At 47.6% G+C, this 244,535-nt stretch overlaps 6 protein-coding genes and 1 non-coding gene across 13 annotated transcripts; 4 read left to right on the top strand and 3 right to left on the bottom strand.

Moving 5' to 3' along the window:
• Positions 1 to 1,080: 1,080 nt before the first annotated feature.
• Positions 1,081 to 112,960, top strand: USP49 (ubiquitin specific peptidase 49). The gene is made up of 9 exons (XM_030928524.1): positions 1,081 to 1,110; positions 4,371 to 4,452; positions 26,608 to 26,681; positions 49,049 to 49,077; positions 95,671 to 97,054; positions 98,681 to 98,885; positions 102,982 to 103,090; positions 103,987 to 104,192; positions 106,167 to 112,960. Exons 5-9 carry the CDS (start codon positions 95,699 to 95,701, stop codon positions 106,355 to 106,357), a joined length of 2,067 nt encoding a protein of 688 aa, XP_030784384.1. The 5' UTR covers positions 1,081 to 1,110; positions 4,371 to 4,452; positions 26,608 to 26,681; positions 49,049 to 49,077; positions 95,671 to 95,698; the 3' UTR covers positions 106,358 to 112,960.
• LOC115897176 lies at positions 67,309 to 67,447 on the bottom strand. The gene has a single exon (XR_004057105.1). It is a non-coding gene; the product is annotated as a small nucleolar RNA SNORA8 (small nucleolar RNA).
• On the bottom strand, positions 112,961 to 115,221 carry TOMM6 (translocase of outer mitochondrial membrane 6). The gene is made up of 3 exons (XM_030928525.1): positions 115,033 to 115,221; positions 113,517 to 113,621; positions 112,961 to 113,288 (listed from the first exon to the last, which is right to left on the bottom strand). Exons 1-2 carry the CDS (start codon positions 115,158 to 115,160, stop codon positions 113,525 to 113,527), a joined length of 225 nt encoding a protein of 74 aa, XP_030784385.1. The 5' UTR covers positions 115,161 to 115,221; the 3' UTR covers positions 112,961 to 113,288; positions 113,517 to 113,524.
• Positions 112,964 to 119,419, bottom strand: PRICKLE4 (prickle planar cell polarity protein 4). The gene is made up of 8 exons (XM_010369643.2): positions 119,276 to 119,419; positions 118,649 to 118,756; positions 117,771 to 117,908; positions 117,309 to 117,512; positions 116,526 to 116,730; positions 115,033 to 116,092; positions 113,517 to 113,621; positions 112,964 to 113,288 (listed from the first exon to the last, which is right to left on the bottom strand). The coding sequence occupies exons 1-6, from the start codon at positions 119,405 to 119,407 to the stop codon at positions 115,722 to 115,724; spliced, it is 1,158 nt and encodes a 385-aa protein (XP_010367945.1). The 5' UTR covers positions 119,408 to 119,419; the 3' UTR covers positions 112,964 to 113,288; positions 113,517 to 113,621; positions 115,033 to 115,721.
• Positions 119,420 to 122,655: 3,236 nt separating this feature from the next.
• FRS3 (fibroblast growth factor receptor substrate 3) lies at positions 122,656 to 132,220 on the top strand. 2 transcript variants are annotated; one of them, XM_030928522.1, is made up of 7 exons: positions 122,656 to 122,740; positions 124,662 to 124,792; positions 125,817 to 125,905; positions 127,233 to 127,419; positions 129,447 to 129,608; positions 130,433 to 130,581; positions 130,866 to 132,220. In XM_030928522.1, the coding sequence occupies exons 3-7, from the start codon at positions 125,840 to 125,842 to the stop codon at positions 131,775 to 131,777; spliced, it is 1,476 nt and encodes a 491-aa protein (XP_030784382.1). In that variant the 5' UTR covers positions 122,656 to 122,740; positions 124,662 to 124,792; positions 125,817 to 125,839; the 3' UTR covers positions 131,778 to 132,220. The 2 variants fall into 2 exon arrangements, with proteins under 2 accessions (XP_030784382.1, XP_030784383.1); XM_030928523.1 differs by having other exon boundaries at positions 122,673 to 122,740; positions 127,233 to 127,413.
• A 23,288-nt stretch (positions 132,221 to 155,508) lies between these two features.
• Positions 155,509 to 166,406, top strand: PGC (progastricsin). The gene is made up of 9 exons (XM_010369638.2): positions 155,509 to 155,628; positions 158,119 to 158,269; positions 158,413 to 158,530; positions 159,517 to 159,635; positions 160,423 to 160,622; positions 162,692 to 162,811; positions 163,354 to 163,501; positions 165,296 to 165,394; positions 166,113 to 166,406. The coding sequence occupies exons 1-9, from the start codon at positions 155,570 to 155,572 to the stop codon at positions 166,263 to 166,265; spliced, it is 1,167 nt and encodes a 388-aa protein (XP_010367940.2). The 5' UTR covers positions 155,509 to 155,569; the 3' UTR covers positions 166,266 to 166,406.
• Positions 166,407 to 168,248: 1,842 nt separating this feature from the next.
• TFEB (transcription factor EB) lies at positions 168,249 to 220,827 on the top strand. Of its 6 annotated transcripts, none has more exons than XM_030928853.1 (10): positions 180,701 to 180,814; positions 205,880 to 206,476; positions 213,516 to 213,750; positions 213,834 to 214,088; positions 214,939 to 215,019; positions 216,728 to 216,848; positions 216,946 to 217,002; positions 217,582 to 217,657; positions 218,563 to 218,710; positions 219,729 to 220,827. In XM_030928853.1, exons 3-10 carry the CDS (start codon positions 213,538 to 213,540, stop codon positions 220,206 to 220,208), a joined length of 1,431 nt encoding a protein of 476 aa, XP_030784713.1. In that variant the 5' UTR covers positions 180,701 to 180,814; positions 205,880 to 206,476; positions 213,516 to 213,537; the 3' UTR covers positions 220,209 to 220,827. The 6 variants fall into 6 exon arrangements, with proteins under 6 accessions (XP_030784717.1, XP_030784716.1, XP_030784713.1 ...); XM_010369637.2 differs by lacking the exons at positions 180,701 to 180,814; positions 205,880 to 206,476 and adding exons at positions 198,931 to 198,949; positions 199,114 to 199,219; XM_030928857.1 differs by lacking the exons at positions 180,701 to 180,814; positions 205,880 to 206,476 and adding an exon at positions 168,249 to 168,500.
• The last annotated feature ends 23,708 nt before the right edge of the window (positions 220,828 to 244,535 follow it).

Raw genomic sequence — 244,535 nt, 5'->3', positions numbered from 1 at the left:
CCTCAACCCCGCAAGTAGTTTCAAGGCAGTGCACCTAGGAGACTGCTTAGGAACCAAGCCTTTTGTAGCTTAGGTGCTGTTCTGTTTCCCAACGGTGTCCATCCCCATCCCTCCAGAAAGAAGTCCTTAGGACCAGTACCAACTCAGTCTGGTTTACTTCCCAAGCTCTACAATTTGCTGAACTTCATCAGTTCCGGCAGCGATCCTCTAACTTGGGAATTTCCATAAAACGGCTGAATCTCTCTTGGGTCATCAGTGGCAAAAGCCAGACACGTGCTCGCCCGCCTGGGAGCCAATAGTAACTTTTGCTGCTGCCTCCGGAAACCCCACGGTTTGCGGGCTGCTGCTTTAGGAACAACACAGAAATAACGTCTTTTAACAGAACAAAACAAAACATATGGACGGGATAGTGAGAAAGCCTTTTTCCTTCGCAGTGGGGAGAGGTGTTAAAGGTGAACCCAAAAAAGTATGGGAAACTCATGTAAAATACCTTTACAGTTCCCCGGGAAGAAGGGGGCGGAGATGGGCTCGGGAGCGTCTCTGGCCCTTTAAGAAGGAGGGACAGACATAACAGTCTGTACCTTTAAGAGTCTCTTTGTCTGGAAACCTTCTTATTTACCCTCCTGTGCTTCAACCAAACTTCGACCAGTCATTCACAACGCCCCCCTACGCCGCCGCTCCTTACGCCAGGCTCAAAGCGGCCGCGCGTTTGTGGCTGACCCTAAACTTTGCGCCTACGGCGCGAACCCTCGGAAAGGGTGCCGGTGCCGGGGTCGCGGCCCAGCGCTGCGCCGTTGGCGCAATGCAGGGCCCCAGGGGCGGGGCTCCAGCGGGCGGGCCAATAGGCGGGTAGGGGGCGGGGCCGCGTTCGGTTGTCTCGCGCCCTGGTGACAGCTCGCGCGTGCTGATGATGGCGGTAAATAGAGGGGGCCGGGGGAGGGGACGGAGGCGGTGGGGAGGCGGCAAAGTGGGTAGCTCCAGGGGGTAGGGGGGACGGGGGCCGGGGAGGCCGCGACGGCCAGGGAGCCCATTCTAAGACTCGGAGGCGGGGATAGGAGTCTCCGGCTCACTAGCCCTCCCCTTTAAAGAAGCAAAATCCTCACACACCGGGTGAGGGGCGACAAAGGCAGCGCGCGCCTTGCGGGCGGGAGGAGCTGCGGTAGGGGGCGGGACCGCGGCGCCGGCGGGCTGGGGGCGCCCAGGGCGGGGGCGGCGGGAAACGAGAGCCGGGAGTCGGGGCGCGCCGGCGTCTTATTTTGGCGGGGTGGGCGACGGCTGGGTTGGGGCAAAAGCCTTGAAGGGAGAGGGAAAGGAAGGCTTGGGGGCGATGGGGGGAACCGGGTTGAGAATGAGATGAGGAGGATTAAGGGGAGAAAGGGTTAGAAGCCAGGGAGAGGAGGAGTGAGAAAAAGCCAGCCAAGGAGGTAGGAAGGAGGCAAAAGTCAGGGTGGTGGACGTTAAGGAAGCCGGGCAGGGAATGAGGTTAGGGCTGGGAAAAGGGATCGTGGGGTTAGGTGTAAGAGCAGGGGTTTGAAGGGGAAAGCTTCGTAGGGGGTGGTGGTGGGGTGAGGGGTACCGGGATAAGTGTTGGAAGTGGAAGACAGGGAGGGGCAGAGCTGGGGTAGTAGTTGGGAGTAGGAAAGAGAGAGTGATTAAGAGCCAGACGTGACAAGGGTGTGAACTAGTGCGGAGCGAGATGAGCTGAAGGACTAGGACCAGCGGTGTGGTGGGAACTGCTGGCGAGGTTCTGAGAAAGGAATGGGTTAGTGGGTGGGCGATGGATGTAAATTCTGTAAAGTGAGGGGGGGCAAATGAGACCTGGATTGGAACCAGGTGGAGTCCGGAATAAGAGTGTGGTGGAAGGGCGAAAGGAAACAGATAAGAGATGGGTGTCTGTAGGACAATTCTGGGAGCAGAAAAGCTGAAAGGAGACTAGAGTTAGGGTGTAAGAAGTGATGGCCATCTGGGACCAGGATAACTGGGGAATTACGTTAATGGAAGAGGTTCAGCAAGATCCAAGGTGAAAACAGTGAGGTGAAGAGACAAGGCTAAAAGCAAATGGTGAGAGGAGCAGGAAGAGATGGGCCCCAGGATTTAAAGGATGAGATGGGGAGTAAGGGAAGAGAAGGGGGCTAAGGGAAGCTCGGGGAGTCCTGATGGATGTAGAACTGCGGTAGACTGCACGGGGGTGGGAATCGAATGTGCGTGTTGTGGGGAGTTGCTCCAGAAGGTCTGCAAGGGTCAGGGCAGAAATGCTGTAGTGAAAGATCAAGTGTAAGAGAGCCTTTGGTGCAGAAGAGAAGGAACCATGGTGAGTGAAAGGGGACCTAGAGACAGGGTTAAAGACTAAAAAGTAAGGGCAGAGATGGGGGGTGCAGGAAAGGAATTCTTTGTTGAGGAGAGAACTGTGTGTTGAAACTGTGAATCCTTTTGTCCCTAAAAGTAGGAAATTCCAGAAACCTCTTTCTCTCTTCAAGGAATCTTGAATCCACTGCCACCCTTCATTGCTTTTGATTTGACTTTCCTGTCCACTTTGAAGAAATGAGACTCATTTTGATTTGATTTTTTTCTTGTATGGATGATAAAGCGTCAACTCTGGGTGTTGAAAACCTCTGCGTTTCACTAGTGTTGTGATATTGCGGGGAAAGGGTGTGCTTATTTAGAGTGTACTCGAGTGATGTGATAGTTCTGGTGTTGTAGGAGTGCTGTACCTGACAAGTGCTGGGCTGTGTTTTATGGACAGCATTTTCATTTTCCATGGAGAACACACTGTTGTTGGGATAGAGAAAGATAATCTGTTTGTTTTGATTAATCAACCAGGTTTCTGCTTATCGTTTTCAGTGGCTGGAGAATGTTAAGAAGTCATTTCATAGAAAGGCAAATAACCAACCAAGGAAGTTTACTGGAGGAGAGATTTAAATCAGAGCTGAGGGCTTTGAGTTCCTGAGCTGCCTTTAGCTTTGTGTGGGACGTTTCATGCTGTAGTTGGTAACCCACCCATTTAACAAAATGGAATAAAGAAAGGGAGAATTGTAGAGTAGTGGAGGATTTTAGAGTGGCAGACTTACTTTTTAGGATAAATAAATTTATGAGTAATTTTGATGGAAAAACGTCTCTACAAGATAATATTGCACGCTGGGTCTTTGGACAGCTCCACTGCCTTTCGTGTTTTATGGTTGTGAATAAAGAAGGCCAGATTAATACTAATTTTCTAGAAGCTTTTGATTTTTAAGACACCTTTAGAAATGAAAAGGAAGATAAGAAATTTGGGGCAAAACTTGAATTATTCTTACTTAGAATTTTGTTTTAATGATTTTAGTTCAGAAGCTTTTACATTTAGCTAAGAATATGAATGAATATTTGTTTTGCATTTGATGGTGCCAAAGGATAGCATATAATTTACTTAGGGAAAAATGCAAACAGTTGTTGAGAATCTTGTTTGGGGTTATTTCATTATGTACACTCAGATGCACAAAGAGACTTTTTTATTTTCAAAGTTGTATAAATTTTGGATTGACACTCTTTTGCTGTTGTTTGTATAAATAGCAAAGATTAGGTTTATGACATTCATAATAGTTAACAAAGATTATATTTTGATTTGTGGATTTGAGTAACAATGGTTATTAATGTATATGAATAATTTAGAAAACTTTCTGCATTCAGCTACTGTGTTAGTGGCATAGTATTTAGTTTATGGTTTGTTTCCTGGGTTGTATTAAGCAAGTGTTCAAGGTGACTAGATGTATTTAGCAATTTAACAGAGGATTTTGGTAAAAATTACTATTTTTGCCACTGCATTTTAAAAGGATTAGTTTGATACGTTGACTTTCAAGATTAAGAGTAACTTTGATATGAGGCACTTGTTTCAGTGAGATGTGTGTGCATATTCTCTTTATAGATGTGTTTGGGCTGGCATTAGTAGTAGGATGTACTCTATATGGTATTGCCATGTTTATAATGTAATTGTTTTATGCTCAATATCTTTATATAATTGATTATAAACTTATTTGATATTGGTAAAGAAGAAAATATAAACTGTAAGATCAGCCAAGGGAAAGAGTGAGTCCTGTCTTTTGTTTCTGTATGCAGCGGCCTTAGTGTGCTAAACCAGAGCCTCATTGTCAATGGATATTTCTCAGTCGCTATTTCTAAAACTGAAAATGGATTTTTAAAAATTGAGATAATGCTGTTTATCAATAAGGACTCCAGTGATAAATTTAAGCTTTATTTTCATTTGTTCGTCAAGTACAGTTCTACCCAATTTAACTTTATTTTGGTTATAATCTTATTTGCTAAGCAAAAGCTTTTAAATTTTTATTTTTAGATTTATTAGGTTGTACATAATTAAATGTTTTCCTGGTTAATTGTAGATTCTTTGGATGGGAAGAGACCTTGAAAGGACCTCTAGTTTATGCAGCAACTCCAGTCAATATCCCACTTAAATAATTCCAGGTAGATAAAAATTTATCCTATTTTTTAAAACAAATCTTCAGCAGTAATGTGGTAACCTCTAGATAATCTTTGCAAGCATTTAATAATTTATCTATCAGGAGAGTCTGCCTTCTCTCTAACCAGCACATGTTTAATGCTATATATTTGTTTGTTTCCTCTTGCCCCATTCTCAATTTTTGAGTAAAAAAATCTGTGTACTTTTGTATTTATAAGACCTTAGTTCTTCATAAACTTAATAGTAGCCAGCACACATATAATGCTTTTGTGCCAGATTCTTCTGTAAGCACTGCAAATTGTAACTTGTATACTCCTCAATAGCAATCCTATGAGGTAGGTACTATTACTATTCTCATTTTACAGGTGATGAAATAGAGTGTCCTTGAGATTAAATGATTTGTCCAAGATTATACTCAGACATTCCTGCAAGTATTTATTTGGTAGTTAATTATCTTATATTACAAATAATACTATGTTTTGTTAAATAGTAACCCAGTGATACATTTAATCTTTATTTTAGTTCAAAAGTTAGAGTTCTAAGTGGTGGGATGGGATTCCAACCGTTGCATTTTGCCAGCAGAGTCTGTGCTTTGGTTTTACCTCTGGTTTGCCTGTTGTGAAGTTCTCCCTCACCATGCTCTTCTTCAGATTCAATGCTTAACAAGTCTTGTTTGCCAATCTTTAAAAATTATCCCTGTAGTCCTGTTACTAACCTTTTATCCGTTCCTTTCTAGATGGGGAACCTGGGGTAAACACTATAACGATTATGTATAATGTAAAGATTACATCCAGGTTCTTGCATGCTTCTATTTTTTCATTCCAAAACTGTATTTACAAAACAACCCCACACCAATAAAAAAATGCCTTATTGCATTGCAGATTACGCATCCAGAAAACTGCCCTGGACTTGTTATATACTATGACATGTTTACAGTTGAAAGATTATTGTTGTTTGAAGAAAAATGAATTTTTTTCTGACTTCAGATTTCAGTGCAAATATCCATAAACAAAACCTGGTTATACCCTCACTAATTTTTTACTATTTTCTCTTTATGTGTGCCTAAGTGATATACCAATTCCCCCATACATTATTATTGTTATTATTATTTTTGAGACAGAATTTCGCTCTTTCGCCCAGGCGAATGCAGTGGCGCCATGTCAGCTCACTGCAGCCTGTACCTCTCTGGGACTACAGATGTGCGCCATCACACCTGGCTAGTTTTTGTATTTTTTGTAGAGACAAGGTTTTACCATGTTGCCCAGGCTTGTCTCGAACTCCTGGGGTCAAGCGATCCGCCCACCTTAACCTCCCTAAGTGCTGGTATTACAGGTGTGAGCCACTGTGCCTGGCTCCCCTATACTTTAACTGGTTAAGCAAATTGATCCAGTCTTTTTTTTTTTTTGAGATGGAGTACTGCTCTGTAGCTTAGGCTGGAGTGCAGTGGCGCCATCTTGGCTCACTACAACTTCCGCCTCCCAGGTTCAAGTGATTCTTCTGCCACAGCCTCCCTAGTAGCTGGGATTACAGGTACCCACCACCACACCCAGACAAGTTTTTATATTTTTAGTAGAGACAGGATCTCACCTTGTTGGCCAGGCTGCTCTCAAACTTCTGACCTCGAACTCCTGACCTCAAGTGATCTCCCAAAGAGTTAGGATTACAGGCGTGAGCCACCGTGCCCAGCTGATCCACCCATTTAAAAAAAAATAATTAACAATTACTGAGTGTTTACTAGGTGTCCAGCATTAACTGAGTATGTGAACTGTTTGAAACTTGAAACAGCCCTATGAGAGAACTTCTGTTGTTAATACTCTATTTTTTGGTGACTGTTGATTTTATTACAATTTTTTAAATGTATGGAAAAGTTGCAAAAATGATATAAGAAATTCTGTATACCCTTACTCAGTTTTACCAATTTTTTTCATTTTGCCCCATTTGCTTTATCATTTTCTCTCACTTGAGTATTTTTAAATAAGTCAGATTGAAGAAGATGCATATGAATACCTTAATTTTAAAGAAGAAAAAGGGAGAATGTTTTGAGTATTTCAGAAAGTTTAGTTTGTATTTGATTTCAGTCAAATACTTGAAGCAAAGGAATCTCAAGATTGGGTTTAGAATGGACTTTGTGTTTTTATGGTCTTGTCTCCAGTACATTCTGAGATTCTTTTACTTGTGAATGATGGGTTTTCAGGTCTCTTCCATTAGAAAAAACTCTATCATAGTGTACCCGTCTGTTGGGAACCTCTTTAGCATGTGGCGTGGTGTGCTTATGCATGAATGTGTCCTCAGGACATGCTAGCTATGGAGGTATGGATGATTATTGTGTGAGAAACAGGAGCCATGGGGCCTTTCAACACCACAACCAAGAAATACGTAGGTGAAATACATATTTTAAAGACTCTTATGTAGCTTCAAGGAGCTGGAAAAGATCAAAGTGCAAAACGTGTTGCTTTAAGACTATTGGTTGGCTGGGTGTGGTGGCTCACACCTGTAATCCTAGCACTTTGGGAGGCTGAGGCAGGTGGATCCCTTGGGGCCAGGAGTTTGAGAACAGCCTGGCCAACATGGTAAAACCGCACCTCTACTAAAAATACAAAAATTAGCCAGACATGGTGGCACGTGCCTGTAATCCAGGCTGGAATCCGGGAGACTGAGGCAGGAGAATCGCTTGAACCTGGGAGACAGAGGTTGCAGTGAGCTGAGATCAAGCCACTGCACTCCAGCCTGGTCAACAGAGTGAGACTCTGTCTCAAAGAAAAAAAAAAGAACATTGCTTGGGATTAATACAAATAGGTTTGCCATATGATGAGGGGATGAATGGAAGTATCTTAATATTTTATTACCTTCCCCCCAAATAAACTTAAATTTTGAGAGTCTTTTCTGTTGTTGTCACATAAGGAAATTTAACTGACTCCCTTCCCATCATTTAATCTTCATTAAAATGATGGCCTTATTCGATAAACTTGTGACCTGAAGGAGGTCCTCTCAGAAGTGGAAGGAATATTAACTATATTCTGACAAATGTAAAATACGGCACTTGTGGCTGGGTGCGGTGGCTCACACCTGTAATCCCAGCACTTTGGGAGGCTGAGGCAGGCAGGCGGATCACCTGAGGTTGCAAGTTCAAGACCAGCCTGACCAGCATGGAGAAACCCCGTCTCTACTAAAAATACAAAATTAGACGGGCGTGGTGGCGCTTGCCTGTAATCCCAGCTACTCGGGAGGCTGAGGCCAGAGAATTGCTTGAACCAGGCAGGCGGAGGTTGCGGTGAGCCGAGATTGTGCCATTGTACTCCAGCCTGGGCAACAAGAGTGAAACTCTGTCTCAAAACAAAACAAAACAAACAAAAAAAGGCACTTGTGGGCTTCTTTTCCTTTTTCCGCCCTCTTTAAGCAGTTATCAAAGCTATGAAATATAGCTCTTTGTTAAAGCTGATGGTAGGCCAGGCACGGTGGCTCACACCTGTTATCCTAGCACTTTGGGAGGCTGAGGCAGTTGGATCACTTGAGGCCAGAAGTTCAAGACCAGGCTGGCCAACATGGTGAAATCCTGTCTCTACTAAAAATACAAAAATTAGCTGGGCATGGTGGTGCATGCCTGTAATCCCAGCTACTTGGGTGGTTGAGGAACACGATTTGCTTGAACCTGGGAGGCGGAGGTTGCAGTGAGCTAAGATTGTGCCACTTCATTCCAGCCTGGATGACAGAGTGACACTCCGTCTCAAAAAAAAAAAAAAAAAAGCTAATTGTAATAATTAAAAACACTCCCCTTTCATAAGGATGAAAAAATTACAGATTGTTTGGAAAGCATTCTTTCTAGTCATGTGTTATTGTTTTGGAGACATGGGCTATTTTTAAAGACTATAATACTATCCCTTTTCCATTCACATGTTAATAGAAGTCTGGAAAGTAAGGCATTCTCCTGAAATTTTCAGGGTTTTTTATTATATGTCAAGTTGTAAACAGCATTCTGTGACAGGTATTTTCTCTCTTTGTCTTTTATTGAGCTAATTAGTGATTTACACTCTAGTAGCATCTCTTCCAGCTTTACTGTGTGAAAATGTCTGCTACTCTGTGCCTTCTATGCAGCCAGGGCTGGCAAATGGTTGAGGGCAGATGTTGGTTAGCACATCAGAAGGATCAGGGATAAAATTCATTTTTCTTTTGTATTTTTAAAGATATGTTTTAAAGGCTTTTGTCTATGTCCTTGCCCCACTCCATTATCCCCTACCCTCATTCAAATAGGAATGTTATGACCTCCGTAACCCAGAGCTACTGTTCTTGATTCAGTTTTGGATTGTTTTCTATCCTGTTCCCCACCCCCACCGAAACGTTATGTCGTGGGATTTAGGGAGGATTAGCACGGCAGTCTGGCATAGTTTAGAGCCCAGGAAGCTGGTCTTCACTGCTCCCTCCCATCATCAGAATACAGAGCTTTCAGTCATTGTCTTTAGAACCCAGCAGTGCTTCTCTTGCTGGGTAAGTTGCGTGAAAGATGGGAGGGCAGCACTGTTGCTAGTGAGTTAGAAGGATACTTTTGTATGATGCTCGTATCTTTCCAAAGGAAGGATAGGCTCTGCTGTTGTGTTAGCTTTTTCAAAATGCAGCAGAGAATGGCAAAAAGATAATTTATAGCTTGGCTTTAGCATTTTGTCGCATTGGTGTCCTGCTCTTTCCTGCCTCCTGCTCTGTCTTTCAGTCTCTAACATGGGAAAGATGTGTAGGATATGTCATGTGCTCACTTGGATGGACCATGTGGGTGCATTAAAATAGCAAGAGCTTTGACTTTGAAATAAAGTCTTTAAGGATCAATTTGTTTCGCAGATATAAATTGTAGTTGAAAATGAAGAGTAGATAGGGGTTTGCTGATTTATCAGCTTTTTTTGAGACGAGTCTCTGTGGCCCAGGCTGGAGTGCAGTGGTGCGATCTCGGCTCACTGCAACCTCCATCTCCCGGGTTCAAGTGATTCTCCTGTCTCAGCCCCCAGGGTAACCAAAACTACAGGCAGGCACCACCATGCCCGGCTAATTTTTTGTATTTTTAGTAGAGATGGAGTTTTGCCATGTTGGCCAGGTTGGTCTCAAACTACTGACCTCAGGTGATCTGCCCGCCTCAGCCTCCCAAAGTGCTGGGATTACAGGCGTGAGCCACCATGGCCGGCCTTGATTTATCAGTTTTGAGCCCAGACCTTTCTAGAATGCCAGGTAATTTATGGTACTTATTTTTGCAGTTATGGATACTAACTTATCAGGACAATAAGGTCAAAGTCCTTGTTAAAGCTAATTAGATTCTACTTGGCAAAAATTGGAGGTAGCCACAAAGAAAATCAGGTAAGAAAATGTATGAATTGCTCAATTCAGCCATCATTACTAATAGCTTTATGATCATAGACATCTAGCCCTTGACAGCGAATCAGCATTTATGAACAGAGGTCATCTCATTTATGTAGGCATTCATAGAGTATGTAGGACTGTATTAATGTTATGTTTTTATAAATCAGAATGCCAAGAATATCCCTATAGATGGTCATTGCTAACATTTACATCTTTCACTCTCCTTTTTTTATGTTCTGATATAATCACCTGTATCAATTGTATGCATGGCTATACACTGATTGCATGCTTGTATCTAAAAGAGGTCAAAGGTCAGGTTAAAAACATTGCATATAAAAAAGTAAAATATGGTCAACTGATTAGAGGAGGAGTCTTATAAGTAAAGATGAGAAAGCAAACATATCACTGTGGAATTGAATATACTCTTAAAAGAAATACTTTAGAGCCGGGCGCGGTGGCTCAAGCCTGTAATCCCAGCACTTTGGGAGGCCGAGACGGGCGGATCACAAGGTCAGGAGATCAAGACCATCCTGGCTAACCCGGTGAAACCCCGTCTCTACTAAAAATACAAAAAACTAGCCGGGCGAAGTGGCGGGCGCCTGTAGTCCCAGCTACTCTGGAGGCTGAGGCAGGAGAATGGCGTGAACCCGGGAGGCGGAGCTTGCAGTGAGCTGAGATCTGGCCACTGCACTCCAGCCCGGGTGACAGAGCAAGACTCCGTCTCAAAAAAAAAAAAAAAGGAATGTGTGACGTAACTTGAAGAGCTTATAACAATGCATTTCAAGTGAAAGGTAAGTGTGCTTTAATGAAGACATCAGTCTCATCTGTGAGTGGCCTCATTGTCTACTCCATACTGAAAATCCCGAATTGGGCCCAGTGTGTAGTTGACCTTGTTATCCCAGCACATTGGGAGGCCCGTGGGAGAATCTCTTTTTTTTTTTTTTCCTGAGGCGGAGTCTCACTCTGTCCCCCAGGCTGGAGTGCAGTAGTGTGATCTTGGCTCACTGCAGCTTCCACCTCCTGGCTTCAAGCCATTCTGCCTCAGCCTCCTCAGTAGCTGGGACTACAGGTGCATGCCACCACGCCTGGCTAATTTTTGTATTTTTAGTAGAGACAGGATTTCGCCTTGTTGGTCAGGTTGGTCTCGAACTCCTGACCTCAAGTGATCCACCTGAGTGGGAGTGATTGCTTGAGCCCAGGAGTTCAAGGTTACAGTGAGATATGATTGTGTGCTGACACTCAGTAATCTAAATCTGATTGCAATTTTAGAGCCTTATAGGCAGATATTGTCCTACTACTGGTTGCTATTATTTTCCTTTACCAGTATTATCATGTATACTAGCTAACATTTGGAACTTGTGGCCTTTCATTAGGAGACATCTAAAAAGGGGTGAACAAGTAATTTTTTTTTTTTTGAAAATGTTATTCTCAGTGCCCAGGGAATATGGAATAGACATGTCACTCTACACTGAATGCGTTAATCAGTTTTTGTTAGCAGCATGGCATAATGAGCATATTAACTACAGCACCTACTTGGCAGCCAGCAATCTGCTTGTGAAATCTTTTAGAAAACAGAAGTCTGGTGAGAAGTGTTCCTGAGCAGTTGAAATATTGTCGGGTGCAGAGGGAGGGCATTACATAGGACAAATAAAGTAGAAAAAAATTTATCCTCCAAAAAGTAGTTGTTTCACCGCTGAAAGCTATGAGGAAAGGCATTTTATCTGTGGATTGAGATGTGGCTGTCTAATTTACGTTGGACTTATAGAGTTCTTTTTATATTTTGATTTTTCATTTAACTTTGTCATTTAAACTTCAAGGTACATTTCTATTTGATGAAAAAAGTTTTGTAAAACATTTTGAGGATGGTGAGTTTCTCATTTTTTAGTATATATTATATACTACTGTAAATTGTTTTTCCCTTCCACTTCCAATTAAAACATACCTGATGTAAAAAAATACCTTCAGAAATAAGAAGTTTCTATTTAAGCAGAGTTCTTGGCACTTAAGAGGTGTTCAATAAGTTTTTATGGAATAAATTAATGTATGCATGAATGAAAAATGTTATTCTGAATTTGGACTTCATACTCCTATAATTTGGGTACAGTATAGCATTGGTGTTCAAAGGCTTTCTGTTCAACCCTCATTCCCATGTCTATTTTCCTCCCCACCTCACAGTCACACTCTCTAATGTGTTTGGTATGTCCTTGATTCTGTATGCATCTTTGTAAAATACTTACTGATTCTTTTGGTATATGTATTTTTAATTACAAAATTGCTCATTACACTACACTGTTGTAGAATTTGGCTGTAGAATTCTCCTTGTAGAAATGCTGTAGATCTTACTCTGGTTTTTACTTTTTTCAGTGAGCACTATGTTTTAAGATCTATGTATGAGCCGGGCATGGTGGCTCATGCCTGTAATCCCAGCACTTTGGGAGGCCGAGGCGGGCAGATCACGAGGTCAGGAGTTCGAAACCATCCTGGCCAGCATGGTGGAAACCACGTCTCTACTAAAAATACAAAAAATTAGCTGGGTGTGGTGGTACGCGCCTGTGGTCCCAGCTACTCGGGAGGCTGAGGCAGGAGAATTGCCTGAACCCAGCAGGTGGAGGTTGCAATGAACCAAGATTGCACCACAGCACTACAGCCTGAGTGACAGGGTGAGACTCTGTCTCAAACAAAACAAAACAAAACAAAAAAAACTGTTAATGTGGATGTAGATTTAGCTAATTGCTTCTAGCTGCAGCATAGTATTCCGTGGTGTGCATCTGTTCCCATAGTGATGGGCACCTAGGCTACTGTAAACAATGCTACCAGTAACAGTCTTGCACATGTCCATTATGGACATGTTTGAGAATTCTCAGGGACACAGACCCAGGAGTAGCATTGCGGCATAAGTACTATGAGGCTGTTGAATGGTTATATAAGCTAATAACAACAAGCATTGTGTTCCTATAACCGCCCCCCTCAACACTTGGTATTGTCCACATTTCTAATTGTGACCTTTTAGTAATGTCTCATTTTAATTTTTATTTTGTTTATTTATTTATTTATTTTGAGATGGAGTCTCACTCTGTCACCCAGGCTGGAGTGCAGTGGCACGATCTCGGCTCACTGCAACCTCTGCCTCCTGGGTTAAAGCTATTCTCCTGCCTCAGTCTCCTGTGTAGCTGGGATTACAGGCGTGTGCCACCATACCTGGTTAATTTTAGTAGAGATGGGGTTTCACCATGATGGCCAGGCTGGTTTCGAACTCCTGCCTGACCTCAGGTGATCCACCTGCCTTGGTCTCCCAAAGTGCTGGGATTACAAGCGTGAGCCACTGTGCCTGGCCTTTTTTTTTTTTTTTTTTTTTTTTTTTGAGACAGAGTCTCACTCTCCCAGGCTGGAGTGCAGTGGTGCAATCTCAGCTCACTGCAACCTCCATCTCCTGGGTTCAAGCAGTTCTCCTGCCTCAGCCTCCCGAGTAGCTGGGATTACAGGCGTGTGCCACCACACCCAGCTAATTTTTTTGTAGTTTTAGTAGAGACAGGGTTTTGCCATGTTGGCTAGGCTGTTTAATTTTTATTTCTAGTTACCAGCGAGTTTAATAATTTCTTCAATTCTAGTTAGCCATTTTCCTTTGCCTCTTCATATCCTTTGTTTCCTGTATTTTTCTTGTTGATTTATAGAACTCCTTAATATATATAATATTTTTTAAATCCCTGGTTGGTTTTGGACCATATAAATATCATCTTCTGGGGTGTCATCTATTAACTCTGCCTAGGTGTTTTTTGTTTTTTGGTTTTTTTGAGATGGAGTCTTGCTTATTGCCCAGGTTGGAGTACAGTGGTGTGATCTTGGCTCACTGCAACCTCTGCTTCCCGGGTTCAAGCAATTCTCCTGCCTCAGCCTCCTGAGTAGCTGGGACTACAGGCGTGTGCCACCACACCCAGCTAATTTTTTGTATTTTTAGTAGAGACGGGGTTTCACCGTGTTAGCCAGGATGGCCTTGATCTCCTGACCTTGTGATCTGCCCGCCTCGGACTCCCAAAGTGCTGGGATTACAGGCGTGAGCCACCACGCCTGGCTGCCTTGGTGTTCTTCATTGAATGGAAAGTCTTGATTTTGATATAGACACATCCATCATTTTTTAGCGTACTGTATTTGCCTTATTACTGCTTCTTGGACTTAGATCATCCAGATTGTCTCCCTAAATTTCTTTTAGCTTTATGGCTTTACATTTCCCCTTAAGTTTTTAAAGTATATGGAGCAATCTTTAGATGTGGTATAAGTTGGATCCAGCCTTATTTTTTTTTATTTCCCAATACCATCTACTAAACTAGCTGAACTTTCTAGTTGATTTGTAGTAACACCCTTATTGTAAATCAAGTTGCTCACCTTTCTGTTCTATCTCATTGGTGTATTTATCTCGAAGTTTCTTAAAGGGGGCACAGTTAGTAGAGTAGGTATGTTTAGCACTGCAGGGCCTGTCCACTCAATGTCAGTAGTGTTGCCCTGTCATTGTGACATCCATGATGGCCCATGCATTTCCAGACACACCCTAGATGAGATCCTGTACCATATCATGTTTATTACTGTGCCTTTCTAGTATTTCTTAAGACATGGCAGGATGGATTCCCTCTCTTTGCTTTTTTGTAAAAAATTGATATAACTATCTGTGGATCTTTTTTTTTCATAAATAGTTTAGATTTAGTTTTTCTAGTTTCCTCCCTCCCCAAAATGTCCTGTTATAATTTTGATTATTGAGATTATAATTTGATTTAGATTAATTTACCAAGATTTGGCATCTTTTTACAAAGTTAAGTCAGTACATCCATGAGCTTGAAAGAGTGAACATACTATTTATTATTATTTAACTGGAGGAACTATTGGGTATGTATTATGTTTTGTAAGAGAATGGTGTATTTTCTCAAAGTTTAAAAAGGAAAGAAAACCATACTTTATGCAGAAGCGTAAAGTATAATTTTCTTCCTGATTCCAGACTATGAAACAAAAAAAAATTTTTTTAACATTCAACTTGAAAGCTATGGAATATGCTACAGTTAAACCACCTTGCTAATCTATTCTCATTGTCTTCCTTTATGGTAAAAAGTGAGAGCAAATGTTTTTGCCAGAATGTGTTTTAGTTTAATTTTTAAAAATCCCTGGTCAAAATTAATCACTTATCAAAAAATATCAGGTCCAGCTATTTCCTCACTTACAGATTCCCTAGATGCCTTTTCTACCTGCCTGTCCATGCAGAGCCCAACATGTGATCAATAAGTGTGTTTTTGTTCCTTGATGCCGTCAAGCAAAACAAGAAGTATGGTTTTAACACTCATTGATTAGTAGTAGGTGATATTACGTATGTTTAAAAATACCATATGATACCCCTCATTTTGCTATAAAAGGTCAATAGAAAATATAGGTGTTTTACTTTTTTAAGTATTTGGAGATAGAGAAAAGCATATATCCTAATTGAGAAGTCATTTTTTAGGTTTTAGAGACAGTGGGGCAGCAGATGTTTCAGATTTGAGTGTCATCATTATTCCGTAGTTTAAGTCTTTGGGAAAGAACAAGTGACTGATTCCACATGGTCCTTGCCTTGTTCTAACAGACTTGCAGTATTTGTGCTTTCCTTTCCTGAGGAAGCATTACAACTTTTTAAGTGTTTTCATTCTGCACTGAAATGTGATTCAGTCAAGTTGTTCTTTTGACTTTGGTTTAGCATCTGTTTGAATGAAAAAGGAATTTTAATTCATTAAGTGATTGACGTAGGTATAAACCATGAACCTTCTCCAGTGACATCATAATATATTAAATATTCTTTTTCTCTTTGCTGGTTTTATGACTGATTTTTGAATATCTATCAGCAAAAACATTATTTCCTGCCCTTAATTTTTTTCAAAGAAAGCCACACATACCATTTGAGTTTTCCAAATACTTTTTGTTTTGCCTTGAAACTCAAACTTTTTTTTTTTTTTTTTGGTATTTAATGCCATATTTCTAAACAGTAGGCTTATGCTTACAAAAATCTGTGTAGGGGCTGCGCAGGGTGGCTCACGCCTGTAATATTAGCACTTTCTGAGGCCGAGGTGGGTGGATCACGAGGTCAGGAGTTTCAGATCAGCCTGGCTAACATGGTGAAATCCCATCTCCACTAAAAATACGGCGTGGTGGCAGGCGCCTGTAATCCCAGCTACTTGGGAGGCTGAGGCAGGAGAACTGCTGGAACCTGGAAGACAGGTTGCAGTGAGCTGAGACCATACCACTGCACTCCAGCCTGGGCAACAGAATGAGACTACATCTCAAAATAAAATAATAAATAAATAAAATAAATAAAAATCTGTGTGGGTTCTTTTCTAGACCTGCCCAGCTTTTATCCTGGAATCTACTTCTCTCATATCCTGGGTATTTCTTTGGCTTCTTATGGAGAACCCCCTGTTTTCCTGGACTTGATATCTTTCTCCTTTGTTGTTTATATTTTAATTTGTGTGGAGCATGTCCCCCAGAAGTTCCTGAGAAAAAGGTACATGAGATGTAAATTTGTTTGGGATTCTGCATATATGAAAATGTCTTTATTTTCTTTTATACTTGATTTATAGTTTACCTGGGTATAGAATTCTAGATAAGAGAATATTTTCTATTTTCTCTGAGTTTATCAGGCATCACTCTATTGGCTTCTAGCTTCTGTTGTTGCTGATGAGAAGTCTGATGATGTTCTGATTCTTGACTATTTTTTTCCTCCCTGGAAATGTTCTGAAATTTTAATACAATTAACCTCATTCTAGGCCTTGTTGTGTCTGTTATGCTGGACACTTGGAGGACCTTTTCAATTTGGTAACAGACTTTTCAGTTCTGGGAAATTTTATTGAATTCTTTTTTTTTTTTTTTTTGAGACGGAGTCTTGCTCTGTCTCCCAGGCTGGAGTGCAGTGGCGCAATCTCGGCTCACTGCAAGCTCTGCCTCCCGGGGTCACGCCATTCTTCTGCCTCAGCCTCCCGAGTAGCTGGGACTACAGGCGCCTGCCACCACACCACCAGGCTAATTTTTGTATTTTTTTAGTAGAGACAGGGTTTCACCTTGTTAACCAGAATGGTCTCCATCTCCAGACCTCGTGATCCGCCCGCCTCAGCCTCCCAAAGTGCTGGGATTACAGGCATGAGCCACTGCGCCCATCCTGAATTCTTAAATTCTAACCAATCCCTTCCTTTTCCTCCTTGCACCCCGTTTTCTCTGTTCTTCCTCTCGAACTCTTAATACTTGTGTTTGGAATTTCTAGACTGATGAGTCCTTTAATTTTCTTTTCCTATTTACCGTGTTTTTGTCTCTTTATTCTACTTTCTGGGGGGTGTCTTGAACTTCATCTTAAGACCTTTCTAATTCGTTTTATATTTATGCTGTCATATTTTTAATATTCACGAGTTTTTTTTTCTGTGAATGTTGCTTTTTAGTAGCTTTTTCTTAGTAGCATTATTTTTGTTTCATAGATGGGCTAGCTGTTCTGTGACCATGTTCTTTCCTTAGCTTTCTGTAAAATATCTGTTTCCTTAAAATACCTTACTTGTTCATTTCATTTATTTTGATCTTTCATTTAGGGAATTTCGTTAAAAGTATAGCTTTGGCTGTTTTACTTATATTCAGGAGTGAGCCACGAAAAACCTGAAAGCTGGATTTGCCCGAGTGGCAGCTTCTAAAAGTTAACTGGTGGTTTTCATTGTAAGCTGATTAGTCAAGGACCCATATTCTTTGAGAGAACAGCTCTGACAGTCAGTATTTGTGCTTTTCTCTTGACCAGGTTCATCCCCAGAAAGAATGTTCCTATTACCTGCTTAGGGCTTACAAACCTGGCTGCAACATTTGGGAAGCTGAGTGGGGAAAATGGCTAGGGATGTCCACCTTTCTCTTAATCACCATCTTTTTTAGACTGGTGGGCCTGCCCCTAGTTGTGCCTAGTCCAGAGTCTCTCTAGTAATCTTTCCAGAGAACAAACCTCCCATCCTCTGCCCAGCAGCTGCTTGGAGACAGGGTGGCAATCTAGGGGTAGAACTTTTACCCCATTCTCCTTTTTTTAGCCTTGTCTGCTATCCCCGCTTTCAGAGGCATTTTGAGTTTTTCTGGTTTGTCTTAGCACAATTCAGTTTGCTTTGGGCTTCTCCTTAACATAGGGAGACCCTCCGTCTCTACATAAAACTAAAATAAAAAATTAGCCAGGTGTGGTTGCATGTGCCTGTGGTCCCAGCTACTTGGGAGGCTGAGGTGAAAGGATAGCTTGCACCCTGGAGTTTGAGGCTGCAGTGAGCCATGATTGCGCTACTGCACTCCAACCTGGGCGACAGAGAAAGACCCTGTTTCGAAAACAAAACATAGAGGCAGGGTCTCACTCTGTTGGGCAGGCTGGTCTCAAACTGCTGGCCTCAAGCAGTCCTCCCACCCTTGCCTCTGAAAGTGCTGGGATTATAGGCATGAGCCACCATACCTGTCTGACCTATGTTTAAAGTTAGAAACCATTTTTGTAGGATGAGTGCAGATTCAGTTGAGTAACTTCTCAAACAAGGCTAACTTCCAACTAAGTTTTACCACAGGCAAAAAACCTACTTAAATAAATTGTATGTTCCTTGCCACTGATGTAGGGATACTAGAATTGCAGCAATTCAAAGCAATTATCTTGGGCCTACGTGTTGCTGCTTCCTTGCTGTGTGATCCTGGGTCATTTCCTAACGAAATTGGGCCCTCTGTGCTTCATGCTGTAAAATTCTGCTGATACCCACCTCATTGTGAGAATTAACTGAGCAAGTGTACATGAAAACATCTCACACAATATGGTATCTAGGAGGAAGTATAATATTCATAAATCTCTTATTAAAATTGTTGCTTTGCTAACAAAATTACTGTATGGTATTTATAAGAAGTGCTTGATAATGACAGAATTAATGATTTTAATGTATGCTGGCAGACTGAACTCTACCAATTAATATTTATTATATGTGGGACATATAAGAAGCAGGATTAGCTTTAAGCAGAGTGATAAAGTAGAAACTATATAAAAGGTGATCTTTGTAGCTGATGCTGCTGCTCTACAAACTAAATGGGAATTGGTATTGTTTTTATTTGCATTTATCTTGGATGACTGAGGAGAATGCAAGCACATTCCTTTGCTCTCAGGTCATGTTATTTTTTGGTGAGAAGGAACTCCCAGTCTGGCTAAGATCGTATGTCTTTTAGTTCTTATTAAGCTGTCAGTTAAAATTATAAAGACCCAGATACCCAACACATTTTAGGATTCTTGAATTCTACCTGAATGATGAAGCTCTTTTATCGCAGCCTGCCTCAGAACATCTGGGATGTTTGAATGTCAGTGTTTCTTTTTGCTAGAATAATGACCTAAAGTGTTTGCTTTCTTTGGTAGCGAAGAAAGAATACCTAACATATGTACAACTCTTGCCAGTTTATAATGCACTTACACACATTTTCTTATTTGATCTTTGCAACTCTTTTGGAAGAAAGTAGAGCTGATGTTATGTACTTTACAAATGAGAAAGTAGGGATTCTCAAGACGTTAGTGAATTGCCCAAGGCCACACTGGTAATAAGTAGATAACCTGGACCTTAAACTGAAGCCATCTCATTCTAAATCTAAAGCTTTTTCAGTCTTTCGTGCTCGTATGTCCCTTATACATTAACAGATCCATCTAGTATCTTATTACATATGGAAGACAATCAACAGGGCAAGTGGATTCCTAAAGCCATTTTGATCCTAATCATCATACAGCCATTTAGAGAAGGAAATTTATGATATGGGGCCTGGCCATCTTTCAGTCAGACTCTGGATCTTTTATGCATCATTGTAATGATCCCAAATTGTTTTTATTTAAGACAGCTAAAACGGCCGGGCGCGATGGCTCACGCCTGTAATCCCAGCACTTTGGTAGGCCGAGGCGGGTGGATCACGAGGTCAGGAGTTTGAGACCAGCCTGGCCAACGTGGCGAAACTCTGTCTCTACTAAAAATAAAAAAATAGCCGGGTGTGGTGGCAGGTGCCTGTAATCCAGCTACTTGGGAGGCTAAGGCAGGAGAATCGCTTAAACCCAGGAGGCAGAGGTTCCAGTGAGCCGAGATCATGCCATTGCATTCCAGCTTGGGCAACAAGAGCAAGACTCCGTCTCAAAAAAAAAAAAAAAAAAAAAAAAAGAAAGAAAGAAAGCTAAAACAATATGATAATTTTTTTTTCTAATACAAAAATATATGTGTGGAGAGATGATAAAATTACCATTTGCAGTGGTAAATACCACATGAAGTTTTTAATGAAAATAGGTACTTAAGAGCTGGGCGGGGTGGCACATGCCTGTAGTCCCAGCTACTTGGGAGGCTGAGGTGGTAGGGTCGCTTGAGCCCTGGAGTCTGGAGTTCAAGACTAGCCTGGGCAACGTAGTGAGACCCTGTCTGTAAAAAAAAGTATTTTATAAATGTTAGGCAGCATATTGCCTAGGAAGTAAAATTTAAGATAAATGTAAAAAATGGGGTCCTCAGCCCAGCACGGTGGTGGCCCACACCTATAATCCCAGCACTTTTGTAGGCCTGGGCAGATCACTTGAGGCCAGGAGTTCAAGACCAACCTGGACAACATGGTGAAACCCTGTCTCTACTAAAAATACAAAAATTACCTGGATGTGGTGGTGTGAACCTGTAATCCCAGCTACTTGGGAGGCTGAAGCATGCAAATTGCTTACCTGGGAGGCAGAGGTTGCAGTGAGCTAAGATCATGCCACTACCCTCCAGCCTGGGCAACAGAGTGAGATTGTCTCAAAAAAAAAAAAAAACCCGGATCCCCTATCAGTGATTCATTTGACCAGCAGTATATATTAACATGTCCTTTGTACTATGTACTATGCTATGTCAACAAGACACAATAATGGATGATAAATAACCCTTTCTCCCAGGAAGCTCATAGTCTAGGTTGCCATTCCATGTATACTGTAAATACAGTTTTGTGGACTGCATTTCTGTTTAATGGTGAGGAAGCATTTTAATAAATAACTTCTAAGAAGTCAATTCATGTGGCAAATGAACAGCACTATTACCACCTAGATTATTCTGAATCATAGTCAAAATGTGTAAATGCAATCCTTCTACCCTTTGTATTTCACAATAATTCAAAAATCTCTGTTTTGCAGTTTCTGTGCAGAGGCCTTGAGTTTGAACTTAAACCATTATTGAGAGCCTTAAATGGACAAAACCCATGGCAAACGAATACTTTTGAATCTTAGTAAAGTCAACAAATCTTGAACCTTTTTTTCATGCTTTCTGTGTGGTGCACTGAAATGTAAAATGTTATATGTTTCTTATTTACTCTGGGCGATATGTACAAAATTTTAGAATTTTAAATTTGAGTGGGACTGGAGATAACATAATTAATCAGTGGCAGAGTGTGGACTGAAACCCAGGCTTCCTGATACCTAGTTTAGTTCTCTTCCTGCTATCCTGTACTGGGCTTTCTAATTTAGCAGCCAAGAGAGATTTAATTGTAATTGCTGATTGTGGTCTCCTTAAAATTTTAAAGTTTTCTTTATTTAGCTGTAAATGCATGTAAATTTTTTCTTTATTTAGTTGTGTGAATTTCCTCTGCCTTGTGTCTTCCAAGGCGTTTGGGCTGTTTTAACTTCGATTACGGCTGGTTGCAGTGGCTCACGCTTGTAATCTCGAAACTTTCGGAGGCCGAGGCTGGCGGATCACGAGGTCAGGAGTTCGAGACCATCCTGGCCAACATGGTGAACCCCCTCTTTACTAAAAATACAAAAATTAATCAGGTGTGGTGGCATGCACTTATAGTCCCAGCTACTTGGGAGGCTGAGCAGAAGAGTCACTTGAACCCTGGAGGCGGAGGCTGCAGTGAGCCGAGATCGTGCCGCTGCACTCCAGCCTGGGCGACAGAGCAAACCTCTGTCTTAATTAAAAAAAAGTTAAATTAGATGGCTGATCATTTATGATTTAAAAAGTCATTTATTACACTGACTTAAAAATATGTCATTCTTATAGACTTTGTATCACAATGCAGAAAAAGTATCTAATTCAGGTTTTGAGCCATTGATTCATTAGCAGTGACAATGAGGATATGTTTCCACTCCAAAACAGGATTAGATGCAACTTCCTAGATTATTATAGACTGCCTTGCCTACTCTCACGGCTGTCTTGAGGCACCAAGGGGATATGCGTGGAAGCACTCTGAAAAACATAAAGTGACATAACAGTATGTTTTGCTTTCATTCATGAATCTTCTAATTGTATATTAGAGACTTTTTGTTGTAAGACATTTTGCTATGTGAGCTTATAGATTGAAATAGATTTGGGGCTGAGTGTGGTGGCTCACACCTGTAATCCCAGCACTTTGGGAGGCTGAGGGGGGGTAGATCACGAGGTCAGAAGTTTGAGACCAGCTGACCAATATGGTGAAACCCCATCTGTACTAAAAATACAAAAATTAGCCGGGTGTGGTGGTGCGTGCCTGTAGTCCCAGCTACTCAGGAGGCTGAGGCAGGAGAATCACTTGAACCTGGGAGGCGGAGGTTGCAGTGAGCCAAGATGGTGCTACTGCACTCCAGCCTGGGCGAAAGAGTGAGACTCCGTCTCAAAAAAAAAAAAAAAAGAAAGAAAGAAATGGATTTGGATAGGCCAAAAATGTGACTGGGTCAAGGAAAACACTTAAATCCATCAAGGCCTTGCTATTAGTAAAATATGGAGTGTGTGGATAGTGGAAAATAAGTATAGTGTGCTAGTGCCTTAGAATGTAAAGGGAAATAATAGGCAGACTAGAAAATTTTGTCTGTGTTTCATATCCAGCCTATCCATTCTTTTGTCAGTTGTACTGAAGCACCTACTAAGGACAAGGTACTTTGTCAGACATCAAAGATATTACTATCACAATAAGTAAGACAAGATGCTATTTCTGTCCTCCAGGAACTTACAGGGCAAGGCACTTACAGATGAGATACAGCATAGGTTAATAAATGTTTGTAGTTTGGAATGTGCCACGTTATTGAGCTTGCTGAAAAAGGTGTAATCTTGGTTAAGTTTATTTACTGACTTAAATGTATTAATATTATCTTGGTCCACTTTTTAAACTTTAAAACATATAAAATATACATTAAAATATTTTGAGATAAATATATTTTAAAATATATAACTAAATCTTAAAATATATATAGATAGTATATTTATGTTTATTTTTAAGATAACAGGTCTATTCTACTTGGTAAGTCATCTGAACATTCCGTACCTTACTACATTAATATTAGAGAGCTATCAAAGAAAGGGCATTGCTGCTGTGATGTCACCCAGAAGTTAGTTTTTGGTGCCTGCCTCCCGCCTGCCTGCCTGCCTGCCTGCCTGCCTGCCTGCCTGCCTGCCTGCCTGCCTGCCTGCCTTCCTTCCTTCCTTCCTTCCTTCCTTCCTTCCTTCCTTCCTTCCTTCCTTCCTCCCTCCCTCCCTCCCTCCCTCCCTCCCTCCCTCCCTCCCTCCCTCCCTCCCTCCCTCCCTCTCTCTCTCTTTCTTTCTTTCTTTCGACAAGGTGTCACTCTGTCACTCAGGCTGGAGTGCAGTGGTACAATCACACACAGCTCACTGCAGCCTTGACCTCCTGGCCTCAAGTGATCTTCCTGTCTTAGCCTCCCAAGTAGCTGGGACTACAGACTTGTGCCAAAACACACAGCAAATTATTTTTTGTAGAGGTAGGGTCTCCCTGTGTTGCCTAGGCTGGTCTCAAGCTCCTGGGCTCAAGTAATCCTCCTGTCTTAGCCTTCCAAAGTGCTGGGATTGCAGACGTAAGCCACTGCTCCCAGCCTGGTATATTTCTGAAGAGCAGAAACCTGGGTTTGAATCCTTGCCTCGCCACTTACTAGCTGTGGAACTTATGTATGCCACAGTTTCCTCATCTGTAAAATTGGAATAAAAATATCTACCTCACAGTTGTTATGAGGATTGAATTTGTTAATATATGTAACAGCACTTAACTCTGTTTCTGGCACACATTAAACACTGTTATCAGTGTTGCAGGCTATAGTAATAATCATCACCATCATCATCATTGTTATTATTTGGCAGAATAAGAGTAAATTGGGTAAGGTTTCAAGAATGGATTTTCTCCTTTTCAAGCCCTGAAAATTGCTCTAAACTAAAGGTAGACAAAGGAAGGAAATTAAACCTTTGTTGATCATCAGCTATGTGCCAGGCAGTGCACTGGTATTTTACTTGCGTTCTCATTTATTCCTTACACCAGTGCTGTGAAGTAGATTAGAAAACAGGCTCGGAGAAGTTAAGGAAGGTCTTGTAATAAATGGACACCATGATGATGACTGGTCTCTGTTACTCCACATCATGTGCTCTTTTCTTGCATGAGCCAGACAGCCCCTGAGAGTTCAGCATGTTTCAGTAACAGGTAAGCTTGGAATATGGCCTCCTGACTTTGGGAACTTCCTTTCTAATGACCGTTTAAAGGGATGTCATCCACATTTTTAGTCAGTTCCTACTGTAGTGATTTGTTTTATATATCTGTAATTTCACTTCCAACCCATTTAAAAGTATATTGCAGTAGTGTAAATGATATAAGTGGGACCTGGATAGAAAATATTTGAATGTGTGGAATCTTATTAATAGTTTTCAGCGTTGAGCTGATTTATTATAATTTCCCAGTGTTCAGGATCACCATCGTAATTATTGAAGTTGCTAATCTTCACATTTATTAATATAACTTTCCTAGGGCTTTAAGCCTAAACTCCATATGGTTACGTACATGTCCTAGGTGCTACTTGGTATGGAACTGATTATTATAGTCAGCTTTGGGGGAGCATCCCAAATTAATTGGAATAACTTGGATTTAAATGTAATAAAGTTAACTTTAAATTTTTTGGTGTTCTTATATTGAAAGTAGGGTCATTTGAGGGACATTTTATGGATGTGAAACCCCTATCCATAAAGTGTCAGCTTAGCTTTTCATGGATATAGTTGCCTCAGAACCCCCGACCTAGAACTAGAAGTTGTAAGCTTTCCCTAAAAATATTTATTTGCTGGGTTTCATGATCTTGTAACCTCTTATGCTTCCTGGGACCTACTTTCTGGCCTCATGCCACTGATTTGCACCATAGTGCACCCACATGTGAAACTTGGCTCCCTCTTTGATTTTCAGAAAGGCACTATTCACACAGGGCATTTGCAGATTTTGTGTACCTACCTGAAGAAAGGGGCAAAATAGAGGTGGAGTGAGCCTGCCTTTGCATTAATGCAAACAACTTCCCTAGTAAAACATTCCTGTTCTTAAAATGTTTTCAGACCTCCCTTGACCCAAGAGCTTCACCCCCACCTAATCCCAGCTCTGCTCCATTATACTAACTCTTTTCTTCTTTATTCTTTCCCTCTCCTCCTCATTCTTCTCCCCATTCCTTTCAGCGATATAAAACCGAATTCTGCCTTGTCTAATGCAGAGCAATTTCCCTTTCTTGACAACCATTCTAGGGTCTTGACAGCCAGCCACTCTGCAGTGAACCACCTACTCCAAGGGAACTGTACATGAGTGATGGGAGCCCATATTATGGGAACATATTTTCTTTTCTTTTTTTTTATTTTGAGATGGACCTCGCTCTGTCGCCCAGGCTGGAGTGCAGTGGCGCGATCTCGGCTCACTGCAAGCTCCACCTCCTGGATTCACACCATTCTCTTGCCTCAGCCTCCCGAGTAGCTGGGACCACAGGTGCCTGCCGCCACGCCCTGCTATTTTTTTTTTTTTTTTGTATTTTTAGTAGAGACGGGGTTTCAAGATGTTAGCCTGGATTGGATTGTCTTGATCTCCTGACCTCATGATCCGCCCGTCTTGGCCTCCCAAAGTTCTGGGATTACAGACATGAGCCACTGCACCCAGCCGGGAACATATTTTCTTTTTTCTTAAAAAAATATATATATTCTCCAATTATAAAACTTTTAATTAAAAAGTAAATTTTAATGTTGATAATGCAAACTTGTTAAGGGCAGAAAGATAACACATAAGGCTGTTACTTCACACTTGGAGGGTTGCACAGCAGGCTCACAGAGGCGCTCCTCACTTCCCAGACGGGGCGGCGGGCGCCTGGCCGGGAACATATTTTCTTAAAGTTTCTTCCAAGAGGAAATCTGTGTTAGCTGTTCGGGTGACACAATAGAGAATCTTCTTTCCTCTTACAGTGGTGGCCCAGCTTGCCGATCTCAAGCTTAATACTGAGTCCTGCTTCCTGATAAGGTGTCAGAAACCTTAAACATGCTTATGCATGTAATTTGTCCAAATCATAAACTCTAGATGTCTTTGGCTAATATATTGTCCTTGTATACAGAATATATACCGCTTTTAAAGAAGCATGGCACTTACATATAGGTCATAAACCCACTTAGCACAAAAGAATCACCTCATGCCATCTTGTTATTTTATATTTCACTTATGCTAAAATAATTTTAGCTTTTGATATTCAAGTATTTTTGTTACCATGAATTTGTGTGTTTTTTTCTGAGTTTCAGATTGTATGCAAATATAATGTGTAATTTTTAAGACCTAAAACAAATGCAGAAGTGCATTTTTCAGGAAGTAAACCTTTAATACTTCCATTGATAGATCAGTCTACCCATAAGTGACTGACTCTTTGGTTACTCTTAGCTAAAAAGAAAGATCACAGTTTTTTTCACTGTTACATCAGTTTTAAGGACTTGTCGGGAGTTTAATGCATTGTAATATACTGGTCCTTTTTTGAATTTGTAATTACAATTCATGAAATTGCTTTTTTCTTGCCCTGTATTAGCCCAGCCTTACAGATGGTTTCCCACTTATAGGTAATAGAGAAGAGGAAACCTAACCAATGACTGTGGAATAATATGGAAGAAGATGGAAAAACCTTGTTTAATGGGTAAGAAATAAAAACTGTAATAAAATGTTATTATGAAAGCTATTTGTAATAATAGTATTATGTGTGGCTGAGGTTGGCATACTATGAGGGTAACTGATCATTTACTGTTTGTCTTACTCCATTCTGAACTTTCACCGCTTACTTTCATCTTAACCTTGTGAATTTTTTAGTACCACGAATTAACTTAAGCTATGAGGGGACACAGCCATATTTGAAGTTAAAATGGGACCTAAAGACCAGCAACCATACTAAAACAAGTCTAGGATAGGTCTTAAAACTTACTGGTGGCAAGATAGAGCTCATATCTGTCATGACCTGTCAAGAATAATTATCTACCCCTTCTTTTTCTCCAAATGCTATCATTTGCTATGATGTTTGTCCCACCACGGGGATCCCGTTCATTTGAGCAAGTGCAGATGTGTGTCTGGTGGTAATCAGATATAATTCTGCTTTGGGAGGTTGAGGTGGGAGGATGACTTGAGGCCAGGAATTCTTTTATTTATTTATTTAGTTTTGAGATGGAGTCTTGCTCTGTCACCCAGGCTGGAGTGCAGTGGTGTGATCTCAGCTCACTGCAACCTCTGCCTCGCGGGTGCAAGCAATTAATTCTCTTGCCTCAGCCTCCTAACTAGTTGGGACTACAGGCATCCACCACGACCCCTGGCTCATTTTTGTATTTTTGTAGAAATGGGGTTTCATGGTGTTGGCCAGGCTGGTCTTAAATTCCTGACCTCAAGTGATGTGCCCACCTTGTGCTGGGATGTGCCTCCCAAAGTGCTGGGATTACAGGCGTGAGCCACTGCGCCTGGCTGAGACCAGGAATTCTAGACAAGCCTGGGCAATATAGTAAGACCTCATCTGTACCAAAAAAAAAAAAAAAGCCAGGTGTGATGGCTAGCTACTTGGGAGGCTAAGGTGAGAGTACTGCTTGAGCCCAGGGAACTGAGGCTGCAGCGAAGTATAATCATTCCACTGCCCTCCAGCCTGGGCAACAGAGTAAGACCTTCTTGAAGAAATAGGATTCTACAGAAAGCCCAGTAAAAGGTTTGACTAAATTTATGAGATATAAAATTTTTTGTTTTGTTTTGTTTTGTTTTGTTGAGGCGGAGTCTTGCTCTGTCACCCAGGCTGGAGTGCAGTGGCCGGAACTCAGCTCACTGCAAGCTCTGCCTCCCAGGTTCCCGCCATTCTCCTGCCTCAGCCTCCGGAGTAGCTGAGACTACAGGCGTCTGCCACCTCGCCCGGCTAGTTTTTTGTATTTTTTAGTAGAGACGAGGTTTCACCGTGTTAGCCAGGATGGTCTCGATCTCCTGACCTCGTGATCCGCCCGTCTCGGCCTCCCAAAGTGCTGGGATTACAGGCTTGAGCCACTGCGCCCGGCCTAAAATTTTTTAAAATTATGCAAGTTAATACATTCATGTCAATAATTTAAAACTACCAGATAACTACAATCCTCTACCTGAATCTTACCCTTCTCCCAGAATCTATAAGTATATGGCATGTATTTGTGCAACCTTCTTTGCCTAGTGGTTAAAAACATGGATTTGGAGCCAGACCGTTTTTAACCAGTCACTATTAACTTGACATTTCGGCATGTTATCTCTGTGCCTCAATTCCTTGGATATAAGGTGAGGACAATAAAATGCTATCTCATAGCAATTGATTTGTTAATCCATATAAAAAACTTGAAATAATGTCTGGAACGAAGTAAGTGTTTAGTAAATGTTAACTATAATTCTCATATGTATCTCAATTAGCATTTTTATGTAGCAGCCATCCACACATAAATTTTTCTCTGATACATTCTAAGAGTTAAACCATCTCAGATAAGGTTAAACATGGTGGCAAAAGCTTTTTAGTTTTTTTCATGAAAAATTTTCTTTTTGACTTCATCTCTAAGTATGCTGCTAGACTATGTGTGAGAATAAAGTTCTATACCTTTACCTTTTACTGTATATCTTATAGTGTATATGATATTTATATATAAATGAACAACTATCTTCAGCCTAACATAGGTTCATCTTGCCTGTAAAAGTATCTTATAAAGCAGGATACACAATTCTCTTGTTTCTAGATAGCTATGTCAAATGCTGTGCTGTGTTTCTGTCAATCTATTTTGAAGGACGTGCCTTCTTGAGTTTTTTTTCTTTTCTATTTTTTTTTTTTTTTTTTTTTTGAGATGGAGTCTTGCTCTGTAGCCCAGGCTGGAGTGCAGTGGCGTGATCTCAGCTCACTGCAACCTCCACCTCCTGGGTTCACGACATTCTCCTGCCTCAGCCTCCCGAGTAGCTGGGACTACAGGCACCCGCCACCACACCAGGCTAATTTTGTTTCTGTATTTTTAGTAGAGACGAGGTTTCACTGTGTTAGCCAGGATGGTCTCGATCTCCTGACGTCGTGATCCGCCTGCCTTGGCCTCCCGAAGTGCTGGGATTACAGGCGTGAGCCACCACACCCGGCCTCTATTTTTTTTTTTAGATAATCTTCTTCTCTTTCCCAGACTGGTATGCAGTGGTACAGACTTGGTTCACTGCAACTTCCACCTCCCAGGTTTAAGCAATTCTTGTGCCTCAGCCTCCTGACTAGCTGGGATTACAGGTGTGTGCCACCATGCCCAGCTAATTTTTGTATTTTTAGTAGAGATGGAATCTCGCTGTGTTGGCCAGGCTGGTCTTGAACTCCTGGCCTCAAGTGATCCCACCTCGGCCTCCCAAAGTGCTGGGATTACAGGCATGAGCTACTGCATCCAGCCTGAAGGTTTTTTTTTTTTTTTCCTTTTTACACACAGGATCATAGTAGTTATTTTATTTTTTATTTAATTTAAAGAGACAAGTCTTGCTGTACTACCCAGCTGGCCTTTAACTCCTAGACTCAAGTGATCCACCTCTCTGAACCTCCTGAGTAGCTGGGACTATAGGTGCTCACCTGTACCTGGGCTAGAATCATAGTAGTTTTGAACATATTTCTGATACTGTTGTATGGTTTGTCAGCACTTTCTTAGGTGGTATAGACAATTAACTATTTTAAGAAGGAAGAACACTTACAAACAGTAATCTATTTTTATTGTTTCCTGTTATCTCAGTGTTAAAATTAAAAAACAAAAAAAAAGACTAGGAATAGAAACAGGCCAGGCGTGGTGGCTCACGCCTGTAATCCCAGCACTTTGGGAGGCCGAGGCAGGTGGATCACCTGAGGTGAGGAGTTCAAGACCAGCGTGACCAATATGATGAAACCCCATCTCTACTAAAAATACAAAAATTAGCCAGACGTGGTGGCGCATGCCTGTAATCCCAGCTACTTGGGAGGCTGAAACAGGAGAATTGCTTGAACCTGGGAGGCAGAGGTTGCAGTGAGCTGAGATTGCGCCACTGCACTCCAGCCTGGGGGACAGAGCAAGACTGTCTCAAAACAACAACAACAAAACAGAAACAGTAATCTCTTTTTAGTATTTCCCTCTTGAATTGCTCTGGATTAGATTAGATTATTATGGACTATTCTATCTGCTGTGACTATAGATAGTGAGGCTATTTTAGAAGGCTAAAATATACAAACAAGTTGGCTGGGCACGGTGGCTCATGCCTGTAATCCCAGCACTTTGGGAGGCCAAGGCGGGCGGATCACAAGGTCAGGAGTTCGAGATCAGCCTGACCAACATGGTGAAACCCCATCTCTACTAAAAATACAAAAATTAGATGGATGTGGTGGCACATGCCTGTAATCCCAGCTACTCAGGAGGCTGAAGCAGGAGACTCTCTTCAGCCCGGGAGGTGGAGGTTGCAGTGAGCCAAGATCGCGCTATTGCACTCTAGCCTGGCAACAGAGAGAGACTCCATCTCCAAATAAAATAAAATAAATAAAATAAAATAAAATAAAATAAATGTGTCAGACAATGTTTTAAGTGCCTTACTCATTTATTTATTATCTCATTTAATCCTGTCACTTATAAGGTAGATACTGTTATTGTCTTCATCTTAAAGCTGAGAAAAGTGAGGTGCAGATTGAGTAATTTGCTCAAAGTCACATTGCAAGTGACAGCTTCAGGATTTAAACCTAGGCCTATGCTATTGACCAGAGAGTGCTGGCCTAGTTAATAACTCTTATAAGGTTTACTATGGTTGTGAGAATTTAAATAAGACATAAAAACCAAATATCTCCTGAAAAAGTCACCATAACTATTGGGTTTTGTTTGCCTGTGTGAAGGAAAATTTGAAATCATGTATTTTAAGTATGGGAAAAATGATATGAGATGATTATTCATAAATAATTATTTTTCTTGACCATGCTTAAATGAATATTGCTGTTTTGCTTCATTATGAATCATTTATAGTAGATAGAAATCACCTAACTAAAGAACAACATATGTTTAGAAGGGATTAGAGTTGATTTGTAGATTGCCATTTAGCTGCTATTCATAGAAACATGCAGACAGAAAGATTGAACTGCGCAGCAGTTTGGAACTGATTGATAATTGGAAATTGCTCTTTCATCCTGTTAAATAATATTTGAGTGACAGTCAGCAGAAAGTTGTACAGGAGAAGAAAAGCCAGGAGAAAGGTGACTTACAGGTCATATAATTAGAATGTGATGGCCTAAAGAGTAAATGTGCATTAGAAATTGACATTTATATAGGAACTAGGAGGAAGTGTTGTATGTGGTTTTGTTCTGGGGTCTGACTTTTCTTCAAATAGCAATTCATTTCTTGTTAAAATATGGTGAAGTACAGAGTAAGCGACAGTTAAAGTAACAACAAGTACGCTAATAAAATGTCTTGGCCCTCCTGTGAGTATGGTTGCAGGTAGTCAGTGATGTTTTCCTCTTTTTCTCTCCATCTTTTTTTACCCCTTTCCTTTGTTTGAGAATCTCTTCTGAATATTGATGAAAGTTATGGCTCTTATTGTACGTATCTTTTAAAACAATGTCTTAAAGGGTGGTCTAGGGGCCCCTCGAGAACCTTTCAAGGGCTGATGAAGTTAAAACAATTTTCCTAACAATTCTAGAATTTCTACCCTCATTCTCTTACAAGTGTGCAATGAAGTTTTCCAGAGGCTACATAATGTACAATTGACTGAACGCAGAAGCAGATAGGAGAATATAGCTGTTTTCCTTAACCTAGACTTTAAAAGATTAACAAAAATGTAAAATAAGGCCACTCTTCTCATTAGATTTGCTGTGATAAGCTCTGTGGTTTCTTTCTATCTCAGAACATTGTAATGATCCCAGTGTGGGCTGAAAGTCATGATGTCTCTCCCGCTGATATGTACCAGACTCAGAATGTTGTTTGTATGAGTTGCTCCCAACTTTGGACAGGCCCTTTCATGTTCTTTGAACCTTTTGTTTTACAGTATTAACTGAACACCTACTGTGTTCTAGCCCTGTTCTATTAAAGCAGAAAAATCTCTACCATCATGGAGCTTATGTGCTATTAACAGCTTCCATTTTAGCCTTTGAGTTCTTTGCCTAGACACAGCTGCCTCTTTAGGGGAATCTCAGAGTTGATAGCACTAGTGTGTCTCAGTGGCTGAGTGCTGAGGATAGAGTGGCTTGACATTTTGCGAATTTTGATTATTAAAAAAGGCACCATACAGGGCCGGGTGCAGTGGCTCACGCCTGTAATCCCAGCACTTTGGGAGGCCGAGGTGGGCGAATCACGGAGTCAGGAGATCGAGACCATCCTCACTAACACTGTGAAACCCCATCTCTACTAAAAATACAAAAATTAGCTGGGCGTGGTGGTGAGCACCTGTAGTCCCAGCTACTTGGGAGGCTGAGGCAGGAGAACTGCTTGAACCTGGGAGGCGGAGGTTTTTCTGTGAGCCGAGATCGCGCCATTGCACTCCAGCCTGGCGACAGAGGGAGACTCTGTCTCAAAAAAAAATAAAGGCATGCTTTGGAAGGCTGAGGTGGGAGGATTGTGTTCTTTTTTTTTTTTTTTTTTGAGACGGAGTTTCGCTCTGTCACCCAGGCTGGAGTGCTATGGCGCAATCTTGGCTCACTGCAAGCTCTGGTTCCCGGGTTCACACCATTCTCCTGCCTCAACTTCCCAAGAAGCTGGGACTACAGGCGCCCACCACCACGCCTGGCTAATTTTTTGTATTTTTTAGTAGATACGGGATTTCATCATGTTAGCCAGGATGGTCTCGATCTCCTGACCTCGTGATCCACCCACCTTGGCCTCCCAAAGTGCTGGGATTACAGGCAGAAGCCACCATGCCCGGCGAGGTCAGGAGTTCTACACCATCCAGGGGCAACATAGTTAGACCCTGACTCAGGGCGAAAAAAAAGGCCAGGCATGGTGGCATGCATCTGTAGTCCTAGCTACTCAGGAAGTTGAGGCAGGAGGATAGCTTGAGCTCAGGAGTTCAAGGTTACAGTGTGCTGTAATCACATCACTGCACTTAAGCCTGGGCAATAGAGCAAGACCCCGTCTCTTAAAAAAAAAAAACAAAAAACAAACAACAGCAACAACAAAAAACAAGCCAAGCATGGTGGCCTCATACCTATACTCTCAGTATTTAGGGAGGCAGAAGCCAGAGGATTGCTTGAACCCAGGAGTTTGTTTGAGACCAGCCTGGGCAATATAGTGTGACCCACTCTCCAAAAATAAAAATAAATAAAAACATAACAAAGGCACAACATGGTTTAGGATTTTTCAAATTTTACGTGGAACCCCAGTGTAACAATAAAGATGGGCCTATCCTCTTATTCTTGTGGTTGATTTTACCTTGTTTTGCTTTCAGAGTTAGTGCTAGTTTTGTCAAGAAATAAAGAAAATGAGGGCTGGGCGCGGTGGCTTATGCCTGTAATCCCTACACTTTGGGATGCTGAGGCGGGTGGAACACCTGAGGTCAGGAATTCAAGACCAGCCTGGCCAACATGGTGAAACCCCATCTCTACAAAAAATACAAAAATTAGCCAGGCATGATGGCGGGTGCCTGTAATCCCAGCTACTCGGGAGGCTGAGGCAGGAGAATTGCTTGAACCCAGGAGGCAAAGGCTGCAACAAGCCGAGATTGCGCCACTGCACTCCCACCTGGGCGACAGAGCAAGACTCCGTCTCAAAAAATAAAGAAAGAAAAAAAGAAAATGAGATACCAATGGATGTTAAATTTATTCTTTTTTTTTTTTTAAGAAAAATATTCTTAAATGCATGAGATTTTCTTTTCCTGGTAAGTTGCTCCCCAAACCCTGTAATTTATTTAATAGATTTTTATACAAAAAGATACGACTTGGCTCATTAGATTGAGTCACTTAATACTGACTTGAAGGTTAACTAATATGGCTGTCAGACTCTTTGCTCACTGGCTAGATGTCTGTCTTATCACTCACTAACTTCAGCCATTTCTAAGTACTGACAACTGGAATGCCATTAGAATATTAATGGAGCCGGGCGCGGTGGCTCAAGCCTGTAATTCCAGCACTTTGGGAGGCCGAGGCGGGCGGATCACGAGGTCAGAAGATCGAGACCATCCTGGCTAACCCGGTGAAACCCCGTCTCTACTAAAAAATACAAAAAACTAGCCGGGCGAGGTGGCGGGCGCCTGTAGTCCCAGCTACTCGGGAGGCTGAGGCAGGAGAATGGCGTAAACCCGGGAGGCGGAGCTTGCAGTGAGCTGAGTTCCGGCCACTGCACTCCAGCCTGGGCGACAAAGCGAGACTCCCTCTCAAAAAAAAAAAAAAAAAGAATATTAATGGAAAAAGAAACTGACATTTAAAACGTGAATGACTCAAATTTTTTTCCAAAGATTATTTTAATTTTAAAATACACTTTAATAGAAACTTTTTTTTTTAATTGAGTGGCATTTTGTCCTTCCCTTCATTGAAGGTATGAAAGGAGATTTTTTGTTTTGTTTTGTTTTGTTTTGAGACGGAGTCTCACTCTGTCACCTAGGACTGGAGTGTAGTGGCGCGATCTCTGCTCACTTCAATCTCCGCCTCCTGAGTTCAAGTGATTCTTGTGCCTCAGCCTCCTGAGTAGCTGCAATTACAGGTGTGTGCCACCATGCCTGGCTAATTTTTGTATTTTTAGTAGAGACAGGGTTTCACCATGTTGGCCAGGCTGGTCTTGAACTCCTTACCTCAGGTGATCTGCCTGCCTCGGCCTCCCAAAGTGCTGGGATTACAGGCGTGAGCCACTGCGCCGAGCCCTATTTTTTCTGTCCTTATGAATTTATGCCCTTTTAAAAACCCCTTTGTTGTGATTTTAAGAGGGAAAAGAGGTGAATATATTCATTCTGCTTTGTTTTACTGGAAGCCCAGGGTTTAACACATATTATCAAGTGCATGCAAAAATACTAAGAATTGTGTTAGACATTTGGTCTTTTCTCTAATTTAAAAATCCCATCAAATTATGTTGAGGTTTATGGCCAGGTGTGGTGGCTTAGGAAATCCTAGCACTTTGAGAGGCTGAGGTGGTAGGATTGGTTGAACCCAGGAATTTGAAACCAGCCTGGGAGACACAGCAAAACTGTGTCTCTACCAAAAAACAAAACAAAACAAAACAAACAAAAAAATTACAAAAATTAGCCAGGTGTGGTGGCACATGCCTGTAATCCCAGCTGCTCAAAGGGCTGAGGTGGGATGGTCACCTGAGCCTGAGGAGGTCAAGGCTGCAGTGAGCTGTGATCATGCCACTGCACTTCAACGTGGATGAGGGTGAATGAAAAACAAACAAATAAATAAATAAATATTGAGGTTTAGAAAATTCATTTACATTAATGTTCATCTAAATTTTTGAGCACCTTTTATATGCTAGGTACTATCACATACATTATTTTATATAATCACATCAACTGTGAGAACATTAAGACAAATTCAGGAAAGTTAAATAATAAATTTAAGTTATACTGTGCCTAGCTATTGGATATCAGATAGCTGATGTGGTTTTTAAGCAGGGGAATCAGTATAGAATGAAAATGCTGTTTTTGTTTAATACCCATGATAATACTTAAGATTTACTGTAGCAGATCCAGAAAGATTGGAGGCATCAAGATCCACTAGCAGTTAAAACAGTAATAATGCAGGCATGCAGTGTAAGGACATATTTGGGGCAAGGGGAAATGGGGAGGGTGACTAGGTTCAAGAAGTCAAGAAGCAAGGGGGGCATTTGAATTCATACTCTTAAATGAGCTATCATAACAGAGAGCCTAGACTAGGATCTAATACTCTCCTTTCTGAATACAAATTAGTAGGCTTTGTAACTGACTTGATTGTGACATGAATAAGGAGTTAAAGAGAAAGTCAGGTTTTCACGTCAGGTAAATAGGAGTGCCATATCAAGAACTGGAGGAAGGTGGGAAGAAGTGCTGAATTGAGGAGCAGTTAGTACATTTAAATATTAAGCGTGAGAGGCCGGCTGCTGTGGCTCATGCCTGTAATCCCAAAAGTTTGGGAGGCTGAGATGGGCAGATTGCTTGAGGCTAAGAGTTCGAGACCAGCCTGGCCAACCTGGTGAAACCCCATCTCTAATAAAAAACAAAAAAAATTAGCCAGGTGTGGTAGCGCATGCCCATAATCCCAGGTACTCTGGAGGCTGAGGCATGAGAATTGCTGGAACCTGGGAGGTGGAGGTTGCAGTGAGCCAAGATCACATCGTTGCGCTCCAGTCTGGGTAACAGAGTGAGACTCTGTCTCAAAATAAAATAAAATAAATAAGTGTGAATTTCATGGTTGGTTAAATATATGATCATCTAACATGTCTTCTGTATTCCTGTTTTTTGATTTTTGTCTGAATGTGCTGTAAACATATCATACACGATTTAAAAAATTGAGTTCATTAAATCACATTGTTTCCTTAATGTGCTCTTATTTTTAAGCCCTTCTTTTAGTATTTTTAAACCTGTAGTTTGAGGACCATCTTTTCCTTTTGAATCCATGTACTCTGATTTCATTAGAACACAAAATATTTTTACAAATCAATTTTACAAGGTTGAGAGCTCAATAGAAAAGACACGAATTGACTGGGCACAGTGGCTCTCGCCTGTAATCTCAGCACTTGGGAGGTTGAGGCGGGCGAATCACGAGGTCAGGAGATTAAGATCATCCTGGCTAACATGGTGAAACCCTGTCTCTACTAAAAAATACAAAAAAAAAAAAGAAAAAAATTAGACGGACGTGGTGGCGGGTGCGTAATCCCAGCTACTCAGGAGGCTTAGGCAGGAGAACGGCGTGAACCCAGGAGGCGAAGATCGTGTGACTGCACTCCAGCCTGGGCAACAGAGCGAGACTCAGTCTAAAAAAAAAAGGAAAGAAAAGACATTAATTGACAGTTCGCATAAAAAGAAAAAAGATAGGCCAGGCGCGGTGGCTCAAGCCTGTAATCCCAGCACTTTGGGAGGCCGAGATGGGCGGATCACGAGATCAGGAGATAAAGACCATCCTGGCTAACACGGTGAAACCCCATCTCTACTAAAAAAAAATACAATACAAAACACTAGCTGGGCGTGGTGGCGGGCACCTGTAGTCCCAGCTACTCGGGAGGCCGGGGCAGGGAGAATGGCGTAAACCTGAGAGGCGGAGCTTGCAGTGAGCCAAGATCACGCCACTGCACTCCAGACTGGACAACAGAGTGAGACTCCGTCTCAAAGAAAAAAAAAAAAAAGATAGATCAATATTCACTATAAAGATGTACAAACAAAATATATGTATATATTATTTTTCAAATGTCCTATTGAAACATATTTAAAGTTGTATCAGTCTCCAGTATTAGGGAAATGCATTCTCAAATACTGCTGGTGGGTAATTAGGGGGTAGTGTATAAAGTAGCATAATGTTTTGGAAGCCAGTTTGATGATCTCTATCCAAAATTTAAATGCGTATATCCCTTGACACAGCAATTCATTTTCTGTAAATTATGTCATAGATGCACTTGTGTAAGTGTCCCATGATATATACCCAACCATATCTATGGTGTATTGTTTATAATAATGAAACACCAAAATGGCATAATTCTCTTCTCGTGGGGGCTAGTTAAATGCATTATGCACTTCACATCATAGGATATGCTACAGTCTTTAAAAAGAGTGATGTGGCCGGGTGCAGTGGCTCATGCCTGTAATCCCAGCACTTTGGGAGGCTGAGGTGGGCGGATTGCCTGAGGACAGGAGTTTGAGACCAGTCTGGCCAATATGGTGAAACCCCGTCTCTACTAAAAATACAAAAAAATTAGCCAGGCATGGTGGTGTGCACCCGTAATCCCAGCTACCTGGGAGGCTGAGGTAGGGGAATTGCTTGAACCAGGGAGGTGGAGGTTGCAGTGAGCCGAGATGGTGCCATTGCACTCCAGCCTGGGCGACAGAGTGAGACTCTGTCTCAAAAAAAAAAAAAAAAAAAAAAAAGCAATGTAAAGCCAGATATATGGGAAGCCAGATATATGGGAAAATGTCTAAGATATATTAAGTTAAAAAAGGCAAAATTTAGAATAACATATAGGATACAACTTACATTAAGCATCATATTTCTAAATGCATAAAATATTCCTGGAAATGTGCCCAGAAGGATGTTCAGTTAACAGTAGTTACCTCTAGAGAGGCTACTGGAGACAGAAAGCAGCGGGAGAATACTCATAGAATTTTAATGTTCTATACTTATATTGGTTTTATTTATTTATTTATTTATTTAGAGAATGAGTCTCGCTCTGTCGCCCAGGCTGGAGTGCAGTGGCGTGATCTCGGCTCACTGCAAGCTCCGCCTCCTGGGTTCACGCCATTCTCTTGCCTCAGCCTCCTGAGTAGCTGGGACTACAGACACCCGCCACCATGCCCGGCTAATTTTTTGTAGTTTTGGTAGAGATGGGGTTTCACCATGTTAACCAGGATGGTCTCGATCTCCTGACCTTGTGATCTGCCCTCCTTGGCCTCCCAAAGTGCTGGGATTACAGGTGTGAGTCACCGCACCCGGCCCTGGTTTTGTTTTATTTTATTTTATTTTATTTTATTTTATTATTATTTTTTGAGACAGAGTATCACTCTGTTGCCTAGGCTAGAGTGCAGTGGTGGGATCTCAGCTCACTGCAACCTCTGCCTCCTGGTTCAAGTGATTCTCCTGTCTCAGCCTCCCAGGTAGCTGGGATTACAGGTGTGTGCCACCACGCCCAGCTAATTTTTATATTTTAGTAGAGATGGGGTTTCACAGTCTTGCCCAGGCTGGTCTTTGACTCCTGAGCTCAGGCAATCTGCCTGTCTCAGCCTCCCAAAATGCTAGGATTACAGGCATGAGCCACTGTGCCCGGCTGATGAGTTCTTTAAAAATAATAATAATTATCGGCCGGGCGCAGTGGCTCATGCCTGTAATCCTAGCACTTTGGGAGGCTGAGGCAGGTGGATCACGAGGGAGATCATCCTGGCCAACAGGGTGAAATCACTTCTCTACTAAAATATAAAAAAAAATTAAGCGGGCGTGGTGGTGCATGCCTGTTGCCCCAGCTACTCAGGAGGCTGAGGCAGGGGAATCACTTGAACTCGGGAAGTGGAGTTTGCAGTGAGCTGAGATCGCACCACTGCACTCCAGCCTGGTAACAGAGCAAGACTTCATCTCAAAAAACAAACAAACAAAAAACTACAATAATTTTCAAGCATATAAAAATTGATAGTAATTTCTTAATAGCGTCGAATATCTAGTAGTCAGTGTTCAAATTTCCTCATGTATCTCATTTTAAAAATCGTTTGGTGATTTGAATTAGGATCCCAGTAAAGTTCAAATGTTGCAATTAGTTGATTGTTTTCCTCTCTCTCAACTGCCTCACCTCCTCCCTCCTCTCTCTCTCTCTCTCTCTCTCTCTCTCTCTCTCTCTCTCTCTCTCTCGTCTCCCTATCCCCCACCTTCCTCCCTCCCTCCTTGCAAGCTATATGTTAAAGAAACTAAGTCATTGGTCTTGTAGAGTTCCCTTCAGTCTGAATATTGGTGACTGTATCCCAGTGGTATCAGATACACTGGTGGAAGAAATACTTGATAAGTGTGTATATTTCCATCAGGAGATACCTAATATCTGGATGTCTCTCTTTTTTCTTTTTGCTGAGTAGCCATTGATGGTCATTGCCTAGTCCACTAATTCATAACAGTCTTCTGTAAATGGGACCATTAGCTAGTGGCTCTTGCCAATATATTAAGTATTCTAGGATATACAACATTTAGACACAGGTTACACACTTTCTTTTTATATTGTCTGCAACTATTTCCATTGGTATTCTAGTTTATTTTAGGACCCTTTCATCATGGTTTAAAGTATTCTTTTTGATCAGAAAGGTTGTCTTATTTTTTGAACTCTAATTTAAAAATTACTTTAAGCTTTCTCAGTTTTTATCAGAATATTTTTTCAGCTCTGTGTGTAAAAAAATCTTAGACATAGCAATTAATAATTTGCCAAAGAGGACACTGAAGTAGAACGTTATTTGTTTATTCATTCGGTCTTTAATTCAACAAAATTTATTAGGTACCTGCTCTGTTCTTGGCATCATGTCTTCCTCAGGTTTGTTATAGTTGGGACACAGTCAAGCGGATAGAAAATTACAGTGCAGCATGGTAGATGCTGAATAAGGGAAAGTAGACACATGTGCTCGGAGAGCACATAGAGGATACGCTTAACCCAGCCTTGGAGGATAGTGGAAGGTTTCTTGGAGGAAGGAGTGACTATACTAAGATGTGATGGATAAGTAAGAGTCAGGCTAAGAAAGGAATAGATAGCCAGGGGAATGATGAAAATGTTCTAGGGGAGGGAGCAGCTTATGGGAAGACCCAGAAGTAAGAGAGAATAGTGACTTTGGGGAACTTAAAATGCTTTAGAACAACTGGAGCATAGTCATGGGGTAGAGGAAGAGGGATGAGCTAGAGAGGTATGCAGGATCAGACTATGAAAGACAAGCCATGTTGAGGAGTTTGGACTTTCTCCCCAAGGTAGTGAGAATGACATATTTGAGTTTTAGGCTGAATGCAGGAAGACCCATTAAAAGGCAGTTACACTAATGTGGGCTAGAACTGATGATAGTTTAAATTAGAATAGAGGTAATGGATGTGGAGGTAGTTTTATTCATTCCTTCAGAAAATAAGTACTAAGCATCTTTTTTCTGCTAGGTGCTGTTCCAAGTGCTTGAGATATAGCTGTGACCCAGATAGAACTCTCTGCCCTCATGGAGCTTATAGTCTAGTGGGGGAGAAAGACTATACATAAGTAAATACATACTATGCTTAGATAGCGATAATTGCTAGGTTGGAAAGCAAATTGGGAAAAGGAATGAGAGTGTTAAGTGGGGAATTTTATAACAGAGTGACCAAGGAAGGTGTTACTGAGAAGGAAACATCTCAGCACACATCTGAATGAAGTGAGGATGCAAGCCATGTAGATATCTGAGGAAAGAGCATTCTAGGCAGAAAAAAACCAGAATTGCACAGGTCTGAGATGAGAGATTGCCTGGTGTGTTGGAAGAACAGTGAGGAGGCCAGTGTGGCTCGTGGGGAATAAGTGAGAGGAAAAATAATGAGATCAGAGAGAAAAAGGGATCTGAGCATGTAGGGTCTGATTGGTCATTATAAAGATATGATGGAGAGAAATAGTCAAAGCTCGTAAGGAAGAATCAATAGGATTTGGGAATTGATGGGATATGGGAAGCGGTGAAGGAGGAAGGAATCTTGAGATAGGGAACTATCACTAAGATAAGGAACACAGTGCTCTCATAATATGAATGCTGTGACTTAATTTAAAAGAATAAAGCAGCTGGAGCAGGCAAGCATAGATACCTATTATTGTGTAAATCTCTCTTTTATGACAACCTTGGGGAAAAGATAATATTTATTATACCCATTATGATGAGGGGGAAGTCTCTTATCTTAGAATGGGTTTTCCTTTGGTTTTGGTAGATCGCTAGTTAGGGACCGACTTTGTTCAGCAGCCAGGAAGATGCCTGAATGATGCAGCAGCAATGCTAAGCTAAATATGGATGGAGCCCTTAGGATACTGAAAAGTGCTCCCTGATACACAGCGCCACATGCTACACACACACACACACACACCCCATTTGCATTTTGTCTGTATCCTCAGTCTTTAAGATATCTGCTAAATCCCTGGTTGATATTATCATAGTTGAATAGTATAGCAGCTGCTCTACTGAGAGAGAAGTCACTTTGACTGTGTCTGTACTAAATGTGGCTTCAGGAGATTCATCCATCCATTGAATCCTCACTTACTGATGAACTTTTTAAGTATGCATGTAATGCCTGTGTTACAGAGATAACAATAACAGGCTCATTATCCCAGGTCTTAAGGACTTCAGAGTCTAATCAGGTAGATAAAGGAAAACAGGAATTATAGTTAGACATGCCATAATCTTGGGTGTGAAGAAGGTATTAGAATACCAAGGAAGAGTTCCTCATATTCTGGATGAGGTTAGGCAAACTATTTTTTTGAGACTGGGTCTCACTCTATTGCCCAGGCTAAAGTGCAGTGGCTGCAACCTCTGCCACCCGGGCTCAAGTGATCCTCCTGCCTCAGCCTCCCGAGGAGCTGGGACTACGAGCATGAACCACTATGCCCGGCTAATTTTTGTATCTTTTTTGTAGAGATAGGGTTTTGCCATGTTGCCCAGGCTGGTCTTGAACTCCTGAGCGTAAGCGATGCACCTGCCTCGGCCTCCCAAAGTGCTGGGATTATAGGCTTGAGCCACCGCGCCCAGATGAGATCTTTCTATAGTAAGATACAAAGAGGGTTAAAAGGAGATAACGTGCTGAAAGGAGATAACATGCTCAATACAAATTTTATTAAGCTTTTTGTGTGTTTTCCCTTTACTTCCAGTTTTATTTTTAGGTAGATGAGTAAATATGCCTCAAGGCCAACTGTCACTTTAGCACTAAGATAAATAACTGGTTGAAGAATGCAGATGTTGATAGCCACACTTTATCCTTTGTAGTTGAAGATGACAGCCACTGACCAGCAGTTGCCGTCTAGCCAGCAGATCCCTACCAGTTGCACACACTGGTCCTTGGTTTGTAGCTGGAAACTCCATGAACAATAGTCTTCCCTTATCCTCAGGGGAAACATTTCCAAAACTTCCAGTGGATGCCTGTTTCAGTACCATGGATCCAGCACCACGGACAGTACCGAACCCTATATATACCATGGTTTTCCTATATATACATACCTATAAAGCTTAATTTATAAATTAAGCACAGTAAGAGATTAACAACAACAATAATAGAACAACTATAACAATATGCTGTGACAAAAGTTTTGTGAATGTGGTTTCTTTCTCTCAAAATATCTTACTGTACTTGTACTCATGTATTTTCGGACCACAGGTAACTGAAACCTTAGAAAGCAAAACTGTGGATAAGGGAGGAGTCTGCATTGAGTTTGGCACAGTTTGTACTTGGCATCCTGTCTTCAGAAATAAATATATCAAGTGCTTGTCAATGCCTCCTAGGCTTATCTGCCTCTGTGATTTCTCTGAGTCCCCAGTGGTGCTGTGTCATTTGAAGTTGCATGTTAGCATGTCTTTAGAGTGTTTCTTTTGCAAATTCTGCATATCTTTGTTCAACTTATCACACAGCAGCTATTTGGGAATGCAAAGCAAAGGGAAAAATATGTTTGAGAGAGCGCTGATTAATATTACAAGAGCTTATTAATATTACAAGTTTTTATTTATTTATTTACTTTTTTTTTTTTTTTTGAGATGGAGTCTCACTCTGTCGCCCAGGCTGGAGTGCAGTGGCACGATCTCGGCTCACTGCAACCTCCGCCTCCCGGGTTTAAGTGATCCTCCTGCGTCAGTCCCCCGAGTAGCTGGGATTACAGGTATGCACCACCACGCTTGGCTAATTTTTGTATTTTTAGTAGAGACAGGGTTTCACCATGTTGGCCAGGCTGGTCTCAAACTCCTGACCTCATGTGATCCACCTGCCTTGGCCTCCCAAAGTGCTGGGATTACAGGCACGAGTCACGGTGCCTGGCCTAATATTACAAGTTTTTAAAGCCTTAAGTGTGTCAAGTTTCCAGTGGTGTGAGTGAAAAAAGGGTCTGAAAAAAGGTAGTTTTAAATAATAAACCTATAGCATTAAAATGACGGGATCCGATTGTGTGGCAGTAAACAGGTTTTATAAGTGACAGCTTAGAATTTTATTCCTTAACCATTTTGCAGAGTGCTAAGGGTCAAAAATAATAAAAATACTTGTCTTTTGTCTGTTTGGTTTTTTTGAGAGGCTCACTCTGTTGCCCAGGCTGGAGTGCAGTGGCGTGATCATGGCTCATTGCAACCTCCGCCTCCCGGGTTCAAGTGATTCTTGTGCCTCAACCTCCCAGGTAGCTGGGATTACAGGTATGTACCACCACTCCTGGCTAATTTTTGTGTTTTTAGTTAGACAGGATGTCACCATGTTGGTCAGGCAGGTCTCGAACTCCTGACCTCAGTTGAACTGCCTGCCTTGGCCTCCCAAAGTGCTGGGATTACAGGCATGAGCCACCATGCCTGGCCAATAAAAGTACTTTTAATGAAGAAACAGTACTATGCCCCTCCCCCCCCACCGCAAAAAAAAAGTCTCTGTAGCAGAAGAGCTCAACATCAGTGCAGTTATTACCTTGAGAAGCTCTTCCCTAGAAAATTATGCCATTTACAATCATAGAATTATAAGATTAAAAGGCTCTCCTGCCAGGCACAATGGCTCACACCTGTAATCCCAGCACTTTGGGAGGCCGAGGTGGGCGGATCACTTGAGGTCAGAAGTTTGAGACCAGCCTGACCAACATGGCGAAACCCCATCTCTACCAAAAAATACAAAAATTGGCCGGGCGTGTTGGTACGCATCTGTAATCCCAGCTACTCAGGAGGCTGAGGCAGGAGAATCACTTGAACCTGGTAGGCGGAGGTGCCAGTGAGCTAAGATCACACCACTGCTTTCCAGCTTGGGCAAAAAAGTGAGACACTGTCTCAAAATATAAATAAATAAAAGGCTCTCCAAGGCTTTGTTCTAAGGATTTGATTTAAAACATTGTTTCTCAGACTTTTTGCTTTAATGGATCTTTAAAATACACACGTGTGTGTACACAAACACACACACACATATACACCAACCTAAACTAACATCTGCTATCATCAACATACAAGAAGGAATATTTTAACACCAAGAACATTGGAGACATATAATCTCTTTATAAAGAAACCAGTGTTTTGGCCGGGCGCGGTGGCTCAAGCCTGTAATCCCAGCACTTTGGGAGGCCGAGACAGGTGGATCACGAGGTCAGGAGATCGAGACCATCCTGGCTAACATGGTGAAACCCCGTCTCTACTAAAAAATACAAAAAACCAGCCGGACGAGGTGGCGGGCGCCTGTAGTCCCAGCTACGTGGGAGGCTGAGGCAGGAGAATGACGTAAACACGGGAGGCGGAGCTTGCCGTGAGCTGAGATCCGGCCACTGCACTCCAGCCCGGGCGACAGAGCGAGACTCCGTCTCAAAAAAAAAAAAAGAAAAGAAAAAAAGAAACCAGTGTTTCCCAAGAACAAAATAGATAGGAATCTTACCCTGGTGAGTGAAATTATTAGTCTGAAGATTAGTGGTTGGGGAACTCATTCATCTCAACTGGTATGTTTAGATCCTATTTTGAGTTAGGATCAATTACCTTGGGATAGAATGAACTCGCAAGTGATATTATCATATTAGTTGGAAGTATATTCAGGGGAATCTTAGTTGAATTGTAGTTTATGCTGCTGCTGCTGCTTTGTTTTATTTTTGAGACAGAGTCTCGCTCTGTCGCCCAGGCTGGAGTGCAGTGGCAGGAACTTGACTCACTGCAACCTCCACCTCCTGGGTTCAAGCAATTCTCCTGCCTCAGCCTCCTGGGTAGCTGGGACTACAGGTGTGCACCACCACAGCGAGCTAGTTTTTGTATTTTTAGTAGAGGTGGGATTTTACCATCTTGGCTAGGCTGGTCTTGAACTCCTGACCTCAGGTGATCCACCTGCCTCGGCCTCCCGAAGTGCTGGGATTACAGGCATGAGTCACTCTGCCTGACCCACCCTGCTTCTTTTTTTTTTTTTTTTTTTTTTTGAGATGAAGTCTCACTCTTCTTGCCTAGGCTGGAGTGCAATGGCGCGATCTTGGCTTACGGCAACCTCCGCCTCCCGGGTTCAAGCAATTCTCCTGCCCCAGCCTCCCAAGTAGCTGAGAATACAGGCATGCACCACCTTGCCTGGCTAATTTTGTATTTTTTTTTTTTTTAGTAGAAATGGGGTTTCTCCATGTTGGTCAGGCTGGTCTTGAATTCCCAACCTCAGGTGATCTGCTCTCTTTGGCCTCCCAGAGTGCCGGGATTACAGGCGTGAGCCCACCGTGCCTGGTCTACCCTGCTTCTTAGTAAGACTTTTAGTGTTTGCCTTGGCACCTTGAGATGGCCTTACCTATCCAGGTTCTTTGTACTTACTTCTCATCTTCTATATGAGATTGTAAACTCTGAGGTCAGAGATCTTATATTGGACAAATGTTTTAGTGCTTATATTTTTGTATGTGTGGTAAAAAAAACATAAAATTTACCATCTTAAACCCTTCATTTTCAAGAGTAGAGTTCACTAGTATTTAGTATATTTGCATTGTTGTGAAACACTTCTAAAGTTTTTCATTTTGCAACAGTTTTTCATTTTGCAAATCTGAAACTCTATACTCATTAAAAAAACTCTCCATCCTCTTCCCCAGTCCCTGGCAACCACCATTCTACTTTGTCTCTATGAATTTGACTTCTTTAGATACCTCATATAAATGGAATCATACAGTATTTGTCTTTTTCTGATGGACATATTTCATTTTGCCTGAAGTCCACAAGGCTCATTTATGTTGTAGCTTGTGTCAAAATTCTTTCCCCCCTGTTTTTTTTTGAGACGGAGTTTCGCTCTTATTGCCCAGGCTGGAGTGCAATGGCGCCATCTCGGCTCACTGCAACTTCCACTTTTCTGGGTTCAAGCAATTCTCCTGCCTCAGCCTCCTGAGTAACTGGGATTACAGGCGTATGCCACCACCCCCAGCTAATTTTTGTGTTTTTAGTAGAGATGGGGTTTCTCCATGTTAGGCTGGTCTTGAACTCCTGACCTCAGATGATCCATCTGCCTCGGCCTCCCAAAGTGCTAGGATTACAGGTGTGAGCCACCGTGCCTGGCCAGAATTCTTTCATTTTTAAGGCTGAATAATATTCCATCTCACGTGTATACCACATTTTGCTTATCCGTTCATCCATTGATGGACATTTTGGTTGCCTCCACTTATTGGCTATTTTATGAATAGTGCTGCTATGAACATTGGTGTGCAAATACCAATACCTCAGGGTCTCTTGAAATTTCATATGAGTTTTAGAATTAATTTTTCTATTTCTGAAAAATGCTGCTGGGATTTTGATAGGACTTGCATCGAATCTGTAGATTGCTTTTGGTGGGATTAACATTTTAACAATACCAAGTCTTCCAATCCAGGAACATGGATGTCTTTCCATTTATTTGTGTCTTTAATTTCTTTCCACAATGTTTTATAGTCTTCAGCATCCAAGTCTTTCACTTGCTCAGTTAGTTTTATTCCTAAGTGTATTTTATACTGTTATTAATGAGATTTTTAAATTTTTCCTTTTGAATTGTTCATTGTTAGTGTATATAAATGCAACAGATTTTTGCATATTGATTTTGAATCCTGCAACTTTGCTGACTTTGTCTATTTTAACAATTTTTTTGCAAACTCTTTAGGATTTTCTTTTTGTTTCCTTTTTTTTTTTTTTTTTTGAGACAATGTTTCACTCTCGTTGCCCAAGCTGGAGTGCAGGGGCACGATCTCATCTCACTGTAACCTCTGCCTCCCAGGTTCAAGTGATTCTCCTGCCTCAGCCTCCCAAGTAGCTTGGATTACAGGCGTGCACCACCACACCCAGCTAATTTTGTATTTTTAGTAGAGATGGGGTTTTACCATGTTGGTCAGGCTGGTCTTGAACTCCTGACCTCAGGTGATCTGCCCTCCTTGTCCACCCAAAGTGCTCGGATTACAGGTGTGAGCCACCGCACCCAGCCCAGGATTTTCTTTTCTTTTTTTTTTGAGACGGAGTCTCGCTCTGTCACCCAGGCTGGAGTGCAGTGGCGTGATCTCGGCTCACTGCAAGCTCTGCCTCCCGGGTTCATGCCATTCTCCTGCCTCAGCCTCCCAAGTAGCTGGGACTACAGATGCCCGCCACCACGCCCGGATGATTTTTTGTATTTTTAGTAGAGACGGGGTTTCACCGTGGTAGCCAGGATGGTCTCAATCTCCTGACCTCATGATCCGCCCGCCTCGGCCTCCCAAAGTGCTGGGATTACAGGCATGAGCCACCGCGCCCAGCCTAGGATTTTCTATATATTAGATCATGTTATCTGAAAACAGATAAATTTACTTCTTTTTTTTTTTTTTGAGACGAATCTCTGTCGCCCAGGCTGGAGTGCAGTGGCGCGATCTTGGCTCACTGCAACCTCCACTTCCTGGGTTCGAGCAATTCTCTGCCTCAGCCTCCCGAGTGGCTGGGATTATAGGTGCCCGCCACCACGCCCAGCTAATTTTTTTGTATTTTTAGTAGTGACGGGGTTTCACCATCTTGGCCAGGCTGGTCTTGAACTCCTGACCTCGTGATCCACCTGCCTTGGCCTCCCAAAGTGCTGGCATTACAGGCATGAGCCACTGTGCCTAGCCCAGATAAATTTTCTTCTTTTCCAATTTGCCTAATTGCACTAACTAGAACTTTTAACATTATGTTGAATAGAAGAAGTGAGGGTGTGCATGCTTGGCTTGTTCCTGATCTTAGAGAAAAGGCTTTTAGTCTTTCACCACTGAGTATGATATTATCGGTGAGGGTTTCATACATGGTCTTTATGATTTTAAGGCAGTTTCCTTCTATTGATAATTTGTTTGATGTTTTATCATAAAAGGGTGTTGTGTTGAATCTTGTCCAATGCCTTTTTTGCATCGAGATGGTCATCTTTTTGTCCTTATTCTGTTAAAGTGATGTGTTACATTGATTGATATTCGTATGTTGAATCATACTTGCATTCCAGAAATGAGTCCTACTTATTGATGTTATGTAATTCTTTTAACATGCTACTGAATTTTCCAGTATTTTGTTGAGGGTTTTTGCCTCAATACTCACAAAGAATATTCATCTGTAGTTATCTTTTCTTGTAATGTCTGTGTCTGGTTTAGTGTCAGGGTAATGCTGGCATCATAGAATGAGCTTGGAAGTGTTCCCTCCTCCTCAGTTTTTGAGAAAATTTGGCATTCATTATTTTTTAATGTTTGGTAGAATTCTCCAGTGAAGCCATCTGGTCCTGGGCTTTTCTTTGTTGGAAGGTTTTTGGTTACTGATTTAATCTCCTTACTTATTGTTTTTTTTTTTCAGCTTTTCTATTTCTACATGATACAGTCTTGGTAAGTTGTGTGTTTCTAAGAATTTATCCATGGCCGGGCGTGCTGGCTCACACCTGTAATCCCAGCACTTTGGGAGGTCGAGGTGGGCGGATCAGGAGGTCAAGAGATCGATACCAGCCTGGCCAACATGGTGAAACCCCATTTCTATTAAAAATACAAAAATTCGCTGGGCATGGTGGCGCATCTGTAGTCTCAGCTACTTGGGAGGCTGAGACATGAGAATTGCTGAAACCCAGGAGGCGGAGATGGCAGTGAACTGAGATGGCACTACTGCACTCCAACCTGGCAACTAAGCGAGACTCTGTCTCAAAAAAAAAAAAAAAAAAAAAAGAAAGAAAGAAAGAATTTATCCATTTCTTCTAGGTTATCCAGTTTGTTGGTGTGCATTTGTTTATAGTAGTCTCTTATAATCCTTTTTATTTCTGTGACATCAGTTGTAATTTCCCCTTTCATTTCTGATTTTATTTTATATTATTTACTTATGTAATTTTTTTCTTTAAGGTTGAGTCTCACTCTGTTGCCCAGGCTGGAATGTAGTGGCATGATCTCAGCTCACTGCAACCTCCGCCTCCTAGCTTCAAGCGATTCTTCCTGCGTCAGCCTCCTGAGTAGCTGGGACTACAGGCGTGTGCCACCTTGTCTGGCTAAGTTCTCTATTTTTAGTAGAGATGGGGTTTCACCATGTTGGCCAGGCTGGTCTTGAACTCCTGACCTCAGGTCATCTGCCCACCTCAGCCTCCCAAAGTGCTGAGATTACAGGCATGAGCCACCATGCCTGGACCTTTCTTCTTTTTTAATGTATGTTTTTACAACTATAAATTGACCTCTTAACACTGCTTTTCCTGTATTCCATAAGTTTTGATATGTTTTCCTTTTTATTTGTCTCAAGGTATTTTCTAACTTCTCTTGTGACTTGTTTGATCCTGTGGCTGTTTAAGAGTGGATTGTTTAATTTTCACATATTTGTGGATTTTCCAGTTTTCCTTGTGCCATTGATTTCTAGTTTCATTTCATTGTCATTAGAAAAAATACTTTGTGGCTGGGCACAGTGGCTCATGCCTGTAATCCCAGCACTTTGGGAGGTCGAGGCAGGCGGATCATGAGGTCGGGAGATCGACACCATCTTGGCCCTGGGAGGCAGAGGTTGCAATGAGCTGAGATCACGCTACTGCACTCCAGCCTGGCAACAGAGCAAGACTCAGTCTTTAAAAAAAAAAAAAAAAAGAAAGAAAGAAAAAGAAAAGATCCTTTGTGTGATTTTAGTCTTCTTGAATTTGTTAGGATTTGTTTTGTGGCCTAACATTGGTCTGTCATAGAGAATGTTCCATGTGCACTTGAGAAGAATGTATATTCTACTGTTGTTGGGTAGAGTTCTCTATATATGTCTATTAGGTCCAGTTGGTGTATAATGTTGTTCAGGTCCTCTCTTTCCATGTTGACCTTCTGTCTGGTTGTTCTGTCCATTATTTAAAGTGGAGTTTTGAAATTCTCTAGTATAACCGTGTTGCTCTTTTACCTTTCAATTCTGTCTAAGTTTTTATTTCATATATTTAGGAGCTCTGGTGTTTGGTGCATAAATATTTATTATTGTTATATCTTCCTAGTTTACCCTTTTATCATTATATAATGTCGCTTTTTATCTTTTGTGAGAGTTTTTTATTTAAAATCGGTTTTGTCTGACATTAATATAGCCACTTCTGCTCTCTTCTGGTTACCATTTGCATGGAATATCTTTTTCCAAACTTTTCCTTTCAATCTATGTGTCCTTAGATCTAAAGTGAGTCTCTTGTAGACAGCATATAGTTGGATCCTTTTTAAACTCCAGTCAATATATGACTTTACATTTAAAGTTAATTACTGGCCCAGCATGGTGGCTCATGCCTGTAATTCCAACACTTTGGGAGGCCAAAACAAGATCACTTGAGGCCAGGAGTTAGAGACCAGCCTTGGCAACATAGAGAAGACCCCATTTCTACAGAAAAAATGTAGTTTTTTAATTAGCCAGATGTTGTGGCATGCACCTGTAGTCCCAGCTACCCAGGAGGCTGAGGCGTGATTGCTTGAGCCCAGGAGGTCAAGGCTGCACTGAACCACGATAGTGCCACTGCTCTGTAACCTGGGCAACAGCATGCTGAGCCTATCTTAAACAAAACATAAACTACCAATAGGGAGGGAAGGACTTACTATTGCCATTTTGTTAAATGTTTTTGGTATTTTTTTTTTTGGAGACAGAGTCTCGCTCTGTCGCCCAGGCTGGAGTGCAGTGGCCGGATCTCAGCTCACTGCAAGCTCCGCCTCCCAGGTTCATGCCATTCTCCTGCCTTAGCCTCCTGAGTAGCTGGGACTACAGGTGCCCGCCACCGCGCCCGGCTAATTTTTTGTATTTTTAATAGAGACGGAGTTTCACTGTGGTCTCGATCTCCTGACCTTGTGATCCGCCCGCCTCGGCCTCCCAAAGTGCTGGGATTACAGGCGTGAGCCACCGCGCCCGGCGTTTTTGGTATATTTTGTAGCTTTTTTGTCCTTTTCTTTTTTACTGCCTTTTTTGTGTTTTGTTGATATTTTTGTAGCAATATATGTTGATTTTCTTCTCATTTCCTATTATATATATTCTATAGATACTTTGTGTTTACTGTTGTAATTACATAAACCATCTTTAAAGTTACAGCATTCTGTTTTAAATTGTTAAAAACTTCATTCACATACAGAAAACTACTTCCAAGTTTCTGCTGAGAAATCTGGTGATTATCTATGGAAACTCCCTTGTATGTGATGAATCGCTTTTCTTTTGCTGCTTTGAATATGTTCTCTGCCTTTGACTTTAAATAATTTAATTATAATGTGTCTTTGTGATCCTCTCTAGATTTATCCTTGTTGAAGTCCTTTGAGGTTCTTAAATGTGCATATCCATTTATCTTCTTAGATTTGGGAAGCTTGCAGCTGTTATTTCTTCAAATAAGCTCTCTGCCACTTTGTCTCTCCCTCTTCTCCTTCTGAGTTTTCATAATGTGCATTTCAGAATGTGTTGTCCTGATAGTGCCCTATAAGTTCTTTATGTGCTCTTTGCCAATCTGTTTCCTTTTTGCTCCTGTGACTCTACCTTTTTCTTTTTTTTTTTTTTTTTTTTGACAGAGTCTTGCTCTGTCACCAGGCTGGAGTGCATGGAGTGTAGTAGCGCGATCTTGGCTCACTGCAACCTCCGCCTCCTGGGTTCAAGTGATCCTCCTGCCTCAGCCTCCAGAGTAGCTGGGACTACAGGTGCTCACCACCACACCCAGCTAACTTTTTTTTTTTTTTTTTTTTTTTTTTTTTTTTTTTTTTTTTTTTTTTTTTGAGACGGAGTCTCGCTCTGTCGCCCAGGCTGGAGTGCAGTGGCCGGATCTCAGCTCACTGCAAGCTCCGCCTCCCGGGTTTATGCCATTCTCCTGCCTCAGCCTCCGGAGTAGCTGGGACTACAGGCGCCCGCCACCTCGCCCGGCTAGATTTTTGTATTTTTTTAGTAGAGACGGGGTTTCACCGTGTTCGCCAGGATGGTCTTGATCTCCTGACCTCGTGATCCGCCCGTCTCGGCCTCCCAAAGTGCTGGGATTACAGGCTTGAGCCACCGCGCCCGGCCTAACTTTTGTATTTTTAGTAGAAACGGGGTTTCACCATGTTGGCCAGGATGGTCTCAATCTCTTGACCTTGTGATCCACCTGCCTCGGCCTCCTAAAGTGCTGGATTACAGATGTGAGCCACCGCACCTGGCTGACTCTACTTTCTTTTGCCTGATTAAACCTGCTGTTGAACCTCTCTAATGAATTTTTCCGTTCAGTTATTGAATTTTTTAAGGTCCCAAATTTCTGTTTGGATCTTTTTCATTGTTTCTCTTTTTATTCATGCATTGTTTCCTTCATTTCATTTAGTTTTGTATCTGTGTTCTAGCTCATTGAACATCTATAACAGTTATTTTAAATTCTTTGTCATGCAGCTCACAGATCTGCATTTCTTTAGGGCCTGTTTCTGGAGTTATATTTTATTCCTTTAATTTAGCCATATTGCCCTGTTTATTTGTATGCCTTATAATCTCTTGCTGGGCTTTAAGAACCTAAAACAACCATCTCTCCGAGTCTTTGTATAGTGACTTTGCAGAGAAAGACCTTTACCAATTATCCTGGCTGTTGGTTCTAGGATCGCTCAACCTTTTTCTGACCTCTTGCTCCCCCTGATGTCTGCCTATGGAACTTCAGTACTAACATCCTGCTCTCCTCTGTTTTCAGTGTCTTCTGTACTCCGGAACCTGTCCATGAGTGCTCACCACTCATATCTCACATGACATGATTCTGAATCATGTGAGATAGAAACCAGTCTCTCAGGGATCCCCAGACAAGCCAGAATGTTGGACACACAGTCAACTCTTTTGTTTCCAGAAGGAGTAGACCCAGTATAGGGGGATTTCCTCCAACTTTCTCTGTACTATGCCATATAAGAAAAAGGACATGAAAGGACATGCCAAACACCGTGAAATTTCCTATCCCTTTTGCTATAATCTTTTGGTTTTACAGTGGCCTGGTGCTGTAGCTTCTCAGCTCTTCTTCAGAGCTCTCACACAAAGGTATTCTGGTCCATATATTGTTGTTAACACACTAAACACATTCTTGCTCTCTTGACTTTGCTCATATTGTTCCTATCTAGGAAGAGTCTCCACACTGCCTCTCACTCATTCATTTGTTCAGTAAATAATTTGAATATCTATTTGGCATACTGTTGGCTCTGGAAATATAGTGAAAAATTCACAGTACCTGACTTCTCTTTGTCTTTGTTGGGGAAGGATCTGTTGCTTCCTAATCTACCATCTTGTTGATATTACTCCTCTAATGATTTTTATTTTATTTTTATTTTTATGATTTTTTCAGATAGAGTCTCACTCTGTCACCTAGGCTGGAGTGCAGTGGCATGATCTTGGCTCACTGTAACTTCCACCTCCCAGGTTCAAGTGCTTCTCCTGCCTCAGCCTCCCAAGTAGCTGGGATTACAGGTGCGCACCACCATGCCTGGCTACTTTTTATATTTTTAGTAAAGATGGGGTTTCACCATGTTGGCCAGGCTGCTCTCGAACTCCTGACCTCAAGCGATACACCTGCCTTGGCCTCCCAAAGTGCTGAGATGACAGGTGTGAGCCACCATGCCTGGCCATGATTTTTATTTTTAAAGCATTTTATTTAGCATTGGAGATATGAGGAAATGGTAGCTGCCCTGAAATAACTTCCTTTTTGGCTGGGAAGACAAGATTTATAAATTAAAACTATCAATATTTGGTAGACTGTAGTAAGTGAGAGGTTTGTGCCATAATCCCAAAAGAAACAATCCTGCATGTTAAAATCTCAAAAGATTAAAATCCCCTAAAGTGTAAAATCCCCAAAATTGTAATCTTGAAAGATGAAAATCCTGAAAATGTAGTTCTGGAAAAAAAAATTATTTTAAATTATTTAAAATACATTTACTTACTTTTTGTTTATTTTTAGAGACAGGGTCTCACTATGTTGCCAAGGCTGGAATGCAGTGGCTATTCACAGGTGTGATCATAATGCACTACAGCCTCGAACTCCTGGGCTCAAATGAGCCTCCTGATTCTGCCTCCCAAGTAGCTGGGACTACAGGCACACACCACCATGCCCAGCTTATGTACCTTTTTTTTTTTTTTGAGATGGAGTTTTGTTCTTGTTGCCCAGGCTGGAGTTCAATGGCGCGATCTCGGCTCACTACAACCTCTGCCTCCTGGGTTCAAGCGATTCTTCTGCCTCAGCCTCCCGAGTAGCTGGGATTACAGGCATGCGCCACCACCCCTGGCTAAGTACATATTTTTAGTAGAGACAGTGTTTCTCCATGTTGGTCAGGCTGATCTCGAACTGCAACCTTAGGTGATCGGCCCGCCTTGGCCTCCCAGAGTCCTGGGAGTACATGCGTGAGCCACTGCGCCTGGCCTATTTACATTTTTAAAGGGAATTTATTTGAGAAACATATAAAAACATAACAGAAAGGCTGAGCGCAGTGGCTCACACCTCTAATCCCAGCACTTTGGGAGGCCGAGGCAGGTGGATCACTTGAGGTCAGGAGTTCAAGACCAGTCTGACCAACATGGTGAAACCCCATCTCTACTAAAAAAATACAAAAATTAGCTGGGCTTGGTGGCATGTGCCTGTAATCCCAGCTACTCAGAAGGCTGAGGCAGGAGAATCGCTTGAAACTGGGAGGCGGAGGTTGCGGTGAGCCAAGATTGTGCCATTGCACTCCAGCTTGGGTGACAGAGCAAGACTCCATCTCAAAAAACAAAACAAAACAAAAAACAAAAAAAACCCAGAAATCTTCATAAGTTACTTTATACAATAAAATAGGTAATAATATATTTTTACAAGCATAAACTCACTCAAGTATATTAACAGTAGTTATACGGATATAGCAGTTATGAGCAGATGAACCATATTCGTAAAGAAACAGGTCAAAAAATGAAATGTATAAATACATATCACTGTAGTTGGTAATTATGTGTACCCAGCTTTATAACTGTGGTCTTCTGGAATACCATGATGGATAACGCAAGTCTTTTGATGAAATTGATCAAAACCATCATTGGCCGGGCACAGTGGCTCATGCCTGTAATCCCAGCATTTTGGGAGGCCAAGACAGGTGGATCATGAGGTTAGAAGTTTGAGACCAGCCTGGCCAACAGAATGAAACCCCATCTCTACTAAAAATACAAAAAATTAGCTGAGCATGGTGGTGGGTGCCTGTAATCCCAGCTACTTGGGAGACTGAAGAGAATCGCTTGAACCTGGGAGGTGGAGGTTGCGGTGAGCAGAGATGGTGCCCCTCACTCCAGCCTGGGCAACAGTGTGAGACTCTGTCTCAAGAAAAAAAATAAATAAATAAAAAACCCTGCAACATATGCAGTTGCCTAAAGAGAAAAACAAATTTTTAAACAATCATTTAGAAAATTGTTTGTTTATTTATTTATTTATTTTGAGACAGAGTCTCACTCTGTTGCCCAGGCTGGAGTGCAGTGGCACAATCTCGGCTCACCGCAACCTCCGCCTCCCGAGTTCAAGCGATTCTTATGCTTCAACCTCCTAAGAAGCTGGGACTACAGGCGCACACCACCATGCCTGGCTGATTGTATTTGTTTATTTATTTTTTGAGATGGATTTTCGCTCTTGTTGCCCAGGCTGGAGGGCAATGGTGCAACTTTGGCTCACTGCCACCATCGCCTCCCAGGTTCAAGCGATTCTCCTGCCTCAGCCTCCCGAATAGCTGGGATTACAGGCACCCGTCACCAGGCATGGCTAATTTTTGTGTTTTTAGTAGAGACCGGGTTTCACTATGTTTGTCAGGCTGGTCTTGAACTCCTGATCTCAGGTGATCCGCCTGCCTCGGCTTCCCAAAGTGCTGGGATTACAGGCATAAGCTACCACACCCGGCCAATTTTTTGTATTTTTATTAGAGACAGGGTTTTGTCATGTTGCCCAGGCTTGTCTTGAACTCCTGAGCTCAGGCACTCCACCTGCCTTGGCCTCCCAGACTGCTAGAATTGCAGGTATGAGCCACAGCACTCAGCCTATTTCTTTTAAAGATATTGTTTTGCTCTGTTACCCAGGTTGGACCTGAACTCCTGGGCTCAAACGAACCTCCCAGCTCAGCATCCCAAGCGGCTGAGAGTACAGGCACATGCCATCACACCCAGCTGAAAAATTCTGTGTTCCACAAATGCGGATATACAGAAAAGACATCTATTTATTGAGGAAGTTTCGACCTTTTTTTCTGACATGCACAATGCTTATACAGAAAGCCAACATGATAATGCACTTTTTTGGAGTCGTATTTACAAAATACATAAAACAAATTGTAACTCTGTAAAAGTATATAATTTATACTTTTAGTACTGGAAATGATGCAAAGCTGAAATATATAGCACAGTGAATTGTAAAAAATAGTGCTAGCAAAGTTACTGACTGGTTCGAAAGTAATTATGTGCATGGTAGGATAAGAAGACATATACTTAGCCAGGTGTGGTGGCCCACACCTGTAGTCCCAGCTACTCGGGAGGCTGAGGCAGGAGAATCACTTGAACCCAGGAGGTGGAGGTTGCTGTGAGCCAAGATGGCTGGGTGCAGTGGCACATACCTGTAGTTCTAGCTGGTTGAGACAGAGGCAGAAGGATCAGTTGAACCCAGGAGTTTGAGGCTGTAATACACTATGCTTATGTCTGTGAATAGCCACTGCACTGTGGCCTGGGCAACACAGCGAGATTCCATCATATGTATATAACATATTCATATATATAGTATTTATATATAATATATAGTATTCATACATATAGTATTTATGTGAATAAATAAGCTGACTAAATAGTGGAATAAAAAACTTGAGGAAAAACCCAAAAACTAGAAATAAAATTTAACTTCTGAAAAATGTATTACAGGAATAAATTCTGGGCAGTTAGTTGCACAGAGGTTGTCCATTAGACCTGGCTGACTTTCGCAGTAATTTAACTATATTTTGAAGTCTTACGTCACAATGAATAGCTGTGAATGAAATGAAAAATAGGTTTTTTTTCTTTTAGGGCATGGCTCTCCTTATAGAATACATTCACATTTGACATACACCTGACATGATATACACAGACATGAGCATTTCCTATTAAATTTGCCCATCTTCTGTGCCATACTTCTGTGTTGTTTTAGGTACACAGAAATCCATTCCATGTGAAATCATATACAGACCACAGATTTCGCACAAATAATACTGGTGATTGAACAGCAACACCATTGTGTATGTGTTTTGTTTTATTTTGTTTTTTGAGACAGAGTCTCACTCTGTCACCCAGGCTGGAGTGCAGTGGCCTGATCTCAGCTCACTGCAACCTCCACCTCCTGGGTTCAAGTGATTCTCCTGCCTCAGCCTCCCAAGTAGCTGGGACTACAGGTGTGAGCCACCACACCCAGCTAAGTATGTGTCTTCTTATCCTACCATGCACATAATTATTTTTGAACCAGTCAGTAATTTTGCTAGTTCTTTTAGGCAAATGTGGCTTTAATTCATTAAAAGCTCCTGGAATTTCATCAGCTGGAAGGAATGCCAGTGCAGACAAGTGATGCATTTTTATTTTTATTTTCTTATTAGAGACATGGTCTTGCTCTGTCACCCAGGCTGGAGTGCAGTGGCACGATCTCAGCTCACTACAACCTCTGCCTCCCAGGTTCAAGTGGTTTTCCTGCCTCAGCCTCCTGAGTAGCTGGGATTACAGGCGGGCACCACCACATGTGGCTAATTTTTGTATTTTTGGTAGAGGCAGGGTTCTGCCATGTTGGCCAGGCTGGTCTTGAACTCCTGACCTCAGGTAATCCACCCTCCTTGACCGCCTGAAGTGCTGGAATTTCAAGCATAAGCCACTGCACCCAGCCAAATGATGCATTTTTAAACGGAAGTGTTCATTGTTGTTGTATTATGTGACTAATCTACTCATCTGAATTTTCTGCCAAATGCAAGTAAAAACAGGATGGGAATAGTTCCATTTAATATGATACAAGTAACATGCTGCAGCTACCCTGCTTACAATAAAAAATGAACTTCCCCAGAATTCAGCTTTCAGGATTTCAATGTGCTGAATTTTAATCTTCCAGGATTGTGATTTTCAGGATTTTAGATGTTAGGGATTTTTAGATGTTAGAGATTTTGATCTTTCAGGATTATGGCATTTGAGATTGTGTTTTTAGGGATTATGATTAGCACTGGTATGTGAGCAACCTATAAATGCAATAAGAGCTCAGAGTAGGACTTCATAAGTAGATGGGCCTTCAACCTAGAATCAAAGAAAGAATAAGCTTCTCTGAATGGTAAGCTTCTTGAAGGCAGGAACTTTGTCTTTTTTTTTTTTAACTATAATATTTCTAGGGCCCACAGAATGCCCAAGAGATATCCAAATTATTTACTGAACAAATGGATGAGCAGAAGGGAAGTACAAGAGACCCTTCTGGGTTGGGGGGATAGTATGAACAAAGGTGAGAAGGCAAGAGTGTGGTTAGTTTGGAAAGACAGACAATGAGTAATTTAGTTTGTCTACATTGCAAGGAGCCTATGGAGCCTATGGGGCCTATGGGAAATACTCAGAAATAGTTGGAGAAGATGACAGGGGCCAGATAGTGAAAGGCTTTTGGTTTTTTTTTTTTGAAACAAGGTCTACAAGGTCTTGCTCTGTCACCCAGGCTGAAGCGCAGTGGCAAAATCATAGCTCACTCCAACCTCGACCTCCTTGGCTCAAACAGTCGTCCTGCATAGCTAGGACTACAGGTATACACCACTCTGCCAAGCCAATATTTAATTTTTTTCCAGACTTCATAGTAGCAGAATTTTATTTAATTAAAAATGTTTTTTAAAAATTAGACATTACAAATTCAGAACCCACTATTTCAATTAACTGAAGAAAAATAGGAGGTTGGGCTAAGACTTTGACAAATTATATTGTAAATCCATCCACAGTGTTATAAAATGAAAAGAACAAAAATAACAATAGTTTACACATGTCTTTAAAAAAGCAAGTGTAGAAAAAGACCAGATTAAATCAAGCCTAACCTTGTAAATTATAAAAGAAAGAACCTTGAGATTCATCCAGCTGCTCACTTCCTCCTCTCTTTCCCGTTTCCGTGGAGTCAGCCACTACTGTTGGTTCTTCAAAACTCCTTTTATGTGCCTACTTCTCTAAGAAAACTTTACTGACCCAAGGTCTCATAAGATGCCATTACTGTGTTCTTCCAAAATCTCTATTATAGCACTTCTTATTTTTTTAATGTTAATAATTCATTATACTGATATTTACATTGTGGTATTTGCTGAGACAAAGTGCAGAAGGTATTGCAGAGTTCTTTTTTATTTTATTTTATTTCAATAGTTTTTGGGGAACAGATGATTTTTGGTTACATGGATAAGTTCTTTAGTGGCAATTTCTGAGATTTTGGTGCACCCATCACCTGAGCAGTGTACACTGTACCTACTGTGTATTCGTTTATCCCTTACCCCCTCCCACCCTACCCTCCAAGTCCCCTAAATCCATTATATCATTCCTATGCCTTTGCATCCTCATAGCTGAGCTCCCACTTATGAGAACATACAATATTTGATTTTCCATTCCTGAGTTACTTCACTTAGAGTAATGGTCTCCACCTCCATCCAGGTTGCTGTAAATGCCATTATTTCATTCCTTTTTATGACTAAGTAGTATTCCATGATATATATATTCCACATTTTCTTTATCCACTCGTTGTTTGATAGGCATTTTTGTTTCATTTATCTTTTGTATTTTTTTTTGTTTCAATTTATTTTAGGTCTGTTCTGATCTTTGTTACTCTTTTCTTCTGCTGTGTTTGGGTTTGGTTTGTTATTTCTCTGGTTCCTTGAGGTGTGACCTTAGATTGTCTGTTTATGCTCTTTCAGACTTTTTGAGACAAGGCCTGGCCCTATTGCCTAGACTGGAGTGCAGTGTCACAATCTTGGTTCATTGCAACCTCTGCCTCCTGGGCTCAAGCTGTCTTCCCACCTCAGCCTCCAAAGTAGCTGGGACTATAGGCATATCCCACCACACCGAACTAATTTTTGTATTTTTTGTAGAGACAAGGTTCTCCATGTTGCCCAGGCTGGTCTCAAACTCCTTAGCTCAAGTAATCCACCGGTCTCAGCCTTCCAAAGTGCTAGGAGTATAGGCATGAACCACTGCACCAGGCCTCTTTCGGACTTTTTGATGTAGACATTAAATGCTATGAACTTTTCTCTTAGCACCGCTTTTGCTGTGTCCCAGGGGTTTAATCATTTGTGTCACTATTATCATTTAGTTCTAAGAATTTTTTAAATTTCCATCTTGATTTCATTGTTGACCCAAAGATTATTCAAGACCAGATTATTTAATGTCCGTGGTTTTGAGGGTTCCTTTTGGAGTTAATTTCCAGTTTTATTCCACTATGGTCTGAGAGGATACATGACATAATTTTGATTTTCCTAAATTTATTTAGACTTGCTTTGTGACCTATCATATGGTCTATCTTGGAGAATGTTCCATGTGCTGATAAAAGAATATATATTCTGCAGTGGTTTAGATCCATTGTTGGGGAGCTAGTGTGGTCTTTTAAGGGTGTTATAGAACCTTGTTTTGTTTTATTAGCAGAATTACTTTTCTGATTCCTTCTCATCTGGGTAGACTATTTTAGTGGAAAAATCTGGAACTCAAAGCCTGCTATTCAGATTTATTTATACCACAGAGTGATCCCTTGATGCAGTGTTCTGCCCCGTTACCCTGGGGATAGGGCTTCCTGAGAGCTGGACTGCAGTGATTATTATTGCTCTTTTGGGTCTAGCTACCCAGTGGAGCTACCAGGCCCTGGGCTGGTGCTGGGGAATATCTGCAAAGAGTCCTGTGATATGATTCATCTTCAGGTCTCCTAGCCATGGATAACAGCACCTGCTCTGGTGGAGGTAACAAGGGAGTGAAGTACACTCTGTGAGAGTCCTTGGTTGCAGATATGTTTAGCGGGCTGGCTCTCTCAAATGCTGGTTATGCTAGCAGCAAAACTGTCATGTGGATAGACGTAGGACTTCTGGTTAGCCAAGATGTTGCAGGCAGTGGAATTATCCAGTTTGCCATTGACGGGCATTTAGGTTGGTTCTGTCTTTGCTATTGTGATTACTGCTGCAATGAACATATGCATGCATGTGTCTTTATGGTAGAGTGATTTATATTCCTTTGGGTACATACTCAGTAATGGGATTGCTGGGTTAAATAGTAGTTCTGTTTTAAGTTCTTTGAGAAATCACCAAAGTGCTTTCCACAGTGGCTGAACTAATTTACATTCCCACCAGTATTGTATAAGTGGTCCCTTTTCTCCACATCTTTGCCATCATCTGTGATGTTTTTGACTTTTAAATAATAGCTTTCTGATTGCTGTGAGATAGTATCTCATTGTGGTTATTTGCATTGCTCTAATGATTAGTGATGCTGAGCATTTTTTTCATATGCTTCTTAGCCGCAATATGTCTTCTTTTGAAAAATGTATGTTCGTGTCCTTTGCCTACTTTCTGATAGAGCTGTTTGTTTTTTTCCTTGTTAATTTAAGTTCCTTATAGCTTCTGGATATTAGACCTTTGTCAGATGCATAGCTTGCAAATATTTTCTCCCATTCTGTGGGTTGTCTATTTACTCTGCTGATAGGTTTTGTCATTGTTGTTGTTCTTTGCTATGCTCTTTAATTAGGTGCCATTTGTCAATTTTTGCTTTTGTTGCAATTGCTTTTGGTGTCTTTGCCATGAAATCTTTGCCGGGGCCTGTGTCCAGAATGGCATTTCCTAGGTTTTCTAGAGCTTTTATAGTTTCAGGTTTTACTTTTAAGTCTTTAACCCATGTTGAGTTGATTTTTGTAGATGGTGTAAGGAAGGAGTCCAGCTTCAATCTTCTGCATATGGCTAGCCAGTTATCCCAGCACCATTTATTGAATAAGGAGTCCTTTCCCCATTGCTTTTGTCAACTTTGTTGAGTATTGGATGGTTGTAGGTGTACAGTTTTATTTCTGGGCTCTTTATTCTGTTCCATTGTGCTGTGTGTCTATTTTTATATCAGCACCATGCTTTTTTGGTGACTGTGGCCTTAAAGTATAGTTTGAAGTTGGGTAAAATTGATGCCTCCAGCTTTGTTCTTTTGCTTATGATTGCCTTGGCTATTCAGGCTCTTTTTTGGTTCCATATGAATTTTAGAATAGTTTTTTTCTAATTAGAAGAATGCCATTGGTAGTTTGATAGGGATAGCACTGAATCTGTAGATTGCTTTGGGCAGTATGGCCATTTTAACAGTATTGATTCTTCTTATCCATGAGCATAAAATATTTTTCCATTTGTGTCATCTCTGATTTCTTCGAGCAGTGTTATAATTCTTGCTGTAGAGATCTTTCACCTCCCTGATTAGCTGTATTCCTAGGTATTTTGTTTTTGTGTGTGTGTGCGTGTGTGTGTGTACGTGTGTGTGTCTGTTGTGAATGAGATTATGCTCTTCATTTGGCACTCAGTTTGATACTCAGTATAGACATGCTGCTGATTTTTGTACATTGATTTTGCACCCCGAAACTTTGCTGAAGTTGTTTATAAGATCTAGGAACTTTTGGCCAGATATGATGGGGTTTTCTAGGTATAAAATTATTTTGTATTTTGTATTTTTATTTATCGATATATTTTTTCTTATGCTACCTTGTCCAAGATCTAGTTATAACGTTATATCATCTGCAAATATAGTTTGACTTCTTCTCTTCTTATTTGGATGCTTTTATTTCTTTTTCTTGCCTGATTGCTCTGGTTAGGAATTCCAGTACTATGCGGAGTAAGAGTCGTGAGAGTGAGCATTCTTGTCTTGTTCCAGTTCTCAGGCAGAATGCTTCTAACTTTTACCCATACCGTATGATGCTGGCTGTGGGTTTGTCATAGGTGGCTGTTAATTATTTTGAGATATGTTCTTTCAATGCCTAGTTTGTTGAGGATTTTCAACATGTAGTGATATTGAATTTTATCAAAAGTCTTTTCTGCATCTATTGAGATGATCATGTTTTTTTTTTTTTTTTTTTTTTTTTTTTGAGACGGATTCTCTCTCTGTGCCCCAGGCTGGAGTGCAGTGGCACAATCTCGGCTCACTGCAAGCTCCGCCTCCCAGGTTCACGCCGTTCTCCTGCCTCAGCCTCCTGAGTAGCTGGACTACAGGCGCCCGCCACCACGCCCGGCTAATTTTTTGTATTTTAAATAGAGATGGGGTTTCACCATGTTAGCCAGGATGGTCTCGATCTCCTGACCTCGTGATCCGCCCGTCTCGACCTCCCAAAGTGCTGGATTACAGGCGTGAGCCACCGCGCCCGGCCGATCATGTGTTTTTTATTTTTAGTTTTGTTTATGTAGTCAGGGTGTCCTATTTCAGAGCCTTTGGGTACTGCTTTGTGAAGAAAGACCTGGTGTTTCTATGAGCCAAAAAAAACCCTTCTTTTTCAGCTCCCTTACAGCTCCCTTTTTCAGCTTACTCTACCTATGTCTGTTAACTGTTTTCTTACTCAATTTGTATTGTATTGTATTTATTTATTTGTTTTAGATACAGAGTGTCACTCTGTCACCCAGGCTGGAGTGCAGTTGTGTAATCATAACTCACAACAGCCTGGAACTCCTGGGCTCAAGTGCTCCTCTCACCTCAGCCTCCTGAGTAGCTAGGACTACAGGTACACATTACCATGCCCAGCTAATTTTTTTATTTTTTATTTTTGTAAAGATGGTCTCACCATCTTCCTCAGACTGATCTTGAACTTCCGGACTCAAGCAGTCCTCTCACCTTGACCTCCCAAAGTGCTAGGATTACAGGCATGAGCTACTGTGCCCAGCCAATTTATATCGTTTCATAAACTTTTACTTTACCTACCTTTTGTTAGCTTGGATTTTCCAGTTTTTTTTTTTTTTTTTGGTTTTTTTTTTAAGTCTCGCTCTGTCGCCCAGGCTGAAGTGCAGTGACGCGATCTCGGCTCACTGCAAGCTCCGCCTCCCGGGTTGACGCCATTCTCCTGCCTCAGCCTCCCCAGTAGCTGGGACTACAGGCGCCCACCACCACGCCCGGCTAGTTTTTTGTTTTTTTTTTTAGTAGAGACGGGGTTTCGCCGTGTTAGCCAGGATGGTCTCGATTTCCTGATCTCGTGATCCGCCCGCCTCGGTCTCCCAAAGTGCTGGGATTACAGGCGTGAGCCACCGTGCCCCGCCAGATTTTCCAGTTCTTAAAATAACAGTTGTGTTTACTTCCCAGTTCCTTCCATTTTCCATACTTGACTAACCTAGCAAATCTAAATTACAATTAAATCGGCTTTCATGACTGCATTTCGGAATCTTGTAATGGAAATGTTAATGCCATCAGCATTCGTTTAAGTTGGCTAAAGCCTCCTTTGCATGCTAAATGTGTGTTTGTCATCCTTCCATCTCATCCACCCATCCAAAAGTCATTATTAAATCTTTCCCCCTCTGGGATATACCAGGCAAATGTAAGACACAGCACTCCGTGGTAAGGAAACTGTGTTCTCTAACCTAATGATTGCCCCTTTGATGGTGGGTAGAGACCCAGATTGAAGACTAGTGGTGGTTTGGGCTTGGAATGATTCATCTCCTTAAGAATCATCAGCCTTTCTTCTTTCCTTATTACCATCTCTCCATTTCTACTCTTACATTATTTTTTTCTTTCCTATTTATTGAATACAATGATATATTGTAAAAGCTGAAGAGAGGCAGTATTGAGCTGGAACCTTGACCCAGCTATTTTCTATGTGAGTGTTCTTGAGAATACTTACTATTAGTCCATTCTCACATTGCTATAAAGAAATACCTGAGACTGGGTAATTTACAAAGAAAAGAGGTTTAATCACCTCATGATTCTGTAGGCTGCATAGGAAGCATAGTGGCATCTGCTTCTGGGGAGGCCTAAGGAAACTTAAAATCATGGTGGAAGATGAAGGGGAAGCAGGCACATCTTACATGGCTGGAGCAGGAGCAAGGTAGAGAGTGTTGAGGTGCTACACACTTTTAAACAACCCGATCTCGTGAGAACACACTATCACAAGAACAGCATCAAGAGGATGATGCTAAATCATTCATGAGAACTGCCCCCATGATCGAATCACCTCCCACCAGGCCCCACCTCCAATACTGGGGATTAAAATTCAACATGAGACTTGGTGGGGACACAGATCCAAACCATATCATTTATCCTCTCTCATATTCAAGATCCTCATATATAAAATTGGGATAATAGTATCTGGGCATTTTAGGACTAGAGAAGATGTGAAAAATACCTGATACTTGATGTTCTTTACTAACTGTTATTGCTGTTATTATTGTATAATCATTGTTTCCATTTTCTCAACAGCATGGGAGACTTTTTAGATAGTGCTCAGTGCTCGATGTTATGATAGAGTGAGGTAAAGTATGGGTATCATAGGAATGGAATCGGTAGTTATTAACTAGAGAATCATAGGTCAGACATCTCAAGGACCTCAGAGACCCAAGAATGCCCCATGCTACAGAGGAACTCATGAGAACTTTAAATAGGACAAATTTCCTTTAGTTGCCTACTTCGATTTCTTCCTAGTGATGGGCGTGCATGTTTCAATGCTCTTAGCTATTCAAATATGTGTACACTTTAAAGCTTTGTTTAAAGTTTTAAACAAAATGGACCCACTTAATATACTTAACATGTTTTCTAGTTTTGTGCTCACTTTACCAACATTGGCAGTGTTTTCCCAAAAGGGCAGAATTCAATAACAGCTTTGTAGGTAACACTGCCAAGACAGATTTGAACTCACATGCTGAATAGCGTGGACTAGGTTAACAACCAAGGTTTTCCAAATGCACTATCACCCCAAACCTCATCATTTGGCTCTTTCTAGGGTACAGAAATCTTGCTACTATTTCTTACATTTCAGAAATCTTACACACATGCTGTGATAATCTTGTCCATCTCTGCCTTATTTTACCCTAAAAATTTTACCCATACCAATAAGAACTACTGAGAGGTAGGTATAGGTATAGGTATTTTACATGGATTTACTTGCACTATTTGAATTTCAAATTAGAATCACTTTTTAAAAATCTTTCAAAAATTGTCGGAGTATGGAAGAAGTTATTGGAGTAGTGTTTCTTGTCAGTGCTTACTTTATTATAATTCTGAAATTATTTCTACTACAAGAATTAATGAGAAAACATTTAATGAGCAGCAAAAGAATAAAAGAAATATTTGATTATATTTATTCTAGTGGGTTTTTTCTAGCTTCTATTGAAGACTATATAAATCTGAACAGTATGAGAAAACTATAGAACTACAGAAATACTATGTCAAGGCCGGGCGTGGTGGCTCACACCTGTAATCCCAGCACTTTGGAAGGCCGAGACGAGCGGATCATGCGGTCAGGAGATCGAGACCATTCTGGCTAACACGGTGAAACCCCGTTTCTACTAAAAATACAAAAAACTCACCGGGCGTAGTGGCAGGCACCTGTAGTCCCAGCTACTCGGGAGGCTGAGGCAGGAGAATGGCGTGAACCTGCAAGGTGGAGGTTACAGTGAGCCGAGATTGCACCACTGCACTCCAGCCTGGGCGACAAGGCGAGACTCCGTCTCAAAATAAATAAATAAATAAATAAATAAATAATAAATAAATACTGTGTCAATAGAAATACCAAGTTTAACAAGCACAAAGCCAAGAAAACCAGTGATACTAGATACTGAATTTCTGTGGCACTGATCTTTGAACACCCAGCAGGAATAAACTACTGAGTGCAGATACCATGGCAATGCAGTTGAATTATTCTAGTGTTTTAAGATTTAAGACATCCAGTTAGTCAATCATTTTAGTTAAATGAGATTTTTGTAATGTTGCCTAACGTTGTTTTGGCTGATTTCTACACCTAAAGCATAGTGTTTGGTATATCGTAGGCGAGTGCTCAGAAAATGTTTTGTTTGACTAATTTCTAGTGATAAAGTGCTTGCCAAAAATCCCCTTTCACAGAAGCTGGTATCCTTGAACAACCCATTTCCTCATAATAACACCAGGTTTCTAATTGGAAAAAAAACACATTTAAGTATGTCATATTTTTGGGAGCCATTAAAAATGGCATCCTTACCGTGCTTGTTTTTTCTCTTTGCAAGCAACATACCATGTGTGTGAGCTGTTTATTGAAAGCCAAGTCTTTTTAAACATTTGACTTTTTTTGCCTGTACATACCCAATTTTGTTTATACTAGGATCTAGGTATTTGCCAGTACATACATCTGTAGCTAGGAAAGCATGATAGTCTTACATAGTGCCCTGCAAAGGAGCTAGAACTGGAAAGAATAGGTTAAATGAGCAATCATCACAGAATTTCAGAAGATAATCATCTCTGCTCAGTTAATTTATCAAAGGGAAGCAGCTCCACCTAGAATTACAAATCAAGACTATCAGGTAACATGAGTAAAAGATGCCCAGGAAATATTTGCGGTCAAGTTCTTAGTTCTTTATATCAAGAGCCTTGTGCAGGGGGTGAGTGGTTAAAAAAAAAAAAAAAAAAAAAAAAAAAAAAACAACAGTACAGACTTTGCCTTAGGGAGTTTGGACTATGGTTAGTAAACCAGATAAAACAATTAAGGACTGTGAACAATGAGGTGTTCTTTGAGGGAGAGATTCACTGGGTAGTAGAATGGTCAGGAAAAGTCTTTAAAAAAGGACAGGACCTTAGTTGGCCTTTGAGGGTTAGTACAAAAGAGGAAGGATAGCATCTCAAGGAATTGACTGTTCTTGGGACTTCTGAGGAAATAGTGAGTAGAACAGTCCATCTGGTGGTTTGGATGCAAAGAGAGGGTGGGAAATAATATGAGAAGCTTGTTTGGGGTCAGATTGTGTGCGATACTTTTGAAGGTCTAAGGAACTTGGATTTTTTCATACAGATAGTCCATTAAAAGTGGAGGTTATGGGTTGTTGTGGTTGTTTTTAGTTTGGAGTAATGTTTAATGTGAAGTATAGATTTAGAAGCTCAGGAGAGTTAGTGGTGGAGAAAAATGATTAGTTTATTTCAAGAATGATAGCTCTACTTTTTTTTTTTTTTTTTTTTTTGAGATGCAGTTTTGCTCTTGTTGCCCAAGTTGGAGTGCAGCGGTCTCGGCTCGCTGCAACCTCTGCCTCCTGGATTCAAGCAATTCTGCTTCAGCCTCCCGAGTAGCTGGGATTACAGGTGCACACCACCACACCTGGCTAATTTTTTGTATTTTTATTTATTTTTATTTTTATTTCTGTTTTGAGACGGAGTCTCGCTCTGTTGCCCAGGCTGGAGTGCAGTGGCACAATTTCGGCTCCCTGCAACCTCCGCCTCCTGGGTTCAAGCGATTCTCCTGCCTCAGCCTTCTGAGTAGCTGGGGTTACAGATGTGTGCCACCATGCCCGGCTAATTTTTGTATTTTTAGTAGAGATGGGGTTTCACCATGTTGGTCAGGCTGGTCTTGAACTCCTGACTTCGTGATCTGCCCACCTCGGCCTCCCAAAGTACTGGGATTACAGGCGTGAGCCACGGTGCCCGGCAGTTTTTTGTATTTTTAGTAGAAATGGGGTTTCACCATGTTAGCTAGGCTGGTCTTGAACTCCTGACCTCAGGTGATCTGCCCACCTCTGTCTCCCAAAGTGCTGGGATTACAGGCGTGAGTCACCACGCCCGGTCGATAGCTCTAATTTATTATTATTATTATTTTACTTTAAGTTCCAGGGTACATGTGCACAACGTGCAGGTTTGTTACATATGTACACCTGTGCCATGTTGGTGTGCTGCACCCATCAACTCGTCAGCACCCATCAACTCGTCATTTACATCAGGTATAACTCCCAGTGCAATCCCTCCCTACTCCCCGCTCCCCATAATAGGCCCCAGTGTGTGATGTTCCCCTTCCCGAGTCCAAGTGATCTCATTGTTCAGTTCCCACCCATGAGTGAGAACATGCAGTGCTTCGTCTTCTGTTCTTGCGATAGTTTGCTGAGAATGATGGTTTCCAGCTGCATCCATGTCCCTACAAAGGACACGAACTCATCCTTTTTTATGGCTGCATAGTATTCCATGGTGTGTATGTGCCACATTTTCTTAATCCAGTTTGTCACTGATGGACATTTGGGTTGATTCCAAGTCTTTGCTATTGTGAATAGTGCCGCAGTGAACATATGTGTGCATGTGTCTTTATAGCAGCATGATTTATAATCCTTTGGGTATATACCCAGTAATGGGATGGCTGGGTCATATGGTACTTCTAGTTCTAGATCCTTGAGGAATCGCCATATTGTTTTCTATAATGGTTGAACTAGTTTACAATCCCACCAGCAGTGTAAAAGTGTTCCTATTTTTCCACATCCTCTCCAGCACCTGTTGAAATTGACAAATGGGATCTAATTAAACTAAAGAGCTTCTGCACAGCAAAAGAAACAACCATCAGAGTGAACAGGCAACCTCCAGAATGGGAGAAAATTTTTGCAATCTACTCATCTGACAAAGGGCTAATATCCAGAACCTATAAGGAACTCAAACAAATTTACAAGAAAAAAACAACCCCATCAAAAAGTGGGCAAGGGATATGAACAGACACTTCTCAAAAGAAGACATTCATACAGCCAACAGACACATGAAACAATGCTCATCATCACTGGCCATCAGAGAAATGCAAATCAAAACCACAATGAGATACCATCTCACACCAGTTAGAATGGCAATCAGCTCTACTTTTTATAGTGACAATATAGGTTATCTTGTGTGGAGGTTCCTATCAATCAGCCTGTACAGGTAGCACCAGTGTATAACAATCTCTTGGCCAGTCACCACTGGTGCTTCATGCTGCTTTCCTAAATTCTTTTTTTCTTTCTTTTTTCTTGAGACAGAGTCTTGCTCTGTTACCCAGGCTGGAGTGCAATGGTGCCATCTTGGCTCACTGCAACTGCCACCTCCCAGGTTCAAGCGATTCTCTTGCTTCAGCCTCCTGAGTAGCTGGGATTACAGATACGTACCACCACGCCTGGCTAATTTTTGTATTTTTAGTACAGATGGGGTTTCACCATGTTGGCTAGGCTGGTCTTGAACTGGTTGACCTCAGGTGATCCACCAGCTCAGCCTTCCAAAGTACTGAGATTACAGGTGTGAGCCACCATACCTGGCCTGCTTTCCTAAATTTGAATTGCTTGCAAATCTGTTTTGTTTGCTCCATCATTGTCTTTCTATCATTAACATACTACTTATTTATTTTCAAAAGTATAAACTTATATGGAATTTCTGTAGGGGTTAAAGTAGACACTAGGTTACCAAGGCATAATTTCCCAAGACTTGGAGACCTGTGATCACTGGGAGGATTTTTGGATCTTCCTCTGAACTTAGCTATATTAAACATTGAAACAATCCTGCAAAATGCCTAGATGAGACAGGTTTAGAGGTAAGTTTTATCAGACCTTTTTGGAACAGATAAACCATAGAAGAATTAAACTGTTTCAGAGAAGAGATAAAGTGGGAAAGCTGTCCATCTCAGGTTTTGAGGTTAGTGTAATCTTGATACAAAACAGGGAAGGTCAGTATATATAAGAAAATGAACTAGCCGGGCAAGGTGGCGGGCGCCTGTAGTCCCAGCTACTCGGGAGGCTGAGGCAGGAGAATGGCGTAAACCCGGGAGGCAGAGCTTGCAGTGAGCTGAGATCCGGCCACTGTACTCCAGCCTGGGCGACAGAGCGAGACTCCGTCTCAAAAAAAAAGAAAGAAAATGAAAGGCTAATCTTCTGAAAATGGATTTGAAACATCTAAATACAGTACTAGCAAATTGAATGTATCATTGTATTAAAAAACACATCAGGACCAAATAGTTTGTTTAAATTATTATATTGCAAGGATGATTTCATATCAGAAAATACATCACTGATATCATCCAACATATGAATTTTTAAAATGGGAAGATCTTTTTATTTTCTTAATAGGTTCAGAAGAAAACATTAGATAAACTTTAATATTTAGTCTGATTAAATTTTTTTCACAAAGCTAGAAATAAAAAACTTTCTTAACCTAAAGTTAACCAAAACTTCCTTTAGTAGACATCACACTTAACAGTAAAACTATAGACCTGTTCCCTCTCAAATTAACAACAGTACATGGTGCCCACTATCAGCCTTAATATTTGCTAATCAACTGAACTTCCTGGTTAATTCCAGAAGATAAGAAAAAGAAAAGAGAGGACCAAGCTGTCTATATTTGAAGACTATGTAGATATCCATAGAAAATTCAAGAGAATCGCTGGGCGTGGTGGCTCACGCCTGTAATCTCAGCACTTTGGAAGGCTGAGGTGGGCAGATCACCTGAGGTCAGGAGTTCAAGACCAGCCTGACCAACATGGAGAAATCCCGTCTCTACTAAAAATACAAAATTAGGCGGGCATTGTGTTGCATGCCTTTAATCCCAGCTACTCAGGAGGCTGAGGCAGGAGAATCGCTTAAACCCGGGAGGCGAGGTTGCAGTGAGCCAAGACCACACCATTGCACTCCAGCCTCGGCAACAAGAGCGAAACACCATCTAAAAAAAAAAAAGAAAATTCAAGAGAATCCACAAATTATTAGAGCTAATAATAACAGTTCTGCAAGGTTTCTGAGTTTCAGATCAACAACCTTTTGATTCAACCATATGAAATTATAATTTATGTAGGTCAAAATGGTCAAGTAAATATTTATTTGCAGTTTCATATGATTAAACCTAATACAAAAATCAATCACTTTCCTTTCTACCAGCAATAATCATTTAGTAAATGTATACTTTTTTAAAGATTCTTTTCACAGTAGCCACAAAAAACCATAAAGTATCCAGGAAATATCTAAACAAGAAATACATATCTTGGGGAGAAAACAAAATCAAAAGACCTGAATAAACAGAGAGATACCATGTTCATGGATGGGAAGACTTCGTATAATAAAGAGGTAATTTTCCCTAAAAAAGTTTATAAATTCAATAAATGCCAATCAAAATTTCGAATGATTAAGAGTGAGGCTAGGGGGAAAAAATCCAGATGTATTGACAAGCTAAGTGTAAACTTCAAAACTTTTAGAAGAAACTGTTGGCAAGTACCTTCATTACCTTGGCATAAGAAAGGATTTCATAAACGAAAGATGAAATTGTAAGATGCATCATATGATTGTATTAACTTTAAATCTTGGCCGGGCGCGGTGGCTCAAGCCTGTAATCCCAGCACTTTGGGAGGCTGAGGCGGGCGGATCACAAGGTCAGGAGATTGAGACCATCCTGGCTAACACGGTGAAACCCCGTCTCTACTAAAAAGTACAAAAAACTAGCCAGGCAAGGTGGCGGGCGCCTGTAGTCCCAGCTACTCGGGAGGCTGAGGCAGGAGAATGGCGTGAACCCGGGAGGCGGAGCTTGCAGTGAGCTGAGATCCGGCCACTGCACTCCAGCTTGGGTGACAGAGCGAGACTCCTTCTCAAAAAAAAAAAATCTTACGTATGACAAAAGATGCCTTAAACAAAAGACAAACTGCAGACAGAGGATATTTACAACACATCTGACGGCCGGAGGCCTTGTATTCAGAATATATAAAGAACTCTAATCATTTAATATAAAAAATACAAACAACCTAATCAAAAAATAGGCAAAGGTTAATCTCTTGGAATATGTAATGCCTATTATTTTGTTTCTGCCAGTATTAAATATGATGTTTCTATTGATAGCACCTTCAAAGCAGCTTAGTTCTTTTTTTTTTTTGAGACAGAGTCTTACTCTGTCTCCCAGGCTGGAGTGCAGTGGTGCAATCTTGGCTCACTGCAACCTCTGCCTGAGGTTGAGGCAGGAGAATTGGGTTCAAGCAATTCTCCTGCCTCAGCCTCCCAAGTAGCTGGGACTACAGGCACGTGCCACCATGCCCGAGTAATTTTTTTTTGTATTTTTAGTAGAGATGGGGTTTCACCATGTTGGCCAGGCTGGTCTCGATCTCCTGACCTCGTGATCTACCCGCTTTGGCCTCCCAAAGTGCTGGGATTACAGGCGTGAGCCACCGCGCCCAGCCGCAGCTTAGTTCTTATTAGTTTTGGCAAGTTCTTATGTGAGTGGTAGCTTTAGTGGTGATTATATGTTTTGTCAGCTCACAGTAGAGAAAAAATAGCCAATAGATATATGAAAAAATGTTCAATTTTACTTTAGTAATTTAGAAAAGGTAAATTTAAAAAATTTTAAATTCTGAGAGTGGTCAATCAAATTTGACTAAGAGCCAGCTTTGTAATTCATCTCACAGCTCAGCCATGTAGCAGCAGTGCAACCTTGCAGAAGTTTCTTTACTTCTCTGAGCCTGTTTGTTTTGTTTAAAATGGGGTTAAAATTACTGCCTCATTAGATTGTTGAGAAAAATAAATGACATATATTAAGTTTTAGAACAGTGCTTGGATGTAGTAAGTGTTCAATAAATGATAGCTGATTTAATTATTTGTAATGCAACTTAATTATCAAAGTACCAAAAAGTATCCAGACCCAGGCAAATTTTGTCTGACTGTATTTTTTTTTTTTCTTGAGACAGAGTCTTGCCCTACTGCCCCTTGCTCTATTGCCCAAGCTGGAGGGCAGTGGTGCGATCTTGGCTCATTGCAACTTCTGCCTCCTGGGTTCAAGCAATTCTCCTATGTCAGCCTCCCAGGTAGCTGGACTACAGGCGCCCACCACCACTCCTGGCTAATTTTTGTATTTTTAGTAGAGACGGGGTTTCACCATGTTGTCCAGGCTGGTCTCAAACTCCTGACCTCAAGGGATCCATCCGCCTCGGCCTCCCAAAGTGCTGGGATTACAGGCATGAGCCACCATGCCCGGCCTGACTATATTCTACTTGGAGAAATCTGAAATAAATGGGGAGTAACTTACCTCTGAAAATGCCAGCTAGCTAGCTTCTTACTCAGAGCCCTCCCAGATGGCATTACCTTGGTGAAGTCATAACTAGGGTCTAGACCTTATCTCTAAAGGCTCACAGCCTCAATTTTGTGAGAATAACATATTATGCCTAGTTTCTTGGGAACTGACTTATATGATCAACGTCATTGGAGTGAAGATTCATTTTCAGTGAGAAACAGAACTGTTAAGCCAACTAGTACTTGAGTTTGGTTGTTATTACATTCTCTCCCTGTAGCCGAGGTATGTGGAAAATCAATTTTGGTTTTCTGTGCAAGGAATCCGTGCGGAGGGAGTCTGCTGGATGGTTTTAGCGACTGTTGGTATCAGGCCCTTATATGGTATCAACAGGCTTGAGTAGTTGTATTTTTTAGTTGGGTGACTTGCTGTCTTTAGCTGAAGGAAGAACACTGCCTAACCATTGGTCAAAAGATGCTCCCCTCTTAACTGCTGACTTTCAATTTGTGGTCAGGCATAGGCTGGCAGTCCTCCACCGTCATGTTCTCTTTGGTTCTGTGAGGTTATATCTCAGTCACTTTGATTGGGTTTGGGGGGGCCCCAGAACTCTGCTGTCATTCACACCTCAGGGTTTTAGTATTTTTAGCAGATGGATTATTGTGTCCACTGTATTTTTTTTTTTTTTTCTAATTTCAACTTCAGAAGATAAAACCTTAATTGTTGTTTTGGAGACATTTTATATCATTGTCATGTGACAATTCCTTATTTCTTGAACCTGCTCAATGACATCATCACCTTAACAGTCCTGCTCCCACCTTCCCATTAAGGTGCAAATCATGTCTGGAACAATTCTATGGCATATTTTCTTTCTTTTTTTTTTTTTTTTTTGAGACGGAGTCTCGCTCTGTCCCCCGGGCTGGAGTGCAGTGGCCGGATCTCAGCTCACTGCAAGCTCCGCCTCCCGGGTTTACCGCCATTCTCCTGCCTCAGCCTCCGAGTAGCTGGGACTACAGGCGCCCGCCACCTCGCCTGGCTAGTTTTTTGTATTTTTTTAGTAGAGACGGGGTTTCACAGTGTTAGCCAGGATGGTCTCGATCTCCTGACCTCGTGATCCGCCCGTCTCGGCCTCCCAAAGTGCTGGGATTACAGGCTTGAGCCATCGCGCCTGGCCGGCATATTTTCTTTGTTGGCAGACTCATGTATGTTGGCTTCTTAGAATTAGTAATGCATTAAATGGTCCCATAGAGATCTATTGTTTGGTCTCTTGGAATGCGTAATATGTATTATTTTGCTTCTGCCAATATTAGATAGGATGTTTCTTATTCATAGTTCCTTCAAAGCAATTTAGTTTTTTTTTTTTTTTTTCTTTTGAGATGGGGTCTCACTTGCTCTGTCACCCAGGCTGCAGTGCAGTTGTGCGATCTCAGCTCACTGCAGCCTCTGCCTCCTGGGCTCAATTGATCTTCCCACTTCAGCCTCCTGAGTAGCTGGGACTACAGGGTGCATGCCACCATGCCCAGATAACTTTTTGTAGTTTTTATAGAGACAGGATTTCCCCATTTTACTCATGCTGGTCTCGAACTCCTGGACTCAAGCGATCCACCTGCCTCCATCTCCCAAAATGCTGGGATTATAGGCATGAGCCAATGCACCTGCCCCAGTTTAGTTCTTACTAGTTCTGTTAAGTTTCTGTGTAAATGGTAGGTATAGTGATGATACATATTTTGATAAGTTGATTGTAGCTAAATTAGGTGGTTTGATGAGACTGTTGTCCTGTCTTCAAACAAGCTATTCTTCATTTACCCTTGGCTATAGGCTGTTTGTGATCACTAACTTGAAAATAATAAACATTCAATGGTAGGCTGGTCTTGAGGAAAAAAAGACAAAAACAATTTTAAAATTTACTGAGAAATCAGGCTCACACAACACCTTGTTCATAAACTAAAGGTTATTATTCTAAAGGTTAGTTTAGAATAATTACTTTTCTTGTTATTCACATTTCTTAAAAACTTAATAAATTACATATATACATTGTTTTAGTATTGAATATTTGCTAAGGGTATACTTCACTGATATAATAATTTCATGGGTATGTACAGTGTTCAGCACATTTACCACGGGCAATGTAGGAGAGATGCTGGAAAAAATTATGAAGTCAGGCCGGGCGCGGTGGCTCAAGCCTGTAATCCCAGCACTTTGGGAGGCCGAGACGGGCGGATCACGAGGTCAGGAGATCCAGACCATCCTGGCTAACACGGTGAAACCCCGTCTCTACTAAAAATACAAAAACTAGCCGGGCGAGGTGGCGGGCGCCTGTAGTCCCAGCTACTCGGGAGGCGGAGGCAGGAGAATGGCGTAAACCCGGGAGGCGGAGCTTGCAGTGAGCTGAAATCTGGCCACTGCACTCCAGACCGGGCGACAGAGCGAGACTCCGCCTCAAAAAAAAAAAAAAATTATGAAGTCAGTGAGACTTATTTTTCGTGTTCTCATATCTTTTTTTTTTTTCTTTTAAGTGACCTCTCTTGTTGGTGTCCATTACAACCTTGAGGCTCAGAACTCCCTTCTGTGGGATCTCAGGCAATGATTCATGCTTTTCCCTTCCTCTTTAGTTTCTTTCTGTCAGCATTTACTTAGGCAGTATTATATGCCTGAACTCCGCTTTCCATCTCCTGCTACAGTAAATTAACCTGCACTTAGTTATTGGTAGTTGATTGGCTTAGGGTGTTTCCCTTAAAATATTTGCCTTTAATAGGGACTTCGATGTCTTAATTCAAATGGTGAGACTTTACTGGCACACCAGGAGGTTGATACTTTAAAATAGGGCAGAGGTAGCTAAGATCTGTGGGACTTAAACTGTAGTAAGTTCATTGCCTGGGTATGCACTGACCCTCTTTTTGTGGTCAGCCTGTTTGATTCTTGTACAAGTTAGGGCCCAGTCCTCTCACCTCTTGTGCCTGCTCACTATAATTGAGTTCCCAGAAGTACATCTGCTTTATTCTTGTACAAGAGATGAGGGTTCATGCACAGTTCACGTCTTTGAAATGCCTTCTATGCCTTATTTGAAAGAGGGCCCCCTTTATATATTTGCCATGCAGCGCGTTCTCTTGGACCTGTAAGTATTCAACGGGCATACCCCTGTTGGAGAGTGAGCTAAGGCTGATTCTGCTTTCTTTAATTTGACTGCATTTTGTGATGCTGTGGGTTTTTTGTTTTTTGTTTTTTGTTTTGGAGACAGAGTTTCGCTCTTGTTGCCCAGGCTGGAGTGCAATGGCGCGATCTCAGCTCACCACAACCATTGCCTCCCGGGTTCAAGCGATTCTCCTGCCTCAGCCTCCTGAGTAGCTGGGATTACAGGCACCACCACGGCTGGCTAATTTTGTATTTTTAGTAGAGACAGGGTTTCTACATGTTGGTCAGGCTGGTCTCGAACTCGCGACCTCAGGTGATCTGCCCACCTCGGCCTCCCAAAGTGCTGAGATTACGGGCATGAGCCACTGTGCCCAACGATGCTATGTTTTTTGTTTGTTTGTTTTTTAAAAAACATCTAAATTGGACTTTTACTATCCTTGCACTGTGTTGCTATTAAACAATTTTTAAAGATTTAATAGATAATATTAGAAAAACCCTCAAATTTGCTCTCAAAAGATAGTGGTTATTTTGTTTTTAATATAAAAGTATCCTCTATTTTCTTGTTTAAGAATAGCTTATTATGAACACCTTATTAGATGAAATTTTCTGGATAAAATCAAAACTAGAGACTCAGTTACTGTAAGATGCTGAAAACCAGCCTGACTTTGGGCCCTATGGAGGCAAAAATAACTGGCCTGGGGATGGGTAACAGGGCTGGCCAAGTCAGCCAGTATTTTGATCAGGTTTAACTACTTTCACAATACGTGGCTATCTCATTTGAGCCTCCCTCAGAACAGCTCTCTGCAGTGTAGGTATTAGTGCTCTCCAACTTTAGGCACTAAGAAACTGAGGCTTATAGTGCACCTTGTGAATTTAGAATGGTATGGAGGAGGAGTGCTTCACCATTCAGCTGATTCCCTTAACTGTTCTCTCTCTCTCTCACACACACACACACACACACATACTCACACACACACACTCTCTCTCTCTCTGTCTGTCTCTCTCTTCCTCCCCACCTTCCTCCCTCCCTCTCTTCTGACTCCCCCACCACCTCCACTGCCCATTTCAGAGAGGTTCGTTGGATATTGAGAGAGATTACCATTACACTGCAATAATGTTAGGAGCTGTTCCATGAGGGGAAGATCTCTTGAGAGTTGGCGAAAAGAGAGTCTGTCCACAAATTCACTTCTATGGACAGTTTTTGGTAGTGGCCCCTGGGGAATAAGACTAGAAATTACCTTGGTACCTTGGTTGATAAGAAATGTCCAAGCCGGGCGCGGTGGCTCAAGCCTGTAATCCCAGCACTTTGGGAGGCCGAGACGGGCGGATCACGAGGTCAGGAGATCCAGACCATCCTGACGAACATGGTGAAACCTCGTCTCTACTAAAAAATACAAAAACCTAGCCGGGCGAGGTGGCGGGCGCCTGTAGTCCCAGCTACTCGGGAGGCTGAGGCAGGAGAATGGCGTAAACCCGGGAGGCGGAGCCTGCAGTGAGCTGAGATCCGGCCACTGCACTCCAGCCTGGGCGACAGAGCGAGACTCCGTCTCATTAAAAAAAAAAAAAAAAAGAAATGTCAAATGATTGACACTTGACTGACTGAGGCTCTGCTGTATTGCCACTCTGCAGAGTACAGACTCTTCAGAGCCTGCATTTTGCAGTCATCGGCTTATGGAAAAGATGTGGGGAGGGGACTCTTTTTGTAATGGCTAGTGCTACTAGCTAGAATTCCTTAGGTACTCTATATGCCATAAATTCCAGATTGCCTATCTCTAAACCTTATTTCCTAGGGAAAACATAGTAAACCATTTTAGCTCTGTGCTTATCTTCAGTCATCTTGCTGATGCCTCAATTTTTAAGATTACTGAAACACTGAATCTTCTCAGTGCCATGTCCTTTTTTTAAAATAGGTAATGTGACTTTTTTCCCCAAAAGGTACAAAGGTTGACCACTGAGTCTCCTTTCCATCTCCATCCCACAAAGCATGTGCTGTTACCAGTTTCTTGTTATCCTCTTATTTGCATGTGTGTATATGTATGCTTGCATGTATATTCATGATATATTATACACATTGTTCTGCCCCTTTGCTTTTTTCACATACTGTATTTTGAGTTGTTGTACATATAGCCCTGCCTCTTTTTTCCTTTTTTAAAAATAACTGGTGGTTTCTACTTATGGCTGATTTACAATTCATTTAACTTATTCGCTATTAAAGTGCATGAATGATGAATGATCTCTTTGTTGCTTCCAGTGTTCTCCTTCTGTATATATTTAACAAATACTCCTGTGTATTTGGCTCCTTTTCTTTGGATATTTATCATCTTTTCTCTTGAAAGCAAGTACTTAAAAGTGGTTTTTTTTTTTTTTTTTTTTTTTTTTTGAGATGGAGTCTCACTCTGTTGCCAGGCTCGAGTACAGTGGTGTGATCTTGGCTCAAGTGATTCTTCTGCCTCAGCCTCCTGAGTAGCTGGGATGACAGGCGCGCGCCACTACACCCAGCTAATTTTTGTATTTTTAGTAGAGATGGAGTTTCACCATGTTGGCCAGGATGGTCTCGATTTCTTGAACTCATGATCTGCCCACATCAGCCTCCCAAAGTACTGGGATTACAGGCGTGAGCCACCGCGCCTAGCCTAAAAGTTGTCTTCATGCAAAATATGATGGGCCTCCTTCCTGACAGACATGCTTTGGTATGTTGCTGGAGAGGCACAGAGCTAAATGGACTGCTGTCGTTTAAGCAGCAGGACATCAGGAAGACGGGTTCCCATTTCTTAGAACGACCACCGAAATAACCGACACCAGCATCTAATCTTGAGGATCCATTTGTATATTCCAGTCAGATTTATTTTCTATTCACAGAAATTGTTCCTTTTCTTCTCTGCAGGCAGTTCCTAATGTATATGTGTCTTCCATACAAATGACCATGTGTGGAAAGCCCTCTTCAGCCATGTGGAGAAAGTGGGAGGAGGGAGATTCCCAATTTCACTGCTTGAGCTGCAGCTGGGAAAGCAATTCTTGGCGTCTCAAGTTGCAAGTTTGAAATAATTTTCTCAGAGAAAATACATTCGGTAGTTAACTGTTATAGTGGTAGCACTAGTATTCTATTACTCTACTATACATACATGATGGATTCAATAGGCTTTTAAAACTAGACCTAGTGCTATTTTTCACATTGTTTCTATGATTGAAAACCAACCTGTTAGTTGGTGTTTGTGAATACTGTGCTGGATCTGTGTGGCCAGATTTTGCTTCGTAAAACCAATGTCATGTAGACTGGGGGTAACCTTTATGTGACTGGGGTCAGAAAAACAAAAATACTGTATTTTTAAAAACATAATTTTTGTTCTGTTGTTTGCTGGGACTACAGTGAGACTTATAAATGTATAGGATGAGCTTCTTTCCACCTGGATAATTGGAGTCCATGAGAAAGGAGCAGAATTGCTTAAAAATCAGGAGTGCAGTGGTGCCATCTCAGCTCATTGCAACCTCTGCCTCCCAGGCTCAAGCAATTGTCCTGCCTCAGCCTCCAGAGTAGCTGGGATTACAGGAGCACACCACCACACCCGGCTGATTTTTGTATTTTTTAGTAGAGACAGGGTTTCACCATGTTAGCCAGGCTGATGCTGAACTCCTGACCTCAAATGATCTACCCACCTTGGCCTCCCAAAGTACTGGGATTACAGGCCTGAGCTACCATGCCAGGCCTCGGACTTTTCTTTCCCAGTAAAGTGGAAGTTTCAGAAAGAGAGAACAACATTTGGCTAAGCAAGGGCATTTCAACAGACTGACTAAAGTGGCTTCATGCCCCCCAAAGACAGAGCTAATCAGGAAATTTTGTAGACAAATTGTGGATAAAAATCTGGTGAGGTTACTGAAAGAAATTTGGTAGGGTGGTGGGGTTGGGGGTGGTGGCTGGGGGTTGCCTCCTGAGTCTAAAAGGCAGACTTGAGGCCCAGACAGAAAGGCTCACGCAGGCAATCTCTGTGACTAACGCTACTGAGAAAAACTGCACCACTTTGATTTGGTGTGGGGGATCAGGTGGGAGGTGTTTTTCAAAGGGTACATTTCAAAGTAAAACTAGAAATGATGGTAAAAATGAAGAGTATTTCATAACCTATCTAATTTGTGAACAGCTTGTATCCCAAGGTTTTCTCTCACTACTGATATATTGTTTGCTTTTTTTGTCTTTAAAGGTGTTTTATTTATTTATTTACTTATTTATTTGTTTTGAGACAGAGTCTTGCTCTCTTGCCCAGACTGGAGTGCAGTGGCACAATCATGGCTCACTGCAGCCTCAACCTCCTGGGCTCAATCAATCCTCCCACGTCAGTCTCCCAAGTAGCTGGGGACTACAGGCACATGCCACTACGCCCAGATAATTTTTTTGTAGTTTTTGTAGAGATGGGGTCTCACCACATCGTCCAGGCTGGTCTTGAACTCCTGGGCTCAAGCAATCTGCCCACCTCAGCTTCCCAAAGTGCTGTGATTACAGGTGTAAGCTACCATGCTGGCCTAAAAATATTTTTATGTTATATTTCAAGCATACCCCAAAATAAAGAGAGTAGTATAATGAATTCCATGTACCTATCTCATAACCTATCTAATTTGTGAATAGCTTGTATCCCAAGGTTTTCTCTCACTACTGATATATTGTTTGCTTCAACCATTACAGACATTTTGACAATCTTGTTTTTTCTGTCCTACTATTTTTTTTTCCTGGAGTACTTCAAAGCAAATTCCATATGTCAATCATAATATTAATATTTCACCTATAAATATTTCAGAGGTATTTCTACCATACAAAGATTAAAAATGGAACCACAGCACCATTATCACATTAAACTAATAATTACTTGGTGTCACTTAATACTTAGTCCATGTTCAGTTTCTCTAGTTGTGGACTAAGGGCAGTGGTAGGGAGGGAAGCTGGAAGAAGGGGTTACAAAGGGGCACAAAGTAACTTTTAAGGGTGACTGATGTGTTTATTGTTTTAATTGCAGTGGTTTCACAAGTATATCATATGTTAAAACTTACCAGATTATAAACTTTAAATATGTGCAGCTCATTGTATGTCAATTATACCGCAATAAAACTTAAAAAAAGAAAAAAACTAATGGTGTAGCTAGATACAGACAGTATTTTAAAACATTTTTCCCCAGTTATCTCAAAAATATCTTTTTATGGTTGGTTGGTTCAAATCTGTACTTAAATAAGAAGCACAGATTGCATTTGATTGCTGTGTCTATAGGTTTCTAATAATCTAGAGCAAATCCACTCCCACTTGCCTTTTTTTCATGCCATTTATTTGTTAAAGAAACCAGATGACTGACGAATCCTGTAGCGTTTGCCACATTTCAATTTGGTGATTTGGCTAACTGCAGCCTATGACAGAATGTTCTTGGCTCCTAGGTTTCCTATAACCTGGTAGTTAGATCCAAAGGCTTCCTTGGACTCAGGCTCAGTTCTTTTAGCAAGAGTTTTTATAATAGGTGATGCTGCTATGAACCTTTCATGGCATTGTATCAGGGAGGTCTAGTTGCCCTAGTTTCAAGCAAAATTGATCAGTAGAGTTAGGTATTGTCAGCCGTATCCATCTATTATAACATTTCCTGTCAGTTTTCACCTAATACTTTAAGAAGCCACTGCCTACATCCTCTATTTTATTAGGAGTAAATTACTCATATCTGTGTATGTCTGAATAATGCTGGACAACTATACTGAGGCATAATTTTCATAGAATAAACCACACATATTTCAAGGGTACAATTCAAGAAAGTCTGACATATATACTTATGTACACTTTGATATGTGCGTGTGTGTGTGTGTGTATATATATATATTTTTATGATTGCCTGTCTAGCTGCTGTAGAGAACATGGTGTTAGAGAGGCATACTACAGGGACAAACCATGATTCCTTTGGTCAGCTTTTAGAAGGGTAAATCCTGATTCTGTCAGTGGTAGGGATAAAATTTTTCCATGTGGCAGTAGAGAACTCCGGGAGCCTTTAGTTCAGACCTTGTTTTATCACTAGCTTGTCAGGGAGATCATGCTAAAACAAAAGACTTTGAGTGGCTTTTGGGTTTCCTCTTACAGGTTTTATTATGTAGATATCCTAAATACCTGCTTGCAGATATCCACATGCTGTTTGGGGGTTTATTATCCAAACCCAACCTTGTTTCTGGCTCTTCTCCCCACTTGATTTCCTGTTCCATTTCAAAAGCACAAAATCTCAACAAGTATTTTAAAAAAGAGAAATCTTTTCATGCCTGTATAGACTTTTATCCCACTTTCCTTTAGGGAGACCTTAATACCAATCTGGTAATCCCAAGCAGAATGACACAGGAAGTAGTTTGCATTGTGCAAGTCTCATTGCACATGTGCTGCACTTAATGGAGCTGATCTGTGTGCCATTGGGTCACATACACAGTATGGCTAAAGACAGAGTATAATGCTTATCTTCAGTAAAAGGAAGAGTTAGCAAATGAGATCAGGGGTTCTGTTGCACAGGATAATCCTTTCTTGGCTTAAGAAAAATTCTGGCCTGTGAGTGACATCTTTCTTCCATTGGTTGGAACATTCATGTGTTGGGATTCATAGGGAAGTTGGGTTAGCTGACCGAGGTGTGGACAGAGCTGATTCCCCAGGTTATTAAGGGAACTGTTATTGAGCAGGGCCTGAGCAGTGGGACAAATTGGGGACAGGATACTTGGTGGCTCAAAATGCATGCCATGCTTTTTTAACATCAGCTCTATGAATGGCCTCACCAGGTTGTAGCAAGTGGGCCCCTTTGATCTGGAGGCAGCACAAACTACTAAGCTCCGAAGCTTAATCCTTACCCAGCCAATCTGGTTCTCATCCACTTTTGGCTGCTACTTCTCCTCTGCAGGGAGTCAACATTTCTAAGAGTGTGTGCATGTGTGTGCGTGTGTGTGTGTATACATGTGTTCTCCCAGTGTATTCAGAATCCTTGAATTTAATATGATCAGTCTTCTTTTGCCATCTTGCCTCCAGTCAGCCATCCTCCTGGAAAAGGGGTTAGGTTTTAGGTACAGAACTCTTTAGCAAGAATATTAAGTTAATTAATCAAAAAGTCTGATCCCTTGAGGGCCAACTAGCTTAGCTTTGTACCACAAGTGGCATCTCCTAAACACCCATCAGTCATCTTACAGATCTTGATCACCAGGAGAGCTGGATGAAACTGTATATATAGCTCAGTACAGGATCATCACTGCTACCAAACAAAAAAGTACAAAATGTTCAGCAGCTTCATCCTGAAAATATCATTAATAGTAGTACACCATAAAGCAGATATTATTACGTGAAAATTCAACCTGAGATTCAAATGTATGTGTAGGAGTGGCCCTGTGCAGTGGCTCATGCCTGTAATCCCAGTACTTTGGGAGGCCTACGCGGGTGGATCACTTGAGGTCAGGAGTTTGAGACCAGTCTGGCTAACACAGTGAAACTCTGTCTTTACAAAAAATACAAAACTTAGCTGGGCATTGTGGTGCACGCCTGTAGTCCCAGCTACCTGGGGGCTGAGGCAGGAGAATTGCTTGAACCCGGGAGGCAGAGGTTGCAGTGAGCTGAGATAGCGCCACTGCACTCCAGCCTGGACGACACAGCGAGACTCCATCTCAAAAAAAAAAAAGAGAGAGAAATGGTGGCAGGCACCTGTAATCCCAGCTACTCCGGAGGCTGAGGCAGGAGAATCACTTGAACCCAGTGGGCCAAGGTTGCAGTTAGCCAAGATTGCGCCACTTCATTGCAGCCTGGGTGACAGAGCAAGACTCCATTTCAAAAAATGATTTAAAAAAAAAGGGCCGAGCGTGGTGGCTCACGCCTGTAATCCCAGCACTTTGGGAGGCCACGTCGGGCAGATCACAAGGTCAAGAGATTGAGACCATTCTGGCCAACATGGTGAATCCCCGTCACTGCTCAAAATATAAAAATTAGCTGGGCATGGTGGTGCGTGCCTGTAGTCCCAGCTACTCGGGAGGCAGAGGCAGGAGAATCGTTGAAACCTGGGAGGCGAAGGTTGCAGTAAGCGAGATTGCGCCACTGTACTCCCGCCTGGTGACAGAGCGAGACTCCGTCTCAAAAAAAAAAAAAAAAAAGCATGTGTGGGAGCCAGGCATGATGGCATGTGCCTATAATCCCAGCTACTCGGGGAGCTAAGGCAGGAGGATCACTTGAGCCCAGGAGTTTGAGTCCAGCCTAGGCAGTATAACAAGATTCTGTCTCTAAAATAATAATAATAGCCAGCTGCAGTGGCTAATGCCTGTAATCGAAACACTTTGGGAGGCCAAGGTGGGCAGATCACTTCAGCTCAGGAATTTGAGATAAGCCTGGGCAACATGGCAAAACCCCATCTCCACCAAAAATACAAAAAATTAGCTAGGCACAGTGATGCGCGCCTGTGTTTCCAGCTACTTGGGAGGATCACTTAAGCCCAGGAGGCAAAGGTTATGGTGAGCTGAGATCATGCCATCGCACTCCAGCCTGAGTGACTAAGACCCTGTCTCAATTTAAAAAATAATAATAATAAAGTGTGGAACTCTGTGTGAGTACACTAAAAATTATCAGGTTTTTACTTTACGTGAGTGAATTTTATGGCATGTAAACTACCAATAATTTTTTTAGTTTTTAAAAAGTATCAAAATATATAATCCTATATTGAAATGATGCTTGAAGTTTTAGGAAGTAGATAAAATTGAGAAGAGAGCTGAGGACAGAGCCTTAAGGAAACCCTAAACTTCAAGGAAGGGAGACATGAAAACAGAGATGTAATTACAGACACAGGAAGCAAGCCTGACAAGAACAGTTGTCTAAAACTCAAGAGATAATGTTTGTGCAGTGTTAAGTGTAGAAAAAATGTGGATGGGGACTGAGAAAAGGCTAATGCATTTAGCTATGAGGAAACTGCTAGTGACCTTTGAGAAAACAGTTTCTACAAAAAGGAGGTGTTAAGGAGTGAATTGTGAGGAGGATGAACCTGCACATTACTCTTGCCAGAAGGAGAAAGAATATAGTGTCAAGGATGGTCTAGAGGCAGGACAAACTTTTGTCTGTCTGTGTATCTCCCTCTCTTTTTAGACAGAAGACACTTGAGAATATTTGTAGCAAGAGGAAGGAAGCAAACAAAAGAGAGCAGAGGATGAAGGTACGGAGGGTATGGAACAAAGCATTTGTGCCATGTCAGGTGTTCTGCCTTTGTCATTTCCCTGCATGGCAGCAGGGATAGCCCCTTTCCATGGGCAAACCAGTATTGTATGCCAAACCCTATTCCCTAGATGAACTCTACTCCTTTTTCATTGAAGAAAGCAGATCCTAATGCAAGTGAGCTATTATCATGCTGGCATAGGTTACATCTGCTGTAACCTATGATTAGACACTCATTCTAGAACATCATCACTTGATTACTGATGACAAATGAGTGATAGCACACCTCACAAGGGCTCTGGCACACCTAGCATGTCAGGTCTCGTTGACTGTGGCCAAGAGCTGCTGCGTAAGTGGACATTTCAGCTCTTGGGTCAGAAAGCTAAGAACACATTTTGTCAGAGCTTCCGAACCCTTCTTAGAGAATTCAGCCTTTCCAGGGGGTCTCTGAGCTGCACTATGACTTACAGTTTACCCCTCATCCACCCCCTATTCAGAGACAATGGCACTGATGGGGAAAATGCAGCAGCCTGTGAGGACACTCTACCCATTCAGCAATCTCTTCCCCCACCCACTGTCCCTTAGCAAAGGACTTCTGAACAGTTTCTCTAACCCTACCCTTCTCAGTCTCTGCCCCCCTTTTTTGTTTTGATTTCTATCTTGATTTTTAAATCTTTTTCTTAACTATATTGATATTAGATTATGTTTTCCATACTTCTTGGAAATGTTAGCAGAAAATGAAATTCATTTTTAACATTTATTATTTGCAAATGTGTATTCGCTGTGTTTCTTTAAGCAGTCTATGCAGGTTTTGTGGTAGAGGTAATTCTAGGTACACTTAGTGAGTTAAAGGGTTAAAATACCCAGTGCTGTCGCATATGGCAGTGAGCAGAATCACAGATGTTGATGATACCACGTAATTAGTATTCTTTTATGTAAATGAAGGCTGTCAGCATGTTACCATAGTGTCTACTCTCTCTGAAGCTGGAATTTATGCCACTTGGTCTTACCAAGACCAAGCAGGATTATTCGGCGGTCCTTAGTTAACAACTGAGGAGAAATCAATATGATGAGAGAGAGAGAAGAAATGGAATTTTCTCTAAAGTAGATTTACCCTCTTTTTTCCCCCCTATTTTGTTTTTGTTGATTCCCCTTCAACCCCCAGAAAATTTTATTTCTGGTGATGTAGTTACACAGTTAAGACCTGCTGAGAAATTTGCTATTTGAGAATAATTGAAATACTCCAATTAAAAGGCATCATATTTTCAAGCTATAGATTTTTTTGAAAGATTTAGAATCCTAATGTTGTCATCTCTCATATGGAGAATTTTTAAAAACATGATATAAATCTAGAATTTTTTCATCAGAACAAAAGGTAAATGTTGAAAAGATGTAATTATCTTTTCATTTAATACTTAGTGATATTTATCTATAGAATGCTTTTAAATACTATGGTTCTTAGCTCCAGTTGATTCAGATTTTTAAAATAAAACTATGGTAATTAAAAAGGCAAAAGCTGATATTTTATCAGGTTTACTTTCCTCATATGCAGATCGACCAAGGGTGTGCAGGACATTTATTTAAAGCTGCTGATCTATTTAAAACTTGCTGATGTAGAAGTATCAGACACATCATGTTCTTTCCCAATTACACTGTAAGTTTATCAGTTTGGGGTACTAGGTGCCTGTCACACTGGATGATGTACATTTTAAGTGGAAATGTTAGAAGGATGGCCTTTGAGAATATGAAGAGAAACCTGTACACATCAGAAAAATATGAAATAGAATTCCTCTTTTTGCCAATGAGTGTTAGGCCCTATTCTGAAATAAAGCAGTCAGAGTATGTGTGAGAGGTGAGTTAAACACATTTTCTTTCTTGACCTGAGTATACCTGAGGTGGTATTCTCTTTATTCTCTATTTTGTTTATTGGTTAAGGTGGCTTTTATCTTTTGTGTCACTCTTGGGAGATTTCCATTTCATGATCATACATGTTTTTCCTCTAGAGAAGCTGGTCTGCCTAGCTTAAATCAGTATGGTGAGGTGCAAAGTAGCCCTCTGTTTTCCTGAATGGATTTACTCTGCCCATATGGCAGGTTAGTGAGTCGCCACGACAGATATGTAATGGGAAAAGGGCTGTGCAGGAAAGGATGTGCGTGATCAGCAGATTTATAGATCAGAAAATGAAATCAGAAGAAAGAATTTCCAGAGTGCCCTTTTCATTTGACAGCTCTCCATGGAGAGGATGTGAAATGGTTTTTTAGTGTTCTTCTCTTTTGGCTTTTGGTTGTTCCAGCATATTTTTTTTAGCAGAGGAGTTGATTTTGCAAGGCGTTAGTGTTCTGGGTGTGGTTTTGCTATATTCCCATTTACAGAAATAATTCTCTCCTTGTAGGATTTGAAGCTCTGCTGTATTTCATATGATAAGATCTTGGTAGTAATTAAATTCCTGAAGACACATCAAGGCTAAAATGGGGATTTGCCAGGCATCAGGTTTTGAGTTATAAGAAGAGGCTATTCAGATGTGATTTAGCTAGTACCGAATCTTTCAATGGAAAGGAAACAAAAAGAAAAGCAGAGCAAGCTAAAGATAGTGTCCTGGTGTATTTAAGTCTGTGCTGTCTTAATATAATACTGTAATCACTAGCTACATGTGACTTTAAATTAAAATTAATTAAAAGTGCAGTCCCTCAGTCTCACTAGCACATTTCAAGTGCTCAGTAGTCACATGTGACTAGTTACTACAGTACTGGACAGCACTGTAATATATTCAGATAGAGAATATTATCAATAATAATTTGTAATAATGAATTCTCTATATTCTCTATATTCTCAATATATCAATGATATATATTGATTGATAGAGAATATATACAGATAGAAAATATTGATATCCCTCTCATTGATATATAGAGAATATATCATTGCAGAAAGTTCTGTTGGACAGTATTAGTCTAAGTGGAAGAATTTGAGAAATAAAATTATTTCTTTGATTTTTATGAAGAGTCTTTCATCCCTATACAATTTCCTGGATTAATGTACTAAGGTTTTAATGTGCAAAAAAATTATCTGGCTGGGTGCAGTGGCTCATGCCTGTCATCCCAGCACTTTGGGAGGCCGAGGTGGGTGGATGATCTGAGGCTGGGAGTACAAGACCAGCCTGACCAACATGGAGAAACCCCGTCTCTACTAAAAATACAAAATTAGCCGGGTGTGGTATAATCCCAGCTACTTGTGAGGCTGAGGCAGGAGAATCGCTTGAACTCGGGAGGCGGAGGTTGTGGTGAGCCTAGATTGCACCACCATTGAACTCCAGCCTGGGCAACAAGAGCGAAACTCCGTCTGGAAAAAAAAAGAAAAAAAAGAAAGAATCATTGAGATTTTAGAAGCCTCTCCAGATTCAGATTCACGAGGACTGGAGTAGTAGCCAGGAAATCTGTATATATAACAAGTAGCCTGGGGAATTCGGATGTTGGTAGGTAGTTCAGGGACTACATTTTGAAAGAATATTGAATTAGTGAGAAACTTGGGAATTGCCTACATCTTGATATTTTTCCCTCCCCTTTATTCCTTCATTACTTTCTTTTGTGTCCCAGGAATTAGTTGTAAGCATCAATGTGTGCCCAATTTGCACCCTCAGTTGGTATTAAGTAGCAAAAAGAAAATTCATTTATTTACTATTCCATCTTTTAATGTATGTGTGTTCTGATTTGGCTGTGCACTAAGAAAAGTCAACAAAAATGGTTATTTCAATACTATTCCAGACGGTGTGAGAGGGTAATTCTGACAGAATACTTTTGACCACTAACAGTGGAGCACCCACAAGTCTTGGCATTATAAGGGGGTAAAAACAGAAATATACATAATCTCCTCTCTCAAGATTACAGTATTCCCCCCTTATCCTTAGGGGATATGTTTCAAGACCCCCCACTGGATGCTTGAAACCACAGATAGTACTGAACACTATATATACTGTGTTTTTTTCCTATACATACATACCTATGATAAAGTTTAGTTTATAAATAAGGCACAGGAGTAGATTAACAATAACATAATACAGTAGAACAATTACAATAATATGCTATAATAAAAATTATGTGAATGTGGTCTCTCAGAGTATCTTAGTGTACTGTACCACAGGTGACCAAAACCTCAGTAAGTGAAACCATGTACAAGGGGAGACTAATGTATATCTTGTTAGAAAGTGGGTAAACATCCAGAAAAATGACTTAAAGGGTGCTTAGCAGTAAGAAAATCATGATCTGGCTTGATTGAGGGTAGTCCAGGTCGCTTCCCTTTGTATGATTTGAGGGTTTCTTATATAAAGACATGCCTCTGCCATCTGGAACAGGCAATAAAAATGGTTAGAATCTCTAATTTGGTCCTGCGGTATATTTATTTATTGGTGGATTTCGGCACACATAAATAGGACTAGGCCAAAAACGGAATCTGGAAAATTAAAGGGGCTACTCACAGTACATTGGATCTAGAACTTCTCTGGGTTGACCTCATAATCATGAAACTGCATTTGCTCACAGAAATGAAAAGTAGAGAATAAATGGAGGTGAAAGAAATTCACCTTGAGAGAGGAATTACCGGCCGGGCACGGTCGCTCACGCCTGTAATCCCAGCACTTTGGGAGGCCAAGGCAGGTGGATCACCTGAGGTCAGGAGTTCAAGACCAGCCTGACCAACATGGTGAAACCCTGTCTCTACTAAAAATACAAAAATTAGCTGGGCATGGTGGCACTTGCTTGTAATCCCAGCTACTACGGAGGCTGAGGCAGGAAGATTGCTTGAACCTGGGAGGTGGAGGTTGCAGTGAGCCGAGATTGTGCCACTGCACTCCAGCCTGGGTAACAGAGCAAGACTCTGTCTCAAAAAAAAAAAAAAAAAAAAAAGAGAGGAACTCCTTTTAGGGAATTGAATTATTTCTTTTTTTTTTTTTTTTTATATATTTTGGAGACAAAGTCTCACTCTTGTCCCCCAGGCTGGAGTGCAGTGGCGCAATCTTGGCTCACTGCAACTTCCACCTCCGGGTTCAAGGAATTCTGCTGCTGCAGCCTCCCCAGTAGCTGAGATTATAGGCACCTGCCACCACACCCAGCTAATTTTTTGTGTTTTTTTTAGTAGCGATGGGGTTTCACCATGTTGGCTATGCTGGTCTCGAACTCCCGACCTCAGGTGATCTGCCCGCTTTGGTCTCCCAAAGTGTTGGGATTACAGGCGTGAGCCACTGCACCCGGCCTATTTTATTATTTTCTTTATGTTTTTATTTTTATTTATTTATTTATTTTTTGAGACGGAGTCTTGCTCTGTCACCAGGCTGGAGTGCAGTGGCCCAATCTCGGCTCACTGCAAGTTCCACCCTCCGGGTTCACGCCATCCTCCTGTCTCAGCCTCCCGAGTAGGTGGGACTACAGGCGCCTGCCACCACCCCCGGCTAATTTTTTGTATTTTTAGTAGAGTTGGGATTTCACCACGTTAGCCAGGATTGTCTGGATCTCCTGACCTTGTGATTCGCCCGCCTCGGCCTCCCAAAGTGCTGGGATTACAGGTGTGCGCCCCCGCACCCGGCCTATTTTATTATTTTCTTTTTGAGACAGATTCTCGCTCTGTCCCTCAGGCTGGAATGCAATGGCGTGATCTTGGCTCACTGCAACCTCCACCTCCCAGGTTCTATCGATTCTCCTGCCTCAGCCTCCTGAGTAGCTGGGATTACAGGTGCCTGCCACCATGTCTGGCTAATTTTTGTATTTTTTAAGTAGCGATGGGGTTTCACCACGTTGGTCAGGCTGGTCTCAAGCTCTTGACCTCAGGTGACCCACCCGCCTCGGCCTCCCAAAGTGTTGGGATTACAGATGTGAGCCACCACGCCTGGCCTTTTTTTTATTTTGAGACGGAGTCTCGCTCTGTCGCCCAGGCTGGAGTGCAGTGGCGCGATCTCGGCTCACTGCAAGCTCCGCCTCCCGGGTTCCCGCCATTCTCCTGCCTCAGCCTCCGAGTAGCTGGGACTACAGGCGCCCGCCACCGCGCCCGGCTAGTTTTTTGTATTTTTAGTAGAGACGGGGTTTCACCGTGTTAGCCAGGGGGGTCTCGATCTCCTGACCTCGTGATCCACCCGCCTCGGCCTCCCAAAGTGCTGGGATTACAGGCTTGAGCCACCGCGCCCGACTTTTTTTTTTTTTTTTTTTTTTTTAAGAGACTAGGCCAGGTGTGGTGGCTCACACCTATAATCCCAACACTTTGGGAGGCCAAGGCAGGAGGATCACTGTGCCCAGAAGTTTAAGACCAGTCTGGGCAACACAGTGAGACCCCCATCTCTACAAAAAATAAACAAAATTAGCTGGGCTTAGTGGCATGCACCTATGATCTCATCTACTCTAGAGGCTGAGGTGGGAGGATCAGTTGAGCCCAGGAGGTGGAGGCTGCAGTTAGCCAAGATCACACCACTGCACTCCAGGCTGGGTGACAGAGTTGAGACCCTGTCTCAAAATATATAAATATACAAGTAGATAGATAGATAGAGACAGGTCTATGTTGGCCAGGCTGGTCTTGAACTCCTGACCTCAAGCAATCCTTCCACCTCGGCCTCCCAAAGTGTGCAAGCCACGGTGCCCAGCCTAGGGAATTTTAAGTTCTGGTATTGAGGGGAAAACGCCTTTCAAAGTTCCAAAGATATAAAAAATTTTCTTTTAAAATAGTTGTATAGCAGCCTGGCACAGTGGCTCACGCCTGTAATCTCAGCACTTTGGGAGGCTGAGGTGGGCAGATCACGAGGTCCAGAGATCGAGACCATCCTGGCCAACATGGTGAAAACCCATCTCTACTAAAAATACAAAAAAATTAGCTGGGCATGGTGGCGCGCACCTGTAGTCCCAGCTACTCGGGAAGCTGAGGCAGGAGAATCGCTTGAACCCGGCAGGTGGAGGTTGCAGTGAGCTGAGATCACGCCACTGCATTCCAGCCTGGTGACAGAGCAAGACTCCATCTCAAAATAAATAAATTAAATAAATAAATAAATAAATAGTTGTTTAGCTTCTTTCCCTTGGAGAAATTGCCCATAAGACTTCTCTGATGAACAATATTGAAGAAGTATTATGGGGAGGGAAATAAAAGAAAACATGCTTAGGATGTTACTACTATTTTAAAAAGCATTTTCATATATATCAGCTGGAAGATTTGTTGCTTTTTTTTCTTTTGTTTCGGTAGTTTGGTTAAACATTATAATACCAGTAGCCACTTCGCCTCTTGTCCTAAGTCATATTTGTCCAGTTCTTTTTTTTTTTTTTTTTTAATTGAGACAGAGTCTCGCTCTGTCGCCCAGGCTGGAGTGCAGTGGCCGGATCTCAGCTCACTGCAAGCTCCGCCTCCCGGGTTTACGCCATTCTCCTGCCTCAGCCTCCGGGTAGCTGGGACTACAGGCGCCCGCCACCGCGCCTGGCTAGTTTTTTGTATTTTTTTTAGTAGAGAAGGGGTTTCACCGTGTTAGCCAGGATGGTCTCGATCTCCTGACCTCGTGATCCGCCCGTCTCAGCCTCCCAAAGTGCTGGGTTACAGGCTTGAGCCACCTCACCCGGCCTCTGTCCAATTCTTTACTTACCTATCCTTTCAGTAAAGAAGGTAAAAGTTTTCCCACCCTTACTGCAAGATGCAGATGTTCTTTTCAAAAAGACAGATGTTGGCTGGGTGCAGTGGCTCACACCTGTAATCCCAGCACTTTTGGAGGCTGAGATGGGAGGACCACTTGAGGTTAGCTCAAGACCAGCTTGTGCAACATAGTGAGATGTGTCTCTAAAAAAACAGGCCGGGTGCAGTGGCTCATGCCTGTATTCCCAGCACTTTGGGAGGCCAAGGCAGGCAGATCACTTGAAGTCAGTAGTTCGTTCAAGACCAGCCTGGCCAACATGGTTAAACCTTGTCTCTACTAAAAATACAAAAAGATTGGCCGGGTGTGGTGGCATGCACCTGTAACCCCAGCTTCCTGGGAGGCTGAGGCAGAAGAATCGCTTGAACCAGGGAGACGGAAGTTGCAGTGAGCTAAGATTGCGCCACTGCACTCCAACCTGGGCAACAGAACGAGGTTCTACCTCAAAAAAAAAAAAAAAAAAGCATAAAAAATAAAAAACATTAAAAAACACATATACGGCCGTACAGGCTTATGCCTGTACTCCCAGCACTTTGGAAGGCCGAGGTGGGTGGATCACCTGAGGTCAGGAGTTCAAGACCAACCTGGCCAACATCTTGAAACCCCATCTCTACTAAAAATACAAAAATTAGCCAGGTGTGGTGGCGCAGCATCAGTAATCCCAGATACTCGGGAGGCTGAGGCGAGAGAATCGCTTGAGCCCGGGAGGCAGAGGTTGCAGTGAGCTGAGATCCAGCCACTGCACTCCAGCCTGGGCAACAGAGTGACTCCGTCTCAAAACAAAAAAACCACATATACAATGTTCCTTAGTCATGTCTCATAAAAATGATACTTTGTACTGGTGAGGACTTTATTTTTTCTCATTTTTATCTTATATCCTGTTATCTCTGCTTTGAAAAACATTGCAATCAACCTAAAATTGACATTTTTATTTGAGGCTCTTCATCTCTCCCACTGGTATGTGAAACACCAGTAAAGTTTCAAATTTGTGCTAACCCTTCCGTAAGATTCTTCCTTTTTAAGTAATTTAACTGTCCTGTAGTTCTCTGCTTTTATACCAAATGTGCCTTTTTTTAACTTTCAAAGGAACCAATTTGGAATTGAAAATGAATGAATCTAGAGTTGAAATACCAATTGCAAGTCTTTTTTTCTTTTTAAGGAAAATATTTTTCTAAGAGTTTTCTTTTTCTTTTGGGGGGACTGTCGTGACAGGCTGAGAGAGTGGCGACTTCTATAAGACATGGATAGATGCAAACATGTAGGGCGGTTACGGCTCGCCCAGGACCACTCCATCCTGAACCCTCAGAAGTGGTGCTGCTTAGGGTGCGCCACCACCGAGTCGGTGTGGGCCTGCCTCAAGTGCTCCCACGTGGCCTGCGGCCGCTACATTGAGGACCACGCCCTGAAACACTTTGAAGAGACTGGACACCCGCTAGCCATGGAAGTCCGGGATCTCTACGTGTTTTGTTACCTGTGCAAGGACTACGTGCTCAATGATAACCCAGAGGGCGATCTGAAGCTGCTAAGAAGCTCCCTCCTGGCGGTCCGGGGCCAGAAGCAGGACACGCTGGTGAGACGCGGGCGGACGCTGCGGTCCACGGCTTCGGGTGAGGACGTGGTCCCGCCGCAGCGCGCTCCTCAGGGACAGCCGCAGATGCTCACCGCTCTGTGGTACCGGCGCCAGCGCCTGCTGGCCAGGACGCTGCGGCTGTGGTTCGAGAAGAGCTCCCGGGGCCAGGCGAAGCTGGAGCAGCAGCGGCAGGAGGAGGCGCTGGAGCGCAAGAAGGAGGAAGCACGGAGGCGGCGGCGCGAGGTGAAACGGCGGCTGCTGGAGGAGCTGGCCAGCGCCCCTCCGCGTAAGAGTGCACGGCTGCTCCTGCACACGCCTAGCGACACGGGCCCGGCCGCCTCGCGCCCCACCACCCTCCCTACCTCACGCAGAGCGCCCGCCGCCACGCTCAAGCTGCGTCGCCAGCCTGCCGTGGCCCCGGGCGTCACGGGCCTGCGCAACCTGGGCAACACCTGCTACATGAACTCCATCCTCCAGGTGCTCAGCCACCTCCAGAAGTTCCGAGAATGTTTCCTCAACCTTGACCCTTCCAAAACGGAACATCTGTTTCCCAAAGCCACCAACGGGAAGACTCAGCTTTCTGGTAAGCCAACCAACAGCTCAGCCACAGAGCTGTCTTTGAGGAGTGACAGGGCCGAGGCATGCGAGCGGGAGGGCTTCTGCTGGAACAGCGGGGCCTCCATTAGTCGGAGCCTGGAGCTCATCCAGAACAAGGAGCCAAGCTCGAAGCACATTTCCCTCTGCCGTGAACTGCACACCCTCTTCCGAGTCATGTGGTCCGGGAAGTGGGCCCTAGTGTCGCCCTTCGCCATGCTCCACTCAGTGTGGAGCCTAATCCCTGCCTTCCGCGGCTACGACCAACAGGACGCGCAGGAATTTCTCTGTGAGCTGCTGCACAAGGTGCAGCAGGAACTCGAGTCTGAGGGCACCACACGCCGGATCCTCATCCCCTTCTCCCAGAGGAAGCTCACCAAACAGGTCTTAAAGGTGGTGAATACCATATTCCATGGGCAGCTGCTCAGTCAGGTATGTGTGTGCCTACCATGACAATGAGAGGCTTGTGTGTTAGCTTGGGCTTCCTGTGAGTGTTTTCCCCTGGTTATTGGGCTAGTAAGAGTAGCCAACATTTGCTGTGATTATGCATTTTTGAGGGTGGCCGTTGTACCTTTTATTCTACTGTACATTATGATGGCCTTTTGGGGAAACTTACCTAGTGTCTTTCCGGCCAGATTTTTAGTTTAACTTGCCACATTGCTTAATTTTCAGTGAATATCTTTAACTGTTATTGAAGATATGGGTAATATAATATTCTCATTGTTATAATTAAGTACTTTGTTGGTGTGCCATCCTTTGATCAATTTTAGGGAACAGAGTTTGCCTGTAACTCTGGTTCCATAATAGTTTGAAAGAGCTGTCTCCCTTCTTTACATACAAGGAAGGAAGGTAGCTAGGAGCATGCTAAAGACCAATGCAAGCCTCCTTCCTGTTCCCCATTACCTTTTATTTCCTGAATCTTTAGCCATGTAACCTAAGTAAAGATTCTGAGATAAGGCCTTGTGAGAATATGCAGAAAGAGTATTTTTATAGTTAAAAAAAAAAAAAAAAAAAAGACGGGCGCGGTGGCTCACGCCTGTAATCCCAGCACTTCAGGAGGCCAAGGGGGGTGGATCACCTGAGGTCAGGAGTTAGAGACCAGCCTGGCCAACATGGTGAAACCCGGTCTCTACTGAAAATACAAAATTAGCCCGGTGTGGTGGTGCATGCCTGTAATCCCGGCCACTTGGGAGGCTGAGGCAGGAGAATTGCTTGAACCCAGGAGGCAGAGGTTGCAGTGAGCCGAGATCGCGCCATTGCACTACAGCCTGGGTGACAGATGGAGACTCTGTCTAAAAAAAAAAAAACCAAAAAACAAAAAACGTGTTGGGGGGGGCAGATTGGTGGGCAACTTAAGAGATTCAGGTAAAATCTCTACACTATGCTTGTGTCCTGGTTTTTAGGGTTTTGAAAGAATGATGGATGGTATGGAAAGGGAAAATTTAATTAGGTTTTTGTTTTTGAGCATGTAAAAGGGGAGTATTTATTAGCACTTCTTCTGTCTCCCCTCCCCTTAGGAAGAAAGGTGCACCTGGGAAGGTTATAGTGGGAATGGAAGTCTAATCACAGCATTTTGAGGCTGTGCAGACAGAGGAGTTCAGTGTAGGGCTTCTGCAAGTAACAAAGGCAAAAAGAGAGGCATGCTGGGCTCTATGGAAGGTCTAAAGTCAAGAGGAGGAATTACAGGGTGAGGGAAGTAGGCAAGGACCTGCAAATTCTCTATATCAGACTGATCCCTTGAGAGACTGCATAATAACTTGCAGTCTGTGCTACTGTACTGTTGAATGGTAGAGCATATTTTGGGAGAGGAGAAAGGCGGGTTGGTATAGTCTCTATGCAGTATGGTTTTTAAATTCCAGCTAGCATCCCATAGTTAGAAATGTACATCAGAAGTAATATACTCTAATTCTTTTAAAGTTATGTTTATTATTTTAATATTACTATTTTTTGAAAATTATACACTTAGTTTTGATAAAGTATGTCTTTTATGAAGCAAGTAAAACTGTACGCAGGAAGCGTGGAAGTTACATAATCTGTAAATTAATCTTTTCATTCTAGGTCACATGTATATCATGCAATTACAAATCTAATACCATTGAGCCCTTTTGGGACCTATCCCTGGAATTCCCTGAACGCTATCATTGCATAGAAAAGGGGTTTGTCCCTTTGAATCAGACAGAGTGCTTGCTCACTGAGATGCTGGCCAAGTTCACAGAGACAGAGGCCCTGGAAGGGAGAATCTACGCTTGTGACCAGTGTAACAGTGAGTGCTGTGTGGAGGAGGGGGTGTAGTGGGGAAGTATAACTGGAATATCAGTTTAACGTGCTGCTTTGTCCTCTTTAGTCAAAAGTAACCCTAATGATATTGAATGGTTCTAAAGCATCTTTTAAAGATCTCTTCCTCCCATTTTTCTAAAAATCAAAAAACATGGACTTGTTTTAATTATGTATTAAAAAACAAAACAAGGCTGGGCGTGGTGGCTCATGTCTGTAATCCCAGAACTTTGGGAGGCTGAGGCGAGCGGATCACTTGAGGTCAGGAGTTTGAGACCAGCCTGACCAACATGGTGAAACCCCGTCTCTACTAAAAATACAAAAATTAGCTGGGCGTGGTGGCAGGTGCCTGTAATCCCAGCTACTCGGGAAGCTGAGGCAGGAGAATCGGTTGAACCCGGGAAGTGGAGGCTGCAGTGAGCCAAGATCACGCCATTGCACTCCAGCCTGGGCAACAGAGTGAGACTCTGTTTCAAAAAACAACAACAATAACAGAAATGAAACAAAGACCTAGGAGTTGATTGACCGCCTGATTGACATTAATTGTCATCTTGGAAGGGATTTTAAAGTGTGGCTTCTGAAATGGGGACTCTGACAATGTTAGTACTTAGCTTCTTAGTGCTATGGGGCTGCTGCGTAAATTAATGAATGTAGAGTCCAGCAGTTCTTACTTAATCTAAACTCAGATGGAATAGCCTTTCTGAGGGATGCGATATCAGAAAAGCATGCTTTTGTACTGAACTGGTAGACTTAATGTCTGTCAAAAGTGATGCTAAAGATTGGTACAGTGGAACCAAGAAAGTAAGTCTTAAGGTACATTGCTCAGTGGCAGCTTCATGAAATATTTTCTGCATTTTTTTTTATTCTTCACATGCCTGAAAATTTCACATTTCAGAGAAGGTCATAAGGAAGTATTTCTGGGCCGGGCGCGGTGGCTCACGCCTGTAATCCCAGCACTTTGGGAGGCCGAGGCGGGCGGATCACGAGGTCAGGAGATTGAGACCATCCTGGCTAACACGGTGAAACCCTGTCTCTACTAAAAATACAAAAAAAAAAAAAAATTAGCCGGGCGTAGTGGCAGGCGCCTGTAGTCCTAGCTACTCGGAAGGCTGAGGCAGGAGAATGGCGTGAACCTGGGAGGCGGAGCTTGCAGTGAGCCGAGATCGTTCCACTGCACTCCAGCCTGGGCGGCAGAGCGAGACTCCGTCTCAAAAAAAAAAAAAAAAGGAAGTATTTCTGTGTTGTCTGTAATTTTAAAATGGAACTCTTTACATATGGTTACAGAGGCATGTTATACAGGGCCCTTCCATCTTGCCACACTAACACTTAATGCTTCTGCTAACCCAGTATGGACAGAGGAAATGCAGAGCAAATATGTGGATGCTTATGTTTGGGGGTTGTGGCATATATAGATTTGGAAACTAAAAGTATAAAGTTAATGGATTGTACAGAGACCTAGAAATCCATTTTCAGTCACATAATAGTTTAGATTACCAGTTTTGAAGAAAATAAAAATGTTAGGCCAGGCGCAGTGGCTCATGCCTGTAATCCCAGCACTTTGGGAGGCCCTAAGGTGGGCGCCACTGCACTCCAGCCTGGGTGACAGAGCCAGATGCTGTCTCAAAAAAAAAAAAAGGCTAAATTGTGGGAAACCTGTTCCGCTCTTTGAAGAATCAGAACAAAAATCAAAAGTCAGGCTTGAGGCCAGGTGCAGTGACTCATACCTGTAATCCCAACACTTTGGGAGGCCAAGGCAGGAGGATTGCCTGAAGCCAGGAGTTTGAGACCAGCCTGGGTAGCACAGCAAGACCTCTTTTAGGAAAAAAAGAAAAAAAAAAAAAACCCCACAAAGTTATGCTCGGTATCATTTTGCCATTTCAAAACAAAATTTGAAATTTTATACCCGGCTAACTGTAGACTCACCTATCCTGTTCCATTTTGAGATACAGAGTCAGGTGAATCAAATTGTTCATTAGAATAATATTTAAAAAACAAAAACAAAACAACAACAACAAAAAAGAGTGATTCCTGAAGCCTTTTACTTGTAATGAACAAAAGAATATTAACAGCTTTAACTCCATCATTTTTGGATATGATAGATTAGGCAAGAAATAACTTTGGTTTATCTTTACAAGAAAGGATTGTTCTTTGGTTGTCAGATGTGCCAATTTATCAGGATTTCTCTAGGCAAGTGCAAATAATGCCAGAGAAGGAAACCAACCTATGGTGAGGAAATGAGATGCATTGATCTGCTAACTGTCAGTCTTCTACCTGTCTTCCTGGACAGCTTAATGAAATGGAGACAGAACTGATCAATCTCAATTGAATCAGTAATTTATTTTTCTTTGTGAATTTCATTTTAGGGAAACAAAGCCTGACTCTATATTGTCTTCATCTTAGCTCACATACTCCCTCTGCTGAGGGTGGCAGTCACTGCCAGGGTTCCTAGCCAGAGCTGCAGTAATTTTCAAAAAAATGGTGAATAGGAATATAAAATAAGGCCAAGCCCCTCTTTGAATTCCATTTCTGTTCATGCCAGCACATACTGTGACTACACACCCTGGTAAAAGCTTCTCCAATGGCACAACTCATTCTGATGCAATCTATTATGAGAAGCTGCACCTCCACATCCTATTGTCACAGAAAGCTTTGTGATACATCATCTGGCTGTGATTTGCTACCTTTCATGAGTAGTACAGACAGGACTGGGAATCAGATGCCCAGCTCTTCAAACACTGAGCCCATGATGTCAACAGCTCAAGACAATTAGCAGGGACTGCCGTAGAACACTAATTTTCTACTCTCATCCATTTACCAATTTAATATAACAAAACAGTCATCAGTAAATGGTTACAGGAAAGGCTTCTGATAGAAACTAAGATAACTCTATTTCCATTGTTTATTTGCTGAAATTTAGAAATGCATTTCCTCAAGGCTGGGCACAGTGGGCTCACACCCACAATCCCAACACTTTGGGAGGCCAAGGTGGGAGGACTGCTTGAGGCCAGGAGTTCAAGAAATGCATTTCCCCCACATTTAGAAACAAAATTAGAGACTGATCACTGGTTCTGCTTTGGAGTAGATGAATTTAGCCACCTGTCAGCTTTGTCCTTGCATGTCCAGCAGTGTGCTTTTATCTAGGAAATATGTTTCAAAAACTTTTAGGCACAGCATAAAAATATAGAACCAACAGTTTATTTTCTAAATGTTTGAATATGCCATAAGCAAATCATGCTAAAGAAAAATGTGTTTAAACACTCTATCATTTAGTGATCTTATCCTTTTTTTCCTAAGCCTGAAATATATGCATTATTCCCTATTTTACTGGTTAGGAAACGGAGGTTCAGAGTTTTGAGTAACTTATCCATTAGCACACAACTAGTTGTGAGCAGGTAGTAGAATTAGGCTTACCTAGTGCAAACAAAAGGCTTCTTAAAATCATATTGTGGGGTATCATAATTGAAGTTATAAGCCATTGTGAAGACATGGAGCCTTAAAATATGCTTCTACTCTATGTGCTTGCTGTTGCATGTTCCATTATATTCCATTATACGCAAAGTTCCTGATGGCAAAAATTGGAAAGATTTGAGTTGCTTGTAACAGTCGACCCAAATAACAATGACTTAAAATGAGAGATATTATTATAAAAAAAGTCTGAAGGACATTCAGGGCCAGCATGGTGGCTGCATGGTCATCAGTGACCCAAGCTATTTCTGTCTTTCTGTTTTACTATCCTGTTGCAAGACTTCTGTCTTCAAAGTTACCTTTTGGTCCAGGAGGAATTCCAGTAGTTTCAGATAGTGGGAAGGCCAAAGGGATGCACCTTACAAGTGAGTCAGCCTTGTATAAGCAGAGTCCCACACAGTCATTCCTTTCATCTTAGCCAGAACTTCCATGGCCACACCATGCAGGCTTGTGAAGCCGGGAAATGCAGTCATAAAGAGGGTCACATTGCACCCCCAAAAAATTGAGGTTCAGATACTGAGAAATATGGAGAATGCATATTGAATGGCAAGTCACTGTCTCTGCCATAGCTAGAAAAAACTCCTCACAACCTATGTCTTATACCTTCCCAAACCACATAGGCAAACGACGAAAATCCAATCCCAAACCCCTTGTTCTGAGTGAAGCTAGAAAGCAGTTAATGATCTACAGACTACCTCAGGTTCTCCGGCTGCACCTTAAAAGATTCAGGTGAGCTTGCTGTGGGAGTCCTAGCTGGGTGAGAGCTGTGGGAATAGCTGCTCCAAAGGCTTTGGTGAGGGCAAATGTCTTCTGTGGTGTTGGGAGGGGAAGCCTGTTCACTTGAGACCTTGTGTTTCCCATGGAGATTAAATCATTCACATCCACTAAGGCAAATTAATGTGGGAGCCCAGCAGGACTGGGCTTTTGCTCTCATGCTCCTGTGTAATTAATTATCCAGCCTGCTTAAATCTGTGCTTAAAGATTTTCTAGCCTGGCTTGGACTTATGTAGATTCATCTTCAGGATGAAATATAAAATAATCTGGAAAAGAAGGGCAGGCAGGAAACTACAAAAAGACTGTTGCTTGAATTGCTTGTTTAGGGATCTCTAGGTTTAGAGTACTTCATGGAACATTCACAGCAAATAAATGGGCCAGGCGCAGTGGCTCATGACTGTAACCCTAGCACTTTGGGACGCCAAGGTAGGCAGACTGCTTGAGCTCAGGAGTTCGAGACCAGCCTGGGCAACATGGTAAAACCCTGTCTCTACAAAAAATACAAAAATAAGCCAGGCGTGGTGGTGTGCACCTATAGTCCCACCTACTCGGGAGGCTGAGGTGGGAGGATCACCTGAGCCTGGGAAGGTTGAGGCTGCAGTGAGCCTTTATTGATCGCACCACTGCACTGCAGCCTGGGCAACAGAGAGACACCCTGTCTGAAAATAAATAAATAAATAAATAAATAAATAAATAAATAAATATGAACATTGATTACCACCATTTTATTGATGGGAAGACCAAAACCAGAAGGTTTAATTTTCTCAGTTCCTGGTTTTATTAATACCTACCTCTACCTACAATTGTATATGCCGGTTTTTACTAGTAACAAGCTTATATCCATGTTCTAGGTGGTCTGGCCGTAACCATCGAGAGAAGATTGGGGTCCATGTCGTCTTTGACCAGGTATTAACCATGGAACCTTACTGCTGCAGGGACATGCTCTCCTCTCTTGACAAAGAGACCTTTGCCTATGATCTCTCCGCAGTGGTCATGCATCACGGGAAAGGGTTTGGCTCAGGACACTACACAGCCTATTGCTACAACACAGAGGGAGGTGCGTGCGCTTTACTCTGTGGGGTGGGGGACACGGAAAGGGGTTATTTGTCCACATTTTATTGTTTTCCTTTTATTTCCATCCCATGGATTACCTAGAGGGAAATTACATACATGAAAATCCAGTGGCAAGAATTGTGAAAGTTGGGTCAGGCGCCGTGGCTCACACATGTAATCCCAGCACTTTGGGAGGCTGAGGTGGGTGGATCACCTGGGGTCAGGAGTTTGAGACCAGCCTGGCCAACATGGTTAAACCCTGTCTCTATTAAAACAGTACAAAAATTAGCCGGGAGTGGTGGCGGGCACTGGTAATCCCAGGTACTCAGGAGGCTGAGGCAGGAGAATCGCTTGAACCTGGAAGGCAGAGGTTGCAGTGAGCCAAGATTATGCCACTGCGCTTCAGCCTGGGTGACAGAGCAAGACTCTTATCTCAAAAAAAAAAAAAAGAATCAGGAAAGTTGGATTCAAATTTTGGGTATATCACTAAGTGACAACATATGGTTGTTCTAAGAATTAAAAGGAACTGACATGTAAAAGTGCTTAGAACAGGACCTAGGCCCTGTGCAATGGCTCACGCCTGTAATTCCAACACTTTGGGAGGCAGAGGCAGGAGGATTGCTTGAGGCCAAGGGTTCAAGACTAGCCTGGGCAACATAGTAAAAACTTACCCAGGCGTAATGGTGTGCACCTGTGGTCCTAGCTGCTTGGGAGGCTGAGGTGGGAGAATTGCTCGAGCCCAGGAGTTTGAAGTTGCAATGAGCTGTGATTTCACCACTGCATTCTAGCCTGGGCAAGAGAGTGAGATCCTGACTCAAATAAATAAATAAAAAGAGCAGTTGCCTAGCACATAGTGCTTATTCAGTCAGTGTTTGAGGATATTGTAGTATTATCAAAAATATTGGTTATTGATAATATTACTATTGTTGTGGTAATGCTACTTCTGCACACCCGTTTCCTTCTTGGTTATGCAGAAAGAGTAGAACCTGTGTAACCTCAAGATGCTGTATGAATCTCACTAGCTGCAGCTTATAAAGCTGAGAACATTTACTGAGCACTTACTATGTTCTTACTACTTCCCCTGCCATGGGAAGTGTGGGGATGCAAGGGCCCCTCCAAAGGAGCTTTAGGTCCTCATCCTCCAGAGTGGAGTCTTCCAGCTACTGCACTGAGTGATAGGCTGCAGATGTGTTTTCAGCTGTTCACTGTTCTTGAACTGCACAGCCCTTGGGGCAGCCAGAGCCTGTGAATAAATACTTTTTTGTTCCTTCTAAATTTTCCTTTATCACTCCCCTCTATTTCCATTTCTCGTCTCCTCCTCCCCTTCCTCCTCATCTTCCTCCTCATCTCCCCATTGCTTAGCCTGCAGTATTGCAGCTATCTTTCTAGAAGGCTCTAGTGGACAATGAAAAAGCCTGAAGAAAACAAAGATAAAAATTGCAGTCAGTCGGCCAGGCGTGGTGACTCACACCTGTACTCCCAGCACTTTGGGAGGCCAAGGTGGGCGGATCATGAGGTCAGGAGATCGAGACCATCTTGACTAACATGGTGAAACCCCGTCTCTACTAAAAACACAAAAAATTAGCCAGGTGTGGTGGCGGGCGCCTGTAGTCCCAGCTACTCAGGAGGCTGAGGCAGGAGAATGGCATGAACCCGGGAGGTGGAGCTTGCAGTGAGCCAAGATCCCGCCACTGCGCTCCAGCCTGGGCGACAGAGCAAGACTCCGTCTCAAAAAAAAAAAAAAAAAAAAATTGCAGTCAGTCGATAAGCAGTACTGTGGGGTTTGGTGGGGTTAAAGGCAGTGGATACACCAAAGTCTGTCGGTTTCATTTACCTGTCCCTTCCCCCACCAATAATCGAGGGTTGGCTCTATTCAGAACTTCTCTGTCCCTTTCTTCATCTCCTGATTTTGCCTGCTAACTAGAAATATGAATTGGGTAGTCATTTTCTCTCTTTTTTTTCTCCTTTGGTTTCCTAGGTTTTTGGGTCCACTGCAATGACTCAAAGCTGAATGTATGCAGTGTCGAGGAAGTGTGCAAAACCCAGGCCTACATCCTTTTTTACACTCAAAGAACAGTGCAGGGCAATGCAAGAATCTCAGAAACCCATCTCCAAGCTCAGGTGCAGTCCAGCAACAATGATGAAGGCAGACCACAGACATTTTCCTGAATGGGAGGCATGTATCAAAGACTGGCTTTTGTGTATTGGTGTCCATACATCTTTCCTCTTATAGGAAATAAGGCTACTGCAGGAACAGATTACTAGGTTTGCCTCACTGGGTCTAGAGTAGAAGGTGCCAGGTGATTCGTGTCCTGTCATAAATTTTGTAGTCTCTTTCTTTTGAATGAGTTTGGGAGTTCCCTCCTTTCCTAAAAACAAAAGAAGTAACTTCTATGAAGATCCTTTCATCAGTTGCTTCTGAATATGGAGGGATCTAGGTGGAAGAAAGGGGGAGTAAATTAATCATATCCACACAGGAGAGCAGCCATGTTTTCTCTCCATTACGTGATTCCCCTGCTAAGCAGGACCTCCTTGCAGCACCAAAAGAACCCTCCAGATGTGAGCAGCCCTGGACAGAGCATGTGAGGAGGGGGCCCTGGGCTAGCAGTTTGCTGGATGGGATTGGCTTCAAGATGGGAGATGAAGTCTAAAGGGTTTATTCCCACAAAGGAAGTAACCTTCAAGGGTTCAAAACAAACTTCCTTTTTTGGGGATAGCTGCTGAAGAGTGGAGTGAGATGCATGGAACAAATTTCCCCATGCGAAATGGGATGGTTTTCATATGTCATACCCTCCCTACCTGCTGCTGTCATTTAATCATTCCATACTTCTGAGACTGGCATGAATACCCCTTCATTCTAAAGAAGAGGCAGGTCATATAAAGAAGCAATAGACCAGCACATGTTGCATGCTGAGCCAAAGGACACTCCTGGCTATCCCAGTTCTGTAGCAGATCCCTGGTTCAGGTCTAGGGCAAGCACATGGTTTGGTTTAAATTGATTCTTAGGTTTTCTTAGAACTCAATTGAGGGTGGGCAGAGATAGCTGGTGCTCCAGGGCTTATTGAATGCCTATCACCCGTTCTCACTTCAGTGCAGCATGCAGCTTCTTAGCCTGCAGCTTCTTTCTTGCTCCTGGAGAAGTAGAATATTCATGGTCACAGGGTTTGGGAGCTTTTGGTTTTCTGGGGTATGTTAATTGCTTAGGAATCCACCTCGTACATATCTGGAGAGTTGATTACCGATGGCCTTGACCTGTTTCCTCCCAAATCTGATAATCCCTACTGTTGCTTTACCCCCCATACTCAGTCCATCAGAGAAAAAAACAAGAGTGCCCGTCCTTTCCCCCAGTGCTAGTAAAATACATCGTCCTTTTTAAATTGGGTCAGTTTCTAAACAGAATGAAATTGCCCAGATAAAAACCCTTGTCCCCATCAGGTGCCACTTCATTCTTAGTTCTTCACTTAGATTTGCTGGTGAAAGTGAATGCAAATCCTAACTTTTGTTGCTGTGGTTGCTGCAGTGAGCCTCACTCAACCTGTCACTATGAATGCTCATCTTTTGACTGAGTATATCGTATTAATGTTTGAATTCAGGTAGAAGTACAGTTGTCACTTGAAGGGAGTAGATGTGGAAGGGAGTTCGGGGAGGGGGGGGAAGTGGGGAAAGCGAGGCTAAAGAATGAGGATTATAGCTTTAGCATTGTTGATGAGCCACATTTCCCGCACAGATCTGTAGCATTTGCTGTTGACTTGTTGAAATGAACTCTCCCATAGGCCCTGCCAGGCAGCACTGAGACATGGAGGAAATTCAGACAAAAAATGGCTCACCCTGATAGGGAAGGAATGACTATATTTTAAATTAAACTTGCTTTTTCCAACACTGTGAGATTTCTGTAATATTTAGCTTTTATTTGGAAGCGACAGCGTATGGCATTTTTTATGCTGTTTGGTTTATATTGTCTACTGCAGGCTTCTTTGTATAAGCTTTGCCTGGGCTCACCCTCTCTTGGACACTGTTTTAAAGTGTCACCGCTGTCCATGCTGCCAGAGGCTCTGATGTGAAGCTATACTCTCAAGATTCAAGTTTTTAAGTCGGCATGATTAGTAATGACTTTTTGTGGCAACAGAAAAGCCCATTAACTTAAAAAAACCAAGGAGAGTAAAAAGGAAAGGAAACTATGAATCGTGCCTCATCTTTCATTGAATCCTATGTTTATTATTCTAGAAAAAGAGAACTTACAAGATAGAGAAGAACTAATAGAGCATCTACTTTACCCCTCAGGCTGTCCAGTGGGGATAATTACTAATAAACATTTAATGGAAAATTCAAAGATCTTCCAATTTAATTTTTAAAAATAGTTTTATACCAAATATTATAAGGATTTATTAAGCAGATTAAGGACTTCATGAAATAAGTGCTTAGCTGAGCACGCATATATCAAAGTAAGTAAAAGAAACTAACATCAGAGTCTCTACTGAGCTACACATTTGTGAAAGGTGCCCACTGCAGTTACAGACACCTCAGGTACCCAGAGGCAGCAGCACTAGACACTTAAGTTGGTATTTAAGGAGATTTTTTATTAAAGAGTTCCCTGCTGCATAAGCCAATGGCTATTGTGAGGGAATTGTCCCTTTGCCTTTAATTTATTTACATATTGGGTATAGATAAATGTCTCAGTTGCATCTTAAATTGAATCATTCTAAAGAGAAGAAAATAAGAACCAGGTAAAAGCTGACTAGATGCTGCCAAATCAAACCCAAGGTCTCCTAACTGAACCTTAATGGGCCTGCTTCTCTCCCAGGGCAAGTAGTTAAGAGTCTGAGACGTTCCAGGAACCCTTTGTAGTTAGTTGGCTGGTATGTTTACTTGCTGCTGTACCCAGCCAAGATGAGTGCACCTAGGCCCTCAAAAAGGATTTTTTTTTTTACCTCAATCTAGCCTGACCCTCATATCTGTGGTTGCCTCTGAGGTGAACATCCATGCTAGTATAAAAATAGTTAGGAATGCCCTTGGCAGCCAGGAACTGAAGCTGTTATTAAATGGTAGTCAGAGCTCTTGCCAGCTTTGATCCAGCCCCTCAGTCTTGGAGTTATGGGGCAGGGTTGGAGGGCAGTGCTACACTGTAAAGAATTTCCAGGCTGGGCGCGGTGGCTCACGCCTGTAATCCCAGCACTTTGGGAGGCCGAGGCGGGCGGATCACAAGGTCAGGAGATTGAGATTGAGATCATCCTGGCCAACATGGTGAAACTCCCATCTCTACTAAAAATACAAAAATTAGCTGGGCGTGGCGGCTTGTGCCTGTAGTCCCAGCTACTCGGGAGGCTGAGGCAGGAGAATCGCTTGAACCCAGAAGGCAGAGGTTGCAGTGAGCCGAGATCGCGCCACTGCACTCCAGCCTGGTGACAGAGCGAGACTCCGTCTCAAAAAAAAAATAAAAAAAATTTCAGACGTCTCTTAAAGTGTCATGAATAAAATTGGAAACTGTAGAAATGTTAATGTGTCCTATGGACTCAATAGCAGAGTTTATTTTTGTCTTAAATGGCAAGGCTTCTAGAGTCAATGATTGTATGAGTTTGCTACTCTGGCTGTGCTTACAGCTCCATCCAAGTACAAGGGAAGAACCAATGAGGTGGATTGGCTGGCAGTGGGGCATGCCCCAGCATAAGCCCTAGAGAGGTTGACAGTAGTGCAGAATGAAAACTTGGTTGGGGATGGCGGGTGGTGGGAGGAGGGTGGGCAGGCCGGGAGGGAGAAATGGAGTTTGTTTTACTTACTGACAAAGCTTTGTGAACTAATTTTATACAATTCATAAAATTTGGTGCCTTGTACTCAATTATGGTTTGCATGGAATTGAAAAGATTAAGGGAAAGGATTTCTTGTCATTTCGAGTGGCAAATGGGTCTGTGTAGTGTTTAAAGGACATTTGGTATCACAAGACTTTTAAAAAGCATTTCATGTCTCTTGTGTGTGAATGCAAATTCTTACCAGCAAGTTCTAAAATTATGTTACAATGTCCAAATTCTTTGTATTTGTGACTATTCATCAAATGGCTGTTTTTCAAGCAGACTATGTACTCCATTTGTTTTTCACTTCCCTTGTCACGTTCCATACATTAACTTGGGCCTTTTAAAATCAGGCTGGGGGGCTACCCCTTTTTAAATGTATACTATATCCCTATCTGAGGTTACATCTTGTGAGTGGAAGGGATGCTTTCCCAGGTAGTTGAGAGAGCACAGATGTTCAGAAAAGGCCTTTTAGTCTTCATCAAAACAATGACTAATGCTGGGCAACATACAGCAGAAGTCAAACAAAAATGATTCCTCCTGAAGTGGTACCTTCATTGGTTCTGATGTTCTTTTGCAAAAAATGTCCGGAAGCAGTATAGAAAACCTCTGTATGTGAACCACAGATTGTAAGGCAAGCCAGTGCACTGTGTAATATGCAAAGGGAGTGGTGCAAAAGAGAAGGCACCCGTCCTAGCTCTCCATGCCCTTCCCCCCTCTGGCAAGCACTGACTGAGATGTTGCTGAGTGGCTGTGGAAGGCGCTAAGACCCAGTCTCTTCACTGCAGGGCTGTTTACAGCCAGTTTCTTTTACTCCGACCTTAAGGTTTCCACTGAGCTCCTGAAACTTCACCAAATGGTGTTTAAAAGTTTACCACTCAAATGCACACTTGAAAATTGGGTCCCTCAGCCTCATTACTGAACTAAATAAGTGAAGAGGTTGTATCTTTGGGGTAAAACTTTCCATGGCCATTTAATTTTTTAACTAGTTAAGTACACATCTTCCTGGTGGTTCAGACTTTTTAAGTCAGCACTAAAGTTGAAAAGCGCCTTCTAAATATGACTGTGACTTTAGTTTGTATCTTACGTTTAATAACTGTTCTGTTGGGCCAAGACTATGACTTTAATTACTGTGTACTTATTCAACCCACACTCTGGACTAAATACACCATAGCTACTATAGCATTGTGACACTCATTTTTGTGGACTCATTCCATACTTCTGCTGGCATATTTCGTTTAAAATCTAGGTAGAGATTTTCATAGTACTGTGTTAACTAGCCAGGGCTGAAAAGTGTGACAGGATATAAAATTGACTTTCCTTGGGGAAAATGTTGTTTTGGCAGTAATGAAGCCCAATTCCTTCATTTACAGAATTAATGATTACTTATCAATTTTTGAAAGTTGTAGATTAAGTAGTTTTATTTACTAAATTCTTAACCACTTTGAAGAATTAAGCCAGTTTAAGTGAAACATTGGCTGGACACGGTGGCTAGCACCTGTAATCCCAACACTTTGGGAGGCCAAGGTGGGAGGATTGCTTGAGGCCAGGAGCTCAAGACCAGCCTGGGAAACACAGACTTGAAATCTTTTCAAAAATGTATAAAAATTTAAAAATAAATAAATAAATGAATCCTTACTCAACCATCATTATGGCTTTAAAACCCAACCAACAGTAAACACTTGAAGCCAAAACAGTAAATTTTGAATAAAATTTGAATTATGCTTTTGGAAGCTGCCATGTCTTAATTCTTGCTGGATTTTGATTTTCAATTTTGGAAGTTTTTATCAAATAAAACTGTTCAGTCATGAGTACGTCAGGTAGCAGACTTTAAGGATCTAAGTTTCATTCCTATGAAGAACAGGAGGTGCTGGTATTTCTTGTCTTAGCAAGTGGTCTGATGCGGGTCTTAAATGGGGGTTAGCATCTATACTATGGCTTAAAAGTTTCCTCCTTGGTCACCATTTGGGAGGTGATGGCTTCGAAGCTAAGCTTTGCTCTCATGTGATCCTTCTTCATCTTAATACCCAGAAAGATATAAACCTCTCAGTCTACCCACTGTAGACTCAAGGGTCTTGGCTTCATCTATCAGATAAGATCTATATGATTTATACAAAGAATGGTGCTGTTTTTATATACATACTAAAAAAATCTAATTCTCAAGCAATTTTCTTAATATTTACGCCAGCAAGGTCAGGAAAGACTATTTTGTCCTGTTTAGTAGTGAACAAACTGCTAGAGACATCTATCATTCTTAGCAGGCCACTGTGGTCCATATATACTGACCCTCCTTTCCAATTAATGTCCTTTAATCCCACACTAGTTTCATAGGAGACTTGGCACATAAAAGCAGTATTTTTTTTAATGTCTAGTAAACTGACCATAAAAAAATAATTGCCATGGTGGACCCGTTTCTATCCACCCCTTTCTATGGCTATACAAGTTTATACATGCCAGTTCCATACGTACTCCATTTCCAAAGAGCCCCCAAACCCTGGACAGTAGCACTACCATCAATTTTAGGGTCATAAGACATCTCCTTCTGAAGGAAGCAGCTTCCTCAGCAGTGTCACTTTAGTGCCCACTGCCCAGGCTTACTTCACTTTGCCTCCCCCTACACATCACTGCCCTCTTTGTGCCACCAAACCTCACTATTCCAGCAACAATGCCTCCCTGGTGCCTGGAAAACCCATCTGGTGCACTAAAATGCTATGCAACACCAAATGGCTTCTTCCCCTTATATTGCTCAACAATGTAAATTCTTCAAGAATAAACTTCATGCTATGTTGACATCAATGTATGGTTACAGCTGCTTTTTTTTTTTTTCCTTCCTTTTAAAATGAAGCAAACCACCTCCATTAAAATCCATGTTTGGGGCTTGTTTTTGTCTCTCAAGTGTGAAATATAAATCATGTTTTTATGATTTTTGTAAATTTTTTTACACCTTGTTTTTGTAAGCAAAAGTTTCTTATTAAAAGAATAAAATGACTGCTTTTGTGTGCGGTATTTATTTCAAATGTTTGTTAAAACAGCACTGTTATTTCTCAGGACAAGAGCAAAGATCACCCCCTGCAGAAGCTTGGGAACTATGTACAGAACTTTATAGAACAGAGGCCATACTTTAGTTTAAGCCTGTCGGCTGACCAGAGAATGGAATTCTGCGTGGATTCAAGGAACAAAAGGAAACTAGGCAGGGAGAGGGAAGAAAAGTGCCCATCTGAATCAAACTTCAGCTGCCATCAGGGCACATCTTGTGGTGGTCACAGATTGTAGGCTGTTTTTTGGAAGATTCGGGTTCAGCACAGGATTCCATTTGTCTGCAATCGGATAAGACAACAGATGGCATTAGAACTGGAAAAGTATGGGAGGGAAACTGGTAAGAGATACTGAAATCCCTTACAACATCTGAAAACACATTTAACTAGGAATAGTTAAGGGTTTTACATCACATTCTTTTGTACATGACGTGAATAGCTGACAGAAAACATTGCTTCTCCCAGTCTCTAGGTCTCCTAAGACACGTAGGGGGGTGGTTCAGTGCTTACCTACTTGGCTACACCCCTGGCTGAGGTGCCATGAGGTCAATGTCACTCAAGTTCCTGGCCAGCCAAACTCCCGCAGCAAAGAGTCCCAAATTTAGTATCAAGTTCCTGGAAAAAAATGTGTTTTACTAACCCTGTGGTCACTGAATCTGTTGTACAGTTAACGAAATGTACTGGGGGAAAAGCTTCCATCACCACCACCTTCCCGGAGGCATTAATACATGGTTGTGACATGGCAGGTTGCTCAAAACCCACGTGGGAATTTGGAGTTCATTTTTGTGCCTAATAAATGTAAGATAAAGCTGGGTAAGGTGGCTCACGCTTGTAATCCCAGCACTTTGGGAGGCCGAGGCAGGCTAATCGCGAGGTCAGGAGTTCAAGACCAGCCTGGCCAACATGATGAAACCCCATCTCTACTAAAAATACAAAAATTAGCTGGGTGTGGTGGCGCGCGCCTGTAATCCCAGCTACTGGGGAGGCTGAGGCAGGAGAATCGCTGGAATCCGGGAGGCGGAGATTGCAGTGAGCTGAGGTCGTGCCACTACACTCCAGCCTGGGCGACAGAGCGAGACTGTCTCAAAAAGAAATAAATGTGGCCAGACGGGGTGGCTCACGCCTGTAATCCTAGCACTTCGGGAGGCCGAGGCGGGTGGATCAAGAAGTCAGGAGTTTGAGACCAGCCTGCCCAAGATGGTGAAACCCCGTCTCTACTAAAAACACAAAAATTAGCTGGGCGTGGTGGCGCGCGCCTGTAATTCCAGCTACTGGGGAGGCTGAGGCAGGAGAATCACTTGAACCCGGGAGGCGGAAGGGACAGTGAGCCGAGATTGCGCCTCTGCACTCCAGCCTGGGTGCCAGAGCGAGACTCCGTCTCAAAAAAAAAAAAAAAAAAAAAAAAAAATGTAAGATCCGCAAAGCCCAGCGACAGCACTAGTCCAGGGCCAAAAAAGCCTGTTTACGTGCTGGCACCTCTTCCGTTGATCAGGGTGACATACAGATACAGCCACATGAACGAAAGATCGCTTTTGCCACACGGGAACTCTCCCTCCTGGCCAAGGACCTCAGTAACGCACAGCCAGAGTTACGAAGACGCCACAATGCTGGCAATGTTAAAAAACAAAAACAAGGCCGGGCGCGGTGACTCACGCCTGTAATCCCAGCACTTTGGGAGGCCGAGGCGGGCGGATCACGAGGTCAGGAGATCGAGACCATCCTGGCGAAAACGGTGAAACCCCGTCTCTACTAAAAATACAAAAAAATTAGCCGGGCGTGGCAGCGGGCGCCTGTAGTCCCAGCTTCTAGGAAGGCTGAGGCAGGAGAATGGCGTTAACCTAGGAGGCGGCGGAACTTGCAGTGAGCGGAGATCGCGCCACTGCACTCCAGCCTGGGCGACAGAGCGAGACTCCGTCTCAAAAAAAACAAAAAACAAAAACAAAAAACCCTGAGGCGCCAGCCTCGCGAGAAAGGGGAAATACCGACGCAAGGGCCAGAGAAGGACCAAGTTCCCGGGCTCGGTTACCTCCGGAAGTCATTCCTATCTGTGGCAAAGCGGTAGACGCCCCGAAGCCAATCTCCCACGTTGTCTGGTATTTCGGGAGTTTCATTAGCCGAGCCAGCAGCGCTCACCGGGACCCCGCTGGAAGCCATAGTAGGCACCTTCGCATGCGCCTCGGTGGAGGAACCGTATCGGCGTCGCGGGTGAATGACGCACCTCCGGTTTGGCACTTCCGGCTACTAGCAGCCGGCAGTGGAGCTCTGTTCGCTTGGTCAGACATCCGGAAGCGGGAAGGCCCCCTGCTGCGCGTCCACGAACTCTAGGAGGGGAGGAGCGCGGCCCAGCTCTACGGTCCCCTGCTCCCGGTCCCACCTCCGGCTGTCCAGCCGGTAACCGTCACGCGTGCTGTGACCTAATTGGCTCGGGAGGAGGATGGTGGGGACGGGGCTCTCCCAGCCTGTGGAGGTGGGGGTAGGGGCTATCTCAACAGGGGAAGCATAGCTTTGGGGAGTGGGTTTTGCCAAGAAAGTCTCCACTAAAAGTCCTAACGCGATGTGCTGAAGGGGGTGCACTCCAAACTTGTCACCTCGCCGCCTCTCGCGGGCGTGCGCCTGACTGCGTCTCAGTCTAGGATTGCTAGGGGAGGCTAGCTTTGTTCTCCCGCTTTACAGACCCCTTTCCTCCCACTCACACCCCCTCTCTGAGCTGCGCCACTAGCACATGGTGCAGTGCTTCTTAGAGGCGTTGCTGTCCTCTGCTTGGAGGCTTCCGGGGATTTTCCAGGACAGGGGAAGGCGCTCGCCTAAGAAAAAGCCTTCAGGTTCCGAGTCAGAGGAGGAGGAGCAGGTGGAGAAAGGGGTGTCCTTGGGATCACTAAGAGTCTCCAAGCGGCACTGCTCCTGCCCTTTGGGTGCCTCCGCTTTGTTCCCAGGTCGGTTCTCCTGCTGGGGACTGGATCCAGGCAGCCACGTCTGAGTTTGCAGGCTGGAACCGCCGGCAGCAGCGAGAAGGAGTGTTCGGGAGAGGGTCGCAGAGTTCACCGAGGTTTGGTCCCTTCCTCTAGTTCGGTCGGGTCCGGTCTCCCCTGTTCGGGCCGGGTCGGAAACGCTGGTCTCAGAGATGCGGAGCTGGACCTCCACCGCAGCTAGCGGGGTTGAGGCCCAGCCTCTCGCCCCGCCCAGCCCCTGGGCCGTGCGCGCCGCCGCCCCCGCCGCCGCCGAGAGTCCTCGCCAGGGTCCCCCGCCTCCACCAGAGGGCGGCCGCGTCCCGCGCCTGGGAGGGAGTCCGGCGCCGCAACCCCGACCGCGGCGCGGGGTGGGTTCGGGAGGCCCTTGGAACGCTCCGGCCAGGGACGCGCGGTGAGAGCTGCGGGCCCCGAGGCTCGGATCTGGGGTTGCGGTGGGGGTGCTCCTGGAGGGACGGGACGGCGTGGGACCGGGGCGAGGGTCCCAGCCCGGGAGAACCCCCACAGCCCAGCCCAAGCCCTCTCCCTCTTTGCTCTGCATCCTCTCCCTTACCAAGGAATGCATGCCCTTCCAGTGCCCCGGCCCAGCTCGAGCCTGCATCCGAGTAGCGGTTCTCGAAGCAGCTGGGGCAGCAGGGGCTTCCCCCAGGCAGGGCATAACGTCCCCCGCCCAGAGGCCCGGCGCAGTCCTGGCAACAGAAGTGGTTCTCATGCCAGCGCTGTCCCTCCGCCTCGGTGCAGCGCTGGGAGAAGATCAGCTGGGAGAGGGAGAGGGGAACGTTTCATTCATTCATTCACTCATTCATTCATCCAGTAACCACGCCTTTTACCCAGTTAACGCTAAAGCACGTCTGCATACATTCCCATTTGATTCACTCAGTCACTCTTGGACGCAGGGAGGACTGATTGGCTTAGCCAGGATCTCAGCTAGCAAGTGGCACAATCCGAAGTGCGACCTGGGGGTCTGGACTCCCAAACCAGGGCTCCAGGCTTCCTTTTATGCTGACATCAAGGGAATTTCTAGCATGATGAGGCACAGTACTGGGCACTTGGCATCTACTGAGATGAGCATGTGTCCAAGAGTCCCTGCTCTAGAGAAATTCTGTCAGTCCAAGAACATTTGAGGGCCTCTGCAGTGGGGGAGGCCAGAGGTAGAAGGGCACCGGGTCCCACATGCCCAGAGCTCAAGTCAGAACACAGTGAACTTGCCCAGGCTGGTTCCTACTTCTCCCCACTCCCTGATACTGTGAGAAACTGTGGCCCAGGAGAGTGTTCCTTTGTATCCTGCCACTCTGGACCCTGGGTAGACCCCCAGTTCCTCCCCTCCAGGCTGTACCTGGTCACAAGCCGGGCAGCGCGGGCGCAGCAACTCTGCATGATGGCGGCCGCAGTAAAGTTGTCCATCATGGTAGAAGTAGATGAGGTTTATCAGGGCCTGGCCACAGGCCTGGCAGGCAAAGCAAGACTGGTGCCAGCAACGCTGTTCCCCTGCCCGGGCTGCAAACACTCCGTACTCTCCTGGCTTCAGCAGCTCCCTACACTGTCAGAGGGGAGGTGCTGAGGTGGTCCGAGTAGGCACTACCGTCCTAACTTCCCTCCTTGCTCTTGCAATCTGATCCCAACCTGTTCTCACCATACCCTAGCAAGCCCACATCCACTGCAACCTATACCAAGAGCTCCCAAACTTGGTTTCTGTTTTTCCTGTTTCCCAACCAGAGTTCCAGAAGCTAGCCCCTTTGCAGAAATGAGAGGGCAAAGAATAGAGGAAGGGGAACTTGAGGGGAGGGGTGCTACAGACCTTCTCACAGGTGTGTCCTTCAAGCTTGGGAAGTACCAGGCGGGCTACCCCCTGTCCCAGGGCCTCCTGCTTCCGCCTGGCACAGAAGAGCCGCAGCTCGGCCCGCTCCTCCTCCCCAAGGGCCAGGCAGTAGTGCTCCTGCAGAAACAGTCCTCTACAGTTACTGGGAGAGCTCCAGCAGGAAAGACTGAGCATTGCTTGGAGGAAGGCTTGGCTGCTGGGTCAGAGAAAGGTTGTAGAACCTCAGGGAGATGCCAGAGATAATGGCATAGAAGGGGAAATCGAAGAAGGAAAGGAGCTCAGGAAAGGCCACCTGAGTCTCCCCCTGCCCCCCAGGCCACCTGAGTCTCCCCTTGCCCCCCAAGTCTCCCCTTGCTCCCCTAGGAATGGTCATCAATCAGGTCTGACAGGCCCACAGCACTTAGCCCTGTCACCATTAGGTCCTTGCTCCCAATGAGCTAAGAGCTCAGTATCACTTCCCATTCTTGCATTTCCTCAAATTATTTCATACACTCCTGTCTTGCCTCCCCAATTGAATTGTAAGCCTTTAGGCTGGGCACATGTAGACCCTCAATAAATATGTAACAACCATACTCTCTACATTTGTACATTCCATTATCCGTTTCAAAAGTCGTTCATGTCCATTTTCTCATTTGCTCTTGAACTAAGCGTTGTGGTGGGCAGAGCAGATGTTATTGCACCTGCTATTGTTACTGCCAACGTGAAAACTCAGGCAGGGGGAGAATGACATCCCAACCAGTGGCATAGCTGGGCCTTAAATCCACATCTCCCAACTTCTGGACTGAGGTTCTTCCCACAGTAAGAAAAGAGAGGGGCAGGGAGAGGCAAGAGAGGGAAGATAGGGAGAGGAGACCCACATCAGTGTCCTGCGGAGGGAGTTGCTGCAGGAGGGTCCGAAGCCCAGTCCAGTCGGGGGCTTGGTTGGTGTCCAGGCAAAGGGAACCCAAGCTCAGAACTGAAGGACCCTGGGGACACATGGAAGAAGGGGAGAGGTGAAACTAGGTTTTTCTTTCTCCTTTCCCCCTAGTCATTGCCACCTCTTCTCCCATCTAGAGCAGCTTCTAAGCATGCCCTCCATTTGGGAGGGTCCTCTTTCCAGATCTTCAGCTGAGTGCAAGGATAGCTGACTGATGCCTGTATCTGTGGTCTTCCTTGAGGGAGGCTGGGGAGGCCCCACACCCCAAAACAGCTTCCCTTCTTATGCTTTCCCTTCTTAACCCCCTTCACGCCTTGGGGCCAAAGCCCCTAGAGTCTGCTTTGACAACACAGATTCCCTAGGAGAGGTAATGGATATTCATGTGAATGAGTTTAAAGTCAAAACCCCACGTTCTAAGCAGCTGCAGAGACAGGAATTCCTGAAAAGAGAGAAAGGCAATAAGAGATTAGGCACGAAAGTCAAACTACCTCCGGGTTACTGGAAAAAGGTGGCCACCCCACAGGATAGAGGATATGTTGGTCTCAGAGGAAGGGCACAACTCTACTACCTGAGCAGAGGTGTCCTCAGGGTCCTTCCCTGGCAGGTGGCCTGAGTCACTGTCTGAGTTGGCTGGCAGACCTGGATCCTGGGGCTTGGGGCTGTCCTCTTGGTGGGGCCAGCCAGAGTTTTGCACTGACATTAGTGGCAAAGGCTACCCCAAAACAATAAGAACACCTCCATGTATTAGGCCGTTACAATGTGCTAGGAAGTGTTAAGTGCTTTATAGGTATTATTTCCCTCAGTCCTCCCAACACCCAAATGACTTAGGTAGTATTATCCCCATCTTACAGATGGCCCAACTGAGGATCAGACCATGAGTAACATGCCTAAAGTCAAACAGCCAGTAAGTGGCAGAACCAGGTCTTGAGGTCATGTCTTTTGGTCCAGAATTTCTGAAGTTCAAAATTCTGGGGTCTCCCAAGATTGGGATGGAGGTAAGCGGAGGCCCATGGTAGAAGGAGAGGGCACTTTGCCTTTCTGGTGGGCCTTTGGGCAGGCTGGCCCCTCTCTCCTTACCTCATCAGCCTTAACTTCCACCATTTCTCACCATGCACCCACAGCCCCAGTGAGCATGCTTCTTTACAACTTCCTACATGGGTCCAGTTTTTCCAGCTACATAGGCTTGGGCCTCTGGTTAAAGGATCTCCTTACCAGGAAACCCTTCTCAGCCTCTGTGACCATACCAGCTCTCCCTTCCCTGAGCAACTGAAGCAAGCAGTGCCCAAGATTCAGTGCCCCAAGATTTAGCACCTAATGTTTTTCTCTTTGCTCCCTGCATCTCTCTCGGCTCCTCATCTATAACTTCCTCGAGGACAGGAACACCTTGCACTTTTATATATAGCAGCAATTGCATTGGATAATCTAAGTTCATCTCTTCAGTTTTCCTCTCGGCAACTCCTGATATCGCCACAATATCTTGGGGGTAAGAAGTGACTATTGGCTGGGCACAGTGGTTCAGGCCAGTAATCCCAGCACTTTGGGAGGCTGAGGTGGGCGGATCACCTGAAATCAGGAGATCGAGACCATCCTGGCCAACATGGGGAAACCCCGTCTCTACTAAAAATACAAAAATAAGTGAGGCATGGTGATGTGTGCCGGTAATCCCAGTTACTAGAGAGGCTGAGGCAGGGGAATCGCTCCAACCTACCTGGGAGGCAGAGGTTGCAGTGCAGTGCACTCCAGCCTGGGTGGCAGAGTGAGACTCCATCTCAAAAAAAAAAAAAAAAAAAAAAAAGTGACTATTAATGTAGAGAAGAGATGAGCCCTGCCCTCAAGGAGCTCATAGTGGATAAGACAAAGATGAAACCAGGTAGAATGGGATCAGAGCTCTGGGCAGATACAAACCCTGGAGAAAAAAATAACCAGAGCAAACTTTTTAATAATATTTACTCTGTGCCAGGACTCTTCTAGAATATTATATAATATAGTCTATCCTCACAATAATCTTATGAGGTAATTTCTTTTATTCCACTTGACAGTTGAAACAAGTTAATTAACTTGCCCAAGATCATACCAGAGGCTAAGGGAAGCCTTAGGGGGACCTGGCTTCTGAGAGCTGGGATAGATTCTCAAAGTAGCTGGGCACAGGAGGGTCATCATCAAATCTCTGGCCTCTGTAAGGCTGGGCCAGGGATTTGTATTGGGGTTGAGGTGAGGGTTTGGACCGTAACAGTTAATATTGCTTTCCAGCACTGAACCCTCCTCAGCACTGCCCCTCCACTCCCACTTCAAATGTCCTGTGCCACCCTTCCCTCCTTCCTGGCTTCACACCCACCTGCTTCCTTCCTCTTCTGTCCCTCAGGTCAGGTTTCCTGTGGAAGGTGGCCAGGATGGGCTGTTCACACCAGGAGTAGCCACTAACAGCATTGCCCCTGCTCCAGGCAGCAAGAAAGGAGGAAGCATCTGGGGCCCCAGGAGGGGACTTGCACCCTCTTCCATTTTAGCTCTAGTTTGCAGTTTGCGTGGAATTGTCCAACACAGAAACAACGCTCAGAAATCAGGCCTCTACTACTCACCCTTCCATCTCCCCAAAGGCAGCCAAACTCCACCTCCACCTAGCACTGGGACACCCTTACTAACAGGCCAGCTGGATTCCCTCCATAATTCCCTTCCCCCTCCTACCTCAGATAAGGGACAGAGCTGAATCCCTTGTCTTGCCTCCGTCAAGGTGCAAGAGGGCTCAGGAGCTGGACATCCCCAACCCCCGCTGCCCTGAAGGGCAGAGCCTGAGAAGACGTAGGGCTTGGGGAGGTGGAGGGATGGGAAGATTTCTGGGGACAGTGGGAGGGAGAAGGAAGAGGAGTGCCCGGTCCCGCCGAGTGCCCTCTCGGTAGATCCCCAAAGGTTTTCTAGAACTTGGCGGGCCCGCCTCCGGGGCTGGGACGCGGTGTTTCCCGAGTCCGCTGGGCTTCCGAGTCTGGCTGCTGGGATTTTAGGGGAGTGGACCAGGACTTGGCTGGGGTCTTACCATCGCTGTGCGTCGCTGTCCGGGCAGTTCTGGACCGACTCTGCCGTCAGGCCCCTCACCCAGACCCCACCCCAAGGCGTCAGCGCCCGCCCCCGTCCGCCCCCGCCCTCACTAATAGCGTGGCCCTTCCTCTCCCACGCCCCAGGGGTCCCCGTCCGCCCCTCCCCTGCTGGTGGAGAGGGGCGGCTCAGGGAGGGGCCTAGAGCTGCAGATTGGGGGCGGGGGGGGGAAGCAAAACAAAACCACATTTGTGGGATCTCAGGGTGGAAATGTGCGGGCTCCACGGCCTCTGCCATGCAGGTGCAGGGGCTCAGACTGGGACTGCGCCCGGCAGGCATCCAGTAGACGCCGGGAGCCGCGTTTACGCTGGGTTCTCAACCACTCGCTGAATGGAAACGCCTCGCCGGGCCCGCAGCCCTGTCCCTCCGCAGTTCCCAGGTCTCGCCAAACTCTCCCTCTGGTCTCCCAGCCCCGCCCCTCCGCGTGTTTCCCTTCAGTTCTCTCCCCCTTGTCTCCAGTGGTTCCCCCTGGCCCCTTCCCCTCCCCTCAGCCCTCTTCCAGGTTACATCGTCTTGCCCGTCTCCCTTCAGGTCCCTTCAGACCCTCTCCCCTTCCCTTCGTTTCTCGCCCAACCCTCCGTCCCCTTTTCGCTCGCTGCAGCACCCCCAACTTTGGTGTCCTCAGCCCCGCCTCTGCGCCCCGCCTCCGCCGCAGGCTCCGCCCTTCCCCCCCTCCGGGCTTTCTCAGCCCCTGGCCAGGAGCGCCCTCTGGCGTCTGCGCATGCTCACTGCTCCCGACTGCAAAGTCCTCCAAAGGGACCTTCTAGGCTGCGTGCCGGTCGCCCCCGCTCGGGTCCGCCCGCCCGCAGCGTCTCGTTGGTGCTGCCGGTGACCTCCGACCCCGCGGCCGCGGGGCGGGGCGGGGAGGCCTTAGCTCTGGGCGGGCGGCGGCTGCTGCAGCGGGACCCGGGAGCGGGGCCCGGCGCCGCCCGGGCCGCGGGGCGATGTGAGTCGGGGCGCGGCGGGGCGGGGACGAGGCGGCTTCACCGAGGCCGCGTCGCGCCGCGCCGCAGTCTCCACTCCCTCCCTAGGAAGCCCCGGGCGGGCGGGCGGGCGGCGGAGCACCGGGGCTGGGGGCGGGGATCCGGGCAGAGCGCGCACCCAGACCTCCTCATTCCTTATGAGCGTCTAGAAATTCCCCTTGACAGTCCTGCAGACTCTGGCTCCCCTAACCCACCTCTACCCTCGCCGCCCTGGACACAACATCGCATCTCCTGGAGCCCTCAGAACCCCCTCACTCGCTCAGCAAATCTGCTATGCGCACGGACCCAACATTTCTCTTGGATGCTCCCAAATGCTTCCGCTGCCCGGAAATTCCTAGGATCCCTCATATCCCTATTCTCCTTGCACTATCCAAAATGCCCACATCCAAAATTCTTGCTCATGTTTCCCCAAACGTCCTCATACGTTTTCAGCCCCCCACACCCCCTCTAACTCCTGCCCCTGATCCATAACTATCCGAGACCAGAGGCCTCTCCCCATCATTTCCACTCAATGCAGTCCTTCCTCAGTGAGCTATATGATACATCCTGATATCTTAAGGAGAAGAGATGGTGATAGGGAAGTGCAACCCCTCCCCCATCTTGCACCCTAGAGTTCTTGGTGCCCCCGCCCTCCCCCCACCCCGTCGGTGGCTCAAGCCCCAGTATTTTCCCAGCAACTTGTCTTTAGTCCTTGCACACCTCCCTGAGCCTGCTTCTTCCTTCCAGAAAATAAGCCAGACCAAGGGGATGGGGTCCTTTTACCTGGAAGTTGTCCAAGGTTGCAGGGTGCAAGGGGCCCTGGGAAGTATTGTTTCTCCAGAGCAGGAATGTGGAATGTCCAGGGGTCTGCAGGGTCCTGGCTTGTTGACTTGTTTACCTTGGGCTCAGATGCCCTGAAATTTTGGCTTACTGTTAACATTTATGTTGAAATTAGGCCTTTCAGAGCTTGGGGTGCAGAAAATCTATCAAGCTTCCAAATGCGAAATTGAAGCAGCCTGTCTTGGAAGAGGAACATGTCAATTTTAGTGATGTTTGTCTTACATTTTAACCTCTACAAGTTATTTAAGCTAGAAGCTCCCCAGTTTATAGATGGTTTCCCCAAAAACTAAGACCTTAGGTGGGAGTTGGGGGGTTGACTTAGGTCTCCCAGATACTTAGTAGCAACAAAACTGACTGGAATATTGGTTTCCTGAATCTTAAACCAGTGCTCTCTCTACTGTATCACTGTCCTTTTGAGAAAGCTCTTTGTAGAGTTAAAGTTCTCTGCAAAGGTAAGGTGATGGTTTTGGTGTTTGTTGTAACAGGACTCAGAGGGAGACCTAAAGTGACTTAAAAGGCCTTGGCCAGGCGTGGTGGCTCACACCTGTAATCCCAGCACTTTGGGAGGCCGAGACGGGCAGATCACAAGGTCAGGAGATCAAGACCATCCTGGCTAACATGAGGAAACCCTGTCTCTACTAAAAAAAAAAAAAAAAAAAAAAAATTAGCCGGGCGTAGTGGCGGACGCCTGTAGTCCCAGCTACTCAGGAGGCTGAGGCAGGAGAATGGCGTGAACCCAGGAGGCAGAGCTTGCAGTGAGCTGAGATCGCGTCACTGCACTCCAGCCTGGGCGACAGAGCGAGACTCCGTCTCAAAAAAAAAAAGGCCTTGGGTTGTCTTAGACTTCAAACTCATTGATGCTCCGGGAGTCTGTCCCTCTCAGGACCCATGGGGCTTGGAATTTGTGCTCCCTTTGCCCTTGATTTTTCTTTCTTCATTGGTGTTTTTGTCCCATTAGGGCTGAAACAGATATCCAGGTGGGATGGACTGCCAGGTCAGTTTCATTAACAGTTGGGGGTGAAGATAGAAGGTTTTATTAATCAGTGTCTCTGTTTCCTATGCTAGGTGAGCCCCAGGTGTATCCCAGAGGGATCCGGGTGACTTCTCTGCAGACCTGTTTGCCATGACAGCCCAGCAAGGACGGGGGGAATAAAGTGGGAACCCTTCCCCATGCCCTTCCCAATGGCCTGGGTGAGGTAAGAGCTGTGTATAGGAGTCAGTTTTATGGCGTTTCCCAAGTTGGGAGGAACAGAGGATACAGGTCACCTGGTTATTCAAAGCTTTACCATTCAGCAGGAGTTCTAGAAGAATAGCTAATCCTGCAGATTGGATTGTAGGTTGTGACAAGTTGCAACCCCTTAAAACTGCTGCTTGGTATTGGTCCATGCGTTTCTTGTTCCCTTAGGTCATTCAAGCCTGGGTGGTATCCTCTTCATTCTAGGTACAGCCCTGACTGTTGACATATAATCCAAGTACCAGAATCCTGGAGGGAAGAGCCAAATAGTAAGGCCTCTGGTCTCCCCTTCAGACAAAGGGAAGCAAACCTAGCATTTTTTTTTTTTTTTTTTGTGAAGAAATATCCAATTGAGGTTATTAAAATTGTGCACTGTTTTAAATGTTCAGTCTTCCGAATGTATCTTTTTGATCACAATGTAACAACTCATTTGAAGAGGGTATCAAAAAGATAAATTTGCGCTGGATGTTGGGATGGTAGTAAGGGAGAAGAGAGAACTTGGATGAAGTAGAATGGATGAGATAAAAAGGGAGGAAAAAAGAGACAGGTACAGGCCAAAGTATCTGAGACCCCCCAAGTGACAATTTCTTTGCTGAATCCAAATAAGGGCCTTGGGTTGGCACCCACCTCCATCTGCTGTAGATCACTTATCCTGGGCCCCTGCTTTTCTTCCTGCCTATGTCCTTCCCTTGTCATTACATGGGTCAGAATCCTACATACTTCTCAAGGTCCAGATCGAATGTTACCTCTGAGAAGCTCTCTCCCCCATCAGCATTCATCCTTAACACATTGTAACTTGAATTAAGGTTTATCAAATGTGTGTCTGACCTGGATTGAGAATGTGAAGTCTTTGAGGGAGGGTATGTATCACACAGTCTCTTGGACAGAGTAGGTGATCACAATGAGGTGCTTCTTCCTGAGTTCCCCAGAGCAGGGTTTTTTGAAGCTGAAGTTGGTGACCTGCATATCCCATATGTTTTTCCTAGGGCAGGCTGGCTGCTCTGACACCATGGGGAGCTGCTGCAGCTGCCTGAACAGAGACAGCGTTCCGGACAACCACCCCACCAAGTTCAAGGTACCCAGAGCCCTCTCCTCTCCTGCGTTCCCAACATGGCCTCCTGGGCTCAGACACAACTTAATGGAGTTGTCTCCGCTTCTCTAACAGCAAATCAAATGCCAGGCTGAGTTGTAGGCTTATGGAGACTTCTCAAGCTTACACCCTCTCAAGTAGCCTAAGGAAAAGAGGCCCAGACCACTGCTGTTTTCATGGCTCTTGATATTACCGAGAATGAAAAAATGCCATAATGATGCTTTTGGAACTGTTGTCAGTGTGTTTTTATACCTTTATATATCCCCCACTTTTTTTTTTTAGAGAAAACAAAATTCTGTATTTGTGGGTTAATATATGTAAAGTATTTAAAATAGTGCTTAGTGGCCAGGCACAGTGGCTCACGCCTGTAATCCCAGCACATTTGGAGGCCAAGGTGGGCGGATCACCTGAGGATCAGGAGTTAGAGACCAGACTGGCCAACATGACGAAACCCCATCTCTACTAAAAATACAAAAATTAGCCAGGTATGGTGGCACACGCCTGTAATCCCAGCTACTTGGGAGGCTGAGGCAGGAGAATCACTTAAACCCAGGAGTTGGAGGTTGCAGTGGGCCGAGATCACACCAGTCAGTGCACTTCAGCCTGGGCGACAGAGTGAGATGCCATCTCAAAAAATAATAATAATAAATAAATAAAATTAAATAGTGCTTAGCACACAGTAAGCACAACATTAGTGTTTGCTGTTTGCTGTGGGAAGCTGAGGGCAGACCCAAGTCCACCTGTGCGCTCCCCTGCCCCACCTCTCTGTAGAGGGAGCCTCCTTCCTCCTCATTCTGGGGCATCTTGAAGCACATGTTTCTCCAGCCCACCAGAAGAGGGAGCCCTCAGCAAGGGCATGTAGCTGGGGACAGGGTAGAGGAGATATGTATTGGTTCTGCCTTGGGCTTGACTTTTCTAGGTCAGGGTGTCCCAGTCTCAAGATTTTGAATTTGCAATTGAACTCCTTCCCCATTAACACCTGGCCCTTGGATACTAAGCCATGGGCTGTCTGGGGTCATCTAACGTTTGTTATCTAACCGACTGACCTTGGGAGGTCAACTACCTACTTCTTCCCTCACTGTCCATATGACAAAACTCAGCCCCAGAGAAGTGGGATTTGCCCAGTGAACTGCCGTGGGTCCATGAAACTGCTTCATATAGTTATGTAGCATTCAGTAGAGTCTGTGATAGTCAGATGTGACCTTTGGTTCCCCACCTCTTGTCCTGCATCAGATTGTCTCCCAGTGGCTCAGGGAGCCATGCGAACACTTGTTGGACTCTCTCATTGACCCTTCTGTCCTCTCCCCTCCAGGTGACAAATGTGGATGACGAGGGGGTGGAACTGGGCTCTGGGGTGATGGAGCTGACGCAGAGTGAGCTGGTGCTGCACCTGCATCGGCGTGAGGCCGTCCGCTGGCCCTACCTCTGCCTGCGGCGCTATGGCTATGACTCCAACCTCTTCTCCTTTGAGAGTGGCCGCCGATGTCAGACAGGTCAGGGTGAGTACCAGGCCCTGCTCCACCGTGGGATAGGGGCTTATGCAGGACTCTAGGGTTCCTAATGTACAGATTAGCCCTCAAGAGGTTAATGTTGTCCCCATCACCTGTGGGCAGTAGAGTGTGATGTATTCTCCCTGCAGTCAGAGGTCAGGGGTGGTAGGTTATTCCATGAGGTCAAGGCTAGAGCCAGCCACGGCTCTCTGAAGGAGTGGCATAGTCTGGGTTTATCTCTTAGGATTCAGACGTAAGCTGTGCAAAAGGAATACTGCATGGGATTGTGTTCAGTGCAGTTTGGGATTATGACTATGCAGAGGTGGAATGAAGAAGCTTCTCTGATGAGGCTGCCAACAAAATAGTGAGCCTCTGAGGTCATGTTTGCTGGAGGAGACATCCCTCCATACATCTTACCCTTGGAGTTCATGAGGCAGAGGCATGGGCACTGGGTGAGCAGGCAGAGTGGGCAGAGATATTCTTGCTTCTAGTGATGTTTGATCTACACTTGGGTTCCCGGGGGGCTACCCCTGGCCCCAGCACAGGGTTCTCTGCAACTCCAGGCTTTCCCAGTCTTTTGTATTTCTCGTCGTATTTTGCCAGAGTAGTTCTTTTTTTTCACTATTTCCTCCCCATCCTATTTGTGCAAACCACAGTTATCCCATTCCACAGCCTAATTGTGTCTTACTTGTGGGTATATGCACAGGCACACCCCAAGTAGACTCCCCTAGGTCCCAGGTCCCCCTGTTACAGAGGGGAGTGTAGGAGTCCAGGCTGGCCCAAGACCCCAAGGGCATCTTTGAGTCCCCTGATTCACAGACATTCAGCCCAGTCCTGCTGTTCCTGGGACCTTGAGTTGCAGCGTTGCAGTTTGAAGGGCTGTAAGGCTGGCTGCATTGAGGAGCCATGTGATTGCCTTGCCGTATTTGCCTTTAGCTAGTCTGCCCATCATTTCTTTCTTCCCACACCAGAGTTTAATGTATGAGGTCAGGGACCTGTATACAGTAGGCATTCGCTTTCTGGCCACGCACTGGGCTAATAAGTGAATAAGCAGGGAACAGAGTAGACCCTCTTGTCATCAGCGATCTGAGGGCTGGTGCTCTGGATGGAGCTTTTTTACCTAGGAAGCAGGGGGTGTTAGGCAGAGGAAGATGGGGGCAGCATGTGAGGTAGAATGTTCACTCACCTGGCCGGGCGCAGTGGCTCATGCCTGTAATCCCGGTACTTTGGGAGGCCTAGGTGGGTGGATCATGAGGTCAGGAGATTGAGACTATCCTGGCTAACATGGTGAAATCCCGTCTCTGCTAAAAATATAAAAAATTAGCTGGCTGTGTTGGCGGCCGCCTGTAGTCCCAGCTACTCGGGAGGCTGAGGCAGGAGAATGGCGTGAACCCAGAAAGCGGAGCTTGCAGTGAGCCGAGATCACGCCACTGCACTCCAGCTTGGGCGACAGGGTACCCTGGTACCCAAGGTACCCTGCCCCACCACACCCACACCACATTGAACACTCCAGCTGTATTCCTCTGAGGTGAAATCATTTTCATAAGGATGTGTGAGTTCAGGTATCACAAGAAGAGAATCAAAATCAAGGTGGAGGCCAGGCATGATGGTTCACGCCTGTAATCCCAGCACTTTGGGAGGCCGCAGCAGGTGAATTACCTGAAGTCAGGAGTTTGAGACCAGCCTGACCAACATGGTGAAACCCCATCTCAACTAAAAACACAAAAAATTAGTTGGGCATAGTGTCGGACACCTGTAATCCCAGCTACTTGGGAGGCTGAGGCAGGAGAATCTCTTGAACCTGGGAGGTGGAGGTTGCAGTGAGCTGAGATCGTACCATTGCGCTCCAGCCTGGACAACGAGTGAAACTCCGTCTCAACAAAGAAAAGAAAAAGGATGCTCGGGATGAGAAGAGGCTTTCCTGCCCCGCAGGACTGGGACTGGAGTTCAGGGACGTTTCCTGCACATTATGCATCTGTTGAGCTCCTCTGGTCCTTCCCTATTGCCCAGGGTCATTTCTTCCTCTCCTTCTCTAGGAATATTTGCATTTAAGTGTTCCCGGGCTGAGGAAATCTTCAACCTCCTTCAGGATCTGATGCAGTGCAACAGCATCAATGTGATGGAAGAACCTGTCATCATCACCCGCAGTAGCCACCCCGCTGAGCTTGACCTCCCTCGAGCCCCCCAGCCACCCAGTGGTGAGGAGACCCCAGTGTATACACACACACAGGCCCAGGAAACACAAATCTTGGAGGGATGAGTCAAGCTGGCAGGTTAGGGGAAGGCTGGGTGAGCCAGCCTTCCAGGACAGTTGTCCATGATCAGAACCGTTCTTGAGGATCGATAAATCCTGGGCTGGGCTAGGTGACTCAGGCTGAGGCTGTTGAGTCCTGGGCCTTGTATTGACCAATGGTTGGGCAGCAGACAGGAAGACTTTGGGTTTCCATAGAAACGGCAGTCTGGAGTTTTTTTGCTTTCTTCCTGTGTCTATTGGGTCATCCCCATATACTTTCCTTGCTAGTGCAGGCATCTCTGGCCATGACCGTATTCTGGAGAGGGTCCTACAATTTCTGCTTATTCAGTCATTGAATTCAGACCAGGCACCTGCTTGGTGTTCTGCTTGGTGTTCTGCGCTCCCTGGACTGGCCCATGGCGGGCAGGAGAAATAGAAGCACAGTCCCTTTTTTTTGAGGAGCTTTCCTGGACCTTACTTGCAGACCTAGAATGAAGCAAAGGGATGGTCCAGTGACAACAAGATGTGCTTCACGCATTTTGGGTGAGGCTGTAATGGAGACAGTGGTGAGGTGCTTCAAGCTGAGCTTGAGGGAAAGGGCAGGGTTTGAAGAGCAGAGGAAAGACGAAGGATAATGGGGGCTGGTGGCTCAGTGGGGTTTAACCACTGCGAGGCCCTGAGAACATCTCTCCTCCATTGGAGGAGTCCCAGAATGCCGCACACACAGCTGCAAGTGGTTGTCAGGTGGCTTAAGTTCCCCTCCCCTGGACTTGTCTCCCCTGTGTCCAGCTCTAGGCTACACTGTCTCCAGCTTTTCCAATGGCTGCCCTGGAGAGGGCCCACGATTCTCAGCTCCCCGGCGGCTCTCAACGAGCAGCCTACGGCACCCCTCGCTTGGGGAAGAGTCCACCCATGCCCTCATTGCTCCTGATGAGCAGGTGAGCAAGCAGCCGGCCAGCCCCTACCCTGTTGGTCTGGGTGGGGATGAGGGATAGGAAATAAGGCCACCTCCTCCCAGTAAGGATCACGGGAAGGGGAAGAACATTGTTAGGGTCCCTTCCTGTCCCTAAAAGGGAGTAGCTTCCTTGGAAGAGTTGGAGGACAGGGAAGAAGAAACTGCAGCTCTTTTTCTGTGTGCTTTTCTTCTCTCATCCTGTCCTTTCTGTTCTCTTTTCTCCCTGCCCTGGGACACTCCTGCCTCACTTGGACTCTCTGTCCCCAGTCCCACACCTATGTCAACACACCGGCCAGTGAAGATGACCACAGGGGCCGCCACTGCCTGCAGCCCCTGCCTGAGGGTCAGGCACCCTTCCTCTCGCAGGCCCGGGGTCCTGACCAACGGGACCCACAGGTGTTCTTGCAGCCAGGCCAGGTGAAGTTTGTGTTGGGCCCGACCCCTGCTCGGCGGCACATGGTGAAGTGCCAGGGCCTCTGTCCCAGCCTCCATGACGCCCCACACCACAATAATAACAATGAGGCCCCTTCCGAGTGCCCAGCCCAGCCCAAGTGCACCTACGAGAACGTCAGCGGGGGGTTGCGGCGAGGGGCCGGCTGGAGACTGAGCCGAGAGGAGCCGGGCTGGAATGGCCTTGCCCACCGCCGGGCCGCCCTGCTGCACTATGAGAACCTGCCCCCGCTGCCCCCTGTGTGGGAAAGCCAAGCCCAGCAGCTGGGAGGGGAGGCTGGGGATGATGGGGACTCAAGGGATGGGCTCACCCCCTCTTCCAATGGTTTCCCTGATGGTGAGGAGGATGAGACCCCACTGCAGAAGCCCACCAGCACCCGGGCCGCTATCCGCAGCCACGGCAGCTTTCCTGTGCCACTGACCCGCCGCCGCGGCTCCCCAAGGGTCTTCAACTTTGATTTCCGCCGGCCGGGGCCCGAGCCCCCAAGGCAACTTAACTACATCCAGGTGGAGCTAAAGGGCTGGGGTGGAGACCGCCCTAAGGGGCCCCAGAACCCCTCGAGCCCCCAAGCCCCCATGCCCACAACCCACCCTGCCCGAAGCTCAGACTCCTACGCCGTGATTGACCTCAAAAAGACAGTGGCCATGTCCAACCTGCAAAGAGCTCTGCCCCGAGACGATGGCACCGCCAGGAAAACCCGGCACAACAGCACCGACCTGCCTCTGTAGGGACATCCCAGTCCTCACCACCCTCTGCCCCACCGTGATCCAGCCTCTGCCTCACACTCCTGTCCTCTGAACCCACCCTCCCCAGGGTTCAGGGTTGCTTTGCAGAAGGCATGGAGGTGGGACTAGATGCTTCCCTGTGCTGGCTGGAGTCCCCAGAGATATCAGCCGCCGAGTCTCCTGGTCTGCCTCCAGGCTGGGGAGAGAAGGGTGACCAGGCGAGGAGGGAGCCGAGACATCAACTGTGAAGGGTTCCTGTGATTGCGTTTAGTGCCCTCCCGTTCTGTCCATTTGTCTTGTCTGCTGACTGTCTGTGTGTGTTTTTTTTGGTTGGAATTTTGAAACATTTTGTACCTGTTGATTTTATTTATCAGTTTATTTTTCTATTTATTGTTGTAAATGTAATTTAACATATTTATTATTAATATAATTATTTTTAAATTCTGGCCCAGTGGATATCATCTTCTTAGGGAATCTTTTCTGGTGTGGTACTGGGTTGGACACAGGGCAGGCCTAATCGAGGTAAGGGTTTCACTCTGGGGAATTTGGGGCAGTTACGGTTTTTGTGACAAGTCCATGTTTTTTTTTTTTTTTTTTGAGACAGAGTTTCGCTCTTGTGGCCCAGGCTGGAGTGCAATGGCGTGATTTCAGTTCACTGTAACCTCCGCCTCTCGGGTTCAAGCAGTTCTCCCGCCTCAGCCTCCCAAGTAGCTGGGATTACAGGTGCCTGCCACCACACCCAGCTAATTTTTGTATTTTTAGTAGAGATGGGGTTTCTCCATTGTTGGCCAGCCTGGTCTCGAACTCCTGACCTCAGGTGATCCACCCACCTCGGCCTCCTACAGTGTTGGGATTATAGGCATGAGCCACCACGCCCGGCCAGTCATTTATTGTTCTCCTCCAAGAAGCCTTGGCCGTGAACTTAAAGTTGCCAGGGATGGATGCTCTGTTGAAGGAAAGCGGTGGGATGGCTAGAGTCCTAGAAGCCAAAAGGGGGTCCTGTGAGGACTGCCCTAATGAGGAAGAGCCCCAGTCATCTGTGGCTGACAACAGGTGGGGAGTGCAGTGGAGTGGACACAGCTACAGAAGAGGTACCTTCACCTTCTCGGGGAGCCTTTACTGACGCCCTTGCAAGTAGGCAGGCCCCAAAGGGCACTGCTGTCCTTTACCACCTTAGCCCAGAGGTGGACCCTGGATCCTCCTTAGCTGCCCCCAGCATGGCTGAGTCAAGACTAGACCTTTAAACAGGACTTTACTAAAATCCTAGGATTATCGCAAAATGAAAAAACATGGTGTAATGTGTAACTAGATAATCTGGCTTGCTAAGTGTCTTTCCTAGAGAATGTCCCTTCAGGAATGGACTGTTAGGATGCCTCTACCCTGCCACAAGGCTGGGCGCTAACAGAGCCGCCACATTGAAGCACCTGCCTAGAAGCGCAGGGTCCAACGGGGATGTGCTGCACACACACCCTAGTGCTGATTCGTTCCAGGAGCTCCTTTCTCTGTCCTGAGGCTGCCTCTCTCCTCTTCCTTCTCTTGCTGGCTTCCTTTCCTCCAAAACTCCATTTCTATCTGAAACCCCAGTGGGGTTCATCTAAAGGAAATCCTGCTTTTGTGATAAGCCACTCAGGGCCCAGGTGAAGAATGAGAGCTGTGTTTGTCCAACTTGGGGAAAAGCCTTGTCACTGTTTGTGCCCCCAGCTCCTTGTCCTGTGGAGCAAGCAGACCTGTCCTCTTCCTCACCAAGGAAACAAGCCCAGGCAAGACACCCCATCCAGTTCCCTCCCCCTCCTACTGTCCAGGACACTGCTGCCTGGGCCTCATTTCCTGGAGCTCACCTCCACTGAGTGGGGGTTGGACTGGCAAGCTTCCAGACCCCCCCGACCTCAGGTGTCACTTTCTGTCAGTGAAATGGGCAGTGACAACTGACCACAACAGGATATGAAAAGGCCCTTCGAGTGGGGCCCAGCAGAGCTCAAGAGGGCAGCTGCCACAACCCCAGAGCTGGCACCAAACCCTTTTCCCCCTTATATCCTTTTGATCTCTGGACCAGAGGGGTCACCTGCTGCAGGTTGGATTCATTGCAGTTTTCCACGCTGCAGTAGGGAAATGCTGTCTTCTCTCTACAGCTTATCCAAGCAGCTCGATTCTGTTTGGATGTCCTCATACACTTGCCCCTGCTACTACTCGTGACCTCCACAGTCGGGGTGGTGGGTGTCTCCGAACAGGAGGGTGGATGTGGGGGAGCAGGTATGGCTATGCCAGGACCAGAGTTAGGGGTCCTGGCCGTGCTTGGGACTCATGGGTCAGTGCAGGTTCCGCCTTATCAATGGACAGATACTATGATGGGGTAGCCAGAGGCTGGCTTAAGAGACCCAGGGTCCTGACTTGGTCATTATCTCTGCTACCTTAAGCATTTGGTTACCCAAATGGGCTCAGTTTTTGCACCTGGAAGACATGGAGCTGGTATGAGAAGTAACCAATGAAACCATGAACATGGCACCACGTTGGAAGTAGACAAGACTCCTGCAAGCTGTGTTAACAACCCAGCTGTTCCCTTAGAAGTCACAACTCTTAAGTCCCTCAGGCTGTTTCTTTGCTGAACAAATCAAGAAGGGGCAGTTATTCTCATTCTCTGGGTCCCCAGATCCTAGCCTGACCCCTGGGGTCTCCCTAGAGCAAGTCATAATTGCTTCGATGAGCATGTTTGTGGGGCTTGGAGGAGTCGACTTGCAGCTCAGTGTGGCCCCCAAACCTTTCCTGTCCCCTCCCCTGGTCACTGCCTCTGGCCCATGGGGTCTACTACAGGAATTTTCCTCTCGGAGGGAAGGACAGGGTGTGAGTGGACAGCTTTCCTGGCGGAAGGGGTGGCTGGGAGCGATGCACAGGAGGGTAACTGCCGCCCCTGTGTTTGAGCCCGCCCTGCCGACAGGGTGTGGTGCACAGATAGAATCAGTTTCCATCACCATCATCATCCAAAGATCATCACCAACATCAGTGCGTGTTTGCCGAGTGCTGGGTTCTCTTCTTTAGAAACAGGCCCTACCCACCCCTGGGCTGCCCTCAGGAAAGGACAGGATCCAGCATCCTGTCTGGGAGTGACATTTCAGGTCAGACCAGGAGGGGCCCTCCCCAAAGTCCCCCCCCCCCCCCCCCGGGTAATAATAGCACTTTACAAGGGTATAAACACAGTCAGCTTTCCACGGGGACTTGTTATTTATCTTTATCAGGACTCACTGGCGGGATGTTATCATCACTGTACAGAGGAGGAAACAGGCCAAGAGGTGACGTAACTTGCCTCGGGCCATGAAGTTAATTGGCGGCTTGGGCTAGGGCTGGATGCTGGTCGTGTGTCTCCTCCAACCCCGCTCCCTGCCTGGCCTGAAAGAGCCTCGTTCCCTCAGGTGGGCTGTGTTGGGTGCTTCTCCCTGGGTTGAGTCCCAGCAGGGGATCACATTCCAGTGCTCCCACTTAGGAATCCTGAAATCCAAGCCAGGGCCTTTCTCAGTTAACTACAGGGTGAACCTGCTCTCCCCTGGGGCCTGCCCTACACCCACCTACCAACTCTGCCCCTCTACTCTCATTTCCTCAGAAATGGCTCCTGGTTGTATCGATGGGAGAGGCCAGGGCAGGTGTGCAAGAAGAGGCTTGACTTCACTCGCCCCTGCCTGCCTCTCCGGAGAGCAAATCAGCCTCATGGGAGGCCCTCAGAGCCTAGGCTCCCTGAGCTCTGGGGCGCTCTCTGACCAATATCTTCAAGGGGCATCCTACTCACAGGTGGGGGGCTTGTAATGAGGCACCCTTGGGCCTTCAGAAAGGTATAGGGAGGGCTGAGGCAAGGGTGGGGAGGGCTTCAGGGCTCTGTATAGTTCACAGGGTCCAATCCAAGATAGAATCTCAGAGCTTGTAGGGCAGCTATACTAGGACCCATCCAGGGATTTCTGCAACAGGATTCCTGAAGATGTTTATCTGGTGTTTGCTCACACATTTCCAGGACGGGGAGCTGACTACCTAACAAACCCTCCCTCGACTCAAGTCTTATGAAGTCCCTACAATTCTTCCCATTGGGTCCTAATTCTGCTCCTGGATCACAGCATGGCTAAGTCTAGTCTCTCTGCCAAGGGTACTGAACTTTGAAAGTTGGCGTCACTACTTACTAACAACTTGACTCATGCCCCAGTTTCCTCATCTGTCACACAGGGATAATAACAGTTGTTGTGAGGGTCAAACAAGAGAATGTCTACCCAGCATGAACCAAGGCGACTGCCCATAGTAGGTGCTCAGTAAGTGGCAGATGTTATTTTTACCTGAACATGTTCGTTCGTTCTTTCTTTCTTTCTTTCTTTCTTTCTTTCTTTCTTTCTTTCTTTCTTTCTTTCTTTCTTTCTTTCTTTCTTTCTTTCTTTCTTTCTTTCCTTCTTTCTTTCTTTTCTTTCTTTCTTTTTTCTTTCTTCCTTTCTTTTCTTTCTTTCTCTTTCTTTCTTTCTTTCTTTCTTTTTCTTTCTTTTTCTTTCTTTCTTCTTTCTTTATTTCTGTCTCTCTCTCTCCTCTCTCTCTCCCCTCTCTCTTTCTTCTTTCTTTCTCTCTCTCTCTTTTTGAGATGGAGTCTCACTCTGTAGCCCAGGCTGGAGGGCAGTGGTGTGTGATCTTGGCTCACTGCAACCTCCACCTCCCAGGTTCAAGCGATTCTCCTGCCTCAGCCTCCCGAGTAGCTGGGATTACACGTGCCTGCCACCACACCCAGCTAATTTTTGTATTTTTAGTAGAGACGAGGTTTCACCATGTTGGCCAGACTGGTCTCAAACTCCTGACCTCAAGTGATCTGCTGTCCTTGGCCTCCCAAAGTGCTGGGATTACAGGCATGAGCCACCACACCCGGCCCTGAACATGGTTCTTTCCAGCATGGCTAGTTGTCTACCGCTTTGTGTTCTAGTTTGACCCAGAACTGAGTGCCTGACTTAGCGTAAGTATAATGTCCAAGTTAGCACTTTACTGGCCCTGTTGGCTCTTGGGCCCTTAAAGCTGATCCTGACCTGAAATCACCAGGTCTCCACTTAAACAACTGCAGCATTCCTCACCCCTGACCCCTTCTGTGTTGGAGTCCTTGGCTTGTTAACTGTCCATTCATTCAGGTGACATTTCTTCTTGATGATTGGAGTCTGTTCTGGAATTTAGAGGCACTAAATTGTCGCTAAGACAAGTGAAGAGTAGAGAGGGGTGTCTGGGGGTGTCTGAGAGAAGTGTCTGGGAGGAGGGTCTCTGCTGAGGGTGCATCGTGAGGCTGGAGTACCTGGAGCTCTCAGCCAAGTGCTTCTGGGAACTTGGTTCTGTGAGCCGCCTGAAAAGAAGGTCTTCTCACCACTTATTCTTTTTCTTTGTTTGTTTGTTTGTTTGTTTGTTTGAGACAGAGTCTCACTCTGTCACCCAGGCTGGAGTGCGATGGCATGATATCGGCTCACTGCAACCTCCACCTCCCAGGTTCAAGCGATTCTCCTGCTTCAGCTGGGATTATAGGCACCCGCCACCACGCCCAGCTAATTTTTGTATTTTTAGTAGAGACTGGGTTTCACCATGTTGACCAGGCTGGTCTTGAACTGACCTCAAGTGATCCACCCAGCTTGGCTTCCCAAAGTGCTGGGATTAAAGGCGTAAGCCACCGCGCCTGGCCTCGCCACTTGTCTTGCTTCACCAGGTGAATCACTCTCTGGGTCTCTCTGGGCTCCTGTTTCTCCCAGGATGGTCATTCCTTGCAGAGTTGCCTGTGGAAAGGAGCTGGATGAGTGACGCAGGCAAGTGAGAGCATCACCTGCGTTCCAGGTGCAAGTTGTCATTAGGCTCACTTTTTTTTTTTTTTTTGAGATGAAGTCTCACTCTGTCGCCCAGGCTGGGGTGCAGTGGTATGACCTTGACTCACCGCAACCTCCGCTTCCCGGGCTCAAGCAATTCTCCTGCCTCAGCCTCCTGAGTAGCTGGGATTACAGGCTCCCACCACCATGCCTGGCTAATTTTTGTATTTTTAATAGAGACAGGGTTTCACCATATTGGCCAGGCTGGTCTCAAACTCCTGACGTTGTGATCCACCTGCCTCAGCCTCCCAAAGTGCTGGAATCACAGGCGTGAGCCACCTCTCCTAGGCCATTAGGCTCACTTTTTTTTTTTTTTTTTTTTTTGAGACGGAGTCTCGCTCTGTCGCCCGGGCTGGAGTGCAGTGGCCGGATCTCAGCTCACTGCAAGCTCCGCCTCCCGGGTTTACGCCATTCTCCTGCCTCAGCCTCCCGAAGTAGCTGGGACTACAGGCGCCCGCCACCTCGCCCGGCTAGTTTTTTGTATTTTTTAGTAGAGATGGGGTTTCACAGTGTTAGCCAGGATGGTCTCGATCTCCTGACCTCGTGATCCGCCCGTCTCGGCCTCCCAAAGTGCTGGGATTACAGGCTTGAGCCACCGCGCCCGGCCATAGGCTCACTTTTAAGGGATCATTAGTATAATGACTGAGTTAATGGGTGGGGGCAGGGAACCATTAGCCCTGCTGATGAAGGGGAGTGTCCACAGCTGTCTCCTTCTCCCTGCACTTTACCCCCTTAGCTGGAGAGGCATGGTCCCTTGGGAGTCTTTCCATGTTGCCTACCTCCACCTGTCCCCGTTCAGCCTGGCCTGGTTGCCCTCTGGGTAACAGTGTCCCAGAAAAAGTGTGTGGGGTGACAAAATGGAGAACTGGGGGCTCTGGCTGTCAGGGGGAAAATAAATGTAAATTGTAATTAAATTGTTCATTTTGACTGTGTGCTGCCTGGGCTAGAGAGAGCTGGGCAGCTGCTGGGGAGGAGGTGGGAGCAGCAATGGCAGGTGGGGTGCAGGACATCAGGCTGAGGGGTGTGTGGGGTGGGGAAGAGTTACGAGCCATCCTTTGAGACTCCTTGTCTCTCTGGTCCAATGGGCTGGTGCTGGCCACTTTCCCCAGTGAGCTCCTGTCCCTGGGATTAGCCTGAGGAACATCAATTTTTTATTCATGGGGGTGGGGGAGGGGGACACAATGTACAGTCACACAAGTATAATGGCTTTGATTTCCCACACACTGGACACAATGGGCCCAGGATACAGAATCTGGGTTGTGTGGGCTGAGTCCAGACAAAGCCCTGACTCCTCAAAGCTTGCAGTCTAGTTGGGGGAATGAGGATCACACCATGACAGGATTATGGGACACGTGCCTCTGCCATTTGGTAGCTGTGTGACCTCAGGCAGATCACTCAACCTCTCTGAATCTGTTTCCTCATCTATTAAAGGGAACGAATGACTTACCCCATAATATTGCTATGAGTTCAATAGGAAAACACACATAAATCGTTCCGTGGGTACTTGGCACAGAGCCAAAGCTTAGCTTTGTTATGGTTGTCACAGTAATAAGTGATGTGGAGAAGCTTCCTGAAGGAAGTGGACCACGAGCATGAGGAGGACTTGGGGACCAAGAGGGAAGTGTGGGCTTAGCAGTTAGCCTGGTGGGAGGGCTGGTGGGAGGGCAGTTGGGAGGGGAAGGACTGGGCTGTTGGGAGGAGAGAAGCAGATGGGGCGTGAGGTGGGAGGGCTGGGTTAGGGGTGGTCAGGGAAAGTGGAGGCGACTACAGTTTCCGGGCTGTGGAATGGCGGGCTGTGCGCCTGCATGTGGATTGCATGGGTCAGGCTGTGGATCATGAGGAAGCGTGGCTCAGACCGGGTGTGGACATTCACTCACCATTCACCCAACACATATTTTTGTTTTGTTTTAATTTTTGTTTTTTGAGACAGAGTCTCGTTCTGTCACCCAGGCTAGAGCACATGGCGTGATCTTGGCTCACTGCAGCCTCCGCCTCCCAGGTTCAAGTGAGTCTCCTGCTTCAGCTGGGATTACAGGGACCCGCCACCACGCCCAGCTAATTTTTGTATTTTTAGTAGAGACAGGGTTTCGCCATGTTGGCCAGGCTGGTCTCGAACTCCTGACCTCAGGTGATCTGCCTACCTTGGCCTCCCAAAGTGCTGGGATTCCAAGCGTGAGCCACCGCACCTGGCCTAATTTTTTCTTTTTTTTAAAATCTTAATCAGACTCTGTCTCCTATTCATAACCAACACGTATTTATGGAGAGCCTGCCAACGTGCCAGGCACTGTGCTGAGTGCTGGGGACAGAGCAGCAAGGAGGACAGATACAGCGCATGCCCACGTTACATTCTTCTGTTGGTGAGGCGATTAACTGGCAAGTATTAGTACATTAAGTTTAGGGAAGAGATAACTTTAAAGAAAATTTAAAAGGAAGCCAGATGTGGTGACTTCTGCGTATAATCCCAGCGACTTGGGAGGCCAAGGTGGGAGGATCACATGAAGCCAGCAGTTCGAGACCAGCCTGGGCAATATAGCGAGACCCCATCTCTAATATATATGAATTTTTTTTTTTTTTTGAGAAAGGGTATCACTCTGTTGCCCAGGCTAGAGAGCAGTGGCAGGATCTCAGCTCACTGCAACCTCTGCCTCCTGGGTTCAAGAGATTCTTCTGCCTCAGCCCTGGAGTAGCTGGAATTACATGTTTGCACCACCATGCCAGGCTAATTTTTGTATTTTTTGTAGAGATGGGGTTTCACCATGTTGACCAGGCTGGTCTTGAACTCCCGACCTCAAGTGATCCACCTGCCTCAGCCTCCCAAAGTGCTGGGATTACAGGTGTGAGCCACCATGCCCGACCTCTAAAAATATTTTTTAAAATAGAGGCTGGGTATGGTGGCTAATGCCTGTAATCCCAGCACTTTGGGAGGCCGAAGTGAGAGGATCACTCGAGCTCAGGAGTTCAAGATGAGGCTGGGCAACATAGCAAAACCTCATCTCTACTAAATATTTAAAAAAAGATTAGCTGGGTGTAGTGGCATGCTCCTGTGGTTCCAGCTACTCAGGAAGCTGAGGCAGGAGGATGGCTTGAGCACAGGAGATTAAGGCTGCAGTGAGCTGTGTTAACACCACTGCACTCCAGCCTGGGCACAGAGGGAAACCCTGTCTCAAAAAATTAGAAGAAAAGAAAAGAAAAATGCACAAAATGTGGTTGAGTGTCGGGAATGGGCATGTCAAGGAAGACCTCTCTGGGGAGGTGACATTGAAGCAGAGATCTGAGCGCAAGACAAAGGCTGAATGAACCGCTGAGGGAAGGAAATTCCCAGCAAAGGGACGACAAGTGCAAAGGCATGATAGGGGAAATGTGCTGGATGGGTTCAAGGAAAAGCAAAAGGGTGAAAGGAGGCCAGTGCAGCTGTCAGAGGGAAGAAATGGAGTGAGTTGGGGATGAGGACATGAGGAGGATTCATGCCCTCGTGAGGACCAGGACCTGGGGAGGCATGCAGATTTTACTTTAAGAGCAATAGGAAGCTATTGGAGGGTTCTGAGTAGATGAGATCCAGCTTAGGTGTTTGTTTGTTTGTTTGTTTTTGAGACAGAGTCTCGCTCTTGTTGCCCAGGCTGGAGTACAGTGGCACAATCTCGGCTCTCCGCAACCTCTGCCTCCTGGGTTCAAGCGATTCACCTGCCTCAGCCTCCAGAGCAGCTGGGATTACAGGCATGCGCCACCATGCCTGGCTAGTTTTGTATTTATAGTAGAGATGGGGTTTCTCCACCTTGGTCAGGCTGGTCCTGAACTCCCGACCTCAGGTGATCCACCGGCCTTGGCCTCCCAAAGTGCTGGGACTACAGGCGTGACTCACCGCGCCCAGCCAAGTGTTTATTGTATAAGCACCCCAGTACTTGGTAATTTGCTACAGCAGTCCAAACTAGGACAGGAGGCTACTGCTATAACCTACAGAGAGATGATGGTGGCTTGGAATTGGGTGGTGGCAGAGGAAAAGGGGAGAGGTGGACAGATTTGGGATGTATTCTGGAGGTGGACCCAATAGGACATTGACAATCGAAATATTGGTAGGAGGATATGGGAAAAGGAAAAAGAAGATTAAGGAGGACTCTGAGGTTTGGGGTCTGACAACTGGAAGAAGAGAGAACTTTTATTGATATGGGAAAGGAATTTGGGGGTAAGAGGAAGAGATTTGAGCTAGAGGCCTGGGGGGACAGGTCCCTTGACACTGTGACCCATCCCTGGAGCCAGAGACTGCAGAGCAGGTCCTTCAAGCACCGCCAACTCAGAGCTGACGTCTCTACCAGCCCCACACTCCTGGGGGCCAGGCCAGGCCTTGTGGAGGTCCCACCTCACTGCTCCTGTCCCTGTGATTTGTCCTCTGCTGTCTGCTGAACCTGTGACCAAGGGTGACCCAGATGCCAAGCCCCACCACACCCCCAGGGCTTTGGGACATGCAGCAGCAGTGCTGCGGGTGGAAGGGCATATTCATGTCCAGAGCAGGTCTGGGGAATCAGCAGAGAGAGTACAGCAGAAGTGAGACAGACTTCCTGGAGGACAAGCCCGTGGCGCCTCGGGCCTAGCACTAGGCAGCAGTGACACATTCTCCTACAAAGGGACAAAGTGGAGATCCTCAGAGATCCTCCTGGAACTTCAGGATCGGAGACTTAGCTCCCTGGAATCTGAGCAGGACTCGGGGAGGGTCCCCAGACTTGGCAGGAAACAGGCACAGTCAGACGGACACCTCCCAGGTAACCTCAGAATCAGCAAAAGGGGATCTTTGGCAGGAAATCAATGCACGTGGCTTTAAGGCTCATCTAAGGCCTATGGATCCTTTCTCTTCCCCATCACTGTGGGGTGCATGAAGACCCCCTGAGGCTAGGGGTCCCCCTATCTGCTCTAGTTCTCAGTTTCCCACACTGTACAATGGGCACACAGAGCCAGGCCCTCTGGATGTTGGGATGTTGGGAAGGGTTGATGTGCTATACATACCTACCATGGGGCATCCCTCTGGAGGCTGCGGCCCCAGCCCGTCGTGGGCCCCTGGTGTCCCACACTAGGAGTCCCTGAGCACAGGGAGAGCCATGGCCAGTGGCACACTGCGGCTCACAGGCACACCTCTCCAGAACCCAAATAGATTGGCCAGGATCTGAGCTGGCTCCAAGGACCTGGACTGTAACCATATCCATATGAGGCTTGACTCAGGGCCATGGGGTGGAAGACATGAGGGCCGGACCTAGAGCCTCCTGAGCCCATTATCAGTGTTTGGTTTGGGACTTTTGCATTAGGCTCAGTTCCTGCTCCTTATCCAGGCCCTGGTGATTACATTCTCTGGCCTTTGATGTGCCGGAACCTGGACACTGGGCTCTCCCCTTTCTGCCACCCAATCCTCAAACCCCAGCACTTCTCAACCCCACCTAGAGAGACCTACTCTGGGACCATGTCCAGCTCAGTCCAAACAACCCCTCCTTTATGGCCTCTCTTACCTGCACTGCCTCCTGCTGCCCCCACCAACCCCCACAGGGTATTGGGAGAACATGGCATAGGAGCGTGGGTTCCTCCTGGCGCCTCTGGAACAGGTCTGGGAGCTCCCCACCAAGAGTCCTATCCATATCCACCCCCCCGCGCCCCAGCCACCATCCCTCCCCTGCCTGGATCTTTCCCCCTGCTTCCTAAGCTCATGGCTGGGCTAGGGTGAGGTCTTTCCCTCCAGCTTTGGTGAAGAGGTGGAAGCTGCCCATGAGCAAGTGGCTGCTCCTTGCCCTCATTGGCTTCCATTTATCTGAAGGGCTGCTCTGGTACAGAGTCAGGGGGTGATCAGGGGCAGGGACAGAGGTGTCAAGTGTGACTGTACTCCAGGCCTGGTCTTTTTTTTCTGAGACAGGGTCTTGCTATGTCATCTGGGCTGCAGTGCAGTGGCTCAATCATAGCTCACTGCAGCCTCGACCTCCTGGCCTCAAGCAATCGTCCTGCTTTAGCCTCCAGAGAAGCTTGGACTATGGGTGCATGCCACCATACCTGGCTAACCTGCCCAGTCTTGAAAGACATCAAAGTTCAGGAGTTCCTTCCTTCCCTGTATCCAGGGATTAGATTAGATTTCCCTTGGAGCAGATTAGATTTCTTGCTCTCATACGTCGCGTTCAACCCTGTCTCCCCACTGAATCCACCACTGATGGCAGCAAGAGATGATTAAATAAAGCAGTGAGACTGTGGCCTATCTCAGTCCCAGGCCTCATGCTAACGTTGGCTGAAGAGCCTTAACTTGTGGTTGGCTGGACTTAAGAGAAACTGGGCTATGAGTGAAATCAGCTGAACTCCCACCTGCCAGGGTCCTGCTAAAGAAATGCAGGGGCGGCTGTCACTTACAGACTTCCTGAAGAAACACCAGCCTGACCCTGCCAGCAAACACCTCAGCTACGTCACACATCAATGACAGAGGCTTATACACTGCTGTCCCATAAGATAATAATACTGTATTGTTACTGTACCTTGTCTAAGGTTAGACACACAAATGCTTACCGTTGTGTTACAGTTGCCTAAGGTATTGAAGACCGCAACACACTGTGCTGGTCAGGGTAGGAGCAACAGGCCCTACCACACAGCCTAGGTTTCTGTAAGTGCGCTCCATGATGTTCACACAATGAAGTCTCCTAATGACCCCTCTCTCATAATACATTCCTGTCATTAAGTAACACATGACTGCCTATACACCTGAGTGGGTCAGGCTCTGCCCACCCACCTGTCACCACCCAGCTCCTCACAGGGGTGACTCATTTCTTTTCTTTTTTTTTTTTTTTGAGACGGAGTCTTGCTCTGTCGCCCGGGCTGGAGTGCAGTGGCCGGATCTCAGCTCACTGCAAGCTCCGCCTCCCGGGTTTAGGCCATTCTCCTGCCTCAGCCTCCGGAGTAGCAGGGACTACAGGTGCCCGCCACCTCGCCCGGCTAGTTTTTTGTATTTTTAGTAGAGACGGGGTTTCACCGTGTTAGCCAGGATGGTCTCGATCTCCTGACCTCGTGATCTGCCCGTCTCGGCCTCCCAAAGTGCTGGGATTACAGGCTTGAGCCACCGCGCCCGGCCTGGGGTGACTCATTTCTTACTGTGTCACCAAAGCTGAATGAAGCTGAGTCCTGAGAGGACACAGCCCTGTCCTCAGGGAGTCCCAGTCTGAGGGAGACGCAGCCCCGTCCTCAGGGAGCCCCAGTCTGAGGAAGACATACAGCCCCGTTCTCAGGGAGCCCCAGTCTGAGGGGAGAGGCAGCCCCGTCCTCAGGGAGCCCCAGTCTGAGGGGAGAGGCAGCCCCGTCCTCAGGGAGCCCCAGTCTGAGGGGAGAGGCAGCCCCGTCCTCAGGGAGCCCCAGTCTGAGGGGAGAGGCAGCCCCGTCCTCAGGGAGCCCCAGTCTGAGGGGAGAGGCAGCCCCGACCTCAGGGAGCCCCAGTCTGAGGGGAGATATCTTAAAGACTCAAGACAGTGGGGAAGTCATCTGTCAAGGTCAGAGCCATGCCCTGTGGGAGCTGCTGAAGGGTAGGACTGGGGGTCAGTGTGGGCCTGGGGCCCAACTCACCCTCAGTGCCTGAATCTCTCTCCCCAAATGTATTACTCTGGGGAGATCAAGCTGGGGACACCCTCAGAGCTTTATGATCCTCTTTGGCATGGACTCAGCCAACCTGGCGGTGCCGTCAGTCTTCTGTGAATGCCCAGCTGTCGTGGGTGCTCTTCTAGAGCCCACAGGAGGGAGGTGTCTAGAGCTTGTGGGAGAAACAGTGCCTCCCTCCTGTGAGCTGCAGCAGTAAGTCCCAGAATGGCAAAAGGCATCATTCTTGTCCTCCTGAAGCTTCCAGTCTCTTCAGAAAGGTCAGGAGCACAGGCAGGGGAGAGCAGCGCACATTATAGGCCGTATGTTTCATGATGTCCAATATAGAGTTCAAAAAGAAGCCCCTCGGCTGGGTGCAGTGGTCACGCCTGTAATCCCAGCACTTTGGGAGGCCGAAGGGGGTGGATCACTTGAGGTCAGGAGTTCGAGACCAGCCTGGCCAGCATGGTGAAACCCTGTCTCTACTAAAAATTCAAAAATTAGCTGGGCCTGATGGCGCATGCCTGTAGTCTCAGCTACTCATCAGGAGGTTGAGGCAGGAGAATCGCTTGAACACGGGAGGTGGACGTTGCAGTGAGCCAAGATCACACCACTGCACTCCAGCCTGGTGACAGAGCAAGACTCTGTCTAAAAAAAAAAAAAAAAAGAGAGAGAGAGAGGCCCTTTGGAGGGCTGGAGATTCAGCAAGGGCTACATGGAGGAGGCAAGGTGGGAAGAGCCACCAGAATTGGAAGTGGCAGAGGCAAAAGGTGAGGGCACCAGGCAGGAGAAGCCACAGGAGCCAGTGTGGCCTTCATCTCACCATTTAGGAGAGCACAGGGTCCAGAGTGGGGTGTAGGTCACCACCGGAACCAGATGGCGCTGATGTGGAGTGAGGGGAGGGGAGGCGCAGTGTGGGCCTGATGTGCATGCCTTGCTCCTAACAGCCAGGCACAGGCGCTCCTTGGAGGGCCATCTCAGCAGAGGCCTGGGCTTTGATGTTGTGACTATAGGTGGGGGCAGGCGGCCAGCCAGTGCCCGACTGAGTTGGGAGTCCAGCTTCCTTCCTGCTGAGGGAGGTTGTGACATCCTGGTTCTCCTGAGGGCCACCCCCAGTGGATTCCCCTCCTCTCAGGGGGGCAGACCCAGGGTTTGGCCATCACCAACCAGGAATGTGGCCTAAGCCAGAGGGAGCTGGACACTACCTTCTAAAGCATTCCCTTTGATGGGATAATGGGGTTGTCCTATCCATCCATCTCTGCAGCTGGGGCCACCGCAGTCATGGATGGCCTTGTTAAGTGGAACCTGATTCCAGAGCCGTGGTCAGTTTCTATCTCAGCAGGTGAGAGAACCCTTCCCAGGAGCTTCCTCCTCCACTCCTCCATGCTTGATCTATCTCTGAACAGAAGCTTCTGTTCACAGTACCACAGCCAGGGCCTGTGTGGGTACAAGAGAAGCAGGATAGTGACAAAGTGGGCCAGGGCTGCTGGGTTGATTCAGAGAATGGGCTCCTGACATTGGGGTCTGATCACCCTGCAGCTGCCTCCTCCCAAGTCTGTGTCTTTGGTTTCATAGCCAACAGGATGCAGTTACTCAGGAGAAGTCGCCTTTGGGAACATGAACAGCCAGCTGTGCACAGGCAAGGCCCACTGGAGCCCTGTGAATGCCAGAGTTATTGGAAGGTCACTTTGCTTTAACCCATTGCGTCCATAAAATCACAGGTGGAATGCACCTGTTATATATGTCTGCAAAATGTATTACGACAAAAACATGGCTATTCAAAGGAGGTCACTCATCCCTATTTCACGTGAACTCTCCTCTGCATCTTTGCCATTGTGAGCTATGTTATGATGGGTGAATATGTAGTCTCCCCAGCAGCCCAGGACTCCCTGAGAGCAAGGACTGCCTCCCCTCGTTGCCACTGGGGTTCTCTGAGGACTAGTGTTCTGTCTCCTTTCTTCTCTCCCTTCTCTTCCTCCTCCTTCTTTATCTATCTATCATCTATCTATCTATCTATCTATCTATCTATCTATCTATCTATCTATCTATCTATCTCTGTCTATCCTCAGAGACCTTTGTTTTGATCTTCTTTTTAAAATGTGATTGGCCAAGCGCGGTGGCTCATGCCTGTAATCCCAATACTTTGGGAGGCTGAGGTGGGTGGATCACAAGGTCAGGAGTTCGAGACAAGCCTGGCCAACATGGTGAAACCCCGTCTCTATTAAGAATACAAAAATTAGCAGGGCACGGTGGCAGGTACCTGTAATTCCAGCTACTTGAGAGGCTGAGGCAGGAGAATTGCTTGAAGCAGGGAGGCAGAGGTTGCAGTGAAACGAGATCATGCCACTGCACTCCAGCCTGGGTGACAGAGCAAGACTCTGTCTCAGAAAATAAATAAATTACTTAATAAATAAAATAAAATGTGTTTTTGGCCGGGCATTGTGGCTCATGCCTGTAATCCCAGCGCTTTGGGAGGCTGAGGTGGGCAGATCACTTGAGGTCAGGAGTTCAAGACCAGCCTGGCCAACATGGCGAAACCCCATCTCTATTAAAAATACAAAAATTAGCCAGGCGTGGTTGCATGTGCCTGTAGTCCCAGCTACTCGGGAGGCTGAGACACGAGAATTGTTTGAAGCTGGGAAGTGGAAGTTGCAGTGAGCCGAGATTGTACTACTGCACTCCAGCCTGGGTGAGAGAGTGAGACTCTGTCCTTAAAAAAAAAAAAAAGTGACTTTATAAAAATTTTGTATTGAAGTATAATGGATATACAGAAAGTCGCATCTATCAAGATTGCAGCTCACTGACTTCTCACAAACTGAACATACCCACAAAACCAGTACACAGATCATGAAACAGAATGTTATCAGCATTCCCCAAAGATCCTTTTTCCTTTTCATGCCCTGCCTCTAGCCCCCTGCCCAATTTAAAGAAAAAGATTAATACTCAGCTGATAGTAAGGGCCGGCTCTGTGCTGGCACATTCATAACCAGGGCCTTACTGAATCATTATGGCAAGCCTGCAGGGTAGGTATTATTCCATTCTACAGTCAAGGGAACTCAGGCTCAGAAAGGGTAAGTGAATTGTCAGGATCAAAGCATTCATAGGTGGTGGAGATTGGCCTTGTAAAGTCAACTGCATGTCACATATCACATTCCTTAATATGTGCATGGAAGAGTGAGTGAAGAATTTGAATAGAGTCCACAAGTCATCAGAAATAAATCTATGTGGATATATCTGCTATTATTTTCCCAGAAACATCCCTTATTTCTTCTGGGAACTCCTCCTGTCCACAATCTTCAAAATGCTTCCTAAGAGAGCCACCAAATTCTCATATGATCCTACCTGCTGCCCATAGTTGACTGATTCAGGAGAGGACACCTGACCTCTGATGGGCCAATCAGAGAACTTTCCTGGGAATTTTGGGTTAATTATTTCTCTGGAAATGTAAGACTCAGCTGCTGTTGGTCAGTTACATGGAAAAAGCCAACCTACCAGAGGAAAGAGAGAGAGGAGAGAGGGCAAAGCAAAGAGAAGCGGGAATGAGAAATGGAGAAAGGGTCCTAGTAGTGTTTGTATCTCAGATTCTAACTGATCCTAAGGCTCCACCCTAGCCCTCCCCTTCCTGAAGCTGGGCTGCTCTGCGAAATGCACCTTCATCCACCCAATACAACCTCCTTTCCACCAACCCAGAAAGGAAGCAGCCATCTGCAAGCAAAGGTATGTTAATCAAAGACCAGAGGAAAAAAATAGTTTATCTGTCCATTCATCCATCTAGATATACAGAGATCTATTTTCAGATGTTTGAGATAGAGACAGATAAAATGAACTCCTCTGTATTCTACCATGGTAGAATGGGAATAAGGTAACCTATGTTGTGTGATTGTTGTGAGAATTGCAAGATTAAACCCGTAGAAAGTACCCTGCCTGGCACATCCTCAGTGATGGGATATTTTGGCAGGAGAGTAAGAGCCCATTTTAAAACCCTAGGTTCAGTTCTTCCTTACAGTAGAGTCCTAATTAATAAATGTAGAAGGAATGATGGAAATAGAAAAATCACCAACACCATTGTAATGACTATTGCAAGCGTGAACCAGTAAGGGATGCTAAAATTAATGGGCAGAATGATGAGAAACAGGATACTTGCTTAGCCTCAAAGTATCTCTCCAGAAGATACTTAATCATTACCACTGGAAAAATGGTAACTTTACTGCAGAGAAATCTGGTAGACCTCACCTCACCACATGATCCAGGTTAAATTAGCAGTAATAAGACACATCAATATCATGTATGTCCTGGTACGGTGCACTGAGAAGGGCACATCTCTGTGGCATACTTCCCAAAATGCATGGCCTTAATCTCATATGAGCACACATGAGAATAACCTAAATTGAGAGGCATTCTACAAAATAACTGTAGCAAGATCAGGCCAGGCACAGTAATTCTGTAATTATGAGTTACAGGCTTGTAACTCTCACACCTCTGCAAGAGACCCCACTACCAGTATTCCTCAAAAGGTGCTCCTTTAACCTCTGCTTGAGTGACTCTAAGAATGGAGGGCTCACTATTCTACTCCTTTGGATGATTTTTAGCTTGTGAGCCCAAGTGCTATTGGTAGCAGTGAGGAATTGGAAATAACCCGAATGAATAGGGCCAGGTAATCTTAGCTACCAAGATGATAGAGCACTGTGTGGCCACCGAAAGTGATAAAAATGTGGCCTATCTTAATAAAAGAAATAAAATAAGAGAAAGAAAAGAAAGAAAGAACATGTAACTCATACCTGTAATTCCAGAACTTTGGGAGGATGAGGTGGTAGGATCACTTGAGGCCAGGAGTTTGAGACTAGCCTGGGCAACACAGTGAGACCCCGTCTCTACAAAACAATTTTAATTTAATTTAATTTAATTTTAGAGATAGAGTCTGGCTCTGTTGCCCAGGATGGTCTTAAACTCCTGGCCTCAAGTGATCCTCCCACCTCAGTCTCCCAAAGTACTGCGATTCTCCTGCCTCAGCCTCCCGAGTAGCTGGGATTACAGGTGTGCATCACCATGCCCGGCTAATTTTTTCTATTTTTAGTAGAGATGGGGTTTCACCCTGTTGGCTAGGCTGGTCTCGAGTTCCTGACCTCAGGTGATCTACCTGCCTTGGCCCCGCAAAGTGCTGGGATTACAGGTGACAGCCACCGCACCCCGCCAATTTTTCTTTTCTTTTTTTTTTTTTTAATGGGCTAGGCATGATGGTTTGCACCAACTACTTGGGAGATTAAGAGGGAGGGTCAATTGAATCCAGGATCAAGGCTGCGGTGAACCATGATGGCACCACTGTACTCCAAACTGGAATACAGAGTGAGACCCTGACTCAAAAAGCAGTAATAAATAAAAGAAAGAAAGAAAAAAGAAAACTAAATGCCATATGGAATCCTAGACCAGATCCTGGACCAGAAAGAGGGCAGGAATGGGGAAACTGGGGAAATTTAAATAAGATCTGTAGAATACTTAATAATATTTTATCAGGGTTCCTGAATGTATTTGGTTAACAGAAAAAAGAAGTATTCTATCAGGGTTAATTTCCTGGGTTTGGTAATTACACTATGGTTATTTATGTAAGATGTTGACATTGGGGATGTTGGATGGAAAGTATGTGGGAACTCTCTGTACTGTGTTTATAACTTTAAGTCCAGAATTTTGTCAAAATAAAAATTAAAAAGCATACATTTTTGAACTTGAGAAAAACAAACCTCAGGTCCAATATGTCCCCAATAGGTTCAGTTGAACTAATGGTGTAAGTATAAAAGACACATACAACATTTAAGGGAAAAAAACTATAAAATCAAGGCAATAGCTGAAATTGTACCTAAAAATGTATGCAGACAGCTACCAAAGATTTAACGTTTTTAGATCACTTGTCTCCTGAGTTAAGGCAACCAACTCAGGGGTTAGAGTATACAGGGAAAACTGAGATACCAGGCCCGATCTCACACCCTCTGCAAGAGACCCCACTACCAGTTTTCCTCAAAAGGTGCTCCTTTAACCTCTCCTTGAGTGACTCTGAGAATGGGGGGCTCACTATTCTACTCCTTTGGATGATTTTTAGCTTGTGAGCCCAAGTGCTATTGATAGCAGTGAGGAATTGGAAATAACCCGAATGAATAGGGCCAGGTAATCTTAGCTACCAAGATGATAGAGCACTGTGTGGCCACTGAAAGTGATAAAAATGTGGCCTATCTTAATGCACAGAAATGTGTATATGCAGTAATCCAAAGTGACAAGGGCAGAACAGTAGTTGCCTTTACACAATGATCATGGCTATGTTCACATCTCAGTGTGTACAATAAGAGCTGGAAGATAATTTAGAAGGCCACAAATAGTTGCAATTTTGAGTTGCCTTGATTTTTTAAAAAAGTGACCTATGTATAGAATTTTAAATACATTTAGTATGCAGAATTTTATTTCTTTATTTTATTTTATTTATAATTTTTTTTGAGACTGAGTCTCACTCTGTTGCCCAAGCTGGTGTGCAATGGCACGATCTCGACTCACTGCAACCTCTGCCTCCTGGGTTCAAGTGATTCTCATGCCTCAGTCTCCTGAGTAGCTGGGATTACAAGTGCCCACCACCACACCTGGATAATTTTTATATTTTTGTAGAGATGGGGTTTCACCATATTGGCCAGGCTGGTCTCAAACTCCTGAACTCAAATGATCTGCCTGCCTCGGCCTCCCAAAGTGCTGGGATTACAGGCGTGAGCCACCGTGCCCAGCCTAGAATGCAGAATTTTAAAAAAATCCTCCATTAAGGGACTTGGGGATTGTCATGTCATGATTGATTGAGAATGTCTGCATGGAACATTAGATAGGGAGGGATTCTAAGGCCATGTTTGAGCCCCGTGGGAGTGACATGATTGATTAGTGATGTCTGCCAATGGTGATGAATGAGCAGTGGTAGTGTGCATGCTATGTAGTTGCCACCTCTTCTAGAGACATTCCCATTCCTATTGTCATTTTGTCATTTTTGTAGACCTTCTGAAGATGAGTTTGTGATATTGAAGGGACCATGTGCAGGAAGAAACCTCTTCCAGTTAAAAGCTATAGAATTTTGAGTAAGTCACTGGGATATAAGATGGTATGAAATAAATACCTTAAGGGAACAAAAGCAAAATTTTCCACAATAACAGTCAGTTTGAGAGTAGGTGGGCTCAATAGAGAAGACTTCGTGGCATTTGTGCTGGGTCTTGAAGGATGAGGAGGTTTTACAGGTGTCTATGCTCAGGAAGCGTCATTCAGATGGAGGGCATAGTGTGGATAAAGGCATAAAGGTGAGAAAATAATAGGCCTCCTGGGGAGAAAGAAAGCAAAGTGTATATGTAGGTTAGTTGTAAAAGATGATTTTGGAAATGTAGGAAATGGAAAATGTCCTGAATGCCAAGATAACAAGTTTGAGTTTTATTTAGATAGCGGTGGGCTTCTGGTGAGTTTTGATGCAAGTGATGCTTAAAGGAAATGAGACTAGAAGGCGATAAGAAAAAGCCTGGGCACCACCACCATGAGGGGACCTAAGGACCCGGAATTTGACAAAATCCTCTGGGGGCATAGGCTAGCAATCAGAACCCTGGGATAATGGGGTATGGAAGCTATAACTAAGCCCCAGAGAGACAATCTCCTGAGCTCTATCCATTGTTCAGAGATTTCCTGAGCTCTGAGCCAGGCACAGGGATCAGAAGCTGTGGGCTCTGCTCTCTGGGAGCTTCTAGTCTATGGAGAAAAAAACAACATGGCCCTGGGAAACAACCCAGACAGTGTGAGATCCAGTACCAAGGGAAGGACACCAGCTGGGTGTGCAGCATTTAGGGGTAGAATTTGGGTGAAAGCCAGCAGGTCAGGCATCCTGGGGCTTCTGTACTCACAGGAGGTGGCCTGGAAGACTTCTAAGATATCCTTTGGCACTGCAGGCCTCTGGCTCTTGGAGGAGAGACCTTGAGGGAGAGCAGAATTTGACCATGTAGCAGAGAGAAAAGTGGGTTTTTCAGATATGGGGGGCAGCAGACAGGGCAGACCACAGGCAGGAGAGGACTTGGGATCTGACCGAGCTGTCAGAAGATCAACTGGGCAGGCAGAGGCTGTAGGCCCCATGGTCTGGCAGCCAAGCAGGGATGCCCTAGCTTGATGCAGTCGGTCAGGGACTCTCAGAGGGATTTGTTGGGACTTGGGTGTTTGGGGAAGGTTAGCCTGGCAGCAGCCAGACTCCTGGAATCCTACCAGATAAGAAAAGGGTCCCTGAAGCCTTTGTTGGGGAATCTGGAGGCTTCACATGACTTAGGGTATCCCATGAATTCTGTTATATTAAAGGATTTGGCAAGATTCTAATGACCCGGGCTGGGCACGTGGCTCTCGCCTGTAATCCCAACACTTTGGGAGGCTGAGGCAGGCGGATCATGGGGTCAAGAGATTGAGACCATCCTGGCCAATATGGTGAGACCCCGTCTCTACTAAAAATATAAGAAAATTAGCTGGGTGTGGTGGCATGCACCTGTAGTCCCAGCTACTTGGGAGGCTGAGGCAGGAGAATTGCTTGAACTCGGGAGGTGGAGGTTGCATTGAGCCAAGAGAGAGCAAGACTCCATCTCAAAAAAAAAAAAAAAAAAAAAAAAAAGATTCCAATGATCCTATAACTTTTATTTACCTGCTCTTCCAAATATGGGGACTTGCCCCAACCCAGGGAAGGCATTCCCTATCTTGTCTTTCACCTCAGAGTCCAATGTACCTCTGGGGATTGCAGGGAGGAATGGGAGCTGAGTCAGCTTGAGACACCATCAGATAGGGACCTCCCTTCTGTGCCAGGCCCAGCCGACTTCTAGTCCTCCCTCCCCTCCCGCATTATAAGGCTTGGGGAAGCTCCAGGGCTCTGGCTGGGCAGTGGGTGGCAGTGGCCACCCCCACCTGCTGGATGATATCAGTGTTTAGCAGATCTGGTCCTGGCCTTCTGCCTGGGGCCTGAGGACCTCATAAATCTGCTTGGAGCCCTGAGTATGGGGTACAAGGTGGCAGAGAGGATATTGGCATGGGGATTTTTTTCCACTCACTCCAAAATGGAGAGCTGTCCTGGGCCAGGTGGGCAGGCACTGGGCCAGCTCCAAGTCACCTCAGGCAATGGGAAGCTGGAGCTGGGAAGTGGGGTGGGGTTTGGGGGAGGTAGGAGGAGGGGTGGAGTCCGAAGATGAGGGATAGAGGAACTAATAAATCAGACTTGGGGACTGCACAAGGGCTTGGGAGTGGGTCCTGGGAGACATAGGCACTTTAGGAGAACTGGAGACAGAAGCAGGGACGGAGTGGGGCAGAAAAGAGAACGAGGAACAGCAGCAGGGTGCAGGCCTGTCCCTCCTCATATGCCCCTGCTCCAGGCCTCTGATCCAGGCTGGTATGAAAGGCACAACCAGAAGCTGGTGTGGCTTATTCTATGAGTGTGTCCTGAGCATTTGCTGAATTATGACAAGCATTTCTCCAAGTGTCCTGTTTGATCTTGAAAGCCTCTGAAGCTGCTCAAATAGCTGTGACTTCAGCCATTGTCATCCCAGCCCCACCACCAGCACCAGAACTCCCGACACTGCCATCAGCACCACCCTCACCACCACCATCATCATAACCAGCATCCTAGCTACTGACCTCCTGACCCTCTGACACCCCTATCTCCTCCCCTGAGGGTTTGAGGGTGCTAGGAGTTAGGACTTGGAGTCAAAGCTCCAAGTACACAACCTAAAGACAAACAGTTCTCAATGACTTTGCCCATCCAGAAGACACTTAGCAGTGCCTGGAGACATATTTGGTTGGCACAATGGGTGGACTGCTCCTGGCGTCCAGTGGGTAGAGGCCAGGGATACTGCTAAACATTCTACAATACACAGGATGGGGTCCACAACAAAGAACTATTTGTTCGAAAATGTCAACAGTACTGAGGTTGCGAAACCCTGGCTATAGATCCTATCTATCCCAGCACTCTGCCTCTACCTTTTTCTGGCCCTCGTCCCCAAATGCACACATTATGCCTCTGGTTTGGGGACAAGACGTAATCTTCACCACTCCATCTTACAGTAACTTTCTCTCTTATCACTTGTACCTCCTGGCCTCTGATGCTTGAACTAAAAAGTCAATAAGATGAAAGTCTGTTGCGGCCACCCTCAAGAAGGAAAAATACACAGAAATAATTGGTACACAAAGAACAGGGCACACCCTGGGTTGAGGTCATGGCTGCCCAGGGCAGGGAGGCAGCGACTAGGCTAATCCTGGGCATATAAAAGAGGAAAGAGTACCCAGGTCTTCACTCCACTGCGACTGCAGAACTCGGAGTGGCTCTTCCTCTGTGGCCAGTTGGAGACCAGCATCATGAAGTGGTTGGTGGTGGTCTTGCTCTGCCTCCAGCTCTTGGAGGCAGCAGTGCTCAAGTGAGTCTGGGACCTGGCTGCTGGTGCAGGGAGACTGGGTGGGAGCCTAAAGCCCTGCCAAGGGCAGCCGGGCCAGGGGACACCCTGCCTGTCTCTACTCTGGGACTTCTGCTAAGGGAAGGGAAGCCTCCCTTTGCTGATGTTGGACAGGACACATAGGTGGAAGGAGACACAGCCCCTGCCTTCAGGAAACTTCCCACCAAAGGGAAAAGCACAATCCCTTCCCCCATCTGATGAGGAAAAGATAGACCTGAAACAGAGATGGTAGGGGTGACTACTGCCCAAGCAGCCCCTGAATGGCAGGTGTGGATTCTTCCCACAGAAAGGAGCAATCCTTTCTGGATAAGGGATATCCTATCCAGAATCCTTTCTAAAAATTGTTTTAAGGCTGAAAATTGACTGGCAGATGCCAAAATCATCTACGCAGAAACACAGTAAATATAAATCTCTATACCCAAGGGGTCAGGAGAAAACTCTGGAGTAGATGGCATGGCTCACAGGCCATCAGGAAGGCTCCCAGCCTGCCATCTTGCCTGCTATTTCTCTATCCAAGAGTACTTCCTGAGGCCAAGAGCTGGCTCCTCTCAGAAACTTCTATCAATATGCATATTTGGTAGAGGTGGTTAATTAATTTTCATAGCTCAGGCTGAAGGGGTTTAGCAGAGAATTTCTGGGGAACGCAGAGTCCCCAGGAAATGGGGATTAAGCAGGAATTCTGGAGCCTAGAGCAAGGCCAGAGTGGACCCCTAGAGACTCCCAGGCAATGGCAGCAAGGAAGTCTGGGAAGGAGAGTGCCGAGGGGGTGACTGAGCCCAAAGGAAGGGACAGAAGCCGTGATTTCTAAGTTCCAACTCCAGAGCTGATCTGTGGTCCAGACCACCCAGACCAACTTCCCATGGTCCTGGTGTCCTGAGAAGAGCAGTGATGGGGCCTAGGACATGCAATTAGCAGCTGGGACAGAACTAGGACCCTGTGTCCTGAGTCCCAGCTAGTGCTGTTGCCCTTGCTCCATGCTCTGTCACATCCAGCTATTGCCAGGTGCCTGAGGGCCGCCATAGGAAGGAACTCTGGGGTGAACTTTGCTATCTCTGAAATCTTCTTTTTTTATTTGAAACAGAACTTTGTTCTTGTTACCCAGGCTGGAGTGCAATGGCGCGATCTTGGCTCACTGCAACCCCTGCCTCCCAGGTTCAAGCATTTCTCCCACCTCAGCCTCCGGAGTAGCTGGGATTACAGGCATGCACCACCATGCCCGGCTAATTTTGTAATTTTAGTAGAGACAGGGTTTCTCCATGTTGGCCAGTCTGGTCTCGAACTCCTCACCTCAAATGATCCAACCGCCTTGGCCTCCCAAAGTGCTGGGATTACAGGCGTGAGCTACCGTGCCTGGCCTGAAATCTTTTCTTAAAAATGTTAAAAATGTACATGTCCTGGGCCGGGCATGGTAGCTTATGCCTATAATCCCAGCTCTTTGGGAGGCCGAGGCAGGCGGATCATTTGTGATTGGGAGTTCGAGACCACCCTGACCAACATAGAGAAACCCTGTCTCTACTAAAAATACAAAATTAGCTGGGCATGGTGGCCCTTGCCTGTAATCCCAGCTACTCAGGAGGCTGAGACAGAAGAATCGCTTGAACTCGGGAGGCGGAAGTTGCGGTGAGCCGAGATCGCGCCATTGCACTCCAACCTGGGCAACAAGAGTGAAACTCTGTCTCAAAAAAAAATAAAAATAAAAAACAAAAAACCAGTACATATCCTGGGCCGGGCGCGGTGGCTCACACCTGTAATGCCAGCACTTTGGGAGGTCTAGGCAGGCGGGTCACGAGGTCAGGAGTTCGAGACCAGCCTGGGCAACATAGTGAAACCCTGTCTCTACTAAAAATACAAAAAAATGCTGGGCATGGTGACAGGTGCCTGCAATCCCAGCTACTTGGGAGGCTGAGGCAGGAGAATCTCTTGAATCCAGGAGGCGGAGGTTGCAGTGAGTGGAGATTGTGCCATTGTACTCTAGCCTGGGTGACAAAAGTGAAACTCCATCTCAAAAAAAAAAAAAAAAAAAAAAGTACATATCCTGAAAAGCGTAATGCTTAAAGTCCCTCTTCCTTTCCTGGGGAGGAATCTATGGGATATTTGACAGCAAAGGGCCAGAGAGATAGGAGGACCCTTGAGATAGAGTGAGGAGGGCATGCATGGATGGGTGAAATGAATGGTTTTCTGAATCTTAGAGTGAGTGCTGAGAAGAGCTTTGGAAGAAAGAGGGGAAGAGGCAAAGGGAGGAAGAAACACACACACACACACACACACACACACACACACAGAGACAGAGAGAAAAAGGCTGAGAGAGAGAAAGACACACACACAAATAGACAAGAGGGAACAGAGTGGCAGGGAGGTTGAAGCATGTAGTTAAGAGAAGGAGAGAGAGAAAGAGAGGACTGGGAAGAGAGGAAGGAGGGAGGGCCGAGCCTCATACACAACCCTCACCTGTAGGGTGCCCCTGAAGAAATTTAAGTCTATCCGTGAGACCATGAAGGAGAAGGGCTTGCTGGGGGAGTTCCTGAGGACACACAAGTATGATCCTGCTTGGAAGTACCGCTTTGGTGACCTCAGCGTGTCCTACGAGCCCATGGCCTACATGGATGTGAGTCCTGACCCTTCCTGGGGGTAGCCTTCTCTCTGGTGTGGGCTGGAGGGAAGGGACAGGTCCCTTCACTCCTCTGCCCATGGAGAAACCTGGGGCCCCTGCATCCCTCTGGAACTAACAGCCTGCTCCATGGCCCCCAGGCTGCCTACTTTGGTGAGATCAGCATCGGGACTCCACCCCAGAACTTCCTGGTCCTTTTTGACACCGGCTCCTCCAACTTGTGGGTGCCCTCTGTCTACTGCCAGAGCCAGGCCTGCAGTGAGTGCTGGGCTGGGCAGAGAGGGGCAGTGGGCAGGGCAAGGCACTGATACTCTCTGGGGAAGGCCAAACTTCCAGAGGGAGCTCAGGACTGAGGGGAACTCAGTCTTGGGGAGGACCAGAGACATGTGCAGGGCCACACAGCATGCCCAAGCCAGAGGAAAGATGCTGGTCCTGCAGCTGGATGGCCCCTTTGCCTTCCCTGCCAATATGTATCCCTTTGCTTATGCCAGCCCCTAACCCCCCACTCCCTTTTATTCCACTCTCCCCATTCTCTTTACTCTGGGCAGTGCCATTCCATTCTATGTGACTAATTTTCAGTCCATTCCATCCCACTCCATTCTACTCCATTCTATTCTGCTCCACCTCAGTATTTACTAAGTTCTCACTGAGTGTCTCCAAGAGACATAATAGAACAATATAGGATGTGAGCTCCATATTATAGTGGTTTTGGGAGACAGGCAATGTTTGCTCCTAAGGTTGCCTTGGTCCCTGCTGAAGCCTTGGGGTTTGGGTCCTGACACCTTTGGCCCAAAGGTTCCTTGATGGCCCCACCCTATGCTATGACTGGCTTCTTGATGAGTGAAGGTGGGGGCACTTGGGGATGCCCCAGAGGGCTGGGGGGAATGCTGGGATGTGGTGCAGGCCCATTCGCTTTTTCATCTGATGAGTAATTACTCGGCACTGCTGTGAGCCCGGTGCTCTGCTGGGGGCCAGGGACTCAGAGCTGGGTTCTCTGCAACCCTGACCACAGGGAGGCCACAGTCCTCAGGCATCCGAAGACTCTGTAAGTCAGAAGGGGCTTTGGGGCCAAGGCTGGCCAGCTCCCATGGACCTTCCAATGCCACCCCTTGACTTGGCAACCAGGGATGCTGAGGTCCCAGGATGTGAGCGCAGCCTGAGCTGAGGTGGGAACCCAGCATGCTTGAGAGCTGGGCAGCCTCGCCCCGGCCAGCCTGATTCCCCATGCCCTGACTCCCCTGCAGCCAGTCACTCTCGCTTCAACCCCAGCGAGTCCTCCACCTACTCCACCAACGGGCAGACCTTCTCCCTGCAGTATGGCAGCGGCAGCCTCACCGGTTTCTTTGGCTACGACACCCTGACTGTGAGTTGGCATGGGGAGTGGAGGCTGAGGCTGTGAGCTGTAAGCTGGAGGGGACAGTTAGATGGAGTCCCCTGAAACACAGTGGAATGCTGGTGTTCTGGTGTGCAGGACAGGAAGGCAGGACAAGACGGGTCCATTCAGTCACTCCCTCAACACTCACTGGTGGCCACCATGTGCCAGGCACTGGGGCACCATCCTGAACAAGAGGGACATGGTCCTTTTCCTGAAGAAGCATAAGGCCTGGGGAGCTCAGAGAAGAAGGAAATGGGTGAGGAGGTGAGCTGTGGCAGTCAAGGAAGGCTATGCAGGAGAGGTGGCTCCTGTAACACCTGTCAAAAAGGGGCAGAGGTGGCCAGGCACGGTGGCTCACGCCTGTAATCCCAGCACTTTGGGAAGCCGAGGCGGGCAGATCACGAGGTCAAGGGATTGAGACCATCCTGGCCAACATGGTGAAACCCTGTCTCTACTAAAAGTACAAAAAATTAGCTGGGCGTGGTGGTGTGTGCCTGTAATCCCAGCTACTTGGGAGGCTGAGGCAGGAGAATCTCTAGAACCAGGGAGGCAGGGGTTGCTATGAGCCGAGATCATGCCACTGCACTCCAGCCTAGTGACAGGGCGAGACTCTGTTTCAAAAAACAAACAAACAAACCAAAAAACCAAAACAAACAAAAAAGTAGGGGGCAGAGGTGAGGAAGGGATGAACAGAGGCTTGAGGAGTCTCTAGGGGAACCTAGGGGAGGTGAGTGGAGTCAGACTTGTCACCTCCCCTCGTTTGTGTCCCCATTAGGTCCAGAGCATCCAGGTCCCCAACCAGGAGTTCGGCTTGAGTGAGAATGAGCCTGGTACCAATTTCGTCTATGCGCAGTTTGATGGCATCATGGGCCTGGCCTACCCTGCTCTGTCCGTGGACGGGGCCACCACAGCTATGCAGGGCATGGTGCAGGAGGGCGCCCTCACCAGCCCCATCTTCAGCGTCTACCTCAGCGAGTGAGCAACCAGCTGGCCGGTCCCCACCTCCCGGGGTGCTCCCCCCAGCCGCCCTGGACAACTGAGGCTCAATACTCAATGCTTTGGGGTTTGGAGACATTCCAGCGGGCATCTGGCTCCAGTCAGTCTTGCTCCAGGGCCTTCCCTCCGGGGCTTCCTCTCAAATCCTCTCCCAGCCACCCCACCACACCCCACCCCTGCACCTGTCCCCAGTCCCCTCCGACTTGTCTTTGCATTCCATAGCCAGGATGGAATCTCTTCCACAGCGGCTGAACTTTGCCCTGTGTTTTGCTGCTCTGATTCTCAGCACCCCTTGGAAAGGCCTCCTGGTGGAGAAGTGGGTGGGGCAGTTCGCTCACTTCCTTCTGACCGAATGTTTTCTACCTGTATCCCTCTTTTGCATAGTAATGTATTGCTTCATCTCCTTTTATCTATTGTTCTAGCCCGGTCCTGGAGTCTTCTGGTCTAGGTCCACCACTGACCCCTAGCAGGTTGTTATCCTTGCCAGTCAACACAAGCATGTGCAGGCATTTAGTGAGACGGTCAGTGGGTGGGGGAGAGCGGCCTGGGGCCCGCTTTTCTTTTTTCTTCTTCAAAATTAGCTGGCCACTGGCTTGTTTTTTTTTTTTTTTTTTTTTTTTTTGAGATGGGGTCTTGCTCTGTCACCCAGTCTGGAGTGCAGTGGCGCAGTCTCGGCTCACTACAACCTCTGCCTCCCGGATTCAAGCTATTCTCCAGCCTCAGCCTACCAAGTAGCTAGGATTACAGGCGTGCGCCACCGCATTCAGCTAATTGTTGTACTTTTAGTAGAGACGGGGTTTCACCACGTCGGCCAGACTGATCTCAAACCTCTGACCTCAGGTGATCCACCTGCCTCGGCCTCCCAAAGTGTTGGGATTATAGGCGTGAGCCACCGCAACCAGCCTTAGCCAGCCACTTTCTAGAGACAGTTAGCTTCATTGGGCTAATCCGGGGAATCTGAAGTTCAAGGACCTCACCCTGTTACTAATGTTGCTGACTTCCTCTCCACCTCTGTGTACGATTCCTCTGCGTGTAAACAGAGCAGCTCCACCCAGCTCCACTCTCCAGCTACCAGGGAAGCCTCTGGAACAAACATGGAATATCCTTACCCCCTTCACCAAGACCCTACCTGTCTCCAATCTCAGCAGAAAAGTAACAAGCTGGGCCCGGGTGGGGCTCTCGGGACATGTCTACCAGAGGCAGGAAGCGGAGGGGAGAGGAGAGCAGAGTGCGGGGTGGGGGTCCCAACCACTAGGGGCCCCCCCAGATGTCAGCATCATTCAGGAGCCTGAGGCTCTGGGAATTCCAAGGCCTGGCCAGAAAGCCCCAGTCTAAGGGACACATCCCCTTCCCCAGGGACCCCCAATCTAAGGGATACAACGCCATCCTCAGGGAGCCCCAGTCTGAGGGGAGATACAGCCCCATCCTCAGGGAGCCTCAGTCTGAGGGAGACACAACCCTGTCCTCAGGGAGCCCCAGTCTGAGGGGAGACGCAGCCCCAACCTCAGGGAGCCCCAGTCTGAGGGGAGACACAGCCCCAACCTCAGGGAGCCCCAGTCTGAGGGGAGACGCAGCCCCAACCTCAGGGAGCCCCAGTCTGAGGGATACACAGCCCCGTCCTCAGGGAGCTCCAGTCTGAGGAGAGACTCAGTCTTGTTCTCAGGGAGCCCCAGTCGGAGGGGAGACTCAGTCCTGTTCTCAGGGAGCCCCAGTCTGAGGGGAGACGCAGCCCCAACCTCAGGGAGCCCCAGTCTGAGGGATACACAGCCCCGTCCTCAGGGAGCTCCAGTCTGAGGAGAGACTCAGTCTTGTTCTCAGGGAGCCCCAGTCAGAGGGGAGACTCAGTCCTGTTCTCAGGAAGCCCCAGTCTGTGGGGAGATTCAGCCCCCTCCTCAGGGAGCCCCAGTCTGAGGGGAGACTCAGTCCTGTCCTCAGGGATCCGCAGTCTGGAGCAGTGAAAGAGCTGTTTCCCTGTGGAGGTGACTGCTTAGGAGGGAAGCCCTTTTCCCTGGTGCTCCCTGACTTCCCCTTCCCTTTCCCTCCTGCAGCCAGCAGGGCTCCAGTGGGGGAGCGGTTGTCTTTGGGGGTGTGGATAGCAGCCTGTACACGGGGCAGATCTACTGGGCGCCTGTCACCCGGGAGCTCTACTGGCAGATTGGCATTGAAGAGTGAGTCTGTGGTGGGCCCGGGGATGCGGCACTTCCTTGGAGTGGGCTTCCAGGCCATGTAACACACACACACAGTCTGGCACTGCTCTGGGATGGGGCAGAGGACCCCTGAGGCTTACTCCTACAAAGCTGCAACTGCCCTCTGCAGGAGTGACAAAGCCCAGCTCAGCCTGGAGAAGAGAGTGGGTGTGGACAACATAGGGAGGGGCAGGACTTGGACTCCCGAACATTAGGGACTCTGCAGTCCAACCCCATCATGGGCTCACAGATTAGAAACGAGGGTGTGTTAACGACTCATTTGCTCAAAGTCCTTACAATGAATCAGTGGCCCTAGTTTTCAGTGTTTTTAGAAACTTACTTGACACTTTTGAGGAATAGGTCCCATGGCGTGATGCAGGTGAATAGCTGGATTGATCTTTGCAGGGTCCTCACATTCCTCAAGAAAGTAGCTGCAGCTGTTTGTCCCACAGCGGTGAGGAAAGCCCGCCCCAGCTGCCCTGAACTGGGGGAGTCCTGAGGCTGCCTGTCTTCTCCCCATACAGGTTTCTCATTGGCGGCCAGGCCTCCGGCTGGTGTTCTGAGGGTTGCCAGGCCATTGTGGACACAGGCACCTCTCTGCTCACTGTGCCTCAGCAGTACATGAGCGCTCTTCTGCAGGCCACCGGGGCCCAGGAGGACGAGTATGGAGAGGTGTGACTGGTGGGGATGTCTCCCTTCCCCAGGAGGCTAGTCCAGAGGCATTCATGATTTCTCCTGAGAACACAAGAATAGCCATCTGGGCACTGGGCTCATGCCTGTAATCCCAACACTTTGGGAGGCCGAGGCAGGCAGATATTTTGAGCCCAGGAGTGCGAAACCAGCCTGGGCAACATGGTGAGACTCTATCTCTACAAGAAATACAAAAATTAGCTGGGTGCGGTGACATGCACCTGTAGTTCCAGCTACTTGGTAGGCTGAGGTAGGAGGATTGTTTGAGTCCAGGAGGTGGAGGCTGCAGTGAGCCATGATCTTACTGTTGCACTCCAGCCTGGGTGACAAAGCAAGACCCTGCTTCAAAAAAACAAAAGGCTTAACTCTTGACCTCCATGCCTCTATCTGCCCAAGGCACTGGAGGCAGGGGGACCTGGGACGACTGGGGCTGGGGGCAGGATGGGGGCCTGGAGGCTTGTTCAGGTGGGGCCAGCTGCTTGCGCCAAAGGGGAGTGGGAGGTTACTATTAGGCAGGAGTTTCTTCTGAGCTGCAGTCACTCAGCAGAAACAGAGGAAACACTTGCTGGACTTTGGGATAAGAGCAAAATGATTGGAATGTGGGGCTGAGTATGTGAGCAAGCAGGGCTGACCCTTTATCCGCACCTCCCTTACCTCCACAGGTCCACGCTCCCCTGCACCTGTCTGTCCTGAGTCCAGCCAAGGGTTTGTCTAAGTAACCCAAGCCCACTACCACTAATTGTAATTTTGGGAGACCAGTGGGGTACTCATTATGCAGATCTGTGTTTTTCCTTTTTTTTTGTTTTTTTTGAGACGGAGTCTGTCTCTGTCACCGAGGCTGGAGTGCAATGGTGTGATCTCGGCTCACTGCAACCTCTGCCTCCTAGGTTCAAGCAATTCTCCTGCTTCAGCTTCCTGAGTAGCTGGGACTACAGGCGTACATCACCACACTTGGCTAATTTTTTTTGTATTTTTAGTAGGGATGAGGTTTCACCATATTGGCCAGGCTGGTCTTGAACTCCTGACCTCAAGTGATCTGCCTGCCTCGGCCTCCCAAAGTGCTGGGATTACAAGCGTGAGCCTCCACGCCCAGCCATCTGTGTTTTTGTTGTTGTTGTTGTTTTGAGACAGTCTCACTCTGTCACCCAGGCTGGAGGGCAGTGACACAATATCGGCTCACTGCAAGCTCCGCCTCCTGGGCTCAAGCAATCCTCCCACCTCAGCCTCCTGAGTAGCTGGAACTACAGGTGTGCACCATCATGCCCAGCTAATTTTTGTATTTTTGGTGGAGGCGGGGTTTCGCCATGTCACCCAGCCTGGTCTCGAACTTCTGGACTCAAATAATCTGCCTGCCTTGGCCTCCCAAAGTATTGGGATTACAGGGATGAGCCACTGTGCCCGGCCAGATCTGCAAGTTTTAAAATGCCACTTGCAGGCTGGGCATCATGGCTTATGCCTATATATATATATATATATATATATATATAGACACTTGCAGAGAAAGAGGAGAGGTTCAATCTCTAATGTGGGAAATTGAGGCAAGAGGAGTGGGGAGGTTCTGGGATCACTCTAAATCACACCCATTCTGTGAGTCCATGGGTATAATGCCAGCATTACCTACACAGGACTTTCCCTTGGAGTTGCATTTTCTAGTCCAAAAACAGGCTTAGGGCTTGGGTCTGGGGCTCAGGCCTGGGATCCAGGGGCTGAGATGATGGGGCTGGTGGGTGCTATCAGGGGGAAGATGAGTTAACCAGGGACCGATTCCTCTTGCAGTTTCTCGTGGACTGTAACAGCATCCAGAATCTGCCCACCTTGACCTTCATCATCAATGGCGTGGAGTTCCCTCTGCCACCCTCCTCCTACATCCTCAGTGTAAGTCCTGGTCCCTGCAGGCTGAGCCACCATGATTGGGGGTGGGAGGAAGGGCTGGGGAGCCGGAAATGCTGGGTCTCCTACCTTGTGCCATTTTCTGACTCCGTGCTGCACTCATTTATCTTCCGCATTCATTGATTCTAAACCCCCGTCTCTGGAACAAGGCTATGAAATAGAAGATTGTCATCTATGATCAATTATTATTAATTAGTGGGAAGAGGCACTGGGCTCTTTGTTGAGCACTTACAGACCACTGTGCAAAGCACTTTGCTTCATGATCCCATTTAATTGTCACAGTATTTAATGAGGGAGATACTCATTTCTGTTTTACAAATGAAAACTTGGAGGTTCAGAGAGGTTGAGTAACTGATTCAAGGTGACACAGCTAAGGTTTGAATCCAAGTTGGTTTGGCTGCAAGGTTTAACCACCAGGCTAATCTGTTCCAAGTTGGGAGCAGGAGGGAGGTCTGTGGGAAGAGAAGTTTCCCATCATGGGGAGAAGAGACCCTGCTGAGGACCACCGCAGCCTGAATGTACCTGTTCCAGAAATCCTCCCACCAGCTCTGCTCTGGTGGCTCAGCTGGCCTATGAGCTCTGAAGGCAGAGATCCTGGCTCCCTCAGCTCTGTACTTGGGCTCCCAGTCCAGGGCTCAGAGCTGAGCAGGACCCAGCTCATGTGTGAACCAATGAATGAGTGCTGCCTTTCTGTGTTGAGCAGAACAACGGCTACTGCACCGTGGGAGTCGAGCCCACCTACCTGTCCTCCCAGAACGGCCAGCCCCTGTGGATCCTCGGGGATGTCTTCCTCAGGTCCTACTATTCTGTCTACGACTTGAGCAACAACAGGGTGGGCTTTGCCACTGCTGCCTAGACTTGCTGCCTCGACACGTGGGCTCCCCTCTTCCTCTTGGCCCTGCACCCTCCTGGGGCATTGTATCTGTCTTTCCACTCTGGATTCAGCCTTCTTTTTTCGGACTCTGGACTTTCTCTAATAATAAATAGTTATTCTTTATGTTGGTCATGCTGTTGTTTTTGGAAGGGAGTTTTCCCTGAGTGGCTGGGAGCTTTCCTGGTGGGTCACTGTGATTCTAAGAGAAATGGGACCTAAGGCATGGCTTGGGATGGGCTCTGTAACCCTCAGAACTTAAAGTTCACACTTTTCCCCTGGAAAGGGAAGGCAGTGGTAGCGCCATCATGGGTGAGTGGGCCGGGGGCAGGGTCGGGAGAGTGTTCCTGTGTGATAGGCAAAGAGGGCTACTCTAACAACCTAAAATGCTCTGCTGGCTGGGCATGGTGGCTCACGCCTATAATCCCAGGACTTTGAGAGACCAAGGTGGGTGGATCACTTGAGGTCAGGAGTTCGAGACCAGCCTGATCAACATGGTGAAACCTTGTCTCTACTAAAAATACAAAATTAGCCAGGCATGGTGGCACATGCCTGTAATCCTAGCTACTTGGGAGGCTGAGGCAGGAGAATCACTTGAACCCAGGAGAAGGAAGTTGCAGTGGGCCAAGATTGAACCATTGCACGCCAGCCTGGGCAACAAGAGTGAAACTCTGTCTCAAAAAATAAATAAATAAACAAATAAACAAACAAAAAATAAAATGCTCTGCTGACCCGATTTACCAAACTACCACCAGAACTACCCCAGTGACACTGGGACCCATATGTATGTCTACTAGCAGTGTGATTAGTGGTCTAACACACCCCAGGTCTAGGTGGCTGTCTCCTCATCTGCTGATCAAATTTGAATTAGAAGTTTCTGAGGAATTCTATCTAGATGCCCGTGTGCATTTGTAACAGTCATGGGGTCCTTTAGGGAGGAGGGCAATGCTGCCAGAAACTATTTCTTGGGGGGCTTCAGAAGGCCAGGGCTGTTAGGCTGATAGTATTTTTACCCAGACCCCTATGTCCCAGGATGTGTATTTGAAGAAGGGTTCCTCTCAGCTGTGGAGAAGAGGGAGAGCTACTTGAGTCACAGAGAAATGGAGCCTACTTGCTCTAACCAACTCAGCAAGGGATCTTGTCCCTTTGGACTTCATCCCTGTCCTCCTCAGGAGCCTCTTAGCAAAAGATACAGAAACCAGGAGCAAAGTGGTATGTGGGGAAGGAGAGAGAGGAGAAAAAGAGGAGGGGGAAGGAGAAGAAAAGCAGGGGAGGGGCGGGGGGAGGAGACAGGGAAAAAGGGGCAGGGAAGAGGAGAAAGTAGAGAATGATGCCTCCGCGCCCTGTGAACTTCCAACAAGGGAAGGTGACATGAAAGGAGATCAGACAATTTCTGTCCAGCAACATGACAGCAAGCTCCGGCTGGTGAGTGGGGCGTGAATGTAGAACCCATAATGGGGGCAGGCTGCCTTCTACAGTCATATTTTACCCTGTCATTCGCCAGGCTCACCCCGGCCTTACCCCTTATGATCAGGGGCAGGGATAAAAGCACAAGATCCAGATCTTGCACCCTACTCCTGAAGAGAAACTGGAATTTGCCACAGGTGGAGTTTCTATGGCAACAGCACACCATCTGGGACCCTCTATCTTAGACTGCCGAAGGACAGCCGGCTGCAGGTTCCTTCTAGGGGGTCGGACAGGCTACAGAATGTATCGTAGTAAGCCCTGGTTTGGGACATTACTGACAGGAGAAAGAAAACTTGCAAAGGAGTAGAAGTGGAACAGAGGTTCCGAGTCAGGAGCCTCTTTCCCTGCAAGCTTTGGTCCGCTGAGCGGGACTACAAATCCCGGCGTGCCTAGAGGGAATGCAGCGAGAACTACGCTTCCCAGTGGGCCCCGCGGTCGAGCGGCTGGGAGGCGGGGCGGGTGCTGCCCTCTGCCGGGAGCGGAGGGAAGTGTGCGCGGAGTGACAGCCGGAGCCCGGGCGCCGGGCGCGGGGCTCGGTGACAGCGGAGGCGGCGGCCCGCGCGGGACGCAGGGAGCGGCCGCGGCGCCGACGGCGGCGGGAAGGGCGGACAGGGCGGGCCTCCCTGGTGGCGCGGGGCCTGAGCAGCCTGGGAGCAGGTGGCGGCCACAGCTCGCGGGCCAGGCACCCGAACTTGGGACAAGTTGCCGGAGCCGCGGGGCGCGGGCGGCGGACAGATTGACCTTCATAGCGAGGTGAGCGGGACCGGGGGCGAGGGGCGCGAGGAGGGCCCGGGACCCCCGACCCAGGCTCCCTGGCCCCTATCCCGTGGGTCCCGGAGACAGGTGGGTGGGTGGGGGATGCCGGCAGGAGAGGGAAGCAGGACCGTGCGCGCCGCCACCCACCCGCAGTCCGTCCGCCCCCGGGCGCCCAGCGCGTAGCCCGAGCGGCGCTGCCCGCCAAGCCGGGAGCCCCCTCGGCCCCTCCCTTCAGGCGCGGGCCGGGGGCGGCTTCTCTGCGACCTTATGTAACCGGGCGGGAGGGGCCGGGCGGGCATGGCCTTCCCGGCCCGGAGCTGGGAGTCGAAGGGGCGGGAGGCGTGATGGTGAACTTGCAAGAAGTTTGAGGGACGCGCTGGCCCCGCGCCCACTCCCCCTCCACCGGACACGGCTGGGGCAGACGATGCCGGAGAGGGGGTCGGAGGTAGGGGAGGTTTGCGGGGGCGGAGTCTCGCCCGGCCAGCGGGGGAGTGGGAGGGCCGGAGTGGCGCCACGCCCCGGGGGCTGGGCTGCTGGGGGGGGGGTGCGAGTGGAAGTACCATCTCTCCCTCCCTTCCCGTCCCTTCCTCCAGCTCGGTCCCTTGAAGAAGCCGCCCCTGGCCTCGTCCCCTCGAGTCTCTGGGCAGTCTCTTTCTCCCCGTGGGTTATTCCATGACCCTGGGAACACCAACCCCGGAGCGCTCCCTCCATGCGCCCCGTTGTCTGCCTCCCCCGGAGTTCCCAGCCGCCTGCCCGCCCCCCGAGTTTCCCCCTCCCCCCGTCTCGATCTCCAATCCCGGAAAACACGCTCCGATCCACCGAGTCCGCGCCGCCAACCCCCGGGCTGTCCCGACCAGCTCTGGCCCAGCGCGTCCGCTCGCCTCCTGGAAGGGAGAGGGCAGATGCCAACTCGGCCCCCGCCCCTCGGCCCCCACCCCGCGCGGGGTTCCGGCTTCACGCACGGCTGCCCCGAGCTGCTCCGGGCTGCGCGAGCAGGTTCGCGCCGCAGCCGCCTGGCGCGCCACAGCCCCGCGCCCCGGGGGAGGAAGGGAGGGCGCCCGGGGCGGGGCTTGTCTGCGCGAACCCTGCTGGGCCCAGGCCCCAGCCCTCCGTTCTCCGCCAGCCCCTGGCCGCTGCGCCTTCCCCCGAAACCCCTCTTAGCTCCAGCCGTCGTTCTCTCGCCTGTCTGTTCTGGGGACGGTTCAGCGCGGAGCTTCTGCACTCAACTTGAGCGCAGTTTTTGGCTTAGCGCTCGCTGGGGAAGTGCAGGTTAATTACTGCCCAGCTCCCATCCCCTGCCCTCCCCCCATCCCGAGTGAGGGGCTGCTTCATCCCTCAGTGAAAGGATGCAGGCCCCTAGCGACACCTCTGGGGTGTGGTGGCCTCAGGCCCCTGCACCCGCCCTGGCCGAGATTCTATTGGCCCAGACATGGCACTGTTGGGCAGCTGGAGATGAGGTGGGAGGCTGGTCTCTGGTTTCCTCCTGGGTGGCCAGATGCAGACGCGCTCGGTTAGAATGCAGTTCTTGGTGCCACGACTGGGAGACAGTCCTCAGGCCCTCCCCTCAGGGAGCGCACTGTCCGGGGAGGGACAGCCAGCAGTAGTTCCTGGCCTGCCAGAAGAGGCAGAGGAAGGGGAAGGGTCAACTGCCTTGAGGTCCCTGCCTGCTAACCTGATGGTATGCTTTCACCATGCCGGTGTCCGCAGCCCCAGGACCATGGGCAACTCGCCTGGCTCCCTTCTTTCCGTCTGCCTCCTGGCCGCGAGGCCTGGAGAGCTGGGAGCCAGAGGGTGTAAATGAAGGGCAGGGCTGTTTGGGTGACGACATGCTCTGCTTCTCCCCGAGGGAAGCCAATGGTGCTTACCATTTACAAGGCCTGTTACAACTGCAGGGTTATTTTGTCCTCAACTCAGCTCTGAGAGGCGGAGCCAAATGGGGACCCAGGTGTCTTGGTCCTGGGTGCCCTGGAAGGAGTTCAGGGGCCAGGACAGGGGACACCCTAGGTGGGCACCGAATCCAGGGAGAGCCAGCTGGGCTTTTGCGGGCTAATGGCCTGGTGACTCACAGAGGTGGGCAGGGAGTGGGCCAGGGCAGGCAGGAGCCCTTCCAGGGTCCCACGTGTAACAACCTGTTTCTGGAAAGCTCAGAAGTAGGTGGAAGGGGACTCCCACCCCTCAAGCCTGGCTGCCCTTTGAGGGTCTAGCTTTTGGCCCTGAGCCCTCCTGGGGCCCTGTTTATGACTGTAATTGCATCATTAGCCAGAGTTGATGGAGTTACTTAGCACCTGCCCCCACAGGGCGTGGCCCAGCCACCCCCTGGGTTCTGTCTCTTCCTTTTCAAAGTCAGCTCGGTTTCTGCAGGCAACAGGGGTTTCCCCAACCACAGCTGTCATGAAAACCAGGTTGGGCCTTTGTCCTGGGGATGGAGGTCAGTCAGCACTTGGGGCCCGGCTTAGGGCTGCCCTGGAGATGACCATGGAAATTGGGTTGGCCTCCTCTGATCGGAGGGAGGGAGTTCATGGTTCCCAGAGCTGCCAGAAATGTCCACATCCCAGGACGCAGTGAACATATGTACATGTGCAGTGTGGATCCTCATCTGAGAGGAGGGAGATGAAAACACACCCACCTCACAGGCTGTTGTGAGGACTAAGGGTGTGGCAGTGTCTGGTACATGGTGAGGACATGATGTTGCTTTCTGGGTTGGTGTGGGGTTTGTGTACTGGTTGTGAGTTTGTGTGTGTGGTTAAAGTGCCTAGGAATGTGGGTATAGATGAATTGTGAATGTGTGCCTGTGAGAGTGTAACAATAAAACAAGATTATATTAATAGAATATTCATCTCTTCTTTTATGCTATACTAGAACAATATTATAATAAGATTTATTACACAATAGTTGCCAACATTTATTGTGTGTTTACTCTTTACAGTGAGGTGTGAATTACTGTTTGCATTATACTTACTCAGAGAAGTTAAGCAAGTCACTTAAAATCACACAGCCTGGAAGTGACAGGATTGGAATTTTAACCTAGGTCTATTTGACTCCAAAGTCTGTGTTCTCAGTCCCTAAAGAAGACCACTTCTTCAAGGGGTTTCCCAGGAGTTCTCTCTTAAAAGGTGGGGTGTGGTGGTCTAGAGACCATCTTTCCTCTATCCGGGGTTTCCTGCTCGAAGCAGATCTTTGGGAGGTCTAGGTGGGAGGATCGCTGGAGCTCAGGAGTTTGAGACCAGCCTGGGCAACACAGCGAGACCTGGACTCAATTGAAAAAAGAATATGTGTGAGGGGAAAAAAAAAAAAAAAACAGAGTAGGAACTTGCGGAGGCCCTGTCTGAGCACCATACCTGTTTCCTGGCCTTTCTTCTGAGCTGCCAGCATGGGTGACCAAAGGACCCGCGGCTGGAACCTGTCTTGACTGGCCAGGGAAGGAGACGGGTTCAGGCAAGATTTCCTAGGCTTCTTTGGAAGCCCCAGACACCCAGGAAGGGAGGAGGCATCCTTACTGATGGCCTCCTAGGTGCCCAGCTTTGTGCCATGCGTTCCATGTCCATTAACGTACAGTGCAGCCCTCAGCAGGCCCTTGTTTAATCAGATGTGCAGAAGAGGCTGTGGGGATCACTGGGTGAGAATGGGACAGCAGTGAAAGTCATAAGAGCACTGGACCAGGAATCAAGAGCCCCCACTCTGCCTCTCACCGACTGTGTGGCTGGGCAGGTCTCTGTTCTGTTCAGCCTCAGTTTCCATATCTGTGAATCTGGATCATCTGTGGGATTCCCTCCAAAGTGAACCTTCTACAAATCTTTCCCAAAGGCACTGGGGAGGAAGAGACAGGAAGAGAAAGGAAGGGGTGATGGGGGTAGGTTGTTAGGGGTGTTTGGGAGATGCTGCAGTCCTCAGAATTGAGCTTTAGCTAAAGACTGGTCCTGGGGAAGCAAACAGGAAGTTTTTCTTGGGACAGCCATAGCCACTATATATTGAGCACTGGGCCAGTGTCACCTGACCGGGGGTTGTTGAGAGCATGGGCTCTGGGGCCAGGCTATATGGCTTGCACAGCTCTGCCACTTAACACAGTGAGCCTCGGCAAGCTGCTTAACCCCACTGTGCCTCAGTTTCCACACCTAAAAAGTGAGAGTTCTTGCTGCACCCACCTACTAGTGCTGTAGTGAGGGCTGAGTATGCTGATGTTGATGCACATGTGGTACTTAGAATAGCATCTAATGAACTCTTATGACTCAGTGAGTTATTTATTTCTCATTCTTACGTGAGGAAATAGAGGCCTGGATAGCTCTAGGGAAGGAATAAAGACCTGTGGATTGCAAACAGGCCCCCTCATGTGTCTAACGTCCTCTGATGTAATGCTTTACATGAGGCTTCCCACAGCTCTCTGTCCCACCACACCAGCCTGCTCTCCTCATTGAACAAGACAGTGCAGGGGGCTTGGCAATGCCTGCAGCGTCTCTACCACCCCTGCCCTGCCTCTTGGGTTTCCCTGGGTAGTGTCTGGTCTGGCCACTGACCACGCACTCCTAGCTGTGGCTGTCCCCTGCTCTCCTACCATCTGTCCCTCCTCCATGTTGCACCAGAGATACAGATCCCCTTGGCTGTGATGTCACTGAGGGCAGAGATAAAATTGCAGTGATAGGGTAGGATCTGGGACTTTTCATGCCCACAGGAAATGCTTTGCTGTGAAGTGGGAAAGCCTTGGGTGAGAGCCAAGAGGAGCAGAGGCAACAGGCCGGGTCATCACCAGCTTTCCTTCCTGGCTCTTAAGTGTGGGCTTAAGGAGGAGAAATGAGGTCTTTTGTCCAGCTTTCTTATGGAAATAGCCACCTGGCCCCATAAGATCCAGCACCTGCTTGCTGGCCACGCAGGCCACCTGGTTGGCTCTTAGGCATACAGCGGTGGTCCTAGAGTAAGATGTGGTGCCATAGGGATTAATCCAGGAATTCCACCAGACTCTCCATCCAGAAACCCGTGGCTCATATTCCCTCCTCTTAGCCCTTCCTTGCTCCTTCCTTATAAGCAAATCTTTTCCTCCATCAGGGCACACCTTTCAAAGAGACCGGGGCACTGTTTTATCTTACTGCAGCCTGGCTGGATATTATGATCACCTGCAGAGCTCTTAGACCACACCATTGCATCTGAATCTCTTGGGGAGGGGCCTAGGCATCATTCTTTAATTTTTTTTTTTTTTCTGGGATGATTCCGACGCCCTTGCTCTAGGGGAGTGGTTCTCAAATTTGGGCATCCTGAGAACTCCCTGGAGGAATTGTTTAAACATAGATGCTGAGCCCCTCCCGGTGTTTCTGCAAATTCCATGCAGTCTAGGATTTGAATTTCTGACAAGTCCTCTGGTGATGCTAATGCTGCTGGTCCCCAGAGCATATCTGGAAAACCAGTGCTTTGGGCCCTGCCGCTTTACAGCTACCCAGGTGAGAGTCGCCCTTCTCCTGGGTTATGTGTCTCTGACTTCGGGACTGGTAGGCCTGTCCCCTTTTGAAGGCAGGTCCCCAGGGGCACGGACCACTTCTGAGACAATTTGGTGTCCCCTCTACAGTCAGTCCTTCCCCTTTCTCCACATGTCCCCACCTCCCATGAAACTGTCCACTGTTGGGCCTTGCAGCTCTTGGTCCCACTGTCTGGGACAAGCGCTTGAAACTATGCACTGGTTGATGAAGGCAGGATGAGGCAGACAAACAAGGATGGCGCTAGCTGAGGGGCCTCAGAACATGCGTCAGGGTCTGGAGCTGCTGTGAAGGTGCTTGGAGCTAAAGTAGCATTGTTGCAATAATTGGGGAGGCGTTCAGAGAGGACCCTCACTTTGTTGAAGGGAGGCTCTTAAAATACTTCCCATTGTTTCACTTTCCTACCTCATGGAGGGCAAGTATTTGATTCCAGCTTGAATCATAGTTCTTGTTGACAATAAAAATGATAAAGACACACACAGAAAGAAGCTGTTCCCTTCTCCCTTCCTCCCCCAGACCAGAGATGTAGGGAGGGTAGGGGGAAGGCCCCTGCTGGAGGTAGTAGAGTCTCTGTCATCTTCCAGGAGATCCTGGGCCATGAGAGAGCGGATGGTTGGGAGAGCCTGGGGGCTGGCCCCTGCAAGGAGGGAGGGTGGAGTTGTCTTTGGAAACTGGAGGGAGTTGGGGTGAAGCCTGGTAGGAGGTGAGGAGAGGTGGTAGGTCCTACAGCCCTGCGGCAGGGGAGGCAAGGTGGGGCCGGAAGTGGGGGTGAGATTGACGTCTGAGCCAGCCAGCCCTCTGGTGACTGGGAAGAGGGTTTGGTGTGTTTTGGTCCATGCTGTACCCCTAGCACCTAGAAGAGAGCCTCGTATATAGTGGCTGCTCAATAAATCTTTGTGGAATGGATGAGAGAATGAGATTGAGCCCCCATCGTGTGCCCAGAAACGTGGACACAAAAAAAATGCTCTGTCTACCGTCTCTACCCTGCAGGCGCTTCACCAGCTGACACCCAGGGGCCTCGCCCACAGGTCCACAAGGTGCTGAGCCCTCTGCCTCTGCCTTGTCTCCCTCCCCGCACAGTGATCCAGGCCCAGCTTCCTTCTGGTGTGGGGCTCACAGTCTGTTCCTCCCCACAGAGTCTGCCAGCACCTCCCCCAACCCCCCTCCCCGAGTTCTACCAGTGGGTCTGTGGGGTGGGGCTCCGGTTTGTTTTCTCCTGTTTGCCAAGGGAAGTCACAGCCTGTCCTTTGCCTTGTTTATAATTGCTTTGAGGACAGCACCTGCCGCGGCCCCCCACAGTCCCTGAGGGGTGCAGAGTGGCCAGGAGGTGATACACTATACTGTCCACCCCCTGCTGCCTCTTGTCCCCTCCCGGCTCTAGCCAGGTGCACTTTGTGCTGCCCTGCCAGGACGGCGCTGGCTGGCCTTGCTTTGGGGCTAATTGGAGCCGTAGAGCTGGGGGCCTTAGAGGGCAGCTGGCGCTGCCCCCATGTTGTCGAGAGGAGGGGCCCGAGGCCCAGGGATTCAGCAGCACAAGGCCTTCAGTGTCAACAGGCATGTACTGAGCACATCAGAGGTACCTGGCACTGGGCTGGCCAAGCAGGGTGGGTGGGAACAAGATCACAGCTTCTCCTGCAAAGCGCCAATGGCCTAGCCAGGGAATCTTAGTAACCAGAGGGCACAGGGGGCAGAATGCGAGAAGCTAGTGTAGACTAACGTACTGAACAACGTAAGCGTGGTGATACCTGCCCTTTGCCCTGAAGAGCGTTCTCCTTGGGCCTCTTGCTGGCACAGAGACCTTGACTCAGCGTGGTTTAGGCCCTCAGCCCTTTCTACCCTCTGGGCCCCGGGAAGGGCAACTCTACTGCTCCTGGGCCCTCTCACCTGGGGGTCACCTCTGCAGGTTCCGTTCTGGACAAGTCCCTCCTTCCAGGAGGACTAGAGGCTGCTGGAACCTTTGAAAGGATGCTCTGAGCCACCCACCTGCCACTTGGAAGCCCTGGGGCCATGGGGAGAGGCGGTGCTGGATCAGAGCCGACAACTCAGGCCTCTTTGGACCTGCCTGTGACTGAGCCTCCATGCTTGGGCCTGGAACCTAGGGGCAGTGCCTCTGTTCCCCCCGATTCCAGAACCTTCTCTTTTGTTTGTTTGGAGACAGGATCTCACTGTGTTGCCCAGGCTGGAGTGCAGTGGCACAATCATGGCTCACTATAGCCTCAACCTTCTGGGCTCAAGTGATCCTCTTACCTTAGCTTCCCAAGTAGCTGGGACCATAGGCACATGCCACCACACCTGGCTAATTTAAAAAATTTTTGTAGAGATGGGGTCTCACCATGTTGCCCAGGCTGGTCTCAAACTCCTGGGCTCAAGTGATCCACCTGGCTCAGCCTCCCAAAGTGCTAAGATTACAGGCATGAGCCACCTCACCTGACCACAAGCCTTTCCCCCCCCCGCCTCCACCCTCCGCCACCCTCTGAGCCTCCATCTAGTTCCACAGCATTTGCAGCCTTGGACTATCTCTCTCCTGCTCTTTGTCTCCCCTTCTCTCCTTCATCTTTATTTCCTTCTCTGCCACCTTCCTTCTTTTGATGTGTTCAAAGGATGACTGGGGCCCCCCCCACCAGTACCTTTCTCACAGTGAGCCTCCAAGTCCTGCTGTCAGGGGCCCAGCAGAATGGTCCATTCAGAATGGTAGGGGGAGGTGGCTGCGAAGGTACCCAGCCTGATGCAACCCCCTACCTATGGCCAGGAAGGGGTGTGTGGTGGCTGGGACATCCAGGGCGGGGTGGCAGGTGAAAGAGGCTAGGGTAGCTGGCTCCTGTGGGTTGAGGGGCAGCCAGCGGCCTGAGCCAGCTGGGGGAAGGAACCCTCCCTAGACAGCCCAAGTATTATCACTACTTCAGACCTGTGCCTAACTATAGGTTGTCATCCACTTCTTTGGATCTAATTATAGTGTTTTGCAAAACTAGGTATGGGAAGAAAATACTATATCTATTTACTTATATCTCACCCTTTTCTTTCTTTTAAAATTGTGAAATATAGCATAGTTGCTTAAAAAAGCATAAACATACACATATAATATAGTAAATAATTATAAAAGTGAACCCCTGGCCAGGCGCGGTGGCTCACACCTGTAATCCCAACACTTTGGGAGGCTGATGTGGGCCGATCACGAGGTCAGGGGTTTGAGACCAGCCTGGCCAACATGGTGAAACCCCGTCTCTACTAAAAATACAAAAATTAGCCAGGTGTGGTGGCATGAGCTTGTAATTCCAGCTACTTGGGAGGCTGAGGCAGGATAATCACTTGAACCTAGGAGGCGTAGGTTGCAGTGAGCCAAGATCGTATCACTGCACTCCAGCCTGGGCGACAGAGCAAGACTCTATCTAAAAAAAAAAAAAAAAAAAAAAAAAAAAAGTGAACCCCTAGGCAACCATCACCCAAGTGAATAAACAACAGAATGTAGCTTGTACACCAAAATCAACTCATGTGCCCTCTACCCCCAGAGGTAACCACGATCCTGACTGTATGATAATCAGCTCCTTGCTTCTTTTCTCATGTAACCACCTATGCCTGCATCCCTACGTCGAGTTTAGTTTTGCCTGACTCTAAATTTAATACAGATGGAATGGCACTAGACATCTTTTACATCATGCTTTTCCCACCCAACAGTGTATTTGTGAGAGTCACTCATGTTGTGTGTAGCCATAGTCTGTTAATTTTCTTTCTTTTCTTTTTATTAGTTATTTATTTATTATTATTATTTTTTGAGATGAAGTCTCACTGTGTTGCCCAGGCTGGAGTGCAGTGGAACGATATTGGCTCACTGCAACCTCCACCTCCCCGGCTCAAGCAATTCTCCTGCCTCAGCCTCCCAAGTAGCTGGGATTACAGGTGCCCGCCAACATGCCCAGCTAATTTTTGTATTTTTAGTAGAGTTGGGGTTCTACCATGTTGGCCAGGCTGGTCTTAAACTCCTGATCTCAGGTCATCCATCCACCTCGGCCTCCCTAAGTGCTGGGATTGCAGGCGTGAGCCACCGGGCCTAGCCTTTAATGTATATTTCAACTTTAGTAAATATTTTGTTAAGTGACTGTACTACTTTACTCCTTGCTAAGTGGCCCATAGAGTTCCTGTTGCTCCTTAGCCTTACCAACACTTGGTCTTGTTAGACAGTTTAATTTCTGCCATGATGGTGAGTGTGTAACATGTCTCATTGTGGTGTATTGCATTTTCATTCTCATTTTTTTTTTTTTTTTTTTTTTTTTTTTGAGACAGAGTCTTGCTCTGTTGCCCGGGCTGGAGTGCAGTGGTGCGATCTCAGCTCACTGCAAGCTCCGCCTCCCAAGTTCATACCATTCTCCTGCCTCAGTCTCCCGAGTAGCTGGGACTACAGGCGCCCGCCACCTCGCCCAGCTAATTTTTTTGTATTTTTAGTAGAGACGGGGTTTCACCGTGTTAGCCAGGATGGTCTCAATCTCCTGACCTAGTGATCCGCCCGCCTCAGCCTCTCAAAGTGCTGGGATTACAGGCGTGAGCCACTGCGCTCGGCCTTCATTCTCATTTTTAAAATATACAATTTTTGGGTATGTTTGCTGACATCTATAATATATTCATGCATCGGGGTATATATGAGCAATTTGTAAGGAAGAAGCATGTATTGAGAGTGCTCAAAAGTTTTTACTGATAGGAATATATGAGCAAAACAGTTGAAAGATCAGGGTAATATTGAATGCCAGGAAGGGGTTGGCGTGTAGCTTGGGACTTGGAAGGTGATACTGGTCTTGTGGGGAGACCCCCTAAGTGGCAGTGCCTGTTGGGGCTAAGAAGCCTCTTCCCAGAGGGTACTGAACCCACAGAGTACCCACCAGCCTTCAGGCCTTCTTGCCTAGCACATCTGGCAGAGGAGAGGGGGAGACTCTCAGGCTAGAGCCCTCAGCAGGTGTACCCTTCAATTTGGAATTGGCAGGTGCCCATCTTTTAAGTGCTTCTAGGGCAGTAGTTCTCTACTAGGGGTGATTTTGTCCCCCCAGGGAACATTTGCCAATGTCTGATGATATTGGCCAGGGATACCACTAAACATCTTAAAATGCACGGGACAGCCCCTATAACTAATTACTTGGCCCTGAGTATCTGGTGTTGAGGTTGAGAAACTCTGATCTAGGAAAAGAGCCAGGAAACAGATTTGCCATACACTTGCTGCATGGCCTCAAGGAAGTCACTGAAGTGATTTGAGCCTCAGCCTCCTTGGAATCTGAAAAATGGGTAGCAAGGGTTGCTGCCCCTCCCCCTCATGGGGCTCTTGTCAGGATGGGGGAGATGGTGAATGTACAGGTGTTTTGGGAGGCGTCCCTGCACAGGGGCCTTGTGGCTGTTGCGTTCCAGTAGAGCCAGGACTTTTCAGCGCTGGACCTTCTTGCTTGATTGTGTTCCCTGTCCACCAAGCTGGAGGCGTCAGGTGACAGCTGTGAGCCTCAGTCCTGGTTCATGCTGCTGCAGGGGCTGTGGGGTGCTTCCCCCACAGTCCCTGGGGGCCCCAGCCTTTTGATGAGGGCTGCAGAAATGAGGGGTTCTCTGGGAGCCTTGGGGCCCAGGACAAAAGCATTTCCAACTTTGTCCTTAGCTGGATGGGAGTCCAAGGTTGTGGGGTGATAAGAGGTATTTATCATGTTCCTTATCTGAGGACCCATTGCAGGTCTTAGGCAGCAAAGAGTGGGAGCCAGAGGTCCTCCTTGGGGGCTGTGCACACCCAGGCCTGGCTCCTACTCATCCTTTGTGTCCTTGCAGAATTTGCCAGCCCAGGGAGGCCCAGGGTTGGGCCAGAGTCTGGGTCAGTCCTCCCTGGGCCTCTCTGGCCTCCCTGTTCTGGTCTTCCCTCACATTGCTGGCATCTCCTACCTTCTCCAGGAGCCATGGCCTGCCTCATCTCCTCTCTGCTGTCCCCTTCCTTCCTGAAACCTGCACTCACGAAAGGGCCCAGTAAACTCATCCACCCTGAGATGCAGATGACCAAATAGCATAACTTTTCTTAACAAAGGGTATTCGCTTATCAAAGATGGGAATCCCTTGGCCACCAGAAAGAAGCACTAAGTGAAATCTCTGCCCAATCTCTTTGGCAGGCTGTTAGAAAAGTGCTGGGGGGCTGAGGAACCACTGAACTCGCATGTGTAGCAAGAACAGTTTCTGCACAAGTGAAAAGTGTGCGGTGGTGTGGATCCTCCCGGAGCTGCCCAGGGCTCTGCTTGGTCTCAGGCTCCGTGTCAAGATGGGCTGTAGTTTGGCCTCGACTTGGGTGTCTGGAGGCCCCGGGAAGGCCCAAAGCCAAGGCTGAAAGTGTGTGGCCAGTCAAGAAGATGGTGAGCTGTGGGACTTCTGGCTAGAAGGACACATGTCTCTAGGAGGCGGGGCTGGGGTTAGGGTTAGGCCTACCCTGGACCTGTTGGGATTGGGACTCGGGCAAAATTCTTGCTGCTCTGTGTCTCTCCATCTTGGTGCCTAGGGCCCTCTGAGGCCAGGCTGGGGTTGGGGCGGCCATGAGAGGAGCTCTGTGGGTGCGTGGAGCCGGTCGGGTGAGATTGGAGCAGTCTGTGTTGGGTAGGCTGCGGTGTGTGAGAGGCCGTCGGGGCGCAGTTCCCTCTGTGCTGTGAGTAATCCTCGGCCACATTTGCAGCTCCCAGGGGATTGTGCAACTTCCTCTGGGGTGAGGTGCAGGGGGCTGGGTGAGAAACAGCAGCGGTGGGGGAAATGAGGAAACTGGGCCCGGCCTTGGGGCTGGGGAGCGGCCCTGGGCTCCGGCCCCTGGAGGAGCTGAGCATTCCAGGGGCCTCCTTCCAGGGTGCTGCCCTCTTGAAGGTATGAAAGCACACGCCTGCATGTGTGTGAGCATGAGCATGTGTGCATGTGTGTGCATGTGTGTGAGCATGTGTGTGCGTGCATGTGTGTGCATGTGTGTGCCTGTGTACATGTGTGTGTGACAGCATATGTCTGTGTGTGTGCATGTGTGTGCTTGTGTGCATGTGTGAGAGCATGTGTGAGAGCATGTGTGAGTGTGTGCATGTGTGTGAGCCTGTATGCATGTGTGTGTGTGTGTGCATGCATGTGTGTGAGCCTTTGTGCATGTGTGTGAGTGTGTGTGCATGTGTGTGGTGTCTTTGGGGAGGTGGGTGGGTAGGGATGAGGCCCCTCAGGCTGCACTGGCATTGGGATGTCTTTGGGGAGGGGTGGGGATCTTTGAGCATGGCCAAGGCTGGAGTAGGGGAAAGAATGGGGAGGCAGGTGGCCAAGCTTGGGAGTGCGGGATGGACAGCATGGGAAATCAGGAGTCAGCCAGAGTTGTGCCTCGGTTTCCTCATCTCTCCAGGCTTGTTTCGAGGGTCTAGTGAGAAGGTCATGGGCAGGATGTGCTTAGCATGTCACCGGCCAGGCCACAGTGAATACCCATTTACATTAGGGGCTAGGAGCATATGCTCTACATCCACCTGCTTGAATCCTGGCCCTGCTGTTTTGCAGTTTCGTGATGCTGGCAAGTTACTTACCCTCCTGTGCTTCCTCATCTGTAAAAGGGAGATGACAGTTATAGTGCCCAGCTTGTGAGTTCTGAAGAGTAAAAGACTTTACTCACGTGAAGTGCTCAGAGTAGAGCCTGCCACCCACTAAGCGCCTGCACAGGTTAACATTTCACCAGGACATAGCATGTTTGTGTGCAGATGGCAAAAAGCTGCCCAGGGCTCCTGACGATCATTTTTGATGGTGGAAGTTTGAGCTGGAACTGAGAATGACAGTAAGAGCTCATGTTTACCTGGCCTTATTCCGTGTCAGGTACTGTGCCCAGTGCTTCACCTGTGCCAGACCCTTCACCCTCACAGTCACCCCATGAGGGGGATGCTGCCATCATTCCCATTTTGCAGATGGGGACATGGAGGCACAGGGGCTAGAGTGACTTGCTCCAGGGCAGTGACATCAGTGAGGGAGAATGGCAGAATGGTCCACTCAGCCCACAGGTGGGCCCCTCACCCACATCCCTGCCCCTTTTCTGGGTTCCAATAGAAGTATGGGGGAGGAGGAGGATGGAGGGTCTGCTGGGAGGGGTATGAGGGCTGGCCTTGCAGCCTGTGGGCTCTGGCCAGGGAGCCCTCTCTTTCCTCTGTGCCACCTCCAATTAGGTAATCAAAGTAACCCACAGCTATAAAGAGTTAAATTAATATAGGGAATGGAGCCAGGTGCAGTGGCTCACACCTGTAATCCCAACACTTTGGGAGGCCGAGGTGGCTGGATCCTCTGAGGTCAGGAGTTCTAGACCAGCCTGGCCAACACGGTGAAACCCCATCTCTACTAAAATACAAAAAATTAGCTGGGTGTGGTGGTGCACGCCTGTAATCCCAGCTTCTTGGGAGGCTGAGGTGGGAGAACTGCTTGAACCCAGGAGGCAGAGGTTGCAATGAGCCTAGATTACACCACTGCATTCCAGCCTGGGCGATGGAGGGAGACTCTGCCTCAAAAAAAATACAAATAAAAAATAATATAGGGAATGGCTTATTAGTAGTTGGAGTTGGAAGAGACTTCCTGGGAGAGTGAGCTTCCTGCCAGTGTGTAGTCTTGAGAGAGCGGTTGAAGCCCACTCCTTTTTGGGCATGAGGGTGTGGTGGTTCTGAATATTGCTTCAGATTCACACAGGCCTGGTTTTCAGCTCTGTCTGAGTCAGTTACTGTGTGGCCTCAGGCCTCAGTTTCGCCACATTTAAAATGGGGGTGATAGTAGTTCCTATCTCCTAGGGTGATGGTGAGGATGAAATGAGACATCATAGTAACATGCTTAGCACAGGTCTGGCCTGGAGTAAGTGTCTGATCGATGGATGCCATTATTAGGCACCTGTTGTAGAGAGGGCCACACGCCAGGCAGGGAGTTGGGCTGCACAGATATTTTTGGAGGGAGGTTTTTTGAATTGTGGATCAGGGCCACTAACTGGATCCTAATTCAGCCATGAAATCAGTATTAGTGGGTCTCCATGAATATATTTTTTTTTAATGAAAAAGAAGAGACTAGAAAATATTCACATGTATTGCTCAGTATCAGTAAGCATTGTTGTGTAGAACACGTTTCGTGTGTGTGTGTGTTTGTGTGTGTGTGTATGTGTGCCTAGTGTCAAATAAAGTATATTTTTCTGTGAGTCATGGTCCAAAACTTTGGTGCCACCGCATCAGAGATTCTGTCCCTCCTGTGCCATGTTTATGGAGTACCTACTGAGTATAAGACGCAGCAGCAATACTATGGCCAGGGTGCCTCAGCAAACCTCATGGTCTCACTGGAGAATCAGGGCCCAGTTCTTAGCAAGGTGGCTACCAAGCCTGTGGGTCAGCAGAGGAGGGAGCCGAGTGGTAAGAGAGGGATTCCTGGGTGGTGACCCTGTGTCAGGTGGGGACGATGAGAGGAGGTGGGGTGAATGGTTGGCCTGGGTCCTGGGGGCTGGGGGTTGGAGAGCTACCTGGAAAGGTGGGAGGCTGCCGTCAGTGGAAGCCTGCAGGGCCAGGCCTGGTAGAAGCTGCTCTCTGGAGCAGGGGGTTGGGTGGAGGTTGTCTGGGGGCTCAGGATTATTCAAGAGCATTACATTTATTGTGCACTTTATATCTATGATCATTACATTGTAATATATAATGGAATAATTATATATGGGTGAGGGATGTGCCAGTCTCCCTGGCTGGGGTGGGGTGGGGTAGAGAAGGACTTGGCCTTACTGATGCCCCCTTCCCCAGCTTGCAGGATCTATAGTCACTATGGATGAGACCTATGTGGGCCTGGCCTGCATCCTGGCTCTCAGCTTGAGCCCTGTCCAGAAGCCAGAAGACTTCCCACAATTTAGATCCCTCCCCTGGCAAGTGCTTGGCCTAGTCAGGGCCTCAGTTTCTCCATCTGTAAAGGAGGCACACTGTCCCCTGAGCAGCCAGCCTCCTGGGTGGTGATGCCCATCTTGTGGATGAACCAGCTGCAGGAAGTATGGAGAGCTCTCGGTGGGTTATGATTGTTGTCTTTAAGGCTAGAAGAATTGGGGAAAGTCATGAGGACATCAGCTGCCTGTCTGGAGAGCCCCTGGCCTCCCTACCCTGTGACCTAGGGCAGTGGGAGGAGAAGCCTGTGACCCATGGCAGGCTAGGGATATCCCCAGCTTTGAGTGCAGGCAGCCCAGTAGGGGCCTCAGAGGATGAGACTGAGCTCTGGCCTAATCTGGGAACCCCCAACCTCTAAAGCTCCACTCATCCTTGAGTACCCTAGGAGTCCCAGCTTGAGGGACTCTGGTGGCAGGTGGAGAGGCAGTAACCCAGGACTGACTGGCAGGGGCCAGTTTCCAGGAGGCTGTGGGTGGCTTCCAACCCACTGAGCACAGAGCCCAGAGGCTCAGGCATGAGCTCCCACAGTAGAATGTGGTGTTTAATGACAGGTCACATATATTGGCACTCCTGTGTGCCAGCGCTGTGCTAAGCACTTTTATATATTTGCAAACTTTATACAATAATCAAATGCAGGTCTTTTTATTATCCCGTTTTACAGATGAGGAAACTGAGGCCCAGAGAGGTTAAATCTCTCTCCCAAGGTTACCTAGCTAGTAAGTGAGAGAGCTGGCCTGAGGGCCTGAGTTCTGGATTCAGGATACCAGAGTTCAAATCTGGGTAGTGCCGCTTTCTAGCTGTGGGTCCTCAAACAGTGACTGAATCTCTCTGACCATTGGTTTCTTCCTCTGTGCCTTCCTCAAAGGGTTGTTGTGAGAGCTGTGTGAGGTAATGACTGAGGAGTATGTAGTACACAATAAGGGCTGAATAAATGGGACCTGCTTCATGACCTCTCCTGCATGCCAGTAACTGCCGTGTGACCCTGGGCCGGGTGTCTGGCCTTCTAGGTCTCAGTCTCCTCAGTTGTGTGACACAGGGTACTGACCCCTTCCTTGATCCTCTCAATAGCGTTGTTGAGGATGTTGGGTGGGTCCTGAAGGAGACCTTCAGTGAAATACAAGTGCTAGACCAGCGGTCCCCAACCTTTTTGGCACCAGGGACTGGTTTCATGGAAGACAGTTTTTCCATGGATGAACAACAGGGGAGGGTTTCAGGATGATTCGAGAGCATTACGTTTATTGTGCACTTTATTTCTATTATTATTACATTGTAATATATGATGAAATAATTATACAACTCACCATAATGTAGAATCAGTGGGAGCCCTGAACTTGTTTTCCTGCCACTAGATGATCCCATCTGGGGGTGACGGGAGACAGTGACAGGTCATCAGGCATTAGATTCTCCTAAGGAGCATGCAACCTAGATCCCTCATATGCACAGTGCACAACAGGGTTTGCGCTGCTATGAGAATCCAGTGCCACCGCTGATCTAACAGGAGGTGGAGCTCAAGTGGTAATGTGAGTGACAGGGAGTGGCTGCAAATACAGATGAAACTTCGCTCACCTGCCTGCCTGCCCGCCACTCACCTCCTGCTGTGTGGTCTGGTTCCTAACAGGCCGTGGATTAGTATGGGTCTGTGGCCTGGGGATTGGGGACCCCTGTGCTCCAGAGCTCTCAGGAATTCTTTAGGGTTTGCAGCTAACCGCAGGTCCCGACGGATTGTGTTTGGGCCTGCTTCAGGCTTTCATGTTTCCTGTTGGCCCCTGCAGGCATTTCAGTTGGTGGCTCCACATCTATTCCAGGGTTTCCCAAGATGTTTTCTGTGGAAAGGTTTAGAGGTCAAGCAGGCACAGGAGATTGTAAGTCAAAGGGAAAAAAAAAAGAAAAATAGGGGTTGGGGGAAGGGGGAGATGCTAGTCAATGGGTACAAAACCTCAATTAAACAGGGGGAATAAGTTGTTTTCCTTGAGATGTATTATGCGGCATGGTGAATATAGTAAGTAATAATGTATTGTGTATTTCAAAATCATTTAAGAGTTAATTTTAAATGTTCTTGGCTGGGTGTGGTGGCTCATGCTTATAATACCAACACTTTGGGAGACCGAGGCAGGAGACTTGCTTGAGCCCAGGAGTTCGAGACCAACCTGGGCAACATGATGAAACCTGTTTCTACAAACAAAAAAATACAAAAATTAGCCAGGTGTGATGATGCATGCTTGTAGTTCCAGCTATGGGAGAGGCTGAGGTGGGAGGATCAATTGAACCTGGGAGGTTGAAGCTGCAGTGAGCTGTGATCATGCCATTGCACTCTAGCCTGGGTGACATAGCGAGACCCTATCTCCAAAAAAAAAAAAAAAAAACACACACACACACAGAAAACCCAAAACAAAAATTCAAATGTTCTTACCACCCAAAATGACAAGAATTTGAGGTGATGTATATGTTAATTAACTTGATTTAATTATTCCACATGGTGCACATAAATCATAGCATCACCTTGTACTCCATAAATACATGCAACTACACAAAACCCCAAATGGGTTTCTTTGCTGTAGGACTTGTCAGAACCTTTGATATGCTAATTTTTGTTGTACATCTCCAATATGTGGTCATGGTATACTCTAGGGTATCTCAAAGGCCTGGTGTTTAAAGCCCCATTTTCCAGATAGAGAAACTAAGACCTGGAATGAAACTTAGGAAGGGATTTTCCCAGGTTATGCAGTTACCTGTAACAGAGTTAGGGCCAGACTCCTTGCTCCTGACTCCGTGGCCAGTGCTCTGCCCAGGATACCTCTTCCTCTTCCTCCTTCCTTTGTCCTCAGAGAAGTGTTGTGTGTGCTGCTGCTTCTTTCCTGAGGGCTCCTTACCTTTTTCTGGCCCCTCCCGCTGGCTTCCAGCATTAGAAGGTGTCTGTTTCCTTCTGGGCATTGCTATGAGATGGAGCTATGCCTAGTTTGTGGCTGCTGGGAGATCCTTCTCAGACTAATAGATGGCAATAAGGCTTCATCCCAGCTGCAGGGCCCCTAGCAAGTTAATTCCATTTCCTGAGCCTCATTCTCTTCAATTGTATAATGAAGCTCATTGTCTTGTCTGTCTTCTGGAGTTTTTGAGAAGTTCAGCTCTGACATGAACGTGCTCTATAATTTTCAGTTCATATGCAGATATGGGATCCATGAGTCTGACAGTTTTTATAATTTCTGGAGGCAAAGAGGACATGGGAAAAGGAGGCCCTGGCTGTGGGAGCTAAGTTCTGATCCCTTCCCCTGGCCACAGTTGGGGTCTGCCCTTCAGTGTACTGCTGCTCCTCTCTGCTCTCAGTTCCCCTGAGCATGTCTGAGGTGGGTCAGTCTAGCTGACTCGAGGGACCCACGTCCCAGGTGAGATGTGAAATGAAGCACGAATTTCAAGCTGGGGGCCTGTTTTCCTAGCTTCCTGCTGGGAGTTGGTGTTAGAGTGGGGAAACAACTCAAGTGACTTGGCGCCTCAGTACAGCTGTACCTGGAGCAGGGAGTCCCCACCAGCTTCTGCTCAGTCCTTTGATGCCCCCGCCCTTCATGGGGGATGACCGGTCACCTGGTTTGTGATGTAGGGTGCATGTGGGCATGCCAGTGCCTCCATCAACACAGCAGTCAGGGTTGAAATGCTCCAGGTCCTCTGCTGGCTGTGGGGGACTCCGAGTGACGGGCCAGGGGGTAGGCCAGGCCGGGTTGGGAGGTGGGAGGAGGTGGTGGCTCCCTGGCAGACAGTGTCCTCTCCTGAAGGGCTGTTTGCCCAAGTTATTCTTAGCACAGATTCATTATGGAGTCTATTTTTAGCCCTGTTTCTAAGTGTTGCCAACATCTGGTGCAGCCAGCACTGAAGGGGGTGGGGGTGGTAGGGGTTACTCCTTTGGACATTTCTGGGGACTGGAGCCTCTGGCAGGAGAGTAAGGACAGAGTCTTCTACTTCCTGCACCTGCCACAGCTTGAAGCTGGGCATGCAGTAGGTGTCCTATTCATGCTTGTGTGTTGATTGCTCTCCCAGCATCTCATCCTTCCAGCTCTAGCTCCTGTGAGTGGGTGGGAGAGGGGGTGGTGTTACCACACCTGGAAAGGATGAGCTGAAAGTGCTCCTCAGATAGGCTTTCCACATCCACCCCTCGGGGTCCAGTTGGCCTCTGACCCCTGCAGAGAGGCCTCACAGGAGGGAGGCAAGCCCCAAACTAGGGTGCTTGTGACAGCTACCACTGAAGGAGGAGCCAGCAGACATTATCAGGGAGGGGGTGTAGCACTGGGGTGAGACTGCCTGGGATTGAATCCTAACTTGGCTATTTCCTAGCTGTGTAAACTAGGGCAACTCATCAACCTCTGTATGCCTCAGTTTCCTCCTCTGTGAGATGGAGATGGGAGCATAGTGTTGTGGGTTTAAGTAAGATCATACTGTATGAACTGCCTAAGTGGAAAGTGCTGTATAATAGAGAGGTGGTGGTATTAGTAGCAGTGGTAGTGCTATATTACTGAGAAGCTCTGTATGTGACGTCCTGTTGGGGTGAGTTGGGTAGGAGACTTAGCGCTTTTCTTTGATGAGATGAGGCTTGCAGTGGGGCTCAGAGGAAGTGGTTATAGCCAGGCATCATGACGGTGGTGATGTCTGCAAGAGCTGTGTGTTGGGTTGGAATGTGGGCTTTGCCACTCACAGGTTGGGTGACCTTGGATGAATCACTTAATCTTTCTGAACGCCCATTTCTTTATGTACAAGAAAGAGATGATAATGCCTGGGCCATAGGCATGATGTACGTGGAGCATTTTGCCCTGTACTGGGAGCGTGGGAGGACCTGAATCCATGATTTTTTTTTTTTTGTCTTAATTGAGACAGAGTCTCACTCTGTCGCCCAGGCTGGAGTGCAGAGGCATGATCTTGGCTCACCGCAACCTCCACCTCCTGGGTTCAAGTGATTCTCCTGCCTCAGCCTCCCGAGTAGCTGGCATTACAGGCATGCGCCACCACACCCGGCTAATTTTTGTATTTTTAGTAGAGATGGGATTTCACCTTATTGGTCAAGCTGGTCTCGAACTGCTGACCTCAGGTGATCCACCCACCTCAGCCTCCCATAGTGCTGGGATGACAGGCGTGAACCACTGCGCCTGGCCCATGAGAATTTTTTGGGAGTGGGGGTGTTGCTGTGTCCCTTTCCCATGTGCAGGATGGGGTCCTGTTGTCTTGAGAGTCTTGGGGAACAGCTTGGCCTGCAAGTCGGGAGGGCCAGGGCTGTGGTCCTAGCTCTCCCTGAGCTGTGTGGTCCACACACACTCCCTGCTTCCTCCAGGCTTCTGCAATGTGGAGAGGCCAGAGAAAACTGTGGTTTTCAGATTCTTCCTCACAATCCCAGAAGGTGCCTTGTATACTGTCTGGGAGCGTGGGGGAGGCCCTGGTTGGAGGCCAGGTGGGGTGATCCTCCCCACTCCCCATGCTGCTTTCCTGCTCCTCATACTGACTCCAGGTGCTCCATGGAGCTGCTTCATCCTCATGTTTTACGTATCAAGGGTCCAGGCCGACTTTGTCTGAAAATGGGAGTTCTGCTGCTAAAATCAACCTGGGACTTTCTGGTAGGTGACTCCCAGGCTCCTTGTTGTCTGACGTTTTGTGCCCTCTGACTTGGCATGGACTCCCAACCTGTATATCAGGGTCTGGAGTGCTGTGGTCACTGGATTCCCTGAGGGCTGGAGTCCCTCAGGGTGTGGAGCACAGAGGAGGCTGCCTCCAGGGCCTCTCTGGGGCTGGGCTGCCACTCAAGGGTAGAGCTTCCAGTGCTGCCCCAGTCTCCCTGCACCCTTAGGATGGGGGTCCCCTGAAGATGATAGTCCATCTCAGAAGCAGTGTCTCACAGGAGGGAGGGGTGATATGGGCAGAAAGGCCCTGCCACAGTGCTGGCATGTAGTAAGTGCTCAAGAAATATTTGAAATGAATGAATGAAATGGTACCAGCAAGGCTGCACCTCTGATGTAGTGGTGAAACTTCCCCTGCCTCCCTTTTCTTCCTTCTCACCCCTGCTCCCTCTTCCCCATCCTCTGCTTTGTCTGACCAGCCTTAAGCTACCCCAGCCTGGGTTCCAGATTCAGCCTTATTCATAATCTAGAACAAAGACACTTCCCCAATGTAAGTTACAGTTTGTTCATCTGGAAAATAAGCACAATATGCTCAGGTTCTGAAGGCCCTTTGGTTCTCACCGTCTCTTTGCTCAGGGCATGGGGGTGATTTCTCAGGGTAGGGGTGGTAGAATCATATGCATACGCACACACACGCACACGCGTACGCACACGCACACACGCGCACACACACGCACACGCACACACACAGGACTCAGTGCAGTGGTCTTGGCTGGGAAAGGTCCTTGCCTTCTGACCAGGAAGGAGCCCTCAGAGCTGAGGTGCTCCCAGACTCAGCACTGTTCGGGGCCTACAGGGTGTGGTGTGGCCCGCTCTAGCTCAGACTGGGGGGTTCCTGTGGGTGTCAGGGGATGGGTGGCCATTCAACTGTGTCCACTGGGCTGGGCCGCCACTGTGACTTTGTGTATGACCTTCAGGGAGTGAGGGGGCGTGCATCAGGGCGCCTATCTGTGTCGTTATGACTGGTCGTGAGGGAGGGTGCCACATGTCTAGCCAGCCAGGAAGCAGGGCCAGTTAGCTCCTGTTCCTGGGTGCCTCCTGGCTCTGGGGACAATAGAAAGTGATTCATGCAAAGGGGCCCTCCCTGTTTTGGCCACAACCTGAGGAGTAAGGTGGCCTGGCTGTCTGCCTTTCCCTGCTTCCCACCAGGTGCCCGAGTTCTCCCCTCCTTCCTCGCCTCAGACCCCGTTTCTCCCTGGGGGTAGGTGGCTGCCCTTCCCTGCAGCCTGACACCCTCTCAGAGACAAACAGAGGAGTGGGCTGCCCATGCCTATAGCTATAAGAGTGAGTCAGTGTAGGGACTAGAGGGCATGAAGTCCCTCTGCTTCCTGCAGCCTAGGCGGTCCCTGCACCAGAAGAAGTGGCCCGATGAGGCCTGGGCTGGGACGCTGTGGTCAGCACTGATACCAGCTGAGTGGCTTTCCAGCTTAAGAAGACCTGCCAGAGATGGGAGCGGACAAGCTCCAGCTGCCCACCACTCGCCTTGCCATCCTGGCTGCAGCCGGCTGGTGACTCATTCCCCTGGGGAGTGAGCCAGCTCCTCTCCTGGGGTACCCCAGCACCTTGGTGCAGGCTGGGTGGCCAGGAGTCCTGGGTGCTTCAGAAAACCTGTGCTGAGCCCAGGGCCCTGGTAAGCTGGGGAAGGAGGACTGAGGCCCTCTGTATGGGGTGGGGGTCGCAGCCAGACTTCTCTTGCTCCTTTTCCTGGCCCCCGCAGACTTCACCCTCCCTCTGGCCACAGAGGAGGCTGCAACCCCAGATTACGTAATGGGTCCAAAATGCCTGGCAAGCAAGCAGCCCAGCCAGCGGGTAGACTCAGGAGTCCCCATTCCCCAGTACCTGCCACCAGGGCAAGTTCCCATTCCCTTCCTGGGCTGGGTGGGAGAGTGGGTGGTGCTCGCTCACCCCTGGAAAGAGCTGCGCTGCCTGGGAAGGGGTGGGGAGGCTTTCTCCAGAGACATGAATTCTTGGCCTGACCCCAGATGCCAGCCTCCCCAGCTCCACTCCAGAGTAACGCTGGGTGCACACACAGCCCCATTGTGTGCCTGGGCCCCGTGCCTGCCCAGGGCCTGGCACTGGCTCTATCAACAGCCGTGGCTCCGTCAGCTCCTCAGCAGCCCCTGCCAGCGCTTGAGCCCTTGGGCCCCTGGTGAGGAGGAAGAGGGAGGACTAGTGATTAAGGGTATGAGTACTGGGTGGGGTACCAGGACCTTTTTGGATGCTATCAACTATGAGAGACAAGAGCAGGGAGACTTAGCCGCATTCCCCGAGGAGGAAACTGAGGCCCTGAGAGGCTTCAGTAACTTGCCCATGGCCTCATGGCTAGTGAGAGGCAGAGCTGGGGTTGGAGCCCAGAGCTGTGGCTGAGCCCCTTACTGTGCTCATCACCCAATCCCAGACCAGGACTCAGGAGAAGGCATGGTGCCCGCTTTCCACAGCCCCACTTTGGGGAGCCTCTTTCTGGAAAATACATGTCCTCAGGGTGGAAGAGGACCCTGCGACAGTAGGATTTGGAGTCCTGTGTGCTTGTGAGAAGCATGGGGGTTCATTTTCAAGGATGGTGCTGGTGGCCACACAGGCAGAGTAGGTTTCCAGAGCTGGAGGACAGGCTCTGTGCCTCAGTTTCCCTGCTCTACCCACACTGTACATCCACTGTGCCTTCTGGGAGGGGATAGGAATATTGAGGTGAGGTATGGCCAGGGCTAGGGACTAGACCCCCACTCCTGAGCTCTACAGGCTGGTGTGAAGCCCCCTTCACCAACCCAGAACCCCACTCAATGCCTCTTGATGCTTCTGTTCTAAGTTGGGTCTGAGTCGCCCACCTCCTCAGCTTTCCCAGCCTGAAGAGGCCTCTGAGCTGGGTGAGCCTGCCAAGGGGGTAGCCCAGCTCAGTGCCATGAGGGCCCTGCCTCTGCCACAGGCCCATGTTCCACCACCCCCCTGCCAAGGTGAGGGTGCCCAGACATGACCCTTTTGGGGCCTGCCCTGTGTTTTACTTTCCAGGCTAGGCTTATTCACTCCAAGAGGCTTGATTCCCCTGGGGCTGGGGGGACCTCAAGGGCTCCTCTGTTCTCCAGTAGCCCACCCTTTTGTTCCCCTGTCTGTCCTGGGCATGAAGCCTGGCCCCCTCCTTCTACACCACCTCAGCCCCCTTAGCAAGGGATAGGGAATTCTGCAGTGACTGCAGGATTGTGAAATGCCGGGGCTGGACCTTGGGGACAGGCGGGGAAAGAGAGATGCTGGAAGGGGACACTGAGACCATGTCCCTTCATACCCCACGTGGGAGGTCTGTCTCCTCCATTCTGCTGGCGCCCATTTTCCTGCATGTATACCATTCCCACCCACCAGTCAGCATACCTTCACCCAAGGCCACAGCGGTGGGGATGTTGAGCCCAGAGGACCATGTCCGAGTGTCCTCTACCTGGGGCCTGTGTGGGAGAGGAGGAAACCAAGGGACAGCCCTCAAGGAGTTTACACTGCAGCTGAGGAAACCAGACAGGTGACTTCTTTGTACCTGTTTCTCATTTGTAAAATGAGTACAGTAGTATTTCCTACTTCCTAGTGTCATTGGGAAGGCCAAATGAGTTAATACATGATGAAGCTGAGGGCCTGGCACCGGCTCTATCATGACTTTAGAAGCCACCCTTGATAGATTGTTTTACAACTCAATACAAGTTTTAGTAGTATCCATAGTGGTAGAAGAAATACAATATATGATATCAGATAATGATGTTTTTTCCAAGCTGGATTGTAAGAATAGGGCAGGGGCTGTCTTATTCATCCTTGTATTCTTGTGTCAGACACAGAACCAGGCTTGGAACAGAGTAAGTCATTGTTCCCAAATGGTGATCAGAGGTGGGTGAAGTCAGGGTGTGCTGCCTGGAGGAGGAGGAGACCCTAGAGCAGGGCTTCCAGAGAGCAGAAGTTGGATAATCTGTGGGAGAGGAACTGGGGGAGGGTCTGGGGGCCCAGATTGGGTGGGGAGGTCCCCTTGGCTGCACCCAGTGCTTGTTTAAGGAGAGGGATCCTGCATGCTTTGGAGGCCCAACTAGAGCGGTTGGACTTTATCTGGTGGGCAGTGGAGAGCAATTGGGGGTGATGGAGCAGGAAAACAATCTTTCTATGTTGCTCAGTCAATTTAATTTTTTGTTTTGTTTTGTTTTGTTTTTGCGACGGAGTCTTGCTGTCTCCCAGGCTGGAGTGCAGTGGCGCGATTTCGGCTCACTGCAAGCTCCACCTCCCGGGTTCATGCCATTCTCCTGCCTCAGCCTCCCAAGTAGCTGGGACTACAGGCACCTGCCACCATGCCAGGCTAATTTTTTTTGTATTTTTAGTAGAGATGGGGTTTCACCATGTTAGCCAGGATGGTCTCGATCTCCTGACCTCGTGATCCGCCCACCTCAGCCTCCCAAAGTGCTGGGATTACAGGTGTGAGCCACCGCGCCCGGCCTATTTCATTTTGGTTTTGCTCCCTTGTTTTCTGAGGACTATTTTATTTCTTCATTTCTCCGAAGACAATAAATCCTCTCTGCTTTTCAGTCTCTTCTTTCTGATCTCTAGTCACCCCTGTCCCAAATCCCTGTGTTCTGTTCTTGGCTTCTTCTCCTTGGCCATCCTGGCCTGTTCTCCCTGTTGTGCTTTTGCCTGGCTTCCCCTTCCTTTACCTGATCCCTGACCCACCTTCTCTGGAATAGGAGTTGGGTGGAGTTCGACTTGCTGAGAGATGGGTACTGGCATGGTGTTACCACATGGTGGGAGCTGGCATGAAGACACCTGAGCCAGGAGGATATCTTCTATTCTGATGTAACCCTATACATCCTTCAGGGAATGACCCTGCCCCAGTTATGTGGCTAAGGCCCATTAGAAGGATCTTACTTTATATTTGTCAACCTGTTTAATGAAAATGTAGATTTCCAAAATAGATAAATTAGGAAGTGATGGGATCTTGTTTTCTTGTTTATAAATTTAGTGGAGGCCGGCACGGTGGCTCAAGCCTGTAATCCCAGCACTTTGGGAGGCCGAGACGGGCAGATCACGAGGTCAGGAGATCGAGACCATTCTGGCTAACACGGCAAAATCCCGTCTCTACTAAAAAATACAAAAAACTAGCCGGGCAAGGTGCCAGGCGCCTGTAGTACCGGCTACTCAGGAGGCTGAGGCAGGAGAATGGCGTAAACCCGGGAGGCAGAGCTTGCAGTGAGCTGAGATCCAGCCACTGCACCCCAGCCTGGGCGACAGAGCAAGACTCCGTCTCAAAAAACAAAATAAAATAAAATAAAAAATAAATTTAGTGGAAAGATCAGCACTTTGGGAGGCCGAGGCAGGAGAATCGCTTGAGGCCAGGAGTTCAAGACTAGCCTGGGCAACATAATGAGACCCCCATCTCTACAAAAAATAAAAACAATTAGTGGGGTGTATTGTCACACACCTGTGGTCTCAGCTACTTGGGAGGCTGAGGTGGGAGGATTGTTTGAGCCTGGGAAGGTGAAGCGGCAGTGAGATGTGATTGTGCCACTGCACTCCAGCCTGGATGACAGAGTGAGACCCTGTCTCAAAAATAAAAATAAAAAATAAATTTAATGGAAAGGAATATTAAACCAGATGGGAACAATGCAGACAACTAGTGCCTTTTTCATCTCCTTTTAAACATCCATCCATCCATCCATGCCTACATCTATCCATTATATCCACCTTTTCATCCATTATATCCATCCATCCATTCATCTACCCATTATTATATCCACCTTTTCATCTGTCCACCCATCCATTTATGCATGCATCCATTATATCCATCCATCCATCCATCCATCCATCCATCCACCCACCCACCATTATATCTATCTTTTCATGCGTCCACCCATCCATTTATGCATGCATCCATTATATCCATCCATCCATTATATACGTGCATCCATCAAGTATTTATTGAGCACCTATCCTGTGCCAGGTACTACATTAGATACTTTACGTTTAATCCCTACAGAAATTCTCCAGGATGGATATTGTCCTCATTTTACACATGAAGATACTGAGACCCTGGGAAATTAAGTAAGTTGATGACGGTCACACAGCTAGAAAGTGACAGATCTGGGATTCAGCTCAACTAGGTTCAAAGCACACTCTCTTAGTGTTTAATCAAATGGCCTCTCTTGGTGTCACCAGTGCCTAGTTCTAAGTGTGGAACATAACAGCTGTGTTATCGAATGAATGGGCATGCCAAGGTTCTGGAATGCTGGATCTCTATAGCTCTATCCTAGGAGCAGCCTAGGCGCAGAAGGCAATGCTGGGCTTCTAGTCCTGTTGGCATTTGCTACCAGCAACCTAATGTTGCCGTCACTACCCCCGGTATGGAGGTTTCTTCTCCACGCACCTTGCAACTCTGGCAAGTCCTGTTTTCTTCTCTCCACCTTCCCAGCTCTCCCTTTGAGGACTGAGTCTTACCTTCTGCCAAGTGGGGAAGTTCCAAGTACACATTTGATCATTGCATCCAGCTTGACCAGTCTCCCCAGTGACTGAGTCTTACACGCCTGCCTCTCTCCTTCCCTGTAGGGTGGGCCAGCTTGCATTACTCTGACCCTTTTATTGGCCCTTATTTCTAAGTTTTAGAGTTAGCTGTTCAATGTCAGGTCATAACTGCCTCCTCGGGGCCCATTGGCTGAGGCAAGGATGTGAGTGCAAACAGTTTATTTGCGAGGCTCCCCCAGGGAGCACCAGCGGTAGAGGAGGATTCGTGAGACAGGAAGGGAAGGAAGCGGATAAAATGTGTGCGAAGGAGCAAGGTGACTAGGCGCCTGAGGCTCGCTGCCATTGGAGGCCTCTGCAGAATATGCTTTAGAGTTCCCCAGTCACGTGATAGGGGTCTTTGACTAAGGGGTGCTGGGGAAGGGAGGGTGCTAACTTCATTGGCTCAGGCACCAATTCAGGTGCTGGTACCCGGAAGTCCTAAGGTGGGCACTTTTGACATCGTGAGGGCCCAGAGCATGTGACTAAGCCCTGATAGCTTTTGCCACCTCACCAAGCCCAGTCCTAGGGGTCTGCCACGCCCTCTTCCCACATCTCCCTTTCTATGTCCAAGAGGCTTCCCCAGGCATACTCTTCCCCAGTTGCCAGTTCCACGCTCACTGTGTTTCACAGATACTTAAGGAGCATCTACAAGGTGCCATGGACAAAAAAAGGAAGCTGTCAGGATGCCTCCAGGTGCTCACAGCAGAGGAAAGTGACCTGTGTGACTGAGACGCCTGCCATGTGCCAGACACTGGCTTGCCCTTCCCAGGCCTTGTGCAAGGCCAGCAACGCCCCTGTGTCATGGCATCCTCTCCTAGAGGGAGGTACAGACATGCTGGGGGCCACAGAGCCTAGAGCCATCTTCCACTTCCCTCCCAACTCTAGCATCCTGAGACTGTGATTGTAGTGGTTTTTCAGACTTCCTTTTCCTTTCTCTCACTGCCCCTGCCTCTTCCCCTAGCCCCATGGCTGCCACGTGGCTGCCTTTTAGTCAGCCGGGACCTGAGCCTCTTAGTAACCTCCCTCTGTGTCTCTGTCAAGAACAGAATGCAATTCAGGGACATTTTGGTGGGGGACTCATTTAGTGCAGTGGCATACCTGTTTGCCCTGGCACAGGCTCTGTCATGCCTACTTCCTGGAGAGGAGCCTTCTCCCCCTGGGCTCCACCTGTTCCCATCCCCAGACCTCCCAGCTTCAGGCTGCAGGTCTCATGTCCTACAGGGCTGAGGGAATAGGAAGAATTATAAGAGGGAAGTGGCGTGTAGGTAAGACCTTCTGGGGTGGGGGCTAGGGGAAGGGAAGGAGATGGGGATGGGGTAGGGGCTGCGCCTGGCAGTGTTCTCCCGCTGGAGACGTGGTCCCGGGCCACAGGCATGCGTGCCAAGTCACAGCCTCTCTGACTTCTTCCTCTAGCCGCCAGCCCCAGCCTTTCCCCTTGATGTTTCATTTCCAAACCAGGTTTGCTCTGGGTGCATGTGCTGGGGTGGCGGGGGCAGGGCTGTTTTTGCCTGTGCCATTCCCGACCCTGTGGGCAGGCCCAGCCATGGCAGCCCGAGTCTATCACCTCCCCACTCCGCCACTTGGATAGGAAGGTGGCTGCCCTTCCTCCAGGCAGGTGTGTTGTTGGGAGGAGAACAGAGAGGGTGGGTTCAGGCATTGGAAGGTGGGGTTTATGTCTCAGGTTTGAGCTCAAACATCTTGGGTCCAGGGAGAAGGTATAAGGCAGCCGCTGCCTGAGTCTCACCACTCTGGGGGAAAGAAGAGCAGCTCTGAGCCTTGGGGCTGGGCAGGCAGGAGGGCATGGAGCGTAGATGAGTGGAAGAGAATGATGAAGGGAGAGCGGACTTCCCAATGCTCCTCCCCCAACCCCACCACACGCAGAGTTCAAGGCACCTGACTCCTCGCTCTGTCCTGGTAAAGGCAAAGTGCTTCTTATGGTGTTTAAGGACAGGAAAAGGGCTGGAAGTGTGTGTGTGTGAATTTTGCTTCCTGTTTCTTTCATACCTGGGTGTGGGCGGGGAGGAGATGGGGGCAGGTGGGGGCAGCTCACTCACTCCATCCGGTGGTCGGGTAGCTTGGTGGGCTGTTGGAATGTTGCCGTAGGAGGCCATTTCTCCTCTGTCGGGAGGTGGTGGCTTCCAGATCAGGTCTCCTCTGGCTACCTGACAGAGATGGGGTGGGGATGCCAGCTGGAGCGCACATGACAGGGCAGGGGCAGAGCTGAGTTATGGGTCTAGGGCAGCTGACAGCATTTGGGAATCCTGGGGTAGGCCCAGGGCTGGGATAGGATTCAGGCACGGGAGCCCCCTGGACTTTGTGTCCCTGTTAGCTCTTCCCAGAAGCCCAGCTCTTGGGCAGTACAGGGGTAAGGGTGGTTGGGGGTGAGTGTAGGTGTGTGTTATGAGGGGAGGAGAGCCCCCACTGAGTTCCTGGGCCGCTGCCTGTGCTGTCTAGTGGCCTCTGCCAGCACTGGCTGCCCTGTCCTGCCCCCACCAGGCGTGACTCAGATCGAAAGCAGAAGCTGCCAGACACTGAGCAGGGTGAAGTGAGGCAGAACCAACTGTGCTATTTTGGAACCTGGTTAATTCCCCCTTCTGCCCCTGACCTCCCTGCTCTCAGGGCTCCCATACCTTCCTGCCGTCTGGCACTTTAGCTTACTCAAGGGGACAGTTGGGGCAGGCCTTGGTTTCCCCTGGCATGGATGTAGAGGGCCATGCTGAGGTCCCTCCTTGCTAGGCCCCTCTCCCTGGCCAGAGGTGCTGGATTCTGGGGACCGGCACTCTGGGGTCGGGGAGGAAGAGCGCCCTCTTCTGGTGGGAACTCGTGGGCAGGGAGGCCCTGGCGAGATGACGGTCACCAGGCCTGGCACCCACTTTCCCCCTGCCCATCTTTGGCCGCTCTCAGGCCAGCTGTCAGCTGCCTCTCCCAGGGGTGTGAACTGACGAGAGCTTCAGGTGGGAGCCTCTCCCGGCAGTGAATCTGAGGGTTGGGAGGGATTTCCGGACCCAGAGGGAAGATATTTTGGGGCTGAGGGCCTTTCCAGAACCCGTGAAATCACACACTCTGCTGCGGCCAGACTGACCCTCCCTAGTTGATGGTTCTTTTTTGGACATCCTAGGCCTGCTTGGGGTTCTGGCCCCACGATTTAGGGTCTCTTTGGAGCCCATCTGAGCCTGGGGGGCCCTGTGATGGTGGAAGAGGTCCAGCCTGCGGTGGTGAAAGAGGTCAGTGGGTGTGTGTTTCTGAGCTGAAAATGGGTGTGGAGTTGAGAGCTGTCACCTCTTCATGGATAGGGTGGATGAGGGTCCCTGGCCCTTAGAAGCTGTGTGGTTGGGGAGAGGATGGGCTTTACAGATGTCCCGTGTGAGTGTGCATGGGAGTGGGCACAGGCCTGCGGTACGGCTGCCTCTCAGGGAACCCTGAGGTCAGAGCTCCACTCTGCTGATTACCCCCCAGCAACCTGGTGAGGAAGATGTTGGTGTACTGGGGGAGAGGGGGAGTCAGCAGGCAGGTGACCAATTAAAATTTGGGTCCTTGCCAACCTCAGGTGAGCAGGACTTAGGTTTCTCATTGCTCAGAGGGAGCTGGGGTTTAGGCAGGTGGGAGGCAAAGGCAGAGCCCTGTAGAGGAGACAGTGGGCTCCTAGACCTGCTGTGGGAGCCTCCCCACTCCCAGGCCTCCTGTGGAGCACACAGGCCCAGGCACACACTATCCCAAGGTTGTCTGCTCTCTTCTGGAGTCGCTCGTTGGGCAGACAGGCAAGTCCTGGTGCAGTGTGTGTGTGATGGTGAGTGTGTATGTGTGGACAGTGGTTTGTGTATAAGAGGTGGCGTGTGCATGAATGAGAGTGTCTCATATGGTTTGTCTGGGCTGCTTTTACTGGTAACCATCTCAGCTTTGAAGCTGTTTCCCCATAGACCTGGATTATTTTCCCTTCCTGCACGGGCCAGAGGCCCAGCACTGAGTGAGCCAGAGCCCACCTGCAACCTTGCATTCTGGCCTCCGCCTTGGCTCTTGGGCCTGAGAATCAGCCTGCTCAATGTCCCTGCGGGGCTCAGAAGGGCCCTGCCTGTCCTTTAAAATAGCTCTGTGCTTCCACCAGGGGCCTGTGCTTCCCTACTGTGTCCTCCCACCCACCACCAATTTTCATGCTTGGAACCAGGGAACTAAGTCCCCAGAAGACAACAAGTAAAGTTTCTTTAAGTGTGCCCACGTGTCTCCCAGGGCAGTTTGTTAAAATGCAGATTCTGACTCCGTGGGTCTGGGTGACGCCCGAGAGTCTGTTTCTAACCAGCAAACAGGACATGTGATGCCTTAAGAGGCCCTCTCCCATCTAAGGCCCTCACCGTCCAGCCAGATGGTCGGTGGTCACCCAGGCAGGGAGCTAGTACTCACAGACCACCTCCAAGGTGCTAGGCACATCATATACTTCAGTTCCATTTACCCCCTCACTGACTCTGAGGAAGGTGGCATTACTGCCATCCCGTTGTACAGATGGGGAAACTGAGGCTCTGAGAGGTTAAGCACCTGCCCCAGTCACAAAGCTGACAAATGGCAAAGCCAGATTTGAATTCTGGTCTATCAGGGTCCAGAGCATATTCATGATCCACTAAGCCCGGCTGTCTTCCAGAGGGTGGACTTGGGACAGATGATACGGTGGGGGTGGAGGCAGGGGAACTGAGGCTCTGTTGGGGAACTGTAAGGGTAGTCCTGGGTGGTTTTAGGTGGAAAGGATGTCTTGAGGGGAAGGAGGGTTGAATGGGAGTAGTTCTAGAGGAAACAAGAGCTGAAGGGAGGCTGACGTCCTGCCCCCACCTACTTAGCCAAGGGCCCCTTCACTAATGGGCTCAAGACCCCCTACCTGCCTCCCCTGGCACTTTCCAGACAGACTCTCCACAGGGGCACCCAGCACACTGTGGGGAGACCAGGTGCCCCAGTTCCGCTCCTACCAACTGTGTGACCTTGGGCAAGTTTTCAGCCCCCTCTGTAAAACAGGGATTTGTGAACACCTCCATCATGGTGGATGGAGCTGTTGTGAGGATTAAATCAGTAACACATATCAACGCAGAACAGCGCCTGGTGCAGAGCAAGCACTCAGTGTGCACAGTACTAATGCCTCTTGGTTTGCACCTGAGAGAAAACAGGCCACCTTCTGTGAATTTAATGCAGTTGTCCATGCTCATCGGTGTTTGTGTCCTTTCTGCCCCATTCCTCTCCCCAGTGTCTTCTTCTGTTTAGGAAGACCTGGCTACTTCATTTGTACACTGGTCATTTCCAAAGTACTCAGAAGCAGGTTCGACGCTTAAAAACAAAGCCAGGGAGTCGTTCTTTACAGCAGACCAGCCACAGGGAGGCTGGGGCGGCTGGGGCCAGGCTGGGGCGGCAGGTGATGAAGGAGCAGGGGCAGGAGCCAGGCACTGGTGGGGTCAGAGTGCTCTGAGGACTCTGGGCCTGGGGCAGGGAGGACTGAGGCAGGGGTGGCTTAGGTACTGGGACCCTGAGAGCCATTATTAGCCAACTCAGGATAGATGCAGGGAGTCCTGGGCCTGTGACTGGGTTTGGGACCAGGAGCCAGAAGCTGGTCTGCGTGCCCGCTGTGTGCCTGGCTGTGCTCATTGTGCCTGCGTCTTCTCACACTTGGAGTCAACGAGCCTTCCCTGCCCTCAGCAACTGGCAGCTAGCAGAAGACGCTGGAGTGTGGATTCTTTTCTCCTGAGGAGATGGAAAAGCAAAGACTGGATCCTAAGGCTGCCATGGCTCTGGAGAGGGAGCTCCCGAATGCCAGGGCAGCCAGCACATGGGACAGTGAAACTGGTGCCTGGCTCTTCCCCTCCCAGCCCCACAGGCCGATCCCACCAGACCAGCCCTGCACACATCCATGCTGCCAGAACCATCAACACACCAGGCAGACGGCTGGGAGCCTATGAGAGGTCCCACACATCCTCTGCACGTTATTTGTGAGGGCCTTGAGGCCCAGAGAGAGGGACAGGACTTGCTCAAGGTCACGCAGCTGGGTGGTACATACCGATGCAGGTCTTCCAGTCCCACTCTGGCCTTAGGTAGGCTTTTGTGCTGGGCCCGTGGGGGCTGAGGGAGCCCTTGCAAAACAGACTCATCTCAAAGAGTCAGAGCTTGTGGGCCCCAAATCTACAATGGCATGAACTGGCCAATCAGATAGAGTCTTAGGCCTCATCTTCCCTGGGGAGGGACCTCATTGGCCACATAGGCTGACCTAGCATCCGTGAAAACTTAGCTGATCTTCCCTGCAGGGGATGTGAGCAGGTTCGCTGGGGTGGGTCAGCGGGTACCTGGGGCAAGTGGAGTTTCAGTCTCTAAGCCCCTCTCTCACCCTCAGGCCCCTTTCCTGTCCTAGGAGCCATCTATGGCTGAGCCCCACTACTCCCCCAACCCTTACCACCCTTACTTCACTATGATCTGGTGCCAGATCTCTGATCCCTGGAATCACATTTCTGTCTGACCAACTTCATATAGCCTCCCCTTCCGCCCCCGCCGACCCAGGCCCTCGGGTGGACTAACGTCTCAGTGAGATTCAGATTTGTCACCCTCTGAGCCTCCTGGGCATGAATGTCTTGGCTATTTAGCAAAAAAAGTATCTGTGGGTGGGGTCTGGGAGGGCTGGGGAGCATGCAGGCTTCTCTGGGGAACCTCTGTAGGATTTGCTGAGGGTGACATGGAATTGGGGGGGCAAGGCTGGGAGTGCAGGGGACAGCAAGCCATCTACATGGGGAGACCTTTCCTATGGGCCCCAGTTTTCCTCTCCTTTGCTGGAGCTGGTGGTGTTCACATACCTGAGAGACCTGGGCTTGAATTCCCACTTCACTGTGTTCTTGCAGTGTGACCTCTGACAAGCTGCTTAACCTTTCTTTTCCTTTTCTTTTCTTTTTTTTTTTTTTTTTTGAGGCGGAGTCTCGCTCTGTTGCCCAGGCTAGAGTGCAGTGGCTTGATCTCAGCTCACTGTAACCTCCGCCTCCTGAGTTCAAGCCATTCTCCTGCCTCAGCCTCCCGAGTAGCTGGGACTACAGGCGTGTGCTACCACTCCCAGCTAATTTTTGTATTTTTGGTAGAGATGGGGTTTCGCCATGCTGGCCAGGCTGGTCTCAAACTCCTGACCTCAAGTGATCCGCCCACCTCAGCTTCCCAAAGTGCTGGGATTAAGATTAAGTAGGCACCCACCCTACTTAACCTTTCTGAGTCTTGGTTTCCTATCCTGCTGGTGTTACTGTTTATCCCATCAAGTGTTTGTGAGGATGAATGTGATTGAACAGAGGCCCCTCGAGCAGTGCAATGTGGGAGGGACTCGGGGCGTTTGCCAAGTGGGTGACAACTGTGTGTGTGGGGGTCATTGGATCAGCAGCCCTTGAGGGCCCTGCATCTCTCTCTGGAAAGTCTGATGGGTGGGATGGCGTGGAGGTTCTGAAGAAGAAATGTGTTTTATCTGAAACTTCCTTGTAGCTGAGGAGACTGGTAGGTGGCAAGGAAACAACTAGAGAGCAAAGCATGGCAGACACAGGCAGGAGGCTGGAGTAGATGGAGTGCCCAGGAGGCAGGTGCAGGGGCACAAGGGGTGGGGGTTCAGTATCACCACTCCCCAACCCAGGAGAAAGGTGGCTGCCTGCTAAGGGGATCCTTAGACAGCAAGCGGCAGCTGAGGGATGTGGCTACACGCGTGTGCACATGGACATGTGTGCATGTGTGCGTGCATGTGTGAGAAAGAGGGAGAAGAGAGAAAGAGAGAGGAGCAGACACAGAGAGACAGAGGGTCCACATGGGTGGCTGGGCCAGTCCATGCATATCACAGGGGTGGAATCCTTTTCTGGTTTCTCCTTTCGTGTTCCTCTTAGCTACATGTCCCTCATCCCTATGCTGCCGTGCCCAGTGGCAGTCTTCTTTGCCAGGACCCAGCTGGTCTCTGTGGGATAGGACAGGGCGACTCTCTGGTCTGCAATAGCCTTTGAAGCTGCTCCCCTTGTTGTCCTGGGCCAACAGTCTGGCCAGCCAGGAGGCGCCAGTTCCCACCCTTTCCTGTGGGATGTGAGCTGAAACTTGGGGCTGATGGGCCTGAGCTGTGGGAACGGGAGGCCATTAAGTGGGCCAGGAGCTTGTGTGACCGCCCTTCCTCTCTTCTCTCCTTCCTTTCCCTCCTCCCCACCTCCTGCTGGTGCTCAGAGATTTAAAAACAAGCCCCTGACTGCCCCCTGCCCCCAGCCCTGCAGTCTCCCACAGTGCATCCCTGCAGGGGGTCTGGGAGAGGTGGTGCAGAACGCATCCTGGGGTCCTGCTCTGCTGCCACTGAAGTGCATAGTGCAGGTCCCCCTTTTGGAGCCTCTGCTTCCTCATGTAATTCATTCTTTGTTTCTTGATCTTTATTCATCGCAAACAGGGGTTGGTCAGTCCTCAGTAAGTGTCCCACTTGGCAGAGTGGCTCCATTTCATGAAAGATACTGAAGACCACATCCTGCATGGCAGCCTGTGTGTGCTGTTGGAGACCAGTAGCACTCAGCCATGGCGATGCAGGACAGGGTCCTGGAGGGAACCTGCCAGGGTAATGGTGACATTCTCCATCTTGATCTAAACAGTGATTACACAAGGCCACACACCTGTAAAAATTCATTGAGCTGTACACTACAAGTATATGCATTTTGCTAGGATAAGTTATACTTCACTAAAAGGGAAAAAGACCAAAACATGGCATTAAAACTGTTAAAAGCTTTTGCGTGTCCCATTGACCTCATTTCTGCTTCTGATATCAAGGACCTTCCAATCAAACAGTGCACACTTACCAGGTGTCTTGGGTTTGCTATGTTTCAGTATCAGAAGTTGCCAGCTAATACAATAAAAGGCTATAGTATGAAGTATCTCCAGTGTGCCAGGAACTGTGCTAAACACTCCACCTACTTATCCCTCAGAACCCAAAGAGGTGGACATTGTTACTGCTCACCTGCCTCGCTCATCTCCTGCAGTGAATGACATGATATACAAGCTCTGGAAAAGAAAATCTTAAAAGACCCAAGGCTTTTGGAGAGGAAACAGAGGGCTCCTGGTAATAGGAAAAGCTAGCCTGAGGGCTTTCTGCCCCTATCTAGTAAGGAGAGACTGAGGCTAGGGTTACCACTAGGCTGCTCTGCCCCAGTCTGGGCTTTCAGATGGGGTGTGTGTGTGTGTGTGTGTGTGTGTGTGTGTGTGTGTGTGTATGGGTGAATGGATGGGACCCTTTTCCCCAAAGGAACTTGTGCAGGGATGCCCCCAGTGGGCCTGGATGGAGGAACATTGAACAGTGATCAGAATGGTGACACCTCCCCTCTGCCCACAAATTCACACCTGCAGACAACCTCCACACCCAGCCTCCTCACTTAGAGCACAACTGCTCTGAGGGAGACGTGGCCCCAGCTGGCAAGCCCTGCTTGACTGATGGGGAGACTGAGGCCATGCCCAGACAATTGAGTCCAGTCTAAGGCTACGACTTGAACCCAAGCACTTGGCCTTTCCCACAGCATCATATGGGCAGGATTGCTGGCTCCTGGGAGTTGTAGGACACCTTTCCACACCTCACCCTGTTTGGGTCTGGGCCATCTGATGCCCCCTCCCCAGGCCCTACAGTGACTCATGACCACCTCCATAATTTGGAATGGCTTTGTCCATGAGGATTATGTGATGTCCTTGTTCTGTTTCCTAGTTCATCAGAACTTCCTCTGCTGCCTCCTCTGCCAGAGAGGGCTGAGAAAACCCCCAAGTTTGGTATTTTTTCCTCTCCTCCCTTCCCAAGGCTGAAAGGTTCCTAGGAGGCCACAAAGTCCTTCCTTTGCCTCCAGGAACCTCGCACCTGTTCAGGAAGCCTTCTTTTAGCAGTCAGTTTCTTTCCCCAGGACTGACCGGGCAGCTCCCCCACAAGAGAGAGTGTGTAACAGACTGAATCAGAAGAAAACTTCTTCCGACCACAGAGGTGCAGAGCGTCATCAATGGCTTAAACAGGCCTCCCAGCCGCTGGGCTTGCACACTTTGTTGTTTCAGCCGCCAGACATATGTTTTTCTGGGAATACAGGAAATTATCTCTGCTCTTTGAGGAAGGGTAGAATTTTTTTTTCTGCCTGTGTTTGGGGATTCCAGACTGTTCCATCATCCTGGACACCCTCTGGCGCCTGGGCTGGATGAAAGAGATCAGCTGCTGAAACTCTTTGATCGCAGGGACTTCTTCAGTGAGAACTCCTGAAACAAAACGTGGCCGCCCTCACCCTGAATGCAGGACTGAGGCCAAACTCCCAGCCCCAGGGTTGGGGCGGTGCAGCCAGACTGCCAGGGTCCAGCCTTGCCACCATTAGCTCTGTGACCTTCAGCAAGTGACAACCTCTCTGGGCCTGTGTTTCCTCATTCCTCGAGTGGGGACAATAATGGTACCCACATCACTCATATCATGAAATAATTGTGATAATTACATAGGTGCTTTGAGCACTACCTAGCACAAGGTAAGCCCTCTGTAAGCATTAGCTGTTAGCATAACATGTTTTTTTTTCAATTAGAAAGATATACATGTTCATTATAGAGAAAGAGTAACATTCCAAAAGGCTTTTAAACCACACAAAATACTTAAACGGTTACATCATCCAAAGAAATCAGTAATAATTTTGTGTATTTCCTCCCAAGAGGTTTTTCTATACCTATTTTACATTGTGATGATCAGATTTTATATACAATTCCCCCACATCCTACATTTTGTCACCTGACATATCCCCATGTTATTTATTGTAAGTATAGCAGTCCATCAGGAGGGACATGCCATAATTGATTTAACTATCCTATACCTGGACATTGAGGTTAGTTTTGACTTTTTTCTGTATAATGTGAAGTGCATCTTTATGCACAAAATCTTTTTCTGCATCTATGATTACTTCCTTGGACTGGTGAATATTTTTCAAGGCTTTGACATATATTGCCAAATTGCTTTTCCAAAGAGGTTGTACCAAGGTATGCTCTGGCAGTTGTGTTGAAGGTGCCTGGTACCAAAGGCATTTTAAAGTCATAGACACACTTGGGCAAGGGGGGGTTTTGGGGGAAGGGATGGTGTTGGTGAAGGTAGTTTACCTAACTCTTCTTTTAAACTATTTACTGTCTGCCCTTATTCTTTTTTTTTTTTTTTTTTTCCGAGATGGAGTTTCGCTCTTGTTACCCAGGCTGGAGCGCAATGGTGCGATCTCGGTTCACCGCAACCTCTGCCTCCCGGGTTCAAGCGATTCTCCTGCCTCAGCCTCCCAAGCAGCTGGGTCTACAGGCATGTGCCACCACACCTGGTTAATTTTTGTATTTTTAGTAGAGATGGGGTTTCACCATGTTGCCCAGGCTGGTCTTGAACTACTAACCTCAAGTGATCCGCCTGCCTCGGCCTGCCAAAGTGCTGGGATTACAGGGTGTGAGCCACCATGCCAGGCCGGTCCACCCTCATTCTTATGTGATTTTAAAATGAGAACACACATACAGAAAATTATAAATTGTAAGGGAGCAGCTATACAAATTATTGTAAATATGACACTCTCATGGCACCAACACCCATATCAAATTACAGAACTTTCCTAATCTCCTTACCCACCAAGCCATCTTGTGCCCCCTCTGAGGCACTCCTGCAAGGGTAATTAGGATCCTGAGTTCTAACATAGTAGATTACTGTTGTCTGTTTTTGAACTCATATACGCAGAGCATGCTGTATATGCTTTTGTGTCTGGCTTCTTTTGTTAACATTATGTCTTCGAGAGTCATCTATGTCATGTGTGACAACAGTGCATTTGCCGCCATTGCTTTGTAGCATTTGATTGTATGGATGTACCACCACTTCAATATTTATTTATTTATTTATTTATTTATTTATTTATTTATTTTGAGACGGAGTCTCACTCTGTCGCCCAGGCTAGAGTGCAGTAGCACCATCTCGGCTCACTGCAACCTCTGCCTCCCGGGTTCAAGTGATTCTCCTGTCTCAGCCTCCCAAGTAGCTGGGACTACAGGTACGCACCGCCATGCCCGGCTAATTTTTGTATTTTTAGTAGAGATGGGGTTTCACCATGTCGGCCAGGCTGGCTTCGAACTCCTGACCTCAAGTGATCTGCCTGCCTCGGCCTCCCAAAGTGCTGGGATTATAGGCGTGAGCCACCGCGCCCGGCCCACCACTTCTTTATCTATCTTTCTTTAATGGACATTTGGGTGGTTTCCAGTTTTGGCTCCTATACACGCAAACATTCTAGTATATGTGCTTTGGTGACCACGTGGATGCTTTTTTGTTGGGCATGCCTAGGAGTGGAATCCATGGATCATGGAGTGTGTTTTCAGCTTCCTGCTCCATGTTTTAAAGGATCATTTAGAGGGCAGAAAAATCCCCAAGGCAGTTCAGGCCTCACAAGCCACTGAATGGACCGGCGTCAGCTGAGGGTAGTTTGAGGGCACTGCATGAAGGTGGTACTCCCCAAGAAACCCTTGTCTGGGACTGTGGTAGAACCTGAGTGGGGCCCTGGCCCTCCAGCTCCAAATGCTCAGTGGCTGCTGGCCCTGGCTCTGTGCCTCTGCTGGCCACTTGGTGTCCTCACCCAGGGTCCACGCCTGGCCTAATGACCACTGCACCGAGCAGGGCAGGGTTTGGGCCAGCCCAGGTGGAGCTGAGGGGATTCCTTCCCATTGGCGACCCACCTGTGGACATGACTGGAAGCACTGGAAGTAGGTCAGGCCCCCCATAAATCCCCAGAAGCTGCTGTGCCTTTCTTCTCTTAACAGAATCACACAAGTCACACATATTCCCACTGTAAGAGCTGAGTGCTTCTCCAGTGGAATGAGGAACTATAAAAATCCCTCTTTATCCCTCCCCCTCCATCACCCCTTCCCACTCCCCTCCCCAGCGGTAACAACTGAACAGTTTGGGGTGCTGGGAGAGCCCAGAATAGTAGTTAAAGAGTAGGGGCTGTGAACCAGGCTGCCTGGATCATATCTCCGTTCTGTTACTTCATCAGCTGTGTAACCTTGAGTGAGTTCCTTCACCTCTCTGTGCCTTGGTTTCCTCCAGGGAAAAATGGGGACAATACTAGAAAAAACAGAATTAACATTAGGAAAAGCACATTGACCAGCTCTGACCCGTGGCAATCATTCACGAAGCACTTAGTGGCTGGTACTATGATCGTCCTGTTTTCTACACATACACCATTTCACGCTTCATGGGCTCAAGCTGTGCCTTTTATTCTGCAGGTTACCTTGTCCACTCAGTGCTATATCTTTGATATCTTCTTTCATACATCTGAGACTTTTCTCTTCTGGGCTCCTCTTTCTCATTGCCTCTCTCATGGAGACCAGTGATTTCTCCTTGTCTTTCTCCTCCCTGTGCCCACATCTTCCCTCAGGTACGGCTCTAACAAGACTGGTTCATACTAAGGTGTAAATGACTGACAGGCAAAGCCCACACACAGGCTGGGTGAAACCAGCTATGGCCTGACCAGAGGAGACTGGGATCCCTGGTTATGAAGCGACTGCCACACACTTACCTTGAATCCTCCCAATGGCCCCAAAAGGCAGATGCTGTGATTAGCAGGTGCTGCGTTTTACAGAGGAAGACAGCAAAGCACAGAGAGGTGAAGTGGCTTTCTGAAGTCACCTAGCCAGTAGGGGCAGTGAGCCTGTGGGACTGCAGAACTCATTTTGGACATGACTAAGCTGGAACCCAGTCTGGGCTTTGAGGCGGAGTCAGCAGAGAGGTTCTGGGTGGGCAGCAGCAGGAGGCAGCTGGAGGGTCCTGGGGGTGTGGATGGGGACAGCTATGCGATGGGGGAGAGGCAGGGATTCTCTGGGGCATCAAACCCTTCCTTTTGGGAGGAGAGTGTTACCTGGGAGGGGCAGGGGAGATGGCTCTCCAGGGAAATGCCCCATCCCTGGTGTCTACATGCAGTAGGCACTGCAGGCCCCCAGTGTTACTGAATGCGCGCACGGTGGACCCTTTCCAGGCATGGTGGGTCTGAAGGGCCAGATGGTGGGGGGGCTAGGGACATTTTGGTTCTCCCACGTCCATCCTCTTAGTTCTTCCTGGCCAGACTGGGTGTTAAGGGAGGCTGTGAGTGGCCCCTCAGGGTTTGAGAGTGAGTAGGCATGCTTGGAGGCTGAGGGTGGGGGGACCAGCATGTCCTGGACCACCCCCATTGCTCTCTGATCCCCTCAGGCCCCTCCCTTACCCCATATCCATCCCACCCACGCCACATTTAGCAACCCAGGCTGGCAGCCGGGGCCAGGGGAGAGGACTGAAGCTCCACTGGAGGACAAGCTCTGTGGGTGTGACAGCTCCAGCAATGGGGATGGGGAGCCTCACTACCCTGCCAACCTCTGTCAGAGGACAGGGGACGGTAGCTAAGGCTACTGACACCCACTGATGCACAGACACCTTGCTGTGTCCACTTCTCCAACGTCCTCTCCCGGGAGGCTCACCCAGCTTCTGGCAGGGCGCGGTGGGGCAGGGATTCCCAAGTCCATTGTGCAGATGAGGGAAGTGAGGCTGGCCCAGCCAGTGAGAGGCAGGGCCCAGCCCAGGCTCTCCTCATAGCAAAGCCAACTCCAGTCCAGGCGAGGCCAGGCCAGACGCTCAGCTCTTTGTCAGAGAAACAAGGGGATCGTTCTCCCCCAGCCCTCCCTGTGCCGGCTGGCACTGCCAGGCCCGGTGCCCACACCCCCACCAGGGCCAACTGAAGTCAGATTGTCCCCAAGGGTTGGGGGGGTGACCCAGTGCCGTGTGGATGGGTGTGTAGGGGGTACAGCTGTGAGGGGGTGGGCTGGGCTGGGGTCAGAGCCTATGAGGTCTGTAGGGCTAGTGTGTGTGTGGTGGGCAGTGGGGGTACAAAGATAGGGATACCCCTCTGTAGCAGCATAGGAAGGGGGTGGGTGAAGGCATGTGTGGAGGCTGCAGCTGTGTTCCTGCTGCAGGATGGGAAGGGGGTGGTGGGCATCTGCTCCTTTCTTTCTGGGGACTGCCCCATTGGGAGCTGGCGGAGAGACCCAAGGGGCTGAGACAGGCCCTTTACTGATTCATGGTGTAGAGGGGCAGAGAAGGAAGGAGGGTGGAGTGAGGGCCACTGCCTGCCTTCCTACCTTGTCGGGAAGGCACAGTGGTGGTGGGAGGAACCCTGGCTGGCAGTCAGGTGGCATGGGCTCCATTCCTGGACCTGACAGCCAGGCAGCCTGCAATAAGCTTCCTCCCTGCTCTGTGTGGAGACCCTCTCCTCCCCAGCATGGGCTCAGAGGCCATGCTACCTGGGGCTGGGTTCCAGCTCTGTCCCTTTCACTGCCGAAAGACACTTAATCTCCTGTGCCTCTGTTTCTCCTTATTTATAAAAGGAGAGTAATATGCAGAACTACTTCATAGGGCTGTTCAAGGTGAAGGAGTTTGGAACATTGCCTGACATACAGTAAATGCTCAAATAAATGCAAGTTATTATTATTTCTATGACCTGGTGATTTTCACTGAATATTTGCCAGTTTTTAATTTGTATTTATTTTTAATTTTTTTTTGCTAATGCTGACTAAGTCCACTGTTTGGCATTAGCCAGAACCTGTCAGCCTTTGCTGCTTCCCTTTTGCCACCCACTGAGGTCTGGGCCTCATTGTTAGGAGCTTGAGACGCAGCTCTGGCCTCTGGTCCACACTGATCAGTTTGCCTGCCAGTCATGTGCCCATCTATGTCTCATGCACTCAGCCTCCCAGGTGCTACATGCTGTGCAAGACCTATTCATTTCATATCATGCTCCAGTCTTCTGAAGCAGAGACTGTTTACTAATGAGAAATTGACGCTCAGAGAGGTTAAGTGACTTGCCCAAGGTCACACAGCAAAGACGTGGCAGAACTAGGATTCAAGCCCATATTTTCTCGGTTCAAAAGTCCTTGCTCAACCACAAAGTCATACTGCCTCTTGCAATATTCCCAAGATGGGACCCTCCAGTCCCTGTCAGGACCTTCATGGGGTCTGGACACACTCAGGAGCCCTGCATCTCTCAGAGTCTCAGCCTGTCTCAGCTGGGGAGGACCTTAGAAATTACTGGGTCCAACCCTTTCAGTTTGTGCGTGGAGAGATGGAGGCTCAGAGGGGGAAGGGACTTACCCAGGGTCACTTACCCAGGGTCACTCAATGAGCTAGGGACAGAATGGGCCCAGCTGTAGGACTCATTCTTCCCTGTCTTTCCTTCCAGACTGGGCTGGGGGGCTTAAATCACTCCTGTCCCGCTGAGACCTGTAGACGATTAGGGCTGATGTACTGGGTGGTGAAGTCCTCTCTGGGCTCTGGCAGTGCCAGGTGCTCGGAAGTGGCCTTCCCCATCCAGGCCCTCCTAAGCCTGTGGCCTTGGCTTCCTCTTTATTACGCTGTAGGCTCCATGAGCTCAGAAACTACAGTTGTATCCCCATTGCCTGGCTCACTAATAAGATACATTTCTTCACACATGCATTCAGCATTTGCCATGTCCCTGGTCCTGGGCCAGAGGCCCAAGGTATAGCAGTGAAAAAGACAGAAAATGCCTGCCCTCAGGGAAGTTTGCATTCCCAGTAAGAAAGAGGCAGACAATGAATGAAACAGCTAGGCAAAAATGCATAGTACTTAAGATGGTGATAAGTGATATGGAGGAAAATAAAAATAAAAGGGAAGGAGCATAGGGAGTGGGGATGGGGGACTTTGTAATTTTAATAGGGTGGTCCTAGAAGGTCTCTGTAAGGTAACATATGAGCCTTGGAGGAGGTGAAGGAGTGAGCCATGATGTCATCTGGGGGGAGAGCATTCCAGGCAGAGGGAACAGCAAGTGCAAAGGCCCTGAGGTGGGGGCATGCCTGGGATGTTTCAGGGATTGCAAAGTGCCTGGAGGATGCACCTGGAGCAGATAAAACAAGAGGGAGAGCTGGTGGATGGGGTCAAAGGGGAACATGAGGTGGGCCAGATCCTAGGGGGCCTTTCCAGTCATGGTAAGGACTTTATCTTTTCCCCTGAGGTAGGTGGGAGCCATGGGGAGTTGTGAGCAGAGGGGAGGACAGGATCTGACTTAGGATTGAACAGGAGTTAAATGAGTTGCTCTACTGAGTTGCCAGTAGAACGTCCGACGGCAAGCCAGAGGAGGCAGTCTGAATACTGGGCTGCTCCTGCAGGATTCCGGGTAAGACCCGGGACAGCCTGGGCCCACCTTGTGGCAGCAAAGGAGGATGGATCTGAGATCAGATCTAACAGGATCAGGATGTGGGCGTGACACAGAGAGGAGAGGAGGTTGACTCTTAGAGTTTGGGATTTACCAACTGCAACGAGTGAAGAACACAGAACCTTCAGTTTTGGTCCAGGAACCAGGAAACTTGGATTCATGTCTCAGCTGCCACCCGCTTGCTCAGCGACCCTGGGCAAATCTCTTCCCCTCTCAGGGCTCGGTGTCTTCTCCTGTAAAATGGATGCCATCCCTGCCAGCCCCTGTGCATTGAGGAGGACACATACCTCATATACCTGCCACCCCTTCTTGTCCACAGGGAGCCAGTACCGGCAGCCACCATGGCATCACGCATAGGGCTGCGCATGCAGCTCATGCGGGAGCAGGCACAGCAGGAGGAGCAGCGGGAGCGCATGCAGCAGCAGGCTGTCATGCATTACATGCAGCAGCAGCAGCAGCAGCAACAGCAGCAGCTCGGGGGGCCGCCCACCCCGGCCATCAACACCCCCGTCCACTTCCAGTCGCCACCACCTGTGCCTGGGGAGGTGTTGAAGGTAGGGCCTGTTCTGGCCTGCCCCCTACCCTGTCCCCACTAGTCCCAGCCTCCCCTAGAGCCCTTGCCTTTTCCCCATCCCAGGTGCAGTCCTACCTGGAGAATCCCACATCCTACCATCTGCAGCAGTCACAGCATCAGAAGGTGCGGGAGTACCTGTCCGAGACCTACGGGAACAAGTTTGCCGCCCACATCAGCCCGGCCCAGGGCTCTCCGAAGCCCCCACCAGCTGCCTCCCCAGGAGTGCGAGCTGGACACGTGCTGTCCTCCTCCACTGGCAACAGTGCTCCCAATAGCCCCATGGCCATGCTGCACATTGGCTCCAACCCTGAGAGGGAGGTGAGTGAGGAGCTGGCCAGTGGCCGTGCTGCTTGTAGAGCTCGTGCCCACTGCTGTGCTTCTGAGACTCACGGTCTAATGGCAGAAGCAGGGGTGCCACCTTCAGCGAGCCTCAGTCTGAGGTGGGGACAGAGCCCTCCTCAGGGAGCCCCAATCTCAGCGGGGGAGACACAGCCCTGCCCTCAGGGAGCCTCACAGAGGAAACGCCATCCTTACTTTCAAAAGCTCTGCTAGGAAGCCAGGTGCTGTGGCTCACGCCTGTAATCCCAACACTTTGGGAGGCTGAGGCGGGCAGATCACTTGAGGTCAGGAGTTTGAGAACAGGCTGGCCAACGTGGTGAAACCCCATCTCTACTAAAATACAAAAATTAGCTGGGCATGGTGGTGCACACCTGTAATCCCAGCTACTCGGGAAGCTGAGGCAGGAGAATCACTTGAATCAGGAAGGCGGAAATTGCAGTGAGCTGAGATCGCGCCACTGCACTTCAGCCTGGGTGACAGTGAGACTCCTTATCAAAAAAAAAAAAAAAAAAAAAAAAAAAAAGCTCTGCTAGGGAGAAACAGAAGGCATATCTGGGAAAGCCCAGCACACTCCCCAAACCAGAGACAGAAGTGAGATCAAGGAAGCTCCCTGGGCAGGTAGACTCCTTGGCAAGAACTGTGGCTTCACACTGGGCCAGTGGGACCTGGACAGCTCATCTCTTCTCTGGGCCTATTTTCTCTTTCCCCAGATAAGTATGTTGGGTGAGGTGGGCTCCAAGGTCCCTCCAGGTCAATGGCTGTCCCATTGCCTCTTTCCCCTGCCCATCCCCTGGTGGGCCCTCCCCAGATGGACTTTTCTCTTTTCCAGTTTGATGATGTCATTGACAACATTATGCGTCTGGACGATGTCCTTGGCTACATCAATCCTGAAATGCAGATGCCCAACACGGTACTGCTGGCCAGGGTGGGGTGGGTGTACAAGGGTTCTAGGGAGGGGGGCACCCACAGTGGCTCTGAGCCTGGAGAGAGCTGGAGACAGGGTTCTCACTGGGCAGAGTGGCATGCTTCTGTAGAGATAACAGTCATTTTCACTAAATAATGTGACAAGGGCCAGGGCCCAGAGGAATTAAGAAGCAAGAAGGATATGCCTCAGCCTCTGCACACCGTGGGGCTTCAGAGGGGAGAAGGGGCTGGGGACAGGGAGCGGGCCTGGTGGGGGAGGTTTCCAGGTTGGGGAAGGGGCAGGGGGAGGCAGGGAGAGCACTGCATCAGTGGAGGGACAGTGTGTCTACAGGAAGGTGTGGAACTAATGAGTTCCTTTGGGGACCTGGGCTTCCCCTCCTTTACCAAGCCCGGGCCCAACAGGCAAAAGCCTGTCTGTGTCCCTTACTCCATGGGGCAAGTGATCTGGGGCTGGCCTTGTCCCCAACCACAGGAACACTCCCTCTGGCAGCTTCCTTTGTCTCCTGGCAGAGGTGGGGTGGCAGGTGGGGAGGAGCTAGGCTTGGAGTCAAGAGGCCTGGCTTCTGGCTTTTGCTGTGACCTTAGGAAATCCCTCAAGCGTACTAAACCCCAGTTTTCTCAGCTGCAAAATGGGGGTGATGCTCTCTACCCACAGGATTGTGGGAAGATTAGATGAGGGAAGAAGTTGAGGGCAAGCTCTGTACAAAGGTGACAGGTGTGTGCACTGAGCAGGTGGGATTGCCAGCACCTCTCCCGCCCGCTTTTCTTTGGAGCTCCTGAATCTCAGCTGCTTACTCCTGCCTTTGGGCATGAGCCTTTTACCCTGATCCTGGCCCCAGCCCATGCCACTGAGGGAAAGTCCCCAGTTCCTGTGGTGGGGAGTCAATCCTTAGTCCCCACTGCCCTGGTGACATCACTGAGTGGCCTAGCAGGAGCTGGCCGGGACTGGTTGGGTCCAAAACTACAGCTAGCAGGGGCAGGGAGGGCTGAGAAGGGAGGGAGGGTGCAAGCGATTGGTCCCTTTAGTAGTTCCTGTGTACACTGTGGGGTATCTGGGCCTGTGATTTGTTCTGCATGTTTCTGTGGCAGGAGATCTTTCCAGAGTTCAGATCTCTCCCTGTCAGACTCCTGCTTAAACTTCCCTTGGCTGCCCATTCCAAAACTCCAGTATCTTTGCAAGTCAAACACTGTACTGGGGATCCAGATACATCTGCCCTGCCTGCAGCACCTCCACCCCCACCACTTCTGCCCCTTGAGCTGCTGGAATTATGCTCTGCCAAGCGGCCCTGTCTGCTGGTGCCCTGGCGGCTGCCCGGAGTGCCTTGTCTCACATCTCTGCTCAGACTCTATTGAGTTCCACGCCCTCCAGGAAACTGTCCAGAAACTCTAGAATTGATTAGATGACCTGCTCTAGGGCTTCCATAATGCCTGGGGCCTAACCCTATCACATATTATTGGTTAGATCACTCTCTCAGCCACTCTAGGCCAGGGGCTCCTTGAGGGCAGGGAATGCATCTTATTCAGCTCTGGACTCTGCAGACCTTCAGGTTGAATTGCTGGGTGAAGGGGCCCAAGGTGAACTCTGACACTCCAGGTGTCCCCGGGAAGGACTGATTCTGGGATGACAGGCCCCAGAGGGGGCTCCCCGTGGACAGGGGGATACTCATGGGTCTCCCTCACCCCTCACCCCACAGCTACCCCTGTCCAGCAGCCACCTGAATGTGTACAGCAGCGACCCCCAGGTCACAGCCTCCCTGGTGGGTGTCACCAGCAGCTCCTGCCCTGCGGACCTGACCCAGAAGCGAGAGCTCACAGGTACTGCCTCCCTCTATCCCTGTGCCTTTGAATACCCGACTCCTCATCCTTTTCTCCCTCCCTCCCAGCTCCTCTCTCCTTCTCTTTTGGCCTCCAGATGCTGAGAGCAGGGCCCTGGCCAAGGAGCGGCAGAAGAAAGACAATCACAACTTAAGTGAGTCCTGCCCTTCCCCATCTCCCTGCCTCCCTCTTCCTTGTTCTCACCTGGGCTGGCTAAAAAGCCACTGCCTGACCTGCACAGGTGGAAGTCTTCCCTGCTCATGGCCAATTCACTTGCAGATGGCTTAAGCCCTCCCATTGCTGTCACTCAGTGGTGCCTGGGTCTATTAGTGCTGTCTTTCCACTAGACCTCTTTAGGAGCGGGTGGGAAGGATTCCTGGAAGGGATATTCATGAAACCCCCAGTTTATCAGGTTGTTTTCTGGGTTAAGGCATGGGAGCTGGGGCTTCAGAGTTCTGTGTAGCGGGGAAGAGTCCTACCCCAGGCAGCTTTGCTGTGCTGCCAGCATCACTAGGGCTGATTCTACCTTTCAGCGCTGTTAATTGTGTCTGGCCTTTGCCCTGGACCCCCTCATCCCTGTAGAAATCCCAATCTGTCACCTCTTACTTCCTAGAAGGACAAATCTAAGCTGCAGGTTGCCCTGAAGCACCCCTCCCTGTGTTGGATACTTCTCCCTATGGGGCGGGGGATCCCCATCCCTCTAATTGCTCCTTCTGGAATCTGTTACCTTTAGTTGAAAGGAGACGAAGGTTCAACATCAACGACCGCATCAAGGAGTTGGGAATGCTGATCCCCAAGGCCAATGACCTGTGAGCAGGTTTCTGAGGGGGAGGGTGATGGGTCTGCGGTGGGCAGCAGCTGACAAGTATTATCTGCCCTCAGCCCTGTGCTAGTTGCTAGGTTGGAAGCTGAATTCCTTCTAGAAGTTCATCTATTTGAGAAAAGATCTCTCCCTCTCCCAAATTAGGAAAGCTCAAGACAGATGAGTTTCTGTCCTGGAAGTGAGGCTGAGGTCAAGGGAGGATTCCTGGAGGAGGAGTCATGCTGAGAAAGTTTTCTTAAGGCCATTTGGCTGGTAGACAAGAGGCTGGGCTCACGTCTGTAATACTAGCATTTTGGGAAACTGAGGCAGGCAGATCACTTGAGGTCAGGAGTTCAAGACCAGCCTGGCCAACATGGTGAAACCCCATCTCCACTAAAAATACAAAAATTAGCTGGGCACAGTGGTGTGTGCTGTAGTGCCAGCTACTTGGGAGGCTGAGACAGGAGAATTGACTGAACCCAGGAGGCGGAGGTGGCAGTGAGCCAAGATCTTGCCACTGCACTGTACTCCAGCCTGGGCAACAGAACGAGACTCCGTCTCAAAAAAAAAAAAAAAAAAAAAAAAAAAAAAAAAAAAAAAAAAAAAAATGGTGTTCGAGGGGCAGGAGGATTGAGAGTCCAGGGTAGGCTGGGCTGGGGTCTTGGTAGTCTTGGGAAGAAGGCTGCTCTGAATTGTCTGGTTTCATGAGATTAATGAGGTGGGCAGTGGCAACAGAAGTCACCAGGGAGGGCCTATTCTGTGCAAACTGAGATTAGCCACCTCCATCTCTAGGTCTGGGGTTGCTGGGTAAGACTGGGACAGGCCACATAAACTCTGCAACCAGAGAAGTGGCAGGGATTTGGCCACTCTTCTGAGCAATACACCTCTAATTTGCCTGGCCTGCTGCTGCAGGGACGTGCGCTGGAACAAGGGCACCATCCTCAAGGCCTCTGTGGATTACATCCGGAGGATGCAGAAGGACCTGCAGAAGTCCAGGGAGCTGGAGAACCACTCTCGCCGCCTGGAGATGACCAACAAGCAACTCTGGCTCCGTATCCAGGTCTGGTTCTGAACTTGGACTTCTTTGGTAACTCTGACCCTTAACCTGGCTCCTGGCCCCAGGGGGGCAGTACTTAGACTTCTGAAGTTGGAGACACAGGAACGATGCCCATTAGGAAGGAGGATGTATCAAGTTAGGATGTTTTGCTTTGGTAACAAACAATCCTCAGCATCTTTAAGCAACATGTATCAGCTGGAGGTTCTGTTCTGTGAGACCCTCATTCTGGGACCCAGGCTGCTGGGACCTAGCTCTCTGATGGCACATCTAGAGCTGGTTCTTAAAGCCATTGTCACTCTTAAGGTGCCACATGTCACTTCTGTTCAATGGGCTTGGCCAATGCAAGCACACTCTGTGAGTACTCTAACCTCAAGAGGCAGGAAAATGCAAACCTATTATGTACCTGGAAGGTAGAGAGCTGGAATCATTTGGTGGGTGGCACTAGGAATCTCCACAGGGCCAACCTAAAGAACAAGGAGCTTGGCAGAGTCAGCCCTACCAGCTGGAACTGAGAGTTCTAGTCCGGGCTCTGTGTTGAGGCCCTCTTGTCCTCTTTAGACCTGAGACTGGCCCTTTACACAAAGGGCGATTGGACTGCACCTTGTTTCTCTTTCTTATGGTAGATGATACAATTTACATTAAAATCTAGCACACACAGGCACACTCAAAGTGAAAAATCAAAGTTTCGTGAAGGAACGCTCCACTCATCCTTAATAGATGCAATGCATTCTAATAATTTCTATTCTAGTCTAGTCTACACAAGTCAATTTCAATTAAAAAAACAGAAAGTTGGTCAAGACTCACTACAGTGGTTTTACAACCCACTAATGAGTTACCACTTGTAGTCTGAAAAAACACTGGTCTAGACTCTAGAGCTACCTGATGCTTTCTTCCAGCGGAAAGACTTTGAGTCTTGGGTGCTGTAGGGCAGGGGCAAGTGATGTGACAGAGGCCCGGGGAGGGGTCCTGGTGGCTGGTACCCATGGGTGTGTTCCCCAGCCTTCTGTCTGCTCCCTTGCAGGAGCTGGAGATGCAGGCTCGAGTGCACGGCCTCCCTACCACCTCCCCGTCCGGCATGAACATGGCTGAGCTGGCCCAGCAGGTGGTGAAGCAGGAGCTGCCTAGCGAAGAGGGCCCAGGGGAGGCCCTGATGCTGGGGGCTGAGGTCCCTGACCCTGAGCCACTGCCAGCTCTGCCCCCACAAGCCCCACTGCCCCTGCCCACCCAGCCACCATCCCCATTCCATCACCTGGACTTCAGCCACAGCCTGAGCTTTGGGGGCAGGGAGGACGAGGGTCCCCCGGGCTACCCTGAACCCCTGGCGCCAGAGCATGGTTCCCCATTCCCCAGCCTGTCCAAGAAGGATCTGGACCTCATGCTCCTGGATGATTCACTGCTACCGCTGGCCTCTGATCCACTTCTGTCCACCATGTCCCCCGAGGCCTCCAAGGCCAGCAGCCGCCGAAGCAGCTTCAGCATGGAGGAGGGCGATGTGCTGTGACCCTGGCTGCCCCTGTGCCAGGGAACAGGGGCCGGCCTGGGGGCTGGGAGGGCTGGGGGCACCACTCTCCCACCCTTCAGGCTGCACTGTGTGTGAAGTAGCCACCTGCCCTGCCTCCCTCCTCCCCGTTGGCCCCTGTTTGGACTTAGTGCCTGTCTGGCAACCTGTGGGGTCAGGAGAAGCACCCCCAGGGCAGCCCTCTTGACTGGCCCAGTGGGAAGAGGCCTTCAGCCCCTCTCCCAGAGATGGAATCGTGGGGCAGTGAGGGGCAGGGTGTTCTAGAGGTGAGAAGAGGGCCTGGTGGAGACGCCCTGTCTTCTGAGCCCGACCCCTCATTACCGGTGAAGGACATGCTGGAGGGTCGGGGAGACTCCTTATCTGAGGCAACTGGTCCTGGGGGTGCCCAGGCCTGCCTTTCTGGGACTCAGATAGCAGGAGGTCCGCCCCGCAGCCTGGTCCTCGTCCCTCCCACAGGTGGGCACCCCCCACTTTGGTGCTAACAGCTCTCCACCAGGTGGTGTGAGCGCGGGGGCTGCCAGAAGCGGGAGGGGTCACTGCCGGAAGAGCAGCTGCCCTCCGACCCCCCACTTTGTGCCTTTAGTAAACACTGTGCTTTGTACCTTCTGGTCCTGTCTCTTTGGAGTGGGTCTAGGGCTGACAGCGAATGGGAGGATTCAACCCTGTGGGTCCCCTCCAGAGTGCGGATGCTGCCTGGAGGGGGTCGGGGTGGGGGGTACAGGGAAGAGGGAACACGCTTGTCACCTGGTGTCCCCACGCCTCAGCCTTGCCCGGGGAAGCCGAGGGGTTTGGGTGCTGATGGGGGCACGGTCCCTCCTCACGACCACGAGGTGGCGCTGCGGCCACGCCGGTCCCACGCCTCCAGCGGCGGCCCGAGCGAGACCAGTTGATGTGGCGAGCGGGTTGCTCACAAACCAAGTCTGCCGCCCTTAGCTGCTTATTTGGGGCACCCTGGGCCCGGGGTGGGGGCATGCTTCTTCTGTCCCACCCCTGTTCTGGGGGTGACCTCCCCAGGTGGGCGGTCACCCGGTTCGAGAAGCTGTAGCTGAGCGCTCTGGAGGCGGCGCTCGCCCTCTGTCTGCCAGACGGGCTTCCTGGTAACTGAGGGGCTGCGTCCTGCTAGGGCTTTGGGGAAAGGGACCCCCATGAGCTAGACAGGGAGGAGACGGGAGCCCAGGACGCTGCGTGGGTTACGGGCCCGGGTCCCCCCGCCCCGCTCTGGCTCTGGCAGCGAGGCCTGGGCGAGGCCTTTCCTCCGGGCTGCAGTGCTCCGGCCTCTGCTTGGAGACGTTGGTGTTTATACCTCGCCCAGGAAGGGGACATGCGCTGGGAACAGTCAGGGGTCGAGTGGCGGCTGCTCGAGCCCCGGTGCCTGGCGGGAACGGGGAGAGGGCTTTTCGGGCTTCATCCAGTTCCCCTCCGCTCTCCATGGCCGCTTCAGGCAGAGACCAAAATGGCTCCCCGTCATCGCCCTGAGAGGCTGAAGGAGCCTAATAAAAAATTAAAAAAAAAAAAAAAAAAATCCCAGGATGAAAATGGCTAAGAGGGCAATTTCCTCTATGCAGAACGGGAGATCAAATCAACGTTGAGCAATTAACGTGCGAGGGGAGAGAAGGAAAATGGGCCGGGCGGCTGGGCGCTGATGGTGGCCGGGCTGGCGGAGGCTGCAGGATTAATCTCAAGGTCAGATGGAGCCAGGGATGACCTTGTGGAACCAGCCGGGTCGCTGGCGCCTCCTAGTTCCAGGTTCCACCCCACTGCCTGGGACTTCCCCATGCCCTGGAAACCCCTCTGAGCCCCGTCTGGGTCAAGCCCTGAAGTCTGGGAGACACCTGATGATCTAGGCTTGGGCTGCCTTGGCCGGGGGTTGGGGAGGGTGGGTGAAGGCTCCGGGAAGTCCCAAGGCCAGTCCTTCAGGCCCCTGAGAAATCTCTCCCGACCCTACCGGCTCTTCCACTTCACCCCGGGGATTCACCTAGTGGAGTGGAGGGCTGCCCACCTGCTTCCTCTCACAGCCCTTCAGGATCACGGATAGCCCTTCCTGCTAGCAGAGGTCTGCTAAAAAGAAATAAAGTTTTAAAATATGTTTAAAAAGGAAAAAAAAAAAAAAAAGATCACTGATATCGCCCCCTCCACCTGCCTACTGGTTTCCTGCCCCTGGGCTCCTTCAGCCTGGCCACTACCTCTGGGATTGGAGTATGGACTGTACATTCGACAGGACAGAAGAGTGTGAGTGGGGTTCTGTCCACAAGAGGGTGCCCTGGGCCAGGACTAGGCAGCTGCCTGCCCAGGCTGGTGGGGTTGGGGGACTCTCAGCTTCATTGTACATTTCAAGCTGTCTGCCTGGGTGGCTTCCATTCTGCCTGGGAGTCCTGCAGTCCTACCGATTTGGTTGAGGCCGGCCCAGGGACTACTTCCAGTATTTCAATAAGCCACTAGAAAGTGTTCCTGTTTCTGAGATCAGCCTGAAGGACCCTCACCTTGTGGCTGGAATGGAATCTGACTGGTGATTATGAACGATTCTGATTCAGTAAGAGGGGAATGCATCCTTTAGCAATATTTATTTGATGGACAACACCTTTCCAGGTGTCAGGTCCATGGAGGAAATTCTTTTTTTTTTTTTTTTTTTTTTTGAGACGGAGTCTCACTCTGTCGCCTAGGCTGGAGTGCAATGGTGCAATCGTGGCTCACTGCATCCTCTGCCTCCTGGGTTCAAGTGATTCTCCTGCCTCAGCCTCCCGAGTAGCTGGGACTACAGGCACACGCCACCACACCCAGCTAATTTTTTACATTAGTAGAGACAGGATTTAACCATGTTGGCCAAACTGATCTTGGACTCCTGACCTCAGTTGATCCGCCAACCTCAACCTCCCAAAGTGCTGGGATTATAGGTGTGAGCCACCGCACCCCAGCCTTTTTTTTTTTTGAGACAGAGTTTTGCTCTTGTTGCCCAGGCTGGAGTGCAATGGTGCAATCTTGGCTCACTGCAACCTCCACTTCTCAGGTTCAAGTGATTCTCCTTCCTTAGCCTCCTGAGTAGCTGGGATTACAGGCGCCTGCCACCATGCCCAGCTAATTTTTTTGTATTTTTAGTAGAGATGGGGGTTTCATCATGTTGGCCAGGCTGGTCTTGAACTCTTGACCTCAGGTGATCTGCCCTCCTTGGCCTCCCAAAGTGCTGGGATTACAGGTGTGAGCTACCGTGCCTGGCCTGGAAATTCTTTTTTAAAAAACAGAGTAGGGCCAGGTGTGGTGGCTTGCACTTGTAATGCTGGTTACTCAGAAGGCTGAGGCAGGAGGATTAAGGCCAGGAGTTCAAAACCAGCCTGGGCAACATAGCAAGATTTTTAACTCTTTTTTTTTTTTTTTAAATTAGCCAAGCATGATGGTGCACACATGTAGTCCTAGCTACTCAGGAGGCGGAAATGGGAGGATTGCTTGTGCCCAGAAGTTTGAGGTTGCAGTAAGCTATGATCATGCTATTGCATTCCAGCCTGGGCAATACAGCAAGACCCTGTTTCTAAAAATAAAAAGGCAGGTAAGGACATTGGCTGGTGTGGACACAGGAGGGATAAGCCTGTCTAACCCCTTCATTTTAAGAAGGCTTAGAGAACAAACAGACATGTACAGTGGGAGAGGAAGCAGAGAAAGAGGTCAAAGCTAGGCAGGAGAGGACGAGAAGCAGTAGCTCCCTCAGATCCCTTGTGGGGCCCTCAGCAGGAGCCAGGCTGCTGGGGTAGCAGAGGTGGTGAGGGTGGAGGATGCAGACAGCGCCCCAGTCCCTGACCCTGCTGTCCTCAGCTCCAGTTCCTGCATCTGTCTGTTCCCACCAGCTGCTCGCCCTGCCTTAGTACCTACCTCCTCAGCCTTAGGAAGTTCTGCATGTCCAACTGCATTTGCTGGGCGGCGCGCTCCACCGTCGGTAGAACAGGGCCTGGGAGGCGAGAGCTGGAGTGGCAGCCCGGGAGGCGGTTGCAGGGCCTTGGAATGTGCTGCTTGGAATGCCGTGTTTCCATTCTCCATGGTTCACAGCAGAGATTCTTCCTTTACTATTTGACGTCATTAACTTAGTTGAGAGTCTGATACACACTACAGACCTTCTCCCCCCAGCCCACACACACATGGCCTCCTAAAAACTAACCTCAGGTTCAGCACTCGTGCTCTCAACCCATGCCCCATGCTCCATCTCAAAGCCCATGCCCCTCCCCTGTCTTTCAAGCTGCCTGGCTCAGCTGGAGCTGCTAGAGAGCCCCTTCCCAGGCACCTGGGTGTACTTCCTGCCCCTCACCTCCCGCCCCTCACCTCCTGGGACTCCCACCTCTAGGGGCCCAGGCCCCGTCCCCCTCTCAGACTCCTCCAGCCTCATCTTTTTTCTTTGCTCTGTTCTTTCCGAGGGGGGCAGTGGAATTTATACAATATTTAAGCAGCCAGAGCTGAGTCCGGGAAGATATTATTAATGTAAAAGGGACGGGCTGCAAATGCTTTTGGACCTGGTTACAATTAGAGGGTGATTTTTCTAAAGGTCAATGAATTCAGATAATATCCACAGGGGGGAGAGAAATTTAATACCTTTTTAGTGAATTAATTAATTATAATATTATATCGGCTTGGGGTTCTTTTCCAGAGTGATTAAGGGAGCGATCTGTCTTCTGTGAGGCCGGGGAGTGGCGCCTGCCGCCAGCGAGGACCCTGGCACAGGGCTCAGGATGGGGGCCCTTCCCTCTCCTCTCACCCCTGCAGTGGCCAAGGAGCTAGGGGCTTTTTAGACATGAAAGAAGACAGGCTGGACCCGGTCAGGCTGAGGGTGGTGCGGGTATTGGCCTTTCCCCTTGGCCTGTCTCCTCCACCCCTGGGTCCGGCCCTCCTGCTGCCATGTCACCAAGCCTCATGCCATGGTGGCCTGAAGAGCTGAGAAGTGGGGTATGGCCTCCTTCTTTACACTTGGAGAAACTGAGGCTCCTGGGCTTCAGGGACATGCCTTAGACCCACTGTGGGTTAGGACAGACTGAGGTGGCGGAGCTGGCTGGAAATACCAAGAAGACAAGAAGGACCTCCCTGATACCTCCCAAACCAGGCCTTCTGGAAACTCTCCACCAGCCAGAGGTCTGTGGAGCTGCCTGGGAAGCTTCTCCATCTCCAAAAGAGGCTCTTTCAGGGTGTGTAGTGTCCCCAGCCTCTGCTTATAAAATGAAAATGCCCCAGGAATATTGATACCTCCAGTTGCTGTGAGGCCTAAGATTTCTGTCCCTGGAGGGATCTGAAAGTGGCCAAGGAGTGCTGCTTTTCATCCATGTATTCATTTATTCATACACAGTCAAATGTTCAGTCAACAAACATTTGTGGCACACCTGCTTTTGTGCCATCAGAGAGACTTAAATATCACCTCTTGAGCCCCTGCCCACTTCATCTTAAGCTCCAGCTGCCCATCTGAGCAATGGAGGGTGGGGTGGGGAGACCTCCATGGTCCCTTTCTGTCCAGACAGCAGTCCTAACTCAACCTGAGGGCAAGAAGACTGGCTGGGATGCAGTGGGTTTGTGGAGCAAAGTGGGTGCTCATTAACTCAGCACACCCTGAGCACCCACTTTGAGCTGGCCCTGTGCTGGGAGCTGGGGATATGTGGGTGGATAAAGGCCAGCTGGTCCTGGTGACGGGGTGGGCACAGGGAGGCAGACGTGAGCCTGCAATCATGATTCCATGTGGGTTCGGAAAAAGGAGTAGAAGTGACATTAAGCTGGGTTGTGAGGAGCCAGACTGACAAGGGGAGAGGGAAGGCGCATGGAAAGAGAGTGAGGGGCGTTCTAGGCCTTGGACACAGAGTGTGCAAAGGCCTGACAAATGAGGGTACCTGCAGATAAGAGGGGACGGTGGGACAGTAGATGAGGCTGGGTGGGCGGTCACCTTCGTCCCCACCCACGGGCCCAGGCATATTGACAGGAAGACAAGGCCATAGGTTGGGTCCAGAAAGGCAGGGAGCAGCAAAGCCAAACAGACTTGCTTGTTTCCCCTTGTTTTTGAGACAGAGTCTAGCCCTGTTGCCCCGGCTGGAAAGCAGTGGAGTGATCATAGCTCACTGCAACCTCAAATTCCTGGGCTCGAGGGATCCTCCTGCCTCAGCCTTCTGAGTAGCTGGGACTACAGACACACACCACCACACCTGGCTGCTTTTTGTATTTTTTGTAGAGACTAGGTTTCACTATGTTGCCCAGGTGGTCTCGAACTCATGGGCTCAGGCCATCCTCCCGCCTCAACCTCCCAAAATGTTGGGATTACAGGCATTAGCCACCACGCCGGGCCCAGATTGCATTTAAATGCTGGCTCTGCCATGACTTGCCGTGTGATAGAGCCTTTCTGTGCCTCAGTTTCCCTATCTGTAATGGGAGATTGCAATGTCTCCCTCCTGAGGATGTTGTAGGAATTAAAGGAATGACTGAAGGGAAGAGGTCAGCCCTGCGTTTAGCACATGATGTGGCTCCATATATCTTAGCCTACACATGGCCCTGGAGAGGGTGGATGGGTCAGGGCCATGCCTTCTGTTCTGCCCGAAATTCCTTTTTCCTCTCGACGGGGTGCCAGCAAAGGCCCTATCCTGGGGACATTTCTTGGGGGGAAAATCAATATTTTCCTCCCCTCATGGCTCAGCCCCATCTTTCCCCACTCCCTGCCTCTGCCCCTCTTCTCCCTTCATGCAACACCCCCCTCCGCCCTGACTCCCCCGCAACGGTCTCCTCCCCCACCCCTCCTCTCTCTCCATGTGCGGCGGGCCGGGGAGGGCCTTCCCATTGTACTATCTTTGGGCCCTAAATTAAAATTGATGACATCTTGAAATGAGCAGTGAGGGTAATTTTGCTTCTGAGTCGGGATGCTAATGAGGCCCCTTAATGGTGCAAACGCGGAGCTGACGGGTCGTGTGTCACGCGCGGCAGCAAGGGGGGTAATGGCCGCGGTAAGTGCCGGTAATTACACCCTGTCTTGCTGTATTTTGGCAGGCCTGGTGGGAGAGTGGGGGCTCAATCACCAATGGCGGGGGCACCCCCACCCAGCACGGGATTGACAGCCAGAGATACCCAGTTCCACCCAGCCAGTCCCCTCGACTCCAGCCTCACCTAGAATAAGGGACCTGGGCACAGCCCCCTTGCCCCATGCACACATGGCATGCAAAACACATGCCACAGTCACACCATTGTGTACCTCCACCCCCCACTCCACACATAACTCCACAGCCTGGGCACTCCCCAAGTGTGCACAAAGCACATGCATAGTCACACACACGCACATGCACACTCACCCGTTATGCGTCCCCATACACTTCTACACTCTGCAGATACGTACTGCTCCATATACACAGCCTGCACAGCACACACACACGCATGCACACAAATACATTCTCAAAGAGCACACATGCATGGAGCGCCTACTGTGCTCTATGAGCTCTATGTCTGCGAACTCTGCTCCTCCCAACTCTTCTGAAATAGGTGTCATTCTCATTTTATGACACAGAAAAACTGAGCCTTGGGAGATTCAGCAACTTGTGTAAGATCACACAGCTAGGCAGCAACAGAGACAGGACTGGAATCCAGCTGTTTTTACTTTGCAACCTTTTCAGCCCCCATATTTCCTCCTATGTATGCATGCATATACACCTCTCATTGTATACACACAGGCTTGCATGTGTGCACACAGTCATCACCCGCAGATCATGTAGATCTTCTGTGCACCCAAAGACACATACGAAGGCATTGTTCAAATACCTATGCATTGCTGACACACATATGCAAGGTGTGCTTGGTGTGTACACACAGATGTGCACATGTGTCACACGGTGCTTGCACCCCCAACACTTGGTGAGCAGGCTATCATGGAGAAGCAAGCCTAGTTTCCTACATGGGGAACTAGGCATGTAGCCTCTCCAGGTTTCGGCATCTCAATCTCTAAAGAAGGGGAAATAAATCCTACTGCACTTCCCTCCCCAGCACTTAACTGTTGTTAAGGCAGAATGACAGCTACACAAAGGACTGTGACGTGCCCCCCTACAAACCCCCAGCAGAATCACACACTGGGTGCACGTACATGCATTGTACGAGTGTGCACGCGCTGTCCAAATGGCGTCTAAGATCTCTGTACATACAACATTGTATTTAGATACATCTCTGCACACACACTGTACACATGCTGTGAACACACATCACAGCACCTGTGCAGTACCCTAAGTGTACCTGCCAGTGAAAATGGAAACCCCACAAGCCCGTGGGTACTTGTCATATGTGTATACTACATCCCTCCCTCCTATCCCCCAAAAATGTGTATCAATTCCATGATTACAGTAGAGGTTAAAAGTATAGACTTTGGGCCAGGCGCAGTGGCTCACGCCTGTAATCCCAGCACTTTGAGAGGCAGAGGCGGGTGGATCACAAGGTCAGGAGATCGAGACTATCCTGGCTAACTTGGTGAAACTCTGTCTCTACTAAAAATACAAAAAAAAAAAAAAAATAGCCAGGCATGGTGGCAGGCGCCTGTAGTCCCAGCTACTAGGGAGGCTGAGGCAGGAGAATCGAGTGAACCCGGGAGGCGGAGCTTGCAGTGAGCCGAGATTGCACCACTGCACTCCAGCGTGGGCGACAGAGCAAGACTCCACCTCAAAAAAAAAAAAAAAAAAAAAAGTATAGACTTTGGAGTTGGACTGACTGGGCTCTTGGCCTGGGTCTACCACTTTATTTGCTGTATGACCTCAGGCAAATTACTTAACCTCTCTGTGCCTCATTGTCTCCTCTGTTAAATGGGGATAATAATAGTGTGTCTGCCTCAAGGGATGTTATCAGGTTAAATGAGTTGATAGATGTAAAGCACTTAGTGCCTGGCATGCAGTAAGCCCCAGTGAATGTTGTGATAAGGTGTACAACTACAACAAAGGAACATACCTCAGGGTGTGACAAGCACCAAGGAGCAGGCAGTGTAAGGCAGAGGAGGGAATGCCCATATAAGGCTGGGGCAGTCAAGGAGGGCCTCCTGTAGGAAGAGGGATTAGGGCTGAGCCTTGAAAAACTGTAGTTCTGTTTACTGAGTACCTGCGCTGTGCCAGGCCCTGTGCTACATGCTTTATATGAATTATCCCAGTGAGTCTTCTGCGAACCCTGGGAGGTGACCACGGTTATGTCCATGTTAGAGATGAGGCGGAAAAGGTGCAGAGAGACTCAGTAACTCATCCAAGGACAACAAGGGCCTAGATAAGAAAAGGAGAGGAGGCACAGGAATTCCAGGCGGGATGTGCAGCTTCTGTTAGAAATAGAGCAACAGATGGGAAACACACCCAGAGGGCTTTCCATGCCACACTGTCACAGTTTCCAGTTAATGAGAAGGGGGTGAGCATCTGGAGGGGGCACTGACCTAATTGCTGTGTCTCTTGCAGTGACAACAGGGACCCTGTGGGGAGTGGGAGTGGCTGGCATTGCCCACAGCATGCTCAGGGCAGGGGCCAGAGCTGGGCATCTGATTCACCTCCCTTGCCTCCTCCCCCACCAAGAGCCAGGGCCTGACCCAGTTCAGGAAGAGGTGGGTCCTCCTGCTCAGGCCGTGGAGACCGGGCCTGGATCCCTGGAAAGGGACCTGGACAGGTGAGAAGCATGGAGGAGTTGGTGAGGGGTCAGTGAGCAAATCTCTGCCCGCTCCACCCTGAAGCCAGTGCTGCCACCCAGGGCTGGTTCCTGGAGATGTCTACATGAGGAATAAACTGTGGGCCAGGACGCTGAGGCTCCCCGCAAACCGGCCTTAATATCCCTGTTGCCTCACGTCCTTTAAACTCTGCAGGGCCCGACAAGCCCATTTACCGCCCCTTGGAGAGATCATAGGTTTTTCTCCTTAATGTTTTTCATGGGCTGTTCCTGTTTGTAGTGCAGTTTTTGACATTCAGCAAACAGCTCCGCACAAATAACCTCCTGTCCCCCCGCCCCACAAATAACCTCTCTAGCCCTCCTCACCCATGCACCCACCCTTCTTTCTTGCTAGCATAGAGAAGGGGGCAAAGTGGAGAAGGAGCGGAAGCGCCATGGCTTCCGAGGCCTGGGACATGGGTTGGCCTCCCACCTCCTCCCCTTCCTAGTGTGGGGGCTTGGGGAGGTCCTCCACCCTCATCTCTGTGCCTTTGCTTTTTTCCTCTTTGGTCAGGTGGGGACAACAATGCAACCTCCCAGGCTGGGGTGTCTCCGGGGTTGGTGTGAATAGCATCTAGCACAGCACTTACCCCGCGCTGGGGCGGGGTGGTACCCAAGGAGGGATCGCAGCATTTATTATCCAGATAAGGAGACCCTGAAAGTGGAAGAGGACACTGTTAAAGGTCACACCAGGGCAACACACGACAACTGGGACTGTCTCGGGAGCAGCAAGATGCGTGATCACTGGTCTATGAAGCGTCTGCACCCTTTCTGCCCACCCCCCGTTGTGGGATGGGCTGGGGCGTCTGTGTGCACACATGGAATGGCTAGAGCTGGTTCACCTTGGGGAAGCAGAACAGGCTGGCTGTGGAGGTGTATAGAGAGGTAGGAGCAGAGTCTCAGGAGCCGGAGGTGACAGCCTAGACACAAGGAAGGCGGAGCTGTTGGGAGTGGCCCCCAAGGCTAGACAGAGGAGAGGAAATCTGAGAGTGGGAGAGAGGGGTCGGGAGACTCAAATCTGCAGACAGGCTTGGAGGTATGAACAACCCCCACTCCAGATCACAGTGACAGCCACCTCGTGGAGCACCTGCTTACAAAGAAGGCACTGCTCTGAGTACTTTTCATGCATTCGCTCATCCAATCCCCACAACAAGCCTATAGAGAGGGTACTATCCTTGTCTCCATTGTACAGAGGAGGAAACTGAGGCACAGAGGGGTTGAGTAGCTTGCCCAATGTCACACTGCTATGAAGGACAGAGCTGAAATTTGAGCCCAGGCAGCCTGCTGCTGTTCCCTGGGGCCCTCCCTGCTCCTGGCTCTGCCGAGAAGTTAAGCTGTGTTGCTGGGGGGCAGATGGCTCCATGGAAGGGGCAAGTCCCCTTCCCAGTCCAGGTCCCAGTTTCCAACACTGTGGGACCCGGCAAATTCTGCAGGAGGCTGCCGTGCCAGGAGACAGCAGCATGGCTTTGGAGACGGCCTGTTTGGACCTGGCTCCACCCGTCGCGCGCAGTGCGAACCTCCTGGGTATATTTCTCAATTTTGTGGAGCCGGTCTCCTCAACGTGGGAGAGGCCTGTTCCGTTGGGCGTCGGGAGGTGCAACATTCTCAGCTGTGGGAGGCGACTGGCGTGAGTGGCCTTTTGAGAAGGCTGGTTCCCTCTCACTGCCTGAGCTGGGCCTGTCCTGGGGTCCCCTTACCCTAGGGAGGAGGAAGCTCAGTGCTCTGGAGCACATGTTTACTCATGATCTGGGCCGGGGGTTTTGAAGGAGGATGGCTGCAAAGGCCAAGATCCAAGATTCTCAGTGATCATTTGTGTCATGATTATGGAAGGGCAGCTAGCTTCAGGCCAGGGCGGCGAGTGCTATTCCAGCTGAGGCTCTGGAGCAGGCTGGGCTCGGGCACTGGGCTGGGTGGTGGGGCTGCCACCAACTCTGCGCCCCTCAGGTACTTTCACTGGTAGGTCCTAGGAAAGGGGTGGGGAACAGAGGGGGCTGCCTCCTAATGAACAATTAGTGTCTGCTGCGTGGCTAATCATGTGGGTCCATGTAATTAAGAAGTTAATTAGTGCTGTGTCAATTAAGGTTTAATTAGTCCCCTCTTCAGAGAAGCCTGAAAGACCTTCCTGCTGGAAGCTTCTGGAATGGAAGGTGGGGGAGTGGGAGGCAGATGGAAGAGGGAACAGCGGGTGTGGAGGGGGCCCCACTTCCTCTTGTGCCCCTCCCAGTTCTGGGATCAGTGACTTGCTGCCCCCAGCCCCACCCAACTGGACCTGGTCATGAGGACTTCGGGGCCCTACAAGGCTGTCTTGTACCACCAGGGCTTGCTCACCCCGGAGTGATGTTATCCTGTGGCACTCTTGTGGAAGTCCCTCTTAAGCCACTGCACCCTGTTCTCTAAGTCTGCTTTTGGGTAACTTTTTTTTTTTTCTTTTTTTGAGACGAAGTTTCACTCTTGTTGCCCAGGCTGGAGTGCAGTGGCGCGATCTCGGCTCACTGCAACCTCCGCCTCCCAGGCTGAAGCGATTCTCCTGCCTCAGCCTCCTGAGTAGCTGGGATTACAGGCATGAGCCTCCATGCCCAGCTAATTTTGTATTTTTAGTAGAGACGGGATTTCTCCATGTTGGTCAGGCTGGTCTCTAACTCCTGACCTCAGGTGATCCGCCCACCTCGCCCTCCCAAAGTGCTGGGATTACAGGCGTGAGCCACCATGCCTGGCCGTCCCTACTCTTTTTACCACTCCCTTTATCCATGATGGACATCATTGAATGTACGACTTCCAAGCACATCTTGGATCATTTCTTTAGGACATAACTATGAGAAAAGATGAGGCGTTTGGTTTGATCTTCTGCTAACCCCCCTCTGCCCTTGCTATCTAATCAGAGTTGCTTGGGGCCATCGCTGCCCTGACGGCCTCTTTTCTCTAGTGTCTGTTCACCCCACTGCAGCTGCCATATGCCTGCTTCCTCTGCCTTTCATCTTTTTACTCTTGACGCTATTACGAGCACCAATTGACTTCACCTTCCAGGAAGTTCTGACCTGGACAGTTCCCTGGTGCTTCTGCAAGGAAACCCACAATCCTTGGTGGTCCCTCTGTCGTATCCCCAGCCGTTGGCTGCTTCTCTGAGTTCCCCCAATCATTCAGCTGGACAAGGCTCCTCTCCTGCCAGAGGTGCCCATCTCTGACCTTCTGCGACTGCTTATGTTGGATTTTCCTCCGAACTCCAAATTTCCCAAACCAAACACCAGCTGCTCTGTGAAACTTTTCCTGATTCCCTCCACTCAGAGGGATAGTTCCAACTTCAGAGCAACAAAGGAGGAAGGAGGCTGGTAGAGATTATGCCTCCTGCTTGACCTCCTGCCAGGTGTGAGCAAGATGGTATTGCTGGGCCATGGCAGCGTGTGGTCAGAGAGGGTTGTGCAGTAAGTCCCCTACTCTCTGAATGGAGGGAGGCACTCAGCACCGTCACTCTGGCCCAGAGCCATCCTTGCACTTCAGCAATCATTTCTAAGCCAGGCCCTGACCTAGGTCAGGAGACAGACAGATAAATAAGACTAACCCTTACCTATAGTTTAGTAAACAACCCCTTAGGAAGCAACGTGGGGAGTGCCTGGGGCTCCTGGGAATGCAAAGAAGAGGCCCCCAGCATCACCTCCAAGGTGGGCACTACTGGTGGTGACTGGCACGAGCCTTCGTCTCCCTCCTCCCATCCCCCAACCCCGAGCGGTAGCAGGAAGACCCACTGGGGAAGGGAAGCAGAGAGATTTGGCTGGAGGAGGGAGGAAACGAAATGGAGAACAGAGATAATTGTTCCCATTTGGCAACTTTTTCTAATTAGGGACCAATTATGTCCTTGGGTACCTAATCGGGGACCTGGTAGATTCTCTAATTTGCTAGGTAATTACTGGCCAGTAATTCTACCAGCATGAAATTTGGGGAAAAAATATGTGATCACAACAATTGGATTTTCTCTGTTTCAGACACTTTGCCCAGAAGACAAGCTGGGTTCTCTGAGCTCTCTTTTGCCTCTGTTAACACCGCCTCCTGCCACCTGTCCCTCCTCAGGCTTACACTGGGCTGTGTGCCCTTCCTGGTCACTGAGTTCCAGGAGCTGGCAATCTAGCTGGAAACCATCCGCCAATACCACAGGAATATGGGGACATCTGTGTTTTTGTCTCCCTCGAATTCATCCAGCTTTTGGTAACATGGAATTACTAGGTATGGGAAACTGTTCTAAGTAACACATACACAGGCACAGACAGCTTTATTAAATTCCACAACCCACTGATATGGGCATCATTGTTAATCCCATTTTACAGATGAGAAAACTGAGGTACTAAGAGGTCAAGTTAAATATAGGAATTTACCCTAAAGAAATGATCCAAGATGTGCTTGAAGGTTTTATGTTCAAGGATGTCTGTCATGGTGTCATTTATAATGTCCAACACAAGCGGAGCTGGGCCAGATAGTCCGAACTTGAGTGCTCATGCGCTATTCCATATCGTACCTTTCCATTAAATTGCTCTGCCTCAGTTCTTCTCTGTGAAATCATTCCTAACCACAATGCAATACCACCTTACTCCTGCAAGAATGGCCGTTATCGAAAAATTAAAAAATAATCAATGCTGGTGTGGATGTGGTGAAAAGGGAACATTTTTACCCTGTGGGTGAGAATGTAAACTAGTACAACCACTATGGCAAACGGTGTGGAGATTCCTTAAAGAACTAAAAGAACTGGCTGGATGCGGTGGCTCACACCTGTAATCCCAGCATTTTGGGAGGCTGAGGTGGGTGGATCACGAAGTCAGAAGATTGAGACCGTCCTGGCTAACATGGTGAAACCCTGTCTCTACTAAAAATACAAAAAATTAGCTGGGTGTGGTGGCACATGCCTGTAATCCCAGCTGCTTGGGATGCTGAGGCAGGAAAATCGCTTGAACCCGGGAGGCAGAGGTTGCAGTGAGCGGAAACGGTGCCACTGGACTCCAGCCTAAGCCACAAAGTGAGACTCTGTCTCAAGAACAAACAAACAAACAAACAAAACTAAAAGAACTACCATTTCATCCAGCAATCCCACTCCTGAATATCTACCCAGAGGAAAAGAAGTCATTATATGAAAAAGATACTTGGATACACATGTTTATAGCAGCACAATTCACAATTGCAAAAATGTGGAACCTGCCCAAATGCCCATTGGTAAACAGGTGGATAAAGAAACCGTGGGGCATACATATATATACACACACACATACATATATATATAAATATATATATATGATGGAATACTACTCACCCATAAAAAGGAATGAATTAATGGCATTTGCAGCAACGTGGAGGGATTGGAGATTATTATTCTAAGTGAAGTAACTCAGGAATGGAAAATCAAACATTGTATGTTCTCACTTATAAGTAGGAGCTAAGCTATGAGGATGCAAAGGCAAAAGAATGATACAATGGACTTTGAGGACTCTGGGGAAAGGGTGGGAAGGGGATGAGGGATAAAAGAATACAAATTGGTTCAGTGTATACTGCCTGGGTGATGGGTGCACCAAAGTCTCACAAATCACCACTAAAGAATTTACTCATGTAACCAAATACCACCTGTTCTCCAAAAACCTATGGAAATAAATTTTTCTGTTGTTTTAAAAAAAAGAACTAAAAGCAAGCTATGTGCAGAAAGAAAGAAAGAAAACAGTCTACTTCATAAAAAATAAAATAAAATGGCTTTATTGAGATATAAAGCCATTTATTGCACATATTTAAGTATACAATTTGATAGATTTGATGTATGTATCCACCCGTGAAGCCATCACCACAGTCAAGATAGTGAACATATCCATTACCTCCAAAAGGTTCCTTGTGATCCTTTGTGGTCCCTCCCTTATGTTTCTCCCTACCCCACCTCCAATCCCAGGCAACCACTGATGTGCTTTCTGTGCAATAGATTAGTTTGTACTGTTTAGAATTTCACAAAACTGGAATCATAGAGAATGCACCTATTTTTCTCTGGTTTCCTTCAGTAGGCATAATTAGTTTCATCTGTGAATCTAATGAGATGCATAACTGAGACACATTCATGTTGTTGCATGTATCAGTATTTCTTTCCCTTTTAATGGCTGTGTAATAATATTCCATTGTATGGATATACCACAATTTGCTTATTCATTCAAATGTAAAGATATTGGGTTGTTTAGAAGTTTGACTATCATGAATAACACTGCCATAAACATTTGTCTACAAATATTTATAGGGACAGGTGCTTTCATTTCTCTTCAGTAAATACCTAGGAGTAGAATGGGGGTCATGAGGCGGGTGCATGTTCAGCATTTTAAGAAATTGTTGGCTGGGCACGGTGGCTCACACCTGTAATCCCAGCACTTTGGGAGCCTGAGGCAGGTGGATCATGAGGTCAGTAGATTGATATCATCCTGGCCAACATGGGGAAACCCTGTTCCTACTAAAAATACAAAAAAAGTAGCTGGGCATAATGGCACCTGCCTGTCATCCCAGCTACTTGGGAGACTGAGGCGGGAGAATCACTTGAGGCTGGGAGGCAGAGGTTGCAGTGAGCCGAGACTGCGCCACTGCACTCCAGCCTGGCAACAGGGTGAGACTCTGTCTCAAAAAAAAAAAAAAAAAAAAAAAAAAGAAAAGAAAGAAATTGCCAAAATGTTTTCAAAGTGATCATATCATTTTACATTCCCACTAGCAATATATGAGAATTCCAATTCTTCCACAGCCTCAATAATATTTGATGTGGTCAGTTTTTAATTTTGGCCATTCTAATAGATATATAGTGGTATCTCATGGTGGGTTTAATTATAATTTCCCTAATAACTAATGATGTCGAACGTCTTTTTCTATGTTTATTTGCCATTTGTATTTTTTCTTTGCTGAAGTGTCCAGTTCTTTTGCCAGTTTTGTTGGGTTGCTTGTTTTCTTTATTGAGTTTTGAGAGTTCCTAATACATTCTTGATACAAATCTTTTATCAGATATCAAATTCTTTACCACTTTCCTGGTAAGGAGTTTAGAGAGTTCCTCCATTCGTCTCCCAGAGAAACTAATGCTCAGGGAAGGAAGCACATCAGTCAATACGTTTCTAGCTAAAAATAATAGAAAATCCAACTAAAGTGGCTTAAGAATGATTCTATAACAGGATGTTCAGAGACAGTGTGGTTCCAGGGTTGGTTAATTCAGTACTGAAGATGTCACAAGGAGTAGACAGTTTTCTTCTTTCCGCTCTGGAGTCTTTGGGAGCTTTTCCTGACCTCTTAGACTGGCTCCCTTCAATAGGCCCAAGGTGGCTCTTTTTTTTTTTTTTTTTTTTTTTTTTTTTTTGATTCAACTATTTATTGAGCAGGTAAGGAGATACAAAGGTGATTTAAAACATGGTCAGAGGTGAGGCAAATGCACAAGTAATAGAAAGCAAAGGGCAAGGTTCACTGAATCACAGCAGTCAGAGAAAGTGCTTTTGGGAACCAAGAGTGAGATTGTTCCCAGCCTGAGGAGCCATGGTGGCAAATCAGAAAAAGCGATTGAGATTAAAACAGAAGACTTCAGTCTGGATTGTTGGTGACACTCAGTATGGACTATATTTGTCTCTCCTTTTCCTGTCCCCCCATCTTTGGGCTTGATTAAAAAACAGCCTATGACTTGTTTTTTCATTCTCTTAACAGTGTCTTTTGGAGAATAGAAGTTCTTAATTTTGGTAAAGTTGAATCCATCAATTTTTTAAAAAGATCTGTGCTTTTGTTGTTCCATCTAAGAAATATGTAGCAAACCCAAAGTCACAAATATTTTTCTCCTTTGCTTCTTCTGGAAGTTTTATAGTTTTAGATTTTGCACTTAGGCCTATGGTCCATTTTAAGTTAGTTTTTGCATATGGTGCAAAGTATGGTTCTCTCTCTTTTTTTTTTTTTTTTTTTTTTTTTTTTTTTACAGATGGATAACCAATTGTTCTAGGACCATTTGTTGAAAAGATTATCTTGCTCCATTAAATCATCTTGTCACCTTTGTTGAAAATATATTGATCAAGGCCAGGGTGCGGTGGCTCATGCCTGCAATCCCAGCACTTTGTGAGGCTGAGGCTGATGGATCAGTTGGGGTCAGGAGTTCAAGACCAGCCTGGCCAACATAGTGAAACCCTGTCTCTACTAAAAATACAAAACAATTGGCCAGGCGTGGTGGCTCACAACTGTAATCCCAGCACTTTGGGAGGCCAAGGCGGATGGATCATCTGAGGTCAGGAGTTCGAGACCAGCCTGGCCAACCTGGTGAAACCCTGTCTCTGCTAAAAATACAAAAATTAGCTGGGCATGGTGGCAGGTGCCTGTAATCCCAGCTACTCAGGAGGATGAGGCAGGAGAATTACTTGAACCCAGGAGGCGGAGGTTGCAGTGAGCCAAGATCGTACCATTGCACTCCAGCCTGGGTGACAGAGCGAGACTCTGTCTCAAGAAAATATATATATATTCAAAAAATTAGCCAGGCATGGTGGTGCACCTGTATTCCCAGCTATTTGGGAGGCTGAGGCAGGAGAATCACTTGAACCTGGGAGGCAGAGGTTGTAGTGAGCCAAGATGGCACCACTGCACTCCAGTCTGGGCAACAGAGTGAGACTCTGTCTCAAAATAATAATAATAATAATAAAAGAAAATAAATTGATCATATATGTATGGGTCCATTGCTGGACTTTCTATTCTGCAAATCTATTTGTCTGTCTTGATTACTGTAGCTTTATAAATCAGGTAGTATCATTCTTCCAAACTTTTTCTTTTTTAGAGTATTTTGGCTCTTCCAGATCCTTTTCCTCGCCATATAAATTTTAGAATCAGCTTATTGATTTCCACGTAAAATCCTGCTGGATTCTGACAGGGACTTGCACTGAATCTACAGATCAATTTTGGACAGAATTGACATTTTCACAATATTGATTTTTTTGACTAATAAACACAGCAATTCCGCTCAGCAATATATTTTAAGTTTCCAGTGTACCCAGGTCTTACACATCTTTTGTGAGATTTATTCCTAAGTATTTAATAGTGTTTTATGCTATTGTAAATGTTTTTACAGGTAATTTTGGATTGACTAGCAGTTCATACATTTTATCGATTTTTCTCAAAGAATAGGCTTTTGGTTTCATTCATTTGGTTTATTGTTAGTCTGTTTTCTATTCCATTGATTTCTGCTCTGTTCTTCAATATTTGTTTTTCTGCTTATTTGGGGGTTTATTTGCTTTTCTTTTTCTAGTTTTGTCAGGTAGAGGTTTTGATCATTGGTTTGAAGCCTTTGTTTTTTTTTTTTTTTTTTTTTGAGACGGAGTCTCGCTCTGTCGCCCGGGCTGGAGTGCAGTGGCCGGTTCTCAGCTCACTGCAAGCTCCGCCTCCCGGGTTTATGCCATTCTCCTGCCTCAGCCTCCGAGTAGCTGGGACTACAGGCGCCCGCCACCTCGTCCGGCTGGTTTTTTGTATTTTTTAGTAGAGACGGGGTTTCACCGTGTTAGCCAGGATGGTCTCGATCTCCTGACCTCGTGATCCGCCCGTCTCGGCCTCCCAAAGTGCTGGGATTACAGGCTTGAGCCACCGCGCCCGGCCGCCTTTGTTTTTTTTAATAAAAAGATTCTGTGGTACAAATCTCCCTCTAATGTTTTAGCTGCAACCTACAGTATTTATTTCTTTATTTATTTTGAGATGAAGTCTCGCTCTGCTGCCCAGGCTAGAGTGCAATGGCACAATCTCATCTCACTGCAACCTCCACCTCCCAGGTTCAAGCGATTCTCCTGTCTCAGCCTCCCAAGTAGCTGGGATTACAGGTGCATGCCACCACTCCTGGCTACTTTTTAGTAGAGATGGGGTTTCACCATGTTGGCCAGGCTGGTCTCGGACTCCTGACCTCAAGTGATCCACCCGCCTCGGCTTCCCAAAGTGCTGGGATTACAGGCATGAGCCACCGTGCCTGGCTGCAACCTACAAATTTTGATATGCTGTGCTTTGCTTTCATTTTCATTCTGCCCAAAATATGTCTTGGCGTGTGGTGGTGGTGGGGGTAGAAAGTCATCAAAGGGCCTCCCTCCTGCAACCCTGCGCTGGCACCCCAGGCTGCCCCTCCTCTGCAGGGCCCCCACTTTCTCCTTCCCTTCCCTGCAGCTGGATGCTGGGGCTTTGGCAGCAACCCTGCCGCCCCAGGCTGGATCTGGAGACTGCAGAACAACAGGGTGATCCCAACTGGGAATGTGTATGGTAAGGACCTTTCAGAAGATGGGGCTCACGTGCGACTTTGAGGAATGTGCAGACACTGTCATCACTCAGGGACTCCGAGCTTCCAGAACTGGGATGTCAACAGGCTTCATGAAAATGATTCTGGTGGCCTTCATGCTTTGCAAGGCAGAGGATGTGATGGGGCCCCGTCTTAGTCCATATGGGCTGCTGTAACAAATGAGTGGCTTATAAACAACAGAAATTTATTCCTCACAGTTCTGGAGGCTGGAAGTCTGAGGTCAAGTGTCAGCACAGCCAGGTTCTGCTGAGGACTGTTTTCCCAGTTGCAGACGGCTGTCTCTCACTGTATCCTCATGTGGTGGAAAGCAGAGAGCTTGCTCTCTTCCTCTTTTTATAAGGATGCTCATCCCATCATAGCGATCCACCCTCATGACCTAATTACCTCCTGAAGGCCCCACCTCCTAATAGCATCCTATGATGGCTTAGTGTGTCAACTTACGAATTTTGAGGGGACACAAACATGTGCACAGCAAGTCAGTTGGCCATTGTGTCTGTCATTTGCCTACGTGTCCTCAGACCCATTCCTTGCCCTTTGTCTGCTATGCTCTGCACCACAGGGATGATGGCCCTTGCAGCTTCCGTTTCTTGGGCTCCTATTTCAGCTGGCTTCCATCTGAGTTCAGCCAGTGGGGCCACTGGAGGGAGTTCACAAGCTAGAAGGAAGGGAGAAGCCAGGGCATTTGTCTCCCTTTCTCTGCCTTGGGTGGGCTCTCCAGAAGCAGCTGTCTCCTCTGCGGCTCCAGCTTCCCCAGACTGCCCTCCACAATCACAGCTTCTGCTGGGCAGCCCCCTCACCACTGTGATTTTAGCTCTTTCCACATGGTTCTGGCTTCTGGGCTCTGGTAACACCTAACACTACCTCCTCCTATTTTCTCTCTATCCCTTGCTGGTATTGCTAATCTCTGGGGTGCCTCATCATACCATTGGCATCTTGGTTCTTCCATCATCCATGTAACCTATTCCCCCATGTTAACAACCTCCCTCTGACCCCCCCCCGCCACACACACACACACAATATGGAATACTCTGAATTGTCCTAACTGGCTCCGACTGATAGATTCATCATCCAAAATGGAATGCCCCCTTTGGCTGGAGTTTTAGGACAAGATTCCCAAGAGGTGGCAGGCCTCCTTTATGGCTCAGCCACCCATCTGCGGTCCAAACTCAAGGTATTATCAAGTTCAGGGTGTCACATTGTCCCACTTCAAGGGTCACCATTCACATAGAATTGAAGCCCTTCTCTGGGTAGCAGGGTTGCTTTCACTCAATATACTGGCAAGATGCAAGGCAGCTTTAGTAGAAAAGAATCACTTGGGGCTGGGCATGGTGGCTCACGTCTGTAATCCCAGCACTTTGGGAGGCCAAGGTGGGCAGATCACCTGAGATCAGGAGTTCGAGACCAGCCTGGCCAACATGGTGAAACCCTGTCTCTACTAAAAATACAAAATTTAGCCAGGTGTGGTGGCGGGTACTTGTAATCCCAGCTTCTCGGGAGGCTGAGGCTGGAGAATCACTTGAACACAGGAGTTGGAGGTTGCAGTGAGCCAAGATGGCGCTACTGCACTCCAGCCTGGGGGACAAGAGTGAAATTCCATCTCAAAAAAAAAAAAAAATTCACTTGGGGCCTCTGCGTTTAGGGGAATGAGATGTGTATTGAGCATCTGTTTTTGTTTTGTCCTCTCAATGCTTCCCTGCTTCTTCTAGAACAGTATACCCCACACTTTGGGAACTGCTCCTCTTCCCTTCCATGTGGTTCTGATGAAGTCATCAATTACCAAAGCTCCTTCTCCAACAGAGGTAAACAGATGACCCAGGCTGTTTACCTCTGGATCAATCTATCCAATGCAACACTGATTCATCCAGAGGATGGGCATGTGATCCCAGAGAGCCATCCAGTGTCCTGTCCTGGGATTGAGAAACCATGCAGAGGGTCCTTTCTCTCACCAGGGTTGCCAATATCTCTGGTTTCCGTTCACCTCATTTTCTCCCCACCACCAATGTGGAGGAGATCTATCTTCAATAGGAGACATTGAGGCCATCACACAGGGAATCTCAGAGTTGAGACAGAAGGAAGAAGACAAAGCGAGAATCCCAGTGACACTGGGTCCCCAGCTCCAATCCTGATTCCTGAAGCTCTTTCTTTAATTTTACAAATACCAGAGTGTTCCTTCTAGCCATGAGAGCCAATAAATTCCTTTTGTGCTTAAGTTGGTTTGCACAGGATTTCTGTCACTAACATGGTAGACACAGAACTCTCTGAATTCCTTACCAGGAAAGTGAGACTTTAGGGCAACCCCTCCATTCATCTCACAGATAAACTAATGCCAAGAGAAGGGAGCGCATCAGTCAGTACATTTCTAGCTACAAATAGTAGAAAACCCAATTAAAGTGACTTAAGAATGATTCTATCCCAGGAAGTTCACAGATAGTGTAGCTCCAGCGTTGGTTAATTCAGGGGTGAAGATGTCATAAGGAGTAGATAGTTTTCTGCTTTCCACTCTGGAGTCCTTGGGAGTTTATCTTGACCTCCTAGACTGGCTGCCTTCAATAGGTCCAAGGTGGCTTGTTCTGTCTGGGTTACGGACAACAACCACTTAGGGCAGAAATGGGAATGTCCCTGCCTGATGTCCTAGAAGCCTCTGGAGAGTTTTACTCTTATGTTTCATTGGCTAGGATGGTGTCATATGCTTATTCCTAAACCAGGCACTGACAAGGGGGGTGAGACCACCATGGTTGGCTTAGGCAATCATGATTCATCCCCTGGAGCTGGGGTCTGCTCTCTTTGAATCTCATGGCTGCTTGGAGAAGAGTAAATTAAATGAAGGGTTTGTTAAAAAAAAAAAAAGGAAGAAGGTGAGGCACAGTGGCTCGTACCTGTAATCCCGGCACTGTGGGGGGCTGAGGTGGGAGGATCACTTGTGCCCAGGAGTTCAAGACTAGCCTGGACAAAATAATGAGACTCTGTCACTACAAAATATAAAAAATTAGCTGGGTGTGATGGTGCACGCCTTAGTCTCAGCTACTTGGGAGGCTGAGGTGGGAGGATCACTTGAGCCTGGGAGGTTGAGGCTGCAGCATCACTGCACTCCAGCATGAGGAACAGAGAGAGATTTTGTCTCAAAAAGATAAAAAAAAAAAAAAAAAAAAAAAAAAAAAAAAAAAGAAGAGGCAAATAACTGTTGGATAGTGTAGTTGAGACATCTAGCTGTCCCCTTATATCTAGTCACCCTGTGTCCCCACCCAAAATCTCATCTTGAATTGTAATCCCCACCATCCCCATAATCTCCAGGTGTCAAGGGTGGGGCCAGGTGGAGTCAATTGGATCATGGGGGCAGTTTCTCCCGTGCTATTTTCGTGATAGTGAGTGAGTCTCCCGAGAGCTGACGATGAACATATGAACATCTGGCATTTCCCCTGCTTGCACTCACTCTGTCCTACCGCCCTGTGAAGAAGGTGCCTGCTTCTCCTTTGCCTTCTGCCATGATTGTAAGTTTCCTGAGGCCTCCCCAGCAATGCAGAACTGTGAATCAATTATCCTTTAAAAATCTTTTCTTTATAAATTACCCAGTCTCAGGTATTTCTTCATAGCAGTGTGAGAATGGACTAATACACCTCCCTTGCAGCTGAATGTGGCCATGTGACTGAGTTCTGGCTAATGGGAAGCTCACAGAACTTTCACACAGTGGCTTCCAGAAATCTTCTTGAAGAGGACTCTGACATGAACCCTCTAAACAGGACAGGGGCTGAAACGCACCTTCTCTATGTGGTTTGTTCCCATGTTCACCTCACACTGAAGCTTGTCCCCTGTGGCTGGCCTGGGTAGCAGAGTCCAGGGGAGAGGAGGTGGGGAGGAGTTCTGTGGCAGACCCTGGGGCTGAGTCCCTAAATCTAGCTCCTTTCTCCCTGCCCAACAGTGAGTTGGGTTCATCTCACCAGTCAGTCATCACTCCCCTTGGTGGGTGAGGGCAGGTTCTGCTAATGTCTGCCTGTTCTCTGGTGCTTCTCAGGGAGGAGCATCCTGGCCCCCTTCTGCCTCTGGGGGCTTTTCTTCCACAGCCCAGCAGGCTAGGAGCACCGGAGAACACTCCCCGCTGGAAACAGTCCTCAACTGGTGACCATGGGTTTGCTGTGCAAATATCACAGTTCCCTCAGAAGCACGTGTCCAGTTGCCCACAGTGGTAACCAGCTTGATAACACTCCTCACTCCCCTACTTGTGTTTCCTGGAACCCCCTCCTAAGCAAACTGTTTGCACTTCAATTCTTGTCTAGAGTCAGCTTCTGGAGGAGTCCGACCTAAGATGGAATATGATCCAATCTGGGCAAAGATGTAAGTAGAAGCCTGTTGGGGCTTCTGGAAATTGTTCCCTCCCTGCTCTGGTAAAAGGTAAG

The sequence above is a fragment of the Rhinopithecus roxellana genome, chromosome 4 (genome assembly GCF_007565055.1).
Source record: "Rhinopithecus roxellana isolate Shanxi Qingling chromosome 4, ASM756505v1, whole genome shotgun sequence".
In the NCBI taxonomy this organism is placed as follows: domain Eukaryota; kingdom Metazoa; phylum Chordata; class Mammalia; order Primates; family Cercopithecidae; genus Rhinopithecus; species Rhinopithecus roxellana.
Note: the sequence above shows the minus strand (reverse complement) of the source record. Positions and strands in the feature narration are given on the sequence as shown.

Excerpts from the sequence above, each read along its gene's own strand:
- USP49 (XM_030928524.1), top strand. The coding sequence starts at position 95,699 with ATGGATAGATGCAAACATGTAGGGCGGTTACGGCTCGCCCAGGACCAC. Across the intron at positions 103,091-103,986 it reads CTGCACCTTAAAAGATTCAG|GTGGTCTGGCCGTAACCATC; the intron begins GTGAGCTTGCTG and ends TCCATGTTCTAG. Across the intron at positions 104,193-106,166 it reads TTGCTACAACACAGAGGGAG|GTTTTTGGGTCCACTGCAAT; the intron begins GTGCGTGCGCTT and ends TTGGTTTCCTAG.
- TOMM6 (XM_030928525.1), bottom strand. The coding sequence starts at position 115,160 with ATGGCTTCCAGCGGGGTCCCGGTGAGCGCTGCTGGCTCGGCTAATGAA. Across the intron at positions 113,622-115,032 it reads GATAGGAATGACTTCCGGAG|GAACTTGATACTAAATTTGG; the intron begins GTAACCGAGCCC and ends ATTTTTTTCCAG.
- PRICKLE4 (XM_010369643.2), bottom strand. The coding sequence starts at position 119,407 with ATGTCAGTGCAAAACTCTGGCTGGCCCCACCAAGAGGACAGCCCCAAG. Across the intron at positions 118,757-119,275 it reads CTGAGGACACCTCTGCTCAG|GGTCCTTCAGTTCTGAGCTT; the intron begins GTAGTAGAGTTG and ends ATGTGTCCCCAG. Across the intron at positions 116,093-116,525 it reads GGAAGGGCATGCATTCCTTG|GGGAGACCGGACCCGACCGA; the intron begins GTAAGGGAGAGG and ends CGGCCCGAACAG.
- FRS3 (XM_030928522.1), top strand. The coding sequence starts at position 125,840 with ATGGGGAGCTGCTGCAGCTGCCTGAACAGAGACAGCGTTCCGGACAAC. Across the intron at positions 129,609-130,432 it reads AGCCCCCCAGCCACCCAGTG|CTCTAGGCTACACTGTCTCC; the intron begins GTGAGGAGACCC and ends CCCTGTGTCCAG. Across the intron at positions 130,582-130,865 it reads TCATTGCTCCTGATGAGCAG|TCCCACACCTATGTCAACAC; the intron begins GTGAGCAAGCAG and ends CTCTGTCCCCAG.
- PGC (XM_010369638.2), top strand. The coding sequence starts at position 155,570 with ATGAAGTGGTTGGTGGTGGTCTTGCTCTGCCTCCAGCTCTTGGAGGCA. Across the intron at positions 160,623-162,691 it reads TTCAGCGTCTACCTCAGCGA|CCAGCAGGGCTCCAGTGGGG; the intron begins GTGAGCAACCAG and ends TCCCTCCTGCAG. Across the intron at positions 162,812-163,353 it reads TGGCAGATTGGCATTGAAGA|GTTTCTCATTGGCGGCCAGG; the intron begins GTGAGTCTGTGG and ends CTCCCCATACAG.
- TFEB (XM_030928857.1), top strand. The coding sequence starts at position 213,538 with ATGGCATCACGCATAGGGCTGCGCATGCAGCTCATGCGGGAGCAGGCA. Across the intron at positions 213,751-213,833 it reads TGCCTGGGGAGGTGTTGAAG|GTGCAGTCCTACCTGGAGAA; the intron begins GTAGGGCCTGTT and ends TCCCCATCCCAG. Across the intron at positions 215,020-216,727 it reads AAATGCAGATGCCCAACACG|CTACCCCTGTCCAGCAGCCA; the intron begins GTACTGCTGGCC and ends CTCACCCCACAG.